We start from the raw sequence: 288,358 nt of genomic DNA, 5'->3' as shown, positions 1-288,358 counted from the left end.
GGTGTTTAGAGATCCCCTGATGTACCTAAACAGTGGAAACCCCCCAATTCTAACTCCAACCCTAACACACTCCTAATCCTAACGATAATCACAACCCTAACCCCAAAACAACCATAACCCTAATCAGAACCCTAAATCCAACACACCCCTAACCCTAACCTTAACCCTAATCCCAAACGTAACCCTAATGCCAACCCTAATCCAAACCCTAACCCTAGCCCCAACCCTAGCCCTAACTTTAGCCCTAACCCTAAATTTAGCCCCAACTCCTCTAGCTGCCGGCAGGCAGATCATAGCGGGCGCACTGCACATGCGCCCGCCATTTTCTTACCGGAGGAAGAAGCCGGAGGCCATGAGGCAACACAGGAGGACCCAGGTAAGTATAACAGGGTCCCCGAATCCCCCTATTTCTCTGTCCTCTGACGTGCAATCACATCATAGGACAGAGAATTACACATCACTTTTTTTTTTTTTGCGGTGGCCGGTAAACAGTTAATTACCGGCGATCGCAAAACAGGGGTTGGTAAAAACCGAACCCGATCATATTCTTTGGGGTCTTGGCTACCCCCGGCAGCCGAGAGTCCAAAGATCTTCCGGGTGCCGGCCGGCGGGCGTACTGCGCATGCGCCCGCCGTTTTTTGGCCGGAATAAGATGGCGGCGCCCATCGGGAGCCACGAGGAGCACCGGGGGAGACAGGCGAGTATCGGGGGGGGGCGATCAGGGACCCCATTTCTCTGTCCTCTGATGTGCGATCACATCGGAGGACAGAGAAATTGCGGTTTGTTTTTTTGCGACCGCCGGTAAACGGTTAATTACCAGCGATCGCAATCCGGGGGTCTGAAAAAAACCCCGAATCATGTTCTCTGGGGTCTCAGCTACCCCCGGTAACCGAGACCCAAGAGAAAATCCAACTCTGGGGGGGGGGGGGCGCTGTTCACTTTTTCCACAGCGCCGCTGTGGTTTAAGTACCCTTAACTGCCGCCGTTAAAAGGCGTATCGGCGGTCGTTAAGGGGTTAAAGGAACCTGTCACCCCCAAAAAATAAAATCGATGGTGAGGTAAGCTCACAGTCATCAGGGGCTTATCTACAGCATTCTGTAATGCTGTAGATAAGCCGCCGATGTTAAGAGGAGAAAAAGATGTTAGATTATACTCACCCAGGGGCGGTCCCGCTCCGATGGGCGTCTCAGGTCCAGTACAGCGCCTCCCATCTTCATGCCATGACATCCTCTTCTGGTCTTCATGCCGCGGCTCCTGCGCATGCGTACTTTGTCTGCCCCTTCTCTTTCTTTTCTTGCCACACCTGATTGATTTACATCTATTAGCCAGCAAAAGTACATGTGGGGATTCCCTAGCAACCAGGCAACCCCCACATGTACTTATGCTGGCTAACAGAAATCTTGAGTAACGAGTATATTCGCTCATCACTACCGCCCACCAAAAGTCTCAGCCCGGGCAAGGAGCACATTAATCAGAGAGGCAGCACAGAGACCAAAAGAAACCCTTGAAGGAGCTACAGATTTCCCAAGCAGAGACAGTATCTGCCCATACAACCACAATAAGCCATACACTCCATAGAGGTGACCTTTATGGAAGAATGGGCAGAAAAAGGGCCTTATTTACACACAAAAATTGTAAGGCTCATCTTGAGTTTGCCAAAACACGTGGGAGACTCCCCACGTGTGGAGGAAGATGCTGTGGTCAGATGAGACGAAAATTTAACTTTCTGGCCACCAAACCAACACAGATAACCCCAAGAACAACCATGGTGGTGGCAGCATCATGCTGTGGGGATGCTTTCAGAAGCAGGGAAAATGATCTGCGTCGGGGGGGGGGGGAATAGTGCAAAACACAGGGTTAGGCTACTTTCACACTAGTGTCGTACGACGCACGTCGCAATGCGACGTACCGACGCAAACCGTGAGGAAATAGACGGGGGCAGCGGATGCAGTTTTACAACGCATCCGCTGCCCCATTGTGAGGTCCGAGGAGGGGGCGGAGTTCCGGCCGCCCATGCGCAGTCGGAAATGGTGGACACGACGCACCAAAAAAACGTTACATGTTTAAGTGGAAACATGTAAATGTTTTGGAGTGGCCTAGTCAAAGCCCAGATCTTAGTCCAATTAAGCATCTGTGGTCAGATCTGAAGATTGCTGTTCACCAGAGGAACCCACCTAATCTGAAGGTTTTGGAGCAGTTTTGCCTTGAGGTATGGGCAAGAATCCCAGTGGCAAGATGTGGAAAGCTCAGAGACTTACGCAAAGCGACTTGCAGTCTTAAGGATATTCTAAAAAGTACCGACTTTAAGGGGGTGAATAGTTATGCATACTGAAGTTTTCAGTTATTTTATACTATCTGTTTGCTTAACAAAAAAAAAAAACTAAATGTTCACAGTTGTAGACATGTTCTGTACATGAACTGATGCAAACCCTCAAAAAAAGAAAAAAAGAAAAAAAAAGTGAACTTCCAGGTTGTGAGGTAGCAAAAAATGAAAAAGAAAACTGCCAACGGGGTGAATACTTTCTTAAGTCGCTTACTCAATGTCTATGGAGCATCATTCTGACTGAAAGAAGGAGCACTGCTCCATACAATATTCCTTCTGAGAGCTGATAAAGGCCACGTGAGACCAGAATTCCTATGGAAACTGGAGAAGATGGCCATTGGTAAGTACAACACGCCTAGACTATTACAATGGAAATTAGGATGGATTATTAGAGAAAAATGGTCAAAACTTCTTAGGCTATGTGCCGACGATCAGGAAAAAGCAGCGTATTTTCGCTACGTCCAAATCACACGTGTCCACTTTACAATGCACATTTACCGCATCCAGTACATTTCTATTATGGAAATTGACATGCTGTGGCTCATAAACCCGCATCACAGGTGAGTTTATATGTCAAATAGAAGCACAGTGGGCATGGGATTTCTATAAATAACCTCGAACACAGCATGTTGAATGCAGCACAAGTGCACCGCGTCAAAAACACTGCTATTCCTAATTGTGGGCACGTACCGACACATCCTCGCTTACCAAAAGCCTAATGAGAAACAGAACATACTTCACAATAGGGTGAGGTGGGAGAGGAAACTGCACACTCAATGTCTCAGTGTTAGTGTGCGGTGTTAATGTATGAAATAGAAAGAACAGAGGGAGGTATGCATTTAATCTGTGCACGCTTCACTACAAGGTAGAGCCCACCTAATCAGATAGCAATCACAGGGAGCGGGTGGGCACGTGACTGCAAGGGTGCGATTTGCACACATGCGGGTACATGCCGACACCTGTATTGAGCGAGGCCAGACAAGTCTACCTGGAATGAGGCTAGAAGTATGCAAATTGCACATTTGCAGCCACTTTACCACCCGCTCCCAACAGCGGAGATTCCTGACGGAGCACACTGTTAAGGACTCGCATACAATGACTGGAGACTTGTATATCAAGCCTAGGACAACCCATTTAATCAGGGCCTACAGATTATACACTGAATCCATCTGTGCGCTGCCCTTGATTTTCTCCTACCCATAACCTTGTACGGGTAATCTGTATAAGGGCCTTGGATCAAAACCTACTCAAATCAATAATGCCGCAAGCCTTGTTATACGGATGTGTGCGTGCACGTGCCCATTATTGACAATGCACATGGCCAATTTCCCTCAGACCATAGGTTGCTGTAGGGAATTTTTTTTTTTTTTTTTTTATATGCACTAGTTTGGTCAGATTTAGAGAACAGACTAGTGCTTGTAAAAACAAGGTAGTTTCTACACTCAACTATGCGGAGCTGCACACGGAGCCAGTGACATCTGCAATTTACAGACATGACTGGCCAAAGTGGCTGCCTAAACCTAGGTTGCGAGATATGCCATCTCTGACAGGTTGCAGCGGTGGCCAGTAACCTTGGCGTCTGGCAGTTTGTGAGCGGTTGGTTGCTCCAGTGTTTGCCGGAGCGAGCCAGAGGTCATTCTTCAATGCAAGTCTATGATAGCCTAGCTCTGGCTCTCACAGACTTAAATTGAGAACTTCTGACAACTTCTGATTTGCGGCCAGTTAGAAGCTATCGTCACAAGATGGCGCTGCGAGACTGGAGCCATGCCGAAAAAACAGGGAAGATGCCGGAGAGCAAGTATGAGGGAAGGGGCAGGTGAAGAAAGGAGAAGAAAAAAAAAAAAAAGAGGCTGGAGTGGTGCTTAATAGAGATGGGTGGACCAATGGATTTTTGGGTCCGGCCGAACAATTAAAAAAAAGTTTGGGTTCAGGTACCAGAACAGCACCTTGACCCGATTCCCTTGAATGTGGGGCCCAAACAGGAGACAAGGGCTTCAATGGAATGGGTGTTATAATCACCTGTTTCTTATTTTTAGGCTATGTGCACATGTTCAGGATTTTTCGCGTTTTTTCGGCCGTTTTCCGCGGGAAAAACACTTAAAAAACGCATACATAAGCATCCCATTACTTTGCATGCATTCTGCAATTTTTGTGCACATGATGCGTTTTTTCTGCATTAAAAAAAAAACACATCGCGGTAAAAAACGCAGCATGTTCATTAATTTTGCGAATTTTTCGCGTATTTCCCGCTATTTAATGCATTGAGAAGTAACGGGAAAAAAACGCATGCGGATTTCCTGTAGAAAAAGTCCGGTTTTGTTCAGGAAAATTCTGCACATAGCCTTAAAGCGTTTTTTTTAAATTTCAAATAAAAAGGCCTTTATTCTGTCCATATTTTACAACATAACCGTAGGATTAGTAATGGATAGGTGTCTTATAGACACCTCCTCCAAGATGGCGGCGCCTGCACAATTTTCAAGACAGGAGGTTTTTTTTGTTTTTTTTGGAACTTCAGGATCATGTCAAACAAATGTATATATAATTCACTACATGTGCGATGGTGCTGCAGCACAAGCATAACTGGGCACCTGCCAGCAGAAGGGTTCCCCCCCCCCCCCCAGATATTTCCGGTATATATTTACTATGCAAACTAGGGGGCAGGTCACTGAGGGATCAGTAACCTATCAGCAGTCTGCACTATGTACCTACTCACAGCACCACAGGCTGCGACTTCTCGCAATGTATTACTAGGAACGCTAGCTGCCGGGAGCACCGCTGCGCGGGACGCCGGTAGGTGAGAATACTGCGATTTGTTTGTTTTTTTTTATCCTGGTTTGGGTTGTGTATGCGTTTTTGCAGCGGAAAACCGCTGCTAAGACGCATACACAACAGGTGCAGATAGCCTCGACGGGTCCGTCAGAAAGACAGGCCCAGTGCACACGTTTTCCACAATCTGCACAGGATCCGTCATTTCAACGTCTTGACGGATCCTGTGGAGATTTGGAAGACGGAAGTGTGAAAGAAGCCTAATCGGCAGGCTGTGTACACTGCACTGCACAGGAAACTAATAGTTCTTGAAATACTCATTTCCGATAATCGTGTAATAGTTATGTAACAGCTTGGAATAAACACACAATTTTTATTTGCCACAAATAAATATATTATTTATACAGCTGATCTCCTAAACGTGAGGGTGTTGCTTTTTTTTTTTACGATATGGCACTCTTTTCCCTGTATAAATCTAGTCTCGTTTACCACAGGAGATGATCTACTAGAATCCCACAAATAAGATTTAAGGACTATGCCCCCTAGGCTAATAAAACTAAAGTTAACAAAGGAGAAGGCTACCATATCTCCAGAACAGAGAGGTGAAGAGGCAAAACTGCTCTTGCATTATATAGCAAAAAATGCTGACGTTCCCTTTCAACAAGGGATTCAATTTGAATAATAAAAAAATCTAATGAAGCATTTCTCAAGCTTATGTAAACATGATGTCTTTTAGGGTACTGTCACACATTGGCACTTTGATCGCTACGACGGTACGATCCGATCCGTGACATTCCAGCAATATCCATACGATATCGCTGTGTCTGACACGCAGCAGCGATCAGGGATCCTGCTGAGAATCGTACGTCGTAGCAGATCGTTTGGAACTTTCTTTCGTCGCGTTCGCTTGTAACCAGGGTAAACATCGGGTTACTAAGCGCGGCCCTGCGCTTAGTAACCCGATGTTTACCCTGGTTACCCGGGGACTTCGGCATCGTTGGTCGCTGGAGAGCTGACTCTGTGACAGCTCCCCAGCGACCACACAACCACTTACCAACGATCACGGCCAGGTCGTATCGCTGGTCGTGATCGTTGGTAAATCGTTTAGTGTGACAGTACCCTTAGACGTGCAAGAACCCAATGCATTTGTATAACGCTTCAGGACACGCCATCATCTTTTCTCCCAAAGGCCACATTCACACATTCAGTATTTGGTGAGGTTTTTCACCTCAGAATTTGTAAATCAAAACAGTGAGTGGGTGATAAATACAGAAGTGGTGACACGTCTCTATTATACTTTCCCTATGACTGCTCCACTCCTGGTTTGACAAATACTGAAAGGTGGCCTCAGTATTTTTTTTTACATTTTTTCAAGTTTCTTGTGACATCTGTGGATGCCCGCTTTGTTTTAGACTTGCATTGGATAAAATAGTGAGCGACTTCCAAAAATGAACTGGTCACTGGTTTTAATCACTTTGGCTCTTTAGAAACCTGAAGTGGTTAAAAGAAGCTCAGAAGACTGAAGATAGGAACTGCAAGTCGTTTTCAGCTTGCTGTACATATGTTCATTCAGCGTTTTCAGAATGTGCCTGCCTGAAAAAAAAAAAAAAAAGTACTCTGAAAGGGGTTACTCGCTGCCACCTCCGAACAGACTGCAGCAGTGACACGACTACACTGCAACCAATCACTGAGCTCAGGGCTTTCGTGGTGTCTATGGTGACATTACCGCTGAGCCTAGTAACTCACTCCTGTGTCCCAAGTGGTTTAATCATGTCACCTTGGCAGTCTGGTTAAGTGACACTCGGAGCAGTGTTTACACCCTGCACAGTCGCTCCACGGTGCATCAAGTCATTTATATACACCTTCACACCTATCTCCACCCTTCTCTGGCTCTATGAAGCCAGGGCTGTCAATCAATGAAGAGGGGGTAGAGATGGAGGGAAAACAAGCAGGTGGCAAGGTGAATAGAACTGTTTGGCCCCACCAGGATGCCCCAAGCGCCTGTAATGGGTTTAGTCATTCTGTGCTGACAGTGCCTATAAGCAGCCGGGACAACAGCAGAGTCATCTCAGATGGAGTACAGCTAATTTGGTCATTTTTAATCTGTCAAAGCTATAAAAAATGTAATTGTAGAAGGATGGAAGCAGTACGACAGTGTACATGGCTACAGAAACTCATTCTATTGTGCACATATGTTACAAGCAAAAACAAGACTGGAAACATTGCATTTTAATGTAATTATTTGTATTGAAAAACATAGATGCCATAATAGTAAACACTGCACATATAACATGAGAAGCCGCCCGCACCCATCACCCTGCTCCTTTCTATGTGATCTGGGAAAATTATAAAGACGTTTTCAAGTGGCCGGGATTAGTTATAAGGCACCAAGAAAGTGAGCGGATTAAAGAGTAAGTGCATAGGTCGAACTACAAAAACTAGACGACCCTGACAAGGTGAGGGAAGGCCTCCAGGTACAGGGGTATGGCCGGTGCACACTGCCAACACAGGCGACAATGAATGACCAGGTCAGGGGCACAATGCCGCCCGCCTGACCATGTGATCACCACACAGGCTGGCACCGAGCCATGGGAAACCCAAGGAGAATGGAAAGTAGCGGGCTCTTTAAGTGGCCTAACTCCAAAACCAAGGACCCCAAATCCGGATCATCCAAAAATATAAATCTACAGAAGGGGGGAGAGCCCTGACAGGTAAGTTGCACAGGCGTGCCCCCCTCAGCCCGCCCACCGAGGTGACCACCTCAGCCCGCCCACCAAGACACCCCCCACTGCTGCCCCTCACCTCAACCTGCCCACTCAGGTGCCCCCCTCCTCAGCCTGCCCACCCAGGTACCACCACTGCTGCCCCTCACCTCAGCCTGCCCACCCAGGTGCCCCCACCTCAGCCTGCCCACCCAGGTACCACCACTGCTGCCCCTCACCTCAGCCTGCCCACCCAGGTGCCCCCACCTCAGCCTGCCCACCCAGGTGCCCCCACCTCAGCCTGCCCACCCAGGTACCACCACTGCTGCCCCTCACCTCAACCTGCCCACCCAGGTGCCCCCACCTCAGCCTACCCACCCAAAAACCCCCACTGCTGCCCCTCACCTCAACCTGCCCACCCAGGTGCCCCCACCTAAGCCAGCCCACACAGACACCCCCCACTGCTGCCCCTCACCTCTGCCTGCCCACCCAGGTGCCTCCCCCTCATCTCAGCCCGCCCACCCAGACACCCCCCACTGCTGCCCCTCACCTCAGCCTGCCCACCCAGGTGACCACCTCAGCCCGCTCACCCAGACACCCCCACTGCAGCCCCTCACCTCAACCTGCCCACTCAGGTGCCCCCACCTCAGCCTGCCCACCCAGACACCCCCCACTCCTGCCCCTCACCTCAACCTGCCCACCCAGGTGCCCCCCCGTCTCAGCCCACCCACCCAAACACCCCCACTGCTGCCCCTCACCTCAGCCCGCTCACCCAGGTGCCCCCACCTCAGAACTCCCACCCAGGCGCTCCCTTAGGCTGCTTTCACACTAGCGTCGGCCCGATGTGCGTTGTGAAAGTGAAGCCCGACGTGGGCAGCGGAAGCAGTCTTACGACTGCCCTATTGTAAGGTCCTGGGAGGAGGGGGCGGAGTTTCGGCCGCGCATGCGCGGTCGAAAATGATGGACACGACGTGCCAAAAAACGTTACATGTAACTTTTTTTGTGCCAACGGTCCGCGAAAACACGACGCAACCGTCGCACGACGGTTGCGACGTGTGGGCATGTCGCAATGCGCCGCTAATGTAAATCAATGGGGAAAAACCGCATCCTGCAGACAACTTTGCAGGATGCGTTTTTTCTCCTAAGGGTATGTGCACACGTTCAGGATTTCTTGCAGAAATTTCCTGAAGAAAACCGGAAATTTTCTGCAAGAAATCCGCATTTTTTTTTTTGCGTTTTTTTTCCGTTTTTTTAACATTCTGCAAGCGTAATTAGCTTGCAGAATGCTAAAGTTTTCCAAGCGATCTGTAGCATCGCTTGGAAAACTGACTGACAAGTTGGTCACACTTGTCAAACATAGCGTTTGACAAGTGTGACCAACTTGTTACTATAGATGCTGCTTTTGCAGCATCTATAGTAAAAGATAGAACGTTTAAAAATAATAAAAAAAATAAAAAAAATGCTTATACTCACCCGCAGACATCAGATCTCCTCACCGGCGTCCATTCCTATAGCTGATGTGTGCGCGCAGGGCCTTCCATGACGTCACGGTCACGTGAGCGGTCTCGACCAATCACAGGACAGTGACGTCATTCGGCAAGGTCCTTCTCCGCACACCAGCTACAGGAACCAGCCAGCGTGCAGCACAGAGGCGGGAACACTGCGCTGGACATCGAGGGTGAGTATAGGACTGTTTTTTATTTTATTTCTTATTTTTTGACCACTTATATGGTGCCCAGTGCGTGGAGGAGAGTTTCCTCTCCTCCACCCTGGGTACCAACCGCACATAATCTGCTTACTTCCCGCATGGTGTGCACAGCCCCGTGCGGGAAGTAAGCAGATCAATGGACCCCTAGGTGTGCGGAATCCCCGCAATTCCGCATTTTTAATGAACATGTTGCTTTTTTTTCCGCTATGCGATTTTTTCGCGGAAAAAATCGCAACATTTGCACAAAAAATGCGGAATACCTTGTAAATAATAGGAGGCATATGTTAGCGTTTTTTTCGCGTTTTTATCACGTTTTTATAGCGAAAAAACGCGAAAAAAACGCTAAAAATCCTGAACGTGTGCACATGGCCTAAATGACGCATTGAGACGTATGCAAAACAACGCTAGTGTGAAAGTAGCCTTATACATAGATAATATATTAAACACAGTGTGAGATTACATACACAGTATAATCTACTATATAATTGTCTAAGGCTACTTTATTATTATTTATTGTTATAGCGCCATTTATTCCATGGCGCTTTACAAGTGAGGAGGGGTATACATAATAAAAACAAGTACAATAATCTTGAACAATACAAGTCATAACTGGTACAGGAGGAGAGAGGACCCTGCCCGCGAAGGCTCACAATCTACAAGGGATGGGTGAGAATACAGTAGGTGAGGGTAGAGCTGGTCATGCAGCGGTTTGGTCGATCGGTGGTTACTGCAGGTTGTAGGCTTGTCGGAAGAGGTGGGTCTTCAGATTCTTTTTGAAGGTTTCGATGGTGGGCGAGAGTCTGATGTGTTGTGGTAGAGGGTTCCAGAGTAGGGGTGATACGCGAGAGAAATCTTGTATACGATTGTGGGAAGAGGAGATAAGAGGGGAGTAGAGAAGGAGATCTTGTGAGGATCGGAGGGTGCATGTAGGAAAGTACCGGGAGATGAGGTCACAGATGTAAGGAGGAGACAGGTTGTGGATGGCTTTGTACGTCATGGTTAGGGTTTTGTACTGGAGTCTCTGGGCAATGGGGAGCCAGTGAAGGGATTGACAGAGGGGAGAGGCCGGAGAATAGCGCGGGGACAGGTGGATTAGTCGGGCAGCAGAGTTTAGAATAGATTGGAGGGGTGCGAGAGTGTTTGAGGGGAGGCCACAGAGCAGGAGGTTGCAGTAGTCAAGGCGAGAGATGATGAGGGCATGGACTAGGGTTTTTGCAGATTCGTGGTTGAGGAATGAACGGATTCGTGCAATATTTTTGAGTTGAAGTCGGCAGGAAGTGGAAAGGGCTTGGATATGCGGTTTGAAGGAGAGATCACACTTTCACTACTTTCACACTAGCGTCGTACGATGCACGACGAATTGCGTTGTTGCGACGTACCGACACAAGCAGTGAAAGCGCTGCACAACGGGGGCAGTGGATGCTGTTTTTCAACGCATCCGCTGCCCCATTGTGAGGTGCGGGGAGGCAGGGGCGGAGTTCCGGAGGCCGCGCATACGCGGTCGGAAAAGACGGTCACAACGGACCAAAGAACGTTACAAGCAACGTTTTTTGGTGGCGACGGTCCGACGCAACAGTCGCACGACGGTTGCGACGTGTGTCAATGCGTCGCTAATGCAAGTCTATGGAGAAAAAACGCATCCTGCCAGCACTTTTGCAGGATGCGTTTTCTCTACAAAACGACGCATAGCGACGTGCAGTGCACGACGCTAGTGTGAAAGTAGCCTAAGGGTCACTTTCGTCTTTGTCTGTCACGGATATTCATTGGTCGCGGCCTCTGTCTGTCATGGAAATCCAAGTCGCTTATTGGTCGCGGCAAAATAGCCACGACCAATCAGCGACGGGCACAGTTCGGCGGCAAAATGGCCGCTCCTTACTCCCAGCAGTCAGTGCCCGCTCCATAATCCCCTCCACTCAGCGCTCACACAGGGTTAATGGCAGCGGTAACGGACAACGCTATGCCGCGGTGTAACGCACTCAGTTACCGCTGCTATTAACCCTGTGTGACCAACTTTTTACTATTGATGCTGCCTACGTGGCATCAATAGTAAAAAGATCTAATGTTAAAAATAATTAAAAAAAAGAAATCGGTATATACTCACCGTCCGTTGGCCCCTGGATCAGGCCTTTCCCGCTCCTCCCTATGCTCCGGTGACCGCTCCATGCATTGCGGTCTTGCGAGAACGCCACGTCATCATCTCGCGAGACCGCAATGCACTCTTGGGACCGGAGCGTGCGAGGAGCGTCGGTAACCGCTTCGCCTGCATCCGGGGGCCAACGGAAGGTGAGTATATAACCATTTTTTATTTTAATTATTATTTTTTTTTTAACAGGGATATGATGCCCACATTGCTATATACTACGTGGGCTCTGCAATATACCGCGTGGGCAGGGCGATATACTGCGTGGCCTGTGTTATACGCTACGTGGCCTGTGTTATACGCTACGTGGCCTGTGCCATATGCTACGTGGCTGCGAACAGTGACAGGCGCAGTCCGGCCGCAAATTGGCGCGGGATTTGAACCACGCTTCGCTAATTGGTCGCGGCCGGCCGAATCCTGTATATTCAATGTATTATTCTAAAATCTTCATAAATAAACTACATACATATTCTAGAATACCCGATGCGTTAGAATCGGGCTACCATCTAATATATATATATATATATATATATATATATATATATATATATATATATATACACACACATATATACTGATGGCGGCCAGAGAGGAGGCAGACCGGGGGACAAGGACCTCATTACCGGGGCCCAGCACAGGCTGCAGCGCCCCCTCCGGCCATTCCTCCGCTTCCTGCGGTCGTTGTACCCGCGGGCGGGAAGCGCGCGGAGCCCGCACATTATTCTCCACCGTCCCACATATTAGGTGAGAACCCCGAGAACATGGCAGCTCCCTGCAGCCGCGGGCCGGGCACACTGCAGCACATCCGGGGCCTCTCACCCGGGGAGGGGAGGCCGCCATGCAGCGGCCGCCCCCGGCACACGTACGGGCTTACACCGCGCTCACCTCCTAGTCAGGCGCCTGCCATGTTCCGTGCGGTGCGGAGCCGCCATTCATTGACTGCGCCGTGCTCGGCCGCTTACCTTGGTGCGCCCTCCCGGAGATGCCCGGCTGTACCCGCACACGGCCGGCTCCTCGCGGCTATTGTTCCTATTGTTGTTGTCGGGTCTTCTGTGGCCTTTTCTATTATTTTCCCTCCCCCCCGCCAGTGTGTAAGTGGGAGCTGTGAAAGCTGATAGTAAAAGCAGGAGGAGGCGGGAGGCAGCGAGCAGGGGACAGGGAAGGAGGGCGGGAGGAGGCGCTATGGAAACGTTCAAATCCACGGCCTCCCTGAGGTGGAGCTGGGCGGGCTGTGATTGGTGGCCGCGCTCCGGCCTCCTGCGGGGCTTGCGCTGTGACTGGAGTAGGACGCTGCTGCGCTGTGACTACGTCCTCTGTGGCCGCTCAGCAGTGCGGGATCTGCTGGCACAGCTATTCTGTGTGGCGGCCTGGGGAGCAGGAGACCTGTCGGCCCTCATTGTCCCCCTCTCTCCGCCCCATCAGCTGCGCAGGAGACCTGAGGACGCGGCCCGGCGCTATCTGATAGTGGCGGCCTCCAGTCTCTGACGCCCCGCCCACTAACAGACGTCAGCAGGTTCTCCGCTAATGCCGGCCTTTATTCTCCCACGCCCCCCCTCTGGCGGTGACTGCTGGTACACCGCTTCCTGCCGGTGACCGGGAGCTGAGGAGAGCAGGGAGCCAGGTACCGCCGGGACTGTGTGACTGTGGCCTCTTCCATTATCTGCATAGGATAGGACATTGCCCCATGGAAGGGACAACACTGTACCGCTACAGGCCTCTGTGTGTCCATTATACTGTCTGTGGAAGTGGGGACACTGCTGGGAGTTGTAGTGTCAGCACAGCTGGACAGGTCATTATTATTATTATTTATTGTTATAGCGCCATTTATTCCATGGCGCTTTACATGTGAGGAGGGGTATACATAATAAAAACAAGTACAATAATCTTGAACAATACAAGTCACAACTGGTACAGTAGGAGAGAGGACCCTGCCCGCGAAGGCTCACAATCTACAAGGGATGGGTGAGGATACAGTAGGTGAGGGTAGAGCTGGTCGTGCAGTGGTTTGGTCGATCGGTGGTTACTGCAGGTTGTAGGCTTGTCGGAAGAGGTGGGTCTTCAGATTCTTTTTGGAGGTTTCGATGGTAGGCGAGAGTCTGATATGTTGCGGTAGAGAGTTCCAGAGTAGGGGGTGATACGCGAGAGAAATCTTGTATACGATTGTGGGAAGAGGAGATAAGAGGGGAGTAGAGAAGGAGATCTTGTGAGGATCGGAGGTTGCGTGTAGGAAAGTACCGGGAGATGAGGTCGCAGATGTAAGGAGGAGACAGGTTGTGGATGGCTTTGTACGTCATGGTTAGGGTTTTGTACTGGAGTCTCTGGGCAATGGGGAGCCAGTGAAGGGATTGACAGAGGGGAGAGGCCGGAGAATAGCGGGGGGACAGGTGGATTAGTCGGGCAGCAGAGTTTAGAATAGATTGGAGGGGTGCGAGAGTGTTTGAGGGGAGGCCACAGAGCAGGAGGTTGCAGTAGTCAAGGCGAGAGATGATGAGGGCATGGACTAGGGTTTTTGCAGATTCTTGGTTGAGGAATGAACGGATTCATGCAATATTTTTGAGTTGAAGTCGGCAGGAAGTGGAAAGGGCTTGGATATGTGGTTTGAAGGAGAGATCAGCGTCAAGGATTACCCCGAGACAGCGGGCTTGTGGGACTGGGGAGAGTGGGCAGCCATTTACTGTAATGGATAGGTTCATTGGGGGGGTCAAGTGAGATGGGGGAAAGATGATGAATTCTGTTTTGTCCATGTTAAGTTTCAGAAATCTAGCGGAGAAGAAGGATGAAATAGTGGACAGACATTGAGGGATTCTGGTTAGTAGGGAGGTGATATCTGGTCCAGAGATGTAGATCTGTGTGTCATCAGCATAGAGGTGATACTGAAAGCCATGAGATTCTATGAGCTGTCCCAGGCCAAAGGTGTAAATGGAGAAGAGCAGGGGCCCAAGGACTGAACCTTGTGGGACTCCGACAGAGAGGGGGCGAGGTGAGGAGGTGGTGTGTGAGTGGGAGACGCTGAATGTCCGGTCTGTTAGGTATGATGAGATCCAGGATAGGGCCAAGTCTGTGATGCCAAGGGATGAGAGGGTCTGTAATAATAGGGAATGGTCCACTGTGTCAAAGGCAGCCGACAGGTCGAGGAGGAGGAGAACAGAGTAGTGTCGCTTGCTCTTGGCGGTTAAGAGGTCGTTGGTGACCTTAGTTAGCGCAGTTTCAGTGGAATGGTGTGACCGGAAGCCAGATTGTAAGCGGTCAAAGAGGGAGCAAGAAGAGAGATGGGAGGACAGTTCAAGGTAGACGTGTTGTTCCAGTAGTTTTGAGGCATAGGGGAGAAGTGATATAGGGCGATAGCTAGATACAGAGGATGGGTCAAGAGAGGGCTTTTTGAGGATAGGTGTGATGGAGGCATGTTTAAAGCTTGAGGGGAAAACACCAGTTGTTAGTGATAGGTTGAAGAGATGGGTTAGGGTTGGGATGAAGATTGTGGTGAGGTTTGGGATGAGATGGGATGGGAGCGGGTCAAGTGCACAGGTGGTGAGATGCGATCTTGAGAGTAGAGTGGCGAGTTGATCTTCTGTAATGGTGGAGTAGTTGGTTTTGGAGGTGGAGGGTAGGGAAGTTGGGAGGAAGGGCTCTGGGGCTTGTTGACCAAAACTGTCTCTGATGTTATCAATCTTCTGCTTGAAGAATGAGGCAAAGTCTTCAGCAGAGATAAGTGAGGAGGGAGGAGGTGCTGGGGGATGGAGGAGAGAGTTGAAGGTGTTGAATAACTGTTTAGGGTTGTGAGACAGGGAGGATATGAGAGATGAGAAGTAGGTTTGTTTAGCTGTGGCGAGTGCGGTCTTGAAAGTAGTGAGGGACTGTTTGAATGCGATTAAGTCATGTCATGTCTTGTAAGTCATGTAAGTTAGGTCATGTCTATTACTGATCCCCTGCACTGTCTGGGGCTGCTGGGAGTTGTAGTCTCTGCACAGCTGGACAGGTCATGTCTATTACTGATCCTCTGCACTGTCTGGGGCTGCTGGGAGTTGTAGTGTCTGCACAGCTGGACAGGTCATGTCTATTACTGATCCCCTGCACTGTCTGGGGCTGCTGGGAGTTGTAGTGTCTGCACAGCTGGGCAGGTCCTGTCTATTACTGATCCCCTGCACTGTCTGGGGCTGCTGGGAGTTGTAGTGTCAGCACAGCTGGAGAGGTCATGTCTATTACTGATCCCCTGCACTGTCTGGGGCTGCTGGGAGTTGTAGTGTCTGCACAGCTGGGCAGGTCCTGTCTATTACTGATCCCCTGCACTGTCTGGGGCTGCTGGGAGTTGTAGTGTCTGCACAGCTGGACAGGTCATGTCTATTACTGATCCCCTGCACTGTCTGGGGCTGCTGGGAGTTGTAGTGTCAGCACAAAAGGGGGCACGTACATTCATTCCCTCCATGTTTGTGAAGTATGGGGGGAGGCTTCTTTTTTGGCCACGTTCTGTGTTTGGTCAGTATTTTACGTCACTATAACAAATCCAGAAGTGGTGATGTGTTTCTATTATATTTTCCCTCTGATTGTCCCACTCCTGTTTTTTTTTTCTTAAAAATCCTGAATGTGTGAACGTGGCCTTGCGTGAGTTTCTGGATAGTTGCCAACCCTGGTCACGTGGTGCGTTTCTCTGGTTATTTGACAGCTCATAGTCAGGGCTCATTCAGGCTTCAGTGATAGATATGTGTACAGATATTTATGTTATTATTTTTTTTCCTGTACATAAAAGAACCGCGTGTTTTGGATTAGCTTTTCATTACTGTTTGGTTAGTGTCAGATTTTACCATCAGAGTTTCAACAGGTTTTTTGTGGGTGATTGTTTGCCCAAATTCTCTTCTATCGAACAAAGCTGATGATGCATGGCATGGGGCGCTGTGTGATTATTTTTCTCCTCCAAGTACACAGACACTTGTGCCTGCGAGTTTGATCTGCGATCTGGATTGCCAACCGTATAGAATTCCAGGACAGTGCGTAAAAATACAGCACTTTTTTTGCCATGTCTATAAAATAATTTAAAGGGAACCTGTCATGTCATTTTTAGCATCTAAGGCCCCTTTCACACAAAAGTTTTTTGCTATCAGTCGCAATCTGTCGAATTTTGGGAAAAAAAATCCGGCGACTAATGCCGCCAGATCCGTTTTTTTCCCCTAGAATTGTATTATTATTATTTATATAGCACCATTGATTCCATGGTGCTGTACATGAGAAGTGATCACATACAAATTAGATATCACTTACAGTAAACAAACTAACAATTACAGACTGATAGAGGGGCGAGGACCCTGCCCTTGCGAGCTTACATTCTACAGGATGATGGGGAAGGAGACAGTAGGTTGAGGGTTGCAGGAGCTCCGGTGTTGGTGAGGCGGTAACTTCGGTACTGGTGAGGAGGCAGCGGGGTCAGTGCAGGCTGTAGGCTTTCCTGAACAGGTGGGTTTTCAGGTTCTGTCTGAAGAATCTGAATGTGGTTGATAGTCGGACGTATTAGCGACGGATGGCCTCATGTTTCATCCGTCGTTCGCCGGATCCGTCGAAAATTGTTTGTCCGGCGGCCGGAGACGACGGACAAAGTAATGTTTTTTTGTGTACGTCGAAAAAACAGACAGCGATGGATTTGGCGCCATCCGTCGTTTGCTTGAATGGAAGCATATGGGCGCCGGATCCATCAAATGATGGAATCCGGTGACTGATTCCGTTTTTTTTAACTGAGCATGCTCCGATCCAATTAGCCAGATCCGCGCGATGGATCTGTCGAGGCAATGGATTGTGACTGACGGCAAAAAACTGATGTGTGAAAGGGGCCTTAGGGGATTTGAGGTCGGCGCAACCTCAGAAGCATCATTCACATTGCGTGGGTAAAAACAGCCCTGACTGAATGAAGCATACCCCTATGACTAAGTGAGCAGGTGCGATATACGGTAACTATATAAAGTGATTTTTGCTGATGATTACTGCACCGTTTTTAATGAAAAAGCGTTAGTGATGCACATTTCATCACTAGCAACGCACTGGAGACAGTTTACTTGCTAAGGCTACGTTCACACGTTCCTTTTTTTCATCCTTTTTTTTTCAGGTCCTGTTTTGCAAAACCGCAGCTAAATTCAGCGCTGATTTTAGCTGCGGTTTTTGATCCTTTTTCTTCTGCGGATTCCACTGCGGGTTTCCAAATGCAGTTTCCTATTGGTGCTGCTGGAAACCCGCAGCGGAATCTGCAGAAAGAATTGACATGATACTTCTTTTTTCTGCAGGCAAAACCGCTGCGGATTTGCCTGTGGAAAAAAAGATCGTCGGCACAGGGGGTCCTTTTTTCCATTGGGTTACATTGTACTGTAACCTACATGGAAAACTGCTGCGGATCCGCAGTGCAATTCCGCTGCGGATCCGCAGCAAAAACCGCACCGTGTGAACATAGCCTAAAACAGACATGACACATTCCCTTTAAGGCGTCTGTAATTTTTTTTAAATTGAAGGAAATTGTGCAGGTTATTTAGGTTGTACCATAATTATCATTTCACAGTGAATGCAGCCGATGTCTTCATATCAGTCTTGGGCTGTAGACATGTATCTCTAACATCCATAACACATTAACCCTTCTGTTGTACAAGACTTGTTTCCTGCTGATCCTGAGCGACAAATAACTGATCAGCATTCACCATGAGAATTTGATACATTTACATAAATGCTTAATTTTGGTTAAGAATTATGTTAATAAAAATTAATGGAAGAACTTTTGTTATCTTGTGTCAATTATATTGATCCCCTTCGCTATCTCCAGTAGTACTGGCAGTGACATTACCCTTGTGAATATTTATTGCACCGAGCAGAGACCCCCAACTTTTGGCTACCAAGCAGGCCCCACATATCAGGCCATTCTTGGCTTCATTTCTCTGTAGTCCTGTCTGCTATGTGCTGTCATTCCTGGTTTTAATGTTTTCGTGAAATACATTTCAAGTGTTACTCACCTGAGGATGTTTCGCTGAAGAATCTACTTTTTTTTCTACTTGCTGTGCAGCCCTGACCTGGGCGTCTCCGTACTCTGTTCCCCATCGTGGTACAGGTGTTTTCATCGTTGGTGAGCTGACTTCTCCTGTTTTCTTTCACAAATTAAAGCTAAAGTCCCATAAAAAGACTAAATAAAAAATGTTTTTTAAAAAAATGAAAATATTATAGCAATGAATAGGTATATTTATGTAAAAAAAAACAAAAATAAAAAAGTGCACTTATTTGGTATTGGCGAGTCCAGAAGAGCCCGACCTATAAAATTCACACTCGTTAACCACTTCAGTTGAGCACGTAAGAAAAATTGTTTTTTTATCATACTGCTGAGCAAAAAGTGGAATAAGACGCGATAAAAAAGTGAAATGGAAATAAAAATGGAATTGCTGAAAATGTCATCTTGTCCCGCAGAAAAATAAGCACCATCAGAGGAGAAATAAAAAAGCTATAGGTCTCAGAGTTAAACGATGCAAAAAAAAGATTTTTTTTTCTATAAAATAGTTTTTATTGCGTAAAAGCAACAAAACATCAATAGTGATATAAATGTAGTATCTCTGTAATCGTACTGACCTGAAGAATAAAGCGGTCTTATCACTTTTACCACACAGTGAACAGCATAAAAGAACACCCCCCCCCCAAAAAAAAAAAAGAAAAAGAGATCGGTACCAATAAAACATCATCTCGTCCCACAAAAAGCAAGCCATAACATGACCCTGTCGGCAGAAATATAGGAAAATGATAGCTCTCAAAATATGGTGATTCAGTTTTTGCAACAATAAAAAGCATCTTTTAGGCTGGGTTCACATTAGCGTTTCTGTGCGCAGCGTATCATCTGCAAACGCATGCATACGCCTCCGCATCATCTTACGCATGACGCAAAAAAACCTGCTGCTTGAAGTGTAAACTTACATTTCTCCTATAAGGTCCAGGTAATCAGTGGAAATTTTAAACTCCAGCCAATAAAAACATGTTTTATAGAATTTATCATGATAGTTGTTGATCATGGAGGTGAGCTCCTCCATGAACATAGTCTCATTTATTTTGAAAAACCAAAGTGAGATTGTCGGGGTGGTGTCACTTTTCCATAACAACACATGCTCTAGCAGACGTAATCATGTGCCTCAGTAGTGCGTTTCTATACGTTTTTTAACAGGATGTCACTGTGAGGAAGGACAATAGCCGGGTCAAGGTCTGAACTAAGATCAGTGAATTTACAAATCACTAGTTGTACTTTTCCCCAAGAAGCAGATAGGAGTTTACAGGTCCAAAAATATGTAGATGTTCACCTTCCTCCTCCCCACATTTCCAACACATGAGACTAGCATCTGGAAATATAGAGTTTAGGCGAGTTGGGATCCTATACCGTCGAGAAAATAGTTTATAGCTGGCCTCCGAAAATCGCGAGCTGATGGATGATTTATGCGTCAAGGTGTAGATACGCTTTCATTGATCCCTCGTCAAGGTGCAAAAAATGAGGTCACTTGAGGGAGGTCTCTAGTCTTCTGGCACTTATATATGTATATGTATATATGTATTCCCGAACGTTTGAGCACATAAATCCATTAGATGTCGGTTTTGCAAGCCTGTGAGAAAATCAGTACGGATGCCATACGGATTACATACGGAGGATGCCATGCGCAAAATACGCTGACACACCCTGACTACGGATCAATATTTTGGGAACATTTCTCCGTATTACAGCCGTAGTACGGACGTATAATACGTGGCGTATTGTCTTACGCCAAGTGTGACGCCGGCCTAATATGTTGCTTCTTCCTTTCTGAGCTTAGCACTGTGCATCAAAAGTAGTTTTTCCAATAATCTTTATTGGTTTTATAAATTTTTGAAGGGGAAGGTTAAAGGGTAAGGGAAAAAGGGTAGAGGGAAGAAAAGGAAAGACTCCCAAATAATATGGGGAAAAGGGAAGGAGAAATAAAAAGACAGGTATACGTACATATAGACATTTCCTTAAGTTTACACAAAACAACTGTCGCCTGAAAAAGAAACTCAAATGGTACACGTATACAATTGCATATGACACCAAATTAAATGTAGCTCAACATCAGCATCTGAAAATAAGTCAGTAAACTTAAACAGTACATGTAAATAAGTGCATAACACCAAAATAGATGTTGCTTAGTATCGGCTTCTGAAATAAAAATCAGTATATAAACCTGTCAAGTCTGGGAACACCATAAGGTGACCCTAAGACTGGTTGGAGAGCAATGTCCGGTTCTTCTTAAGTAAGAAGCACAAACGGCGCTCTTAGACTTCAGACTTTTGGCTGAAGTCTAAGAGCGCCGTTTGTGCTCGAAACGCGTCCAGCGACTACATGGTAGCTTCCATCCAAATGATGCAATTTTTCTCTTGTCACCAGTTTTCCAAATTTTAATATATTTAAATAAATTTTTGATACTTTTTATTCCTGGAGCTGGATTTTTCTTTCCATGTGCACAAGTTTCAACGTCGGACAGAGATGTTTTTTCCTTGCTCGGACATTATGTGGACTACAGACGAATGTTTCTACTGGGTGCAGAGGCGTAGCTAGGGTTTTGGTCCAGGGGGGGCGAAGCTTCTGAGTGGGCCCCTAACCAGGTAACCTTCATTACAATTCGGTGATGTGCCCTAATAGTGGAGGAGAACCTCAGCAGATGACCGCACGGTTACTGAAAATAATCTCTATATAAAGACCAACACTGATATTACCGCCATATGGTCAGTGGTAGATACCAGCCCTACAGAACATATAACAGATCACTGCACAGTTACAGATAATGACTTACCTCTGACGTTCTTTCTGATAGAATTGTTCATTTTTCCCGTCTTTTCCATCTGGCCCAGACCGACATGACAACTTCTTCCAGCTACAACTCATCTGCAGAGAAAACAACAAAGACACGTTTCACTTCTCACATTCCAGCCATCACAATCTATTCCCAACCTGCACAAACTCCTCATCCTGCTGATACCCCAATACAGAGCCGCTGCTGCCGTATGTGTCCCTATTACTGCCCCTGATACCCCAATACTGAGCCGCTGCTGCCATATGGATTACTACACCTGATACCCCGATACTGAGCCGCTGCTGCCGTATGTGTCCCTATTACTCCACCTGATGCCCCAATACTGAGCCGCTGCTGCCGTATGTGTCCCTATTACTCCACCTGATACCCCAATACTGAGCCGCTGCTGCCGTATGTGTCCCTATTACTCCACCTGTTACCCCAATACTGAGCCGCTGCTGCCGTATGTGTCCCTATTACTGCCCCTGATACCCCAATACTGAGCTGCTGCTGCCGTATGTGTCCCTATTACTGCACCTGATATGGCAGCAGCGACTCAGTACTGGGGTATCAGGTGGAGTAATAGGGACACATACGGCAGCAGCGGCTCAGTACTGGGGTATCAGGTGCAGTAATAGGGACACATACGGCAGCAGCGGCTCAGTACTGGGGTATCAGGTGCAGTAATAGGGACACATACGGCAGCAGTGGCTCAGTATTGGGGTATCGGACAGTGATAGGGACACATACGGCAGCAGCGACTCAGTACTGGGGTATGTGTCCCTATCACTGTCCCTGATACCCCAATACTGAGCCACTGCTGCCGTATGTGTCCCTATTACTCCACCTGATACCCCAATACTGAGCCGCTGCTGCCGTATGTGTCCCTATTACTCCACCTGATACCCCAATACTGAGCCGCTGCTGCCGTATGTGTCCCTATTACTCCACCTGATACCCCAATACTGAGCCGCTGCTGCCGTATGTGTCCCTATTACTCCACCTGATACCCCAATACTGAGTCGCTGCTGCCGTATGTGTCCCTATTACTGCACCTGCTGTGTGGTTCTCTATGCCCTCTAAATTCTAAAGCACCCCTCTATAATATAGTAATGCCGGGTGCAAGTGCCCTAGAAATCAGTGCCCACATTTTGTCCCCTAGAAAGTAATAATGCCCTCTGTGTGTGACCCTTTGATAGTCACAGTAACCTGAGTTCCCCTGTAAGAATAAGTGCCCACTTTACATTTAATAAAGTCCCGAGTCTCCCCCACTGTACAGCTCCCCTATACACAGTATGATGCCCCCTCACTGTATAATTAATATCCCCCAAACTGGCTCCAACACTGTAATCTCCACACTTTATGATGGCCCTCTAGATAGCCTCCATATAGCATAATACACCAGATAGTCCTCGATATGGTATAATACATTCCCCATAGGCCTCCATATAGTATCATGCACTCCCCAAGTCAGACCCTATAGTATAATGCCGTTCACATAGGAAGACTATATAGTATAATGCAGCTCCCATAGGCAGCCTCTATAAGGAAGGCTATAAATGTGTCCCCAATCCCCTCCGCAAGGCATAAAAGTGACCTCTCATTATACTCACCAACGGCGCTCACAAAGGCATAGCTGGTCTTGACTTAAGATCGCCATCCTCCATTACTGCTTTATTTGGATGACACATCCTACGACATCCACACAGTGTCACCCATCGCGCTCCTGTACAGGCGCCCTTCTCTCTAGGCTGCTGAAAGCAGAGCCAAGTACTGTAGTGTGTATGCGCTGAGAAAGGCCAAAGGGCGCTGATGACCTGGAAATAAACCGGCGCATGCGCACTACAATACTGTGCTCTGACTTCAGCAGGGCAAAGAGAAGTGCGCCTGCACAGGAGTGCGATAGAGGACACTGAATGCATGATGTATCGCATCTTCCACACGAAGAGGGACAGCGATCACAGGAAGAGGGACGGCGCCGGATCAAGACTAGTGACGCCCGGACCGCGCCATCCGTGAGTATAATAAAAGCTCTTTTTTGTGCCTTGCATAGAGGATTGGGGACATAGAGAGCATTCTAGAACACTCTGTGAGGGCGTACAGATGCTGGCCGGACCTTATATGGTGACAGGCTCCCACATGTAAAAGCCGTCCTGCAAGATTCCAGCCGCTCGCAAACTTAAGAAAATAATCATTCTCCTCATAAGCTAATCAGCAGTAAATAAATTATGTGCCAAGACACTTATCGATCACATGTCAGTTTTCAGTGTCTGTCCAGATTGCAGGATAAACAAGACATACAAGATTAAGAACCTTCATTGCTTTATATACTGTGCCTCTATGTATGTATTCAAGGCAACAGATCAGACATATGAAATAGCAAATGACATGTGCCAAGATCCTCCTCATGCTGTGTGGAGAGTGTCCTCTGGTCCTGGGGGCTGCTCCTCCCAGTCAGATGCAGACATCATGTGTAGACAGTGAGTTCAGCTCACAGTCAGAGTCCCCGGCGGCGGCGGCTGCTGCTGCTGGAGCTGCTGGAGCTGATCACTTCTCTGCAGCACAGGAGCTTTGAGCAGAGCGCGCTGAGCCGGGATTGGGTGAGTGGTGAGTGACCTCCCTTCCCCCTCTCCTCCACAGACTGCAGGAGAGCGATCACATGACTCATTCTCTGCACTCTGATTGGAGGCCTTCTCTTCCTTCTCTCTGCTGACTCCCTGTGAGCGTTTGTACCGTGCAGGTTACTTTAGCTACATACACAGTCAGGGCCGCCATCAGGGCATTACAGCCGTTACTGCTGTATGGGGCCCGGTCAACAGCAGTGCACAGAGGGGCCCGCAGATCCGGGGCCCCACTGTTGTGCTTCTTCTACTGATCGGGCCCCATCGTGCAGTAAAATACCGTGCACTGCGGCGCACACGTCGGCGCTTGGGCCCGGGAGCCGTCTTGGAGCTGTGCACAGCCGTCTTACCTAGTCGGCTGCGCAGCTCCTGCTCGGCTGTAGCTAGAATGTATGGGCTCCCTGCAGTGAATGGTTTCGCCCGTCTGACCTGATCATGAAGCTTTTCCTGGCTGCAGTTTTCTTCACTCTGTGCACGCTGGGATTGGCTCAGGCACGCTGGGTCCTAGTGCCCACACCCTGCATTTCACTGACACTTCCTGGTCCTGCCTGCAGTGCAAACGTTATCAGTAAGTGCTGGGGATGGGACATTTTAGGTTTATTAAATTCAGGTATGTCACTATGAGACCCTTGGGGTATTGTGGGGGGGCTGAAAGTGGGTGAGGGGGGACAGGGTACTGGGGGGTGAATGTGAGCCCATGGGGGTGTTGTGGGGGCTGAAGGTGGGTGAGGTGGGACAGGGCACTGAGGGGTGGATGTGAGACGATGGTGGTATTGTGGGGGAGGGGGACAGGTCACTGGGGGCTGAATATTATAATGTTATGTTATGATAGTATATGTACGGGGAGGCTGGAGATGGGGGTAGGGGGCCTTTGATATGTACCACCTGGGTATTTTATGAGTGTTAGTATAAGGAGCCCCCATACAGTAACCAAGAGCTGCATCACATTTACAGCACCACTTCCAGGTGCTGAAAATCCTCGTCCCCTGCCCCCTGTCTGATACTCACCTTCTGGCGTCTTCATCTGTTTTAGGCTACGTTCACATTTGCATTGTGCGCCGCAGCGTCGGCGTCGCAACGCACACCGCAAATGTGAACGCATACACAACGCAGCGTTTTGTGACGCATGCGTCCACTTTTGCATGGTTTTGGGCGCAGAAAAAACTGCAACTTGCTGCGTTCTCTGCGCCCTGACGCATGCACCCCAGCGATGCATGCGTCAAAAAACGCAAGTTCAACGCATGTCCATGCGCCCCCATGTTAAATGTAGGGGCGCATGACGCATGCGGGGACGCTGCAGCGCCCGACGCTGCGGCGCCGAACGCAAATGTGAACGTAGCCTTAGTCTCTGCTTGGCTCCGTCTCCTGCAGTTTGTGGCCTGTCCGAGGCTCCAGTGTTTCATGGAGCAGCGCAGAGGTCACTAATCAGTGTGAGTCTGTGGGAGCCTCGTTCTGGCCTCGTTCTCACTCTCAGGCTATGTGCACACGGTGCGGATTGGCCGCTGCGGATCTGCAGCAGTTTTCCATCTGGTTTACAGTACCATTTAAACCTATGGAAAACCAAATCCACAGTGCACATGGTGCGGAAACGCTGCATTGTATTTTCCGTAGCATGTCAATTCTATTTGCAGATTCCGCAGCATTTTACACCTGCTCCTGTATAGGATTCCGCAGGTGGTAAAACGCAGGTGAAATCTGCACAAAAAACACAGGAAATCCGCAACAAAGTGCACATAGCCTCATAGTCTTACATTGAGCGCTTTTGACATAGCTTCTAACTTCTGGCCTGTCAGAAGCTGCGCTCACAAGTTTGAGCAGCGGCACTGCAGCAGTGCCACAAAATACTGAATACGCCGGAGGATGAGTAAATGTCCATCATACTGTGTATACGGGAGCTGCGGGTCCATCATACTGTGTATAAGGTAGCTGTGCACACATCATACTGTGTATAAGGGAGCTGCGGGTCCATCATACTGTGTATACGGGAGCTGCGGGTCCATCATACTGTGTATAAGGGAGCTGTAAGTCCATCATACTGTGTATACGGGAGCTGTAAGTCCATCATACTGTGTATACGGGAGCTGCAGGCCCATCATACTGTGTATACAGGAGCTGCGGGCCCATCATACTGTGTATAAGGGAGCTGGGGGTCCATCATACTGTGTATACGGGAGCTGTGAATCCATCATACTGTGTATACAGGAGCTGTGAATCCATCATACTGTGTATACGGGAGCTGCGGGCCCATCATACTGTGTATAAGGGAGCTGCGGGCCCATCATACTGTGTATAAGGAAGCTGTGGGCACATCATACTGTGTATAAGGAAGCTGTGGGCCCATCTTACTGTGTATATGGGAGCTGCGGGTCCAGCATACTGTGTATAAGGAAGCTGTGGGCACATCATACTGTGTATAAGGGAGCTGGGGGTCCATCATACTGTGTATACGGGAGCTGCAGGCCCATCATACTCTGTATAAAGGAGCTGGGGTCCATCATACTGTGTATACGGGAGCTGCGGGCCCATCATACTGTGTATAAGGGAGCTGCGGGCCCATCATACTGTGTATAAGGAAGCTGTGGGCACATCATACTGTGTATAAGGAAGCTGTGGGCCCATCTTACTGTGTATATGGGAGCTGCGGGTCCAGCATACTGTGTATAAGGAAGCTGTGGGCACATCATACTGTGTATAAGGGAGCTGGGGGTCCATCATACTGTGTATACGGGAGCTGCGGGCCCATCATACTCTGTATAAAGGAGCTGGGGTCCATCATACTGTGTATACGGGAGCTGCGGGCCCATCATACTGTGTATAAGGGAGCTGTGGGCCCATCTTACTGTGTATATGGGAGCTGCGGGTCCATCATACTGTGTATAAGGGAGCTATGGGCCCATCACACTGTGTATAAGGGAGCTGCGGGCCCATCATACTGTATATATGGGAGCTGCGGGCCCATCATACTGTGTATAAGGGAGCTGTGGGCCCATCATACTGTGTATAAGGAAGCTGTGGGCCCATCATACTGTGTATAAGTAAGCTGTGGGCCCATCATACTGTGTGTAAGGGAGCTGCGGGCCCATCATACTGTGTATAAGGGAGCTGCGGGCCCATCATACTGTGTATAAGGGAGCTGCAGGCCCATCATACTGTGTATAAGGAAGCTGTGGGCCCATCATACTGTGTACAGGGGAACTGTGAGGGACATCATACTGTTTGACGGGAGCTACCGGCCCATCATCCTCGGTATAGGAAACTGTGAAGGCATATTGTGCATATGGGAGCTGTTGGCCCATTACACTGTATATAGGGGAGCTCTGGGGGGCATTATACTTTCTATAGTGGAGTTCTGTCAGCATTATACTGTGTATAGGGGAGCATTGGGCTCATTATCTATAGGGGAGCAGTGGGAACATCATACTGTGTAAATAGGGGAGAAGTGGGAACATCATACTGTGTAGAGGGGAGCAGTGAGAACATCATACAGTGTATCGGGGAGCTGTGGGGGCCTTAGACTGTGTATAGGGAAGCTTTAAGCTCACCATACTGTGTATAATGGAGCAGTACATGAGGGAACTTAGGGGACATTATTAAATGTTAAGTGGGCACTTAAGCATCATTGTTATAGGGGCACTCGGAGTATTGTGACCATCAAAGTTGCATATGGTCACAATATGGCGGTAAAGTCAATGTTCGTTTTTGTATAGAGATTTATTTTCAATAACAGTAGGGTCATATTCTGAGGTTCCCCTATATTCACAACTAGAGTGCGCAACCGTAGCTGTAATCAGGGTTAGCTGGTTAGGGGCCCACTCAGATGTTTCGCCCCCCCCCCCTAAGTTGAAACCCTAGCTACGCCTCTGATTCTAGCAGTCTCAGTAGTGAATGTGCTAGAATGTAGGGGCTCCTGTCAGGTCCTCTCAGCAGCCCATACATTCTAGCTGCTGCTTCACTGCTGGAAACACTAGACGCCCCGGAACGACTGAGGTAAGTATAAAAAACATTTTTATTTTTGTTTTTTTAAATGGGTGAGAGTGAGACTGCAGATGATGAAGTGTGCTTGAGGGGGCACTGCGCATGATGAAATGATAGGGGGCTGCAGATGATGAAGTGTGGTTGAGGGGGCACTGCGCATGATGAAATGATAGGGGGCTGCAGATGATGAAGTGTGGTTGAGGGGGTACTGCGCATGATGAAATGATAGTGGGCTGCAGATGATGAAGTGTGTTTGAGGGGGCACTGCGCATGATGAAATGATAGTGGGCTGCAGATGATAAAGTGTGGTTGAGGGGGCACTGCGCATGATGAAATGATAGTGGGCTGCAGATGATGAAGTGTGTTTAAGGGGGCACTGCGCATGATGAAATGATAGGGGGCTGCAGATGATGAAGTGTGGTTGAGGGGGCACTGCACATGATGAAATGATAGGGGGCTGCAGATGATGAAGTGTGGTTGAGGGGGTACTGCACATGATGAAATGATAGGGGGCTGCAAATGATGAAGTGGGGGTGATGGGGACTGCAGATGATGAAGTGGGGGTGATGGGGACTGCAGATGATGAATTTGGTTTGAGGGGGTACTGCACATGATGAAATGATAGGGGGCTGCAAATGATAAAGTAAGGGGGACTGCAGATGAAGTGAAGGGGGATAGGGGACTAAATGATAAAGTAAGGTGGACTGCAAATGATGAAGTGGGGGTGATGGGGACTGCATGCACATCAAGTGAGTGTGAGGGACGGTGGACAGCAATTGAATTGTAGGTGGGGTTGGGGAGAGCCAATGGTATATTGAAGGTAGAGAGAGCAAATAATGAATTTTGAGGGTGGGGAAGAGCAGTTGATAATGAATAGAGGGTGGGAGAGAGAGAAGACATGACAATGAATTGAGGCAGAAGGGGCATGTAGCTATAATGAATCGGAGTTAGGGTACCGTCACACAGTGCAATTTTGATCGCTACGACGGTACGATTCGTGACGTTCTAGCGATATCGTTACGATATCGCAGTGTCTGACACGCAGCAGCGATCAGGGACCCTGCTGAGAATCGTACGTCGTAGCAGATCGTTTGGAACTTTCTTTCGTCGCTTGATCACCCGCTGACATCGCTGGATCGTTGTGTGTGACACCGATCCAGCGATGTGTTCGCTTGTAACCAGGGTAAACATCGGGTAACTAAGCGCAGGGCCGCGCTTAGTAACCCGATGTTTACCCTGGTTACCAGCGTAAACGTAAAAAAAACAAACAGTACATACTTACATTCCGGTGTCTGTCCTCCGGCGTCTCAGCTTCTCTGCACTGTGAGCGCCTGCCGGCCGGAAAGCGAGCACAGCGGTGACGCGGTGACGTCACCGCTCTGCTTTCCGGCCGCTGTGCTTACACAGTGGAGAGAAGCAGAACGCCGGAGGACAGACACCGGAATGTAAGTATGTACTGTTTGTTTTTTTTACGTTTACGCTGGTAACCAGGGTAAACATCGGGTTACTAAGCGCGGCCCTGCGCTTAGTAACCCGATGTTTACCCTGGTTACCTGGGACTTCGGCATCGCTCCAGCGCCGTGATTGCAAAGTGTGACCGCAGTCTACGACGCTGGAGCGATAATCAAACGACGCTGCGACGTCACGGATCGTGCCGTCGTAGCGATCAAAATTGCACTGTGTGACAGTACCCTTAGGGTTAGAGCGGGAGGTGCATAGTGGGATCGTTGAGGATAAAGTGACTGGAAATAAATTGGGAGAAAGAGTACAGGTGCTAATTAATTTATATATTAAATGGGGAAAGTGACTATGTATAGCTAGAAGGGGCTCAGTGGCGTATTATAATTTATATTTGGAATGGTGGGTTGCATAATAACCAATTACAGTATATAGTAATGGTGGGTGAATGTCTGTATTCAGATGTGTAGTGTAGAAGAAAGGAAAAAAGTGGGGAATGTGCTCTGGAAGCGGTGCTCTAGATAACTGTGTTATTTTATGCAGAGACGAGTCCTGGCTGAAAGAAGTGATGGCGGTCTGCGCTGGATTAAAAAGAAACGCAAAGATGAAGGACTTCAGCTAGAGACATCACTGGTGAGTCAGTATGTTACCTGTACACTGACACCATACACTATATACTGTATACAGAGCTCCTGTGTATCATGTCACTAGTGATCCCTGTATTACCTATACATTGACACCATACACTGTATACTGTATACAGAGCTCCTGTGTATAATGTCACTGGTGATCACTATATTATCTGTACACTAAACACTATATACAGAGTTCCTGTGTATAATGTCACTAGTGATCACTGTATTACATGTACACTGACACTATATATAGAGCTCCTGTGTATAATGTCACTGGTGATCCCTGTATTACCTGTACACTGACACTATATATAGAGCTCCTGTGTATAATGGCATCGGTGACCACTGTATTACCTGTACACAGACACTGCATACTAAGTACAGATCTCCTATGTATAATAGCACTTATGGTGATAGTATTTTTTTTTTTATTAATGATCAGTATTGTACTATTCAGTCACAATGTGGTGGTAATATGTTGTCCGTCCATGGTGTGGCGGTATTTGTTCCCTGTATGTGCTATTATTTGGTCACTATGTGGTGGTAATATGTGGTCTGGTCATGGTGTGGTGGCATTTGTTCTTTGTACGTGCTATTATTCGGTCACCGTGTGGTGGTAATATGTGGTCTGGTCATGTTGTGTTGGTATTTGTTCCTTGTATGTAGTTGGTCACCATGTGGTGGTAATATGTGGTCTGTACATGCTGCTGTGGTATTTGTCCCTTGTATGCGATATTGTTCGGTCACTGTGGTGGTAATATGTGGTCTGCACATGGTGTGGCAGTATTTATTCCTTGTAGATAGTATTATAGGTCACTATGTGGTGATAATGTGGTGTCTGGTCATGGTGTTGTGTTATTTGTCCCTTGTATGTGGAATTATTGGTCATTTGAAAAATTGAAAAATAAATAAAAATATACCTAAATTGTATTGCATATTTTAACAAATGTTTAATAAGTTAGAGTAGAGTAGGGCCCGTCCAAAAGAGTCTACCTTGTCATCGTGGCAGATTAAAAAATCCTTTTGGCCAAAACAAAATCTGCTGGCTATGTGTGTGATCTGGTGATGGGAACTGTTAATGTGTGATTGGTGAGAAGTGTAGTTTTTCCAAGAGTCAGCGTTGGTGCTGTAGACAGTTCGAGGTTTGGAGGCGGGGCTGGGGTGGAGCCTGGGCGGAGTCTTAAGGGGGCCCCGAAAATGTTGCCAGTATGGGGCCCCGAAATTTCTAGTGGCAGCCCTGTACACAGTACAAACGCAGGGGAAATTAAAGATAAACATTGACCGGAGGCAGGGGCCCCTAACGCCGGCTCTGACAGTAGCGTAGCTCCGGGTGGGCCCCCTCAGAGCACAGGGCCCGGGGCGACCGCCCCCTCTGCCTCCCTGGTAGCTAAACTACTGACTGGGTGAGCTGAAAAGTTTTTCTGTTTTTCTAAAAGTGGAGGTTGGACAAGACATGACATCACAAATCTTTTTTTTTTTGTTCAATAATACATCTTTATTTTGCTTTCAAAAACACATACAAAAACGCATAAAAAACGCACCAAAACCGTGCAAAAACCGCATAAAAAAACGCACCTGCGTTTTCTGCCAAGAGCTGCGGATTTAGTGCAGAAAAATCCACAGGCAAATCTGCAACGTGTGCACATGGCCTTAGGTTACAGAATACGCTTCACTTTCTTTCATTGGACAAAATGCTCTAGTTACCTAGTTATCCTTAGAAGAAGATAGAGACTTAACAGAATCAATTCAAGATCATGATGTAGTAGTAACTCCCCAAAATGCCAGTTATTACCACGTCCAATCCTGTGTGCCATCGTTGGATTTCTTCCAAACATTAGTATAACTAGATCTCAGGGAATTGCATGAATGCAACAAAACAGTTGTCAGCGGTGAATGATTTACAGCGCAACCCTGGCCTTACCATAGGACATCAGACAAGGCAGGCTGTGCCGTGATCATGAAGGTTTTATTCTGCAGACTTGTCTTGTTTGCTTTGCATTTGTGTAGCGCCTCTAAGCATAATTATCCAATGCAGAGTGCATTATATATATAGCGAAGACATAAACATTTCAGAACCCAAATTTTTAGAGTAAAGGAATAGGTGTATTTCTGGCACTTGTCCTGTTTGTAAGTTTGGGGAAATGGGAGTTGCATCTCTCTGCCTGATGCGCGTTTCGCCCAGCTTTTTCGAGGGGCCTGTCAGGGCAAGCCAATGAGGACCTGCTTGAATATGACGTAAGATCACCTGTGGATGAAACGGTACATGCATCCGCGATCAGCATTCCGGTCTGTAAATAGTGACTTCCGTCTGGCGGTCATGTAATCCTCTTGTCAATCTGGCGGGGACGGAAGAATTGAGTTTGTTCTGTCCGTCATATCTAAAGTCATCGGAATCAGTAGCCAGTGCATGCACAACGCCACCAGGGAACTTCAAATAGAAACTGATTCAAATTGTAACATAAAGCAAGGCCCATTGTACATTTGTAAAGAATATGCTGCATGTTAGTATAAATAGTATTTCATATGCATGTGCTGTGTTGGAAATAGATTAAGTGTTGTAAGTAAAAAGTTAGATCGTTTTTGCATAATGAGAAAAATTTAAATTTGATTAAGTGTCTAGATCGTGTAAGATTAAAAGTAAGGATTACCCACATACAATAATTTGTTTTTTTCTGCATATATTACAACATTACAACATTTTATTGTTCAAAATACCTATTCTTGTGACCGCAAAAATACAGATATAAGGCCATTTTCTGTAACATTTATAGCAGAGTTTTTGTCCCTCCGTTTTCAGCACCTTTTTTATTTTTATTTTTTTTTTCGTTTTAAAAAAATTGTCTAATTAAAGATTATTTTTATACACTATTATACACTATTTAGGATTTCACTTCTTTAGTTACTAGTCAATATCATAGCCTGGTATATACATTGAGGAAAATAAGTTTGGTACACTGCCGATTGTAGCTGGGAAAACTTGTACAAAGAATGGAGAGATCTGTAATTTTTATCATAGGTACACTTCATCTATGAGAGACAAAATCTAAAAATATAAACTAGTGATGAGCGAATATGCTCGTTACTCGAGATTTCTCGAGCATGCTCGGGTGTCCTCCGAGTTTTTTTTAGTGCTCGGAAATGTAGTTTTTATTGCCACAGCTGAATGATTTACATCTGTTAGCCAGCATAAGTACATGTGGGGGTTGCCTGGTTGCTAGGGAAAATAAAATAAGTAGTTGATCACCTACAAACGAGCAAGAATTCTGACTCTAACAAACCTAGATTTTCTTTAAGAAGCCCTCTTACTCTTCACTCATTACGTGTTTTAAGTGCACCTGTTGGAATTCGTTACCTATATGAAAGACACCTACCTCTCCACCGTGGCCAAGACCAAAGAGCTGCCTAAGGACACCAGGGACAAAATTGTAGACCTGTACAAGGCTGTGATAAGCTACAGGACAATAGGCAAGCAGCTTGGTGAAAAGGCAACAACTGTTGGGACAATTAGAAAATGGAAGAAACACAAGATCACCGTCGATCTTCCTCGGTCTTGGAGCTCCATGCAAGATCTCGCCTCATGAGGTAAGGATGATTCTTAGAAATGTCAGGTATAAGCCCACAACTACATGGGAAGACCTGGTCAATGACCTGAAGAGAGCTAGGATAACAGTCTCAAACATTACCATTAGTAACACTATGCCGTCATGGATTCAAATCCTGCAGGGCACACAAGGTCCCCCTGTTAACGCCAGCACATATCCAGGCCTCTTTGAAGTTTGCCAGTGACCATCTAGATGATCCAGAGGAGGCGTGGGAGAAGGTCAGGTGAGACCAAAATTGAAATTTTTGGCATCAACTCCACTTTTCATGTTTGGAAGAAGAAGGATGAGTACAACCTCAAGAACACCGTCCCAACCGTAAAGCATGGTGGGGGGAAACCATACTTTGGCAGTGCTTTTCTGCAAAGACAACAGGATGACTGCACCGTATTGAAGGGAGGATGGATGGGGTCAAGTCATATATCATGAGATTTTGGCCAACAACCTCCTTCCCTCGGTAAGAGCATTGAAGATGGATCGTGGCTGGGTCTTCCAGCATGACTATGACCTAGAACACACAGGGCAACTAAAGAGTGGCTCCATAAGAAGCATTTTAATGTCCTGGAGAGGCCTAGCCAATCTCCAGACCCAAACCCAATAGAAAATCTTTGGAGGGAGCTGAAACTCAATGCTGCCTGAAATCTGAAAGATCTAGAGATGATCTATATGGAGGAGTGGGCCAAAATCCCTGCTCCAGTGTCTGCAAACTTGGTCAAGAACTACTGGAAACGATTGACCTCTGTAATTGCAAAAAAATGTTTCTGTTCCAAATATTAAGTTCTGTTTTTCTATTGTATCAAACAATTATTTCATGCAATAAAATGGAAATTAATTATGTAAAAATCATACAATGTGATTTTCTGGATTTTTTTTTTAGATTCCATCACAGTTGAAATGTACCTACGATAAAAATTAGAGACCTCTCCATTCTTTGTAGGTGGGAAAACTTGCAAAATAAGCAGCGTATCAAATACTTATTTTTCCACTGTGTATGTAAGGCGGCCAGGGTGGTCCTCGTGGCGTCCCCATAAAGGAAACAGTGTCTGTTGCATGTGATAGATATCAAGTAGAACACTCACAATAGATCCCAGGGTTCCTTCTGCTTCTGTCATCCCAGCTCCAGATTCACGCGTCTCACAAGCAACTCCAGATTCCATGTCCATACTCAAAAATTCAACTTTACTTGACAATATGGTTCTTGTTACAGATGCAGTTTACATACAATGGCATTCCTGGAGCTTTCCTTGCCTTCTCTGACAACTTCCTTCCAGAAGACATTTATGACCCTGTCTCGTCCGACAATCTCTGCCTCTTCTGACAATCTCTCTCTCCCGGCAATCTCTGCCTCTTCCGACAATGTCTATGCCACAGATTCTCCTTTCTCCATCTGTGGCATCGTAGCCCTTAGGTCCATTAACTTCCTCCCATTCCCCTTGTCCGGTTTCAATAGGAAAAGGTAAAAGGCGGGATCAGCACTGTCTAGTCCCGGCCGTAGGCCCCGGATCCTCCTTGGAATGGTTACAACATAAGATGGTAACCACTTGCACGCTGCTCAGCCTGGGGTCCCTTCTTGCCTCAGCAACTTCACCCCCACGGCTATCTGTCTGCTCTCTCTTAGGGTACTGTCACACTCTGCAACTTTCCAACGATCACGACCAGCGATACGACCTGGCCGTGATCGTTGGAAAGTCGTTGTGTGGTCGCTGGAGAGCTGTCACACAGACCGCTCTCCAGCGACCAACGATGCCGAAGGCATCGTTTGGAACTTTCTTTCGTCGCTGGATCTCCCGCTGTCATCGTTGGATCGGTGTGTGTGTGACACCGAACCAACGATGCGTTCGCTTGTAACCAGGGTAAACATCGGGTTACTAAGTGCAGGGCCGCGCTTAGTAACCCGATGTTTACCCTGGTTACCATCGTAAAAGTAAAAAAAAACAAACAGTACATACTCACATTCCGGTGTCCGTCAGGTCCCTTGCCGTCTGCTTCCCGCTCTGACTGAGTGCCGCCGTAAAGTGAAAGCAGATTACAGCGGTGACGTCACTGCTGTGCTCTGCTCTTACTTTACAGCCGGCAGTCAGTCAGAGCGGGAAGCGGACTGCGAGGGACCTGACGGACACCGGAATGTGAGTATGTACTGTTTTTTTTTTTTACTTTTACGATGGTAACCAGGGTAAACATCGGGTTACTAAGCGCGGCCCTGCACTTAGTAACCCGATGTTTACCCTGGTTACAAGCGAACGCATCGTTGGTTCGGTGTCACACACACACCGATCCAACGATGACAGCGGGAGATCCAGCGACGAAAGAAAGTTCCAAACGATCTGCGACGACGTACGATTCTCAGCAGGGTCCCTGATCGCTGCTGCGTGTCAGACACAGCGATATCGTATGGATATCGCTGGAACGTCACGGATCGTACCGTCATAGCGACAAAAGTGCCAATGTGAGACAGTACCCTTACTGCTGCATCACTTCCCCCCTAAACAGGAAGTCTCTTAACTATCACTCAGTACACTATTACACCCAGCTGTAACTCCTCAAAGCCCCTTATTCTAACTAAGCTTATTCTTACACTCTCATTCCCTATCTCTATGGTGCCCCATTAATCTATTCCAAAGATTATCCTATTCTACTGCCACTCTTCTATTCCATCTTCTATATCTTTCCTTAACCCTATGCACAATACATGTAAAGTACATGCACATTAAAATAACAGTAAGCAAATACATTAGCATTCATAAACTCTATGGAACTGCACGCCTTTAATGTGAACTCAATTCAAGGAGGGGGAGGCACATGACGGCACCCCGTTACATATATACCAGGCTTTGGTTTTGCCCAGTAACAAAAGAAGTGAAATCCTAAATAGAGTATAAATATAATCTTTTATTAGACAATTAAAAAAAAAAAGTACCGTATATTCTTTTCAAGTAACTTTTCAGAAAAAGTTGTCCTGTGAGTGCATGAGGAAAAACATGATTTCTGGCCATTATGTCTTGTATTACCACTATAATATTAATGACCTATCGTTAGAACAGTTTATATTGATCAGATCAGTAGGGGTCCGGTACAGCCATGAAAAACTGCGCCATCTCCACCAGTGGAGGCCATGACCCAGGCCATTCAAATGGATCTCCAAATTCGTGAGAGATATGGTGAACCACAGAGGGTTTCAGTCATCCTGCCCAAGTCTGTTCAGTTGCCACAGATGGGAATGGAAGTAAGAAGAATAGGGAGCACCACTATAGGGCATGTTTGTAAAGAAGCATATGTAGACAGGGCTGCTGCACAACGCACGGTAGGACTATACAAGTGAAAAAGAGAAAAAAGATCTGTGCACAGGAGGCGCATACCCAGAATAAAAAGGAGACCTTCCATATCAAAAAGTCTAAGTGCAAAATTTTATTAGAAGACAAAAACCCACAATAAAAACAATTTAAAAGCAAAACACATCACTCCAGGTCCCATATAGAGAAGAAGCACACTAGCACAATGCCATAGTGAACCATAATAAACAGTATATATATATATATATATATATATATATATATTATACACACACACACACGGAAAATCAACCGTAAGAGATTGCACCAATAGTGAGAGAGTATACAGTTGATCATAACCCCATACTGGGCATCCCCAGAGAGATAAATCAAGACTAGTGATGAGTGAATATACTCGTTACTTGAGATTTCGCGAGCACGCTCGGGTGGACGAGTATTTTTTAGTGCTTGGAGTTTTAGTTTTTATTGCCGCAGCTGAATGATTTACATCTGTTAGCCAGCATAAGTACATGTGGGTGTTGCCTGGTTGCTAGGGAATCCCCACATGTACTTATGCTGGCTAACAGATGTAAATCATTCAGCTGCAGCGCTGAAAACTAAATCTCCAAGCACTAAAAAATACTCGGAGAACCCCTGAGCGTGCTCAAGAAATCTCGAGTAACGAGTATATTCGCTCATCACTAATCAAGACCCTAAATAGGGCCACAAAAAAACTGGTGCATATGCACAGCCCCTATTGATAGTTGAAAGGATAATTCCCTAAAAGTGTAAAGGGGAGAAAGGGTAAATATAACTGCAAATGAAGAGAGGCTATGAATAATGCAAGAGGAGGGGGAAGAAAGAGCGACACCACAACGGATAAATGTCCGATCACCAGATAAGGTGATTCAAGGCGTCAGTCAAACCCCCAGGGTCGAAAGTCCAGGGACCAAGGCGACGTGGGAAACCCCACGCGTATCGCTGCCCGCTGCAGCTTCGTCAGGGGAGGGAATCAAGCAACCTTAAATAGTCAGTCAATCAGGTATAACAAAAAGAAAGTGTGTGAAAAAAGAAAGCGGTACGTACCCGGAAGTGCATCCTGGCCAGGATAAACGCATGCGCTGTATGAAAGACCTCCAAATAAGGAGGGATATAGAGGTACAGACTGCGCAGCCGCAGAGGGGCCGATAATGTAAGTCTAGAGTCGGCACCTGCGCCGTGTAGCCCGGTCTCCTGGTAGGAGAGAGAGAGAACACTTCCAGGCGCAGGCATGAGGAAGTCAACAGTAAGGGCTCCTGCACGTACGTATGTACGTACATATGTGTATATATATATATATATATATATCTACTATATAATTGTCTAAGGGTCACTTCTGTCTTTCTGTCTGTCTGCCTGTAACGGAAATCCCATGTCGCTGATTGGTCGTGGCTGTTTTGCCGCGACCAATCAGCGACGGGCACAGTCCGGCAGCAAAATGGCCGCTCCTTCCTCCCCGCAGTCAGTGCCCGCTCCATACTCCCCTCCAGTCAGTCCTCACACAGGGTTAATGGCAGCGTTAACGGACCGCGTTATGCCGCGGTGTAACGCACTCCATTAACGCAGCTATTAACCCTGTGTGACCAACTTTTTACTATTGATGCTGCGTATGCAGCATCAATAGTAAAAACATCTAATGTTACAAATAATAATAATAATAATAAAAAAGGTTATTCTCACCTTCCGACGTCGCACGCTGTCCTCAGCAGTGCAAGCGGCAGGTTCCGGTGCCAAGGATGGTATGCAAGAAGGACCTGCCATGACGTCACGGTCATGTGACCACGACGTCATCACAGGTCCTGCGCTCATACCAAAACTGGGACCGGAAGCTGCCGCGTGCACTGCACACAGGCGCCAGGACTTCAAGGGGCCTTCGGAAGGTGAGTTTATGTTTATTTTTTATTTTAAGTCTTTTTTAACCACACATATAGTGCCCACATTGCTATATACTACGTGGGCTGTGTTACGTACTGCATGGGCTCTGCTATATACTACATCTCTGTCCTATATACTATGTAGCTGGGCAATATACGACGTCACCGGGCCCGGAATCGCTCCGGCTCGCACTGGGAGCGGTGCAGGATGCCGGGCATGGCCAGCAGCGCTCTGGATGGCACCCACCTCTTGACACCGGCACTCTGCAACCGTGCTGCACCGCACACCGTCCAAATAAAGGAGGGAATGGGGAATACTTATCAGTGCTGGTGTTCGTGGAGACAGGAATCCTCCGGACTCTGCTCCCTGCTGAAAACGCAACCGACGTGCAGCCCAGCCAGGAGCACCGTGGCGTCTCCAGGAACTCCCGCACAGGCCGAGGTAAGAGACCCCCCACTACCTGATTCGGCCGGCCGGCCTGGGATCCTCAGAATTCATCTGTAGGATCCTGTCCCTCCAGGAACAGGAAAAAAACTGATACATGGGAGAGGTGCCGCCATTTTTGTATCTGTACGTTTCCTGTTCCTGCAGGGCGGATCCCCTCTCGTAGTGCTGTCATGGGAGTCCGAATAAAAGATAAATGCCCATGTTTTCCTTCTACATTCCATTAATTCCTGTGAAGCACCTGAAGGGTTAATAAACTTCTTAAATTTGGTATTGAGCACCTTGAGGGGTGCAGTTTTTAGAATGGTGTCACGTTTGGGTATATTCTGTCATATAGACCCCTCAAAATCACTTCTCATGTGATTTGGTCCCTAAAAAATGGTTTCGTAAATTTTGTTAGAAAAAGGAGAAATCCCTGGTGATCAACTTTTAACCCTTCTAACTTTCTAAATGCTTTAAAAATTGTTCTCATGTAAATTAGAAATGTGGGAAATGTTAAATGGGATGATAAATGGCAAATGAGCTTTAATGGGGATAAATGTAAGGTCATGCACTTGGGTAGAAGTAATAAGATATATAACTTTGTGCTTAATTCTAAAACTCTTGGCAAAACCGTCAATGAAAAAGACCTGGGTGTATGGGTGGATGACAAACTCATATTCAGTGGCCAGTGTCAGGCAGCTGCTACAAAGGCAAATAAAATAATGGGATGCATTAAAAGAGGCATAGATGCTCACGAGGAGAACATAATTTTACCTCTATACAAGTCACTAGTGCGACCACACTTAGAATACTGTGCACAGTTCTGGTCTCTGGTGTATAAGAAAGACATAGCTGAACTAGAACGGGGGCAGAGAAGAGCGACCAACGTTAGAGGACTGGGGGGTTTGCAATACAAAGATAGTTTATTACACTTGGGGCTATTTAGTTTGGAAAAAAGAAGGCTAAGGGGTCATCTAATTACAATGTATAAATATATGAGGAGATATTACAGAGACTTTTCTAATGACCTTTTTAATCATAGACCTGAGCCAGGGACAAGGGGGCATCCTCTACGTTTGGAGGAAAGGTTTAAGCATAATAATAGACGCATATTCTTTACTGTAAGAGCAGTGAGACTATGGAACTCTCTGCCGTATGATGTTGTAATGAGTGATTAATTACTTAAATTTAAGAGGGGACTGGATGCCTTTCTTGAAAAGTATAATGTTACAGGTTATATATACTAGATTCCTTGATAGGGTGTTGATCCAGGGAACTAGTCTGATTGCCGCATGTGGAGTCGGGACGGAATTTAATTTTTTTCCCCAATGTGGATCTTACTCTTTGTCACATGGTTTTTTTTTGCCTTCCTCTGGATGAACATGTTAGGACATGTTAGGTTAGGCTATGGGTTGAACTAGATGGACTTAAATTCTTCCTTCAACCTTAATAACTATGTTACTATGTTATTTAGTAACTACTTTGTGTGACATAACTATCTGGTTTAAGGGCATAAAAATTGAAAGTTGCGAATTTTTAAAAAATTTCCCCAAATTTCCGATATTTCCACAAGTTCTATCGAGCAAATTTTACCACTATCGTGAAGTACAATATGTCACCAGAAAATAGTCTACAGTCACTAAACACGCTGGACTTCCCTTTGGCCAGTAACCGTGGGCGACTGCAGCGCCTTGTTAAAGTCTCTTTACTTACAGCAGTACACAGTCCTTGATATCCTCCGAATTACAGAAGGAAACCTTATCCTCCTGCTGCAGTTCTCACACACGCCAGTCCTCCTTCGGGCACAGGACAGTCTACCTCCGGTTCACCTCCGGGCACAAGACAGTCCACCTCCAAGACCAGTTACCGTGGACAGCAGCACTACTGTGTATGCTGTGGGTGCCAGGCCTATTGGCTCTGCTCTGTCCTGTGTCTCTTCACACAGACAAAGCTCTGCAGAGCTTCTGCTCTGTACGCTCACCTACACCAATCTGAAACTTACCCTGAGACACCCATATCCTTTCCTGCAGGGCTTTAAACAAAGAAACATGTGACCTTCAGCCACATGGAAAACCCAGGCCTGGAATGAGACAGACAGCATGACTATCATCCTGCAGACTGTTTCACAACACAACATCCCAGAGCAGGTTTTCCCTACATCCGTCTTGGACCCGAGCATGTCCAAGACTAACACTTTTATTATTTCTAGAATACACAAAAAAGCACAGTAAAACCAAAAACACTCTGTTGCAAAAAAATCACAGTGAACAGCAAGTGCTAGTAAAAAGATGGAAAAAACAGGGTATTTGGTTGATACGTTTTTTGCAAAGAATGTATACGAAGCCGCTCCACCAAACATCAAGGTATACCCGTATCAGAGCAGTCCTAACTGATGTATGTACACTGTGTTCCAAATTATTATGCAAATTGGATTTAAGTGTCTTAAAGATTTAATTGTTTTGTTTTTCAAATAAACTCGTGGATGGTATTGTGTCTCAGGGCTCAATGAATCATTGAAATCAATCTTAAACACATGTGATAATTAGTTTTCCAGGTGATTCTAATTAAAGGAAAACTACTCAAAAATGATGTTCGACATTATTATGCAGGTCACAGGTTTCAAGCAATATGGGAAATAAAAAGGATCTCTCTGCTGCTGAAAAGCGTTAAATAGTGCAATGCCTTGGACAAGGTATGAAAAAATTAGATATTTCACGAAAACTTAAGAGTGATCATCATACTCTGATGAGATTTGTGACTGAAACAGAGCACAGACAGAGTTCATGCAAATAAAGGCATAATGAGGAAGTTTTCTGGCTGCCAAAATACCATTACAAAGCAGCAAACAGTTATGTGAAGCTGCTGGTGCGTCTGGAGTCCCTCGAACCTCAAGGTGTAGGATCCTTCAAAGGCTTGCTGTGGTGCATAAACCTACTATTCGGCCACCCTTAAACAGTGTTCACAAGCAGAAACGGTTGCAGTGGGCCCAGACATACATGAAGACTAATTTTCAAACAGTCTTGTTTACTGATGAGTGTCGAGCAACTCTGGACGGTCCAGATGGATGGAGTAGTGGATGGTTGGTGGATGGCCACCATGTCCCAACAAGGCTGCGACGTCAGCAAGGAGGTGGAGGAGGTATGTTTTGGGCTGGAATCATGGGGAACCAGCTGGTAGGGCCCTTTAAGGTTCCTGAAGGTGTGAAAATGACCTCAGCAAAGTAAATAGAGTTTCTGACTGACAACTTTCTTCCATGGTCTAAAAAGCAGAAACGTGCCTTCAGGAACAAAATCATCTTCATGCATGACAATGAATACCTCTGAGTAATTGGCTGCTATGGGCATAAAAGGAGATAAACTCATGGTGTGGCCACCATCTTCCCCTGACCTCAACCCTATAGAAAACCTTTGGAGTATCATCAAACAAAAGATCTATGAGGGTGGGAGGCAGTTCACATCAAAACAGCAGCTCTGGGAGGCTATTCTGACTTCATGCAAAGAAATACAAGCAGAAACTCTCCATAAACTCACAAGTTCAATGGATGCAAGAATTGTGAAGGTGATATCAATGAAGGGCTCCTATGTTAACATGTAACTTGGCCTGTTAGGATGTTTTGGAGTTAAATAGCTTTTTTGTTCAGTGAATGTGACCTCCTAATGCTGCAAATTCCACAAATGTGCATTTTCAGTTCTTTAAAACATATCAAATGTTTAGAAATTCTACTGTGCCTAATAGTTTGGAACAGTGCATTTTGAGTTTTTATTCATTTTGGAGATTATACTGTTATCATTGGGAGGTTTCTTCAATAAAATTCGATGTATACTCTAATGGGTGATGACTTTTATTAGACTGACTGTCATTTGCACTGACCATTTAGGAAAATCCGAGAAAAATGTCATTTGCAAAATAATTTGGAACATAGTGTAATCCCTTTTGTGAATTAGACTTTTTTGGCTCCCTCTAGTGTTTACTAGTGATATGACTCTGGGATTTCCTTCCCTCTGTCTGCACCCAGCTGGGTCGTTACTTCAGGGGTGTTGCTATATTAACCTCCTGGAACCTTAGTCCAGTGCCTGGCATCGGTGTTATCAGACACATTCTGTTTGCTGGTCCTGGTTCGTGTTAAATTAACCCCTTCACCCCAAAGCCTGTTTTCACCTAAGTGACACGGCCAATTTTTACAATTCTGACCACTGTCACTTTATGAGGTCATAACTCTGAAACGCTTCAACGGATCCTGGTGATTCTGAGATTGTTTTCTCGTGACATATTGTACTTTATGATAGTGGTAAAACTTCTTCGATATGACTTGCATTTATTTGTGAAAAAAACAGAAATTTGTCGAAAATTATGAAAATTTAGCAATTTTCAAATTTTTCGTTTTTATGCCCTTAAATTAGAGAGTTATATCACATAATATAGTTAATAAACAACATTTCCCACATGTCTGCTTTACATCAGCACAATTTTGGAAACATAATTTTTTTTGTTAGGGAGTTATAAGGGTTAAAAGTTGACCAGCGATTTCTCATTTTTGCAACAAAATTTGCAAAACCATTTTTTTTACGGACCACCTCACACTTGAAGTGACTTTGAGGGGTCTATATGACAGAAAATGTCCAAAAGTGACACCATTCTAAAAACTGCACCCCTCAAGGTACTCTAAACCACATTCAAAAAGTTTATTAACCCTTCAGGTGCTTCACAGGAATTTTTGGAATGTTTAAAAAAAATTGAACATTTAACTTTTTTTTCACAAAATTTTTACTTCAGATCCAATTTGTTTTATTTTACCAAGGGTAACAGGAGAAATTGGACCAAAAAAGTTGTTGTACAATTTGTCCTGAGTACGCCGATACCCCACATGTTGGGGTAAACCATTGATTGGGCACATGGCAGAGCTCGGAAGGGAAGGAGCGCCATTTGACTTTTCAATGCAAAATTGGCTGGAATTGAGATCGGAACCCATGTCGTGTTTGGAGAGCCCCTGACGTGCCTAAACAGTGGAAACCCCCACAAGTGACACCATTTTGGAAAGTAGACCCTCTAAGGAACTAATCTAGATGTGTGGTGAGCACTTTGAACCTCCAAGTGCTTCACAGAAGTTAATAATGTGGAGCCGTAAAAAAAATTAATATTAATTTTCACAAAAAATGATCTTTTTGCCCCAAATTTTTTATTTTCCCAAGGGTAGCAGGATAAATTGGACCCCAAAAGTTGTTGTGCAATTTGTCCTGAGTACGCTGATACTTCATATATGGGGATAAACCACTGTTTGGGCGCATGGCAGAGCTCGGAAGGGAAGGAGCGCCAATTGACTTTTCAATGCAAAATTGGCTGGAATTGAGATCGGAACCCATGTCGTGTTTGGAGAGCCCCTGACGTGCCTAAACAGTGGAAACCCCCAGAAGTGACACCATTTTGGAAAGTAGATCCTCTAAGGAACTAATCTAGATGTGTGGTGAGCACTTTGAACCTCCAAGTGCTTCACAGAAGTTTATAATGTAGAGCCGTAAAAAAAAATTAATATTAATTTTCACAAAAAATGATATTTTTGCCCAAAATTTTTTATTTTCCCAAGGGTAGCAGGATAAATTGGACCCCAAAAGTTGTTGTGCAATTTGTCCTGAGTACGCTGATACTTCATATATGGGGATAAACCACTGTTTGGGCGCATGGCAGAGCTCGGAAGGGAAGGAGCGCCATTTGACTTTTCAATGCAAAATTGGCTGGAATTGAGATCGGAACCCATGTCGTGTTTGGAGATCCCCTGACGTGCCTAAACAGTGGAAACCCCCACAAGTGACACCATTTTGGAAAGAAGACCCCCTAAGGAACTTATTTAGATGTGTGGTGAGCACTTTTAACCCCCAGTTGTTTCACTAAAGTTTAGAATGTAGCGCTGTGAAAATCAAAAAATCATTTTTTCTTTCCACAAAATGATGTTTTAGCCCGCAATTTTTTTTCCCCCAAGGGTAACAGGAGAAATTGGACCACAAAAGTTATTGTCCAATTTGTCCTGAGTACGCTGATACCCCATACATTGGGGGGAACCACTGTTTGGGCGCACGGCAGAGCTCGGAAGGGAAGGAGCGCCGTTTGAAATGCAGACTTAGATGGATTGGTCTGCAGGTGTCATGTTGCATTTGCAGAGCCCCTGATGTACCTAAACAGTAGAAACCACCCACAAGTGACCCCATATTGGAAACTAGACCCCCCACGGAACTTATCTAGATGTGTTGTGAGAACTTTGAACCAACAAGTGTTTCACTACAGTTTATCACGCAGAGCCGTGAAAATAAAAAATATTTTTTTTTCCACAAAAATTATATTTTAGCCCCCACATTTTTATTTTCCCAAGGGTAACAGGAGAAATTGGACAACAAAAGTTGTTGTGCAATTTGTCCTGAGTACGCTGATACCCCATATATGGGGGGGAACCACTGTTTGGGCGCACGGCAGAGCTCGGAAGGGAAGGAGCGCCGTTTGAAATGCAGACTTAGATGGATTGGTCTGCAGGTTTCATGTTGCATTTGCAAAGCCCCTGATGTACCTAAACAGTAGAAACCCCCCACAAGTGACCCCATATTGGAAACTAGACCCCCCACAGAACTTATCTAGATGTGTTGTGAGAACTTTGAACCCCCAAGTGCTTCTCTACAGTTTATAACGCAGAGCCGCGAAAATAAAAAATATATTTTTTTCCACGAAAATTATATTTTAGCCCCCATGTTTTTATTTTCCCAAGGGTAAGGCTGGTTTCACACTTGCGTTTTTTTAAAAAACGCATGTGTGAAAAAACGCATGTAATCGCGGTAAAACGCATGCGTTTTTTTAGACGCATGCGTTTTTATAGAAAAACACAAGAAAACAAGAAAAAAACAAAAAACCCTAACCCTACCCCTAACCCTACCCCTACCCTGAAATACGTGGCACTGAAATACGTTTATATACGTATATACGTATATAAGTGCCACGATATTTCAGTGGCCACGTATATAAGTGCCACGTATATAAGTGCCACGTATATAAGTGCCACGTATATAAGTGCCACGTATATAAGTGCCACGTATTTCATGTACATGCCACGATATTTAAGTGCCACGTATATAAGTGCCACGTATTTAAGTGCCACGTATTTAAGTGCCACGTATTTAAGTGCCACGTATTTAAGTGCCACGTATTTCACGTAAATGCCACGATATTTCAGTGCCACGTATTTCACTGAAATACCGTGGCACTGAAATACGTGGCACTGAAATACGTGGCACTGAAATACGTGGCACTGAAATACGTGGCACTGAAATACGTGGCACTATGACTGTCAGAAAATGTTCATTAAACGGTTAGGGATGAGTTTAGGGTTAGGGTTTGGATCCCTTTATCACCTTGATGGTGGTGGGTGACTTTTCAGTGTGTGTTCTGGTTTTTTTCTATAAAAACGCATGCGTTTTTAACGCAAACAAACGCGTTGAGATCGGACGCCATGTCGCGTTTGGAGAGCCCCTGATGTGCCTAAACAGTGAAAACTCCCCAATTCTAACTGAAACCCTAACCCCAACCCTAACCCTAGTCCTAACCCTAGCGCTACTTTCACACTAGCGTTTTTTTGCATACGTCGCAATGCGTCGTTTTGGCAAAAAAACGCATCCTGCAAAGTCATCTGCAGGATGCGTTTTTTCCCCATAGACTAACATTAGCGACGTATTGACACACGTCGCAAGCGTCGTGCGACGGTTGCGTCGTGTTGTGGCGGACCGCCGGCAGCAAAAAACGTTACATGTAACTTTTTTTGTGCTGACGGTCCACCATTTCCGACCGCGCATGCGCGGCTGGAACTCCGCCCCCACCTCCCCGCACCTCACAATGGGGCAGCGGATGCGTGGAAAAACAGCATCCGCTGCCCCCGTTGTGCGGCGCTTGCACAGTATGCGTCGGTATGTCGGGCCGACGCAGCGCGACGGCCCCGTACCGACGCTAGTGTGAAAGTAGCCTAACGGGAAAATGGAAATAAATATATTTTTTAAAATTTTATTATTTTTCCTAACTAAGGGGGTGATGAAAGGGGATTTGATTTACTTTTATAGCGTTTTTTGGGCGGATTTTTATGATTGGCAGCCGTCACACACTAAAAGACGCTTTTTATTGCAAACAATAGTTTTTGCATCACCACATTTTGAGAGCTATAATTTTTCCATATTTTGGTCCACAGAGTCATGTGAGATCTTGTTTTTTGCGGGACGAGTTGACGTTTTTACTGGTACCATTTTCGGGTACATGACATTTTTTGATCGCTTTTTATTCCGATTTTTGGGAGGCGGAATGAACAAAAACCAGCAATTCCTGAAATTCTTTTAGGGGGTGCGTTTATAACGTTCCGCGTTTGGTAAAAAGGATAAAGCAGTTTTATTCTTCGGGTCAGTACGATTACAGCGATAACTCATTTATATAATTTTTTTATGTTTTGGCGCTTTTACACAATAAAAACTATTTTATATAAAAAATAATTGTTTTTGCATCGCTTTATTCTGAGAGCTATAACTTTTTTATTTTTCTGCTGATGATGCTGTATGGTGGCTTTTTTTTTGCGGGACAAGATGACGTTTTCAGCGGTACCATGGTTATTTATATCCGTCTTTTTGATCGCGTGTTATTCCACTTTTTGTTTGGCGGTATGAGAATAAAGCGTTGTTTTTTGCCTCGTTTTTTTTTTTTTTTTTTTTACGGTGTTCACTGAAGGGGTTAACTAGTGATATAGTTTTATAGGTGGGGTTGTTACGGACGCGGCAATACTAAATATGTGTACTTTTATTGTGTGGTGTTTTTTTTATTTAGATAAAGAAATTTATTTATGGGAATATTTTTTTTTTTTTTTCTTTATTTAGGAATTTTTTTTTATTTTTTTTTTACACATGTGGAAAAATTTTTTTTTAACTTTTTTACTTTGTCCGAGGAGGGGACATCACAGATCGGTGATCAGACCGTGTGCATAGCACTCGGTCTGATCACCGATGTGACAGGCACGTTCCACAGGCTTGCCGGCGCCTGCTATGAGGATTCTCAGCAGACGCCGGCAAGCAGGGTCATCTTATGACCCGGAAGGAGTCCCGCGGCCATCTTGGATCCGGGGACTCCTTCCAGGTCACCGGAGCAGCGCGATCTCATCGCGCTGCTCCGGTGGGAGAGCGCAGGGAGCCCCCGTCCCTGCGCGATCCCCCTCTATGCCGCTGTCACTATTGACAGCGGCATCAGAGGGGTTAAATGCCCGCGATCGGCGACAGCGCCGATCGTGGGCATTGCTGCGGGGTGTCAGCTGTCATATACAGCTGACACCCGCACCCGATCACCGTGGCGCTCAGCGTGAGACCGCGGTGATCGGGGCGCCGTACTAGTACTGCGGCTGGCACTAATGCAGTGCCGGCAGCGCCGTACTAGTACGGCGCATGGCACGAAGGGGTTAAGCTAAGTCTTGCTTCTTTGTTTTTTGGGTTATTTGTTTGCTATCATTTTTGTCCAGCTTGTACTAAATGTGATTCCTGACCTTGCTGGAAGCTCTAGGGGGCTGGTGTTCTCCCCCCGGGCCGTTAGACGGTTCGGGGGTTCTTGAATTTCCAGTGTGGATATTTTTGATAGGGTTTTTGCTGACCATATAAGTTATCTTTCTATATTCTGCTATTAGCTAGTGGGCCTCTCTTTGCTAAATTCCTAGCTCATTCTTATGTTTGTCTTTTCCTCTTACCTCACCGTTATTATTTGTGGGGGGCTTCTATCCAACTTTTTGGGGTATTTCCTCTGGAGGCAAGAAAGGTCTTTCTTTTCCCTTCTAGGGGTAGTTAGCTCTCCGGCTGGCGCGAGACGTCTAGGATCAACGTAGGAACGTTCCCCGGCTGCTGGTATTTGTGGTGCTAGGATTAGTTATATGGTCAGCCCAGTTACCACTGCCCTATGAGCTGGTTTTCTGTATTTACTGACTTAGCATTATTCCTGAGACCCTCTGCCATTGGGGTCATAACAGTACTTGGTGATGCCTTTTGGGCTTTCTAATGCTCCCTCAGTATTTCAGTCCTTTATGCATGATATTTTCCGGAAGTATCTGGATAAATTTATGATTGTTTATCTGGACGATATTCTGGTTTTCTCTGAAGATTGGGACTCACATGTGGAGCAGGTCAGGATGGTGTTTCAGGTTTTGCGTGAGAATGCCTTGTTTGTTAAAGGCTCAAAGTGTCTCTTTGGAGTACAGAAAGTTCCCTTTTTGGGGTTTATTTTTTCCCCTTCTGCTGTGGAGATGGACCCAGTCAAGGTCCGAGCTATTCATGAGTGGACTCAACCCACGTCAGTTAAGAGTCTTCAAAAGTTCTTGGGTTTTGCTAACTTCTACCGTCGCTTTATCGCTAATTTTTCTAGCGTTGTTAAACCTTTGACGGATATGACCAAGAAAGGTTCTGATGTTGCTAACTGGGCTCCTGCAGCCGTGGAGGCGTTCCAGGAGTTGAAGCGCCGGTTTACTTCGGCGCCTGTTTTGTGCCAGCCTGATGTCTCACTTCCCTTTCAGGTCGAGGTGGATGCTTCTGAGATTGGGGCAGGGGCCGTTTTGTCACAGAGAGGCCCTGGTTGCTCGGTAATGAGACCATGTGCTTTCTTCTCTAGGAAGTTTTCGCCTGCTGAGCGGAATTATGATGTGGGCAATCGGGAATTACTGGCCATGAAGTGGGCATTTGAGGAGTGGCGTCATTGGCTCGAGGGTGCTAAGCATCGTGTGGTGGTCTTGACTGATCACAAAAATTTGATGTATCTCGAGTCTGCTAAATGCTTGAATCCTAGACAGGCCCGCTGGTCATTGTTTTTCTCCCGTTTTGACTTTGTGGTCTCGTATTTACCAGGTTCAAAGAATGTGAAAGCTGATGCTCTTTCAAGGAGCTTTGTGCCTGACTCTCCTGGAGTCACAGAACCTGTTGGTATTCTTAAAGAAGGAGTTATTTTGTCAGCCATTTCTCCTGATTTGCGACGTGTGTTGCAGAGATTTCAAGCTGGTAGACCTGACTCTTGTCCACCTGACAGACTGTTTGTTCCTGATAAGTGGACCAGCAGAGTCATTTCCGAGGTTCATTCCTCGGTGTTGGCAGGTCATCCGGGAATTTTTGGCACCAGAGATCTGGTGGCTAGGTCATTTTGGTGGCCTTCCTTGTCACGGGATGTACGGTCATTTGTGCAGTCCTGTGGGACTTGTGCTCGAGCTAAGCCTTGCTGTTCCCGTGCCAGCGGGTTGCTCTTGCCCTTGCCTGTCCCGAAGAGGCCTTGGACACATATTTCCATGGATTTCATTTCTGATCTCCCGGTGTCTCGGGGTATGTCTGTCATCTGGGTGGTATGTGATCGCTTTTCAAAAATGGTCCATTTGGTGCCTTTGCCTAAGCTGCCTTCCTCTTCCGATCTGGTTCCTGTGTTCCTTCAGAATGTGGTTCATTTACACGGCATTCCTGAGAATATTGTGTCTGACAGAGGATCCCAGTTTGTTCCCAGGTTCTGGCGATCCTTTTGTGCTAGGATGGGCATTGATTTATCGTTCTCGTCTGCCTTTCATCCTCAGACTAATGGACAAACTGAGCGAACTAATCAGACTCTGGAAGCTTACTTGAGGTGTTTTGTTTCGGCAGATCAGGATGATTGGGTGACCTTCTTGCCGTTGGCTGAGTTTGCCCTAAATAATCGGGCTAGTTCCGCTACTTTGGTTTCGCCATTTTTCTGCAACTCTGGTTTCCATCCTCGTTTTTCCTCGGGACATGTGGAGCCTTCTGACTGTCCTGGAGTAGATTCTGTGGTGGATAGGTTGCAGCAGATCTGGAATCATGTGGTGGACAACTTGAAGTTGTCACAGGAGAAGGCTCAGCGTTTTGCCAACCGCCGCCGCGGTGTGGGTCCCCGACTTCGTGTTGGGGATTTGGTGTGGCTGTCTTCTCGATTTGTTCCTATGAAGGTCTCCTCTCCTCAATTTAAGCCTCGCTTCATCGGTCCTTACAAGATATTGGAAATCCTTAATCCTGTGTCCTTTCGCTTGGATCTTCCGGTTTCGTTTGCCATTCACAACGTGTTCCATAGGTCTTTGTTACGACGCTACGTTGTGCCTGTGGTTCCTTCTGCTGAGCCTCCTGCTCCGGTGTTGGTTGAGGGCGAGTTGGAGTACGTGGTGGAGAAGATCTTGGATTCTCGTCTCTCCAGGCGGAGGCTTCAGTATTTGGTCAAGTGGAAGGGTTATGGTCAGGAGGATAATTCCTGGGTGGTTGCCTCTGATGTGCATGCGGCCGATTTGGTTCGTGCCTTTCACGCTGCTCATCCTGATCGCCCTGGTGGTCTTGGTGAGGGTTCAGTGACCCCTCCTTAAGGGGGGGTACTGTTGTGAATTAGAGTTTTTTGGCTCCCTCTAGTGGTTACTAGTGATATGACTCTGGGATTTCCTTCCCTCTGTCTGCACCCAGCTGGGTCGTTACTTCAGGGGTGTTGCTATATTAACCTCCTGGAACCTTAGTCCATTGCCTGGCATCGGTGTTATCAGACACATTCTGTTTGCTGGTCCTGGTTCGTGTTAAATTAAGCTAAGGCTTGCTTCTTTGTTTTTTGGGTTATTTGTTTGCTATCATTTTTGTCCAGCTTGTACTAAATGTGATTCCTGACCTTGCTGGAAGCTCTAGGGGGCTGGTGTTCTCCCCCCGGGCCGTTAGACGGTTCGGGGGTTCTTGAATTTCCAGTGTGGATATTTTTGATAGGATTTTTTGCTGACCATATAAGTTATCTTTCTATATTCTGCTATTAGCTAGTGGGCCTCTCTTTGCTAAATTCCTAGCTCATTCTTATGTTTGTCTTTTCCTCTTACCTCACCGTTATTATTTGTGGGGGGCTTCTATCCAACTTTTTGGGGTATTTCCTCTGGAGGCAAGAAAGGTCTTTCTTTTCCCTTCTAGGGGTAGTTAGCTCTCCGGCTGGCGCGAGACGTCTAGGATCAACGTAGGAACGTTCCCCGGCTGCTGGTATTTGTGGTGCTAGGATTAGTTATATGGTCAGCCCAGTTACCACTGCCCTATGAGCTGGTTTTCTGTATTTACTAACTTAGCATTATTCCTGAGACCCTCTGCCATTGGGGTCATAACAAATCCCTATCTGATGTATTTAAAAACCTGGTAATCTGTACAATACCTGTATGAGCAGGGTTCAGAGAGGAAATTTCCAATGTGGACACGCTGGATAGAACAGCTCTTGTGCGCACGGCTCAAAGAAAGAGGGGTGGAGGCCTCCCCAGTCTTGTGGACACAAGAGAACAATTATGTAAAACCAGAACACATGAACTGCTGGAACAGTAAACAAGCCCTTAGAGACATGTTCACACCACCAAGAGACTTGAAAACACAAAAAAGCACAGTAAAACCAAAAACACTCTGTTGCAAAAAAAAATCACAGTGAACAGCAAGTGCTAGTAAAAAGATGGAAAAAACAGGGTATTTGGTTGATACGTTTTTTGCAAAAAATTTATACTAAGCCGCTCTACCAAACGTCAAGGTGTACCCATATAGAGCAGTCCAATCTGATGTATACAATCCCTATCTGATGTATTTAAAAATCTGATCATCTGTATATTATCTGTATGAGTAGGGTCCAGAGAGGAAATGCCCAACATAGACACACTGGATAGAAGAGCTCTTGTGCGCACGGCTCAAAAAAAAAGAGGGGTGGAGGCCTCCCCAGTCCTTGCCCTGAGACACCCATATCCTTTCCTGCAGGGCTTTAAACAAAAAAAAGTGACCTTCAGCCACATGGAAAACCGAGGCCTGGAATGAGACGGAGAGCATGACTATCACTCTGCAGACTGTTTCACAGCACAACATCCCAGAGCAGGTTTTCCCAACATCTGCCTAGCATGTCCAAGATTAACACTTGCTTTTATTATTTCTAGTCTGCATTGCAGTCACAGCTACGCCCGTGGCTGCCATGCACTCCTATGGCCTTCATAATCCTCCTTGAACAACCTGGGGAGAACAAACAGCGATGCCTACAGGTAACACCAGGTCACTGCCTCACAGCATTTTAACCCCTTCCCGACCTGTGATGCCACGTAGGCGTCATGAAAGTCGGTGCCAATCCGACCTGTGACGCCTATGTGGCGTCATGGAGGGATCGCGTCCCTGCAGGTCGGGTGAAAGGGTTAACTCCAATTTCACCCGATCTGCAGGGACAGGGGGAGTGGTACTTCAGCGCAGGGAGGGTGGCTTCACCCCCTCGTGGCTACGATCGCTCTGATTGGCTGTTGAAAGTGAAACAGCCAATCAGAGCAATTTGTAATATTTCACCTATGAAAATGGTGAAATATTACAATCCAGCCATGGCCGATGCTGTAATATCATCGGCCATGGCTGGAAACCCTTATCTGCCCCCCCACCGCCACCGATCTCCTCCCCAGTCTTCCGTCCTGTACTCCGCTCCCCTCCGTCTGCCTGTCCTCTCCCCCGTCCTCCTGTCCGCTCCCCCAGTGCTCCGATCCCACCCCGCCATGCTCCGATCCCCCCGTGCTCTGATCCCCCCTCATACTTACCGAGCCTCCCGGTGTCCATCCGTCTGCTCCATGGGCGCCGCCATCTTCCAAAATGGCGGGCGCATGCGCTGTGCGCCCGCTGAATCTGCCGGCCAGCAGATTCGTTCTAGGCACATTTTTATCACTGTGATCAAAATAAAAAAAAATAGTAAATGAACCCCCCCTTTATCACTCCCATAGGTAGGGACAATAATAAAAATAAAGAAAATATATTTACTTTTATTTTTACACTAGGGTTAGGGTTAGAACTAGGGTTAGGGCTAGGATTAGGGTTAGAATTAGGGTTAGAATTAGAATTAGGGTTAAGGTTAGAATTAGGCTATGTGCACACGGTGCGGATTTGGCTGCGGATCCGTGGCGGATTGGCTGCTGCGGATTCGTATCAGTTTTCCATCAGGTTTACAGTACCATGTAATCCTATGGAAAACCGAATCCGCTGTGCCCATGGTGCGGAAAATACCGCGCTGAAACGCTGCATTGTATTTTCCGCAGCATGTCAATTCTTTGTGCGGATTCCGCAGCACTTTACACCTGTTCCTCCACAGGAATCCACAGGTGAAATCCGCACAAAAAAACGCTGGAAATCCGCGGTAAATTCGCAGGTAAAACGCAGTGCATTTTACCTGTGGATTTTTCAAAAATGGTGCGGAAAAATCTCACACGAATCCGCAATGTGGGCACATAGCCTTAGGGTTAGCGTTGGAATTAGAGTTAGGGTTGGAATTAGGGCTAGGGTTGGAAATAGGGTTAAGATTAGGCTTGTGGTTAGGGTTATGGTTAGGGTTAGGGGTGTGTTGGGGTTAGGGTTGTGGTTAGAGTTGGGATTAGGGTTAGGGTTGGGATTAGGGTTGGGATTAGGGTTAAGGGTGTGTCGGGGTTAGGGTTATGGTTAGGGGTGTGTTGGGGTAAGGGTTGTGATTAGGGTTATGGCTAGAGTTGGGATTAGGGTTAGGGGTGTGTTGGGGTTAGTGTTGGAGTTAGAATTGAGGGGTTTCCACTGTTTAGGCACATCAGGGGTCTCCAAACGCAACATGGCGCCACCATTGATTCCAGCCAATCTTGCGTTCAAAAAGTCAAATGGTGCTCCCTCCCTTCCGAGCCCTGACGTGCGCCTAAACAGTGGTTTACCCCTGCTTATGGGGTACCAGCATACTCAGGACAAACTGGGCAACAACTATTGGGGTCCAATTTCTCCTGTTACCCTTGCAAAAATAAAAAATTGCTTGCTAAAACATAATTTTTGAGGAAAGAAAAATGATTTTTTATTTTCACGGCTCTGCGTTATAAACTTCTGTGAAGCACTTGGGGGCTCAAAGTGCTCACCACACATCTGGATAAGTTCCTTGGGGGATCTAGTTTCCAAAATGGGGTCACTTGTGGGGGGTTTCTACTGTTTAGGCAGATCAGGGGCTCTGCAAATGCAACGTGACGGCCGCAGACCAATCCATCAAAGTCTGCATTTCTAAACATCACTACTTCCCTTCCTTGCCCCGACTTGTGCCCAAACAGTGGTTTACCCCCACATATGGGGTACCAGCATACTCAGGACAAACTGGGCAGCAACTATTGGGGTCTAATTTCTCCTGTTACCCTTGTGAAAATAAAAAATTGCTTGCTGAAACATAATTTTTGAGGAAAGAAAAATGATTTTTTATTTTCACGGCTCTGCGTTATAAACTTCTGTGAAGCACTTGGGGGTTCAAAGTGCTCACCGCACATCTAGATTAGTTCCTTGGGGGATCTAGTTTCCAAAATGGGGTCACTGTTTATGCACATCAGGAGCTCTGCAAACGTAACATGATGCCCGCAGACCATTCCATCAAGGTGTACATTCCAAAACGTCACTACTTCCCTTCTGAGCCCTGACGTGTGCCCAAACAGTGGTTCCCCCCCACATATGGGGTATCAGCGTACTCAGGACAAACTGGACAACAACGTTTGGTATCCAATTTCTCCTGTTACTCTTGTGAAGATAAAAAATTGAGGGCTAAAAAATAATTTTTGAGTAAAGAAAAAAGATTTTTTATTTTCACGGCTCTGCGTTATACACTTCTGTGAAGCACTTGAGGGTTTAAAGTTGTCACCGCACATCTAAATTAGTTCCATGGGAGGTCTTATTTCCAAAATGGGGTCACATGTGGGGGAGCTCCAATGTTTAAGCACACAGGGGCTCTCCAAACACGACATGGTGTCCGCTAACGATTGGAGCTAATTTTTCATTCAACAAGTCAAATGGCGCTCCTTCCCTTCCAAGCCCTGCCGTGTGCCCAAACAGTGGTTTACCCCCACATTTGAGGTATCAGTGTACTCAGGAGAAATTGCCCAATAAATTTTATTATCCATTTTATCATGTTGCCCATGTGGAAATGAACAAATTGAGACTAAAATAATTTTTTTGTGAAAAAAAAAAAGTACTTTTCCATTTTTACGGATCAATTTGTGAAGCACCTGGAGGTTGAAAGTGCTCACTATGCATCTAGATAAGTTCCTTGAGGGGTCTAGTTTCCAAATTGGGGTCACTTGTGGGGGAGCTCCAATCTTTAGGTACCCAGGGGCTCTCCAAACGCGACATGGTGTCCGCTAACGATTGGAGCTAATTTTTCATTCAAAAGTCAAATGGCGCTCCTTCCCTTCCGAGCCCTGCCGTGTGCCCAAACAGTGGTTTACCCCCACATATAAGGTATCAGTGTACTCAGGAGACATTGCCCAATAAATTTTATTATCCATTTTATCATGTTGCCCATGTGGAAATGAAAAAATTGAGGCTAAAATAATTTTTTTGTGAAAAAAGTACTTTTGCATTTTTACGGATCAATTTGTGAATCACCTGGGGGTTCAAAGTGCTCACTATGCATCTAGATAAGCTCATTGGGGGGTCTAGTTTCCAAAATGGGGTCACTTGTGGGGGAGCTCCAATGTTTAGGCACACAGGGGCTCTCCAAACGCGACATGGTGTCCGCTAAAGATTGGAGAAAATTTTTCATTGAAAAAGTCAAATGGCGCTCCTTCCCTTCCGAGCCCTGCCGTGCGCCCAAACAGTGGTTTCCCCCATTATGGGGTATCGGCGTACTCAAGACATATTGTACAATAACTTTTGGTTCCAGTTTCTCTTTTTACCCTTGGGAAAATAAAAAAATTGTTGCTAAAAGATAATTTTTGAGACTAAAAAGTTAAATGTTCATTTTTTCCTTCCATGTTGCTTCTGCTGCTGTGAAGCACCTGAAGGGTTAATTAACTTTTTGAATGTGGTTTTGAGCACCTTGAGGGGTGCAGTTTTTAGAATGGTGTCACTTTTGGGTATTTTCAGCCATATAGACCCTTCAAACTGACTTCAAATGTGAGGTGGTCCCTAAAAAAAATGGTTTTGTAAATTTTGTTGTAAAAATGAGAAATCGCTGGTCAAATTTTAACCCTTATAACTTCCTAGCAAAAAAAATGTTGTTTCCAAAATTGTGCTGATGTAAAGTAGACATGTGGGTAATGTTATTTATTAACTATTTTGTGTCACATAACTCTCTCGTTTAACAGAATAAAAATTCTAAATTTGAAAATTACGAAATTTTCAAATTTTTCGCCAAATTTCCATTTTTTTCACAAATAAATACAAAAATTATCGACCTAAATTTACCACTAACATGAAGCCCAATATTTCTCGAAAAAACAGTCTCAGAACCGCTAGGATCCGTTGAAGCATTCCTGAGTTATTACCTCATAAAGGGACACTGGTCAGAATTGCAAAAAACGGCCAGGTCATTAAGGTCAAAATAGGCTGGGTCATGAAGGGGTTAAATGATAAAAAAATCTGTGCAAGTTTGGTATCTCTGTAAATGTACTTGGCTAACATTTTTTAAATAAAAAAAGCATAAACGCCATCCCACCGCAACAAGGTGTACCCAATCAGGATGGTCCCTACTCTATTATATTGCCCCACTATTTGCCAGCTAGCCTCAAAATAGAAGGGGCAGATCTGGACTTGGGCCTGAGTGTGTTTTACACCTGTCTGTAGAAAGCTGAATAGATAAAGATGCACAGATCTAGGGGGCAGCCACACCCCCAAATTTACTGAGTACAAGGAACTGAAGGAAAAACCAAAAACAGGCCAGCTAGCATAAGTGTAATATGTAGGCGCACATACACACCGTGTCCATGAACAAATAAATATAAACTAGAGTGAAAGCACTAAATAGAAACCCTACTGTAAGAAAATAGTAAAAAACTGAATATATCTGTCATAGTGTGTGACTACACTGTGTGCACAATTATTAGGCACATGCTTTTCAACTCCAAGCTGTATATACGTGAAGCGACCTGGAAGCTCTTATACCCCAGCGTTGTCATATTCCAAAACTGCTACCTCCCAAAGTGGAAAGGAGAAAATCCAGCTCAACGATGCAGTGAAAAATCCATAACTTTATTTCACTTCAAAAATAGCGTGTAAGGATAAAACATCAGCACATTAATGTGCTGATGTTTTATCCTTACACGCTATTTTTGAAGTGAAATAAAGTTATGGATTTTTCACTGCATCGTTGAGCTGGATTTTCTCCTTTCCTGTTTGCCTGCGCCCTGACACAGCGGTTCCGTGCTCCGAGCCTTCGGGAATGTCGATATGGTGAGCTGGACTTTGTTTCTTCTTACCTCCCAAAGTGCACAGTGCTCAGCGCTCACAGACATGGCCAGGGTAAGGAAAGCTGAAACCTGACCACCACTGAGCAAGACGCAAGATCAACACTAGGCCAAAAAAATATCTGAAGAAAGATTTTTTTCAAAGGTTCTATGGACTGATGAAAAGAGAGTGACTCTTGAGGGACCAGATGGATGGGCCTGTGGATGGATCAGTAATGAGCCCAGACTTCACTTCCACTCAGATGCCAGCTATGTGAAGCTGGGTTACTACTATAGGCTGGTATTATTAAAAATCAGATAGTTGGATCTTTTGGGTTGTCGTGGACTCAAAATAAATTCCCAAATCTACTGCCAATTTTTAGAAGACACTTTCTTCAAGCAGTGGTACAGAAAAAAGTCTGCATCTTTCAAGAAAACCATGATTTTTCTACATGACAAAGCTCCAATGCATGCATCAAAGTGTCCACTGCTTGGCTGTCAGTAAAGGCCTTAAATATAAAAGAATAATGACACGGCTCCTTCCTCAACTGACCTAGAACCTTTTGAGAACTTGTGGTCCCTTCACCACCTCAGCATTTTTTTTTTTTCAGCGCTGCAGTGATGTAACTAATGTAAGGTCCCTGCATCTAACATTATAATTACCAATGCCATCTGTAGGGGGACTACACATGAAGTGGGGGATGGGGACTGCACCTGATGAAGTGTGTCTGAGGAGGGACTGCACATGATGAAATGAAAGAGGGATGGGGGCTGCAAATGGTGAAGGCGTACTGCAGATGAAGTGTGGGGGTGATAGGTTTGCATGTTAATGACAGGCCAATTTTTACAATTCTGACCACTGTCCCTTTATGAGGTTACAACTCTGGAACGCTTCAACGGATCCTGGTGACTCTGACAAGGTTTTCTCTTGGCATATTGTTCTTCATGATAATGGTAAAATTTCTTTGATATGACTTGCGTTTATCTGTGAAAAAAATTGAAATTTGGCGAAAATTTCGCAATTTTCCAACTTTGAATTTTCATGCCCTTAAATCACAGAGACATGTCACACAAAATACTTACTAAGTAACATTTCCCACATGTATACTTTACATAAGCACAATTTTGGAACAACATTTTTTTGTTAGGAAGTTATAAGGGTTAAAAGTTGACCAGCGATTTCTCATTTTTGCAACACCATTTTTTTTAGGGACCATATCACCTTTGAAGTCACTTTGAGGCAAGGCCGTATTTGCCCCTAGGCACTTGAGGGCACATGCCTAGGGCGCCAGGATGCGGGAGGCGGCACCTGAGCAAGTTTTTGTGGTTTTTTTACATTAAAGTCCGAGGTCACTGCTCGCACGCCAGCCCATGCATACAAGATGGGACGGGGGAGGAGGGGAGCAGAGCCATGCATCCAAGATGGGATGGGGGGAGCAGAGCGATGCATCCAAGATGGGACGGGGGGGGGGGGCAGAGCCATGCATACAAGATGGGACAGGGGAGTGGAGCCATGTATACAAGATGGGACGGGGGGAGCAGAGCCATGCATACAAGATGGGATGGGGAGAGCAGAGCCATGCATACAAGATGGGATGGGAGGAGAGCAGAGCCATGCATACAAGATGGGACGGGGGGAGAGCAGAGCCATGCATACAAGATGGGACAGGGGAGAGCAGAGCCATGCCTACAAGATGGGATGGGGGAAGCAGAGCCATGCATACAAGAAGGGACGGGGAGGAGCAGAGCCCTGCTTACAAGATGGGATGGGGGAGCCATGCATACAAGACGGGACAGGGGGACCATGCATACAAGATGGGACGGGGGGAGCCAAGCCATGCATGCACAGGTGGAGGGAGGGGGAGCCAAGCCATGCATTCAAGATGGGATAGGGGAGCCGAGCCATGCATACAAGATGGGACAGGGGAGCCGAGCCATGCATACAAGATGGGACAGGGGAGCCGAGGCATGCATACAAGGTGAGACCTGGGGAGCCGAGCCATGCATACAAGATGGGACAGGGGAGCCGAGCCATGCATACAAGGATGGGAGGAGGGGGAGCCGAGCCATGCGTACAACAGGGGGAGCCACACAGAGCAGGACAGGACGGGGGGAACCACGTATACCGGGATAGGAATGAGGGGACAATACATACCCGGCTTATACTCAAGTCAATAAGCTTACCCAGTTTTCCGTGGCAAAATTAGGTGCCTCGGCTTATACTTAGGTCAGCTTATACTCAAGTATATATGGTATGTAATATATACACATGTATGTGTGTGTCTCTCTATATATAGCTTTGTCGCCATAAAAGGAGGGGGGCCCAGACACAGTTCTTGCACAGGGGCCCCAATCTGGGGAATGGGTGGCATGTATGAGGAAACAGTACGCGGTAATGGGGGTATGTATGAGGAAACAGTACAGGGGAATGGGGGCATGTATGAGGAAACAGTACGGAGGAATGGGGGCATACATGAGGAAACAGTATGGGGAATGGGGGACATGTATGAGGAAACAGAACGGGGGAATGGGGGCATACATGAGGAAACAGTACGGGGGAATGGGGGGCATGTATGAGGAAACAACGGGGGAATGGGGGGCATGTATGAGGATACAGTACGGGGGAATGTATGAGGAAACAGTATGGGGAATGGGGGGCATGTATGAGGAAACAGTATTGAGAATGGGGGGCATGTATGAGGAAACAGTACTGGGCAATGGGGGGCATGTATGAGGAAACAGTATGGGGAAATAGGGGGCATATATGAGGAAACAGTACTGGGGAATGAGGGGCATGTATGAGGAAACAGTACTGGGGAATGAGGGCATGTACGAGAAAACAGTATGGGGGAATGGGGGCATGTATGATAAACAGTACTGGGCAATGGGGGCATGCATGAGGAAACAGTATGGGGGATGGGTGCAGACAGTATGGGGAGCGAACGGGGGAATGTATGTGGACACAATGAGTAGAGGTGAAAAATGTATGTGGACAGAGTACGGGGTGTAGCTTAGTATACATTTTTTGCAAAAAACGTATCAACCAAATACCCTGTTTTTTACATCTTTTTACTAGCACTTGCTGATTACTGTGATTTTTCTTCAATGGAGTGTTTTTGGTTTTACTGTGCTTTTTTGTGTCTTCAAGTTTCTTGGTGGTGTGCGAACATGTTCCTACAGACTTGTTCACTGTGCAAGTAGCCCATGTGTTTCTGTTTCCATAATTGTTCTCTTGTGTCTACAAGACTAGAGAGTTAAGGCCCCGTCTCACATAGCGAGATCGCTAGCGAGATCGCTGCTGAGTCACTAGTTTTGTGACGCAACAGCGACCTCAGTAGCGATCTCGCTATGTGTGACACGTACCAGCGATCAGGCCCCTGCTGTGAGATCGCTGGTCGTGTCGGAATGGCCTGGACCTTTTTTTGGTCGTTGAGGTCCCGCTGACATCGCTGAATCAGTGTGTGTGACACCGATCCAGCGATGTCTTCACTGGTAACCAGGGTAAACATCGGGTTACTAAGCGCAGGGCCGCGCTTAGTAACCCGATGTTTACCCTGGTTACCAGCGTAAATGTAAAAAAAAACAAACAGTACATACTCACCATCTGATGTCCGTCAGGTCCCTAGCCGTCTGCTTCCTGCTCTGAGTGCCGCCGTACAGTGAGAGCGCAGCACAGCAGTGACGTCACCGCTGCGCTCTGCTCTCACTGTACGGCGGCTCAGTCAGAGCAGGAAGCAGACGGCAAGGGACCTGACGGACACCGAAAGGCGAGTATGTACTGTTTGTTTTTTTTGGTAACCAGGGTAAACATCGGGTTACTAAGCGCGGCCCTGCGCTTAGTAACCCGATGTTTACCCTGGTTACCCGGGTGCTGCAGGGGGACTTCGGCATCGTTGAAGACAGTTTCAACGATGCCAAAGTCGTTCCCCTGATCGTTGGTCGCTGGAGAGAGCTGTCTGTGTGACAGCTCCCCAGCGACCACACAACGACTTACCAACGATCACGGCCAGGTCGTATCGCTGGTCGTGATCATTGGTAAATCGCTATGTGAGACGGGGCCTTTATCCAACACTCCTTGTGGGCTATCTGCACAAAAGCTGTTCCATTCAGCGTGTCCACATGGACATTTCCTCTCTGAACCCTGCTCATACAGGTAATATACAGATGATCAGGTTTTTAAATACATCAGATAGGGATTGCATACATCAGTTAGGACTGCTCTATATGGATATACCTTGACGTTTGGTGGAGCAGCTTAGTATACATTTTTTGCAAAAAAACGTATCAACCAAATACCCTGTTTTTTATATCTTTTTACTAGCACTTGCTGATTACTGTGATTTTTCTTTAACGGAGTGTTTTTTTTTTACTGTGCTCTTTTGTGTCTTCGGGTTTGTAATGAGTCTGCAGTCATTCTTTGTGACTGCAGACTTCTGAATTTTCACAGTGCGCTCTGCACCCTGTCAGGATTCTCTCGTGCGAGAAAATCCTAAAAGTGTGCAGTGCATTCGTTGTGAGAATTCAGAAGCCTGCGAAGTCAGGATTCAGCACTGCAGGTTCCAGCAGTGATCACATGGACACTTCACTCATATTTGACTTTCATACTTGTGGTCCTGTGACATCAAGCTTCTCTTCTGCTTCTCTCAGTTTTTCACTGAACATTGAGAGCATTAGGGATAGCGGCTCGTGGGTACACGACTAAGTGTGCAAATCGCATATGTCCTTGGGAAGGGGGGGGGGCAAAATGAATTCTCGCCTCGGGTGCCAGAAAACCTAGATACGCCTCTGCCAGTATGCTACTGCGAGCGGTGATTACCTGGTCTGGAGGAGGGATGTCTGTACAGAGGCAGTGAGGCAGGGACTGAGGGTGTGCACAGAGAGGATGGAGACCTGGAAACTGCCCGTCCCTGTCTACGCCGTAGCCTGGAGCCCTCATTATCGTAGGAATATGTCAGTTAATAAATTGTTTTTCTAAAGCTTTATAGTGTATTTTTAGGTCTGGAAGGGATGGTTAGGGATGAGCTAGCAAGGTGCAGGAACAGGTAGTGACGGATACTTGCGGACATGTGCGGCACTTGTGGTTGTGCCCTTGCGTTGAGACAAAAAAACACTGTTAGCAGCGTTTTTTCCATTGCTGCAAGTACTGCATTTGCCGGATCATAGCAAAACCGCAAGTGCCGCACATGTCCGCAAGTCCCATAGGGAATGAATGAGGCCGAACGCACTGTAGCCGTCAGTGAGCTGTTACGCAGCAGATGCGGAAAAACTGCCAGATCTGCTGCAAAAGGCGACTTTCACATCAGCGATTTTTGACAAAGTCACTGCTGATAGTGTCATACTCACTAATGGGGGGAGGCAGCACTAAAAGTGCCTAGTGCAGCAGAAACTCTAAATACAGCCCTGCTTTGAGGTGTCTATATAATAGAAAATACACAAAAGTGACACCATTCTAAAAACTGCACCCCTCAATGTGCTCAAAACCACATTTAAGAAGTTTATTAACCCTTCATATTATTCACAGGAATTTTTGGAATGTTTAAAAAAAATGAACATTTAACTTTTTTCTTTCACAAAAAATTTCCTTCAGGTCCAATTTGTTTTATTTTACCAAGGATAACAGGAGAAATTGGACGCCAAAAGTTGTTGTGCAATTTGTCCTGAGTATGCCGATACCCGATATGGTGGGGTAAACCACTGTTTGGGTGCATGGCAGAGCTTGAAGGGAAGGAGCGCCGATTGACTTTTCAAAGCAAAATTGGCTGGAATTGAGATCGGACACCATGTCGTGTTTGGAGAGCCCCTGATGTGCCAAAACAGCGGAAACACCCCACAAGTGACACCATTTTGAAAATTAGACCCCCTAAGGAACTTATCTAGATGTGTGGTGAGCACTTTGAACCCCCAAGTGCTTCACAGAAATTTATAATGTAGAGCCGTAAAAATAAGAAAAAACATATTTTTTTCACAAAAATAATCTTTTCGCCACCCAATTTTTTATTTTCCCAAGGGTAGCAGGAGAAATTGGACCCCAAAAGTTGTTATGCAATTTGTCCTGAGTACGCTCATACCCCATATGTGGGGGGAACCACCGTTTGGGCGCATGGCAGAGCTCGGAAGGGAAGGAGCGCCATTTTGGAATGCAGACTTTGATGGAATGGTCTGCAGGCATCACATTGCGTTTGCATAGCGCTTGACAGAGGCATAACTACAACAGGCGCAGGGGTTGCAATTGCACCCGGGCCCTGGAGCCTAGGGGGCCCTAAAAGTCCCTTTGGCCTATAGAAAAAGACTATTGCTATTAAAGATTTAAAATATTTGGGGGGCCCGTTGGCCAGTTTCAAGTTACTCCATGGCCCCCTAATGTACCTAAACAGTAGAAACCCCCCACAAGTGACCCCACATTGGACTCTAGACCCCTCAAGGAACTAATCTAGATGTGCTGCGAGAACTTTGAACCCCCAAGTGTTTAACTAAAGTTATAACGTAGAACTGTGAAAAAATAAAATAATTTTCTTCCCACAAAAAAGATTTTTTAGCCCCCAACTTTTTATTTTCACAAGGATATCAGGAGAAATTGGACCACAAAAGTTGTTGCCCAGTTTGTCCTGAGTACACTGATACCCCACATGTGGGGGTAAACCACTGTTTGGGCGCACGGCAGAGCTCGGAAGGGAAGGAGCACCATTTTTACATTTTCAACACAGAATTGGCTGGAATTGAGATCGGATGCCATGTCATGTTTGGAGAGCCCCTGATGTGCCTAAACAGTGGAAACCTCCCAATTCTAACTTCAACCCTAACCCTAGAACACCCCCCAACCCTAATCTCAACCCTAACTATAGCCCTAACCACACACCTAGCCCGAACACAACTCGAACCCTAATCCCAACCCTAACCACACCCCTAACTCCAACACACCCCTAACCCCAACACACCCCTAATCCTAACCCTAACCATAACCCTAACCACACTCCTAACCCTGACACACCCCTAACCCTAATCCCAACCCTAAGCCCAACCCTAACTTTAACCCTATCCCTAACTTTAGCCCCAACCCTAACTTGAGCCCTAACCCTAAACCTAACTCTAATGGGAAAATGGAAATAAATACATTTTTTTATTTTATTATTTTTCCCTAACTAAGGGGGTGATATTGGGGGGTTTGATTTACTATTTATAGCGGGTTTTTATGTTTGGCAGCTGTCACGCACTAAAAGATGCTTTTTATTGCAAAAAATTGTTTTTGCATCACCGCATTTTGAGAACTATAATTTTTCCATATTTTGGCAGACAGAGTCATGTGATGGCTTGTTTTTGCAGGACGAGTTGACGTTTTTATTGGTACCATTTTCGGGCACATGCCATTTTTTGATCGCTTTTTATTCCGAATGAGCAAAAACCAGCAATTCATTAATTTCTTTTTCGCGGGGGCGTTTATACCGTTGCGCGTGTGGTAATATTGATAAAGCAGTTTTATTCTTCGGGTCAATACAATGATAGCGATACCTCATTTATACCTTTTTTTAAGTTTTGGTGCTTTTATATAATAAAAACTATTTTATATAAAAAATAATTATTTTTACATTGCTTTATTCTGAGAGCTATAACTTTTTTATTTTTCCGGTGATGGAGCTATATGGTGACTTGTTTTTTGCAGGACAAGATGACTTTTTCAGCGGTACCACATTTATTTATATTCGTCTTTTTGATTGCGTGTTATTCTACTTTTTGTTCAGCGGTATGATGATAAAGCATTGTTTTTTGCCTCCTCTTTTTTTTTTTTTACTGGTGTTCACTAAAGGGGTAAACTAGTGGGACAGTTTTATAGGTCGGGTCATTACGGACGATACTAAATATGTGTACTTTTATTGTTTAGATTTTTTTATTTTATTCAAATATTTATTTATTGATGGAATAAATATTGATTTTTTTTACTATTATATTTTATTTAAAAAAAATATTTTTACAATTATTATTATTTTTTTTTTAATTCATTCTAACTTTTACACTGTGTCCCACTATGGGATACTCATTTTGTACAGGCGGATCTCTTACGTATATGGCATGGGAATTAAGTCCCAGGTCACATGGACTGAATAGTACGTCCCAATGCCAGAAAGGGGTTAATGGTCATTTAAAAAAAAAAAAAATGTATGCGACTCCTTCCTTACAGAAAAATACATAAAAATATATTTATTTTTAATAGTTTAGAGTAGAGTAGGGCCCGGCCAAAAGAGTCTAGCGTGTCATGGTGGCAGCTTAAAAATTATTTTGGCCAGAACAAAAGCTGCTGGTTATGAATGTGATCGGGTGTTAGGTGGGAATTGTTAATATCTGATTGGTGAGGACTAGATTTGAGTGAATTTGTTTAGGTTCCCTCTTATTTGGCAAGCTACAGTGCTTACCGAATAAGCTGCAGAGGGAACCTGGATCGTGTCAGCTGATCAGCTGATTGGCGCAACAGCTGCATGTCACAGTCACAGCACGTGCATGGACAGCCTGTTTGTTGAGCTCTCCATGCATGTGTCATGAGAATCACACAGCTGCGACACATGCAGCTGCGCCGATCAGCTGATCAGCCGACGCGATCCAGGATGCCGGGTTTCCTCTGCAGCTTATTCAGCAAGCGATATAACTTGCCGGATTTTTCCGCACCAGTAGTGTATCATCGGGTGGTTTCGTCAAACTCAATCTGACAGGTGCCCCGCCCCCTATCAAAGTGTATCAAAGTGTGTAACCCCTCCCCTCCCTGTCAGACAGCTGTCCCTGTGTGTCTGCTCTCCCCTTTTGATACAGTTTGATATTGTTAATTTGATACAGTTATTACTATCCCAGTATTTGTTTTTATATTAGATTTTCATATGTAGTTGTTGTGAGATTGCATTCTGTAATCAGGGCAGTGTGTTTTATTACCAATGGTATGTCTCTATCAAAAGACTACTTGGTCATTATATGTTGTATTAAGTTTACTCTTATTTATTAAAGTATGTATCAGACACAATACATTGTATGTGGATTACAGCGTGATATACAATAACATACAGCAGGGATGAGTGTAATAATATGTTGTATTAAGTTTACTCTTATTTGCAAGTGCTGCTCAGGGAGCTGACCGCTACACATTTTTCATTGAAGCAGCGACAGCATAATTTTTCAGTGTGTCCAGGGGTTGTGTTAGGTGTGATATCCAGCTAGATGCTCGGGTGGTTAACAGATAAAAAAGCCACAAAGACGCCGCACCCTATACAGATAATGTCCATACAAAGTGCGGCCAGCTAACTACAGGCACGCTTTTTATACCGTAAAACTATATTATACAGCGCAACTAAATTTGTACCTACTGTATAAATATGTCTGTCATGCAAAACATATGTAATAAGTCTTTATACACGGTTAAATACCACAAGTGCTGAATACGCTAGTTATGATGTATTAACAGCTATTAACTACTGTATTACACAAATTATGTCATAATAAATATACGGTTAAATTATTAAAACATATAATGCCGCTAACCTATACCGCTAAACTTTAAATACAGTTTTAGAGATGCATAGTTAAATATAATTAAGAATTTGCGAATAATAAGACAAAATAGAATAATGCGGCGCTCTGTATATACTTACATTTAGAATAGCTCAGAGATTAGCCTGGTCTGACTTCTGCTGGATGTGTGCGGCACTACAGGGCTACAGACAGCTGTATTTATTCTGACTGGCAGAAAACAATCCAGCTGTTAACACTCAGAAACACACCCAGTTACGCCCCGCCACACGCCTTCTGTTAACACCCAGAACACACCCATACAGGCAATTATTGCTTGTATTAACTCAAGCGTGATATTGCCGGATTAAAACCTGAAATTTTATACAGTTGAATTTCTGAAAGACGCAGACGGCTGTTGAATAGCGACACACAATCATTTTATTCAATCATGACGTCTAATTCGTATGATTACATATTAGAAAAACAATATTTCACGCCTGAGGCACCCGGTTCATTCAGCGGAATTGACAAATTATTTAGAGAGACAAGAGACCGCAGAATAAATAAATCTGATGTGACTGACTGGTTGAATAAACAAGATGCCTACACGCTACACATACCTGTTAGAAAACGCTTTTTGACAAATAAAATTTACGTATCGGACATTGATGCACAGTGGCAAGCGGATCTCGTAAGTTTAATAGACTATTCAATGGAAAATGATAATGTCAAATACATCCTGATGGTGATTGATACTCTATCGAGATACGCATGGTGCGTGGCCTTATCAAACAAGACCGGTGCGAGTGTAGACAGATCATTCAAATTAATATTTCAAAATGATAAGCGCATACCGAGGGAATTGCAGACGGACCGCGGCAAAGAATTTATAAATTTGTCACTCAGGCAACTATGTAATATGCATAATATTCACCACTTTTTTACCAACAATAACGTGAAGGCAGCTATGGTAGAGCGCTTTAATCGCACATTAAAAACTCGTATGTGGCGCTATCTTACGAAGCATAATACCTTTAGGTACATTGATATTTTACCGGATTTGGTGCATAGCTACAACCATACTTATCACTCAACCATACGCTGTAGCCCGGCTGAAGAGAGTTCGCAAAACGCGATGCAAATCTGTCACAATATTTACAGTTCTACTATTACTAATAAGCCTATTAAACCGACTTTAAAAGTTGGAGATCATGTCAGAATTTCCCGCTATAAAGAGACCTTCTGTAAGGGCTATAAAAAAATTGTACAGCGAAGAGATTTTTTTAATTACCGCAGTCTCCAATGAATTTCATAAGCCTCTTTATAAAATTTGTGATTTAGCCGGTGACACTGTAGAGGGGTCATTTTATAAAGAAGAGCTGCAAAAAATACCTATGGATGAAAATCGTGTCTACAGAGTAGAAAAGATTTTGAGAAAAAAACGTGTCAGGGGTGTGAATCACTGCTTTGTCAAATGGCTGGGGTACCCCGAAAATTTCAATAGTTGGATCCAGGCTTCGGAGTTGACAGATATATAGTCATGGAAGCTGGTTCGTTTTTCGTCACATTACCCAGCAATTCCTCAATCAAAATCTACCCCGAAAACACCATATCGAGCTACAATACCAAGTTAGCGAGGGCCGTTCATCTTTCAGACGCTTATAAAGTGGCGTTAACGGAAATACAGTACCCCCATACGTGGAACACGTTTGAGGCTTTTGAAGGGAACTTCTATGCGGCTAAACACAACGATCCGTTAGAACATTATCACATAAAATCAGGATTTTACTCGAACATTCATAAGCTGGTTGGCGCGTTCAATGCCCGGATAGAAGCGCTGAATTTATCCACGCCTGCCTACAGAATACGGTATGATGAGCTACGCCGAGAGGTGATCCTGCCCCACCCAGCCCCTATACAGTTTGCTCTGGGTACAAAGCTAAAATTTATTTTCGGGCTACAGACCGTCGATGACTCACCCGTTGCTTTAATGCCGTGGAATCGTCGCTTTTACCCCGATTCAAAGGCTGGTTTTTATTCGCTTTTTGTATACACTGATATATTTCAACATCAGCTTGTAGGGGACAGTTACGTTCAACTGTTACGAACCGTAGAAGTTAGCGGCGATGATAATGATATTGTCACGGTGCGCTACACGCATCCCGATTACATACCGCTGTGCAAACAACACTTTGACTCCATAAACATTACAGTCATGTCGGACCAGGGTACGCCGGTTACATTCAGATACGGAAAGTGTATAGTGCGATTACATTTTAGACAGCGACAGAATTGACACGATAAAATGGTGTCTCAAATGGTGTATGGAGATCCCGCTGTTTATGCCCGCTACTATACTGCCCAGTCGGGGCACGGGCTAGAGGGGTTCCGCGGGAGCGAGTACATGTATGGCTCTGGCCTGGCCGGGATATTTAAAGGCTTATTTCGCCGCGCCGTGCCGCTTTTCAGAAAAGGCCTAGAATTAGTAAAACCGCACATAAAGACAGCGGTCCGGAACATCGCGACGGATGCCGTCACAACCGCCTCAACGGCCCTTATGAAACGGCTAAATACACAACCTCAGCAAGCCGGATCTGGGATAATTTATGTCGCTAAAAAAGCACAAAAAAGAAAAAGGCGCGCTTGCCCGCCTTTACCGCCGATGCTCATGAATAAAACTACCACCAAGAGACGCCCCCGTCAGAAACGAGTAAGACGCTTTGTGGACGACATCTTCTAATCAGTTATCATGGCCTTCCTGCATGACGCTTCTGTAGAGTGCGCAAAATCTGAACTGGATATTTTTGACGTACCACCGACACAAACAAGTATAGAGAAATCTCTATTTGTAGAAGTACAACCGGTTGCGGCTCTGTCAGACAATGGACCGTTGGAATTTTTCATATCTGGGAGCGGCGATTATTATTATGATCTGAACAATACGCTGCTGTACATAAGCTGTCGCATCGTGAAGCATGACAATACGGCTATTGTCGATGGTGCCCGTGTGGCGCTCATAAATTACCCTCTAGCCACTCTTTTTAACCAGGTCGATATTACTCTGGGAGACCGACTTATCTCACAATCGGACAATCTCTACAGCTATAGAGCGTACATAGAGACCCTTTTAAATTACATCTCGCAGACGCTGTCATCACAATTTACAGCCGGATTGTTCTATACAGTAAAGACACTGCGGGCCATCATAATGACCGGAGCTTGGATGGCTCAAATGCAGGGTTTATCAAAAGAGCCAATGCAGCTTCCCGCTCAAAGCCCATCGACCTCTTGGGCCCATTTTTGGGGATATATTTAACCAACCAAAGTTAATATTGAATGGACTTGACCTTAAGGTTAAGTTAACAAGAAATAAGGATGCTTTCTGCCTCATGTCCGCAGAAGCCGAACTGCTGAAGGTGCAAATCTCGCAAGCGGCTCTCTATGTGAAAAGAGTGCAGGTATCTCCGGCTGTCCGAATCGGCCACATCCAGGCCCTCCTATCCGCAACCGCCAAGTACGTTATTGACCGAACAGGCCTGAAAGTGTACTGCATTGCTGCAGGGACACGGATCACGAACCACGAGAACCTCTTCCTAGGCCAGATACCAAAAACTGTTATATTGGGGTTTGTAGATAATGAGGCGTTCAGTGGTTCTTACGCGAAAAACCCCCTGCAATTCCACCACTACCACGTCAACCATGCCGCTTTATATCTGGACGGCCAACAGATACCCGCGAGACCTTATAATCCTAATTTTAATGATGATTTAGCCATCAGAGAGTATATGGCGCTTGCCCATATATCTGGCAAGCAAAAGGCTGATTGTGCCATGGCGATAGATCGTGAAGAATTTATGGCTGGATTCACTCTATTTGCTTTTGATTTATCGCCTGATCAAGAGCCTGGAGGCCATTTCTCGCTCATTAAAACAGGTAACCTATGTGCTGAAGTCCGCTCTGCGCTAGCGACACCCCACACAATAAATATGATTGTTTTTGCAGTCAACCACACCATTCTGGAAATTAATAATAGACGTGAGATCTTGTACGATTTTAATTAAGTAACGATGGACAGTCTGCAGCTTACAGCGATACTGAAGGCCGATAATTATACAGACCGCATATTCCCCCGTGTGTTTCCGTGTGATTTGCTTCCGGAAGAAAGAGTGACTCAGAGACCCGCGGCATATATCGTGAATACAGATCCTGCGAATCAAGCTGGACGCCACTGGGTATTAATCGTACTCTACGATGATAAGACAGGCATATTTTTTGATAGTTATGGGTTTCGTGCGGTCAATATAATCTTCCCACGCGATTTTGCGGCATTCCTGAACAAGAACTGTGACTCGTATTGTTATCAAGATGCCCAAGTCCAAGATATGTATAGTCGTGTATGCGGAAATTATTGCGTATATGTATTACACCATTTAACGCTCGGGTTACCATTCAAGAAGCTTTTACAACATTTCACTTCTGACTTGCAAAGAAATGATAGAATCGTATCAGAGTTTGTGTCATCAAAATTAGCAACTTTAAAGAACCGTTATAACACTCGTCATCTTTTTCATCAAAAATGTATGTGTCTGTGCACAGTTGTATTGAGATTTAGCTGTATGTGTCTTTGTGCACAGCTGTATTGAGATTTAGCTAACATTGCAAAGTGTGCCTGTGGTTAGCTAAAGCTCAATATTGCATGGTCAGCCCCCTGAGCAGCACATCGCCCCATGCTGGATGTTATTGTATATCATGCTGTAATCCACATACAATGTATTGTGTCTGATACATACTTTAATAAAGCCTTTTAAAACTCATACAATGACTGTCATTTTTCATAATGTTGAGAATTATACTATCATGCAATGTTGAGAATTAGCTAACATTGCAAAGCGTGCCTGTGGTTAGCTGGCCGCACTTTGCATGGACATTATCTGTACAGGGTGTGGCGTCTTTGTGGCTTTTTTATCTGTTAACCACCCGAGCATCTAGCTGGATATCACACCTAACACAACCCCTGGACACACTGAAAAATTATGCTGTCGCTGCTTCAATGAAAAATGTGTAGCGGTCAGCTCCCTGAGCAGCACTTGCAAATAAGAGTAAACTTAATACAACATATTATTACACTCATCCCTGCTGTATGTTATTGTATATCACGCTGTTATCCACATACAATGTATTGTGTTTGATACATACTTTAATAAATAAGAGTAAACTTAATACAACATATAATGACCAAGTAGTCTTTTGATAGAGACATACCATTGGTAATAAAACACACTGCCCTGATTACAGAATGCAATCTCACAACAACTACATATGAAAATCTAATATAAAAACAAATACTGGGATAATAATAACTGTATCAAATTAACAATATCAAACTGTATCAAAAGGGGAGAGCAGACACAGGGACAGCTGGCTGACAGGGAGGGGAGGGGTTACACACTTTGATACACTTTGATAGGGGGCGGAGCACCTGTCAGATTGAGTTTGACGAAACCACCCGATGATACACTACTCGCACCGTTTTTGCAAAATCCGCAGGTAAAATGCACAGCGGATTACCCGCAGATTTACCATGGATTTCCTGTGGTTTTTGTACGGATTACACCTGCGGATTCCTATTGAGGAGCAGGTGTAAACCGCTGCGGAATCCGCACAAAAAAATTGACATGCTGCGAAAAATACAACGCAGCGTTTCCACGCGGTATTTTCTGCACCATGGGCACTGCGGATTTCATTTTCCATACGTTTACATGGTACTGTAACTGCTGCGAATCCGCAGATCTGCAGCAAAATCCAATGTTTGCCATAGACCAAGAGGGAACCCGAGCAACTTCGATCATCGCTACATCTGAACTCTCTGTCCAGAAAAGCGCATTGCTGGGAACAACTAACATCCTGCGCAGGACCCTCGAACTTCCAGGCCTCTGGTAGAGGACCCGAGAATGAGTAAGGACAAAAAAAAAAAAGACACACCATTATTTATGAAAAAGAGCTATTTTATTTAGCCCATGATGGCGACGTTTCGGTCCAAGGAAGTGAACCTTTTTCAAACAGTGAGCAAGTGCAAATGCTGAATATTTAAAGGGTGTACATAATTACAGTGTTTAGCAATAATATTACAAAAAAGAGCATAACTCTTGATTACAAAGAGAAGTGCAAAATGTTGTACAAATAGATATACATCTCATAAAGTGCAGTGCAATAATGTAAATATGAGAAACCTCATACAGTATGCATTGTAGTGCCAATTGACAATAAGTGTGCAGGTGTATATAATTAAAATTAATTATCAGCTCCATGGCTTACCCCATATAACACATAGAAATACACGCACCTGTCGGTGTCCTGTAGTGTTAAATGGATCCAAAGTTTGAACACATTAAAACAATTTGGATTAAATGCAGATTTTAGATTGCAAATAGTCCTTTGAGGTTGTACTACAGTATATACTTGAGTATAAGCCGAGATTTTCAGCCCAATTTTTAGGGTGAAAGTGCCCCTCTCGACTTATACTCGAGTCATTTTCCCAGGGAGTCTGCGGGGGAGGGTCAGCTGCGGCTGTCACATCATACTCACCTGCTCCCGGCACGGTCCCTGCTTCTCCGATGCGATGGTCTCTGGCACCGGCAGCTTGTTCCTGTGTTAAGCGGTCACGTGGTAATGCTCATTAAAGTAATGAATATGGACGATACTCCACTCCCACAGGGGTGGAGCACATATTCATTACCTTAATGAGCGGTAACGTGTGACAGCTGAACACAGGAACAAGCTGCCGGCGCCAGAGACCATTGCATTGGAGAAGTAGGGATCGCGCCAGGAGGGTGAGTATGACGGGGAAGGTGAGCCATGCGATATTCACCTGTCCTCATTCCACCGCTGGGCTCTGTCTTCCGTATCCTCTGGCCGTGACGTTCAGGTCAGAGGGCGCAATGATGTGGTTAGTGCGCGCCCTCTGCCTGAACAGTCACTGCAGAGAGCCAGAAGACACAGCGGCGCGTGGCGGTGGAACGGGGACAGGTGAATATCGCAAGTGCCGGAAGCCTGAGCCAGCGGCCCCATAGCGCGCCGGTGTCCACGCCTACTCAGGACCTCGGCACCTCTACCCCAGCGACGAGAAGTGAGTATGTCATTTTTTAACATTTTTTTATGGAGCATCTTATGGGACCATCAACCTTTATGCAGCATTATATGGGGCATAATCTATGGAGCATCTTATGGGACCATCAACCTTTGTGCAGCATTATATGGGGCATAATATTCTATGGAGCATCTTATGGGGCCCATCATGAACTTTATGGAGCATTAAATGGGGCATATTTTGTTTGGAGCATCTTATGGGGCCCATCATGAACTACATGGAGCATTATATGGGGCTCCTGATTCAATATGGATATTCAAAAACATTTAACCTACGGATGTCTCAATCAATTTTACTTTTATTGGTATCTATTTTTATTTTTGAAATTTACGAGTAGCTGCTGCATTTCCCACCCTAGGCTTATACTCGAGTCAATAAGTTTTCCCACTTTTTTGTGATAAAATTAGGGGTCTCGGCTTATACTCGAGTATATATGGTATATTATTGGCACTCCCTATCCTAAGGGAGATTTTTTATCTTCATTTTTTTGCATGGTAATATTACCGTATATACTCGAGTATAAGCCGTGATTTTCAGCCCATTTTTTGGGGCTGAAAGTCCCTCTCTCGGCTTATACTCGAGTCATACCCAGGGGTCGGCAGGGGAGGGGAGTCTAATAATACTCTCCTGCTCCCGACGTGGTCCCTGCAGGTCCCTGGTTCTCCCGGCGCTGCTTCTTCCTGTACTGAGCGGTCACATGGTACCGCTCATTACAATAATAAATATGGACCCGACTCCACTACCATAAGGGTGGAGCCGCATATTCATTACTGTAATGAGCGGTAATGGTGAACCAGGGACACCACGCTAGGAACAGGTGAGTTTAATGGGGAGGGGGAGCGCTGCGCGATATTCACCTCTCCTTGTTCTGGGCACCGCTCCGTCTTCAGCGTCTTCTGCAGTGACGCTCAGGTCAGAGGGCACGGTGACGTGGTTAGTCCGCGCCCCCTGGCTGAAAGTCAGTGCAGAAGACGCTGAAGACGGAGCGGCGCCCAGAACGAGGAGAGGTGAATATTGAAAGTGCCGGGGGCCTGAGCGGAGAGGTGAGTATGTGATTTATTTTTTTTTATCGCAGCAACAGCATATGGGGCAAATATCTCTATGGAGCATCTTATGGGGCCATATTCAACGATTGTGCAGCACTGTATTGGGCAAATATCTTTATGGAGTATTTTATGGGGCCATAATCAACGTTTGTGCAGCACTATAATGGGGCAAATGTGTCTGTATGGAGCATCTTATGGGGCCATAATTAGCATTTGTGCAGCACTATATGGGGCAAGTGTCTGTATGGAGCATCTTATGGGGCCATAATCAACGTTTGTGCAGCATTGTATGGGGCAACTATCTTTATGGAGCATCTTATGGGGCCATAACGTTTGTGCAGCACTATATGGGGTAAATATCTCTGTGGAGCATCTTATGGGGCCAAAATCAACATTTGTGCAGCACTGTATGGGGCAACTATCTTTATGGAGCATCTTATGGTGCCATAACGTTTGTGCATCATTATATGGGGTAAATATCTCTATGGAGCATCTTATGGGGCCATAATCAACATTTGTGCAGCATTATATTGGGCAAATGTGTCTATGGAGCATCTTATGGGGCCATTATTAACCTTTATGCAGGATTATATGGGGCATATTTTAATATGGAGCATCTTATGGGGCCCATCATAAACTTTATGGAGCATTATATGGGGTGTATTTTGTATGGAGCATCTTATGGGGCCCATCATGAACTGTATGGAGAATTATATGCGGCTCCTGATTCAATATAGATATTCAAAAACGCATAACCTACTGATGTCTCAATTAATTTTACTTTTATTGGTATCTATTTTTACTTTTGAAATTTACCGGTGGCTGCTGTATTTCCCACCCTAGGCTTATACTCGAGTCGTTAAGTTTTCCCAGTTTTTTGTGGCAAAATTAAGGGGGTCAGCTTATACTCTGGTCGGCTTATACTCGAGTATATACGGTATTTCTTTTCTGTTTTTCAGATTATTTGAATCATGATCCATGACTTGCCCCATTAACAAAATCTACAAGGATTTTTTTGTCACTTAACAAGAATTTTCATTTTTTTGGGGACATGTTCTCTCTGAAAAGCATCTACATCAATAAACAAGAGGTTATAATTCCCCTCTGTTATGGTTTTGAATGAATTGGTGAAATCTGGGGAGAATTGTACCCAATAGAAATTTGGGGGAGAGATACGGATCTTTTATGAGGTTTTGTGTCTAACCCCTTTTTCCTGTGGTGAGTTACCAGCCCAAGCTAATGGGGGGTGTTCTCACCCTTTTGGATATACCCATTGCTGCCTATATTCAACCATTAAATATGGGGTTCCTCTTATATTGTTTTCTTTCGATGACTAAAATAATTATTGTGTATGTGTAACACCCGCCAGGGCCGTGGAGTACTCGGTACCAGGCCCGGTACTTAAAGGGGGATGTCATGGTGGAGGCAACCCGATCCATAGCCCTGGGCGCCCATGTTAAAGGAAATGTCCTTAAAGGGGTTTTGAATAAAGTTTGTGTTCGTGACGCCACCTGTGGAATTCGGTCAGTGGGGACCGACGCTGCTTAAAGGTGTCCTCTGGGGTGATGTTATGGCAGCTAGATGGTATAACTTCCCACAGGTGAAGTTGGGTCCCCAGGGCTCCTGATGTGTAGCTAGAGATGGTGGGTAGCATATAAAGAAACAGAGGACACAGGCTCGCAGTCTCTTTACCTGGTTTACTGAAGACTTCAGGCTGCCACAGTCCAGGGTCCCAGATTACAGGTACAGGCAGGGTCCGGCCAGCTTGAAAGCGAGTTCAGAGTCCTCCTTACCAGTTGGAGTTGAAAGCCTTCCTACTAGCGCTGTGGTGTAGTCCCTTGCTGCGTGTGGCTTCTGTCAAGGTCCTCACTGTTATCTCTGTCCTCCATAAAGGTGGGACACTAAACCATATGATAGGTGGCTCGAGCCTTTTTACAGGGTCTCTATCACGACCCAAGCTCTATGCACCACTGTGTCTCCTGGGTATTAGGGCAGACAGGTGAGGTGTAATCCAGCTGTCCTGCCGGTTCTGCTGTGCCTCCTAGAGTCTGACACAACCTCGGTCTTCCAGCTACCGGAATCTGCGCTCTGCGGGGAGGTAGCTCAATCGCAGCTGTCCTCCCCAGTTGTCAATCTCCTATGCTTCGTTCTCCTGAATGCTCACTACAAGCTGTTCTTCTTTCTGTATTATCTTTCCCTAGGAGCTGCAGCACCCTCGTTGCTGCACGGCCCCTTCAGTCCTTCTGACTGCTCTCTTCTCTGTCCTCCTGACAGACTGACTGACTATCCCTCCAGACCAGAATATATATATATATATATATATATATATATATATATATATATATATATATATATATATATATTATATAGGGGAGCCACCCATAAGCTGGATCAGAGTTCCCCCTTCTGGTCTGGAGTGTGAACATGTTGAATGCTTGTGGTTACCTGATAAAGAAGATCTTCGCTCGCTTCCAAGCGTGACATCACTCTCCCCGTGAGGAAAACAATGCCACTGTAACAACCAGAACCCTGGCGTGTTACATATGCACAGGCCTCTTAATATGCTGGGAATGTCCTGATATACTTTTAATTTGTTACATAATCGTTCTGAATACATGTCCCTCTGATATGCAAAGTATCTTCTTGCCTGTGATCAGGATAGTGCTACATTTTTTGCGATTGTCACTGTGTGTGCGCGGAATATCTTCCTTTGACATGCGCACTTCATTCTATCTTCTTGCCTGTAACCAAGATGGCGTTTGGACTGCTGGAATTGTTACCACACAGGTGCGAGACAGCGCTTTCATTTGGTATTGAGTAATGATGAGCGAATATACTCGTTATTCGAGATTTCCCAATCACGCTTGGGTGTCCTCCGAGTATTTTTTAGTGCTCGGAGATTTCGTTTTTCTTGCCGCAGCTGAATGATTTACATCTGTTAGCCAGCATAAGTACATGTGGGGGATAGCCTAGTTGCTAGGGAATCCCCACATGTACTTATGCTGGCTAACAGATGTAAATCATTCAGCTGCGGCAAGAAAAACTAAATCTCTGAGCACTAAAAATACTCGGAGGACCCCTGAGCATGCTCGAGAAATCTCGAGTAACGAGTATATTCGCTCATCACGAATATTGAGTCATCTCTTCCTGACGTGCGTATTCAACACTACAGGACGCCGACAGGCGGGTGTATTTCTATGTGTTATATGGGGTAAGCCATGGAGCTGATTAATAATTAATTTTAATGATATACACCACTTATTGTCAATTGGCGCTACAATGCATACTGTATGAGTTTTCTTATATTTACATTATTGTACTGCATTTTTTGAGGTGTATACGGTATCTATTTGTACAACATTTTGCACTTCTTGTATACTCTTTGTAATGAAGAGCTATGCTCTTTTTGTAATATTATTGTTAAACCCTGTAATTATGTTGCACACCCTTTAAATATTCAGCTTTTGCACTTGTTCACTGCTTGAAAAGGGATCACTTCCTTGGACCAAAATGTTTGGTATTTGCCTGTGTGAGCTTTTGCACCCGGACTCTGTTTCTGCTTTTTGTGCTGCTTTAATCTACCTTTTTGTGTGTGTGTGTGTGTGTGTGCGTATATATATATATATATATATATATATATATATATATACATACAGTACAGACCAAAAGCTTGGACACACCTTCTCATTTAAAGATTTTTCTGTATTTTCATGACTATGAAAATTGTAAATTCACACTGAAAGCATCAAAACTGTGAATTAACACATGTGGAATTATATACTTAGCAAAAAAGTGTGAAACAACTGAAATTATGTCTTATATTCTAGGTTCTTCAAAGTAGCCAACTTTTACTTTGATGACTGCTGTGCACACTCTTGGCATTCTCTTGATGAGCTTCAAGAGGTAGTCACTGGAAATGGTCTTCCAACAATCTTGAAGGAGTTCCCAGAGATGCTTAGCACTTGGCCATTTTGCCTTCACTCTGCGGTCCAGCTTACCTCAAACCATCTCGATTGGGTTCAGGTCTGGTGACTGTGGAGGCCAGGTCATCTGGCATAGCACCCCATCACTCTCAAATAGCCCTTACACAGCCTGGAGGTGTGTTTAAGGTCATTGTCCTGTTGAAAAATAAATGCTGGTCCAACTAAACGCAAACCGGATGGAATAGCATGCTGCTGCAAGATGCTGTGGTAGCCATGCTGGTTCAGTATGCCTTTAGTTTTGAATAAATCCCCAACAATGTCACCAGCAAAGCACCCCCACACCATCACACCTCCTCCTCCATGCTTCACGGTGGGAACCAGGCATGTAGAGTCCATCCATTCACCTTTTCTGCGTGGCACAAAGACACAGTGGTTGGAACCAAAGATCTCACATTTGGACTCATCAGACCAAAGCACAGATTTCCACTGGTCTAATGTCCATTCCTTGTGTTCTTTAGCCCAAACAAGTCTCTTCTGCTTGTTGCCTGTCCTTAGCAGTGGTTTCCTAGCAGCTATTTTACCATGAAGGCCTGCTGCACAAAGTCTCCTCTTAACAGTTGTTGTAGAGATGTGTCTGCTGCTAGAACTCTGTGTGGCATTGACCTGGTCTCTAATCTGAGCTGCTGTTAACCTGCGATTTCTGAGGCTGGTGACTCGGATAGACTTATCCTCAGAAGCAGAGGTGACTCTTGGTCTTCCTTTCCTGGGGCGGTCCTCATGTGAGCCAGTTTCTTTGTAGCGCTTGTTCTTTTTTGCCACTGCACTTGGGAACACTTTCAAAGTTTGCCAAATTTTTTGGACTGACTGACCTTCATTTCTTAAAGTAATGATGGCCACTCGTTTTTCTTTACTTAGCTGCTTTTTTCTTGCCATAATACAAATTCTAACAGTCTATTAAGTAGCACTATCAGCTGTGTATCCACCAGACTTCTGCACAGCACAACTGATGGTCCCAACCCGATTTATAAGGCAAAAAATCTCACTAATTAAACCTGACAGGGCACACCTGTGAAGTGAAAACCATTTCCGGTGACTACCTCTTGAAACTCATCAAGAGAATGCCAAGAGTGTGCAAAGCAGTCATCAAAGCAAAATGTGGCTACTTTGAAGAACCTAGAATATAAGACATATTTTAGGTTGTTTCACACTTTTTTGTTAATTATATAATTCCACATGTGTTAATTCATAGTTTTGATGCCTTCACTGTGAATTTACAATTTTCATAGTCATGAAAATACAGAAAAACCTTTAAATGAGGTGTGTCCAAAGTTTTGGTCTGTACTGTGTATATATATATATATATATATATATATATATATATATATATATATATACACTCACTGGCCACTTTATTAGGTACACCTGTCCAACTTCTTGTTAACACTTAATTTCTAATCAGCCAATCACATGGCGGCAACTCAGTGCATTTAGGCATGTAGACATGGTCAAGACAATCTCCTGCAGTTCAAACCGAGCATCAGTATGGGGAAGAAAGGTGATTTGAGTGCCTTTGAACGTGGCATGGTTGTTGGTGCCAGAAGGGCTGGTCTGAGTATTTCAGAAACTGCTGATCTACTGGGATTTTCACGCACAACCATCTCTAGGGTTTACAGAGAATGGTCCGAAAAAGAAAAAAAATCCAGTGAGCGGCAGTTCTGTGGGCGGAAATGCCTTGTTGATGCCAGAGGTCAGAGGAGAATGGGCAGACTGGTTCGAGCTGATAGAAAGGCAACAGTGACTCAAATCGCCACCCGTTACAACCAAGGTAGGCCTAAGAGCATCTCTGAACGCACAGTGCGTCGAACTTTGAGGCAGATGGGCTACAGCAGCAGAAGACCACACCGGGTACCACTCCTTTCAGCTAAGAACAGGAAACTGAGGCTACAATTTGTACAAGCTCATCGAAATTGGACAGTAGAAGATTGGAAAAACGTTGCTTGGTCTGATGAGTCTCGATTTCTGCTGCGACATTCGGATGGTAGGGTCAGAATTTGGCGTAAACAACATGAAAGCATGGATCCATCCTGCCTTGTATGGAGCATCTTTGGGATGTGCAGCCGACAAATCTGCGGCAACTGTGTGATGCCATCATGTCAATATGGACAAAAATCTCTGAGGAATGCTTCCAGCACCTTGTTGAATCTATGCCACGAAGAATTGAGGCAGTTCTGAAGGCAAAAGGGGGTCCAACCCGTTACTAGCATGGTGTACCTAATAAAGTGGCCGGTGAGTGTATATATATATATATATATATATATATATATATATATATATATATATATATATACATAGTATATACCCTGATATAATCACTGTCAAATTCACTTTATGAAAAGGAACTACTAGCTACCATCACCACTCATTTGGACACCCGTTACAGGTAGTGCTTGGCTTCTGGGGTGCGGTTTACAGAGCAAGAGGAACAGTGCTATTAAATTCTGTATATTTAATCCATATAGTTAGGCACTGTTCATAAATGTACAAAGATGTTACAAAATGGGGACTAAACAAAATGTATATACAATCACATGTAATAAAAGGGATAACAAAAGAAAACTGTGTCAGGGAAAGGGCTCAGAGCTTAGTTGAGGGAGATATCCCTTTTAGGAAAACGGACAGAACCATAGCAAACCGTACTTTCCAGGACTGACAAATGACAAAAACTCAAACTCTGCTTTTTATTAGGTCAAGGTTATGCCCATATACATCCACTTGGTGAGCTCATATGGTGGCTGGTTGTGGGATGTGCTAGGCCTTTTAGAAGTTTGTGAGATTCCCACCTTTCAGGATATCTTCGCCCCTGGAGGTCCCAGGCGGGAGATTTTGTTGTCATGTTTCCTATCACGATTTTACCTTTTATATAGAGATAAATAATGTCATGTATAGCATCATCCATCTGAACAATACTAAGGTGGATATATACGGTGGCCTTACAGTGATGTGAGTGGATGCGTTATGTTCATCCCTTCGCTACATCAATGAAAATATATCTAACATAAATATCGGATTGATGCAAACTCCAATATTCATCACTGGCTCCAGAGAGTCTGAGATGAGATAATTTCTTGAACACAGGAAGTTCTTGCCTTGAGAATTGTATATCTCCAGGTCTGAGTATATGAATCCTAAACTTAGTAGTCGCCTCTCAACAGATCCCCTGTCATAAATACCTGCTCATGGCAGGAGGTACTACTTCAATGGAGGTTGAAGTCTCAGCTCTCTGTCACTTTTCCAGTTATAATTAGTCCCATATGTTCAATGTTAGGGTCATATGTCCCATGTGCAGAGACATCTTTATGGCTTTTATAATTTTTATTCTACGACACCACCCCCTTTTAGAGGTGGCATGGAAAACTGATTTACAGATCCTCTCCCAAGCCCTGCTCATGGCACAACTTCTCTGGATCCCACAATACTCTCTCCTTCTTGGACTCGGAGATGATCTTCTTTGTGAGGTCACTCAGCGCCTCGGGACTGGCATCTACAGGTAGTGCAGTCTGAAACCCCTGGCTAGAGATAGCAGGAAGTGACATTAAGGCTCCAACCTCACAGGAACCTGCTCGGGATTAGTAACTGGTTCTGTTATCCTGCTGAATGATGAGGGTCCAGAAGGCAGCACGTTACCTGCATTCTAGGTAGTCTTCGGCTGACAGCTGCTATGTTGGCTGTCTCCTCGGGGATAACAACACTTTCCCCTTACCCTGACAGACTGAGGATACTACTTTCATACCATCCTGACAGGCTGTGGGTACTGTTCTCCCATCACCTTTAAAGGCTATGGTACCGCTTTCCCACCATCTTGACAGGCTGTAAGTAAAACTCTTCCCTTACCCTGACAGGGTGTGAGACTAGCTCTTTTCCCTCACTCTGACAGGCTTTGAGACACACTTTCCCACCACCCTGATAGGCTGTAGATAACACTTTTCCCTCACCCACCCTGGCAGGTTGTGGGATTAGCACTTTTCCCCCCTCATATTGAAAGGTTGTAGGTAACACTTCTCCCTCACCCTAACAGACTGTCTGACACACTTTTCCACCATCCTGATAGGCTGTGGATAACACTTTCCATCACCCTGACAAGCTATGGGACCAGCTTTGCTACCACCATGACAGGCTGTGGGTAACAATTTTCCTTCACCCTGATAGGCTGTGGGACACACTTTCCAACCATCCTGACTGGCTGCAGATAAAACTTTAAACACTTCATCTGATACCTCAGTTGCAGTGCTAATCATAGTGCAGCTACCACCAGCCATGTCACAGTCCACCGTGACACTTGTCAATTGCACAGGACCATCTACTTCATGATCTCTGTGCCTGTTCCCTTCGCCCTTTGCACTGATGCGTGCTCCTTTTAGGGGATCCTCAGCAACGTTACCCTGCAGCGTAAGATGGCTAAGATCTCCTGTACAACTAAACACATCATCGTCATGTATAACAGTGATACCCAAGTAATTGACGTTTGAATAACATGAAGTACCAGATCTGGGAGGGTTGTCAGGAATGTATTGAGTGACCAACCGTCCCAGATAAAACATTTGGGAGCTTCTTGGACACCCCCACTTCCCTTAACCCCCTCCCGACTCCCTAGTCTAACCCCTGGTCTACCAGTAAAGGACAGCGAACACCTCCATGTCTCTGTGTTGCGGTGTGACAGCTGCATAAAAATACATCAAATATGGGAGAGCCGACAGCCAGTCCAAGCGTTGTGTTGCGTTCCTCGTCTGAGTTATATGACTGAATGACTCTTCCCTGAAGTCACATCTTGCACACTTGCACAAAATCAAGAACTCAGGAAACACTAATAATGCTTTTATTGTTTTATTAAGCCCAATGATGAACTACCACAAGCCAAAAAAAAGTTATTGAAAATCTCAGCTAAGGTGTATATATTAGCTGTGAATGTTTTTTATTTATCAGGGTAAATATTTTTTTTCAATGTTTTTAATATAAGATAGTATAGAAAAAATGAACAAATGTAGTAGCATAAATAAACAGCAATCTTCATAATGTGTACTGTAAATGAAAATAAAGCACACATCCATAAATGTGGGAATTGATGCATCACACCTCCATGCCTATTGATATATTCATTATAGACTGTGCATATTTTATACGAGTGCATTTCAACCACATTGAAAAGTCTAGATACAGTACATATATACATATTCTACCACTAGTCTGAGATGATCAGCTGATATCGTCGAATTCCTTGCTAGAATATAAGACCCGAAGATCCAAACTCCTGGCTCATGTTCTGTATTCATAGCATCGGCTTATGGCTCTATTGAGAAGGATGTCGCTAACTTTTCTTAAAGGAAAATATTATTTTATGATTTGATGTACAAATAATAAGACATAAAGTAAATAGGTGGAATATTAAAAAGTTTTTCAGGAAAGTTGTGTCACCAGGCTCAGTTTGTTGTCAAAAAACAAACTGTGTTTTACTCGCTCTTACTGGGTCCGGCGCTGCCTTTTCCCCATTGCCCCCCTTGTCTGTTGTTGTCTTCAGTGCTGACAGACCTTCACCCAGTCAGTGAGTTCCGTAGCTCAAGCCACCTACATGGGAAGAGCTGCTGAGCTCAGTGATTGGCTGCAGATCTGTCCACATGATGTAAGCGCTGCAGACAATAGAAACAAGAAGCAGCAGCAGCAGAGACTTAGCGCTGGACAGAGGAGCGGTGGGTAAAGCAGAATTTGTTTTATTGAACAACAACTAAGTCGGTGGGCACAGCTTTTCTGAAAACAAAAAACATTTTTCATTATGAAAGACTCAGCTCTCTAAATTAAAATGCTGATTTTATATATGTTTTAAATAATTTTATTATTTTAATGTTTTTTTAAATAATTTTTTAATAGTACTCAAAAATAAAAAACAAAAACACAGGTCAGCGACTAAAAAGTTGTTTGATTATTTTCATCTAATTTCCATGTATTTTGGTGTGCTGAAAACGAAAAAAATATTGAAAAAAATCCTGGACGTCAGGATCCACAAAATGCAAAATGCTCTTCAAATTTAGTATATTTTTTTCAATTTTTGGTATTTTTTTTATCTAGGGTTTTGAATGTCAAAATTACTATTAATTAGTTCACATCAATGCATTGAAGATATACAATGCCAAAAAAATATAACTTTCAAAGAAAAGAACTTTCAGAGTGAGCTAATGAAACCAGCATCAACATGTTGCAAGCTGAACGAGCAGGCTCTGACATGCTCGGATTTGATTCAATTGTTTTATCTTGGTTCTCGCCTGTTCACACTTTTTCATCTCAGTTCGTGTTAGCTCGTCATATTCAACCGTGTTTCCAAAAATTAGCATTTTGGCTCAGCGGAAGTGTATTAATTCGCCTGACAGTTTCTGTTACATTTGCGGTGAATATACAGTGTTGAAGCAACAGCTGAATATTACAAACTTTGTGGAAAAAAGTATACTTCCCTTATTTCGGACTAAAGCTTGGAGATCAAGATAAAGTTTGGGCGCCTCATAAAGTGTGGAAAAAGGTGTGTTGAGGACTTCATTGGTTCAAGGGTAAGAAAAAAGCTTTCCATTATGGGATTCCTATGGTTTGGCGAGAGCAAAAGAAGCATAGTGATGATTGTTACTTTTGTTCATGCGATATGAAAGGGTATAATTCAAAATGGAAGCATTCCATTTCATACCCCAATATTCACTCAGCAATTCGTCCCATCCCCCATGGTACAGATATACCAGTACCCAAGGCCCCTGATACCTTGGAAGAGATAACTAGCTCCGATGAAGGTGGAGTCATACCTGAACCAGATGATGAATCAAGTTCTGACTTTGAAGATAATACAAGACCAAAATTTGCTTTCCCAAGAGGAGATGAATGATTTGGTAAGAGACTTGAATCTTCCCAAAGATGCCGCTGAGTTTCTCAGATCAAGGCTCAAAAGCAAGAATTTATTGTTGCCAAGAGTGTCTTTTTCATGGTTCAGACATCGTGAAAACGAGTTCGTTCCTTACTTTGCCCAGGAAGAGAATTTGGTTTATTGCATCGATGTCGAAGGTTTGATGGGTCAATTCAAAATCCAATATGATTCAGCGCAATGGTGTCTTTTTATAGATTCTTCAAAAAGAAGTCTCAAAGCAGTTTTACTCCACAACGGCGGTTTTTATGCTTCCATCCCTGAAGGTCATTCTGTTCACCTCAAGGAAACCTACGAGAACATGGAATTGGTTCTTCGTAAACTTAAATATGAAGACCACGGTTGGAAAGTGTGCGGGGATTTGAAAGTCTTGTGCATGCTGCTCGGGCAACAAGCTGGGTATACCAAATACCCTTGTTTTCTGTGTCTATGGGACAGTCGAGACCGACAAAATCACTGGACCAAGAAGAATTGGCAGCCGAGGGAGCTCACAGTTGGTGAAAAAAATGTCCTCCGAGAAACTTTGGTTCCTCCCCATAAAGTTCTTCTACCACCTCTCCACATAAAATTGGGATTGATGAAGCAATTCCTAAAATCACTTCCAAAAGATGGAGAATGCTTCAAATACTTGGTCACCAAATTTCTAGGCCTCTCAGAGGCAAAAATTGAAGGAAGGTGTGTTCGTCGGACCAGACATTAGAAGGCTTATAGCTGATCAAGAGTTTATCAATACCATGACGCATCCTCAAAAAGAAGGGTGGTTTGCATTTAAAGAGGTCGTAGAGAAATTTGTAGGCAATAACAAAGACCCTGACTACAAAAAAATCGTCGGACGAATGCTGAATGCATTTCAATCTTTAGGCTGCCTGATGAGTTTGAAAGTGCATTTCCTCCATTCCCACCTGAACGATTCTGCCAGGACATTAAAGAGATGGAAAGAAGATACCAGGGAAGATGGAGCATTACAATGATGGCAGACTTCTGTTGGATGCTTCAGTGAGACATTCCAGATGCTACTCACAAGCGTGAATGTACCAAGAGAAGCCTCACAGGGAAGAAGAATCAATTTTAGTGTGTGTTAGTGAGCTCATTGCAGTTAAAAAATGATTTTCATGAAACATTTGTAATAAAAAATTAATTTTATGAGTCTATTTTCATTTATTTTGCGGTAGTGTCTTATTTAACATAGTTACTTAAATTGTCCGAAAACGTGATGTCCTATGAGAAAACGGAGGTCATTTTCGGATTCAGCGCACCTAAAAACATAAAGATTACGTGGAATAACCAAAACAGCTCTTGAAAAAATTTTTTTTGCAGACCTGTGAAACGATTGATCTTGTTAACTGCTTTTCTTGGGAAAAGTTTTGGGGCATCTATGAAAGACCCTACACCAGCTTTTTGGCATTAATAAGTCACAGAATTTTTTTAACCCACCTTGTGTCGCTCTTGCTAGCTTTCTAAAAGGTGAATGGAGTTTATTGTGACAGGTTGGGGCTCCTGGTCGATCTACTATGATTTATGCCTTAAACTGCGCAAATTGTAGCAGAAATCTATTCCAGCTCAGCTCATAGCTGCCATCGATTTCAGATTTTGCATATTGGCTACTCATGATGTACTAAATTTTGCGCCTATTAATAAGTTTGGCACATCTTACACTATTAATGTTTTGTTTAAAATGAGCTGGTCTTAAATTAGTTGTCCACTTTTAAGGCCATTTTTTTTTCACTTAAAATGCATGTATTTGGGGCTAAAAATTATTTTTTCAATTGGCCTTTACAGGCTCTTTAATTCCCTGAACCTTGAACTTGGATATGGTCAGTGGTCATAAAGCTGCTGAGAGCAGGTCAGAAAAAGACAGATAAAAGAGCTACAAACCCCTCATCAGAATAAGCTCACACTCAGATTCTTAGGGTATGTGCACACGGTCAGTAATTGGCAGCACTTTGGATGAAGCACATGTCCGCTGCATCCCAAGCGTTGCCGGCTATTGAACACAGGTGATTCCGCATGTGTTCATTGAACCGTGCGGATTCACCGCGTCCAATACATTGTATGGGTGAAATTTATCTTGTGGAGACTGAGCATCTCCGCAAGATAAATAGACATGCTGCAGTCAGGAAAGACGCTCTGCAAGTCCGTGTTCACAGATGAGCCGCAGGCGTCTCTGAACGCACAGTGGACATGCGATTTCTTGAAATCCCATCCACTATGCTGTAACATCTTGACGCTGCCGATTGGACAGTGTGGATGTACACAGCGTCCATCCTGCAGCTTTTACTGACCGTGGGAACATACCCTTAGATAACTCATTCTGCAGCCAGTAATACATACTACAACACAGAGACTATAGCAGAATAATGGTGCAACATTTTTGATGAAACCTAATTGCTAAAATGATTTTTAGCCCCCAAATACATTAATTTAAGACAAAAAGCAACCCATGTAAGTGAATATACTAAGTAGAGATGAGTGAAACATTTTGCAAAGGATCAGGTTTGAGTTGAATTTTATGAAATTTGCAGATTTCTGTGAATTCGAACATTCTGAGATTCAATTCAAGCTATGATATTTTACAGATTATCATGCTTTGTAGAATGGTGGTCAGTACCTCGGCCATGTGAGATCAGCGGTTCCCAGTGAAGCACAGTTGCTACAGCAGAGTTGTTTTCCATATTCAGAATCACTGGGTAAATCTCTCGTGTAGAGTGTAAGCTGTTATCAGGGGGTAATCTCTCGCTCATGTAAAGTGTAAGCTCTTATAGTCAGCGGGGTCCTCTGGCTCTCTTGCTTCTATAGATTATAATCTCTTATGGTCAGCGGGGTCCTTGTTCTCTCTGCTGTAGAGTGTAAGCTCCTTGGGTCAGCTGGGTCTGCTCTCTCTCTTCGCAGTAAAGTGTAAGCTCTTATGGTCAGTGGGGTCCTCTCACTCTCTCTGCTGTAGAGTGTAAGCTCTTATGGTCAGTGGGGTCCTCTCACTCTCTCTGCTGTAGAGTGTAAGCTCTTATGGTCAGTGGGGTCCTCTCACTCTCTCTGCTGTAGAGTGTAAGCTCTTATGTCCAGTGTGGTACTCTCTTTCTCCTGTAGAGTGTAAGCTCTTATGGTCAGTGGGGTCCTTTCTCTCTCCTGTAGAGTGTAAGCTCTTATGGTCAGTGGAGTCCTCTCTCTCTCTGCTGTAGAGTGTAAGCTTTTATGGTCAGTGGGGTCCTCCCGTTCTCCTGTAGAGCGTAAGCTCTTATGGTCAGTGGGGTCCCTTCTCTCTCCTGTGTAGTGCAAGCTCCTTGGGTCAGCTGGGTCCTCTCTCTCTCTCTTTTCGCAGTAGAGTGTAAGCTCTTATGGCCAGTGGGGTCCTCTCTCTCTGCTGTAGAGTGGAAACTCTTATGGTCACTGTGAATTAAGTCTTCTGGGGAAAATTTGGCAAAGTTGGAGAATTCAAATTTCAAACGATCGGCTCATCTCTACTCCTAAGATTTTATAGTTTTCTCGCATAAGGTGAATTTTTTTAAAAAAATGTAGCAAGTAGTTGGGTAAATATTGATAAAAAATACCTGCCTTAACAAATTTTGTTTGGTAAGATACGGTTTAAAATTCTACAATATTTTATAGACATTCAGATGTGGTATCATCTGTGCACTTATGTAGACATAAAATTCAAATTCATGCCAAAGCGCCTGCTCCTAATAATGACATTTAATAGGAGTGCTATATAAAATGCTGGTGCTTTATGAAACAAGATTATAATAATACATAAAGAGCACTAGAAATCCAGCAGCATGATCTTTTAAGTCTGCAATTAGCTGTTGCTCTTTAGTATTTTAAATTGTATGGGAGCTTGTGGGAGGGCATAGTGCAGGTTTTCGCAATCCTGGTCGCTGCTGATGCAAAGCACAACAGTCAAGATGAGATTGTCATTGACTGCTGTGCTTTGCACAGACAGTGACCAAGATGACAAAACTCACTTAATTTTACTGAGAGCTTTATCATCTCAGTCATTGCTTATTGCAGAGCGTAGCAGCCAATAATGGACTTATCTTGAGTGCTGCACTTTGCATAGGAACCTGTGACACCAAATAAGATTTCAAAGCTGCCACTGGCTAGCATCTAGTTCACTGGCCACTGGGCAGGCGCTCACTGTGTGTCTGCACTGCTTCAAAAAGAAGAGGTAGTGATGGCTATGGGTGAAATTTTATGGCCCTATAGCATTAAATACCTAAGGAAACCATCCCCCACTCTCGGCGACTGCCTCCAACACCCTCACTCCTCATAAAAACGCAGGTCTTATTTTCCACTTTTGTTTTACACTTATCTTTCATACTATACACAACTGCAACTTGAACATTGCTGAAGATAGTTTCCATACAAGATACAAGTTGTTTTGTTTGATAAGACTAAATCCTTGCTATGAAGAAAAAAAAGCATAAATCCCTTTTACAATCCAAGATTTGAACAGATGCCAACTTTGAACTTTTGCATTTGCTCCTTCTGTTAGTGTAAGAAGAAATCGCGAATCCTTGTGGCCTCAATCCAAGGTATATATGTTGAAGTCCTAGTGAAGACACTTGGTTTGTTCTCTACTGTGCAACCTATGGGTCCGAAGCTGACGATACCATGGACTTCCCATCTTTCTCGTCCATTTTGACATACAAGAGGCCCTCCTGAGTCACCCTGTAGACAACAAAGTCTTCATGTCATGTATGCTTCTGCATGTTATGATAATGGTATGCAGTATAAATCCCCTCAAAATTCAAAAGGCATATGAGAAATTTACTACATATTTAAGAGTTCCACAAGCATTTGGAACAAGAACGTTTTATTTCAAAGTTTTGTCGGTGAAGTCGGAGCTTTAATGACACACCCATCTTACCTGTCTAACAGTTTATAGCCAGCTTATCCAAAGCAGACTATGGGAAGTCAACATATCCTTAAAAAATAGAATAATTTCCCATTGCGTCTACCCTACTGATTTTTTTAAATATTGCTACAAGATTGTTCATTTTATTTCTTAATTTCAATATTGTATTGAAAAGCAATTGCTAGCTCTTTAATATGTGTTAGTTCAGTGGACTAAACCTTTCCTGCCACTTAAAGTTTTGGCTGTTTTGTATCAGGATACAGCCCTTTTTTTCAAATCTGACAATCTGATATATGTTACTTTATGTATATAAACTTTTGAATGCTTCTATCTGTCCCATCGATTCTGAGACTTATGTTAGTGCTAAATTTAGGCCTCTATTCTTTGCCTTTATCTAGGAAAACATCTTAAATTTGCCAAAGAAATGTAGAAAATTAGCAATCTTTAAACTTTCAATTTTTAAGCCATTAAAACAGTAATACAGCACAAAATGTTTAATAAATAAGTTTACCTATATGTCCACTTTACATTTGCTTTACATACTTATTTTTTAAGCATGGTAGAATACTTAGTTTAGCTAGAAATTTTACACATTTTCCTTTGATGTGGTTTTGAAGTGCCTATATACAAGTGCCTCTCACTAAATTAGATTATTATTATTAGATTATTATTATTAGAATAATTTTCAGTTCAATACAAAAAATGAAACACATATATTATAGAGTCATTACAAAGAGAGTGATCTATTTCAAGTGTTTATTTCTGTTAACTCTCACTCATTGCCTGAGTTTTGTGTCTAGGCTTCAGTCTAATTCCAGTCTCCAGCTCCTAGAATTGTCTTACCCAGACTATTCCCACTACTCTCTGGATTATTTCCTAAAAATTGCTACAACCGAAAACTCAAACTACACTTGTTGTTACTGCGCGTGAGTCTCCGACCATCGGATTCCAGAAATGTACCACCAGTATCCTAACAATATCTGTGCTACAGTGTTGGGTAAACTTTAGCTTTCTCACTAGTCTAATGTGCAGGACCGGGGTCCAAAATGTCATCATCTCTGCTAACTGTACGGAGGTCACCTATGCGGTGTAGCAAATTTTGGGGTGAAAAATTGTGTATATTAATTTCCTAGGCCATTATTGAATTGGACTATGACAACATTTTGGGGTATCAATTAAACTTTTGAGGGTTTTTTTGCGTGATGTGAGGCAGTGACCCCTGTTACAGCTAGGGGGCGCTATATCTTCTCACCAGAATGTTCCTGGAGGTGTAGTGAGGTCATGAGGGGGTATTGCAGTTGCAGGCATAGCTATGATTGCAATAGTGAATAAGTGACCAATGTCACAGGTAGGGGTCGCTGTGTGTCCTCCCCAGGATGTGCATGGGAGCGTATGAAGTCCATAGGTGTGCATGGCAATCTCGGGCGTAGCGGTGACTGCAACGCAGTTTAGAAATAATAAAAATAAGTATAGTCTTGGACATGCTGTTGTCCAAGAGAGATGTAGGAAAAACTGGCTCTGGAATGTGTGTTTGAAACAGACTGCAGTATGATAGTGTTGCAGTCTGTGCCATTCCGGTCCAGGTTTTCCATGTGGCACGAAGCCACAGGTTTGTTTGTTTTAAGCCCTGCAGGAAAGGGTTAGTGAGGTCTTAGTAAGTCTGAGGTGCGAGCAGAGCCAATAGGACTAACACTCGCAGTGTACACAGCTATGCCCGAAGGAAGACTGGTGTGTGTAACGATTGCAACACAGGTGGATATGGTGCCCGGCTGAAATCCAGAGGATATCCTGGACACTATGGCTGTGTGAGTAAAGAGACTGTGATACAGCGGTGCAGGACACCCACAGGAACTAGTCAGAGGAGGACGAGGACTGGCGACATGTAAAGCTGTGTGTAAGAGACTTGGTCACGGAGTGCAGTCACCCAGGGAAACTGCACAAAGGGAAGTCCGGCTTGTTTAGTGACTGTAATATGAAGCTGTATGGTATGTAGTGCTGTGAAACAGGCACTGAAGTTATATGCAATTGTGTGGATTGGAACCTTTCTGTGTGAAGTAACACATTAAAGGAAAGTTTTGTGTTTGAACTTTGTGGGTCACTGCCTCTTCACTGTGTACGGTGCTACCGCTGCACTACACATGGTGGAGAATGTGGACAGTGTGAACTGAGGCATACCCAAAGCATGCTGCAGAGCATTGAGCAAGTCTGCTGGAGAAATGGAGGAGCTTGTGAAGGAGTTGGTCCTCATTCAGCAGCACCAGGAGCTGCTGTTCCAACAGCAGCAGCAAGTGGTGTTGCAGTGGCAGCAGCAGCAAGAGATGCTGAAGTTGCAGCAGCGGCAGCAAGATGTGCTACATTGGAAGCTAGCAGAGCTTCAGCATTGTAACGAGGAGACCCCTGAGGTGAGGGGCGGTCAGCGATGTAAAGAGGAGACCCCGAGGTGAGGGGCAATCAGCAGTGTCATGAAGAGACCCCTAAGGTGAGGGGTGATCATTGGGTGTATCAGTGGCCCTATATAGAGTCTCGACCCGCCAGGTCTCAGGCAAATGACTTGTTGCAGTTGGTGGAGGAGTGGCTCCAGCCAGAGTTTTTTCCCCGTATGAGATGATGGAGAGAATCGTGGTTGTTCGGATGGTGCTGGCACTGCCGCGCATTGAGTCGGGCTGAGGGACCTAGGCACCCTGGAACTACTGATAGAATTGATTGAGCGGTATAAACCCACTCAGGACATTACACCAGAGCCTGGGCATGGGGCTAGTAACTGTTCGGTGACATCTAAGCCCATGGGCCACGGGAACACTTGCCATGAGTCTATGTGTGCCCAGCCAGTCTGTATCACCACTAGGGGCACACCCGGCAGGGAACCGCAATTGTGCCAGGTATTCGTGAACAGGTGCCGAACAGAGGCTCTCCTGGACACGGAGAATAATGTGGCTTTGGTACATAGGTCACTTGTTACCTGGGGCAACCCCAAAGGACAGAAAGTGAAGGTGATGGGAATTGATGGGAAAGCCCATAAATATCCAACTGTAGAGGTTAATTTTTCCACGCCGTGTGGGACTGTGTTGAGGAGAAACTTGCCCCTGTTTTGGTCCCTGTGGGAGACAGGGTCAACCTTCTCGGAAAATGTTGTGCCGGGTGCCGAACCCAAAGATGTTGAGATACCTGCCATAGGGGTCACCAACCTAGGGACAGAGTATAATCCCAATAGGCTCCCCCTAGAGGTAATGGCAGGAGAAACTGAAAATGTTGTTTCGGGCATAGAACCCGAAGATGCTAAGATGTCTGCCACAGGGGTCGCCAACTTAGGGACAGAGTGTAACCCTGATAGGCTCCCCCTAGAGGTTGTGGCAGTAGAGGTCTGGGGACCCAACTGAACCCTGAGCTGGAGGTGTTCCCTGGTAAGTTCGAGACAGCTCAGGTCCAGGGTCCCACACGGAGACGCAGGTATAAGAAATGCGCAAATAGAAAGGGTGCTGGGAAGATCTGGGAGTGTGTGGTCACCGAGGCGACTGGGGATGTGCGCACAAGGAACCCTCAGGAAGTGGCTGGGGGTCAGGGTAAAATAGAGAGAACGCTTGCTAGATGGCAGTATTGGGAGGCTTAGGTTGAGGTGCAGCGTAATGCTCGGAGTTGCCGGTGCGGACCGTGACATTTCAGCATGGCATAGTCACTGAGGCACGGGTAAGGGTACGGAGGAACCGGTACCAGGGGCCCGAAGGCAGGGGTAACAAGTATTCAACCAAACAGGTATAAATGGGGGGGGGATTTGTGAGGCAGTGACCCTTGTTACAGCTAGGGGGCGCTGTATGCCCTCCCCAGAATGCACACAGAGGTGTAGTGAGGCCATGAGGGGGTATTGCAGTTGCAGGTGTAGCTATGATTGCAATAGTGAAGAAGTGACCAATCTCACAGGTAGGGGTTGCTGTGTGTCCTACTCAGGATGCGCATGGGAGCATATAAAGTCCATAGGTGTGCAAGGCAGTCACGGGCGTAGCGGTGACTGCAATACAGTTTAAAAATAATTAAAAATAAGTGTAGTCTTGGACATGCTGTTGTCCAAGACAGATGTAGGAAAAACTGGCTCTGGAATGTGTTTTGAAACAGACTGCAGTATGATAGTGTTGCAGTCTGTTCCATTCCGCTCCAGGTTTTCCATGTGGCAGGAAGCCACAGGTTTGTTTGTTAAACGCCCTGCAGGAAAGGGTTAGTGAGGTTTTAGTGAGTCTGAGGTGTCTCAGGAGCCTCAGGTGTGTCAAGGCCAGAGTGAGTTGTTGCTTGCGTCCACAGCTATGCAAGTCACCCACGGTAACTGGTCGCGGATGTGGTTGTCCTGTGCCCAGAGGTGAACTGGAGGTGGATGTCCTGTGCCCAAAGGAGGACTGGCGTGTGTAACGATTGCAACACAGGTGGATATGGTACCCGGCTGCGATCTGGAGGATATCCTGGACTGTGTACGGCTGTGTGACTAAAGAGACTGTGATACAGTGGTGCAGGACTAGTCAGAGGAGGACTGGCGTGTGCAGTGCCTGCGACATGTAAAGCTGTGTGTAAGAGACTTGGTCACGGCGAGCGGTCGCCCTGGGAAACTGGACAAAGGGAAGTCCGGCCTGTTTAGTGACTGTAATCTGAAGCCGTATGGTTTGTAGTGCTGTGAAATGGGCACTGAAGTTATATGGAATTGTGTGGATTGGAACCTTTCTGTGTGAAGTAACACATTAAAGGAACGTTTGGTGTTCGAACTTTGTGGGTCACCGCCTCTTCACTGTGTACGGTGCTACTGCTGCACTACAGTGATGAGTGGGGGAAAAAATAACTTCAATATTGTTTTAAGGGTTCTGTATTTAGAACCCTGTAAATTATTACTGACACGGGAACTTGGACAGTATGATTATGGTGATGCCAAATTGAAATAGCTTTTTATGTTTTACAACACCTACTGTACTTTTAGAAATACTTAGACAATCATGTTTTGATGTTACCATATTCTGAGCTCCATAACTTCCTAATTTCTGCTGACAAAACTATGTAAAGGGCTTTTATTGCAGGATGAGTCACCATTTTGGCCTACGTAAGCGTCCCAAGAATTTACTCCAGTCCTTGGTATGACAGTGGTTGTGTATTATCCCCTGTATTAGCTGAAAACCAGCGAGAATGCCGAAAGGTCTGAGTAAGTGAAAATAAATGGGTAAAGGTATATATAGATAGCGGAGAATCTCTTGTAGTTTAACCATGAGTACTGATGGAAAGGAGTGTGATAATTGGGGAATCCAGAGATGTTCTCTGTGAATTTAAGGAAACAAAGCGATTTTGTTTTTTGACTTTGCAAATACAATTTATTATATTCTGTGAGGAATGTATGATGTATCTGTATCTTTCTATTTTATGGACCAGTGGTTAGAAAAAACATAAATATATAAGTAATGTTCTTCATGGACCAGGATGAGTATGAAACTCCAGCAATGTAAGGTATGATGAATAGAGTTAATTTTTCAAAATTAAAGTCCAGCTGTCCTGCCGGTTTCTGCTGTGCCTCTTTGAGTCCGACACAACCTCCAATGACGTTCGGCGAATATTGTAAATACAATATTCACCTCCGATCGTAATTGGAGTCAATGGAAGTAGAAATTACCAAATATGTTCAGAATCGATCGGCAAACATAAATTCGGTACGAATATGGTAGCAATATGGTACCAATATGGCAAATTCATATACAGCGACCGATTCCGTACATATTAGCTCAACTCTAATGATGAATGATCTGAATAAGCGTATACTATCCTATGATCAAAAAAAGTTAGTAAGAGAATTAATGCTATTGATTAGCTCCCTTATATACATTAAAGTGAGCCTGTCAGCTGACCAGCTTGGTCCCTGGTGTCTGTTGAAAGTATGTTTTTCTCTGGAATGCTGCAGTGTTTCAGAGTCAAAAATACCTGACTGAGATCGTACAGCCAGTGCCTGATACATATTGCAGTGCATTGGGCAGCACTTTCAGACATCATAGTTGACTGAAATCAGATAATTCAGAGGAGCTGAACAACCAATGAATGTGTAATGGAGCCTCCTAACTCTCCCAGACTGATATCAGGAAAGAAAAGAATTGGGACGTTGAATTTCAACATCCGATAAGCTGCCATCAGAGGAGTCTGGCAACAATTTACCCTCCTCTCCCATTTGAAAATACGCATGCTTGACCAAACCAAGTCAGGACAGCCATCAGCTGAACTGTTTGGCAGTTATCTCATCAGTGAGGGCACTTTTAGGGTCTAACGCCAATGAAGTTAGAGCCATTATAACTAATGTTGAAAACTTGAAAGTCTTCCTAGAAATGTTGGTCCGACCAACATTTTCCGAGTATTGCATTAATCCCTTACTAATCAGGCCTGCATGGGCCTTAAAGTGATTGTCCACTACCAGATCTGCATGGGCCTTAAATGGGTTATCCCCAATAGGACAACCCCTTCTTAAATAATATATTCCCAATGTAAAATAAAATACACTACACTGATCACCCGTATTGGTGCTGTTCCGTTGAAGTTGGGTCTCCCAAGGATTATGTGATATTGTTATGCCATGCGAGTAATGCTGCCAATCAGTGGTCACCATTGAGCTCCTGTGCTTTCACTTCCTTTGAATGAACCTTGGAAAGGAAATGTGTGTGTGTGAAGCAGCCCTTGAGCTATCGCTGATTGACTGCAGTGATCATGTGGTATAAACAACGTCACATGAGCCTCAGGAGACCCGGCCACAACATCGCTGGAATGTCACGGGTAGATTGGGGGAGCATGAGGTATTTTTATTCTGCATTGGGAATGTAGTATTTAAGAAGGGGTTATCCTAGTAGTGGACAACTTCTTTAATGACCGGCCAATTTTTTTTTTTTTTTTTTTTTTCATTTTTGCCTCTCATCCTTCCAGCAGTCAGAATATTTTTTATTTTTTAATTTGCATGGTGGTATGAGGCTTTGTTTTATGTAGGACACATTGTAACACTGTTTTGGGGTACATATAAAATATTCTATAATTTATGGTAAATCATTTTTCTGTGGCGCAACTACGGAAAAAAGCAATTTTTAATTTGGGTATTTTTTTTGTTTATATTTGCACTATTCTTGTTTGACACAAAATAACCTGTTGAATGAATTCTCCAGGCCAGGGTATTACGGTTGTGTGGATACCTAACATGTAAAGGTGGTTTTTTTTCCACATGTGTGGTATCCCACAATGTGGCCATTTCCATGGGATACCGGATGTATATTGTGTTTTCATATAAATGCTGTGAATTTTTACGTAGACTGTGCATTTTAAATACATTGTGAGACCTGCTGACAGACATCACAAAAGGGGTTAATCTTCTCACAGTCTTGATCAGGTGACCCAGTTAATATGCAGAAGGCTCTGGAAAAACGCCCCAGGGCAGCTCTACAATCACATAGAAGGGGAGGAGCCAAGTCCTGTGAGATAGTTTTAATTTGAAGTGGCAATTGGTGTTCGGACATCTTGAGAACAGGAAGCCATTTTGTATGTGAAGGAATTGCCTATCTTCTCCCTGCCTGACTGACACGATAAGGGGTTGTTAATAGTCTTCATATGAGGAAGTGAGTCACCCACCAGGGCCGTGGGGTACTTGATACAGGGTCCAGTACTTAAAGGGGCTATCACGGTGGCTGCGGCATGGTCCGTGGCACTGGGCGCCCAATTAAAGGGAATGGTCTTTTAAGGAGATTTATGAATAAAGTTTGTGTTCATGACGCCACCTGACCGAGAATGATTGCCGCCTTCCTGCTTTCTTCATGGCTCTCCGGCATCGCGCTCCTGCGCAGGCATACTTATCTGTTTTGTAGAGGGCAGAGCAAAGTACTGCAGTGTGCTGGGCCTCTCTGACCTTTTCCGGTGCCTGCACACTGCAGTACTTTACTCTGCCCTCAACAGGGCAGATAAGTACACCTGCACAGGAGCGCGATGCCAGAGAGCAATGAAGCAGGCAGGAGGGCGGCGATCATAAGAAGATGGGAGGCGCTGGACCTGGACCTGCAACACCCATCAAACCGGATTGTCCCCTGGGTGAGTATAATAAAAGTTATTTTTCTTATCTTTCTGGTTGGAATGCTGTAGATAAGCCCTGAAAGGTAGTGGCCGTATCCAAACCTGGTGACAGGTTCGCTTTAAAAAGTTGATTTTTATATATGTTGAAAAGAATTGAACTGTTGCTCAGTGGTCCAAGGTGTTGTTTTCAAATGAAAGTACATTTTGTATTTGATTTGGAAATGAAGGTCCCAGAGTGTTGTGGTTCTCAATGGCAAGAGAACATAGCCCAGCAAACATACGAACTAGCTCTTGGAAGGATGGAAACTAAACTGACCATGAACTAAACCTGCCGCACAACTAACAGTAGCCGGGTAGCGTAGCCTGCGTTTTATCCCTAGACGCCCAGCGCCGGCCGGAGGACTAACTAATCCTGGCAGAGGAAAATATAGTCCTGGCTCACCTCTAGAGAAATTTCCCCGAAAGGCAGACAGAGGCCCCCACAAATATTGGCGGTGATTTTAGATGAAATGACAAACGTAGTATGAAAATAGGTTTAGCAAAATTGAGGTCCGCTTACTAGATAGCAGGAAGACAGAAAGGGCACTTTCATGGTCAGCTGAAAACCCTATCAAAATACCATCCTGAAATTACTTTAAGACTCTAGTATTAACTCATAACATCAGAGTGGCAATTTCAGATCACAAGAGCTTTCCAGACACAGAAACGAAACTACAGCTGTGAACTGGAACAAAATGCAAAAACAAACAAGGACTAAGTCCAACTTAGCTGGGAGTTGTCTAGCAGCAGGAACATGCACAGAAAGGCTTCTGATTACAATGTTGACCGGCATGGAAGTGACAGAGGAGCAAGGCTAAATAGCGACTCCCACATCCTGATGGAAACAGGTGGACAGAGAGGATGATGCACACCAGTTCAATTCCACCAGTGGCCACCGGGGGAGCCCAAAATCCAATTTCACAACAGTACCCCCCCCTCAAGGAGGGGGCACCGAACCCTCACCAGAACCACCAGGGCGATCAGGATGAGCCCTATGAAAGGCACGGACCAAATCGGAGGCATGAACATCAGAGGCAGTCACCCAAGAATTATCCTCCTGACCGTATCCCTTCCATTTGACCAGATACTGGAGTTTCCGTCTGGAAACACGGGAGTCCAAGATTTTTTCCACAACGTACTCCAACTCGCCCTCAACCAACACCGGAGCAGGAGGCTCAACGGAAGGCACAACCGGTACCTCATACCTGCGCAATAATGACCGATGAAAAACATTATGAATAGAAAAAGATGCAGGGAGGTCCAAACGGAAGGACACAGGGTTAAGAATCTCCAATATCTTGTACGGGCCGATGAACCGAGGCTTAAACTTGGGAGAAGAAACCCTCATGGGGACAAAACGAGAAGACAACCACACCAAGTCCCCAACACAAAGCCGAGGACCAACCCGACGCCGGCGGTTGGCAAAAAGCTGAGTCTTCTCCTGGGACAACTTCAAATTGTCCACTACCTGCCCCCAAATCTGATGCAACCTCTCCACCACAGCATCCACTCCAGGACAATCCGAAGATTCCACCTGACCAGAAGAAAATCGAGGATGAAACCCCGAATTACAGAAAAAGGGAGACACCAAGGTGGCAGAACTGGCCCGATTATTGAGGGCAAACTCCGCTAAAGGCAAAAAAGCAACCCAATCATCCTGATCTGCAGACACAAAACACCTCAAATATGTCTCCAAGGTCTCATTAGTCCGCTCGGTCTGGCCATTAGTCTGAGGATGGAAAGCAGACGAGAAAGACAAATCTATGCCCATCCTAGCACAGAATGCTCGCCAAAATCTAGACACGAATTGGGTACCTCTGTCAGAAACGATATTCTCCGGAATACCATGCAAACGGACCACATTTTGAAAAAACAGAGGAACCAACTCGGAAGAAGAAGGCAACTTAGGCAGGGGAACCTAATGGACCATCTTAGAGAAACGATCACACACCACCCAGATGACAGACATCTTCTGAGAAACAGGAAGATCCGAAATAAAATCCATCGAGATGTGCGTCCAGGGCCTCTTCGGGATAGGCAAGGGCAACAACAATCCACTAGCCCGAGAACAACAAGGCTTGGCCCGAGCACAAACGTCACAAGACTGCACGAAGCCTCGCACATCTCGAGACAGGGAAGGCCACCAGAAGGACCTTGCCACCAAATCCCTGGTACCAAAGATTCCAGGATGACCTGCCAACGCAGAAGAATGAACCTCAGAAATGACTTTACTGGTCCAATCATCAGGAACAAACAGTCTACCAGGTGGGCAACGATCAGGTCTATCCGCCTGAAACTCCTGCAAGGCCCGCCGCAGGTCTGGAGAAACGGCAGACAATATCACTCCATCCTTAAGGATACCTGTAGGTTCAGAATTACCAAGGGAGTCAGGCTCAAAACTCCTAGAAAGGGCATCCGCCTTAACATTCTTAGAACCCGGCAGGTAGGACACCACAAAATTAAACCGAGAGAAAAACAACGACCAGCGCGCCTGTCTAGGATTCAGGCGTCTGGCGGACTCAAGATAAATTAGATTTTTGTGGTCAGTCAATACCACCACCTGATGTCTAGCCCCCTCAAGCCAATGACGCCACTCCTCAAAAGCCCACTTCATGGCCAAAAGCTCCCGATTCCCAACATCATAATTCCGCTCGGCGGGCGAAAATTTACGCAAGAAAAAAGCACAAGGTCTCATCACGGAGCAATCGGAACTTCTCTGCGACAAAACCGCCCCAGCTCCGATTTCAGAAGCGTCGACCTCAACCTGAAAAGGAAGAGCAACATCAGGCTGACGCAACACAGGGGCGGAAGAAAAGCGGCGCTTAAGCTCCCGAAAGGCCTCCACAGCAGCAGGGGACCAATCAGCAACATCAGCACCCTTCTTAGTCAAATCAGTCAATGGTTTAACAACATCAGAAAAACCAGCAATAAATCGACAATAAAAGTTAGCAAAGCCCAAAAATTTCTGAAGACTCTTAAGAGAAGAGGGTTGCGTCCAATCACAAATAGCCTGAACCTTGACAGGATCCATCTCGATGGAAGAGGGGGAAAAAATATATCCCAAAAAGGAAATCTTTTGAACCCCAAAAACGCACTTAGAACCCTTCACACACAAGGAATTAGACCGCAAAACCTGAAAAACCCTCCTGACCTGCTGGACATGAGAGTCCCAGTCATCCGAAAAAAATCAAAATATCATCCAGATACACAATCATAAATTTATCCAAATAATCACGGAAAATGTCATGCATAAAGGACTGAAAGACTGAAGGGGCATTTGAAAGACCAAAAGGCATCACCAAATACTCAAAGTGGCCCTCGGGCGTATTAAATGCGGTTTTCCACTCATCCCCCTGCTTAATTCGCACCAAATTATACGCCCCACGAAGATCTATCTTAGAGAACCACTTGGCCCCCTTTATGCGAGCAAACAAATCAGTCAGCAGTGGCAACGGATATTGATATTTAACCGTGATTTTATTCAAAAGCCGATAATCAATGCACGGCCTCAAAGAGCCATCTTTCTTAGCCACAAAGAAAAAACCGTCTCCTAAGGGAGATGACGAAGGACGAATATGTCCCTTTTCCAAGGACTCCTTTATATATTCTCGCATAGCAGCATGTTCAGGCACAGACAGATTAAATAAACGACCCTTAGGGTATTTACTACCCGGAATCAAATCTATGGCACAATCGCACTCCCGGTGCGGAGGTAATGAACCAAGCTTAGGTTCTTCAAAAACGTCACGATATTCAGTCAAGAATTCAGGAATCTCAGAGGGAATAGATGATGAAATGGAAACCACAGGTACGTCCCCATGCGTCCCCTTACATCCCCAGCTTAACACAGACATAGCTTTCCAGTCAAGGACTGGGTTATGAGATTGCAGCCATGGTAATCCAAGCACCAACACATCATGTAGGTTATACAGCACAAGAAAGCGAATAATCTCCTGGTGATCCAGATTAATCCGCATAGTTACTTGTGTCCAGTATTGTGGTTTATTGCTAGCCAATGGGGTGGAGTCAATCCCCTTCAGGGGTATAGGAGTTTCAAGAGGCTCCAAATCATACCCACAGCGTTTGGCAAAGGACCAATCTATAAGACTCAAAGCGGCGCCAGAGTCGACATAGGCATCCGCGGTAATAGATGATAAAGAACAAATCAGGGTCACAGATAGAATAAACTTAGACTGTAAAGTGCCAATTGAAACAGACTTATCAAGCTTCTTAGTACGCTTAGAGCATGCTGATATAACATGAGTTGAATCACCGCAATAGAAGCACAACCCATTTTTTCGTCTAAAATTCTGCCGTTCACTTCTGGACAGAATTCTATCACATTGCATATTCTCTGGCGTCTTCTCAGTAGACACCGCCAAATGGTGCACAGGTTTGCGCTCCCGCAGACGCCTATCGATCTGGATAGCCATTGTCATGGACTCATTCAGACCCGCAGGCACAGGGAACCCCACCATAACATCCTTAATGGCATCAGAGAGACCCTCTCTGAAATTCGCCGCCAGGGCGCACTCATTCCACTGAGTAAGCACAGCCCATTTACGGAATTTCTGGCAGTATATTTCAGCTTCGTCTTGCCCCTGAGATAGGGACATCAAGGCCTTTTCCGCCTGAAGTTCTAACTGAGGTTCCTCATAAAGCAACCCCAAGGCCAGAAAAAACGCATCCACATTGAGCAACGCAGGATCCCCTGGAGCCAATGCAAAAGCCCAATCCTGAGGGTCGCCCCGGAGCAAAGAAATCACAATCCTGACCTGCTGAGCAGGATCTCCAGCAGAGCGAGATTTCAGGGACAAAAACAACTTGCAATTATTTTTGAAATTTTGAAAGCAAGATCTATTCCCCGAGAAAAATTCAGGCAAAGGAATTCTAGGTTCAGATATAGGAACATGAACAACAAAATCTTGTAAGTTTTGAACTTTCGTGGTGAGATTATTCAAACCTGCAGCTAAACTCTGAATATCCATTTTAAACAGGTGAACACAGAGCCATTCCAGGATTAGAAGGAGAGAGAGAGAGAGAGGCTGCAATATAGGCAGACTTGCAAGAGATTCAATTACAAGCACACTCAGAACTGAGAAAAAAAAAAAAAAAAAATCTTCAGCAGACTTCTCTTTTCTCTCCTTTCTCTGTCAATTAATTTAACCCTTTGCGGCCGGTCAAACTGTTGTGGTTCTCAATGGCAAGAGAACATAGCCCAGCAAACATACGAACTAGCTCTTGGAAGGATGGAAACTAAACTGACCATGAACTAAACCTGCCGCACAACTAACAGTAGCCGGGTAGCGTAGCCTGCGTTTTATCCCTAGACGCCCAGCGCCGGCCGGAGGACTAACTAATCCTGGCAGAGGAAAATATAGTCCTGGCTCACCTCTAGAGAAATTTCCCCGAAAGGCAGACAGAGGCCCCCACAAATATTGGCGGTGATTTTAGATGAAATGACAAACGTAGTATGAAAATAGGTTTAGCAAAATTGAGGTCCGCTTACTAGATAGCAGGAAGACAGAAAGGGCACTTTCATGGTCAGCTGAAAACCCTATCAAAATACCATCCTGAAATTACTTTAAGACTCTAGTATTAACTCATAACATCAGAGTGGCAATTTCAGATCACAAGAGCTTTCCAGACACAGAAACGAAACTACAGCTGTGAACTGGAACAAAATGCAAAAACAAACAAGGACTAAGTCCAACTTAGCTGGGAGTTGTCTAGCAGCAGGAACATGCACAGAAAGGCTTCTGATTACAATGTTGACCGGCATGGAAGTGACAGAGGAGCAAGGCTAAATAGCGACTCCCACATCCTGATGGAAACAGGTGGACAGAGAGGATGATGCACACCAGTTCAATTCCACCAGTGGCCACCGGGGGAGCCCAAAATCCAATTTCACAACACCAGAGTTTGGAGGAATAGTGTAGAGGAACACTATCCAAGCTGCTTGAGGTCTAGTGTGAACTTTTCACAATCAGTGATGGTTTGGGGAGCTAAGACATCTGCTGGTGTAGGTCCACTGTGTTTTATCAAGACCAAAGTCAGCACAGCCGTCTACCAGGAAGTTTTTCTTCCGACAAGCTTTTTGGACATGGAAATTCTGCTGCGTGCATGTCTGTGTTTACGTATGCACTTTTGCATGTGTAAGTGCACTTGCCTGCGTGTATAAGTGTGTATCCCCATTTCTGTGTGTTTCCAATCTGCAAGTGTGTGTCTGCTAGTGCATATCTGCTCGCACATATGTGTGTGTCTTCATGTTTGTATGTGTGCTTCTGCATGTCTGTGTGTGTCTTTGTGCTCTTCCAAATATTTATTATAATTGGGGAGAGATGGGTGAGAAACGTTAGGAGACAGTATGGTGAGAATGTGTGAAGAAACAGTATGGTGAATGAGGGGAGAGGGAATGGGTGCAGAAACAGAAGGGGGATATATGAGGAGACAATGAGACAATATGGAGAGTGGAAGGAATGTATGAGGAGACAGCATTGGGGGAGAAAAGTGTTAGAGGACACAGAACAGAGACTAGGTAGTATGGGGAAAGGTATAAAGATGCGGCAGTATGGGGGGACAGTGTGAGGGCACATCAAAGAGGGAACAGTATGCTGAAGAGAGGTACTGTGATGAGGGGGCACAGTGTAGACAGGACAATATAGGGGATACACCATGTTAGAGGACAGTAAGAAGAGGAGAACCAGTATAGAAAAGAGAGGACAGTGAGGAGGGCATGTTGCATAAGAGGGTTAGTGTGGGTCATATTTTGTGCAGGGAGCATTGTGAGAGTTAATAGTCTATACAGCGGCTCAGTATAGGGCAGATATTTCTATTCAGGAGAACTATAATGACACTGCTATTTTTAGGGGTGTCGTGTGGGGATGCGCCGCAGAATACCGGAGAAGATGGAGGGCTGGGGAGAACAGCGGTGTATGAGAAGAGTCATCATGGAGTCTGGACAAGATGGAGATGAAAAGAAAGAGACTCTAATCAGAGAAGACATCACAGGTAAGATACCTGGATGTGAATATTTACAGTGCCTTGCGAAAGTATTCGGCCCCCTGAAACTTTTCAACCTTTTCCCACATATCATGCTTCAAACATAAAGATACCAAATGTAAATTTTTGGTGAAGAATCAACAACAAGTGGAACACAATTGTGAAGTTATGGGCAAAGAATGGGCAAGAATTTCAGTCTCTCGACGTACAAAACTGATAGAGACATACCCCAAGCGACTTGCAGCTGTAATCGCAGCAAAAGATGGCGCAACAAAGTATTAAGTTAAAGGGGCCGAATAATATTGCATGCCTCACTTTTCAGTTTTTGAATTTCCACAAAAATGTAAAATAACCAATAAATTTCGCTCAACTTCACAATTGTGTTCCATTTGTTGTTGATTCTTCGCCAAACATTTACATTTGGTATCTTTATGTTTGAAGCATGATATATGGGAAAAGGTTAGAAAGTTCCAGGGGGCCGAATCGCAAAGCACTGTATTTGTGATCCAGCCTGTATGGTCCGCAGTCTGATGATGACTGATAACAACAACTCCCAGTATCTCGATTGTTAAGGACATACCGGGAGTTGTCGTTTCATGCAATACAAAGGTATATGGGGCTGACCTGACATTGACATTACAATTGACGTATTGTGCACTTATGGTGGTTCAGATGTTGATTCATGTACTGGCGTGTTTGTGTGTGCCTGTGTGTTTGTGCATGTCTCCATGTATGTCTGTGGATCTGGAATTCTACAGCTCTGGCAAAAATTTAGAGACCACTGCAAAATTTTCAGTTTGTCTGATTTTTCTCTTTATAGGTATATTTTTGAGTAAAATGTAAATTGTTCTTTTATTCTATAAACTACTGTCAACATGCTTCCAAAGTTCCAAACAATACATTTTGTATTTACAGTTAGGTCCATATATATTTGGACAGAGACAACATTTTTCTAATTTTGGTTATGGACATTACCACAATGAATTTTATACAAATCAATTCAGATGCAGTTGAAGTTCAGACTTTCACCTTTCATTTGAGGGTATCCACATTAAGATTGGATAAAGGGTTTAGGAGTTTCAGCTCCTTAACATGTGCCACCCTGTTTTTAAAGGGACCAAAAGTAATTGGACAGATTCAATAATTTTAAATAAAATATTCATCTTTAGTACTTGGCTGAAAACCCTTAGTTGGCAATGACTGCCTGAAGTCTTGAACTCATGGACATCACCAGACGCTGTGCTTCCTCCTTTTTGATGCTCGGCCAGGCCTTCACTGCAGTGGTTTTCAGTTGCAGTTTGTTTGTGGGCCTTTCTGTCTGAAGTTTAGTCTTTAACAAGTGAAATGCTGCTCAATTGGGTTGAGATCAGGTGACTGACTTGGCCATTCAGGAATCTTCCACTTCTTTGCTTTAATAAACTCCTGGGCTGCTTTGGCTTTATGTTTTGGGTCATTGTCCATCTGTAGTATGAAACGACGACCAATCAGTCTGGCTGCATTTGGCTGGATCTGAGCACACAGTATGGCTCTGAAGACCTCAGAATTCATTCGGCTGCTTCTGTCCTGTGTCACATCATCCATAAACACTAGTGACCCAGTGCCACTGGCAGCCATGCATGCCCAAGCCATCACACTGCCTCCGCCGTGTTTTACAGATGATGTGGTATGCTTTGGATCATGAGCTGTACCACGCCTTCGCCATACTTTTCTCTTTCCATCATTCTGGTAGAGGTTGATCTTGGTTTCATCTGTCCAAAGAATGTTCTTCCAGAACCGTGCCGGCTTTTTTAGATGTTTTTTATCAAAGTCCAATCTAGCCTTTTTATTCTTGATGCTTATGAGTGGCTGTAGCATGCAGTGAACCCTCTGTATTTCCTTTCATGCAGTCTTCTCTTTATGGTAGATTTGGATATTGATACGCCGACCTCCTGGAGAGTGTTGGTCACTTGGTTGGCTGTTGTGAAGGGGTTTCTCTTCACCATGGAGATTATTCTGCGATCATCCACCACTGTTGTCTTCCATGGGCGCCCAGGTCTTTTTGCATTGATGAGTTCACCAGTGCTTTCTTTCTTTCTCAGGATGTACCAAACTGTAGATTTTGCCACTCCTAATATTGTAGCAATTTCTCGGATGGGTTTTTTCTGTTTTCGCAGCTTAAGGATGGCTTGTTTCACCTGCATGGAGAGCTCATTTTACCGCATGTTTATTTCACAGCAAAACCCTCCAAATGCAAGCACCACACCTCAAATCAACTCCAGGCCTTTATCTGCTTAATTGAGAATGACATAACAAAGGGATTGCCCACACCTGTCCATGAAATAGCCTTGGAGTCAATTGTCCAATTACTTTTGGTCCCTTGAAAAACAGGGTGGCACATGTTAAGGAGCTGAAACTCCTAAACCCTTCATCCAATTTTAATGTGGATACCCTCAAATGAAAGCTGAAAGTCTGAACTTCAACTGCATCTGAATTGTTTTGTTTAAAATTAATTGTGGTAATGTCTATAACCAAAATTAGAAAAATGTTGTCTCTGTCCAAATATATATGGACCTAACTGTATTTTCTGAAAATGAGAAATGGTCAAAATAACAAAAAAATGCATTGCTTTCAGACCTCAAATAATGCAAAAAAAAACAACAAGTTCATAATCATTTAGAAACAACAATACTGATGTTTTAACTCTGGAAGAGTTCAGAAATCAGTATTTTGTGGAATAAGCATGATTTTTAGTCACAGCTTTCATGAGTCTTGGCATGCTTTCCACCAGTCTTTCACACTGCATTTGGGTGACATTATGCCACTCCTGGTACAAAAATTTAAGCAGTTCCTCTTTGTTTGATGGCTTATGACTATCCATCTTCCTCTTGTTTACATTCCAGAGGTTTTCAATGGGGTTCAGGTCTGGAGACTGGGCTGGTCATGACAGGGATTTGATGTGGTGGTCCTTCTTCCACACCTTGATTGACCTAGCTGTGTGGTATGGCGCATTGCCCTGCTGGAAAAAAACAGTCCTCAGAGTTGGGGAACATTGCCTGAGCAGAAGGAATCAACTGTTTTTCCAGGATAACCTTGTATGCGGCTTGATTCATACGTCCTTCGCAAAGAACCATCTACCCAATTCCAGCCATGCTGAAGCATCCCCAGATCACCGATCCTCCACCAAAATTTCATAGTAGGTGCAAGACACTGTGGCTTGTACGCCTCTCCAGGTCTCCGTCTAACCACTAGAAGACCAGGTGTTGGGCAAAGCTGAAAATTAGACTCATCAGAGAAGATTACCTTACTCCAGTCCTCTATGGTCCAATCCTTATGGTCTTTGGCAAACTTCAGCCAGGCTCTCCTTGGCTTCTCATTGATGAAAGGCTTTTTATAGCTTTACATGACTTGAGCCCTGCCTCTATGAGTTTGATACAAACTGTTTTTGCCATGCACTTCACCCCATCTGCCATTTGCCATTCCTTTTGTAGGTCACTTCATATCCTGTGGTTGCTGAGTGACATTCAAATAAGATGACAGTCATCCCGGTCAGTGGAGAGTTGCTTTCGCCCTCTGCCGGTCTGTAGCTTTGTTGTCCCCAATGTCTGCTGCTTGACTTTGTTGTAATGGACTACCTTCTTAGAAATTTTAAGGATGGAGGTAACATGATGCTCACTGTATCCTTCTGCTAGTAAAGCCAGAATTGAGCCCTTTTCCTCACTCAAGACTTTTCTTTTCAATTCCTTTGGCATGGTTAAAAGTTATTTTTTCATTCAAATTACTTTTGGGCTATTCCTAGCACTTGTTTTGCCATCCAGCTTGTCCTATTGCAAGAGGATTTTGAAGCTCACAGCAGTGTTTTTATAGTTTCCCTCATTAAATAAGATTTGGTTCAGGTGATCACCTAATCAGAAGCACATTGAGTACAATGAGGTGTACTTTGGTTGGAATTCAACTGACACTGGAATGGAATGGCTGTCAGACATGTAGAGATGGTGATTTTTAGAAAACTGTGCAGTGGTCCCTTAATTTTTGCCAAAACTGTATTTTTGTAAGATGCGTGTATGTAACAACGTATTGTGGTGTGTAAAAGCATTCATATGTTTGTGCACATTTACTAAATCTATTAGAGCTCTTTCATATATGTCTTTCCATGTTTAGGAACAGACAAGTGAAATTTGCTAACCTTGTCATAACTGTTACCTTAGGGATGTGCTTGTATGGAGCGGGTTCAGGAGCTGAGCCTGCTCCATTACTGGCGGATGTCGGATGTAATACGTAGCCAGCGACTGCTTGTAACAGCAGTGATCAGAGCTCACCTTGACTGCTGTTTTAAGGATTTAAAAGCCCTTGTCAATCACTGACAGCTGCACTTAGATGTCACAATGGCCCGGTGCATGCACTCACCAGCTCCCATCAGCTCCCTGTGACACAGTTGCAGGTTGCTGATGGGTTGTCATGTGTTGCTGCCATGTTAGTCGTTCAATGGCTTTTAGTCTGAGGTTGGGCTCCCTGGACGATGTCACAATCACAGTGCCGGGACGTTATTGCAGCACGCTCACTTTGTAGATAGCAGTGACTGCAATGTCTCCCTCCTTGCTCTGACCCTATCACAGGAAGCGACTGGCGGAAGGGAGAATAAAGCTTAATTTTCTCCCTGTAGCCAACACTTTTCCATTAAGCCAGCTAACCAGGTTTTAAACCCCATTTACCTGCAGATTAACTCTATATCTGCAGATAGTTTCTCAAAATGACCAGTTACCCTTAAAGGGACTGTGTCACTCCAGAATGAGTGTTCAAACTAAGTCCTGACGCTCAGTGCTTCATGGCGGGGCCAATCATGTACATTCACCTCCCCCCTGTTTGTATTCCATCATTCTCCACCTCCCTCTAATTTGATTGACAGCTCTGGCTTCATAGAGTCAGAGAAGGATGGAGATGGATGGAAAACAAGCAGTTGAGAAGGTGTATATAAATGATTGGCCGGCATGATAATCTGAGCTCCTCTGCTTGGTTTCACTAGTCATTCTGTGCTGATAGAGAGGGATTAAAGAGGTCTCAATACACTTGAAGGATTTTTTTTAACTCTGACTCAAAACATTGTATATAATGCACCCAGCATTATACAGCTCTGGAAAAAATTAAAAGACCACCACATCAAAACTCTGTCATGGGCAGCCCAATCTCCAGACCTGAAACCCATTGAAAACCTCTGGAATGTAATCAAGAGGATAATGAATAGTCACAAGCCAACCAGCGAAGAAGAACTGCTTAAATTTTTGCACCAGAAGCACTGTGAAAGACTGGTGGAAAGCATGCCAAGACGCATGAAAGCTGTGATTAAAAATCATAGTTAATCCACAAAATATTGATTTCTGAACTCTTCCTGAGTTAAAACATTAGTATTATTGTTTTTAAATGATTATGAACTTGTTTTCTATGCATTATTTGAGGTCTGAAAGCACTGTTTTTTTTATTTATTTTTCTTAGAAAAAAAATACAAAATTTATTGCTTGGAAATTCGGAGACATGTTATCAGAAGTTTATAGAATAAAAGAACAATTTACATTTTACTCAAAAATATACTTATAAAGAGAAAAATCAGACAAACTGAAAATTTTGCAGTGGTCTCTTAATTTTTTCCAAAGCTGTATATGAGTATATATCAGTATAATGCCGACACAATCCTTCTCCAGGGCAGGTCCGCGGTGCCATACAAGCAGTGGGCATCGCACGGCGGACTCACTAGTGTGAAACTACCCTAAAGGTGTCATCCAGGGATTCTGTTAAGGGGAATCTGTCACTGATTTCATGGTGGCCTAACTAAAGGTACCAAACTGGTGACAGATTCCCATTGCAAAATGCTGGGTCACTCAGTTGTACCACAATATTGTATTCGAAGCTCCAGCACTTAATGGTGAATAGTCCCCTGAATATTCATGAGTTTCTGACTTTCTACGCTCCTGCTGCTAATTCAGTTTAAAGAACAAATAAACCTGCAAATCAGGGGCTGGGTGTAGATAAAGCCGGGAGGTATATTACAAATATGTTTAACATTCCTGTCATTATATAAAAATAAAGTTTATGGTAGCTGTAGAGTGGGCCTCTAGAGTTAATTCCTCTGGTGGGCCCTAGGCACCCCAGTTGACCCTGCCCATGTCACATGACTGCTTGTCACCGATGGGTTGGCATGACAACTCGTGGTCTGCAGGAAACCCCTGTGGTAGTCATTGCCAGATGATTGTGAGCATCACCCAATGGCCGACGCGCATAGGAGATGAGCATTTCTGCTAAAGCCAATCACCCTATCACTAACAACTGGTGTTCTCCCCTCAAGCTTTAAACATGTCTCAATCACACCTATCCTCAAAAAGCCCTCTCTTGACCCATCCTCTGTATCTAGCTATCGCCCTATATCACTTATTTCCTATGCCTCAAAACTACTGGAACAACACGTCCATCTTGAACTGTCCTCCCATCTATCTTCCGGATCCCTCTTCGACTGCTTACAGTCAGGCTTCCGGTCACACCACTCCACGGAAACTGCCCTAACTAAAGTCACCAATGACCTATTAACCGCCAAGAGCAAGCGAATCTACTCTAGCCTCCTCCTGGACCTGTCCTCTACCTTTGACACAGTGGACCATTCCCTGTTGCTGCCGACCCTCTCATCCCTTGGCATCCAGACTTGGCCCTATCCTGGATTTCGTCATACCTAACTGACCGGATATTCAGCGTCTCCCACTCACACACCACCTCCTCACCTTGCCCCCTATCTGTCGGAGTCCCGCAAGGTTCAGTTCTAGGGCCCCTGCTCTTCTCCATTTACACCTTTGGCCTGGGACAGCTCATAGAATCTCACGGTTTTCAGTATCATCTCTATGCTGACGACACACAGATCTACATCTCTGGATCAGATATCATCACCCTACTAACCAGAATCCCTCAATGTCTATCAGCTATTTCATCCTTCTCCGCTAGATTTCTAAAACTTAACATGGACAAAGCAGAATTCATCGTCTTTCCTGCAGCGCCCCAGGGTCCTGGTCATCGCAGTGGTATTGCTTTCCTCTCGGGGAGAGTGATGCTACGTTTGGAGGCAAGGAAGGATAACTGCATCCAGGTATCACAAACATGCAACACATTTCACACTCCAGATCACCAGGGGAGCTTCTGCTCCTATTTATTAGGTCACTCCCCATATATACAGTACAGACCAAAAGTTTGGACACACCTTCTCATTTAAAGATTTTTCTGTATTTTCATGACTATGAAAATTGTACATTCACACTGAAGGCATCAAAACTATGAATTAACACATGTGGAATTATATACTTAATAAAAAAGTGTGAAACAACTGAAATTATGTCTTATATTCTAGGTTCTTCAAAATAGCCACCTTTTGCTTTGATGACTGCTTTGCACACTCTTGGTATTCTTTTGATGAGCTTCAAGAGGTAGTCACCGGAAATGGTCTTCCAACAATCTTGAAGGAGTTCCCAGAGATGCTTAGCACTTGTTGGCCCTTTTGCCTTCACTCTGCGGTCCAGCTCACGCCAAACCATCTCGTGACTGGTCTGGTGACTGTGGAGGCCAGGTCATCTGGCGTAGCACCCCATCACTCTCCTTCTTGGTCAAATAGCCCTTACACAGCCTGGAGGTGTGTTTGGGGTCATTGTCCTGTTGAAAAATAAATGATGGTCCAACTAAATGCAAACCGGATGGAATAGCATTCCGTTGCAAGATGCTGTGAAAGCCATCCTGGTTCAGTATGCTCTCAATTTTGAATAAATCCCCAACAGTGTCACCAGCAAAGCATCCCCACACCATCACACCTCCTCCTCCATGCTTCACGGTGGGAACCTGGTGGTTGGAACCAAAGATCTCAAATTTGGACTCATCAGACCAAAGCACAGATTTCCACTGGTCTAATGTCCATTCCTTGTGTTCTTTAGCCCAAACAAGTCTCTTCTGCTTGTTGCCTGTCCTTAGCAGTGGTTTCCTAGCAGCTATTTTACCATGAAGGCCTACTGCACAAAGTCTCCTCTTAACAGTTGTTTGTTTCTGTTTCTCAAGAGTTGTTGTAGAGATGTGTCTGCTGCTAGAGCTCTGTGTGGCATTGACCTGGTCTCTAATCTGAGCTGCTGTTAACCTGCGATTTCTGAGGCTGGTGACTCAGATAAACTTATCCTCAGAAGCAGAGGTGACTCTTGGTCTTACTTTCCTGGGGCGGTCCTCATGTGAGCCAGTTTCTTTGCAGTGCTTGATGGTTTTTGCCACTGCATTTGGGGACACTTTCAAAATTTTCCCAATTTTTCGGACTGACTGACCTTCATTTGTTAAAGTAATGATGGCCACTCGTTTTTCTTTACTTAGCTGATTTTTTCTTGTCATAATACATATTCTAACAGTCTATTCAATAGGACTATCAGCTGTGTATCCACCAGACTTCTGCACAACACAGCTGATGGCCCTAACCCCATTTATAAGGCATGAAATTCCACTTATTAAACCTGACAGGGCTCACCTGTGAAGTGAAAACCATTCCCGGTGACTACCTCTTGAAGCTCATCAAGAGAATGCCAAGAGTGTGCAAAGCAGTCATCAAAGCAAAAGGTGGCTGCTTTGAAGAACCTAGAATATAAGATATAATTTCAGTTGTTTCACACTTTTTTATTAAGTATATAATTCCACATGTGTTAATTCATAGTTTTGATGCCTTCAGTGTGAATGTACAATTTTCATAGTCGAGAAAAATCTTTAAATGAGAAGGTGTGTCCAAACGTTTGGTCTGTACTGTATATGTATATAACTGGTAGTCTGTAGGGAGAGTTAGAATGTTCCAGACCTGAGTCTGAGGTGGACAGAGGGTCAAAGGAGCTGTGTATGCCCTCAGAGCTGCAGCTCCCAGAAAGAGACATCCAGAAGGCAGAACTGTATTTTGCAAGGAAGTCGTAGCAAAGGAGAGGATACCAGAAGGGGAACAGCCCTACACAGGCTGCCTCCTTCTGATGCACAGAAGCCCGGTAGCCGGAACACCGAGGGAGTAGGGACCTTTATGCTTTGCTCCAGAGACCAGTAGGACAACTAATTGCAAGTTACCTGTCCGCCCTACACTCAGGAGGCACGGTGACACCTACAGAGCTGGGTTATCTAAGAGACGCTATCTCTCAAGTCACCAGTCATACGGGTATTGTCCTATCCTATATGGGGGACAGAGAGAGCGAAACATCGCATCTGTGAGACCCTTATGTGAAGCTATAGGCAGTAAGGGACTATACATCCGCAGCGCAAAAGAAGGCTACAGATTTCCACCTGGATAAGGGAACTCTGGACTTGCCTCTAAACCGGCCGGACTCTGCCTGCCCTGTGATCTGGTGCCCTGGACTGTGGATGCTGAAGTCTTCAGTAAAGGTAAAGAGACTGCAACCTTGTGTTGTTCTTCTCTGCACCTCTCACCATCCACCATCTACACACCGGGAAGCACTGGGGACATACTTCACCTATGGGAAGGTATACCATCTAGCTGCCATAACATCACCCCAGCAGACCCCTTAAAGCAGCGTCGGTCACCCTGACCGAACACCACAGGTGGCATCACGAACACAAACTTTATCCCTTTAAAGACCTTTCCCTTTTACACGGACTCCCAGGGCCACGGACCGAGTCAGCCACCGTGACATCCCCCTGTGAACTGAAGGACCCGGTACCGAGTACCCCACGGCCCCCATTCCCCCATCTCACGTGACCCCCCCAACGAACCTATCCATTACAGTAAACGGCTGCCCACTCTCCCCAGTCCCACAAGCTGTCTCGGGGTAATCCTTGACACTGATCTCTCCTTCAAATCTCATATCCAGGCCCTTTCCACTTCCTGCCACTTTCAACTCAAAAATATTTCACGGATCCGTACATTCTTAAACCAAGAATCTGCAAAAACCCTAGTTCATGCCCTCATCTCCCGCCTCGACTACTGTAACCTCCTGCTCTGTGGCCTCCCCTCTAACACTCTCGCACCCCTCCAATCTATTCTAAACTCAGCTGCCCGACTAATCGACCTGTCCCCCCGCTATTCCCCAGCCTCTCCCCTCTGTCAATACCTTCACTGGCTCCCCATTACCCAGAGACTCCAGTACAAAAGCCTAACCATGACATACAAAGCCATCCACAACCTGTCTCCACCATACATCTGTGACCTCGTCTCCTGGTACTTTCCGGCACGCAACCTCCTAACCTCACAAGATCTCCTTCTCTACTCCCCTCTTATCTCCTCTTCCCACAATCGCATACAAGATTTCTCTCACGCATCACCCCTATTCTGGAACGCTCTACCACAACATATCAGACTCTCACCTACCCTCGAAACCTTCAAAAAGAACCTGAAGACCCACCTCTTCCGACAAGCCTACAACCTGCAGTAACCACCGATCGACCAAACCGCTGCACGACCAGCTCTATCCTCGCCTACTGTATCCTCACCCATCCCTTGTAGATTGTGAGCCCTCGGGGCAGGGTCCCCTCTCCTCCTGTACCAGTTGTGACTTGTATTGTTCAAGATTATTGTACTTGTTTTTATTATGTATACCCCTCCTCACATGTAAAGCGCCATGGAATAAATGGCGCTATAATAATAAATAATAATAATAATAATAATAATAAAGCCCTGCTGTGTGTAGCTCAAGTGATCGGATGACTGCAGCTTTTAATCTCCCATGGGGTCTATTGGAGCTAGTAAAAAGTAAAAAAAAATGTTTAAAAATCTAAAAAATGAAAAAAAAATAAAAAAGTTTAAATCACCACCCATTTGCCCTATTAAAAAAACACAATAAAAAATACACATATTTGGTATCGCTTGGCTCAGAATTGCCTGATCTATCAAAATATATAAACTAGATGGTGGCCCGATTCTAACGCATAGGGTATTCTAGAATATTTATGTATATGTATGTACGTCGCGCTGTGAGTGGGGGTTAAATTCCGCGCAAATATCGCTGCCTGGTCGCACCCGGCTGGCCGATCAGCGAAGCGAGCTTCTATAAATATTTAATCTGATCAGTAAATGGTGTAATGAGAAAATGTTATCAGCTCAGTGCGCAAAAATTAAGCCTTCATTCAGCCCCAGATCATGAAAATTGGAGATGCTACAGGTCTTGGAAAATGGTGACGTTTTTATTAACAAACTTTGGATTTTTTTTCACCACTTAAATAAAAAAGTACTTGTACATGGTTGGTATCTACGAACTCATAATTACCTGCAGAATCATAATGGCAGGTCAGTTTTAGCATTTAGTGAAGACTCTTTTTGCAATTTCACCGCATTTGGAATTTTTTTCCCGTTTTCGAGTACACGACATGGTAAAACCAATAGTGTCATTGAAAAGTACAACTTGTCCCACAAAAAACAAGCCCTCACATGGCCATATTGACAGAAAAATAACAAAGTTATGGCTCTGCTATGGCTCTGGGAAGAAGGGGAGCAGGAAAAAAAAGGAAACTCAAAAATGGAAAACCCAAGGTGGTCAAAGGATTACATCAGATAATTATATCACACAAAATATTTAGTAAATACCATTTACCATATGTCTACTTCACTTCAGTATCATTTTTAATATATATATATATATATATATATATATATATATATATATATATATATATATATATATATATATATATAGATATATATATATATATATATATATACTGTAGATATAGATATATATACTGTTAGCAAGTTAGAAGGGTTAAAAGTTGATCAGCAATTTCTCATTTTCCAACAATTTACAAAACCATTTTTTAGGGACCACATCACCTTTGAAGTGACTTTGGGGGCCTATGTGACAGAAAATACCCAAATGTGATACCATTTTAAAAACTGCACCATTCAAAGTGCTGAAAAATACAGTTTATTAACCCTTCGGGTTCTTCACAGGAATTAAAAGAATATGTAAGGAATAAAATGAACATTTAACTTTCTTTTCACAAAAATGTTACTTTAATACCGATTTTTATTTTCACAAGAGTAGCAGGAGAAAATGGAAAATTTGTTATGAAATTTCTCCTGTGTATGCCAATACCCCATATATGGGGGAAATCTACTGTTTGTGTGCATGGCAGGGCTTGGAAGGGAAAGAGCACGATGTGACTTTTGAACTCAAAATAAGCAGGATTCAATAACGGATGCCATGTAGTGTTTCGAGAGCCCCTGATGTGCCTAAACAGTAGAAACCCCCCACAAGTAAGGCCATTTTGGAAACTAGACCACTCAATTAATTTGTTTAGATTTTCGGTGAGCACCTTGAGCCCCCAATTGCTTCACAACATTTTAAAACGTTGAGTGTGAAAATAAAAAATAATCACATTTTTCCTACAAAAGTGTTGATTTAGTCCCAAATGTTTCCTTTTCACAAAGGTAATAGGAGAAAATGGAGCTCAAAATCTGTTTGTGATTTCTCCTGAGTATGCTGATACCTCATATGTGGGTAAAAACTACTTTTTGGGCGCACGGCAGGGCTCACAAGGTTAGGAGAGCTGACTTTTGCAGTGCTAAATTGGCTGGAAAGATAGTGGAAGTAATGTCCAGTTTGCAGAACCCCTGATATGCTTAAACAATGGAAACCCCCTACAAATTACTCCATTTTGTAAACTACGCCCCTCAAGGAATTTATCTAGAGGTGTGATGAGCATCTTGAATTCACAGGTGCTTCACAGAATTTTAAAACATATGATTTTGACTCTTTGGGTGTTTTCCAGAAATGAGCAGCAATGAGAAATTTCTGCAATGAGCTGCCTGTGGGAACTGCAGCTTCAGTAACCTCAATGACATCACCGCAGGTCACTGAAGCTGCACTCTGATGCTCTGCTCACTGTCTCCTGGATGCAAAACTGAACAGTCGCATCATGCCACCTTTCAGCAAGGCATCCAGATGAAGCACAGATGCATTACGGCTTGGGATAAATGAATTATCGTCAGACAGATGAGATACGCGGTGTTTTTTTATTTTTAATTTTACAGTAATAAATAGGTAAAAGATGATGGGGTGTTTTATTTCAAATAAAGAACTTTATTCTGGCTGTGTCTTCTTTATTACAATCTTAATATGAGGATACAAATGGGTGCGTCTTACAGGCCCCTCTCCATTACTATCCTTTGAGCTTGATGTCAGTGGCCATAAAACAACTGACATCAACTCCAACCCTATTAACTCACTTGCCACCACACCAGGGCAAGTGGGAAGCGTGAGGTTAAGCGCCAGATTTGAAGTATCTTATTGACACGCCATTTCTGGGGCCACTGAGGACTAATGTTATTAGCCTATGAGGGGGGCAATGTTGTTGTGACCAAAAAAAGTAATTCTGGTGTTTTGACTTTTTTTCTTGTCACGTTGTTTAACGATCGGGTTAGTTCTTTTTTTATATTGATAGATCGGGCGATTCTGAACTCGGTGATGCCAAATACAGTATGTGTATGTTTGATTTTTTTTTATTGTTTTATTTGGAATTGGACAAAAAAGGGGTGTTTTGAACTTTTATATATGTTTTATTTTTTGAATATTTAAATTTTCTTTTTTTTTTTTTTTTTTTACTTTTGCCATGCTTCAATAGTATCATGGGAGACTAGAAGCTGCCATAACCCGATTGCCTCTGCTACATACAGGTGCTTGTAGGAATCCGGGAGTGACAACCATAGAGGTCTGCTGGAGACATCTGGTTGTCATGCCAACCCACTGGCGACCCTCGGTCATGTGACACGGGCGCTGATGGGCGGGATTTCCGGAGCCTTTGCTGGAAGCTCATGTTAAATGCCGCTGTCAGAGTTTGACAGCGGCATTTAACTGGTTAACAGCCGCTAGTGGATCTCAATTCCACACACGGCTGTTAGAGGCGTATGTCAGCTGTTCAAAACAGCCGACATGTGCTGGAAAAGATGTGGGCTCAGCACCGGAGCCAATATCAAAAGTGACCTGCGTACAGTTAGAGACAGAAAGGGTAGATACAAGTCTGTTCTCTCTTTGCAGTAGTGAGATTATTAAATACTGTGTATTGGAGTTGGTAGTGAACGGCTGGACTTTTTTTTATCATACTAGGATCAGCCTTTCAATGATATTCATTTACCTGTTAGTTCAAATCATATCTGCACCTGTTTTGTCCCCTGCTCTCCTACTCAACATCTGCTGTGTGTGAAACCTCACTGTCCTCATTTTCCATTTTCCTTCTTGTTACCTATAGATATTAGCATTTCTATTTTCCTGTTTCCTCTTCATCCCAGCCTTGATTATTACATTTTTCCTCACCTGTACCGCACTTGCCACCTTATGTTTTCATTGTACATTAGCAGTGCATTGTGGAAACTAATGGAAAAAAAAGTTGGAGGACATTCTGTTGGCAGGCTCAGCTAGCAGAGTAAACCCTCAATACGCATGAGAGAACTGCAAGTAATGCTGCTAGATGATCAAACAGTGGGGCGAGGTATTCAAAACAACAAGGCAGCATAAAAATGGCAAAAGACACAAGATTAGGCTCACATACATTGTGCTCTCCCATGAACACTGTGCCAGGATTTCTGTTGGAATCCCTGAATAACAAGACTCTGATCGAAACCCAGAAAGAGTCATTCAATTCAGTGAAGCCGATGGAGTCACTGTGTACATTGTTTGGCCTTGGTCCAGTGATCATCTTTTTCACGCATGCAAAGAAATGTGGACTGCTATTCTTTTGTCTGAAAAAGATATACACTGCCAGGACAGACAGAGGCCAGACAGTATCCAAAGTGACTTAGTTGACTCTGGAATCCTTTTTTTCTTGTGAAGCCAACAAAACCAGCAGACTGCACTTTATATGTGTGAATCTAGCCTAACATGCACTCTACAGCATTTTCATCTTTTATAAAATTACCAATCAAATGAGAGGTACATTTTTAGAAACTATGATGTGTTAATTACCTGGCAGGCAGCAGGGGACCCTCCAATGTCTCGAAATCCAGCACAGATCATTGACTCCCGAACCCTTTCACCCCAGAATTTTTTCTGTTTGCATGTTTTTGTATCAATAATTGGCAGCTTGGCTTGGTTCAGAACTTCTGACAGTGTAAAGTTCTCTTTTCCACCTTGTTAAAAAAATCCAAAACATATAGAAATGATATAAAATGAAGTTCCACATTGATGGAGTCTAAGAAGCTGGACAAACCATCATGAGATTACAGTACCATTATTAGTACCAGTGCGCTGTAAGCAAACACAACAAAATGCCTAAAAGAACAATGCCTGAAAAAAAAAACAGGTTTTCTTGAATGGCAGTTATATGGAATAGTGAAGCAGCTGCTTACTTGGAAACTAGAAAAAGCAAATTGATTTGATACAAATCAAATTTATATCAAATTTTAGGAAATGTCCTGATGAATTTGAACAATTTGTAATTCGAGTGAATCACCAAAAGATTACCCGCCTCCATCTTACACATTGCAGAAGATTGCATGTATCGTGACCACATGGTATTGTGCAGTCAATAAGGAAACAGGACTAACATAGCCTTTATGACAGCTGAGGGAGGAAATGCAACAGCCATGTTAGGGCGGCAGAGAACTATACCAAACATTGACTCAAACTGATGGTGTCACTGTCAGTGGTCACATTATCGTGCATTGACTGAGACTAATGATGCATCTTCCATTTGCTCCCCACTAATAAGCTTGCTAGGGGGAAAGAAGGCCAATTGTGATGTGTGTTTGGTTCTACTACTGCCTAGATGACTGGTGCCAGAGGTGGTGATGCTGTTGTGTGTGGCTACCACATTCTTAGCCGTGTTTTTTTATTTTACATTACCCTGGTTATTGTCATGTTTAGGTATCCACAATGACAGTAGAAAATTCCCACTCCCTCGTCATGCATGCACAGCTGGCCGGAGCGCTGCTATAGGGGGATAAAGCATTGGGTTCACATGATATCAACTACTAGATCATGGACTGACATACTGGAAATCAGGTATTTCCCATAGCAAAAGTGCAACTGTACGATAAAGTATTACTGATCACCTAATGGTAACCATGACATTGGATTGAATAAAGGATCTATAGAGGCACTAAGTGCTAATTATATGTAACAACAGCCTCTTCTGAAGCATTACATCTCGCTATCCAAGGGTGATTTATATTCCTTTATTCAAGGGTAAATTACCTTGAAGTGCATATGCTGTTATTAGCCAAAGGCTTAAAATTTAACAATTGGAAAGGACACCAGCTTATGTGCTGCAATACTACTACCAGATGTGCACACCTTGTAATTAACTGCGGAGCATAGTAGCCACCATCTCCAACCTTAATTACTAGTTTATCTGGACCTATACAATCTGTAAATTTACTGATACAACCCCACCACTTTTATTTAGCACAAATTCCCTTCACTGTTTAATGTAATTTACCTTGGTTATTCCCATATTTTATTTTAGCCTACATTGTTTACAACATTATATTTTTTGTTGATCATGTTAAACTCAATTATTCAACCCTTGACCAATAGAACGGAATTCCATACTTGTCTTCCTCTTCCTGTATTGCTTCATCAGTTAGCCATATGTGTGCCTGGGAGACATGCATTTACTTGTCTGTTTGCACGAAAACTCAACTCCCACGTGTCCAAGTTCACCACAATTGCTTCCATGCCACATGGATTGTACTGCCTTTTGCAAAATGATGACATATGCTCAATGTCAGGCATCCAGATGTAGCAGAGCTGGACTCGTCGTGGGACACTCGTTATTAAGGACTACGTCAGAATAGGGGGTATTTGTGTTGGTTTATTTTTTATCTTTGCAGGAGATCGAGGGATTCGGGGAATTAGCAGAACAATAAAGATGGGAACACTGTGTGGTGTTTTATTTCAATAAAAGACTTTATTCTGGCTGTGTTTTTATTTAACCTGTAACAACTATAGGATTAGTAACGGAGAGGTGTCTTATTGACACCTCTCCATTACTAATGGGCTTGATGTCACCTTACAATACAAAGGTGAAATTAACCCCCAAACTAGCGCGGCTGAGTGCTGGTGTTTGTAGCTGGAGGGGGCAATATCCATGGTCCCTTCCTAGGCTATTAATATCAGCCCACAGCTATCTGCCTAGCCTTTGCTGGTTATTAATTATAGGGGGACCCCATGTCATTTTTTGGGGGTTCCCCCTACTTTAATAGCCAGTAAAGGCTAGGTATACAGCTCTGAGCTGATATTAATACCCTGGGAAGCTCTATGGGAGTTAACCCCTTCCAAGGCTATAAACATCAGCCCAAAGTTTTTGGCGTTCCCCCTGCTGGTTTAGAAAATTGCGTGGGAGCCCAAGCCATTTAAAAAAATTGTATTTGGTAACAAAAAAGGAAAGGACATTACATATTCCTGTGTGGCCGGTGTCACACTTGCGAGTGTGATGTGAGAAATATGCGCATGTTTGACATGGTCTCTCGCATCAACACCTGACACTCGGGACCGGAGTGTGCGGCTGCTTGTATTTCTGTGCAGCCGCACACGCCGGTCCGAGTGCTTGCGGCAGTGCCAGGTGTTGATGCGAGACACTCGCACGAGTATCTCGCATCACACTCAGAAGTGTGACACCGGCCCGACACGTACTTCCGGATGTGACACAAGATTCAACATATGTAAATTAGTACACATGCGTAGTAAGCTGTGTTCCTGCAGTTATTACGTATGTGACTAATAATTAGATGTGGTTTTACTGCATGTAATGATATTCTATAGGAAATTTACTGTTACGCCGCTTCCTTATACTTACCTGTCTGGCCAGCGCACTCCCGATGCTCCCTACTGCTCTCCGTCTTCCAGCTGCTCCGGCGCTCGTCCCTTCGGTGGTCCGCGCATGCGCAGACGTGCTTCTCTCGTCGCTGGGGCTTCTTGGAGGTCGTGACCCGGCAGCTCTGCCTCCAATATGGCGGCGCCTGTCGGGTACTTCTACCCAGCACCTGCCCTGCTCAGACGCCTTTGCGTCTATTGCGTTCGCTGGCTTTGTGCCATCGTCACCTTAGGTTCCTAGGCTCCGTTCCTTGCATCCTAACCTGTGACTCTGACTGTCTATGTTTGCTGTCCCTGCCAGTCCTGTGTTCCTGCTGTACCTTGCCAGCCCTGTGTTCCTGCCATGTTCTGCCAGTCCTGTGTTCCTGCTAGTCCTATGTTCCCGCCGTGTCCTGCCAGTCCTGTGTTCCTGCCATCCCTGCCAGTCCTGTGTTCCTGCCATACCTTGCCAGCCCTGTGTTCCTGCCATGTCCTGCCAGTCCTGTGTTTCTGCCAGTCCTGTGTTCCTGCCGTGTCCTGCCAGTCCTGTGTTCCCGCCGTGTCCTGCCAGTCCTGTGTTCCTGCTGTGCCTTCCAGTCCGGTGTTCGTGCTGTGTCCTGCTGTTCCTGCTGTACCTCCCAGTCCTGCGTGCCTGCCATTCCTGCCAGTCTAGAGTCTCCTTGTTTCCATCTTACATGTGCTTTCATCCTACCGGTCAGTACTTTGTCTTTGCTGCCTCCATCTGTCCAGTACCTCCGCCATTCTAGTCTCTTCAGTAACTGTGTCTTTCCCCCGTCTTCCGTTGTTTCTTTGTTCTATCTTCAGTCGTCCCTTTGGCTCCGGCAGTTGCGGCTTCACCCTCCTTGGGCCTGTCCCTAACTCTCCCTGTATTGTATTAATATCAGCCCACAGCTGATATGCTAATATCAGCCCACAGCTGATAACTGATTTAATGAGCCATTCGCAGTTTCACTGTACCGTCCGTGAAGACAGGGTGGCATCATCTGGTTCACTCGTCCTCGGGGGCTCTGAAGCCGTGACCCAGAGGGTCCACTTCCTTAGTCCTGATATTTACTCTGCGGGGACAGAGCATTTCCGTATTGTAAACAGACATGCTGCGGTCTGGAAAGATGCGCCGCATGTCTGTTTACGCAGATCTACCGCCTGCATCTTTGAACGCATAGTGAAAATGAGATTTCTTGAAATGCCATCCACTACGCTGTAACATCTGGCCGCTGCAGGTTGGACGCTGCAGATGTACACAGCGTCCAACCTGCAGTGTTTACTGACTGTGTGCACATACCCTTTTTGCAAACAGGAAATCACTTTTTTCCTTCCCAGAAGCCAACTTTCAATAAGCTTTATTTCAAGTGACAAAAAACGCATCAAAAACGCATGTAAAAACGCATAAAAAATGCAGGTGACCTGCCAGTGACCTCAGATGCAGATTTCACCTGCGTCAAATCCTGAGCAGATACTGAGCCAATCCTGACTGTGGAAACATACCCTCACTGTCAAAGTTTTTTCAAATATCTAATTTGTATCTTCTCCCTTTCAGTATCATTACATTGCTTCTCCTGTTTCCATGTGCAAATGAGAATGAGGATGTTTCCTCTATATTGCGACATCCCTTCAGATATTTGTAGACAGCTATTTAGCCTTCTTTTCTGCAATCTAAACATTTCCAGATCCTTCAATCTCTCCTCGTAGGACATAGTATGCAGTCCTCTCACCATCCTGGGAGTTCTTCTCTGAACTTGCTCAAGTTTTTCTTTTTTAAAAAAATATGGTTCCCAGAACTGGACACAGTATTCTAGATGAGGCCTGACCAAAGAGCAGTAGAGGGGGATAATTACTTGACGTGATCTAGATTCTATGCTTCTCTTAATATATCCCAGAATTGTGTTTGCCTTTTTTCCTGCTGCGTCATACTGTTGACTCATGTGTAGTCTTTGATCTATTAGTATAACCCAAGTATTTTTTACACATGCTGTTGCTTAGTTCTGTTGCTCCCATTCTGTAGATGTAATTTTCGTTTTCTTGCCCAAATGTAGAATCTTGCATTTCTCTCTGTTAAATACAATTTTATTAAGGTACCGTCACACTAAGCGACGCTGCAGCGATAGCGACAGCAATGCCGATCGCTGCAGCGTCGCTGTGTGGTCGCTGGAGAGCTGTCACACAGACCGCTCTCCAGCGACCAGCGATGCCGAGGTCCCCGGGTAACCAGGGTAAACATCGGGTTGCTAAGCGCAGGGCCGCGCTTAGTAACCCGATGTTTACCCTGGTTACCAGCGTAAAAGTTAAAAAAACAAACAGTACATGCTCACCTGCGCGTCCCCCAGCCTCTGCATCCTGACGCTGACTGAGCTCCGGCCCTAACAGCACAGCGGTGACGTCACCGCTGTTGCTTTCACTTTCAGTTTAGGGCCGGCGCTTTAGTGTCAGGAAGCAGAGGCTGGGGGACGCGCAGGTGAGTATGTACTGTTTGTTTTTTTAACTTTTACGCTGGTAACCAGGGTAAACATCGGGTTACTAAGCGCGGCCCTGCGCTTAGTAACCCGATGTTTACCCTGGTTACCAGTGTAAAATATCGCTGGTATCCTTGCTTTTGCTGTCAAACACGGCGATACACGGCGACCTAGCGACCAAATAATGTGCAGACCTTCTAGCAGCGACCAGCAATTTCACAGCGGGATCCAGATCGCTGCTGCGTGTCAAATACAGCGATATCGCCATCCAGGTCGCTGCAACGTCACGGATTGCTGGCGATATCGCCTAGTGTGACGGTACCTTTAGTCTCCGGCCATTGTTTATCTAGCTTATCTAGATCCTTTTGAATCCTTTCTATCATCTCTAGTGTTAGCTATCCCTCCTAGCTTTGCATCGTGTTCAAATTTGATTAGTTTACCTTCAGTTTCCTTATCTGGATCATTTTTAAAAATATTGAACAACACTTGGGCAAGGACAGAACCTTGAAACACTTGAAACACTCTTCTAGTTGGATCTGCAACCATTTATTACCACTCTTTGATTATGATCACTGAGCCAGTTATGAATCGACCTAACTGTAGCCTTATCAATCCCATATTTCCTCATTTTTTCAATAAGGATAGTATTGTATACTTTATCAAATGCTTTGCTGAAGTCAAGATATACTATATCTACCGCATTTTGCTGATCCACCCAGTCAGTCATTCTATCATAGAAATGAATTAGATTAGTCTGGCATGACTTGTTTGCTACAAACCTATGCTGGCTCTGATTAATTGCTGTATTCTTATCCATGTACTTACATACATGCTATTTAATAATTTGTTCAAATATCTTTCATGGTATAGAAGTAAGACTCACTGGCCTGTAATTTCCTGGCTCCATCTTCTTTCCTTTTTTGAAGATAGGGACAACATTGCCCTTCTCCAATCTTCTTGGACTTCTCCTGTTCTCCAAGATTTTTCAAAAATTCTGGCTAGTGGTTCTGCAATATTCTCTATGTCTTTCAGTACCCTAGAATGTAATTCATCTAGACCAATATAATTTTTGCTTCAAGGTGCACTCTTCCAATGACAGCAGCAATGAGGGCAAAAGACTTTAAATGATGTAAATGACCCATTGAGTAATTATTTTGAATTGTGGTTACACAGTGCCACAATAAGGCCAGGTGCTGATGACACCTCCAGACCAGGCAAGGAGAAAATATCAAGCAACCACAAAAATATACAGCTCTGGAAAAAATTAAGAGACCACTGCAAAATGTTCAGTTTGTCTGATTTTTCTCTTTATAGGTATATTTTTGAGTAAAATGTAAATTGTTCTTTTATTCTATAAACTTCTGACAACATGTCTCTGAATTTCCAAGCAATACATTTTGTATTTTTTCTGACTAATAAAAATGGTCAATTTTTTTTTTTAAAACAGTGCTTTTCAGACCTCAGATAATGCAAAGAAAACAAGTTCATAATCATTTATAAACAATAATACTAATGTTTTAACTCAGGAAGACTTCAGAAATCAATATTTTTTGGAATAACCATGATTTTTAATCACAGCTTTCATGCATCTTGGCATGCTTTCCACCAGTCTTTCACACTGCTTCTGGTGCAAAAATGTAAGAAGTTCTTCTTTGTTTGATAGCTTGTGACTATCCATCACCCTCTTTATTACATTCCAGAGGTTTTCAATGGGGTTCAGGTCTGGGGATTGGGCTGCCCATGACAGGGTTTTGATGTGGTGGTCTCTTAATTTTTTCCAGAGCTGTATATACACAATAAAATATCACATTTATTTAGTCTATTAAAAGGAAGATTAGAGAAAAAGCTGTTAAAAAAAATCACAGTAACGTTAAGTCTATGCTTTTCGAGCTATCATAACTTAGTCCTGACAAGTAGCGTCCGAAAAAATGAAAGTTATATAGTGTATGCCCCATTAAAGGGCCTTTTAAAAACACCATTGTTAAGCCTATGTGTTACACTAAACAAGCATAGCTCCATACGTAGGTACTGCGGGAAACTATATGCAGATGGGTAAGGAATTGGCTTAAAGGGAACCTGTCACCTTGTTTGGCTGATACGAGTTACGGTCACCTCCTTTCAGGGCTTATATACAGCATTCTTTAATGCTGCATATCTGCCCCAGAGCTGACCTGCAAGAGAAAAAAAAATAAATTTTATTATACTCACTTGGGGGCAGTCCGATCCGATGTGTGTCGCAGGACCTGGTCCGGCACCTCCCATCTTCTTGCGATGTCGCCCTCCTGCTTGCTTCACAGGCTCTCCAGCATTGCGCTCCAGCACAGCCGTAATTATCTGCCCTGTTGAGTTGTTGAGGGCTGAGAAAATTCCTGCAGTGTGCTGGCGCTGGGCCTCTCTGACCTTTCCCAGCGCCTGCGCACTGCAGTACTTTACTCTGCCCTCAACAGGGCAGATAAGTACGCCTGCGCAGGAGCGCGATGTTGGGGAGCCCGTGTGGATGACACATGGATGCGTCATCCACATGAAGCAAGCAGGAGCACAGCATCAGAAGAAGATGGAAGGAGCCGGAACAGACCTACAGCACCCATCGGACTGGACCGCCCCAAGTAAGTATAATAAAAGTTATTTTTCTTCTCTTGCAGGTCAGATCGAGGGCTTATCTACAACATGATAGAATGCTGTAATAAGCCCTGAAAGGAGTGTGAGAGGCAGAGCCAGGGCCATAGTCATGGCTGAGTATATCATATCTGGTTACACATGCTCTGGCCTCCCGTCACATATAAACAATGTCCCTTTTCTTGGATACCTTCTGCTGCACCCTCTGCACTGTCAGGGTCCCATCGGGGCTGCTGAAGTTCAGCTGCTGGTGTTGTTGAGCACAAAGAGACAGAGTCCATTTCAAACTTTAAGTAAAGAACTTGACTTGGTTCCAGTCGCAGCACATCTACATCAGTTACAGCATCAACACAGAGTACGACATCGTTCACATCCTTTTCTTTCCCTGTGTCTTCACTTATTCTTCCCAGGGTTTCCCCGGGATGAACGAAACCGTTCGGTACTGCAGTGTTCTCCCTGTTCAGCATGACTACTCTTAGTTCCTTCATCTATTTTGCACCAAACAGAAGGGCGTCTGCCCATGTAGAAAGCTACTACATTTTGGTGTGACCTGCGTCTTTATCCTGCTGCAATTCCTAGGCTGTAACTCTCTGACCCACTGACACTGGATGGCTGGGCCCTTTTCAAACGTTGCGGTGCTGCTGCACTGTCCCGAGCTCTTAAGCCCTTTGGGATGCCTGGGGCTCCCTGGTCCCTCTGAGCTGTACCAGCTCCCTGTCTTGACTGAACACTTTCAGGACATGCTCCTGTCTTAACCACAGCTGGCCCCTCCTATATTAACTAGTAACTATACTAAGCTTCTATTACCTAATCCTACTGTGCCCCATCTAGTGTCTCAATTAAGGAACTGCGCTTTCCCTATAACACATTTTATGACACAATAGAAATATGTACATTTAGCAGCATGGAAGACAGAGCACATATAAAAGTAAGACATTAAACGGATAGTGTTAAGGACATTAAACGATTTCTGCAATAACCTTTAGTTTTCCCAGGACGTGTGTGGGGGAACAAGACAGTCCTTGCAACCCCTTACAGGCGATGGCCGTTACTCGTATCGGCCGAACGAGGTGACAGGTTCCCTTTAAATGACATGTTTTCTAAATGGCATATAGTCAGCAGTAGAGTACCGCAGGGATCTGTGCTAGGACTAATTCTTTTTAACTTCTTTGTTAATGACCTTTTGGATGCGATTGTGAGCCTTGAAGTGTCAGTCTTCGCTGACGACATCAAACTATGCAGGATACTAAAATCTGACTTTGACATAACAATTTTGCAAAATGACCGAATGGGCAAACATTTGGGAAATGAGGTTTAATGTGGATAAATGTGGAGTAATGCACCTAGGACGGAATAATCCTATTGCTGCATATACATTAAATAGGACCATACTTGGGACTACAGAACAGGAGAAGGACTTGGCTATTCTGGTTACAAGTAAGCTGAGCAGTAGTACTCCATGTCAAGCAGCAGCTGCAAAAAGCTAACAAGATTTTAAGATGTATAAAAAGAGTGATACCATCCCGCAATACCAATGTATTGTTACCCCTTTCTAAATCACTTGTGAGGCCACATCTAGAATATGGGATCCAGTTTTGGGCCCCACATTTAAAAAAGGACTTTCAGAAATTACAGTCAGTTCAAAGGTAGGCAACTATATTATTGCAAGGGATGGAAGGCCTTTCATATAATGAGAAGTTGGAAAAGTAGGGCTTGCTTAACTTTGAAAAAAGACACCTCAGCGGTGATCTCATTTACATGTATAGATATATGTGTGGTCAGTACAAAGGACTGGCACATGACTTATTCCTTCCAAAGACCATACTGAGGACTATGGAGAACTCATTATGGGTGGAGGAAAGGGGATACCAGCAGCTAAATAGAGAAGGGTTCTTTACAGTTAGAGCAGTCAGACTGTGGAATGCCCGACCACAAGAGGTAGTAATGGCAGATGCTATAACAGCTTTTAAAAAAAGGGCTGGGCGATTTCCTCAATACACATAACATTGTGGGTTACAGTTAATTTTGTGACCAAAATAACCCAATTGGTGGAGAAAGGTTGAACTTCATGGACTTAGGTCTTTTTTCAACCTATGCAACTAAATAATGGCCATAGATACACATACTTCAACAGATGGTGAAAAAATCTCCGACAAGCCATGTAAACCGCAAAGCAGAGCAATCAATAATATCATGTAAATATATGTGGAAATATAAAATAGCTGTGAAAAAAATATAAATATATAATATTTCACTAATGTAATGTGATATACTGAAAATAAGTACTTTCACAAAATCATAACACTAGTACAGTTACATAAGATAATTTTTTAAATTAAGACCATTGGGAGATCTTGCACGCAAGTTCAAAAGCCAAAAAGCTTTGTGTTTGAGGAGAAGCTGAGCCCCGTTTCTTCCCAGTAGGGCGATTAACCCTCTAAACATCCTGTCACGCTGCTTCCGGCATGCAGGTAAATGCAAGCTCCACTAGATGGCAATAGAGTGGAGGAGGACTGCACACAGCAAGGCCAGACCTGCAATGCAGCGGCGAGGCCACCACTAGGTGGCAGCAAAACAAGCTGGGTAGATATAACACTGTAGTGCAGTACAAAAGGAGTAAGCAAACACAGAGTCAAAAGCAAGCCAAATGGGTCAGCATCGGTCAGGAGCAGATATGCCAAGGACAAAAGACAAAAGAACACATCAGGGTCCAAGTCAAAACCAGGGAGTCAATACATGAAAGGGGAACACTGGGTCAGGAAGGGAAGAGGGGATAAACAGACATGGGTTCAGTAAGCAAGCAGCAGGACAAATTAGAGCAATGTAGCGGCGAGGCCACCACCAGGTGGCATCAAAACAAGCCGGGTAGATATAACACTGCAGTGCAGTACAAAAGGAATAAGCAAACACAGAGTCAAAAACAAGCCAAATGGGTCAGTACCGGTCAGGAGCAGATATGCCAAAGACAAAAGACAAAACAACATGTCAGGGTCCAAGCCAAGTCTACACCAGGAAGTCAATACACGAAAGGGGAACACTGAGTCAGGAAGGGAAGAGGGGATAAATAGACACGGGTTCAGTAAGCAAACAGCAAGACAAATCAGAGCAAAGGGGTCAGCTACACACGCAGTAGGCAGAAACTATAACTGACACCGCCTGCAGGACACAGTGGAGCTAAATAGCAAACCTGAACCCAGAATGAGGCACAGCAAAGTTAACCCTTGACATGATCAGCCCGGGAAAAGGGCAGACAGGACTCAAAACCCGGACTGGATCATGACACATCCATTACTATTAATGAAGAACAATCACCTTCATGCATATCATGAAAGTGCCTGGATAGTCCTGACATAGGACGCCTAATTCTCAAATGATCAGGAGCAGCCTCATGTATGTGTTCTGCTATCCTAGTTTTAAATTTGCGTGTGGTGCACCCAATATATTGTATATAACACATGCGACACTGCACTGAATAAACAATGTGTACTGTTACAATTAATTTCATTAATAATTTGATATCATATGTTTAGAATTAAAAATTTCAGCCTCCAGATGTGCAAAGCTAGTAGAGACATACCCCAAAAATACATGCAGCGAAAGGTGGTCCTACAAAGTATTGACTCGGGGGTAGAATATAAATGCACATCACAATTTTAAGATTTATAGTTTTAAAATACCTTTGAAACCATGTATCATTTACTTTACACTTCATAAATACTTGCTACTTTGTGTTGGTATATCACATAAAATCCCAATAAGATACATTTAAGTTTGTGTGTGTAACATGAAAAAATGTTGAAAAGTGGTATGAATACTTTTTCAAAGCTCTGTATCTGCAGCAGATAAACATGTCATTTTATCAAAACTGCAGCTCAGTAAGTTATAGTTTTCTGGAATCAGGTTCTCGGCCCCTATATTCTGCTGCTCTCAAACAGGGTTGGAAAAACCTGGTGACAGATTCCCTTGAAGAAGTAATCATCAATGTGAGTTCCCATTTATTGAAAGTACAAACATGTTACCTCTGGTATCTCCCCATCCTGTTACCCAGCAAAAATGACCTGGGCGTAGAGTCATTTCTCTCTTTGGAAGGCAAGCGTACTGTATGAAGTGGGTGGTTAGTATGTCTCCTACAGGCTTGACCAATGCAATATCATAGTCCAGCTCATTCAGATGGGGGTAGCGGAAGCGTTCATGCCTGTATATGCGCTTCACATTGTACATTTTTTCCGTAGGTTCCGTATGGTTGAGGTTATGCTTCCCAAGGACGATCCTCCAGTTAGCGGCATCTTCTGCCTTCCCCCTTTGTAATAAACAAAGCAATCAGATGAGTAACATACATCATGATAAATATTGTTTTTACAAGTTATCTTCTATAACTACTTGCTAACAGCTTCCACTCTAAACGCTTAAGGAAACCAAAATTACAATTGTTTTTTTTTCTTGTTTATTCAGTGGCAGGTAGAGATGGGAGGGGGTCCTTGTGCAAGACCAGTGTATGGGCCCCTATTTGGTCTGTGACAGGACCTGTTGGCTGATTTGGAGGTGAATGTGGGCCAACCATTGCACCAATGATATGTCCACCCTTATGTTTATTTACCCAGTGTAATAGCCTGCTTTCTTTCGTATTGACTCATATCATAACTCCATTTGTATATATTTGGAACATGGATTTGGGCTTTGGAGGGGGCAACACCTTTGGAGTGTGTTAGCCCCAGAGTGATATACTATAGTCCCGTTATTTCCCCAGAGTGCTCTGCTGCTCGTATTCTGGCTCCTACATTATGGAATAAACCCCACGACACTTGGGGTAATCATGTGGAAGGATGAGGAGATAGCGCTTTTCCCATAATGCAAGCAACTATCCAGGATCCAAAGCAAAAAATATTGTAAGTTTATTACTACTGGACTGTGTATCTGAATGAGCCTTGCATACATACATGTGCTTGTTGTAGGGGCAGACACAGGCAGAAGAGGACCCCAGTGCCGGAATAGTACGTGGGCACTTTGAAGTCCAATAATGTGTCTATGGCAAAAGCCATTTGCTGACTTGGGGGTAGACGTAGACTCTTGGGCTACTGTGCGATCACACAGTTACACCAATGGTGAGTCTACCCATGGCTTCCTGCCAAATAACCCATGTCAGAATAATTAAATTGATTTTCAGTATCAAAATATACTCGTAAAGAAATCTTTTAGAAAACGGACCAAAATTATGTTGTTGTTATTAATTGTTTTATATTTTACGTTTTTTTATACAGCTCTGGCAAAAATTAAGAGACCACTGCAAAATGTTCAGTTTCTCTGAATTTTCTCTTCATAGGTATATTTTTGAGTAAAATGTAAATTGTTTTTTTTATTCTATAAACTTCTGACAACGTCTCCGAATTTCAAAGCAATACATTTTGTATTTTTTTTTCTGACAAAGAAAAATGGTCAAAATTAAAAAATAAAACCCAGTGCTTTCAGACCTCAAATAATCCAAAGAAAACAAGTTCATAATCATTCAGAAACAACAATATTAATGTTTTAACTCAGAAAGAGTTCAGAAATCAATATTTTGTGGAATAACCATGATTTTTGATCACCGCTTTCGTGCATCTTGGCATGCTTTCCACCAGTCTATCACACTGCTTCTGGCACAAAAATGTAAGCAGCTCTTCTTTGTATGATGGCTTGTGACTATTCATCATCCTCTTGATTATATTCCAGAGGTTTTCAATGGGGTTCAGGTCTGGAGATTGGGCTGCCCATGACAGGGTTTTGATGTGGTGGTCTCTTAATTTTTGCCAGAGCTGTATTATTTTATACTTTATTTATTTTTTGCTTTATAGATAGACTTATTGCTACCATTACTCAGAAAATAAAAAAACTGTAGGGACAGTTGTAAAAGCAATCCTACCTAAATCCAGAATAATGTTTCAATAAAGCTGGAACTATACTGCAATTTCGCTGTGAGACCTTTTGCATGGCCAAAGTACGCTAAGTGTTGCTGTTGCATCTCCACTCAATACAAGAGAATGGGGTCGCGATGTAGCACCAACCAAGCGTTTTCAATGGTCTCCTCATCTGAATATATTTATTTGGCCAAGACTGAACTCACACATTTGTATGTTTCAATCCAAAGGAAACAGGATGGTAAAACAACCAGTCGCACAGCACTTGGATGTGTCACATGGATGTGTGAATGCAACCCAAATGCTTTATATCTCACCTACAGTGGGTACGGAAAGTATTCAGACCCATTTACATTTTTCAGTTTTTGTTTCATTGCAGCCATTTGGTAAATTCCAAAAAGTTAATTTTTTTTTCTCATTAATTTACTCTCTGCACCCTGTCTTGACTGAAAAAAACAGAAATGTAGAATTTTTTGCAAACTTAATAAAAAAGAAAAACTGATATATCACATAATCATTAAGTATTCAGACCTTTTGCTCAGACACTCATATTTAAGTCACATGCTGTCCATTTCCTTGTGATCCTCCTTGAGATAATTCTACTCCTTTATTGGACTCCAGCTGTGTTTAATTAAACTGATAGGACTTGATTTGGAAAGACACACATCTGTCTATATAAGACCTCACAGCTCACAGTGCATGTCAGACCAAATGAGAATCATGAGGTCAAATCAATTGGCCGAGGAGTTCAGAGACAGAATTGTGGCAAAGCACAGATCTCTCCAAGGTTACAACAGAATTTCTGCAGTACTCAAGGTTCCTAAGAGCAAGGTGGCCTCCATAACCCTTAAATGGAAGAAGTTTGGGATCACCAGAAGTTTTCCTAGACCTGGCCATCCAGCCACACTGAGCAATCGTGGGAGAAGAGCCTTGGTGAGAGAGGTAAAGAAGAACCACAAGATCACTGTGGCTGAGTTCCAGAGATGCAGTAGGGAGATGGGAGAAAGCTCCACAAAGTCAACTATCACTGCAGCCCTCCACCAATTGGGTCTTTATGGCAGAGTGGCTCTACAGAAGCCTCTCCTCAGTGCAAGACATATGAAAGCCTGCATAGAGTTTGCTAAAAAAACACATGAACATGAAGGACTCCCAGACTATGAGAAATAAGATTCTCTGGTCTGATGAGACGAAGACAGACCTTTATGGTGATAATTCTAAGTGGTATGTGGGGAGAAAACCAGGCACTGCTCATCACCTGCCTAATACAATCCCAACAGTGAAACATGGTGGTGGCATGGAGTGTTTTTCAGCTGCAGAGACAGGACGACTGGTTGCCATTGAAGGAAACATGAATGCGACCAAGTACACAGATATTCTGGATGAAAACCTCTTCCAGAGTGCTCTGGACCTCAGACTTGGCTGAAGGTTCACCTTCCAACAAGACAATGAACCTAAGCACACAGATAAAATAAGAAAGGAGTGGCTTCAGAACAACACTGTGACCATTCTTGATTGGCCCAGCCAGAGCCCTGACCTAAACCAATTGAGCATCTCTGGAGAGACCTGAAAATGGCTGTCCACCAATGTTCACCATCCAACCTGATGGAACTGGAGAGGATTTGCAAGGATGAATGGCAGAAGATCCCCAAATACAGGTGTGAAAAACTTGTTGCATCATTCCCAAGAAGACTCATCGCTGTACTAGCTCAAAACGGTGCTTCTACTCAATACTTAGCAAAGGGACTAAATACCATATATACTCGTGTATAAGCTGAGATTTTCAGCACTTTTTTGTGTGCTGAAAACGCCTCTCTAGGCTTATACACTAGTCATTGCCAGTGGGAGAGTGGGGGTGGGGGAGCAGAAGACATCATACTCACCCTCCTGTTGTTATCGCTGCATATCAGTCCCTGCATCACGGGCGCCAACACCTCTCTTCCTGTCTTCCTTCCTGTGCTGAGCAGTCACATGGTACCACTCATTAAAGTAATGAATATGCACGCGTCTCCACTCCCATAGGCGTGGAACGCATATTCATTACTATAATGAGCAGTATCAATGACAGCTCAGCACAGGAAGGAAGACAGGAAGAGAGATGCCGTCACCTGAGATGCAGGGACTGATATGCAGCACTAGGAGGGTATTAAAAACACAGACGCATCAAAAAATCACCAATATACTATAAATGAAATCAAAAAGAGGATATATACCGTATATTGTTACAGGGATTGGTGCTCTGTAAAAATAGTGAAGAACCACTATTCAAGAGAAAACAAACCCAACCAATATATGGAAAGCCAGAAAATGCACCAAGCAGAAAGTAGATATAAAAATGCCTTTATTAATTATAATTGGCAAGATAAAACCAAAACATTTGTGCGCACAGCAGGACTAAAAAACATTACATATAATTATACAATGAATAAGTGGTAATGGCTGACCCAGTTTATTTATAAAAAAGCTAGTACTTCCCTCCAGTGAAGGTTGAAAAAATGTGCAACATATAAACAAGGTAGGGTAGATTAAAATACGGGAACTCCTAAGTGTGTCAAAAATGCAAACAAGAAAAATAATTCCACATAGCAGTGTAAAGTGCAAGTGTGCAATATGCAAATACTGCAATTAGTGTTCCATGTCGAAGGATAGAAATCCGAAACGCTCGTCGGGGTGCGCTATTACGGGACGTGGTGACCCAGAAAGGTAGTTATTGAGGACCTCCCAATTTATGCACTTTGCATTTTTTCATTGGATCGCATGTTTTGCTGTGTCATGGAAGGTGGAAAGGAAAGGCCCCATGCAATGGGGAAAGGGCATGTCACGGGGAGACTAGGTGAGCGAGAGCTAATAACCCGGGCCCCTGCAATTTCCCTCAGACTAGGGAAATCCTGACTGACCCTCTACCTGGAGTTTACACTGATGGTGTGCATGTCCAGGCCTCAAACCTCACCCTGTCTCCTGTTTCAACCCTAGGCTGAAACCTCCGCCCACCTCCCAGTGAAGAGGTAATACACCAATACCCACAGTTAGCACAGACAAGGATAAAGGAAAATATATACCACGCCGCAGTCACTCAAGAATACACTATAAATGTGCAGGGCAAAATAAATACAAATATAGGAAGGAGTAAATAAGACTAAGGAAAATACACCACCAGCAACGAATCAGCTCTCCACTCCAGGCCGAGATAACAACGCACAAGACAGAAGCTATAATCGGCGACGCCCAATGATCAGGAGAACTATTTAAAGGCAATGGGCATGGCCCAGCTTCCAATCCGAGGATCAGGTAAATTAACCCCGGAACAGCTAGATAAAATCTAGCCGACGCCAATGAGTAAATAGTGGTCAAAAGCGGAATTACCGCTGTCTGTCGAACGACCTGGTCTGAACAGCGCCCGACATGACAGGGCAGGCATACATACAGCTTGAAGTAAACATATAACATCAAGGTGAGTTTCTAAAAGTTCGCTTTGCAACTGAAACATATAAATTGCTAAGTGTCCGTTTCGCCACCTAAAAATAAACACACGTTTTTGATATCAAGATAAGTTGCTAAGTGTCCGCTTCACCACCTAAAAATATGAGCACCAATATAAGTTGTTGAATGTCTGTTTCACAACCTACAAATAAACTCATATTACATATCTACTTCACAACCTTAAAGTCCGTAAAGTATGAAAAGTAAAGTCAGAAAAAGTATGAAAACCTGTCTGGTCCAAGGTCACTTCATGTGACCCTACTAGGACCCTTGGGACCCATTGGGACCCTTTGGACGGCATTGTCCGGTTCAGATTCAGTAATAAAATCAAGTGGAATTGTATGACTTTTTCAAGTGAGATATATATCCGGTGTGTCAGGAGCTGTCTGGTGGAAACGATGTTGTACATCAGGAGTTCTTATTCCATTGTTCGAGATGAGAAGTCAGGAGGAGGAATTCAGGGATTTAAACCAATTTGTCTCAAGAAATCAACACCTTCTTTTGGAGAGGAGATAAAAATGGATTTAGCTGTGTATTTAACTTGTAGATTTGACGTTTGGGTCCAGTAATATATTATTTTGGCACGGAGGAGTTCCCTAGTGACTTGATGGAAAGATTTTCTCAGTTGCATCGAGGTCTTTGACAAGTCCTTGAACAGGGTGATGTCATGGTAGGGAGCTGGGAGTTTTTTAGAGTTTTTTGTTAGCGCCATTAATTTGTTTCTTACTTGAGTTGATCGGAATGACACTATCACATCTCCTGTTGCATTTGGTGGGAGATTGATCGGTTTGCGGATTCTAAAAGTCTTTTCTATTAAATTTTTTCCTTTCGTTTGTGGGAGAAGGTGAGAAATAATTTTTGTAAAATAGTTTTCCAATTGGGAGGAGTGAATTGCCTCTGGGACACCCCTAATTTTGAGACGATTTTCCCTCTTTATGTCCCCATAGCCGGCAAGACAAGCCTTAAAGGACGATATGTCATTTTGAATTTGTTTTAAAGAATTTGAATAAGCAGATAAATCTTGAAATTTAGTAAACAAAGAGGTCTCACTATTCTTTGTGCTAGTGATCGGATAATTGAGTGCATGTGGGAGCGATAGTAGCAATAATTCTTTGAAGAGCCTCTTTATGAAGATCTTGGTAGTTTTGAGCCCCTCAGGTTGGGAAGAATCGGGTTTCAACACGTCTATATTCCCCGTATTCCCATGTTTGTTTCTTATAGTGTCAATTGAAATTAATAAGGCTTTGCATATATTCATCACTAAAATTTCAGAAGGGTATTTTTATGAAGCAGATATACTGTCAATTCTGGTAAATAAAGGTGAATAGTGTGATTTCTCAGATGTAGTGGACCCTTCTGAATACAGATTTGAAGAGGCTGTTTTCTCAGAGTCAAAGTCATTAAAAGAGTCATTTTCGTCTTGATCAGAGGAAGTTGAAGTATCAACATAATCATCAGAGTCAAAATTCTCCCCTTCTTTTTGTGAATTGGATAAATCAGAGTCTGAATGCACTATGTCGTTTGGCTGTGTGTCCCTATCAATATCACTGCAAATGAAGTTATCCGAGTGAGACTTAATAGAGAACTCCTTAAATCTTTCATTGATTCAAAGATACAGGGCGCAATGAAGGGTTGAAGCCATATGTCTGATTGTCTCTCTGCCCTCTTTATAGCAGGAGAGGATTTCCCACCATACAGGAGTGAATCACATCCCAAACTCCATTTTTTAGTGGGGGTGCTAAGCTGTATTCCCAGCTCTAAAGATGATTGCCCTTTGTCAGTGTGGCTGAGCAGTGGTGACAGGGAAGTCCCAGACATTTCTGCTTTATATATGGCCTCAGGCTTTGGTGCTGCGGTGAGCGCTGTAATTGCCGCCGAGTTATTATTAATCTGCCCACCCTGTGTCCCAGCTCCTTGTCCCCCCTCACCCCTCTGCGTCTTACTGCTCTCTCTGTCGGCTCCGTCGGCTGTCCCCAGAGTCTCTCCTCCCTCCTCCTTCATTGGCACGAACAGCGGCGCGTCATGACTAAGCTTGCTTCCTGGGTCCCGGAGCGCTGAGGAGATCCCTCCGCGGTCCTGCACCGCCGAGTCCTGTGATCTTTCTCCCGCTCTTCTCCACAGCTCCCCAGCGTCTTGTATCTTCATAGTCGTCCGTCGCTCCTCACCTCTCGGCATTGCAGCTGTTACAGGAACAGGAGCTCCCCGCACAGGTATCCTTGAGACTTGATTGCCATTATTGGTATTTCTCCGCCGCATCCTCGCTATTAGTTTTTCTTTTTTAATAAATTTGCAAAAATGACTACATTTCTGGGATTTTTTCAGTCAAGATGGGGTGCAGAGTGTACATTAATGAGAAAAAATGAACATTTTTGAATTTACCAAATGGGTGCAATGAAACAAAGAGTGAAAAATTTAAAGGGGTATTAAAACTTTCCGTACCCACTGTATACAAAACCAAAATTTCAACTGATAGCCTACATTTATAACGGCCCCCATACACATTAGGTAAAAGTTTTTTGAACAGTTGACTTCAACAGCTAGCCACCTAATATGTAGGTCGGCCTCCTGACTCTTCCCCCAAATCATTTCATAGGCTGAACTTTTTGATTATCAGAAGGATAAGCCGCTGCCTGAGGATTCTACTAGTAGCCCACTTGTAGAGAACACAGGAGTGCTATAAACAGGGAACATTCATCTGAATGGGGAAATTTTGAGATCTAATAATATAACATGCATGCTTAAGACTTACTTCTGAAAACAGTGGGCCGCAGTGAGTACCCAATTTTTGTGAATGAGTGTCCCACCGCAGACATGAACATACTTCTTATTTCCTCTAGCCTGAACCTTTGAAAGAAAGGCACAATTCATTAGGCATTCAGTAAAATTTCTATAGCATGTTCAGCTTTCTTCTCCTTGCAGGACACACACTTAAAATGGGTTGCTCAGAAATGTAAAAAGATGTTAAGACGTTTTAAAAATGAAATAAGTAAAACTTACTAAATTAGCTTTAAGAATGAAACCTGGACTCATGGTCCAAATTCAAACCCAATGTAGAAGTCCAATTAGCTTCACTCTTGCTGTCCTTCAGATGTATCAGTGACTTGTATGAAGGAGGCTGGTTGTCAGATGCAGTTCATTAGCAAGTCAGCACCCTTTATCCTTCAGCTGTGATGGGAGAAGGGGGCTGGATTGGTTAGTGAGCTAAGCCTGACAATCAGACCCTAAGGCCGGCGTCACACTAGGCGTATGAAAATACGGTCCGTTTTTTACGGCCGTAATATGCAGTAATTGTCCCAAAACACGGTTCCGTATTCAATGCGAGGATGCGATTTTTATGCACAAATTTATCCGTGTGTCATCCGTATGGCATCCGTATGGCTTCCGTACGGCGATTTTTTTGCGCAGGCTTTCAAAATGGACATACCATGGATCCATCGGCTCAAATATTCTTAAAAACATATATACAGTCTATATATATATATATATATATATATATATATATATATATATATATATATATATATATATGTCAGTGAGACACACATATATATATATATTTATGTTTAATACAGCGCTAGATAGCAGAAAAGCCGGTAATTCAATTGCCGGCTTTTCCTATCTCCTTCACAAACCCGACATGATATGAGACATGGTTTACATACAGTAAACCATCTCATATCCCTTCTTTTATTACATATTCCTGTTTACTAATGTAAGAAGTGTCTGTGTGTCAAATTTGGGGTCTCTAGCTATTAAATTAAAGGGTTAAATCCCGGAATAAACTGGCGTGGGCTCCCACGCAATTTTCTCCGCCAGAGTGGGAAAGCCAGTGACCGAGGGCAGATATTAATAGCCTAGAGAGGGACCATGGTTATAGGACCCCCCCTGGCTAAAAACATCTGCCCCCAGCCACCCCAGAAAAGGCACATCTGTAAGATGCGCCTATTCTGGCACTTAGCCTCTCTCTTCCCACTCCCCTGTAGCGGTGGGATATGGGGTAATGAAGGGTTAATGCCACCTTGATAATGTAAGGTGACATTAAGCCAGGTTAATAATGGAGAGGCGTCAATTATGACACCTATCCATTATTAATCCAATAGTACGAAATGGTTAATAAAACACACGCACATTATTAAAAAGTATTTTAATGAAATAAAGACACATGGTGTTTTAATATTTTATTATACTCTCAATCCACCTGAAGACCCTTGTCACCTGAAATAAAGTTAAAAAAAACAACAATATTCCATACCTTCCGTCGTTCAGTCTTGTCCCACGCTGTAAATCCATCTAAAGGGGTTAAATAATTTTATACCCAGGAGCTCTGCTAATGCAGCTGTGCTCCTGCCTGTAAAACTTGGTGAATGAATGGAATGCAGGGGAATGTACTGTAGTTACCTCGAGTTGCGGTGATGCGCCCCCTGCTGGATGAACTCATATGAACTCGAGCCTGGGAACTTTTCAGGATATTTTCCCACTCTCGAGTTCATATGAGTTCATCCAGCAGAGGGCGCATCACCGCGACTCGAGGTAACTACAGTACATTCCCCTGCATTCCATTCATTCACCAAGTTTTACAGGCAGGAGCACAGCTGCATTAGCAGAGCTCCTGGGTGTAAAATGATTTAACCCCTTCAGATGGATTTACAGCGTTGGACAAGACTGAATGACGGAAGGTATGGAATATTGTTGTTTTTTAACTTTATTTCAGGTGACAAGGGTCTTCAGGTGCATTGCGAGTATAATAAAATATTAAAACACCATGTGTCTTTATTTCATTAAAATACTTTTTAATAATGTGCGTGTGTTTTATTAACCATTTCGTACTATTGGATTAATAATGGATAGGTGTCATAATTGACGCCTCTCCATTATTAACCTGGCTTAATGTCACCTTACATTATCAAGGTGACATTAACCCTTCATTACCCCATATCCCACCGCTACAGGGGAGTGGGAAGAGAGAGGCTAAGTGCCAGAATAGGCGCATCTTACAGATGTGCCTTTTCTGGGGTGGCAGCGGGCAGATGTTTTTAGCCAGGGGGGGCCAAAAACCATGGTCCCTCTCTAGGCTATTAATATCTGCCCTCTGTCACTGGCTTTCCCACTCTGGCGCGGGAGCCCACGCCAATTTTTTCCGGGATTTAACCCTTTAATTTAATAGATAGTTACCCCAAATTTTACACAGAGACTCTTGTTACATCAGCAAAGAGGAACAAGTAATAAAAGAAGGGATATGAGATGGTTTACTGTATATAAACCATGTCTCATATCCTGTCGGGTTTGTGAAGGAGATAGCAAAAAGCCGGCAATTGAATTACCGGCTTTTCTGCTATCTAGCGCTGAATTATATATATATATATATATATATATATATATATATATATATATATATATATATATATACATATATATATATATATATATATACCTATTCTATGTGTACACATTTATTCTACCTATTCTATTCTGTCAGTGTAATTTTACTGTACACCGCACTGAATTACCGGCTTTTCAATAGAACACCGCTGCGTATTTCTCGCAAGTCACACGCATGGTCCGTGTGTAATCCGGAATTTTCTCGGCCCCATAGACTTTCATTGGCGGATTTTTTGCGCAATACGCTGACAAACGCAGCATGCTGCGGTTTTCTATGGCCGTAACATACCGTATATTACGGATGCGTAATATACGACAGATAGGAGCTGCCCCATATAGAATCATTGGGCCGTGTGCAATGTGTATTTTCTGGACGTATATTCTGCGCTCATACATCCGTAAAACTCGCTAGTGTGACGCCGGCCTTAGAGCCCGTCAGCAACAGAGGAAGTGAGAAGAAATCATTCCACCCACTTTAGAACAACAGAAAGTTTGAGCGTCATGGACTGCGAGAAGAGGTTTACACCATTTTAATTGGGCATACTGTGTTTACTAATTATATACACCAAATAATCTACCTGAGTTACACAACTAGGCTAAAATGAAGAGATGAGTCTCTCCAGAGTTCAGGTATTATAAGCCTTCACTATGTTTCACTGCGTCCATGCATTATGCCTTTTATATCTATCAGGTTGTATGTATGTACATAGTATAAATTATTCATGGATGCTATTAGCACCGTATCCCTGGAGTTATAGTTTGCATAGTTATGTTCCAGCTCTCATTATACCACTGCAATAGGTATAATTCATCTACCTCATTGCTGTAGTGTGCTTATCAATATCTCTATCTTATTTAATACCTGCTTTGTGAATTAATTTACCTTATTGGTTGGGTAGATGTTGGAGTTCTCCCTACTAGGTATTTTGTGTATTATGGACCTAGCCTTTCTTTTATGTAATATTTCAATGAACTATTATGTCTTACCTATGGATCTCTTTGTTTTAGCCTAGTTGTGTACGTCAAGTAGGCTATTTGTTGTTTTATGGTTACTAAAGTGCCATACTTTAATTATTTGGACACCCTTTGACTTGTAATTATATACACCGTCTATTAATGTACTTCCACTCAGTCTACTTATTGGGTTGCACCCTCTGAACTCCATATAGCTAATCCATTGACCAGAATAATTTTCTTACAAAAATGTCTTTAAGGGTTTGGCCAATACCATTATTGTAAAGGCTCTGAAAAGTCAATTAACATTGCTATAAAGTGATTAGATTGGCTTGTTTCCTCTGCTTCCTGTTCCCCTGATTGGATTCCCCATAATACACTGCTACTCCTTCTATGATCACCATTCTCTCTAGCTCTCGATCTCGCCCCTGTACCTCTCAGCTTCCTCTTACTCTACCTGTTACTTCTCCCCGTCCACTGCATTAAAATGCACATGAACTCTTCGTAGTCTTCTAAAGTATCAATCAAGATGGCAATGAGGAGTTCGGTCTACTGCTCCCAGCAGAGCACATGATCAGAGCTAATGATATGTCATAAATAGCTGTTTTGATCATGTGTGATTGGCCAACAGATTACCTCTTCACCTACATGCTCAGTAGAGACTCAAGAATGAACTACCCAACCTGCCCACTGCTGGTGATGCGCCGCTCCACTGACTTTCCATACATTCCCCTTACAGGAAGTCGGTGAAATACAGCAGTGCATGTGACGTCAGCAGAAGCAGAGAAAATGCCTAGAATGCACATCAAATGACTCCCTTCTAAAATAGCATAATAGGTAAATAAAGTACATTGCAAAGTTGTTTAAAATTACAAGCAGTTTTAATTAGCATTAGGTTCATCATGAGTTTTTTACAAAACTCTTTAAAATTAGATACAGAAAGAGGAATCGTAAGAATAAAAAATGACGTTAATAGATATGAAACCTATTGGAATTTTGAGGTTGTCCAATAATCTGGTTTTCTTTTACAGTAAGCTTTTACGATATACAGTACATGTCTACAGATTTATAGGAAATTAGAAATTTACCTGCAAAGAAACCTGCCATGGCCAGGAGAACGGGCGTACTTCATTCCCAGACACAATCCTTCCAGCTGTATTTTGTTGGAAAAATGCAACTCCACAGTCTGCTGGCCAATCTAAGAAAATGAAGTAGGTACTTGTGAAATTTGTGAAACTTGACTTTCCCTCTTCTTTGTGTTCCCATGTAAAACAACAAGTGTGTATATTAGATTCTATAAGAAGCGATGCTGATTTTGGGGAATATGTGACTGTGGTATTTGTATATTTTCCTTTGTTACAACAGATAAACAATATTGCTTATAGATCGATGTTGTGTAGCAGGGGTTAATTGGCTATATAAGCTATGTAAAAACACAGAACTGCAATGTAAATTGGTGTGCATGCAGCATGTAAGTGAATGTTCACACTGGCCACTAAACACACAAAATTCAAGAGAAAAGCAAAATTAGCAAATACCCTGCCGTAAATAAATAAACAGCAATAGTGCATGAAAATTATATAAGGTGCTTAGTTAACATGACTTTTGGATATGGGATGGACCCCACTCCATCTTAAAACCACCATAACTACTGTAAACCTAGGTACTAAAATAAATACACAAAACACATTATTTTGGTTGTCAAAATGGCCACAGCTTTTATTCAAATCACAGGATTAAATAATCACAGTAGGAGTCAGGTGGAGTGCGAGTACATTGGGATTCACAAGTACTGCGATATCCCCAGCTGTCTGACATACAGCACCAGGAAAGACAGCCATAAAGGGGCGGCACGCACTGGCTTGCCATTCAAGCAGAGCCAGTAAACTTTCAGGGCACCAATGACCCTATTATCCTCACTCCTGTGCTTAACCACTGTGCCCGCCCCTGATTGATGTTACCATTACAACGTCCTTGAGGCTGGCCACCAAAGCCGAGCCTGCTCACCACGAGGCTTTACATCCTCTATTAGTTAAAATGAGTCCACCTTAACTTGTCTGCAACTTTCACCTGACTCCTAAACCGCAAAGCCGTGACGGGTTATAAATTCGAAGTTTCATTTGCCACTTTTCTCTTTTTTTTTTCAATAATTAAATCATTTTTGTAAACTTAAAAACTAGAAGTCCCTGCAAAAGCATTAATGGGACTAAACTTGGCAAACCTCCGACTCACAAAGAGTCATCCTACAGCGCTCAGGAGAGGAAAAACCCCCTGTGGAGGAAACCTCCAGGGAACCATGGCTTAAGGATTGCCCTTCCCTTGGGCTTAGAAGGTTACCACAAATAATAACTCTTTATAGCCAATATACAATTGAACCTGGTACAAGATATACAATGACAAATTCAAAAATACAATAAAGCATCTATCATTATACAAGCAATAATTAAAAAGTTTTAGGACAGATTATAAACAGGGCGGGAGGGCGGGTAATGTTTCCTCCTGTCCATCCTGTGAGAGAAAGAGGGAGAGCCAGAGTTGCCTCCCCTATATAAGCCCCACCCTCCTCACAGTAATACACCAGGCACAAACATCTAAACTCCTTCCTCTTAAAGCAACAACACTCTTGTTTAAAATCAACACCGCAATACAAACAAAGCTGCAGGAGTTCTCGGTCGACCCATCCCCAAGTCATGTCCACTGCCGTCTAGTCTCCGGTGGTTTCATACGTTTGATTAAATGAAAGTAAAAGCTGTCCCATCACGTCACGGTGACCCTATTACGGACAGTCCTAACCTCTAGTATTAAAACCTTAGCATGTGTCTAATGACGTAGTGTGAATAATGGCTGAGAAGGACCAAGTCCCTGACTAATGGACACCCAGAAATTGGTGGAGCTTTTAAACATAATGTCCAGCTCAAAGAAAAGGGAGGCCACACACTACTATCTGCACAGGGTGCAGAGACAAACAGAAAGCAGAAGCAATGAACTGGAATGTAAACAGACAAAAACCAAGAAAAAAACAAAATGAGCAAATACCCTGCAGTAAATAAATAAACAGCAACAGTTCATGAAAGTAATATAAGATTTTGTGTAGCAGGGGTCAATCGGCTATATAAGATACAGTTGTGCTCAAAAGTTTACATACCCCGGCAGAATTTTTGCTTTCTTGGCCTTTTTTCAGAGAATAAGAATGATAACATCATAACTTTTTCTCCAGTCATAGTTAGTGGTTGGGTGAAGCCATTTATTGTCAAACTACTGTGTTTTCTCTTTTTAAATCATAATGAAAACCTAAAACATCCAAATGACCCTGATCAAAAGTTCACATACCCTGGTGATTTTGGCCTGATAACATGCACAGAGGTTGACACAAATGGGTTTGAATGGCTTCAAAAGGTAACATCCCCACCTGTGACCTGAGACAAATACCTGGAAAATTGTTTGGGATGCAAAAAAACCCCACAAATAATATCAGCTGAAATGCTGGACTCTCTGAAAACTAGCGGTGTGGCTGTTTCTAGATGCACAATAAGGAGGCACTTGAAGAAAAATAGATTCACCCAACCACTAACCAGTGGAGAAGAGTGGAGAAAAAGTTTTGGTGTTATCATTCATATTCATATTCTGCCGGGGTATGTAAACTTTTGAGCACAATTGTATATGTGGGCCAAACTTTATAGATCTTTCTGTGGCGGAGGAGGTACTTGTCTATAAATTGTATTTCTAGGGAGATGGATAATTTTCAAGTTGACTTAGGCTTTTTTCACACTAGCGTCGGGCTCGGCCCGTCGCTGTGCGTCGGGCCGACGTTCCCGACGCTAGCGTGGTCTCCGCAGCACAACGGGGGCAGCGGATGCATTTTTCCAGCGCATCCGCTGCCCCATTGTGATGTGCCGGGAAGTGCGGGGAGGTGGGGGCGGAGTTCCGGCAGAGTTCCGGCCGCGCATGCGCGGTCGGAAAAAGCGGACCGTCGTGAGCAAAAAACGTTACATGTAGCGTTTTTTGCTCCCGACGGCCCGCCACTGCACGACGCATCCGTCGCAGGACGGGTGCGACGTGTGGCAATCCGTCACAATGCGTCGCTTCATGTTAATCAATGGTGAAAAAACGCATCCTGCAAACACTTTTGCAGGATGCGTTTTTTTGGCAAAACGACGCATTGTGACAGAATGCAGTTAACGCTAGTGTGAAAGTAGCCTTAGAATCCTATATTATTTCAAAACACTCTTTTTCGGTGATTACTTTGTGTCTCTGTACTGCACCCACACACAAATGATACACCATTTGAAAGGTAATCTTGCCCCTTTCAGCAAGAAAATAGCCAAACAAACCACACATCCACGATGTCATCACAAAATACATTTTAAACATTAATTTTCATAAAACTGCAGTAAGGAAAAATGACCTGCAGGTGGCACCACACTACCCCAAAGCCTACTACCACAAAGCTGAAACAAATCCTAACATTTGCCTTGGGGGCTTCCCAGCTTGCCAAGCTCCTTGCCCAGCCCCTGTTTAAGACTCCAGCTTTAAAACTGAAGATATAAATAAATGCAGCCTAAAAGGGACCAGACAGGTTCTGAACCATCAGATTTTCAGTATTATTGGACAGTCATTGAAAAGTCTATCTTCCTTCTAAGGTTGCAGCTTATTAGTGACCTGGAGTCACCTCTGGTTCCAAGTAAAAACCTGCAGCATTGACATAACTCAGACTGTACATTGTTTCCCAATGGGAGAGATTGATGGAAACAACCTTGCAAAAATTGAAAAAAAAAATCCAACCGTAGGGGAAAAAAAGGTAAAATAAACTGCCGATATTACTTTTTTTTTAAAAGGGATATTCCCAATTATTATACAATGGTGTAAATATGCTCAGTTATGGGGTCAATTCTCCTTCATAATTTTTACTGTCAAAGTGGCATTGCTGTACAGGGAGCTGCTACGTTCACATATATAGGGCTGTGTTGCACTTCCCTACACTGCAGATAGATGGCAGAACTGCTGTGGAGGGGAAAAAGTGCTGCTGCCCCTGTTCTTTTGCAAGGTCCTGTCAATCAGTAAGTAAAATACCATTATGTTTAATGTTGGGGGATCTCCTTTAGGCTAGAGTCACACACAACATATAAAAAATACAAGGACGAGAATCGCAAAAATGTTCCCTGAACACTGATCCGGATGTCACCCGTATGCAGTACAAGGATGTGATTTTCTCACATGTAAGCATCCGTGTGACATCCGTAGGACATCCGTATGGAGAGATTTTCTCGCCGGCTTGCAAAATGGACATATAATGGATCCATGGGATCAAATATTCGTGAAAACATATATACAGTCTATATATATATATATATATATATATATATATACACTCACCGGCCACTTTATTAGGTACACCATGCTAGTAACGGGTTGGACCCCCTTTTGCCTTCAGAACTGCCTCAATTCTTCGTGGCATAGATTCAACAAGGTGCTGGAAGCATTCCTCAGAGATTTTGGTCCATATTGACATGATGGCATCACACAGTTGCCGCAGATTTGTCGGCTGCACATCCCAAAGATGCTCCATACAAGGCAGGATGGATCCATGCTTTCATGTTGTTTACGCCAAATTCTGACCCTACCATCCGAATGTCGCAGCAGAAATCGAGACTCATCAGACCAAGCAACGTTTTTCCAATCTTCTACTGTCCAATTTCGATGAGCTTGTACAAATTGTAGCCTCAGTTTCCTGTTCTTAGCTGAAAGGAGTGGTACCCGGTGTGGTCTTCTGCTGCTGTAGCCCATCTGCCTCAAAGTTCGACGCACTGTGCGTTCAGAGATGCTCTTAGGCCTACCTTGGTTGTAACGGGTGGCGATTTGAGTCACTGTTGCCTTTCTATCAGCTCGAACCAGTCTGCCCATTCTCCTCTGACCTCTGGCATCAACAAGGCATTTCCGCCCACAGAACTGCCGCTCACTGGATTTTTTTTCTTTTTCGGACCATTCTCTGTAAACCCTAGAGATGGTTGTGCGTGAAAATCCCAGTAGATCAGCAGTTTCTGAAATACTCAGACCAGCCCTTCTGGCACCAACAACCATGCCACGTTCAAAGGCACTCAAATCACCTTTCTTCCCCATACTGATGCTCGGTTTGAACTGCAGGAGATTGTCTTGACCATGTCTACATGCCTAAATGCACTGAGTTGCCGCCATGTGATTGGCTGATTAGAAATTAAGTGTTAACAAGAAGTTGGACAGGTGTACCTAATAAAGTGGCCAGTGAGTGTATATGTATATATATATATATATATATATATATATATATATATATATATATATATACCGTATATACTCGAGTATAAGCTGACCCGATTATAAGCCGACCCCCCTAATTTTGCCACAATAAACTGGGAAAACTTATTGACTCGAGTATAAGCCTAGGGTGGAAAATGCAGCAGCTACCGGTGAATTTCAAAAATAAAAATAGATGCTCCATACCGTTCATTATGGCCCCATAGATGCTCCATATAAAACTGTGCCATATAGAATGCTCCATACATTTCATTATGGCCCCATAGATGCTCCATATAAAACTGTGCCACATATAATGCTCCATACATTTCATTATGGCCCCATAGATGCTCCATATAAAACTGTGCCATATAGAATGCTCCATACATTTCATTATGGCCCGATAGATGCTCCATATAAAACTGTGCCACATATAATGCTCCATACATTTCATTATTGCCCCATAGATGCTTCACATAAAACTGTGCCACATATAATGCTCCATACTGTTCATTATTGCCCCATAAGATGCTCCATATATAGCTGTGCCATATATAATGCTCTGCACCATTCATTATGGCCCCATAGATGCTCCATATAAAGCTGTGCCATATATAATGCTCCATACCGTTGATTATTGCCCCATAGATGATCCATATATAGCTGTGCCATATAGAATGCTCTGCACCGTTCATTATGGCCCCATAGATGCTCCATATATAGCTGTGCCATATAGAATGCTCTGCACCGTTCATTATGGCCCCTTAGATGCTCCATATATAGCTGTGCCATATAGAATGCTCTGCACCATTCATTATGGCCCCATAGATGCTCCTTATGAAGCTGTGCCATATAGAATGCTCTGCACCATTCATTTTGGCCCCATAGATGCTCCTTATAAAGCTGTGCCATATATAATGCTCTGCACCGTTCATTATGGCCCCATAGATGCTCCACATTAAGCTGTGCCATATATAATGCTCTGCACCGTTCATTATGGCCCCATAGATGCTCCTTATAAAGCTGTGCCATATAGAATGCTCTGCACCGTTCATTATGGCCCCATAGATGCTCCTTATATAGCTGTGCCATATATAATGCTCTGCACTAGTGTTGAGCGATACCGTCCGATACTTGAAAGTATCGGTATCGGAAAGTATCGGCCGATACCGGCAAAGTATCGGATCTAATCCGATACCGATACCCATACAAGTCAATGGGACTCAAGTATCGGACGGTATCCCTGATGGTTCCCAGGGTCTGAAGAAGAGGAAACTCTCCTTCAGGCCCTGGGATCCATATCAATGTGTAAAAGAAAGAATTAAAATAAAAAATAGGGATATGCTCACCTCTCCGACGCAGCCTGGACTTTACCGCCATAACCGGGAGCCGTTGTACCTAAGAATGCGCGCTTGAAGGGCCTTAGATGAGGTCACTGCACTCTGATTGGTCCGTAGCGGTCGCGTGACCGCTACGCGACCAATCACAAAGCAGTGACGTCTTCTAAGGTATTTCAAGCGCTTGAAAAGTATCGGATCTTGGTATCGGAATTCCGATACCCGCAAGTATCGACCGATACCCGATACTTGCGGTATCGGAATGCTCAACACTACTCTGCACCGTTCATTATGGCCCCATAGATGCTCCTTATAAAGCTGTGCCATATAGAATGCTCTGCACCGTTCAGTATGGCCCCATAGATGCTCCTTATAAAGCTGTGCCATATAGAATGCTCCATACCGTTGATTATTGCCCCATAGATGATCCATATATAGCTGTGCCATATAGAATGCTCTGCACCGTTGATTATTGCCCCATAGATGCTCCATATAAAGCTGTGCCATATAGAATGCTCTGCAGCGTTCATTATTGCCCCATAGATGCTCCTTATAAAGCTGTGCCATATATAATGCTGCTGCTGCTGCAATAAAAAAAAAAATGACATACTCACCTCTCTTGCTGCCCACAGCTCCTCAGCCTCCCGTCTCGGCGTCTCTCCGCACTGACTGTTCAGGCAGAGGGCGGCGCGCACACTAATACGTCATCGCGCCCTCTGACCTGAACAGTCAGAGCAAGAGGACGGGAAGACGGAGCGGCGCCCGGCGTGTGGAACGTGGACAGGTAAATATGTAATACTCACCTGCTCCCGGCGTCCCTGGCTCCTTATCCCGGACAGATGGTCTCCGGGTGCCGCAGCCTCTTCCTCTGTCAGCGGTCACCGTTACCGCTCATTACAAGGAATGAATATGCGGCTCCACCCCTATGGGAGTGGAGTCTGTTATGAACTGGTGGTTTAGGAGCAACATGGGACGTGCTCTGGAGGAGGTGGTACCTGTACTGACCGCAGTTCCTGAGCTTAACACAACACTAGAAGTAGCCGTGGGATGTTCCTGTCACTCCCTAGACACCTCGTCACAGCCGGAGGACTAACTACCCCTAGAGATAGAAACAGGAAAGCTATCTTGCCTCAGAGAAAATTCCCAAAGGATAGGCAGCCCCCCACAAATACTGACTGTGAGTGGAGAGGGAAATGACATACGCAGAATGAAACCAGGATGTAGCAAAGGAGGCCAATCTAGCTAGATAGATAGAACAGGACGGAATACTGTGCAGTCAGTATTAAAAACTAGAAAAATCCACCACAGAGTTTACAAAAATCTCCACACCTGACTAAAGGTGTGGAGGGTAAATCTGCTTCCCAGAGCTACCAGCTTAACTGAATAAATCCATACTGACAAGCTGGACAAGAAAAAACATAGAAAGTGCAGAACGATTAAGTCCACAACAAGTGAACTGCAAAAGAACCAAGCAAGGACTTATCTTTGCTGAACAAGTCAGAATATCAGGGAAATCCAAGCAGAGATGTGAATCCAAGCAGGAACCATTGACAACTGGCAAAGGCTGAAGGATAGAACCAGGTTAAATAGCCGAGCCAGAAAGACAATCAGTGGAAGCAGCTGCTGACTGCTAAATCCAAGGAGCAGCAGTACCACTTAAAACCACCGGAGGGAGCCCAAGAGCGGAATTCACAACAGTACCCCCCCTTGAGGAGGGGACACCGAACCCACACCAGAGCGCCCGGGCCGATCAGGACGAGCCAAGTGAAAAGCACGAACCAAATCGGCGGCATGGACATCGGAGGCAACAACCCAAGAATTATCCTCCTGGCCATAACCGTTCCACTTGACAAGATAGTGAAGCCTCCGCCTCGAAAAACGAGAATCCAAAATTTTCTCAACCACATATTCCAACTCCCCCTCAACCAACACCGGAGCAGGAGGATCAACCGAGGGAACAACGGGCACCACATATCTCCGCAACAAAGATCTATGGAAAACATTATGGATGGCAAAAGAGGCTGGAAGGGCTAAACGAAAAGACACCGGATTGATAATCTCAGAAATCTTATAAGGACCAATAAACCGAGGCTTGAACTTAGGGGAGGAAACCTTCATAGGAACATGACGAGAAGATAACCAGACTAAATCCCCCACCCGAAGCCGGGGACCAACACACCGATGGCAGTTAGCAAAACGCTGAGCCTTTTCCTGAGACAACGTCAAATTGTCTACCACATGAGTCCAAATCTGCTGTAACCTGTCCACCACAGAATCCACACCAGGACAATCAGAAGGCTCCACCTGCCCCGAAGAAAAACGAGGATGAAAACCAAAATTACAAAAGAAAGGCGAAACCAAAGTAGCCGAACTAGCCCGATTATTAAGGGCAAACTCGGCCAACGGCAAGAAAGCCACCCAATCATCCTGATCAGCAGACACAAAGCATCTCAAATAGGTTTCCAAGGTCTGATTAGTTCGCTCAGTTTGGCCATTTGTCTGAGGATGAAACGCCGAAGAAAAAGACAAATCAATGCCCATCCTAGCACAAAAGGCCCGCCAAAACCTAGTGTAAAGGAACAAATTATGAAAGGTTCTCCATTTTGTGCTAGATTCTCCATTTTGTGTTTTTGACTCCATTTTCTTGTTGCTTAAAGATAAATTCTGTTATTTAATTAGGTAAAAGGTTACAGCTGCCATGAATTGACTTTATCTTGTTGTTCACAACCCTGGTATGCAACTAGGCTATGTGTTGTGAAATTGGATTCTGGGCTCCCCCGGTGGCCACTTGTGGAATTGTACTTGTGTGCATCATCCCCTCTGTTCACCTGCTCCTATCAGGATGTGGGAGTCGCTATATAACCTTGCTCCTCTGTCAGTTTCATGCCGGTCAACAATGTAATCAGAAGCCTTTCTGTGCATGTTCCTGCTACTAGACAACTCCCAGCTAAGTTGGACTTTTGTCCTTGTGTGTTTTTGCATTTTGTTCCTGTTCACAGCTGCTGTTTCGTTACTGTGTCTGGAAAGCTCTTGTGAGCGGAAATTGCCACTCTGGTGTTATGAGTTAATGCTAGAGTCTTAAAGTAATTTCTGGATGGTGTTTTGATAGGGTTTTCTGCTGACCATGAAAGTGCCCTTTCTGTCTTCTTGCTATCTAGTAAGCGGACCTCGATTTTTGCTAAACCTATTTTCATACTACGTTTGTCATTTCATCTAAAATCACCGCCAATATATGTGGGGGCCTCTGTCTGCCTTTTGGGAAAATTTCTCTAGAGGTGAGCCAGGACTGTCTTTTCCTCTGCTAGGATTAGGTAGTTCTCCGGCTGGCGCTGGGCATCTAGGGATAAAAAAACGTAGGCATGCTACCCGGCCACTTCTAGTTGTGCGGCAGGTTTAGTTCATGGTCAGTATAGTTTCCATCTTCCAAGAGCTAGTTCTCATATATGCTGGGCTATGTTCTCTCGCCATTGAGAATCATGACAGTTTGACCGGCCCAAAAAAAAAAAGGGGTTAAATTACTGGCTGAGAAAGGAGAGAAAAAAGAAGTCTGCTACAATTTTTTTTTTTTTCCCTCTAGTTCTGAGTGTGCCTGCGAGTCTGAATGAGTCCATGACGATGGCTATTCAGATCGATAGGCGTCTGCGGGAGCGCAAACCTGTGCACCATTTGGCGGTGTCTACTGAGAAAACGCCAGAAAATATGCAATGTGATAGAATTCTGTCCAGAAGCGAGCGGCAGAATTTTAGACGAAAAAATGGGTTGTGCTTCTATTGTGGTGATTCAACTCATGTTATATCAGCATGCTTTAAGCGTACTAAGAAGCCTGACAAGTCTGTTTCAATTAGCACTTTACAGTCTAAGTTTATTCTATCTGTGACCCTGATTTGTTCTTTGTCATCTATTACCGCGGACGCCTATGTCGACTCTGGCGCTGCTTTGAGTCTTATGGATTGGTCCTTTGCCAAACGCTGTGGGTATGATTTGGAGCCATTGGAGGCTCCGATACCTCTGAAAGGGATTGACTCCACCCCATTGGCTAGTAATAAACCACAATACTGGACACAAGTGACTATGCGTGTTAATCCGGATCACCAGGAGGTTATTCGCTTTCTGGTGCTGTATAATCTACATGATGTTTTGGTGCTGGGATTGCCATGGCTGCAATCTCATAACCCAGTCCTCGACTGGAGAGCTATGTCTGTGTTAAGCTGGGGATGTAAAGGAACTCATGGGGACGTACCTTTGGTTTCCATTTCATCATCTATTCCCTCTGAGATTCCTGAATTCTTGTCTGACTTTCGTGACGTTTTTGAAGAACCCAAGGTTGGTTCACTACCTCCGCACCGGGAGTGCGATTGTACCATAGACTTGATCCCGGGTAGTAAATACCCTAAGGGTCGTTTATTTAATCTGTCTGTGCCTGAACACGCAGCTATGCGAGAATATATAAAGGAGTCCTTGGAAAAGGGACATATTCGTCCTTCGTCATCTCCCTTAGGAGCCGGTTTTTTCTTTGTGTCTAAGAAAGACGGCTCTTTGAGGCCGTGTATTGATTATCGACTTTTGAATAAAATCACGGTTAAATATCAATATCCGTTACCACTGCTTACTGATTTGTTTGCTCGTATAAAGGGGGCCAAGTGGTTCTCTAAGATTGATCTCCGTGGGGCGTATAATTTGGTGCGAATCAAGCAGGGGGATGAGTGGAAAACCGCATTTAATACGCCCGAGGGCCATTTTGAGTATTTGGTGATGCCTTTTGGTCTTTCAAATGCCCCTTCAGTTTTCCAGTCCTTTATGCATGACATTTTCCGCGATTATTTGGACAAATTTATGATTGTGTATCTGGATGATATTCTGATTTTTTCGGATGACTGGGACTCTCATGTCCAGCAGGTCAGGAGGGTTTTTCAGGTTTTGCGGTCTAATTCCTTGTGTGTGAAGGGTTCTAAGTGTGTTTTTGGGGTTCAAAAGATTTCCTTCTTGGGATACATTTTTTCCCCCTCTTCCATCGAGATGGATCCTGTCAAGGTTCAGGCTATTGGTGATTGGACGCAACCCTCTTCTCTTAAGAGTCTTCAGAAATTTTTGGGCTTTGCTAACTTTTATCGTCGATTTATTGCTGGTTTTTCTGATGTTGTAAAACCATTGACTGATTTGACTAAGAAGGGTGCTGATGTTGCTGATTGGTCCCCTGATGCTGTGGAGGCCTTTCGGGAGCTCAAGCGCCGCTTTTCTTCCGCCCCAGTGTTGCGTCAGCCTGATGTTGCTCTTCCTTTTCAGGTTGAGGTCGACGCTTCTGAAATCGGAGCTGGGGCGGTGTTGTCGCAGAGAAGTTCCGACTGCTCCGTGATGAGACCTTGTGCTTTTTTTTCCCGTAAATTTTCGCCCGCCGAGCGGAATTATGATATTGGGAATCGGGAGCTTTTGGCCATGAAGTGGGCTTTTGAGGAGTGGCGTCACTGGCTTGAGGGGGCCAGACATCAGGTGGTGGTATTGACTGACCACAAAAATTTGATTTACCTTGAGTCTGCCAGGCGCCTGAATCCTAGACAGGCGCGCTGGTCGTTGTTTTTCTCTCGGTTTAATTTTGTGGTGTCTTACCTACCGGGTTCTAAGAATGTTAAGGCGGATGCCCTTTCTAGGAGTTTTGAGCCTGACTCCCCTGGTAATTCTGAGCCCACAGGTATCCTTAAAGATGGAGTGATATTGTCTGCCGTTTCTCCAGACCTGCGGCGGGCCTTGCAGGAGTTTCAGGCGGATAGACCTGATCGTTGCCCACCTGGTAGACTGTTTGTTCCTGATGATTGGACCAGTAGAGTCATCTCTGAGGTTCATTCTTCTGCGTTGGCAGGTCATCCTGGAATCTTTGGTACCAGGGATTTGGTGGCAAGGTCCTTCTGGTGGCCTTCCCTGTCACGAGATGTGCGAGGCTTTGTGCAGTCTTGTGACGTTTGTGCTCGGGCCAAGCCTTGTTGTTCTCGGGCTAGTGGATTGTTGTTACCCTTGCCTATCCCGAAGAGGCCTTGGACGCACATCTCGATGGATTTTATTTCGGATCTGCCTGTTTCTCATAAGATGTCTGTCATCTGGGTGGTGTGTGACCGTTTCTCTAAGATGGTCCATCTGGTTCCCTTGCCTAAGTTGCCTTCTTCTTCCGAGTTGGTTCCTCTGTTTTTTCAAAATGTTGTTCGTTTGCATGGTATTCCGGAGAATATCGTTTCTGACAGAGGGACCCAATTCGTGTCTAGATTTTGGCGGGCATTCTGTGCTAGGATGGGCATAGATTTGTCTTTTTCGTCTGCTTTCCATCCTCAGACTAATGGCCAGACCGAGCGGACTAATCAGACCTTGGAGACATATTTGAGGTGTTTTGTGTCTGCGGATCAGGATGATTGGGTTGCTTTTTTGCCTTTGGCGGAGTTCGCCCTCAATAATCGGGCCAGCTCTGCCACCTTGGTGTCCCCGTTTTTCTGTAATTCGGGGTTTCATCCTCGATTTTCCTCCGGTCAAGTGGAATCTTCGGATTGTCCTGGAGTGGATGCTGTGGTGGAGAGGTTGCATCAGATTTGGGGGCAGGTGGTGGACAATTTGAAGTTGTCCCAGGAGAAGACTCAGCTTTTTGCCAACCGCCGTCGTCGTGTTGGTCCTCGGCTTTGTGTTGGGGACTTGGTGTGGTTGTCTTCTCGTTTTGTCCCTATGAGGGTTTCTTCTCCTAAGTTTAAGCCTCGGTTCATCGGCCCGTACAAGATATTGGAGATTCTTAACCCTGTGTCCTTCCGTTTGGACCTCCCTGCATCTTTTTCTATTCATAATGTTTTTCATCGGTCATTGTTGCGCAGGTATGAGGTACCGGCTGTGCCTTCCGTTGAGCCTCCTGCTCCGGTGTTGGTTGAGGGTGAGTTGGAGTACGTTGTGGAAAAGATCTTGGACTCTCGTGTTTCCAGACGGAAACTACAGTATCTGGTCAAATGGAAGGGATACGGTCAGGAGGATAATTCTTGGGTCACTGCCTCTGATGTTCATGCCTCCGATCTTGTCCGTGCCTTTCATAGGGCTCATCCTGATCGCCCTGGTGGTTCTGGTGAGGGTTCGGTGCCCCCTCCTTGAGGGGGGTGGTACTGTTGTGAAATTGGATTCTGGGCTCCCCCGGTGGCCACTTGTGGAATTGTACTTGTGTGCATCATCCCCTCTGTTCACCTGCTCCTATCAGGATGTGGGAGTCGCTATATAACCTTGCTCCTCTGTCAGTTTCATGCCGGTCAACAATGTTATCAGAAGCCTTTCTGTGCATGTTCCTGCTACTAGACAACTCCCAGCTAAGTTGGACTTTTGTCCTTGTGTGTTTTTGCATTTTGTTCCTGTTCACAGCTGCTGTTTCGTTACTGTGTCTGGAAAGCTCTTGTGAGCGGAAATTGCCACTCTGGTGTTATGAGTTAATGCTAGAGTCTTAAAGTAATTTCTGGATGGTGTTTTGATAGGGTTTTCTGCTGACCATGAAAGTGCCCTTTCTGTCTTCTTGCTATCTAGTAAGCGGACCTCGATTTTTGCTAAACCTATTTTCATACTACGTTTGTCATTTCATCTAAAATCACCGCCAATATATGTGGGGGCCTCTGTCTGCCTTTTGGGAAAATTTCTCTAGAGGTGAGCCAGGACTGTCTTTTCCTCTGCTAGGATTAGGTAGTTCTCCGGCTGGCGCTGGGCATCTAGGGATAAAAAAACGTAGGCATGCTACCCGGCCACTTCTAGTTGTGCGGCAGGTTTAGTTCATGGTCAGTATAGTTTCCATCTTCCAAGAGCTAGTTCTCATATATGCTGGGCTATGTTCTCTCGCCATTGAGAATCATGACAGCTATGGTTCATAATTGGTATAAAGACCTTGAGTCTTCTGACTCAAGCCAGATAATAGATTCGGGGGTGTATCACTATACAAGACTGAGGCATCTGTTAGAAAAACACATACTATGCCAAAAAGACATGACCATATCTGTAGTTTCCATTTTTCCTGTATCCTCATGGGTTAAGTTTTTCCTGCATTCTTATAGGTTAAGAACTGTGAGCGTGTTCTTATGCTGATTGGTTGAAGTATAATATCTATGACAATGAAAACTCATACACAAAATAAACGGGGGCCAGAGATCTGCTCGATCCCCCATACAGAGACACATGTCTCCGTCTGGTCATTTTCAGTTGCCGGCAACGCCCTGTAGATTAATTTGGAAATCACTGAGTTAACCGTGAAGGATCAATTTAGGTCCTCCCTCAACACTAGAAACAAACTGGGAACCTCTGTCAGACACAATATTCTCCAGAATGCCATGCAAACGAACCACATGCTGAAAAAACAATGGAACCAAATCAGAGGAGGAAGGCAATTTAGGCAAAGGTACCAAATGGACCATTTTAGAGAACCGGTCACAAACCACCCAGATAACAGACATCTTCTGGGAAACAGGAAGATCCGAAATAAAATCCATGGAAATGTGCGTCCAGGGCCTCTCAGGGACCGGCAAAGGCAAAAGCAACCCACTAGCGCGGGAACAGCAAGGCTTGGCCCGGGCAGAAGTCCCACAGGACTGCACAAAAGAACGCACATCCCGCGACAAGGAAGGCCACCAAAAGGACCTAGCAACCAAATCTCTGGTACCAAAAATCCCAGGATGACCAGCCAACACTGAACAATGAACCTCAGAAATTACCTTACTAGTCCATCTATCAGGAACAAACAGCTTCCCCACTGGACAGCGGTCAGGTTTATCAGCCTGAAATTCCTGAAGCACCCGCCGTAAATCAGGGGAGATGGCAGAAAGAATCACCCCTTCTTTAAGAATGCCAACCGGCTCAAGGACTCCAGGAGAATCAGGCAAAAAGCTCCTGGAGAGGGCATCAGCCTTAACATTCTTAGATCCCGGAAGATACGAGACCACAAAATCAAAACGGGAGAAAAACAGGGACCATCGAGCCTGTCTAGGGTTCAGCCGCTTGGCCGACTCGAGGTAAATCAGATTCTTATGATCGGTCAAGACCACAACGCGGTGCTTGGCTCCCTCAAGCCAATGTCACCACTCCTCAAATGCCCACTTCATAGCCAACAACTCCCAATTGCCAACGTCATAATTGCGCTCCGCAGGCGAAAACTTTCTGGAAAAAAAAGCACACGGCTTCATCAAAGAACCATCAGAATTCCTCTGAGACAAAACGGCCCCTGCCCCAATCTCAGAAGCGTCAACCTCAACCTGAAATGGAAGAGAAACATCCGGCTGACGCAACACAGGGGCAGAAGTAAATCGGCGTTTAAGCTCCTGAAAGGCCTCAACAGCCGCAGAGGACCAATTCGTCACATCAGCGCCTTTCTTCGTCAAATTGGTCAGGGGTTTAACCACACTGGAAAAGTTGGCAATGAAACGGCGATAAAAATTAGCAAAGCCCAAAAATTTCTGAAGGCTCTTCACCGATGTGGGTTGAATCCAGTCATGAATGGCTTGGACCTTAACAGGATCCATTTCTATAGACGAGGGAGAAAAAATAAAACCCAAAAAAGAGACCTTCTGAACTCCAAATAGGCACTTAGACCCCTTCACAAATAAAGCATTATCACGAAGGATCTGGAATACCATCCTGACCTGCTTCACATGAGACTCCCAATCATCGGAAAAAAATCAAAATATCATCCAAATATACAATCATGAATTTATCAAGATAATTGCGGAAAATATCATGCATGAAGGACTGAAATACAGAAGGAGCATTAGAAAGCCCGAAAGGCATCACAAGGTATTCAAAATGGCCTTCGGGCATATTAAATGCCGTTTTCCATTCGTCACCCTGTTTAATACGAACAAGATTATATGCCCCTCGAAGGTCAATCTTAGTAAACCAACTGGCCCCCTTAATCCGAGCAAACAAATCAGAAAGCAAAGGTAAAGGGTATTGGAATTTGACCGTGATCTTATTAAGAAGGCGATAATCAATACAGGGTCTCAAGGAGCCATCCTTCTTGGCAACAAAAAAGAATCCCGCTCCCAATGGTGATGAAGACGGCCGAATATGCCCCTTCTCCAAAGACTCCTTGACATAACTCCGCATGGCGGCATGCTCTGGCACAGACAGATTGAAAAGTCGGCCCTTAGGGAACTTACAGCCAGGAATCAAGTTAATAGCACAATCACAGTCCCTATGTGGAGGAAGGGAACTGGACTTGGTCTCATCAAATACATCCTGGAAATCCGACAAAAACTCAGGGACTTCAGAAGAGGGGGAAGAGGAAATTGACATCAAAGGAACGTCACTATGAACCCCTTGACAACCCCAACTAGTCACAGACATAGATTTCCAATCCAGCACCGGATTATGTTCCTGTAACCATGGAAAACCCAGTACAACAACATCATGCAAGTTATGCAACACCAGAAAACGGCAATCTTCCTGATGTGCTGGAGCCATGCACATGGTCAGCTGAGTCCAATACTGAGGTTTATTCTTGGCCAACGGTGTAGCATCAATGCCCCTCAAAGGAATAGGACTCTGCAAAGGCTGCAAGGAAAAACCACAGCGCCTGGCGAATTCCAAGTCCATTAAGTTCAGGGCAGCGCCTGAATCCACAAATGCCATGACAGAAAAGGACGATAATGAGCAAATCAGGGTCACAGATAAGAGAAATTTAGGCTGTACAGTACTGATGGTAACAGACCTAGCGACCCTCTTAGTACGCTTAGGGCAATCAGAAATAACATGAGCAGAATCACCACAGTAAAAACACAGCCTATTCTGACGTCTGAATCCCTGCCGCTCTGCTCTAGTCAAAATCCTATCACATTGCATAGGCTCAGGACTCCGCTCAGAGGACACTGCCATATAGTGCACTACTTTGCGCTCGCTCAGGCGCCGATCAATCTGAATGGCTAGAGACATAGATTCGCTCAAACCAGCAGGCGTGGGGAAGCCCACCATAACATCTTTAAGGGCTTCAGAAAGACCCTTTCTGAAAATTGCTGCCAGAGCATCCTCATTCCATTTAATGAGCACAGACCATTTTCTAAATTTCTGGCAGTATAATTCTGCCGCTTCCTGACCCTGACATAGGGCCAACAAGGTTTTTTCTGCATGATCCACAGAATTAGGTTCGTCATACAATAATCCGAGTGCTTGAAAAAATGCGTCTATATTAAGCAATGCCGGATCCCCTGATTCAAGGGAGAATGCCCAGTCCTGAGGGTCACCACGCAGCAGAGAGATGACAATTTTAACCTGCTGAATGGGATCACCAGAGGAACGGGGTTTCAAAGCAAAAAACAATTTGCAGTTATTTTTAAAGTTCAAAAACTTGCATCTGTCCCCAAAAAACAAATCAGGAGTAGGAATTTTAGGCTCTAAAGCCGGAGTCTGGACAACATAATCTTGGATACTCTATACCCTTGCAGCAAGTTGATCCACACGAGAAAACAAACCCTGAACATCCATGCAAGCGCTAACATCCTGAACCACCCAGAGATTAAGAGGAAAAAAAAGACAAAACAGACTGCAGAAACAAAAATGGCTCAGAACTTTTTTTTCCTTCTTTTGAGATGCATTTAATTCATTTTTGGCCAGTTGTACTTTTATGAACTGGTGGTTTAGGAGCAACATGGGACGTGCTCTGGAGGAGGTGGTACCTGTACTGACCGCAGTTCCTGAGCTTAACACAACACTAGAAGTAGCCGTGGGATGTTCCTGTCACTCCCTAGACACCTCGTCACAGCCGGAGGACTAACTACCCATAGAGATAGAAACAGGAAAGCTATCTTGCCTCAGAGAAAATTCCCAAAGGATAGGCAGCCCCCCACAAATACTGACTGTGAGTGGAGAGGGAAATGACATACGCAGAATGAAACCAGGATGTAGCAAAGGAGGCCAGTCTAGCTAGATAGATAGAACAGGACAGAATACTGTGCGGTCAGTATTAAAAACTAGAAAAATCCACCACAGAGTTTACAAAAATCTCCACACCTGACTAAAGGTGTGGAGGATAAATCTGCTTCCCAGAGCTACCAGCTTAACTGAATAAATCCATACTGACAAGCTGGACAAGAAAAAACATAGAAAGTGCAGAACGATTAAGTCCACAACAAGTGAACTGCAAAAGAACCAAGCAAGGACTTATCTTTGCTGAACAGGTCAGAATATCAGGGAAATCCAAGCAGAGATGTGAATCCAAGCAGGAACCATTGACAACTGGCACAGGCTGAAGGATAGAACCAGGTTAAATAGCCGAGCCAGAAAGACAATCAGTGGAAGCAGCTGCTGACTGCTAAATCCAAGGAGCAGCAGTACCACTTAAAACCACCGGAGGGAGCCCAAGAGCAGAATTCACAAAAGTGCCACTTACAACCACCGGAGGGAGCCCAAGAGTGGAATTCACAACAGGAGTCCATATTCATAACTTTAATGAGCGGTCCCACGTGACCGCTGAACAGGGGAAGAGCTGCGGCACCCGAAGACCATGGAACAGGCAGGGGGAGCGCCAGGAGCCCCGGAAGCAGGTGAGTATATGACAGACCTCTCTCCCCCTCACCCGCCGACCGTGACTCGAGTATAAGCCGAGAGGGGCACTTTCAGCCCAAAAATTTGGGCTGAAAATCTCGGCTTATACTCGAGTATATACGGTATATATATATATATATATATATATATATATATATATATATATATACAGTGCCTACAAGTAGTATTCAACCCCCTGCAGATTTAGCAGGTATACACATTTGGAATTAACTTGGCATTGTGACATTTGGACTGTAGATCAGCCTGGAAGTGTGAAATGCACTGCAGCAAAAAAGAATGTTACTTCTTTGTTTATTTATTTTTTTAAATTGTGAAAAGTCTTTTCAGAGGGTCATTTATTATTCAACCCCTCAACCCACCAGAATTCTGTTTGGTTCCCCTAAAGTATTAAGAAGTAGTTCAGGCACAAAGAACAATGAGCTTCACATGTTTGGATTAATTATCTCTTTTTCCAGCCTTTTCTGACTATTTAAGACCCTCCCCAAACTTGTGAACAGCACTCATACATGGTCAACATGGGAAAGACAAAGGAGCATTCCAAGGCCATCAGAGACAAGATCATGGAGGGTCACAAGGCTGGCAAGGGGTACAAAACCCTTTCCAAGGAGTTGGGCCTACCTGTCTCCACTGTTGGGAGCATCATCCGGAAGTGGAAGGCTTATGGAACTACTGTTAGCCTTCCATGGCCTGGACAGCCTTTGAAAGTTTCCTCCCGTGCCGAGGCCAGGCTTGTCCGAAGAGTCAAGGCTAACCCAAGGACAACAAGGAAGGAGCTCCGGGAAGATCTCATGGCAGTGGGGACATTGGTTTCAGTCAATACCATAAGTAACGTACTCCACCGCAATGGTCTCCGTTCCAGACGAGCCCGTAAGGTACCTTTACTTTCAAAGCGTCATGTCAAGGCTCGTCTACAGTTTGCTCATGATCACTTGGAGGACTCTGAGACTGACTGGTTCAAGGTTCTCTGGTCTGATGAGACCAAGATCGAGATCTTTGGTGCCAACCACACACGTGACGTTTGGAGACTGGATGGCACTGCATACGACCCCAAGAATACCATCCCTACAGTCAAGCATGGTGGTGGCAGCATCATGCTGTGGGGCTGTTTCTCAGCCAAGGGGCCTGGCCATCTGGTCCGCATCCATGGGAAGATGGATAGCACGGCCTACCTGGAGATTTTGGCCAAGAACCTCCGCTTCTCCATCAAGGATCTTAAGATGGGTCGTCATTTCATCTTCCAACAAGACAATGACCCAAAGCACACAGCCAAGAAAACCAAGGCCTGGTTCAAGAGGCAAAAAATCAAGGTGTTGCAGTGGCCTAGTCAGTCTCCTGACCTTAACCCAATTGAAAACTTGTGGAAGGAGCTCAAGATTAAAGTCCACATGAGACACCCAAAGAACCTAGATAACTTGGAGAAGATCTGCATGGAGGAGTGGGCCAAGATAACTCCAGAGACCTGTGCCGGCCTGATCAGGTCTTATAAAAGACGATTATTAGCTGTAATTGCAAACAAAGGTTATTCCACAAAATATTAAACCTAGGGGTTGAATAATAATTGACCCACACTTTTATGTTTAAAATTTATAAAAATTTAACTGAGCAACAAAACTTTTTGGTTTGTAAGATTTATGCATCTGTTAATAAATCCTGCTCTTGCTTGAAGTTTGAAGGCTCTAACTTATTTGCATCTTATTAAACCTGCTAAATCTGCAGGGGGTTGAATACTACTTGTAGGCACTGTATATATATATATATATATATATATATATATATATATATATATATATATATATATATAGTACAGACCAAAAGTTTGGACACACCTCTTACATTCCGGTGTCTGACGCGTCCCCCGGCGTCCGCTTCCCTGCACTGTGTCAGCGCCGGCCCTAAAGCAGAGCGGTGACGTCACCGCTGTGCTCTGCTTTACGGCCGGCCGGCGCTGACACAGTGCAGGGAAGCGGATGCCGGGGGACGCGACAGACACCGGAATGTAAGTATGTAGTGTTTGGTTTTTTTTACATTTACAATGGTAACCAGGGTAAATATCGGGTTACTAAGCGCGGCCCTGTGATGTTTACCCTGGTTACCAGTGAAGACATCACTGAATCCGCGTCACCCACACCGATCCAGCGATGTCAGCGGGTGATCCAGCGACGAAATAAGGTGCTGGCCTTCTAGCTCCGACCAACGATGTCACAGCAGGTTCCTGATCGCTGCTGTGTGTCAAACACAACGATATCGCTATCCAGGACGCTGCAACGTCACGGATAGCTGTCGTTATCGTTGTTAAGTTGTTCAGTGTGAAGGTACCTTAAGTCTAACTTTTATTGTTGGTGAAATATTTGAAGAGTTTCTGATGGATGTTATTCTGGATTATCTCAATGAGAATAACTGTTTAACTCCATATCAGCATGGGTTTATGAGGAATTGCTCCTGTCAAACCAATCTAATCAGCTTTTATGAAGATGTAAGCTATAGACTGGACCAAGGTGAGTCATTGGACGTGGTATATCTTGATTTTTCCAAAGTGTTTGATACCGTCCCACACAAGAGGTTGGTACACAAAATGAGAATGCTGAGTCTGGGGGAAAATGTGTGTAAATGGGTAAGTAACTGGCTTAGTGATAGAAAGCAGAGGGTGGTTATAAATGGTATATTCTCTAACTGGGTCGCTGTGACCAGTGGGGTACCGCAGGGGTCGGTGTTAGGACCTATTCTCTTAAACATATTTATTAACAATCGGGTAGAAGGTTTACACAGTAAAATATCGATATTTGCACGTGATACAAAACTATGTAAAGCAGTCAATACAAGAGAAGATAGTATTCTGCTACAGATGGATCTGGATAAGTTGGAAACTTGGGCCGAAAGGTGTCAGATGCGGTTTAACAATGATAAATGTAAGGTTTTACACATGGGAAGAAGGAATCAATATCACCATTACACACTGAACAGGAAACCACTGGGTAAATATGACATGGAGAAGGACTTGGGGATCCTAGTAGTGATGAGCGAGTGTACTCGTTGTTCGGGTTTTCCCGAGCACGCTCGGGTGATCTCTGAGTATTTGTTATAGATATAGTTTTCATCGCCTCAGTTGCATGATTTACAAGGACAACATCTGCAAGGAGTTTGCATGTTTTCACCATGTTTGTGTGGGTTTCCTCCGGGTTCTCCGGTTTCCTCCCACAGTGGCGGACACTGACAGCTTTGGGCCCCTGTGCAAGAAATGTGTCTGGGCCCCCCTCCCTGCCCAGCATCATACCTCCCAACTTTTGAAGATGGGAAAGAGGGGCAAATTTTAGGCCACGCCTGTGGCCACACCCATTCATAACTAGTCACACCCATATCCACGTCCCAACCACACCCATTTAGCACTGCTGATCACAGTTTTCATAAAGAATAATTATAAGCAAAAAAATATGGCCACACAGTGCTCCATACTGTATAATGGCCCCATATGATGCTCAATACTGTATAATAGCCACACAGTGCTCCATACTGTATAATGGCCCCACATGATGCTCCATACTGTATAATGACCGTACATGATGCTCCATACTGTATAATGACCGCACATGATACTCCATACTGTATATTGGCCGCACATGATGCTCCATACTGTACAATGGCCGCACATGATGCTCCATACTGTATAATGACTGTACATGATGCTCCATACTGTATAATGACCGCACATGATGCTCCATACTGTATAATGGCTGCACATGATGCTCCATACTGTATAATGACCGCACATGATGCTCCATACTGTATAATGGCTGCACATGATGCTCCATACTGTATAATGACCGCACATGATGCTCCATACTGTATAATGACCGCACATGATGCTCCATACTGTATAATGACCGCACATGATGCTCCATATTGTATATTGGCCGCACATGATGCTCCATACTGTATAATGACTGCACATGACGCTCCATACTGTATAATGACTGCACATGATGCTCCATACTGTATAATGACCGCACATGATGCTCCATACTGTATAATGACCGCACATGATGCTCCATACTGTATAATGGCCACACATGATGTCCATACTGTATAATGACCGCACATGATGCTCAATACTGTATAATGGCCACACATGATGCTCCATACTGTATAATGACCGCACATGATGCTCCATACTGTATAACGGCCACACATGATGCTCCATACTGTATAATGGCCACACAGTTCTCCATACTGTATAATGACCCCCCTCCTGTATGCATGGCTCATATTCCCCCCTGTATGCATGGCTCATATTCCCCCCCCCGTATGCATGGCTCATATTCCCCCCCTGTATGCATGGCTCATACTCCCCCCCCCCCCCTGTATGCATGTCTCATACTCCCCCCCCCTGTATGCATGGCTCATATTCCACCTCCCTCCTGTATGCATGGCTCATCTCTCCACCCCCCCTGTATGCATGGCTCATCTCTCCACCCCCCCTGTATGCATGGCTCATAATTCCCCCCCCTGTATGTATGGCTGATGGCTCATATTCCCCCGTATGCATGGCTCATAATTCCCCCCCCCCCGTATGTATGGCTGATGGCTCATATTCCCCTGTATGCATGGCTCATAATTCCCCCCCCCCCTGTATGCATGGCTGATGGCTCATAATTCCCCCCCCCTGTATGCATGGCTGATGGATCATATTCCCCTGTATGCATGGCTCATAATTCCCCCCCCATATGCACGGCTGATGGCTCATATTCCCCCGTATGCATGGCTCATAATTCCCCCCCCTGTATGTATGGCTGATGGCTCATATTCCCCTGTATGCATGGCTCATAATTCTGCGGCGCCCCCGCACCGCCGCAGGGCCGAGGGGTACCCGGAGCCGGGCCTCTAGTTCTCAGTCTCGGGGTTGTCACGGTGGCTAGACCCGGTCCGTGGCCCTGTCCGTCAGTGGGGGACGTCCGGTGTAATAGGTGGTAGTAATGGTAGCGATGGAGCGATACGGTTGTGGGGTGTAAGTCGCGATAAATAACGAGGACACCAGGTTGCAGTCTCTTTACCTCTTTACTGGAGATCTCTGAGTCCTCAGTCCAGAACACGGTTCACCAGGCTACGCAAGTCCGGCCGGTCCAATGGCACCTCCAGAGTTCTCCTCTCAGGTGGAAATCTGTGCCTTCCTTCTAGCGCTATGTGTTGTAGTCCTTCCCTGCTGTGCTCACGGAAAGTAACCCCACAACGGTTGTGTCTGTTTCTTAAGTTCCCTCACAACTCGATTTGATGTTCCTCTGTAATCCACCCCTTCCCTGTATTCAGGTTGGAATGGCACCCGTTTGTCAGGTAGGCCTGGAGTTCTTCCGGGACCCTAGAGTCGCCCCTCTCCCGCAATTGCCCCCCAAGACTTCATAGGTGATATGTGGTAGACAGCCCGCCTGAGACCGACTGTCCTGCCGCTGTTTGGAGTATGGCTTGAAGCTGTATTCTAATCCACTCCCTCGGCGTTCCGGCCACCGGTATTGCGCCTCAGCAGGGTGCTGCCTCTTTCAACAAAACCCCTGCTGGTATTCTCCTTCTGCTTGATCTCGTTTCTCACTCAGCACAATCTATCTCGCTTCTAGTCCTTTCTTGAGTCCCGCCGCTTCCAGGAGCCTGCGCGGACCCGTTACGTTCTTTCAGTGCCAAGCCTCTGCCAGGATCCCACCCCTGGCAGAGACCCTACAGTCTCTCCCTTCACAACACCCCCTGCCACAGGGTGTTGCTCCGTTCAATCCCGTCAGCGTTCTCTTCTAACTTCCTGCCTGACCCCCAGTTTACCCACTATGGTGGGGAGTGGCCTAATGAATAGCACCCTTAGCTCCCCCCGGAGGCCCAGCTGTGAAACATATTGGTGTCTGTGATACCTGATTGGAGGAACTCCTTCGGTGCCATCGAACGTACCATGGCTCCCCTTAGCGGCGAAGCCACAGTACTGCAACGACCAGAACTCTGGGGCGCTGCACTCCCCCCTGGTTAAACACAGTACTCTGGGACTGGGAAGAAAAACAACAATACAGATTAGTAAACAGACATACAATTTTGTTGAGTGCAAAACAATAAGTATACTTGAACAGGCTTCCCTTTATGGGAGGTGAGGACACTTTTAACGTTACAAACATGGTCAACATTATAAATTACAGGCTATGCATAACTCCTGTTACCCAACCGGGTATTCTACTTAGTGCAAATTCTGGAACAATAAATTAACATTGCCTTTAAGAAACATACACTCTTAGTTTACCAAAGGCCTTCCTATAATCACATTACAGGGTAAGGTAACTTCACATTCTCCTACTTTGAACCTGCAGGACCGCCTGTCCCTATGGCACCAGACCTACTGCCTCTCCTTTCTTTTACAGGACCGCCCCGTTCAGCCAGGGCCTACTGCCTTTCGCTACTATACATAGTATAGACATAACATTCCTTTCGTTTAAAGAACTCTGAGCCAGCTTTACTCGGCTCCTTTAAGGACTCACTCTCTAACCCCTACGGGTTCGCCTTCTGTCCTTAGTAACAAAGTAACTTTCTATGGGGACGCAGGGTTGACCTTCTATCCTCACCTTCATCATTACTTCCTTACTTTCAGCTATGCAGATCTCTATCTCTACCCCTACGGGCTCTCTGCATCTTTTCTTTCTGCAAAACATTATTTAGATTTCACATTTCAACAAATTCAACACATATAACTTAGCATGTAAAACAGTTACATTTCTTTTTCAAGCTTCATTATCACATTACTGTTCTGCAACAGTATCTTTTTCAAGTTCAATTTCACACATCCCCTTTAAGAGGGGACCAAGTCTTTCTGAGGTAGCTCGTCTTCTCAGCCTACCAGCCCACGCAAAGGTTCCGGTATGGTATCTTCGCAAAGTGTCTTTAACTAGAACCGGTAGGAAAGGTATCTTCACAAAGTGTCTTTGGCTCAAACCAATAGGGCAAATATCTTCGCAAAGTGTCTTTGGCTAAAACCAGTAGGGAGCACCTTTAAGAAGGTGCAAACTATTTACAAAAGAAAGTTCGAATCATGCACAGTCCATGATTTCTGCAGTTTGTGTAACTTTAAAACTTGTATAAACTTCAGGAAAAAGAAAAACAAACAAAGGGGATCCCGGGTCAACAAAGGGATCCATTAACCCTGGACAGGTCTAGCAGCAATTCAAAAGAACAAACGGTAACTATTTACATTTTCATGGTATCGAGGTTTATTCTTCTTCTGGTGGCTTGGGTTCTTGAACCCCGGTCACTGCAGCGCCAGCATCCGCGGTTCGAACATGCAGATGAACCCGACTGGCCAATTCCGGGGCTGCTACTAGGCGTACCGTTGCGATGGTGACAAGTTCGGGTGCCCCCGGGACCAGGTCTGGGGCTGCAGGTGCCGCAGGTCCAGACATACACCGCCGAACATTCCGTGCATACCACCCAAGTGGGTTCAAGTGGCGGCTGTAGGTCACAGGATCCCCCTTCTGTAACGGTTCTCCGCTTCGGCCACAACAGGGAGCCCTCACGTTACAATGCGCAACGAAAACATCAGTATCCAGTCCCGGCTCGTGTATGAGGCCCCACCCCCTTTTTACATGGTAGGCTAACACAGTGCCCCGCCTTACCGCGTCTCTGTCATCCCATGCCGGGGGGTGTTGTTGTACTTTCGATGGGCCCATCGACTCAGCTCCTTTCCGTCCTTTCCACTGCAGAATCAAGCACTGTCTATATTGTTCCCATGTAAGCACCGCAAGAGTGGACCCGTTCTCCCGGGATCCATCTGCTCTAAACCAGGGGGTGTCCCACCGAAGAACTACTCCATCTAAGCTCACATCCACAGGCTCCCCCACTCCAGTCGACAGCGGTGGCACCATCCTCCCCAGGTCATCGGGGGATAGCACCATTAGCCCTGCCGAGATAAGTCGCTCCCTACTGCGATAGAGGTGGGTCATGGAAGCGGGCTCGCGGAGGGGAGCAGGGACGTCGGCCATACCTGCGCCTAATATGGTTCCATCGGTGTCGCTCCGGTCCGTTAACGAGGACGCTGGAGTCTGCTGCAGCCCGGACCGGGGCTCCTCCAATGGGATGCTCGGATTCGGCTCCGCTGGCTGTGGTTCCTCCTCCTCTAACTCCGAGGTCGGGATTGGTGGACGTAACTCCGCTGTCGGGTCCGCAGGCTTCCGGTCCATCTCCGGTGAAGAAGGGCAGGCCGGAACTGCTTCTTCCTCGCTCAGGCACTCGCCGTTCATCATCGCCGCCTGATAGTCGGTGGCAGTGCATGCACCTAACTCCGCCATTTCTCCGAGGTCGGGCTTCTCCGTCACCCGCTTCCCGCCGTTGCATATCAAGGGGTGTTTCTCTTCTGCTTTGGGGCAGGTCATTCCTCTGCAGCCAGAAGTGCAGGGGGCGGTAGCCATTTCTCGCGCCACACTGGGAGTCTCCGCCCATAACACGCCCTCCTTCCCCTTCGGTGTAGCAATGGCGGCGCCTTTTGGCGGGAACTTTTGGCGGCTAATGGCGCAGCACAGTCTTACAATAAAGTACAGTCCAAGCACAACAAATCACAGTCTCTAGGCACACATGACCTGATTCTTCAGGCTTAAGTAGATCCTGTTCGTGACGCCAAGTCCTGCGGCGCCCCCGCACCGCCGCAGGGCCGAGGGGTACCCGGAGCCGGGCCTCTAGTTCTCAGTCTCGGGGTTGTCACGGTGGCTAGACCCGGTCCGTGGCCCTGTCCGTCAGTGGGGGACGTCCGGTGTAATAGGTGGTAGTAATGGTAGCGATGGAGCGATACGGTTGTGGGGTGTAAGTCGCGATAAATAACGAGGACACCAGGTTGCAGTCTCTTTACCTCTTTACTGGAGATCTCTGAGTCCTCAGTCCAGAACACGGTTCACCAGGCTACGCAAGTCCGGCCGGTCCAATGGCACCTCCAGAGTTCTCCTCTCAGGTGGAAATCTGTGCCTTCCTTCTAGCGCTATGTGTTGTAGTCCTTCCCTGCTGTGCTCACGGAAAGTAACCCCACAACGGTTGTGTCTGTTTCTTAAGTTCCCTCACAACTCGATTTGATGTTCCTCTGTAATCCACCCCTTCCCTGTATTCAGGTTGGAATGGCACCCGTTTGTCAGGTAGGCCTGGAGTTCTTCCGGGACCCTAGAGTCGCCCCTCTCCCGCAATTGCCCCCCAAGACTTCATAGGTGATATGTGGTAGACAGCCCGCCTGAGACCGACTGTCCTGCCGCTGTTTGGAGTATGGCTTGAAGCTGTATTCTAATCCACTCCCTCGGCGTTCCGGCCACCGGTATTGCGCCTCAGCAGGGTGCTGCCTCTTTCAACAAAACCCCTGCTGGTATTCTCCTTCTGCTTGATCTCGTTTCTCACTCAGCACAATCTATCTCGCTTCTAGTCCTTTCTTGAGTCCCGCCGCTTCCAGGAGCCTGCGCGGACCCGTTACGTTCTTTCAGTGCCAAGCCTCTGCCAGGATCCCACCCCTGGCAGAGACCCTACAGTCTCTCCCTTCACAACACCCCCTGCCACAGGGTGTTGCTCCGTTCAATCCCGTCAGCGTTCTCTTCTAACTTCCTGCCTGACCCCCAGTTTACCCACTATGGTGGGGAGTGGCCTAATGAATAGCACCCTTAGCTCCCCCCGGAGGCCCAGCTGTGAAACATATTGGTGTCTGTGATACCTGATTGGAGGAACTCCTTCGGTGCCATCGAACGTACCATGGCTCCCCTTAGCGGCGAAGCCACAGTACTGCAACGACCAGAACTCTGGGGCGCTGCAATTCCCCCCCCCCTGTATGCATGGCTGATGGCTCATAATTCCCCCCCCATGCATGGCTGATGGCTCATATTCCCCTGTATGCATGGCTCATAATTCCCCCCCCATATGCATTGCTGATGGGTCATAATTCCCCCCCCATGCATGGCTGATGGCTCATATTCCCCTGTATGCATGGCTCATAATTCCCCCCCCATATGCATGGCTGATGGCTCATATTCCCCTGTATGCATGGCTCATAATTCCCCCCCCCCTGTATGCATGGCTGATGGCTCATATTCCCCTGTATGCATGGCTCATAATTCCCCCCCCCATATGCATGGCTGATGGCTCATACTCCCCGGTATGCATGGCTCATCTCTCCACCCCCTCCCCCTCCCCCGCTCCTTCTCCCATCTTGCATGGCTCGGGCGGCTTACCTTCCTCCTTCCTCCTTCATCCCCCCGCCCCCTGTCCCCCGTCCCCCTCATACTCACCTGTCAGCTGTCCCACACACCGCGCGGCTGCGCCGACATCCTCCCTCTGGCTCTGTCCCGCCGCAGTGCCTTCTTCCTGAGTGAGCGGTCATGACCTTAATCAGTGGTAAGTAAAACTTACAGAGCAAAGTACTGTGTGCTGTCCCCTGACGAAGGCAACGTGCCAAAACGCGCGTCGGGTGTAGGGCGCCATTCCAGGAGACCAGGCACACAGTACTTTGCTCTGTAAGTTTTACTCTACCTTACTGTATCCTCTTTGTTTGGAAGTTAGAATTTAAATACTTTATCTTACAGCTATGTTGTTGTCCTGGTCATATAATTATGTTTGTGGAGACACTGACCTCTGGTGGTTGTCTGGTTGATTGCACTATTGCACCTTGAATATGGTATATATTTTTATTTATATTAGTTTGGCTGGCAATTTTTGCACATGCACTTTACAATTTTTGTATTAGATATTGCACTTTTTTGAATATATATATTTTTGACATTTGTTCAGCACTTTACACATATATGCAGTATATGCATTATATGTATCAATATATTTTTATAAACCACGTATAAACCTCAGTGTAATCCACAATTGTATAATTACTGTGATATTAACTGGATTTGTTTGCGTTCCTTTAATAATATATAGACATTTGGTTTTATGTACTTATGATTACTATATGTATGGACCTTTTTGATCTCATTGTTTTTAAATCTGTCATTTAATAAAAACTATATGATATTAATTTTGCAATACAGTTTGGGCCTTATGGTCGTTTTTTTTTGTTTTTCTTGGGGTTATTGCTATTGCATTACCGGCTGTCCTTCCAATTTATTGGATTTACCTCCCAGCGACTCATATAAGTGTTATTTATATAAATATTTACAATAAGGAGAATATTAATTACTACATGTTTTCTGGGAGGTACCCCTGATTCTTGCTAATTATAGTCTGTTCAGGAATGACTGCACAACTATGGGAGCAGGACGAAGGCACAGCAGTATGACCTCGGGTTAATGAAGCTTCACACACACCAGGGAGTACGGGTGTCACTTCCAAAGAAAAAGAATCTGCATGTCCATAGAAAAGAAAGCGGATTGGCACATACCATGCCGTGCAACAAAATCCTTTATTGTGGCATCATCATACCAACAGCAGGCAGATAAAACAGTGGAGCAAATACAGACGACGATCGTTTCACGTTTACATTGCGCTTCAACAGGTCATATGTAAGACAGAGCTCACAGAATATTTATAAGCAGCCATTGCCCTTGTCCCACCCACTAAACATCAGGTGAAAGCATCTCATTAATTATGAAACAAGTGAAAAGCAAATAAAAGCAATACAAAAATACCGTTAAAAACAAATATATATACACTCACTGGCCACTTTATTAGGTACACCTGTCCAACTTCTTGTTAACACTTAATTTCTAATCAGCCAATCACATGGCGGCAACTCAGTGCATTTAGGCATGTAGACATGGTCAAGACAATCTCCTGCAGTTCAAACCGAGCATCAGTATGGGGAAGAAAGGTGATTTGAGTGCCTTTGAACGTGGCATGGTTGTTGGTGCCAGAAGGGCTGGTCTGAGTATTTCAGAAACTGCTGATCTACTGGGATTTTCACGCACAACCATCTCTAGGGTTTACAGAGAATGGTCCGAAAAAGAAAAAAAATCCAGTGAGCGGCAGTTCTGTGGGCGGAAATGCCTTGTTGATGCCAGAGGTCAGAGGAGAATGGGCAGACTGGTTCGAGCTGATAGAAAGGCAACAGTGACTCAAATCGCCACCCGTTACAACCAAGGTAGGCCTAAGAGCATCTCTGAACGCACAGTGCGTCGAACTTTGAGGCAGATGGGCTACAGCAGCAGAAGACCACACCGGGTACCACTCCTTTCAGCTAAGAACAGGAAACTGAGGCTACAATTTGTACAAGCTCATCGAAATTGGACAGTAGAAGATTGGAAAAACGTTGCTTGGTCTGATGAGTCTCGATTTCTGCTGCGACATTCGGATGGTAGGGTCAGAATTCGGCGTAAACAACATGAAAGCATGGATCCATCCTGCCTTGTATGGAGCATCTTTGGGATGTGCAGCCGACAAATCTGCGGCAACTGTGTGATGCCATCATGTCAATATGGACCAAAATCTCTGAGGAATGCTTCCAGCACCTTGTTGAATCTATGCCACGAAGAATTGAGGCAGTTCTGAAGGCAAAAGGGGTCCAACCCGTTACTAGCATGGTGTACCTAATAAAGTGGCCGGTGAGTGTATAATAAAAAAAGACAAAAAAACGCCAGGTACAACAGAGTAAAAAGGTAAAAAGATTTATTTTTAATTTTTGATTTGGTCCTATGGACAGTCAAATTAGATCTGCGATCAACAGGAGCTGGCATTTGCTAGAGGGAGAAAAATAAATTGAGGATATAGTGTCCAGGGGGTCCGCTTGTTACATACCGGAGGACAAAAAGTATAAAAGATATTCTAGTTCAGAATCGTGTCTAAATTGAATCTAATAAGTGGCTGCAAAAAAATATGCCTGTAGGCAATCATAAATGCGGAAACTGTTCTTTTTGTTCCTTCCATCTTACTACCAAATATTTACAGATGGGAGGTATTTCACATAAAGTCCAAGATTTTATAACATGCCGTACAAATTACATTGTGTACGTTGTTTTTTGCCCATGCGGTTTTCATTATATCGGAACGACTATCCGTCCCTTATTCGTACGTTTCTGTGAGCACTTTAATTCCACCACCTCAGGTAAAGGGGTCCCTACGCTAGCTGAACATATAAGGAAAGAACATGCAGGTAATACTGAAGTTCTGCAGTTTGCGGGGACTGAAACCATTAAAACGCCTGCACAAGGAGGTGACCTTAATAAATTATTACTAAGAAAGGAGGCTAGATGGATTATTCGGACTCGTGCTCAAGGTCTAGCAGGTTTCAATGACGGACTGACAGTCATTTTGTATTTCTTCCATTTTCTTACTATTGCACCAACAGTTGTCTCCTTCTCACCCAGCATCTTACTTATGGTTTTGTACCCCATTCCAGCTTTGTGCAGGTCTATGATCTTGTCCCTGACATCCTTCTAAAGCTCTTTGGTCTTGCCCATGTTGTAAAGGTTAGAGTCTGACTGATTAATTGAGTCTGTGGAGAGGAGTCTTTTATAAAGGTGACTATGTAAGACAGCTGTCTATAATGCAGGTAACAAGATGATTAGGATCATCTAATTGATCTGTAGGAGCCAGAACTGTTAATGGTTGGTAGGGGATCAAGTGCGTATTTCTCACTGCAAAATACAAATACATTAATATAATTTATATAATGTGATTTTCTGGATTTCATTTTTGATATTCTATCTCTCAACGTTAAAATTAACCTATCCTTAAAATTATAGACTGTTCATGTCTTTGTCAGTGGGCAAACTTACAAAATCAGCAAAGGATCAAATACTTATTTCCCCCACTGTATGAAAAATCGCCCCTAAAACCTATCTTGCCTTATAATAAAGGTGAAGCAGATGAAAATGTAGAGTCCCTGCAGTAGGAGATAAAGGGAGGGAGAAAGGATAATAAAATACTGATAGAGGTTTCTTATGTCTCCAAATATCATGAAAGCAGCAGCAAATACATGTGACAGTTAATCAGGGAGAAGTAATTATCATGGTCAACTTCAACTTCCGTGATATAAATTTGGAAGCAGAAACATGCAGGTCCATCTTTCATAACTGGTGCAGGACCAACCAGTTAGGGGGTGCTATTAGACCTAATTTTAACCAATAGGCTAGACAGAAAAACAAATCTTTGGATTGGGGGTTACATAGGTAACAGTAATCACAAAATAATAGGTTCTCACTTGTTTTTTAACCCCTTAACGACCGCCGATACGCCTTTTAACGGCGGCCGCTAAGGGTACTTAAACCACAGCGCCGTTAATTAACGGCGCTGTGGAAAAAGTGAATAGCGCCCCCCAGAGTCGGATTTTCTCTGGGGTCTCGGTTGCCGAGGGTAGCCGAGACCCCAGAGAACATGATTCGGGGGTTTTTTACCGACCCCCGAGTTGCGATCGCCGGTAATTAACCGTTTACCGGCGACCGCAAAAAAAAAAAAAAAAGCGATCTGTATTTCTCTGTCCTCTGATGTGATCACACATCAGAGGACAGAGAAATAGGGGGATTCGGGGACCCCAACATACTCACCCGGTGTCCCTGGGTCCTCTTCTGTCTTCTCCTGCCAGCCGGCTTTTTCCTTATGGCGGGCGCATGCGCAGTGCGCCCGCCATCTGCTGCCATCTGCCGGCCGGCAGGAGAAGACGAGTTGGGGCTAAAATTAGGGTTAGGGTTAGGGTTAGAGTTAGGGTTAGAGTTAGGGTTAGGGTTAGAGTTAGGGTTAGGGTTAGGGCTAGGGCTAGAGTTAGGGTTAGGGCTAGGGTTAGGGTTGGGGCTAAATTTAGGGTTAGGGTTAGGGCTAGGGTTAGGGTTAGGCTACTTTCACACTAGCGTTTTTTGGCTTCTGTCGCAATGCGTTGGAGAAAAAACGCATCCTGCAAAAGTGCTTGCAGGATGCGTTTTTTCTCCATTGGCTTGCATTAGCGACGCATTGCGACGGATTGCCACATGTCGCATCCATCGTGCGACGGATGCGTCGTGCTTTGGCGGACCGTCGGCACAAAAAAAGCTACATGTAACTTTTTTGTGCGACGTGTCCGCCATTTCCGACCGCGCATGCGCGGCCGGAACTCCGCCCCCGCCTCCCCTCACAATGGGGCAGCGGATGCGTTGAAAAAACAGCATCCGCTGCACCCGTTGTGCGGCGCTTACAACGCTAGCGTCGGTACGTCGGCCCGGCACACTGCGATGGGCCGAGTACGACGCTAGTGTGAAAGTAGCCTTAGGCTTCTATCACACTTGCGTCGGTACGGGGCGGTCGCAATGCGTCGGCCCGACGTACCGACGCACGTTGTGAAAATTGTGCACAACGTGGGCAGCGGATGCAGTTTTTCAATGCATCCGCTGCCCAGTCTATGTCCTGGGGAGGAGGGGGCAGAGTTACGGCCACGCATGCGCGGAAATGGCGGACGCGACGTACAAAAAAAAGGTTACATTGAACTTTTTTTGTGACGACGGGGCTAAAGTTATGGTTAGGGTTGGGGCTAAAGTTAGGGTTAGGGTTGGGGCTAAAGTTAGGGTTAGAGTTGGGATTAGGGTTTGGATTAGGGTTGGGATTAGGGTTACGTTTGGGATTAGGGTTAGGGGTGTGTTGGATTTAGGGTTTTGATTAGGGTTATGGTTAGGGTTGAGATTAGGGCTGTTTTGGGGTTAGGGTTGTGATTATCGTTAGGGTTGTGATTAGGATTATGGATCGGGTTAAGATTAGGGTTAGGGGTGTGTTGGAGTTAGGGTTGGAGTTATAATTTGGGGGTTTCCACTGTTTAGGTACATCAGGGGGGTCTCCAAACACGACAGCCAATTTTGCGCTAAAAAAGTCAAATGGTGCTCCCTCCCTTCTGAGCTCTGCCGTGCGCCCAAACAGTGGTTTACCCCCACATATGGGGCATCAGCGTACTCGGGATAAATTGGACAACAACTTTTGGGGTCCAATTTCTCCTGTTACCCTTGTGAAAATAAAAACTTGGGGGCTAAAATTCTTTTTTGTGGGAAAAAAAAATATTTTTTTATTTTCACTACTCTGCATTATAAACTTCTGTGAAGCACTTGAGCATTCAAAGTTCTCACCACATATCTAGATAAGTTCCTTAGGGGGTCTAGTTTCCAAAATTTGGTCACTTGTGGGGGGTTTCTACTGTTTAGGTACATCAGGGGCTCTGCAAACGCAACATAACACCCACAGACAATTCTATCAAAGTCTGAATTCCAAAATGGCGCTCCTTCTCTTCCGAGCTCTGCCGTGCGCCCAAACAGTGGTTTACCCCCACATATTGGGTACCAGCATACTCAGGACAAATTGGACAACAACTTTTGGGGTCCAATTTCTCTTGTTACCCTTGTGAAAATAAAAATTTGGGGGCTAAAAAAATCTTTTTTGTGGGAAAAAAAAATATTTTTTATTTTCACTACTATGCATTATAAACTTCTGTGAAGCACTTGGGCATTCAAAGTTCTCACCACATATCTAGATAAGTATCTTGGGGGGTCTATTTTCCAAAATGGGGTAACTTGTTGGGAGTTTCTACTGTTTAGGTACATTAGGGGTCTGCAAACGCAACATAACGCCCGCAGACAATTCTATCAAAGTCTGCATTCCAAAATGGCGCTCCTTCCCTTCCGAGCTCTGCCGTGCGCCCAAGCAGTGGTTTACCCCCACATATGGGGTACCAGCATACTCAGGACAAATTGGACAACAACTTTTGGGGTCCAATTTCTCTTGTTACCCTTGTGAAAATAAAAATTTGGGGGCTAAAAAATCTTTATTGTTAAAAAAAATATATTTTTTATTTTCACGACTCTGCATTATAAACTTCTGTGATGCACTTGGGCATTCAAAGTTCTCACTACACATCTAGATAAGTTCCATGGGGGGTCTAGTTTCCAAAATGGGGTCACTTTTTGGGGGTTTCTACTGTTTAGGCACATCAGGGGCTCTCCAAACGCGACATGGCGTCCGATCTCAATTCCAGTCAATTTTGCATTGAAAAGTCAAATGGCGCTCCTTTGCTTCCGAGCTCAGCCATGCACCCAAACAGTGGTTTACCCCCACATACGGGGTGTCGGCGTACTCAAGACAAATTGTACAACAACTTCTGGTGTCCATTTTCTCCTGTTACCCTTGGTAAAATAAAAATTTGGAGGCAAAAAGATCATTTTTGTAGAAAAAATGCGATTTTTTTATTTTCACGGCTCTACGTTATAAACTTCTGTGAAGCACCTGGGGGTTTAAAGTGCTCACCACACATCTAGATAAGTTCCTTAAGGGGTCTAGTTTCCAAAATGGTGTTATTTGTGGGGGGTCTCCACTGTTTAGGCACATCAGCGGCTCTCCAAACGTGACATGGCGTCCGATCTCAATTCCAGCCAATTCTACATTGAAAAAGTAAAACGACACTCCTTCTCTTCCAAGCTCTGCGGTGCGCCCAAACAGTGGTTTACCCCCACATATGGGGTATTGACGTACTCAGGAGAAATTGCACAACAACTTTTGTGGTCTAATTTCTCCTGTTACCCTTGTGAAAATAAAAATTTGGGGGCAAAAAGATCATTTTTGTAGAAAAAATGCGATTTTTTATTTTCACGGCTTTACGTTATAAACTTCTGTGAAGCACTTGGGGGTTCAAAGTGCTCACCGAATATCTAGATAAGTTCCTTAAGGGGTCTAGTTTCCAAAATGGTATCACTTGTGGGGGGTTTCCACTGTTTAGGCACATCAGGGGCTCTCCAAACGCGACATGGCATCCGATCTCAATTCCAGCCAATTCTGCATTGAAAAAGTCAAACGGTGCTCCTTCACTTCCAAGCTCTGCGGTGCGCCCAAACAGTGGTTTACCCCCACATATGGGGTATTGACGTACTCAGGAGAAATTTCACAACAACTTTTGTGGTCTAATTTCTCCTGTTACCCTTGTGAAAATAAGAATTTGTGGGCGAAAAAATCATTTTCGTGAAAACAAATGCGATTTTTTATTTTCACGGCTCTACGTTATAAACTTCTGTGAAGCACTTGGGGGTTCAAAGTGCTCACCACACATCTAGATAAGTTCCTTAAGGGGTCTAGTTTCCAAACTGGTATCACTTGTGGGGGGTTTCCACTGTTTAGGCACATTAGGGGCTCCCGAAACGCGACATGGCATCTGATCTCAATTCCAGCCAATTCTGCATTGAAACAGTCAAACGGTGCTCCTTCACTTCCAAGCTCTGCGGTGCGCCCAAACAGTGGTTTACCTCCACATATGGGGTATCGGCGTACTCAGGAAAAATTGCACAACAAAATTTGTGGTTAAATTTCTGTTTTTACACTTGTGAAAATTAAAAAAAATGGTTCTGAAGTAAAATGTTTGCAAAAAAAAGTTAAATGTTCATTTTTTTCTTCCACATTGTTTCAGTTCCTGTGAAGTACGTAAAGGGTTAATAAACTTCTTGAATGTGGTTTTGAGCAGCTTGAGGGGTGCAGTTTTTAGAATGGTGTCACACTTGGTTATTTTCTATCATATAGACCCCTCAAAATGACTTCAAATGAGATGTGGTCCCTAAAAAAAATGGTGTTGTAAAAATGAGAAATTGCTGGTCAACTTTTAACCCTTATAACTCCCTAACAAAAAAAAAAATTGTTTCCAAAATTGTGCTAATGTAAAGTAGACATGTGGGAAATGTTATTTATTAACTATTTTTTGTGACATATCTCTCTGATTTAAGGACATAAAAATACAAAGTTTGAAAATTGCAAAATTTTAAAAATTTTCGCCATATTTCCATTTTTTTCATAAATAATCGCAAGTAATATCGAAGAAATGTTACCACTAACTTGAAGTACAATATGTCACGAAAAAACGATCTCAGAATCAGTGGGATCCGATAAAGCGTTCCAGAGTTATAACCTCTTAAAGTGACACTGGTCAGAATTGTAAAAATTGGCTCGGTCATTAAGTACCAAATTGGCTCTGTCACTAAGGGGTTAATAAGATCTATAACAGATGGGCTACAAGGACACTAAACTTCAGGAAGGTAAATTTTCAATGACTAAGAGATGATCTTAGTGCCATAAACTGGGGCAATGCTTGAAAAGAAAAGTACCCAAAACAAATAGGACTCTTTTATAAGCATCTTGAATAGGACATGTGTACAAAATATACCCTGCTAGAATAAACTAGCTGGAAATAGGAGGAAACCACTATGGTTAAATAGAGGAAACCACTATGGTTAAATACCATTCTATTACGCTGCCCATTGTTAAAGCTTATCTAAATCCTTGTGAATCCTTTCTCTGTCTTAGCTAACATTAGAGAAGAGAGAGAAAGGATTCAGAAGGATCTAAATAAGCTTGAACAATGGAACAGAATTATATTTTAAAGAAGAAATGCAAGATTCTACATCTGGGCAAGAAAAACAAAAATTACATATGTAGAATGGGAGGAATAGAACTAAGCAACAGCACGTGTGAAAAAGACTTAGGTATACTAATAAATCACAAACTGCACATGAGTCAACAGTGTGATGCAGCAGCAAAAAAAGCCAAACGCAGTTTTAGGATTTACTAAGAGAAGCGTAGAGTCTAGATCACGTGAAGTAATTGTCCCCGTCTACTCCTCTTTGGTCAGGCCTCATCTGGAATACTGTGTCCAGTTTGGGGCACCACATTTCAAAAAAGACATTGAAAAACTGGAGCAAGTTTAGAGAAGAGCTACCAGGATGGTAAGTGGACTGCAAATGCAAAGCATGTCCTACGAGGAACGGTTAAAGAATCTGGGAATGCTTAGCTTGCAAAAAAGAAGGCTAAGAGGAGACTTAAAAGGTGTCTACAAATATCTGAAGGGATGTCACAGTGTTGAAGGATTATCCTTATTCTCATTTGCACATGGGAACACAAGAAGCAATGGAATGAAACTGAAAGGGAGATGATGCAGATTAGATATTAGAAAAAAACTTTTTTGACAGTGAGGGCGATCAATGAGTGGCACATGCTGCCACGAGAGGTGGTGAGTTCTCCTTCAATGGAAGTCTTCAAGCAGAGGCTGGACAGACATCTGTCTGAGATGGTTTAGGGATGGACACCATGATCCTTGAAGTCCCTTCCAACTTTAACATTCTATGATTCTATAATAGCTATCAGAGGTGCAATAAATGAGAAAACGATAGAGCTTAGGGAATTAAAGCAAGAGGTTAGTGACAAAGCCATAAATAATAAAAAAAACTTGTGTAAAAAGCATATCAGGACTGCAAATTTTGAGACAGAGAGACTCATTGCCAAAGAAAGTAAAAATAATCAAAAAATATTCTTCAACTACACAAACAGTAAGAAAAAAAAAAAAATGATAGTGTTGGTTCCCTCTAAAATAATGTGAGAGAAATGGTGGAAGAGGAAGAGGAAATGCCAATCTGCTAAACTCCCTTTTTTCCAACTGTATTTACAGAAGAAAATCCCATGACAGATGACATGATCAGGGGTGCAATAAATTCTCAATTAAATGTCACCTGCTTAAACCAGCAGGAAGGACAGTATCGCCTCAAGAACAGTAAAGCAGACAAGTCACCAGATGACATATACCACTAAGTACAGCAGGAATCAAATACCGTGATAGACAGATCATTATTTCTAATAAAGGTTCCATAATGTTAGGGTCTATACGAAAGGGCTGACGCATAGAAAATGTGGTGCCAAGATTCAAAAAGGGACAAATCTACACCTGGAAAATATGGGCAGGTAAGTTTAAGAATGGCCGGTCCTTGCAGTGGCCGCTCGATCTGTCGACCCCTTCAAGCTGTCAGCGGGCATTCTGTTTTCTGCAGCCAGCACACCAGGCAGCATTAGCTTGCCTTGTGCACACGATTGCGCTGCACTTCTAAAATCACTGCCACCGCCATGCTAGACAGGTTGAAGTTGGCGGCCGCTGTCTGATGTTCTGATCACCAGCTGCAGTGAGTTAACAGAGGACAGGGCAGGAGGAGGGGGAGAGGCGCACTGTGCTTTTCTGTGCTGCTCCGACCCTGCCACTTAGTCTACGTTCACATTAGCGTTCGGCGCCGCAGCGTCAGGCGCCGCAGCATGCGTCATGCGCCCCTATATTTAACATGGGGGCGCATGGACATGCGTTGTGCTGCGTTTTGCGACGCATGCGTTTTTTTGGCCGCAAGCGTTGGGCGCAGATAATGCAGCAAGTTGCATTTTTTTTGCGTCCAACTTTCGGCAAAAAAGGACGCATGCATCGCAAAACGCAGCGTTTTAGCGTGCGTTTTGTTGCGTTTTTGTTTGCGTTGTGCGTTGTGCGCCGCACAATGTGAACGTAGCCTTACTGCAGCTTGTGATCAGGAGTCAGGACATCAGACGCCCACTTCCTCCTGTCTATTGCGGCGGCAGGTACAGAAAGGATTTACGAGCTGCTGATAACTCAGGGTCGTACTGGCCCACCGGAGAACCAGAGGATTCTCTCGTGGGCCCAGGCACTGACACCTGCTGGCATATTGGTCAGCAGCTGCCTAGGGCCCCCACTTCTCCAGGGGCCCCCCAGCCAGCGGCGTGTCGCTAATAGCAGCACACCCAGCTGCAATGGGGCCCCTGAGTCAAGGGGGGCCCTCCCGGGGGCCAGAGAGCAGCAGCTGAAGACAGGAGCCTGGCCCCGCTGCTAAAGAGAAATGAATATTCACACTTCCCCATGCCCCCATGGGTGTGGAGAGGAGTGAATACCATTTCACTTTAATAGTGGGCAGCATTAGCCGCAGGCTGAGGCTAACACTGCCCGCCGGTGCTGCTGAATGGGGTCCCCGGTGGTGGGCCCCTAAAGGGCAGAAAACCCTGATTGCGATCCTTGCAGCTTGGGACGAGAACGGCGCTGCAGGGATCTGACGCCATCCTCCTTCCTGCTTGCCTGCCCAGCACTTTCTGTCTGACGCAGCGCGACTGGATGACATCATCATTCAGCATGGCTGTTTCAGTGAGGAAGCTGCCGGGATGTGCTGTGGCTGCTGGGAACTTGCGGAGAGGTGAGTGGGTGTTGTGTTTGTGTCTCTGCCTGCCTGCATGTGTGTCACTGTGTGTGTGTGAGAGAGAGAGTGGTGCAGTGCTGTCTGTGTGTGGTGCTGTATGTGTGATAGTGGTGTTGTGTGTGTATTGGAGATGTTGGACATTGGCAATGATGTGGGTGATGGGGAGAAGGCAATGATGGTGGTGAGGGAGGCAATGATGGTGGTGCTGGGGGAGGCAATGATGATGGTGGTGGAAGGCAATGATGACGGTAGTGGGGGAGGCAATGATGATGGTGGTGGGGAGGCAATGATGGAGGTGTTGGAATGGGCATTGATGGGGTGGTGGGAGAGAAAGCAATGATGATTGTGGTGTAAAAGACAAAGATGGTAGTGGTGGAAAGGACAATGGTGGTGGGGGAGGAGACAATGTTGGACGTGGTGGGTGAGAAGGCAATGATGGAGGTGGTGGTGAGTACAATGATGGTGGTGGAGGGGGAGAACAATGATGGTGGTGGAGGGGGGCTGCATTATACCCTTTCAGGGGGACTGAATTATACCCTATGAGGGGCTACATTATATTTCTCTGGGGGCTGCATTATTCTCTCAGGGGGCTACATCATACTATATGAGGGGAGCTGCATTATGCCATATGAGGGGGCTACAGTATATTCTATGGGGGCTGCCTTATGAGGGGGTTGTATTATACTCTGAGGGTGCTACATTATATTCTGTGGAGGGGCTGCATTATATTATATGTGGGAGGCTGCATTCTCTCAGGGGGCTACATCATACTATATGAGGGGAGCTGCATTATGCCCTTTGGTGGGGCTACAGTATATTCTATGGGGGGCTGCCTTATGAGGGGGCTCATAATATTCTGTGTAGGGGCTGCATTATACTATATGTGGGGGGCTGCATTATGCCATATGAGGGTGCTACATTATATTCTATGGGGGGCTGCATTATACCTTATGAGGGGGTTGTATTATATTTTGGGGGTGCTGTATTATACCCTATGAGGGGGGCTGCATTATATTCCATGAGGGAGGCTACATTAAATTCTATGAGGGGGGCTACTTTATATTCTATGAGGGGGCTACCCCACCCCTGCTACATAATTAAGACGTGTACTACCTTATATTATACCCTGATATTAGCTTGTTTTACCACACAATTGACGGTCTTGTATTTATTTCTATTTAGCTACATAGTGGGCCCCAAGAATGATTTTCTCTGGTGGGCCCAAGGTGCTCCAGTCCGACACTGCTGATAACCTTACCCTGAGTGCACAGAGCAGAAGCCCAGGAAGCGCTGGAGTTGGACCTGGAAACAAAGAAGCTAAGAGGGAAGCATTAATAGGATTAAGAAAAAAAAGCTGTGCCCACTCTTCCATGGCACTAGCGCAAAAGAAAATCACCACTCCTGTGGTGAACTATAACTCCCAGCATGCCATAGGAGCTGCTGTACATGCCCACTGGGAGTGCCCATGAGGTGCCAGAACAGCAGAACCCCCTATAAGTGACCCCATTTTACAAACTACACCTCTCAATGAATTAATCTAGGGGTGCAGTGATCATATTGACACCACGGGTGTGTCACAGAATTTTATACCATTGAGCAGTGAAGAAAAAATAACTATGTTTTTACCATCAAAATTTAGTGTTAGCCCCAGATTTTACTAGAAGAGCAGAATCCCCCCTCAAGTGACACTTTGGAAATTATACCCTTTTGGGAATTTATGTACAGGTGAAGTGCTGCTTTTGACTCTATAGGTATTTTTCAAAAACAAGCAGCAGTGAATGTTGCTAAGTGAAAATTGCAAGCTCCCGCTGTAGTGACCAGTACGCTGTCGTGACCAATATGTTATGACCAGCTCATGCTTCTGGAGGCATGCACCCGTAAGTTAGGCGGTCTCTCATCGTTTCAGAAATGCCAAACGCGGACGCTATATGTGGTTTAGGTACACTGTGGGCAGAGGCGTAGCTAGGGGTTCAGCTCAGGGGGGGTGAAACATGTGAGTGGGCCCCTAACAGGCGGACATATCATTAGTGCAAACTATGCGGCAGCACATGGGCCCCAGAGTTAAGGGGCCTATTTCTACCTCTAAATAAGGTGCAATTTTGTATTTTTGGAAGTTCTTGGGCTGCAAAGGGCCCATATATTGTTCTTGCACATGGGCCCTTTTCTGTCTGTGTCCACCTGTGGCCCTTAACCAGGTAACCATGATTGTAACTACGGTGGGTATAGGGGAACCTCAGGAGATGACCGCACTGTTATTGAAAATAAATCTCTATACAATAACCAGCACTGATATCACCGCCATGCGGTAATACCATATAGTGGTAGATACCAGTCCTGCATGACATAGAGAGATCACAGTACAGTTATAGGTGGTGACTTACAGAGGACGTTCTTTCCGGTGGAGCCATTCACTTTTCCCATCTTTTCCACCTGGCCCAGACTGACAAACTGTGTATACTATTACTTCAACATTTTTCAGTCACCGCTCTGTGTATAGAGAGCGGCGGCTGTAACTGATGCCCCGGGACAGACTGACAGCCGCTACAGCACTATCTGCCACCCAGTAGTTAGGCTTCAATGCTTCGTAAGTGCCTACTTAATATTTAGGAGTCCCCCTATGTACAGTAATAATGGCCCCAGCATCGCTGATGAGAGCAGGAGGTCATGTGACGATTTTCTTCTATTGAGAGAAGTCAAACTTGTCTAGTCAACACGTGCAAATAGCAAACGTGGTCGCATGACCGCCTGATCACACCAGTGGTCTTGGGGTCTCATGATGCCAGGTGCACCCCATCATGATTTGGCAGTCTGTAGAGTGACTGCAGACAATTATCCCAAGCCTTTAATAACTTAAAGGGAACCTGTCACCCCCCCCAGGGCCTATTAAGGTAAAAGAGCCACCTTCTTCAGCACTAAGGCTGCATTCTGTGAAGGTGGCTCTTATGTTTTTTATCCCTAATAATGCTGAAATATTCACTTTTATACATTGTGCGCCATACCAGTATTGAGTCCGGGGGGTACGTTTTCTCCCCCTGACTCAGCCGCCTCGCAGCCGTTCATCATCCCACCGGACGGCACCTCCTTTCTGTCTTGTGCCGTCACCGGCGCTCTGCAATTATTTCTCGGGCATGCGCAGTGCGCGCTGCCCTGGAACTTATGTCAAGTGATGTAAGTAGATTGCACCAGCCCCGCAGTGTGAATAAATCATAACACACTGCGGGGCGGGATCTCGGTCCTCCGCTACACGCAGGCGCGATATCAGCACATCAGCTGATGTGAGTTCCAGGGCAGCGCACACGGCGCATGCCCGAAAAATGAGATCCCAGCCCAGGCATCGGCGCCCGGTGGGATGACGGACGGCTGGGAGGCGGTTGTGTCCGGGCACAAAAGACGTACCCCCCAGACTCAATACAGGTATGGCACGCAATTTATAAAAGTGAATATTTCAGCGTTATAAGGGATCAAAAACATAAGAGCCACCTTCACAGAATGCAGCCTTAGTGCTGCTGAAGGTGGCTGGCTCTATTACCTTAATAGGCCCTGGGGGGGGGGGTGACAGGTTCCCTTTAATAATTTAATTATAAGCAATTTATTCTTATAACATAGAATGCAGCCCATGGTTACTGTATTGTTATACTTGTTAGGGGGCAGACAGACGGGCGTATTTCTCATGTGAGGATCGCATCACAATCCTCGGACTGACCGTCGGCTCTCCTGACCTGAGACTGACAGTTGCATAGTAATCTATCATGCTGTCAAGCTTATGTCAGGAGAGGGGTCAGGGCCAGTCCGAGGATTGCAATGCGATCGTCGCATGAGTTATACAGTGTCTGCACCCTTATGTTAATACTTATCCTTGTTATAGTAATATTAACCTTCTTTGCTATGCATGTTGTACTAATACTTATAAAAGACCCAGCTCACAATAATAAAAAGCCCCCGACCTCCCCATCTCCAGCCCCCAAGACAGCAACTATTAGGGTATGTTTCCACGGGGCGTATTGCTTGGGTTTTTGCTGGGGATTGGACGCTGTGTACATCCACAGCATCAAAACCGCAGCTTCCAGATGTTACAGCATAGTGGAGGGGATTTTATGAAATCCCGTCTCCACTATGCGTACATAGATGCAGGTGGCAGACCTGCGTAACCGGACATGTGGCGCGTCTTTCTAGACAGCAGCGTGTCTATTTATCTTGTGGAGATGCTCCGTCTCCACAAGATAAATAAAACAGTCTATGAATAGGATGCGGTGATTCCACCTGTGTTCAATGAATATATGCGGAATCACCATGCGTACAACAGGGGGCAGCGCTTTGGGCAGAGCGGGGTATCTGCTGCGTCCAAAGCGCTGCCAATACACCTCGAGGACACATACCCTCACATATGATGGGAGTGCATATCTCATAAGATTAAACAGTATACTAATAATCAGCCCCCCAGTGCCCCCTCACCCACGTCAGCCCTCACAATACCCTCAAACTCTCCCATTCACCCCCAGTACCCTGTCCCCCTCCCACAATACCACCATCCTCTCTCTCACCCCCACAGTGCCCTGTCCCCCTGCACACCCACAATGACCCGCATCGTTTCACATTTACCCCACAGTGCCCTGTCCTCCTCTCCCACTTCAGCCCCCACAATACCACAATCCTCTCACATTCACCCCCACAGTGACCATGATAAGCCTAAATCGAATTACTCTAATAAATTCTATCCCCACTTACTGATGAAGTTTTCAGGCAGACAGTGAGGAGAACCAGGAAGTGTCCAGATGGACGCAAGGAGGGCACTAGGACCCAGCGTGCCTCAGCCAAACCAAGCGTGCACACACTGCACAGCCAGAAAGGAACTGCGGCTGCTGCTGCCAGCCAGGAAGAGATTCCTCTGGTGAGACCACATGCTCTCTGCACGGAGGGAGGCTCTGCAGCCGGCATTGTGCTGCTCTCCCGGTGGGCCCCTTCAGGTGACTGGGCCCGGGGCAATGGCCCCCTCTGCCCCCCCAGTAGCTACCCTACTGACTGTGGGGCTCAGAAGGGAGGGGGGAATTTGGATTTGGTAGTGCAGAATTTGCTGATTTTCTTTTAAAGGATGAGGAGCCATTTCGCTTTTCCACAGCCTTTGTACTACCAGTAATGTGGAAGCCCCCTATATTTCCGCAAACAGGTAATGAATCTGAGTGAGGACTTGCTTTTTTTGTGGCTTGAATTGAAGCTTTTATTGGGAACATTTTACATAACATTTGGGATCACATTTATCCAGCGCTCTATGCTGAGCACTTATACTACGGTTCCAAAGTTTAGGGTCACCCAGATACTTTTGTGTTTTCCATGAAATCTCGTACTTTTATTAATCAAATGAGTTGCCAAATGGATTGAAAATCTAGTCCAGACATTGACAAGGTTCGAAAAAAAGATTTTTATTTGAAATAATAATTTTCTCCTTCAAACTTTGCTTTCGTCAAAGAATGCTCACTTTGCAGCAATTACAGCATTGCAGACCTTTGGCATTCTAGCAGTTAATTTGCTGAGGCAATCTGGAGAAATTTCACCCCATGCTTCCAGAAGCCCCTCCCACAAGTTGGTTTGGCTTGATGGGCACTTTTTGCATCATACGGTCAAGCTGCTCCCACAACAGCTCAATGGGGCTGAGATCTGGTGACTGCGCTGGCCACTCCATTACAGATAGAATACCAGCTGCCTGCTTCTTCCCTAAATAGTTCTTGCATAATTTGGAGGTGTGCTTTGGATCATTGTCCTGTTGTAGGATGAAATTAGCTCCAATCAAGCGTTGTCCACAGGGTATAGCATGGCGTTGCAAAATGGAGTGATAGCCTTCCTTATTCAAAATCCCTTTTACCTTGTACAAATCTCCCAGCACCAAAGCAACCCCAGACCATCACATTACCTCCACCATGCTTGACAGATGGCGTTAGACACTCTTCCAGCATCTTTTCAGCACTTCTGCTTCTCACAAATGTTCTTCTGTGTGATCCAAACACCTCAAATTTGGATTCGTCTGTCTATAACACTTTTTTCCAATCTTCCTCTCTCCAATGTCTGTGTTCTTTTGCCCATATTAATCTTTTCCTTTTATTAGCCAGTCTCATATATGGCTTTTTCTTTGCCACTCTGCCCTGAAGGCCAGCATCCCATAGTTGCGTCATCACTGTAGACTTTGACACTGGCGTTTTGCGTGTACAATTTAATGAAGCTGCCAGTTGAGGACCTGTGAGGCGTCGATATATCAAACTACAGACTCTAATGTACTTGTCTTGTTGCTCAGTTGTGCAGCGGGGCCTCCCACTTCTCTTTCTACTCTGGTTAGCGCCTGTTTGTGCTCTCCTCTGAAGAGAGTAATGCACACCGTTGTAGGAAATCTTCAGTTTCATGGCAATTTCCCGCATTGGAATAGCCTTCATTTCTAAGAACAAGAATAGACTGTCGAGTTTCACATGAAAGTTCTTTTTTTCTGGTCATTTTGAGAATTTAATGGAACCAACAAATGTAATGCTCCAGATTCTCAACTAGCTCAAAGTAAGGTCAGGTTTATAGGTTCTCTAATCAGCCAAACTGTTTTCAGCTGTGCTAACATACTTGCACAAGGGTTTTCAAAGGTATTCTAACCATCCATTAGCCTTCTTACACAGTTAGCAAACACAAAGTGCCATAAGAACACTGGAGTGATGGTTGTTGGAAATGGGCCTCTATACACCTATGAAGATATGACATTACAAACCAGATGTTTGCAGCTAGAATAGTCATTTACCACATTTACAATGTATAGAGTGTATATCTGAATAATTTAATGTAAGCTTCATTGGAAAAAAAACTGTGCTTTTCTTTCAAAAATAAGAAAATTTATAAGTGACCCTAAACTTTGGAAGAGTAATGTACTTTGGGGTTTCCATCTAAATCTCTGAGTGCTGTGCTTCAGATGAAACCCCTGAGGGATCCATTCACTATAATTAGGCAACAAAGTTACACTGGACTGTCAAGGTGAAAATATATTTCTTATATATCTTTTTGTACTTTTATACTCTTATACTGTAAAACAATAAGTTTTCCCTATCTGCTAGCTAATGCATATGTAATTGTATTTAAAGATGGTCGCCAGAGTTCAGTTTCGTTTCAGGTTAGTGACCGAAGGGTTAAGCCATTTCCTCAGAAACGAAAGTTAAGGAATGTGAAGAAAAGGAGGAATCCACCAGAAGATGTCAGAACAAATCAGAAAGACTGGATGCTAGCTTAAACCCCGCCTAATGCACGCCTTCCCCTAACACTCAATATAGTATTGTGTATTTTAGAATAAAGCCAGTTGGTGTGACCGCTGCAGACATGTGTGGATGCACGGGGCATTAACTAAGTTTGAACCAGCTACCTGTCTGATTTATTCTTATCCGGTACCAGATGCCCTGCACACATATTAATTTGGAATGACTGGTGAATGAGGATTTAATTGTCATATTACGACCCCGACAATTTTGGCGCGACCAACGGGGGGCGTGGCCAGCGATCCGAGGCCCCCTGGACCCATGCCTGGATGTCTGTGGATGATACCCATAGTGGCTGACCTCGAGGACTGATCACCCTCCGTACGCGGTAAGTGGCGATCATGTACACTGTATATGTCACACTTGTTAGTGTCTCAGCCGTTATTGGTTTGTCTGTAGTCTCTTTGGGTCCGGGAGGTGAATGATCGAGTGGTGAGATCAAACGGTGATCCTGTGCCACGCTCTGAACCGGCAACTGAGAGACGTCGCATCCTGTGCGACCTCTGTACACCACACCTCCTTTACCGGTCATTGTACTCCATTCAACCATCCTACCCGTGACTATTGTCTAGTAGTGAAGTGGACTGAAAAATTGAGCCAGTTGTAGATTGTGGGGCGGCTTAGAGAAGGGATAGGAGACGCAGCCTCTGTGATATTGTGCTGACAGGTAAATAAGGCGTTCCGTGAGGGGACCACCTGTCCAGGCAGGTAACTAAGGCGTTCCGTGAGGGGACCACCTGTCCAGTTAGGTAACCTAAGACGTTCCGTGAGGGGACCACCTATATTTTTGTGGAGGGGTCTCATTAGGAGGCTGCCTCCCGACTGTTTGGGATATCGTGGCAGGATAGTCTGTAATCACTGTTGTTCAGGTTAGGGACGGAAATATTGAGCGCGAGGCTCTTTTCCTAGTACGTCGAACGTGAGGCTCCGTACTGTGGAACTCAGTGTTGAAGATCGCTGCCAGTGGCCTACTGCAGGAGGCCATAGTATCCTGGGAGCCAAGCTGCGTATCTTAAAGTAGAAGTCCGTGCCCCACAAGTTAGATGAGGATGCCGTGGAAGTCAAGACAATGGTCACGGGAGGGCAAGAGACAGTCAAGAAGCTTATCTGCGAGTTGCGCGAAGCTTAAAGAACAAAGGATGAAGATAGGTTGATGGAGAGGAAGGATCAGACAATATAGCACCCGTATTTGGTTATAAAATGCCTTTGAACTGTGATCTTACAGATTGTAAAATGGCCGCCGTGCCACTGATGATGAAAATGCAGTCCCAGCCAGCGCCCTGTAATGGCGGCAGAAAGATCTCCAGAAGCGTAGGTGTGTCCTGTTTCTGTTGTGCAGAATCCAACCTGGGTGGAGACCTGCCTTGTGTGTGCGTACGGACCGTCCTTGGGGCTCCGCCCAGACCACGGACGATTATAGGAAAGTTTTGTAGAAATTAGGTCTGAAAACTGCTGTAATTTGTGACTGTAGAAGATACGGAGCTTTGTATCAGTGCTGTGTACTGTAGGGGAGGGGCTGAGCAGACCGCTGCGAGCTTCTCTTTTCTCCTTATCTGCGCTACGTGCTGGAGAAAGGGGGGTATAGAGTTGGGCTCTTGCTCTCCCTTCAGGGCTGTGGAATGCAGTGATTTTTTCTTATCTCCGCGTTACTAGATGGGAGGGGCTGAGTGAGCCCCTGCGCTATTTGCTTGCAATTTTTCCCCTCGGCGCTGTGGGCTACGGGGGAGGGGGGGGGGCATGTATTGCATTCTAAGTTTTCTCTGTCCTTGGTACAGTACACACAGAGATTTATGTTTAAAGCAATAAGTACTGTATGAAATTGAAAGTGAAATAGACCTGCCTAGTCTTAGATGAAAACTTGTAAGTAATTGAAAGATTGGTAAAAGGCACCAATATATCCTGGATTGCCGAGAAGTTCTATGGGCGTCTTATGGTAGTGTTTGAAGATCTGGGATTCCCATTGTAATAAAAAGCCCATTCATACCTTTTTGTAGTAGATCCGATATTGGGATTTCCACTCCGGATGATGCATTGCAAATAGTAAAAGGTTTTCAAAAGAATTTAGTCCAGCAGGAAAGGAAGGGTTAAATCAGCAGCGCTTCTTACTGTCTATGTAACAGACTCTAGTTTCTGCCTCCTCCCTTCGTACACGTGAGTCCAGCTTCACATTCCAATACGCCTTTAACCCCGTATGGGAATTTCATTATCTCCCCAGCCCCGCCATGCAAATTCTCAGATCAAGAGCTTGTTTTAATTAGAGTAGATGACAGACCCAATAAATATACTCTTATAAAACCTATCCCTGTGGGACCTTTCCCTGAAGTTACTGCTCAGTTCGTAATCTTTTCTATATGTTCGGTAAATTTACTGGGGGCAGATTTATTATTACAGTTCTGCTCCAGGATATAATTCCAAGATGATGGTCAGATGGTCCTTGCGTTATATAACTCCTATGCAGATGAATATAAAGAGATGTGTATCCTACTTGCCCTTCCCACAGTTATGATGGTCCTGATAGACCCAGATTCTCCCCCAATAATGCCTGTAGAACCAGTAAAAGTGTTTCTCAAACCTGGTGCTCCTTTTCCCAAAGTCCATCAGTACCCTTTGAAACATGATCAGGAGCAGTGTCTCAAGGGGCAAATGCAAATGTTATTCGATAATGGTGCCCTGATACCCTGTGTTTCCCCATGTAACACACCCGTGTTTCCCGTTAAGAAAAAAAGGGGGCCCATCCATAGCCCAAGAGTGCCAGGCCTACCTTGCCACTTATGGCCCCTTGCGCCCAGGAGATGCTATGTCCACCCAAAGAGGGAATTTGCCCTGTGATATAGTGCTACACATTGCAGGCCCCGTATATGATTACAAGACACCCGAGCACTGCCGTACAGTATTGCAGACTGCCTTGCAGACAGAGCTCACCTATGCAGGGCATGCTACAGGTGTGCTGACTCAGCTTCATGGAGACAAACAGAGACCTGTTGCTTATTACAGCGGCCGCCTGGGTACGGTGGCAAGAGGAAGCCCCTTCTGTGTTCGGGCCGTGTTGTCTGTCCAGCTGTTGCTACACAAGTCTTCAGAGATTGTTTTGGATTACCCACTGATGGTCCACACCCCACACGATGTATATAGTATCTTTAACCAGGTACAATCTAGCCACATATGTCCATGGCTGGACAGCTGCGACTTCGGTGTGCTATTCTCATGCCTACTAATGTGACTTTGAAAAGGTGCACTGTTCTGAACCCCGCTACTCTTCTCCTAGTTCCCCTGGATCCAAAGGGGGGAGGAGTAGGTGACATGAGCAAGGACACTCTTTTTTCTTTTTCTTTTAAGAATGGATCCAGAGGAACAAGATTAGGTTTCCAAACCACATGATTGTCTAGAATTGATGTCTCAGGAAACGGCTGGTCTCTAGTGTGCCCATTCTAATGCTGATTTTGAGCTTTTTGTAGATGGATCCCGTCACCAAGATGACCAAGGACGCTTCTGTACCAGATATGCTGTGGTCTCAGAACATGAGATAATCAAGGTAGAGTCAATGCCAGCTCATATGTCTGCACAAGAAGCAGAGCAAACTAGCAGAAGGTAAGACTGTAAATATCTACACTGATTCCAGGTATGCTTTTGGCATTACACACGGTTATGGGCCTATCTGGAGAGCCAGGGCTTTCCTGACAGCAAATGGCCACCCCTTTAAACATGCTGAGGCAGTCCAGCAACTTATGAATGCACTACAGTTTCCCACCTAAGCAGGCATCATAAAGGTAAAGGCACATAGCAAAGGCACTGATGAACGGACGAAGGGTAACGCACTGGCAGACCAGGCTGCCAAGAAAGCAGCAAGCACTCCTGTAGCCTCTAGAGTACATCACCTAGACACCCCACCATCTCCACTTGTGTTGAAAGACATCTTAGCCCGGTTACAAAAACAGGCAAGTAAGGAGGAGAAAAATAGGTGGCAAAGGATAGGGGCTTGCTCTGATACCGTTACCGGACTATGGGGGAGGGGTGAAAAGGTCTGCCTACCACAGGTACTGTACCCAATGATGGCACAGGTTCTGCACAGGAATGTGCACCACTCGAAGACGGCCATGTGTGACACCCTACAGAAACAACGGATTGCCCCCGAGTTTTCCACCTGCGCAGAAAGGCAGGTACAGAGCTGCATGATATGTGTCACACATAATCAGAGTAGGACAGTGAAAACCCCATCCAAACACACTCCCCGGCCCCTTTAACCAATTCCAGAGACTGCAGATTGATTAAATTCAGTTACCCAGGGTAGGGACGTATGAGTATGTGTTGGTCTGCATTGATTTATTTTCAGGTTGGCCAGAAGCCTACCCAGTTGACAAAGCTACGGCTAAGACAACGGCGAAGACACTGATGGCTGAGATCATATGCAGGTATGGAGTTCCTGAAGTCATTGAAAGCGATCGGAGTTCCCATTTTACTGGAGAGATCATGTCAGAGGTAATGGCAGCACTGGGGGTAAGTCAAGCATTGCATACTCCATCCACAGAGTAGTGGAAAAGTGGAGAGACTAAATGGAGCTCTTAAGCTTAAAATCCAGAAGGCAATGGCAGAGACTGGTAAACCATGGACAGAATGCCTTCCTCTAGCTTTGTTTTCAGTAAGATATACCCCAAACAGGAAGACGGGACAGTCACCGTATGAGATTCTGTTTGGCAGGAGCCCCAATCTTGAATGTTTCTTTCCACAACAGTTGCAGCTCAAGTACCAGGACTTGACTAGCTATGTGCAGGCCTTACATGGACACCTTGCCAGAGTGCATTTAACCGTTTTCAGTTCTCTTCCAGACCCAGACAAGGTTCCTGGACACCATCCCTTTGTGCCAGGAGACCTGGTGTATGTGAAAAAGTTTGTGCAGAGATTGTCTCCAGCCAAGATTTGAAGGACTTCACACGGTGATCCTGGTCACCCCCACTGCAGTAAAACTTGAAGGAAAGAGCACCTGGATCCACGCCTCACACTGTAAAAGAGACTGTTGTTTTTGATCCTGGAACTGAGGGCCATCCTCGCCCCTACCTTCTCGGCCCCTAATGTAAATGAAAATACTAAGGTCCCACTATTCTCTGGATAAACCTGACAGCCCCGGTGAATATCTGGCGATTTGATTTCTGTGATGTAGTCAAGTGTCCCGAGACTGAACGGGTGGTAGAGGAGATCATCCAGTTTTATATGTGTGTTACCAGAAATGACAACAATAACTGTTATTATTAGACAGATGCTGCCTGGAATACGGGAGACGATTGGGGATATAAACCTAGTGAAGCCATGTTCCCAAGGATGGGACGGGTAGGAGTCTTCGTGAGAGAATGCATCTAACAGCCCTTCTGCAATCACTTAGGGGCTGTAAATGGGGTAAAAGCTGTCACCCCCTCCTCCTGAATCTTGAAAACCCCCAATCTGCTGATCTGCAGACGTTCGTATTAGGAAGGCATTATAATTATGTATTTAGTAGTGGATACCATGGGAATTTAGGCCATATACAGCTCCAGGATATTAGCTCTAGACCAACCAAGGCCCCTGTTACCAGTACACCTAAAACAGGCCCAGGTGAGCGTTTGCAAAATGTAGTTAATGAAGTGATCCCCATTCCAGGTCTCAGTTGGCAAGAGGTTTTCTCCATAGAAACACAAACAGCCCCAAGGAAAAACCTATGGTTAGAATGGGTGAGATACAATGTAAGAGTCCAGAATATCTCTGTAGGATGTATTGCTTGTGCTGCTGCGAATACGCATCTATACACACATGCATTGCTTTTTCCTGATGACAACACCACTGCCTGTGTCATGAATTTGTTGAAAGGTTTGAAGCCCACTGATTGCCCAGATTATGTCCCACTGATTCATGAGAAACCTAGACTAAAGGTCCCAGGAGAAGTAACCGTATTAGCTGACAATTACACCTGCTACAATTCCTATAACACTACAGGTACACCAGTAGGGATCTTCGAGACAGGTTTCTGCAGGGAGAACAGTTCTTTAGATACTGACTTGCTAATCAAACATACACATTATATGTACGACATTTATTGGTTATGTGGGGATGGTAAGCTCCGTCCTAGGTTGCCTAATGCCTGGATAGGCCAATGCACCCTTGTTAAACTAGCCATGCAGTTCAAAATTTTACCTTGGGATCCAAAGATACCTGATGAACCTACCAGAAAGAGGAGAAGTCTCGATCAGCTCCATATGAGTTATGAAGAAGATCCACTAGTATATATTGATGCCATTGGGGTGCCAAGGGGGGTGCCTGACCAGTTTTAAAGCCCAGAACCAGATTTATGCCGGCATTGCTTCTATAATCCCACAGGTGCAGATTAATAAAAATGTTGAATGGATCAAATATATATATTACAGTGAACAAAGATTTGTCAATTATAGCTGTGATGCCTTCCAGGGTATAGTTGAGGATTTGGGCCCTAACACTTGTATGACCCGTGCTGCAACCCGACCTAAGAGAATTACACTGAATCCTGTCCAGACAAGATCACATGCAGTGATATAAGAAGCTGACACAGGATTGTGGTTGGCGGATAGTGGGGACATTAACTTTTAGGAGTAGGCTGACAGTAATCCTTTTGGGAAGGAGCTGTAGACCAGCATGTCATGTCGCCCCCACCACCAGAGAACCAACCACATCAGGTAGGGTAAGACAGATACAGGAGTATTATCCCTGGAGGCCCTCTGACTAGCTAGCTACGCAAAAACATTTGGCTGACCCTGAGAACCAACCTTTCCCATTTTTCAGATAAAGACAATATGATGGACGTATAAGTGCACCTAGGCAGGCCTAGGTAGTTAGTGAGCACGAAAACAGGTGACGTGCTAGGACGCAAATTAAGATTTTCTACAGATGTGACAAAGGAGAGAGTGTAGAGCTATACTTTGGATGGTTACAGCTGAAATGGGAAGACATGGAAAACAGTCCCATAAACCCACTTGATGTTAGAGTATTGGTAAATACATTCATTGACGGTATGACCAAAGACATACGAGACGAAATATAGACAGCCAGACCTGAATGGCAAAATGTAGATCCGAAAGACCTGAAGGTTTCTAAAGAAGTTGAACAAATTAGGACAATAAGACGACGTGTCATGTATGCTGGAGCAGACACATCTTTCTTCTCCAGTTGGTTAGGTGGGATCAAGGGATTCCTTCAATAAGTTTGTTTAGTACTAATTGCCCTCCTTGTAAGTGGATCGATAATTTTCTGTTGTGTTATTCTTTGTACAAAAAGGTTATTGCCAAAGCAACTCTGACTGGCACCGTCCTCAATCAAGAAGAAGACCCACCAGAGTACAATGGTACTGATACAGGGGAGATCCCGAAGTACATTCCTCTCAAGAGAGTAGATAAAATCCCCCATTCTCAGATGATGCCAAGGGATCTAGTTTAGGGACAGTGGGAGAACTCCATGTGAGGTTAGTGAAGGGTTCAGCTGCCTGGAGGCCTCTCGCTAGGGGAGAGTTTCTGAGGTGTCTGGATGAAGAAATCCACCTCCCCTTTTCCCATCACATGGACAGTCTCGAAGGATCTTTCTTTAAGGGAAAAACTTAGTGTTTAGGGGGGATTGTCAAGGTGAAAATATATTTCTTATATATCTTTTTGTACTTTTATACTCTTATACTGTAAAACAATAAGTTTTCCCTATCTGCTAGCTAATGCATATGTAATTGTATTTAAAGATGGTCGCCAGAGTTCAGTTTCGTTTCAGGTTAGTGACCGAAGGGTTAAGCCATTTCCTCAGAAACGAAAGTTAAGGAATGTGAAGAAAAGGAGGAATCCACCAGAAGACGTCAGAACAAATCAGAAAGACTGGATGCTAGCTTAAACCCCGCCTAATGCACGCCTTCCCCTAACACTCAATATAGTATTGTGTATTTTAGAATAAAGCCAGTTGGTGTGACCGCTGCAGACATGTGTGGATGCACGGGGCATTAACTAAGTTTGAACCAGCTACCTGTCTGATTTATTCTTATCCGGTACCAGATGCCCTGCACACATATTAATTTGGAATGACTGGTGAATGAGGATTTAATTGTCGTATTACGACCCCGACAGACTGTCTGGCCTCTGTTCAGCAGTGTCCTTCTTTTCAGAAGTGCACAAAACTGTGGCCGAAGGCACTTTTGTGCATGCCTAAAAAGACGGACATTGCTGGATCACAGGCCAGATGGTGTCCACAGTGCTTCCATCTGCCTCATTATAGGGAATCTTCCGCTGGGGATTCTGTCTGAATCACATATTTCAGAGATTTACACGGAAACCCCAGTGTCAGCGCTCAAAGCAGGGCACAGGATAAATTTGCAATCTTTGGGAGGCAGAATGAAAAAAATGAACAGTAGGTGAAGAATTGGTTTTATTTATTTTTTACGCTGTTCTTCGTCTGGTATAAATGATTAGTTCACTTTATTATTTGGGTCGTGCGATCACAGCGATACTAGATTTATATCGGGTTGTTATGTTTGGCTGCTGTCACACACCAAAAGACACTTTTTATTGCAAAAAATAGTTTTTGCATCATCACATTTTGAGAACTATAATTTTCCCATATTTTGGCCCACAAAGTCATATGATGGCTTGTTTTTTGCAGGACGAGTTGACGTTTTTATTGGCATCATTTTCGGGCACATGACATTTTTTGATCGCTTTCTATTCTGATTTTTGTGAGGCAGAACTAACAAAAACCAGCAATTCAGGAATTTCTTTTGAGGGGGGTTTATGCTGTTCCATGTGTGGTAAAACTGATAAGGCAGTTTTATTCTTTGGGACAGTGCGATTACAGCGATACCTCATTTATATAGTTTTTTTTTATCTTTTGGTGCTTTGGTGCTTTTTTACAATAAAAACTATTTTATAGAAAAAAATATTATTTTTGGCATATTGTGAGAGCTATAACTTTTTTATTTAGTTAGGGATGGAATTGATATACAGACGGAAAATCACAATATTAGCTGAGGTCATCATGGACAAGACACTAGGAGATTCAGAATAAAGGCTAGAATAAGTATGTAACCAGGGAAATAAACTTGTAACTCCCAGCTAGAAGCAGCTACTGGTCTCTTAAACAGGGATTGGTCTTGCCTAATAATAATCTAATATATTATAAAGCTGAATGTGTGTGTGTGTGTGTGTGTGTGTGTGTGTGTGTGTGTGTGTGTGTGTGTGTGTGTGTGTGTGTGTGTGTGTGTGTGTGTGTGTGTGTGTGTGTGTGTGTGTGTGTGTGTGTGTGTGTGTGTTTGTCCGGGATTGGCAACTGCACCGTCGCAGCTACAGCCACAAAATTTTGCACGGTCACACGTCTGGACCCCGAGAGCGTCATAGGCTATGTTGTGAGGCGGAATTTTAACCCCGTGCATTCCAATTCACCAGACAATTTTGCCCTATCTACATAATGGGGAAAAAGTGAAAGGAGAAGTGTTGGAGGCAAATTGACAGCTGCCAGATGTGAACAAGGGGGACTTAAAGAATGAGAGCGATGGTGCCAAAGAGTATATACCATACAGTTGCTAAGGTGGGGCCCAGACAGGGGATACTCACCACACACGGGGATATGAACACACACCAAAAATGCGCCACACACTACCACGTGCTTGAACACATATATCACCCTCGGCACACATTTCGCCACACATACACCAACCTCCCACATAAAAGTCGAAACACAAAAGTCGCCACTCAAAACTCGCCACGCACAAAATTCGCCACATGCAAAACTCGACACATGCTAAACTAGGCTCACGCAAAACTTGCCACACGTGCAAAAATCACCTCATGGAAAACTCGCCACATGCAAAACTTGCACACGCAGAAAAATTGCCACAGGCTCAAAAGTTGCAACACATGCAAAAGTTGCCTCACACAAAACTTGCACATACTCAAAACGCACCACACATAAAACTCGCCATACGCAAAACTCACCATGCGCAAAACTTGCTGCACACAACTTGCTACACTAACCTGTCACTTGCAACTTGACACACAAAAAGTTGCTACACGCATTTCGCCACACAAAACTCATCTCACAAAAGTCGCTACATGCATGTCGCCACACGCAACTCATCACACACAACTTGACACATGAAATTCGCCCTAAAACACACACAAGTCTGGTATTATCCTTCAAAAATAAAAATCTGATTAATAAGCAGACAAACTACAAGAGCAACAAATGTACCATATAGGAAATACGGCAGCTGTCAGTCACATGACCTGTCTATTATGTGTATGTGTGAGCTAATATATACTGCTGGGGGGGAGGGCTTCCTGTTGGCTGGGGATTTATCAGGCTGCCAATTTAGCTTACAAATACTGAGGTAAAAATACTGAGCAAATAACATGTGAACGAGGTCTAAAACAGGAGGAGATGACATACAGATATATACAGGTCCTTCTCAAAAAATTAGCATATAGTGTTAAATTTCATTATTTACCATAATGTAATGATTACAATTAAACTTTCATATATTATAGATTCATTATCCACCAACTGAAATTTGTCAGGTCTTTTATTGTTTTAATACTGATGATTTTGGCCTACAACTCCTGATAACCCAAAAAACCTGTCTCAATAAATTAGCATATCAAGAAAAGGTTCTCTAAATGACCTATTACCCTAATCTTCTGAATCAACTAATTAACTCTAAACACATGCAAAAGATACCTGAGGCTTTTAAAAACTCCCTGCCTGGTTCATTACTCAAAACCCCCATCATGGGTAAGACTAGCGACCTGACAGATGTCAAGAAGGCCATCATTGACACCCTCAAGCAAGATGGTAAGACCCAGAAAGAAATTTCTCAACAAATAGGCTGTTCCCAGAGTGCTGTATCAAGGCACCTCAATGGTAAGTCTGTTGGAAGGAAACAATGTGGCAGAAAACGCTGTACAACGAGAAGAGGTGACCGGACCCTGAGGAAGATTGTGGAGAAGGACCGATTCCAGACCTTGGGGAACCTGAGGAAGCAGTGGACTGAGTCTGGTGTGGAAAGGCGTGTGCAGGAAATGGGCTACAGGTGCCGCATTCCCCAGGTAAAGCCACTTTTGAACCATAAACAGCGGCAGAAGCGCCTGACCTGGGCTACAGAGAAGCAGCACTGGACTGTTGCTAAGTGGTCCCAAGTACTTTTTTCTGATGAAAGCAAATTTTGCATGTCATTCGGAAATCAAGGTGCCAGAGTCTGGAGGAAGACTGGGGAGAAGGAAATGCCAAAATGCCTGAAGTCCAGTGTCAAGTACCCACAGTCAGTGATGGTGTGGGGTGCCATGTCAGCTGCTGGTGTTGGTCCACTGTGTTTCATCAAGGGCAGGGTCAATGCAGCTAGCTATCAGGAGATTTTGGAGCACTTCATGCTTCCATCGGCTGAAATGCTTTATGGAGATGAAGATTTCATTTTTCAGCACGACCTGGCACCTGCTCACAGTGCCAAAACCACTGGTAAATGGTTTACTGACCATGGTATTACTGTGCTCAATTGGCCTGCCAACTCTCCTGACCTGAACCCCATAGAGAATCTGTGGGATATTGTGAAGAGAAAGTTGAGAGACGCAAGACCCAACACTCTGGATGAGCTTAAGGCCGCTATTGAAGCATCCTGGGCCTCCATAACATCTCAGCAGTGCCACAGGCTGATTGCCTCCATGCCACGCCGCATTGAAGCAGTCATTTCTGCCAAAGGATTCCCGACCAAGTATTGAGTGCATAACTGAACATTATTATTTGATGGTTTTTTTGTTTGTTATTAAAAAACACTTTTATTTGATTGGACGGGTGAAATATGCTAATTTATTGAGACAGGTTTTTTGGGTTATCAGGAGTTGTAGGCCAAAATCATCAGTATTAAAACAATAAAAGACCTGACAAATTTCAGTTGGTGGATAATGAATCTATAATATATGAAAGTTTAATTGTAATCATTACATTATGGTAAATAATGAAATTTAACACTATATGCTAATTTTTTGAGAAGGACCTGTACTATATACAGGAGGAGATGACACACAGGTATATACTATATACAGGGGAGATGACACACAGGTATATACTATATGCAGGAGATGACATACAGGTATATACTATATAAAGGAGGAGATGACACACAGATATATACTATATACAGGAGCAGATGACACACAGATATATACTATATACAGGAGGAGGTGACATACAGGTACATGCTATATACAGAGGAGATGACACACAGGTATATACTATATACAGAAGCAGATGACACACAGATATATACTATATACAGGAGATGACATACAGGTATATACTATGTACAGGGGAGATGACACACAGGTATATACTATATACAGGAGGAGATGACACACAGGTATATACTATATACAGGAGGAGATGACATACAGTTATCTACTATATACAGGAGGAGATGACATACAGGTATATATTATATACAGGAGGAGATGACATACAGGTATAAACTATATACAGGAGGAGATGACACACAGGTATATACTATATACAGGAGTAAATGACATACAGGTATATACTATGTAAAAGAGAAGATCACACATGGGTATATACAGGAGGAGATGACATACAGTAGGTATATACTATATATAGGAGGAGATGACATACAGGTATATACTATATACAGAAGAGATTACATACAGGTATATACTATATACAGGAGGAGATGGCATACAGGTACATACTATATACAGAGGAGATGACACACAGGTATATACTATATACAGAAGCAGATGACACACAGATATATACTATATACAGGAGGAGATGACACACAGGTATATACTATATACAGGGGAGATGACACACAGGTATATACTATATACAGGAGATGACATACAGGTATATACTATATACAGGAGGAGATGACACACATATATACTATATACAGGAGCAGATGACACACAGATATATACTTTATACAGGAGGAGGTGACATACAGGTACATACTATATACAGAGGAGATGACACACATGTATATACTATATACAGAAGCAGATGACACACAGATATATACTATATACAGGAGGAGATGACATACAGGTATATACTATGTACAGGGGAGATGACACACAGGTATATACTATATCCAGGAGGAGATGACACAGGTATATACTATATAAAGGAGGAGATGACATACAGTTATCTACTATATACAGGAGGAGATGACACACAGGTATATACTATATACAGGAGGAGATGACATACAGGTATAAACTATATACAGGAGGAGATGACACAGAGGTATATACTATATACAAGAGGAGATGACATACAGGTATAAACTATATACAGGATGAGATGACACAGGTATATACTAAATACAGGAGGAAATGACATACAGGTATATACTATATAAAAGAGAAGATGACACATGGGTATATACAGGAGGAGATGACATACAGTAGGTATATACTATATATAGGAGGAGATGACATACAGGTATATACTATATACAGAAGAGATTACATACAGGTATATACTATATACAGGAGGAGATGACATACAGGTACATACTATATACAGAGGAGATGACACACAGGTATATACTATATACAGAAGCAGATGACACACAGATATATACTATATACAGGAGGAGATGACATACAGGAATATACTTTATACAGGGGAGATGACACACAGGTATATACTATATACAGGAGCAGATGACACACAGGTATATACTATATACAGGAGGAAATGACATACAGGTATATACTATATAAAAGAGGAGATGACACATGGGTATATACAGGAGGAGATGACATACAGTAGGTATATACTATATACAGGGAAGATGACATACAGGTATATACTATATATAGGAGGAGATGACATACAGGTATATACTATATACAGAAGAGATTACATACAGGTATATACTATATACAGGAGGAGATGACATACAGGTATATACTATATACAGGGGAGATGACACACAGGTATATACTATATACAGGAGCAGATGACACACAGGTATATACTATATACAGGAGGAGATGACTTATAGGTATATACTATATACAGGAGGAGATGACATACAGGTATATGCAGCGCCCCAGAGTCCTGGTCGTTGCAGTACTGTGGCTCCGCCACTATGGGGAGCCATGGTGCGTCCGATGGCACTGAAGGAGTTCATCTGATCAGGTATCACAGACACCAATACATTTCACAGCCGGGCCTCCGGGGGGAGCTAAGGGTTCTATTCATTAGGCCACTCCCCACCATAGTGGGTAAACTGGGGGTCAGGCAGGAAGTTAGATCAGAAAGCTGACTGGATTGGACGAAGCAACACCTAGTGGCAGAGGGTGTTGTGGAGGAAGAGACAGTAGGGTCTCTGTCAGGGGTGGGATCCTGACAGAGGCTTGGCATTGAAAAGAACGTAACGGGTCCGCGCCAGCTCCGGGAAGCGGCGGGACCCAAGAAAGGACTAGAAGCGAGATAGATTGTGCTGAGTGAGAAACGAGATCAAGCAATAGGAGAATTCCAGTAGGGGTCGTGCTGTAAGACCGGAGCAACACCCTACTGAGGCGCACTACCGGTGGCCGGAACGCCGAGGGAGTATTATAACATTCAGCTTCAAGCAATACTCTAAACAGCGGCAGGACAGTCAGTTTAAGACGGGCTGTCTAACACATATCACCTATGAAGTCTTGGGAGGCAATTGCGGGAGAGGGGCGTCTCTAGGGTCCCGGAAGAACTCCAGGCCTATCCGACAAACGGGTGCCGTTCTAACTGTAACATCAGGAAGGGACGGAAGATTAGAAGAACATCATTTAATCGAGTTGTGAGGGAACTTAAGAAACAGACACAACGGTTGTGGGGTACTTTCCGTAAGCACAGCAGGGAAGGACTACAACACATAGCGCTAAGAAGGAAGGCACTGATTTCCACCTGTGAAGTGAACTCTGGAGGTGCCATTGGACCGGCCGGACTTGCGCAGCCTGGTGAACCGTATTCTGGACTGAGGACTCAGAGATCTCCAGTAAAGAGGTAAAGAGACTGCAACCTGGTGTCCTCGTTATTACCGCGACCTGCACCCCACAACTGCACCGTTACAACACCACTTATTGCACTGGACGTCCCCCACTGACAGACAGGGCCACGGACCGGGTCTAGCCACCGTGACAACCCCAGAGCAGAGACCCAGAGGCCCGGCTCCGGGTACCCCTCGGCCCTGCGGCGGTGTGGGGGCGCTCCAAGCTTGGCGTCACGAACAGGATCTACTTAAGCCTGAAGAATCGGGTCATGTGTGCCTTGGAACTGTGATTTATTGTGCTTGGATTGTACTTTATTGCAAAGACTGTGCTGCGCCATTTACCGCCAAAAGTTCCTGCCAAAAACGGCCGCCATTGCTACGCCAGAGAAGCAGGAGGGCGTGCCATGGGAGGAGACTACCAAAGTGGCGCCAGAAGCGGTGATCGCCCCCTGCGCCTCTTGTTGCAAAGCGATGACCTGCCTCAAAGCAGAGAACCGCCCCCTGACCTGCGATGGCGGGAACGAGGTAAAGGAGGAGCTCGACCTTGGAGAAATGGCAGGGTCAGATGCATGCCTTGCCCTCGAATGCCGGACAGCGACGATGAACAGCGGGGGCCCGAACAACGGCGAGGTGAACCCGGCTTGTCCTCATCCATCAGAAGAGGACCCGCGTCCACCGCAGCGGGGGGACCTGAGTTCCTCGGAGCCGGTAGCGGAGCTGAGCCTACCTATCCCGATCCCGGAACTAGCCGAAGAAGAGCTATGGGGAGCGGAGCCGTATCCAGAGACTGCCGGGGAGGAGCCGCGGTCCGGGCTGCAGCCGACTCCAGCGTCCTCGTTAAGGGAACGGACCGACATCGGTGGAATCACATCAGACGCAGGTATAGAAAGCGTCCCTGCTCCCCCGACCGATCTCGATCCTGCGATCGATCCTCGCCCCCACAATAACCGTTTCCTTTTTGCGGGGCTAGGGGTATTATCCCCCAGCGCAACGGGGAGATTGATACCTCTGCCACCGACCCAGACGGGGGAGTTCGTAGATGTGAGCCCGGAGGGAGTTATCCTCCGGTGGGAGGCCCCCCGAATTGGACTGGATGGAGTCCGGCGAGAAGGTCACACCATTGCCGTGCTGAATTGGTAACAATATAAGCGGTACTTGATTCTACAATGGAAAGACTGGAAAGAAAGGGAACAAACTACCGCTGCATCAGCCGTGGACCAAGGGCTGAAGCCTGCACGGTCGGGAGGTGTCCACCATCAGCTGTTGTTTAGCAACCTCCCACGGCCACATGAGGAACAATAAACCTCGATACCATGAATCTGTAAATAGTTACTGTTTTCTGTTGGGCTGCTAAACCCGTTCAGGGTAAACTCTTAAAGGGATCCCTTTGTTGACCCGGGATCCCTATTGTTTGTTTTTGTTACCAAAAGTTTTGCACAAGTTTAAAAAAAAACTGCTGAATCATGAACAGTGCATGATCCGAACTCTTTTGTATATAGTTTGCACCTTATTAAAGGCGCTCCCTACTGGTTTTACTTAAACAAGGACTCTTTGCGAAGATACCGCACTGGAACCTTTGATGAGTATGGACTGGTAGTTTGAGAAGATGTGCTACCTCACAGAGATTTGGTCCCCTCTTAAAGGGGATGTTCATTTGTTGCACGTAAATGGTGATATTGCTTTAAGACCGGTAGCAATAATGTCAATGGAAGAAAATGCTGATAATATTTACATGTAAAAGTTATATGTATGCCATTAGTTAATTGTAAAGGAATGCTGATAATGTTCTCTGAAAGAAAAAGTAAAAGGAAGTAATGAGAAAGTTTAATGTTGTGAAAAGAAGATAGTTGATAATGTTGATAAGAAAAAGGGGGGGGGATAGAAGGTAAACCCTGCGTCCCCCATCGAAAGTTAGTAATGTGTTACTAAGGACAGAAAGTGAACCCGTAAGGGTTAGTGGGTGAGTCCTTATAGGAGCCAAGTAGAGCCGGCTCAGTGTTCTCAAACTGAAAGAAAAGTTATGTTCTATACTGTGTATAGTAGTTGAAAAGGCAGTAGTCCCTGGCTGAACGGGGCGGTCCTGTAACAGAAAGGAGAGGCAGTAGGTCTGGTGCCGATAGGACAGGCGGTCCTGCAGATCCAAAGTAGGAGAATGAAAAAGTTAAAGTGCCTTATAATGTGATTATAGGAAGGTCTTTAGTGGATTTAGAGTGTGGGTCCTTAAAGGCAATGTTAAATTATTGTTCAACAATTTTGCACTTAAGTAGAATGCCCGGTTGGGTAACAGAAGTAAATTATAGCATGTAGCTATGATATTTTTGCCATGTTTGTAACGTTCAAGTGTCCTTACCTCCCATAAAGGGAAGCCTGTTCAAGTATACTTATTGTCATTGCACTCAACAAAATTGTATGTCTTTTTGCTAACTTGTATTGTTGTTTTCTTCCCAGTCCCGGAGTACTGTGTTTAACCAGGGGGGAGTGCAGCGCCCCAGAGTCCTGGTCGTTGCAGTACTGTGGCTCCGCCACTATGGGGAGCCATGGTGCGTCCGATGGCACTGAAGGAGTTCATCTGATCAGGTATCACAGACACCAATACATTTCACAGCCGGGCCTCCGGGGGGAGCTAAGGGTTCTATTCATTAGGCCACTCCCCACCATAGTGGGTAAACTGGGGGTCAGGCAGGAAGTTAGATCAGAAAGCTGACTGGATTGGACGAAGCAACACCTAGTGGCAGAGGGTGTTGTGGAGGAAGAGACAGTAGGGTCTCTGTCAGGGGTGGGATCCTGACAGAGGCTTGGCATTGAAAAGAACGTAACGGGTCCGCGCCAGCTCCGGGAAGCGGCGGGACCCAAGAAAGGACTAGAAGCGAGATAGATTGTGCTGAGTGAGAAACGAGATCAAGCAATAGGAGAATTCCAGTAGGGGTCGTGCTGTAAGACCGGAGCAACACCCTACTGAGGCGCACTACCGGTGGCCGGAACGCCGAGGGAGTATTATAACATTCAGCTTCAAGCAATACTCTAAACAGCGGCAGGACAGTCAGTTTAAGGCGGGCTGTCTAACACATATCACCTATGAAGTCTTGGGAGGCAATTGCGGGAGAGGGGCGTCTCTAGGGTCCCGGAAGAACTCCAGGCCTATCCGACAAACGGGTGCCGTTCTAACTGTAACATCAGGAAGGGACAGAAGATTAGAAGAACATCATTTAATCGAGTTGTGAGGGAACTTAAGAAACAGACACAACGGTTGTGGGGTACTTTCCGTAAGCACAGCAGGGAAGGACTACAACACATAGCGCTAAGAAGGAAGGCACCGATTTCCACCTGTGAAGTGAACTCTGGAGGTGCCATTGGACCGGCCGGACTTGCGCAGCCTGGTGAACCGTATTCTGGACTGAGGACTCAGAGATCTCCAGTAAAGAGGTAAAGAGACTGCAACCTGGTGTCCTCGTTATTACCGCGACCTGCACCCCACAACTGCACCGTTACAACACCACTTATTGCACTGGACGTCCCCCACTGACAGACAGGGCCACGGACCGGGTCTAGCCATCGTGACAACCCCAGAGCAGAGACCCAGAGGCCCGGCTCCGGGTACCCCTCGGCCCTGCGGCGGTGTGGGGGCGCTCCATATATACTATATATAGGAGGAGATGACATACAGGTATATACTATATACAGGAGGAGATGACATACAGGTATAAACTATATACAGGATGAGATGACACACAGGTATATACTATATACAGGAGGAAATGACATACAGGTATATACTATATAAAATAGAAGATGACACATGGGTATATACAGGAGGAGATGACATACAGTAGGTATATACTATATATAGGAGGAGATGACATACAGGTACATACTATATACAGAGGAGATGACACACAGGTATATACTATATACAGAAGCAGATGACACACAGATATATACTATATACAGGAGGAGATGACACAGTTATATACTATATACAGGGGAGATGACACACAGGTATATACTATATACAGGAGTAAATGACATACAGGTATATACTATATAAAAGAAAAGATGACACATGGATATATACAGGAGGAGATGACATACAGTAGGTATATACTATATATAAGATGAGATGACATACAGGTATATACTATACACAGAAGAGATTACATACAGGTGTATACTATATACAGGAGGAGATGACATACAGGTACATACTATATACAGAGGAGATGACACACAGGTATATACTATATACAGAAGCTGATGACACACAGATATATACTATATACAGGAGGAGATGACATACAGGTATATACTATATACAGGAGAGATGACACACAGGTATATACTATATACAGGAGCAGATGACACACAGGTATATACTATATACAGGAGCAGATGACACACAGGTATATACTATATACAGGAGGAAATGACATACAGGTATATACTATATAAAAGAGGAGATGACACATGGGTATATACAGGAGGAGATGACATACAGTAGGTATATACTATATACAGGGGAGATGACATACCGGTATATACTATATATAGGAGGAGATGACATACAGGTATATACTATATACAGAAGAGATTACATACAGGTATATACTATATACAGGAGGAGATGACATACAGGTATATACTATATACAGGGGAGATGACACAGGTATATACTATATACAGGAGCAGATGACACAGGTATATACTATATACAGGAGGAGATGACTTACAGGTATATACTATGTACAGGAGGAGATGACATACAGGTATATACTATATATAGGAGGAGATGACATACAGGTATATACTATATACAGGAGGAGATAACATACAGGTATAAACTATATACAGGATGAGATGACACACAGGTATATACTATATACAGGAGGAAATGACATACAGGTATATACTATATAAAAGAGGAGATGACACATGGGTATATACAGTAGGAGATGACATACAGCAGGTATATACTATACACAGGGGAGATGACATACAGGTATATACTATAGGAGGAGATGACATAAAGGTATATACTATATGCAGAAGAGATGACATACAGGTATATACTATATACAGGAGGAGATGACACATAGGTATATACAATATACAGAAGGAGATGGCATACAGCAGTTATATACTATATACAGTGGAGATGACATACAGGTATATACTATATACAGGAGGAGATGACATACAAGTATATACTATATACAGGAGATGACATACAGGTGTATACTATATATATAAGGGAGATGACAAACATGTATATACTGAGGGGAAAATGAGAGGTGTGAGGTGAAAATGAGAGGTGTGAAGTGAAAATGAATAGGTTTGAGTGCAAAATGAGAGGAATGAGGGAAAATAGTGGAGTGATCAGAAAATGACATATGTGAGGTCGAAATGACAAGTGTTAGGGGGAATGAGAGGAGTGATGGGGAATGAGAGATGTGAGTAGGAAAATGAGAGGCATGATGGGAAAATGAGACAAGTGAGGTGCTATAACAAACCATTGATATTTACTATGCCCCGGCAATGCCGGGCTCTTCAGCTTGTCTAATATATAAAGCTGAATGTGTGTGTGTGTGTGTGTGTGTGTGTGTGTGTGTGTGTGTGTGTGTGTGTATGTATGTATGTGTGTATGTCTGGGATTGGCATCTGCACTGTCGCAGCCACAGCCACAAAATTTTGCACAGTCACACATCTGGACTCCGAAAGCATCATAGGCTATGTTGTGAGGCGAAATTTTAACCCCGCGCGTTCCAATTCACGAAAACAATTTTGCCCCTATCTACATAATGGGGAAAAGTGAAGGAAAAGTGTTGAAGGCAAATTGACAGCTGCCAGATGTGAACAAGGGTGACTTAAAGAATGAGAGCGATGGCGCCAAAGAGTATATACCGTACAGTTGCTAAGGTGGGGCCCCGACATGGGATACTCACCACACACGGGGATATGAACACACACACACAAAATGCGCCACACACTACCACGTGCTTGAACACATATACCACCCTCAACACACATTTCACCACACATACACCAACCTCGCCACATAAAAGTCAAAACACAAAAGTCGCCACTCAAAACTCGCCACATGCAAAATTCGCCACATGCAAAACTAGCATGTGCAAAACTCACTTCATGGAAAAGTCGCCACACGCAAAACTTGCACACGCGAAAAAATTGCCACATGCACAAAAGTTGCAATACATGCAAAATTTGCCTCACACAAAACTTGCACATACTCAAAACGCACCACACATAAAACTCGCCACGTGCAAAACTCGCCATGCGCAAAACTTGCTGCACACAACTTGCTACACTAACCTGTCACATGCAACTCAACACACAAAAAGTTGCTACACGCATGTCGCCACACAAAACTCATCTCACAAAAGTCGCTACATGCATGTCGCCACACGCAGCTCAACACACACAACTTGACACATGAAACTCGTCCTGGTATTATCCTTCAAAAATAAAAATCTGATTAATAAGCAGACAAACTACAACAGCAACAAATGTACCATATAGGAAATATGGCAGATATACTGCCAGGGGGGAGGGCTTCCTGTTGGCTGGGGATTTATCAGGCTGCCAATAGCAACCAATCACAGCTCAGCTTATATTTTGCTACAGTTAAATAATCTGAGCTTTGATTGGTTAATATAGGCAACAGAGGACATTCTCAGTATAACAAAGCTTGTGTGAGGTAATAGCATGTCAGTTAGGGTGTGTTGGTGGAAAGGCTGATGTCAGTCACATTACCTCTATGTGAGAGGATATAGAAACTGCCAGTTACAGACTATTTTTACCACAATAATGCCTCATAAGAAAAAGAATTCCATGGCAAGAATGTCAGCTGATGCAAAAAGAAAAGCTGCATTAAGGGCCAATGAAAAATGTGAAGACCGAGAAACAAGGCTGACACACGAGAACAGCAGCTGCTTCCTCAAGAGCCATATCCGACTGAGTTCCTCAATTCCTTGGAGCCACAAGGACTTCCTCCTCACAACTTCTTTCTAAAACCTGGAGCACCTATTCTGCTATTGAGAAATTTGGATCCACCAAAGCTGTGTAATGGAACAAGACTCTTGATTAAGAACCTGTTCCCACATGTAATTGAGGCAACCATTTTGACAGGATGTGCCACAGGAGAAGATGTTTTCATTACAACAATTCCTCTCATTCTATCTGATTTGCCTTTTGATTTTAAACGCCTCCAGTTTCCTGTTCGACTGGCATTTGCTATGTCCATCAACAAGGCTCAGGGACAGTCCTTGAAAGTAGTTGGAATCGATTTACAGTCTCCATGCTTTTCTCATGGTCAACTTTATGTGGCCTGTTCAAGAGTTGGAACAGCCAAAAAACTTAGTCTTTGCACCTGAAGGAAAAACTAAGAATGTCATTTATCAAAAGGCTCTCGAATAAGTAGTAGAAGATTACTTCACATTACTTGGCCAATTTAGTTTAGGCTACTTTCAGACATAGCGCATTTTTGAGCGCTATTTTGCGGGCGCTTTTCAAAAATGCGCAATGTCATTTTCGTCTGCCGGCAAAGTGAATGAGAAATTCACTTTGCCGTTCAGACACACCGCAAAAAAACGCGGCGCTTTTGTCTGCAAACACGCCGGCGTAAAAAGAATTGACATGTCAATTCTTTACGCAGCGGCGTGTCTGCGTATCCCCCTAGGGCCCCATATTAACGTGCACACACAGCGCCTTTGTCCTGGGTGTCGGCGTCTTTGTAGGGAGGGGTTGACACCCAGGACCGGACGTGACGTCGGACAGGAAGAGGGAAGCCCCCGCCCCCCAGTGAAGCAGCATGGAGTGTGAGTGTGAGTGTGAGTGTGAGTGTGAGTGTGTGTGTGTGTGTGTGTGTGTAGCGACGCTGCAGCGATAGCGACAACGATGCCGATCGCTGCAGCGTCGCTGTTTGATCGCTGGAGAGCTGTCACACAGACCGCTCTCCAGCGACCAAGGATGCCGAGGCCCCCGGGTAACCAGAGTAAACATCGGGTTACTAAGCGCAGGGCCGCGCTTAGTAACCCGATGTTTACCCTGGTTACCAGCGTAAAAGTAAAAAAAACCAAACAGTACATGCTCACCTGCGCATCCCCCAGCCTCTGCTTCCTGACACTGACTGAGCTCCGGCCTTAACAGCACAGCGGTGACGTCACCGCTCTGCTTTCACTTTCACTTTAGGGCCGGCGCTCAGTCACTTTGATACGTGGCACTTTGATACGTGGCACGTGGCACTGAAATATGTGGCACTGAAATATGTGGCACGTGGCACTTTGATACGTGGCACGTGTCACTTAAATACGTGGCACGTGGCACTTTGATACGTGGCACTTTGATACGTGGCACGTGGCACTTTGATACGTGGCACATGTCACTTAAATACGTGGCACGTGGCACTTTGATACGTGGCACTTTGATACGTGGCACGTGGCACTTTGATACGTGGCACTGAAATATGTGGCACGTGGCACTTTGATACGTGGCACGTGGCACTTTGATACGTGGCACTGAAATACGTGGCACTGAAATACGTGATACGTGGCACTTAAATACGTGGCACGTGGCACTTAAATACGTGGCACTGAAATACGTGGCACTGAAATACGTGGCACGTGGCACTGAAATACGTGGCACGTGGCACTGAAATACGTGGCACTGAAATACGTGGCACTTAAATACGTGGCACTTAGGCTATGTTCACATTTGCGTTGTGCGCCGCATGCGTCCTTTTTTTGATTGATTTTGGACGCAGCAAAAATGCAACTTGCTGCGTCCTCTGCGGCCGGATGCGTGCGCTGCAGTGACGCATGCGGCCGGCGCAAAACGCAAGTGCGACGCATGTCCATGCGCCCCCATGTTAAATATAGGGGCGCATGACGCATGCGGCACCCGACGCTGCGGCGCAGACCGCAAATGTGAACGTAGACTTAAATAGCTAGATAGAGCTGGATCCGCGGGCTGTGATCTGGTCTACGCTCAGCACTCTGCGGAGCGCTGTCATTCAAAACACGTCCACTCATTTTGGTGTTTAGTCCCAAAATGGAGGATGGAAGAAGAAAAGGGTTGGACAAGGAAATGACATCATTTCTTTTTTTTTTCCCCCACTGCAGTTAAAGCTTTATTTGTGTCAAACACAGACAATCTGCAGAGAAAACTGCATAAAAAACCGCACTAAAAACCGCATCAAAAACCGCATCAAAAACGCACCAAAAACGCACCTGCGTTTTCTGCCAAGAGCTGCGGTTTTTGTCCTGAAAAAAAAGGATTGAAATCAGGATCGTGTGAACATACCCTTACCGTACAGGGTTACGAGGGGGGGCGTCTGACTGACGCCTGCCCTAGTAACCTGGGGTTAGTGACAGTGGGGTTAGTAAACCCCAGCTGATGTCTGTTCCGCTTGCTGAGGCGTCTTTGGCTCAAGGCCATTGCAGCTGGCAGAATCGACATGATGTTAACTCCAGTGTGTATTGTATTCTGAGTCATAAAGACAGGAAATGACCTCAATGACTTTTTTTTTTTCCCCTTTTTTTTTTTTTCAAACAAACTTTATTTTCAGTACACAATGCTGAAAAAAACGCAGCTGCAAAAAACGCAGCAAAAAACGCTGTGTGTGAAAGCAGCTGCGTTTTTTGCCTGCGTAAAAAAACGCAGGTAAAGCAGCAGCAAAATACGCGCGCGTAAAAATACGCAGCAAATATGCTGTGTGTGAAAGTAGCCTTAATCTGTGTGGAATATCTCTGGTGTTGAAATATATGTTGTGAAATGCTTCTATTAGCTCAGTTTTTGCCTTTTAATAATTACATTTCTATCTATTTGTTTTGTGGTTTTTGTGTGCAGAATAAATTTTTGTTAACACATTCTATTTTGCTAACAGCAGTTATTAACCCGGGTGAAGCCGGGTAGTACAGCTAGTATATTATATATTAAGACAGCGGTTATTCTTTAAGGTGAAATTTAGGCACAAATTTGTGAAATTCTGAAGGGTTCACAAACTTTCATGCGCTGCTGTATGCTTCGTTTTTTTGAAGGAAGGAGAACATAAATCTTTATAATACTTCGCAAAGTCACAAGGGCCCACACATCCAAGCAGAAAGTTAATGCTAAAGGTAAATGTATGGGTGCATTTTGTAAATGTTAAGAGTAGTGAGACTTCAGAGAAGGAGGAGTGGGGGCTACAACTCCTGCAAGACAGACCTTCATTGAGTGAAGCAGAACTGTACAGAGGTTATCACTTCTTCTGTGAATCAGAAACAAAGACACTGCTGAAGTAAGGTCAACAATTAGACAGTGATATTTTATTCTCTTCTGTGAGAGCTCTTCCACGCTGCACTAGTTATATATAAAGTGGGGAAAATAAGGATTTGATACACTGCCGATTTTGCAAGTTTTCCCACCTACAAAGAATGGAGAGGACTGTAATTTTTATCATAGGTACACTTCAACTGGGGGAGACAGTGCAGGGACAACATTGTAGACCTGCAAAAGGCTGAGATAGGCTATAGGACAATAGGCAAGCATTTCCAGATCAACACCTGGTCGTCCAATGGTTAGACGGTGACCTGGAGAGGCGTACAACCCACAGTGTATTATGCCCACTGTGAAATTTGGTGGAGGATCGGTAATGATCTGGGGATGCTTCAGCAAGGATGGAATTGGGCAGTTTGTTCTTTGCAAAGGACATATGATTCAAGCCGCATACAAGGTTATCCTGGAAAAACAGTTGGTTCCTTCTGCTCAGGCAATGTTCCCCAACTCTGAGGACTGGTTTTTCCAGCAGAACAATGCGCCATGCCACACAGCTAGGTCAATCAAGGTGTGGATGAAGGACCACCACATCAAATCCCTGTCATGGCCAGCCCATTCACTAGACCTGAACCCCATTGAAAACCTCTGGAATGTAATCAAGAGGAAGATGGATACTCACAAGCCATCAAACAAAGAAGAACTAGTTACATTTTTGAACCAGGAGTGGCATAAGGTCACCCAAAAGCAGTGTGAAAGACTGGTGGAAAGCATGCTAAGACACATGAAAGCTGTGATTAAAAATCATGGTTATTCCACAAAATATTGATTTCTGAACTCTTCCTTAGTTTAAACATTAGTGTTGTTGTTTATAGATGATTATGAGCTTGTCTTTTTGTGCATTATTTGAGGTCTGCAAGCAATGCATTTTTTTGTTATTTTGACCATTTCTCATTTTCAGAAAATAAACACAAAATTTATTTCTTGGAACTTTGCAGACATGTTGTCAGTAGTTTATAGAATAAAAGAACAGTTTACTCAAAAATATACCTATAAAGAGAAAAATCAGACAAACTGAAAATTTTGCAGTGGTTTCTTTATTTTTGCCAGAGCTGTATATGTACATACACACAAATATTAGTGGATACAGACAGAGATTGACCCCTGTGCATTTGGAGATGGAAATGGACCCCTTTACTTCCTGCCTCCTGAGAGATTGCACAGGTTGCACTAGTGATGTGCCTACCCCTATGTACCGATACAGTACATTTGTTTCTGTGTGTGTACTGTAGGTGGAATTTATTAAAAAGGTAGCCCATTATTTAAAAAAATACCCGCAAAATTAGCAGGAAAATTTTAAACAAAAAATAGTACAAACTCAATACTTATCTGCCTATTTCCTGTCCTGCTGTTCTAGCACTGCTATTCTAGCAAAGATACTACGCATCCACATGACCACTGCAGCTAGTCATACGTGCAAGCATCACTCCTGAGGCCAAGTGAACAAGGTCACGCGACCACTAGAAGACCAGATGCCAATGTCACACGAATGGCACTACCAATAGAGGTGAGTGCAGGTGTTATTTTATATGAGGAAAAATATTGATTGAGAAGAGGTCATCCCAGTAGTGGAAAACCCCTTTAAATTAATACTATACTTGCCAATTCTCTCAAAATGCACAGGGAGTCCTAGTAAAAGAGAGATCTTGGTGCCTAAGGCAGTACTAACTATACAGTAATTACAGCCCTGGTTGGGGGAGGACAGGTTTCCTCATCCGTGAACCCCTATAGATCCTCAAACACAAACTTTCTGTTATCATCATTTGCTATATTTTAAAATATGGAAACATATTTCATATATTTTCAATTTTGAAAACTGCCAACTAATACATCATTTTACATCAAGTCATCAGATGTACAAAAATAAAACACTCACCCAGGTGAAGAAACTTGGGATGGATAATATGTTGAGGTGAGGTTGCCTGTGCTAATGACAGCACAAAAAGCAGAGGAAGGAGATCCTTTAAAATCATTTCCAGGTTCCTGAACTGCTGTGCGGATGGTACTGTTGGTATTTATACAGCAAGGGCAGCGTCATTATGAGCTTTACACAGGGGAACACAACACTAACTTTTGCTGTTACCAGGGTCCTGATGCACGTACACAAAGCACCCTGATCAAAACACATTGGCCTGGATGGTTCTGCATTCTACTTTAAAACTGACCACTGGAACTAATATCAGCAGTTTTATAGTGTCAAGCAGAAAACAGACTCAGTTTAGACCATATGAAATGTCAGTGCATAAAAATAACTGGTTTATTACATTATTTAATAAGTGGATTTATGTTCTGTTTACAATTTAATATATTGCCCATGATTCATCAGTTTTTGCCAGAATTTTGTAGCAAAACTGTTTAAAATATCATGTTGTCTACAAAAATGTTGTGAATTCATGTGTTTTAATGCCAATTATGTCCAATATTTTAAAAAGTGGGAGATGCTTAGTCATGAGATGCATGGCCAACCCTGTAACCATTCGGATGGATTGTAGAATTCAGGAGAAATGTGATGAGTAACAAGGGGTTTCGGTCATTCTTCCCAAGTCTGTTTCCTTACCTGAGACGGAACCAACAGAGGTTGGAATAGCCAGCTCTCGGACCGTGGAGAGGAGATGTTGGCGTGATCTGGGACTCTGCTTCTACTGTGGTCATGCTGGACATTATCTCAAGGACGTGCTATCTTGGTATTGACCCCAGAACGTCTGACTTTTCTGCCTCACTGTCTGTGAGTAGTGACTAGCGTCACACCTACCGTATTTTCCGGCGTATAAGACGACTGGGCGTATAAGACGACCCCCCAACTTTACCAGTTAAAAAATAAAATCTTCTTAAAAGTCGGGGGTCTTCTTATACACCCTATGTCGTCTTATAGGGCCGGTGAATATGTGCCTTTTGGGGGGGGGGGAGTGATCCTGATGAGGACGAGGGGGCGTCTCACAGGAAAGTGAGTATCCCCCATTACCTTATCATAGCGCTGCAGCGTGGGGTCTCTGTGCTGGGAGCGGCGGCTGCTGTGCTGTGCTGTGGCGGCTCCTCTTCTGCAGTGTGGGGCCTCTGGTGCTGTGGGGCGGTGGCGGCGGCGTATCTTCATACAGTCGGGGCTCCTCCGGCATCTCAAAGACTGGAAGCCCCGCCGGCAACTCCATGGGTACAATGCGGTCAGGTGGCCTCCGGGAAAATGGCCGCTGCTCAGATTCAGATCTCGTCCCGAGATCTCGGGAGACGAGATCTGAATCTGAGCAGTGGCCATTTTCCCGGAGGCAGCTCAATAGGTGCGATGCGGTGGCCCGGCCGCTGGGGGCTGCGCATGCTCAGATTCAGATCTCAACGAGATCTGAATCTAAGCAGCGGCCATTTTCCCGGAGGCCAGCGCATTGTACCGATGGAGTTGCCGGCGGGGCTTCCAGGCTGAGATGCCGGAGGAGCCCCGACTGCATGAAGATACGCCGCCGCCGCCACCGCCCCACAGCACCAGAGGCTCCACACTGCAGAAGAGGAGCCGCCACAGCACAGCAGCCGCCGCCGCTCCCAGCACAGAGACCCCACGCTGCAGCGCTATGATAAGGTAATGGGGGATACTCACTTTTCTGTGAGACGCCCCCTCGTCGTCATCAGGATCACTCCCCCCCCCCACCCACCATATACACCCGGCGTACAAGGCGATTCCCGGCGTACAAGACGACCCCCGACTTTTAAGAAGATTTTCAGGGGTTAAAAAGTCGTCTTGTACGCCGGAAAATACGGTACTTATCCCTGTCCCGGGGGAACTCTTGAAGGTAGAGAGGCCCAAGTTTCTGACCTTACGCCTGAATGCACACTTAACTATTCCCTCCCCCACCCAGGGATGTATAGGACAGACATGAAACGGACAGCACAAACAAAACAGACATTGAAATGAAAGGAAAAAGCAATCACTCAAAAACGCTCATGAAACAACAAAGTGGAGAACCAGGGAACAATAGGAGCGACCAACTGAATGGGAGGGGATAACGATATACACACACAACCAAAACCATGCAGATAACTCCTAGAGTTAACACCAGCTAACTGCCACAAATAAGGAATACTCCATCACAACCAAACTGAGTAGTAGTAAGCCATCACCAGCAGGGAACAGAGGAAGCATTGAGGTTTAAATAGAAGGCCCTGCAGAGTGATAGGATAGGCCAAATAGCAAATGGAAAACACCTGCTGTAAGAAAGGAGTGGATGATAGACCAAGGGTAATCAGCACCCAGACAGCAACAGGATCTCCAGTAGCTCAGTGGATAGAGATGCCAGCAGACAGCTACAAGACTACTGGATTGAATCCTGTGGCATGACGTCAGTGGAGGAGTATTGCTCCTGGTTCTGTAGGTGGTCTACGGATACTAGGTGGAATGACCCCATCACGCTCTGTAGTCATTTCTGTCAGTCGCTTTCTGAGAAGGTAAAGGATGCCTTTGCTCTGTATGAAACCCCATTTCTCTGGAGGTGGCCATGTCTCTAGCTATCTGAGTGGACCACCGTCTACATCAGAGACATAAAGGGACACCTTTATTTTACGGCGGTCAGGAGACAAAGGAACCTAGGGCTGAGTCTACTGAAGAACCAATGCAATTGAGGGGGGATTGGTTGCTGTAGAATCTGCTCAGTTTTGGGGTGCCAGTCAATACTAATTAACAAGAACTACTGGATCTTTAAAAGGGGGTTTATTACAAACAATGTATTTACAATGACATACATAAGGGAAGTCTAACTAAGGGACAAGGGTACAATTAAAGGGAATAGGTAATAGGAGAGGGTAGTGGAAACAGGGATGTGGGAAGGAAGGGATATATAATTGATCCTTACATATATACTGTATATTAAACCAATACACATCCACACCCACATACAAGCCATGACTCCACCCTTGCTTCCAGTATCTTCTGTGGCAAATGTCCAATCATCTTCCTGCAATGTGAACACTGTCATTGGCTGCAGTAGTCATCACCTTCCTGCAGATGGCATCCTCGTACTTGGGAAGAAAGTTCTTGTGTAGGACAGGTTCAACTCCATTTGGGCTGGCTCCAACATGTCCATTCAAAGAACAATGGTTTGTCACCCAAACACCACAGGCATTGTGTATCAATATACATATCCATAGGCCGAAGACAGGATGTCTATCTCAGGACCACTGGCTTATAATGGAAACCCACAGGAGTTGTGTACATATGTAGATAGTGGTAGGTCACAAACAGGATAGAGGCTATTCATTCCACAGTGTATACCTGTATCCTCCATTAGGTTTTATGGCCAATATTAATTTCGTATGTAGATGCACCTTTGCCTTATCAATAAAACAAAGGACATCACACAAAAGAACACAGGCCTGAACGCCTAATAGGTTTACAGTCTTGTATCTGGTTTATCTCATCAATAGTGTCCTGGAAATATTCAGCACTCATAAATTCATTATAGCTCAGTGATTTCTATGATACATGCATTGTCCATGTTGTCTCCAACAGTTGCTATGAGCAACTGACACAAATCTGGAGTTAGAAGAGGACACATTTGAAACACATTAAGATTTAGAGGTTGGAAGATGATAGGGACAACCATGACTTACATTTATTAAAAGGAGCCTGTCATTAGATTCATGCTGCCAAACCACGGACAGCATGAATCAGCACGGCTATGTGACTGCAGCCAGGTATGTTTCACTTTGAAATGTTTCATGGAAAACACAGTTTGAAAAAACGTCCAAGGACTATAGAGAAAGTCCTGACTAATCCAGTGTAGTCTGTAGTGCCCCCCGTTTCTTTCTTCCTCACTCCAGTTGATTGTACATATAGAGCTCTGGCAAAAATTAAGAGACCACCAAATCAAAACCCTGTCATGGGCTGCCCAATCTCCAGTCCTGAACCCCATTGAAAACCTCTGGAATGTAATCAAGAGGATGATGGATAGTCACAAGTCATCAAACAAAGAAGAGCTGTTTAAATTTTTGCGCCAGTAGCAGTGTGAAAGACTGGTGGAAAGCATGCCAAGACGCATGAAAGCTGTGATTAAAAATCATGGTTATTCCACAAAACATTGATTTCTGAACTCTTCCTGAGTTAAAACATTAGTATTGTTGTTTCTAAATGATTATGTTTTCTTTGCATTATTTAAGGTCTGAAAGCACTGTTATTTTTTATTTTGACCATTTCTCCTTTTCAGAAAAAATACAAAATGTATTGCTTGGACATGCGGAGACATGTTGTCTGAAGTTTATAAAATAAAAGAAAAATTTACATTTTACTCAAAAATATACCTATAAAGAAAAAAATCAGACAAACTGAACATTTTGCAGTGATCTCTTAATTTTTGCCAGAGTTGTATATTAGAAACCTATCAATCAAAAGAAGTGGGTCAGGTCTCTCCATATAGCTCCTGGCTAATATTTTAACTCCTTCACCCCCAGGTTGTTTTCACCATCCTGATCAGGTAAATTTTTTGAATTCTGACCAGTGCCACTTTATGAGGTAAAAACTCTGGAATGCATGTATACCAGTGATTCTGACATAGTTCTTTTGTGACATATTGTACTTCATGATAGTGGTAAAATTTGTTCAATATGACTTGTGTTTATTTGTGAAAGTATTGGAAATTTGGTGAAAATTTGGAACATTTAGCAATTTTCAAACTTTTCATTTTTATGCAATTAAACCAGAGAGTTATGTCACACAAAATAGTTAAAAAATACAATTTCCCATATGTCTACTTTACATCAGTACACTTTTTGAAACATATTTTTTTTGTTTGGAAGGTAGAAGGGTTAACTATTTATCAGCAAGTTCTCAAATTTCCCAAATTTACAAAACCATTTTTTAGGGACTACATCACATTTGAAGAAACCTTGAAGGGCCTATGTGACAGAAAATACCCAAAAGTGGCACCATTCTAAAAATTGTATACCCCAAGCTGCTCAAAACCACATCCAATAAGTTTATTAACCCTTCAGGTGGTTCACATGAACTAAAGCAATATGGAAGGAGAACAATGACAATTTTGCTTTTACCGACAAAAATGTTACTTTAGCCCCACATTTAGCATTTTCACAAGGGTAAAAGGAGAAAATTCCAAATAAAATTTGTTTTGCAATTTCTCATGAGTACGCCGATGCCCTATATGTGGTGGAAAACTACTTTTTGGGTGCACGGCAGGGCTTGGAAGGGAAGTAGCCTCATTTGAATTTTGGAGAGAAAAATTGTTTAGAAAAGATACCGGACGCCATGTTGCGTTTTCAGAGCCCCTGATGTGCCTAAACAGTGGAAACCCCCCACAAGTGACCCAATTTTGTAAACTAGACACCTCAAGAAATTTATCTGGATGCAAGTGAGCACTTTGAGCTCCCAGGTGCTTCACAAAATTTTAGAACGTTGAGCTGAGAAAATGACAAATCTTATTTTTCCCACAAAATTATTATTTTAGCTCCAAATTTAGCTTTTTTCACAAGTGTAACAGTAAATGCACCATACAATTTGTTGTGCAATTTCTCCTGAGTATGCCAATACCCCATGTGTAGTGGAAATCTATTGTCTGGGCACACGAGATGGCTAGGAAGGGAAGACCCCACTCGTGCTTCACAGTATGCTGTAGTGCCAATTTCATTATGCCCAGCTCATGCTTCTGGAGACATGCATCTGTAAATTAGGCAGGTTTTCATCACCACAGAAATTCTTAACATGTGGATGAGTCGCCCGCCAGAGCCATGGGGGACTCGGTAATGGGTCTGGTAATTAATGGGGATGTCACGGTGGCTGTGACACGGTCCGTGGCCAAGGGTGCCCAATTACAGGGAAAGGTAAGGATTTGGCAAAATAAGTTTGTGTTTGTGACGCCACCTGTGATATTCGGTCAGTGTGGACCGACGCTGCTTAAAGGGGTCCTCTGAGGTGATGTTATGGCAGCTAGATGGTATAACTTCTCACAGATGAAGTAGGTCCCGAGGGCTCCCGGTGTATAAGTGAAGATGGTGAGTGGTGTGGTAAGAAATGGAGGACACAGGTTTGCAGTCTCTTTACCTGGCTTACTGTAGGCTTCAGGCAACCGCAGTCCAGGGCACCAGATCACAGGTACAGGCAGGATCCGGCCGGCTTGGAAGCGAATCCAGAGTACCCTTTACCAGGTGGAGTTAGAAGCCTTCCTATTAGCGCCATGATGTTGTAGTCCTTTACTGCCTATGGCTTCTGGCAAGGTCCTCACAGTCCTCTCTGTCCTCCATAAAGGTTAGGACACAAACCCGCATGACAGGTGGCTCGAGCCTTTTCACAGGGTCTCTATCATGACCCAGGCTTTATGTGCCACTGTGCCTCCAGGGTATTAGGGCAGACAGGTTACTTGAAATAATCCAACTGTCATGTCGGTTTCTGCTGTGCCTCCTAGAGTCCGACACAGCCTCGGTCTTCCGGCTATTGGAATCTGCGCTCAGCCAGGGAGGGAGCCAAATCTTTGCTATGCTCCCCTGGTATCACTCTCCTGTGCTCCCCGTTCCTACACATCCACTAACACTGTTCTTCCTTCGGTATCTCTCAATCTTGGAGCTGCAGCAACTCTGGCTGCACGGCTCCATGCACATCTTTCTGCCTCAGACTGCTCCAGTCTGCTGTCTGGCACTAACTGACTAACTTTCCCTCCAAACCAGAATCTATATAAGGGAAGTTCACCCTTAATCTGGGTTCAGAACTCCCCCTTCAGGCCTGGAGTGTGAACATGTTGTGTGTATTGTGATTACCTGATAAAAGGAATCCTTCATCGCTTCCAAGCTTGACATCACTCTCCCCGTGAGGAAAGCAATGCCACTGTGACAACCAGGACCCTGGGGTGTCACATGGACACTAAATGTGGCTTAGGCACACTTTGAGGCTCAGAAGTGAGGGGGCATTTGGATTTGGGACCACATAATTTGCTGAGTGTCTTTAGGGGAGACATGAGTCATGCTGTTTCCATTCCATTTGAGAGCATCCATTTCAGCCATTTTCCTGCCCTCAACCCTCCTGTTAGGGTCTTCCAGGAGAATGCTCTAGGTTCCCATTGACTCTTATTATACTTGTTACTTGAGTAGAGCCCATCAATGTGTCTGACCTGCTTGATTGGAGGATCAAGCAATCGAGCCTTTTAGTGCTTGCTCATTACTTTTCACCATAATTTTTACATTTTTCTATCTACATAGTCATGTGAGGGCTTGTTTTTTGTGGAATGAGTTGACATTTTTATTGGTACCATTTTCGGTCACATAACTTTTTGATCGTTTTCTATTCCGATTTTTGGGATCCAGAATGAGCAAAAGGAGCAATTCAGGAATTGTTGCTTTTTTATGCTGTTCCACATATGATAAAATTGATAAGGCAGCTTTATTCATTGGATCAGTACGATTACAATGATACCACATGTATATAATTTTTTTTTATTTTGGTGATTTTCTAAGCGGTGACCGGATGCAACATGTAAACAGAGACAAGTTGGAAATTGTTTATTTCCCTAATGTGGGGGGAAATAGTGGCAGCTACAGCACCGGTTAAACAATGCAAAACAGGATAATCACAGATGACATATACAATACAGGGTAAATATTGAATCCTCAGAGTCACTCTAGCTATTTGTCATGGCACAGCTGTCAGGTGACCTGGGACATGGGCTCCTTCAATGTCCTTAACACTAGGGGGTGAACTAGCTCGCCCTGCTCCTTGGGATACTTCAGATGGCGAAGATGTCGGGATCTCTGCCCTTGCCTTATCTCCTGTATTAGCCCTCCATCTCTTCTCTTCCCCCAACCAGGGAAGAGGGGGTGCTACTGTCCACCATAGTACACCAACCCCACAAGCAGGGCAACACAAACAATGGTTAACAGAAAACTCCAGGCATACAAAATATTCACTCACATGTAATAGAGGAATGCATCGGGGTGTGAAGGTGGGGAATAAACCAAAACAGAGAAGTGTAAGGAACTACCACGCATACAAACCAGGCAACAGTCACTAATAACTCCTTCAACTCTCCTTTTCATATGTACTCCTTTTCCACCATTAGACATGCATCAAATGCTTGCTCTGTCAAGGATCTGTAACAGCCCAGATTATAAAGGGGAATGGAGTGGCTAACTGAGCTCAGCTGTGAACAGGGAAGATCTTCCTCACTACTCAGTAGGGCATTGCCTCCCAATGATATTCCAGTTTGTTCTTGGGCTCTTTGGATCTCACCAGCACCTGGTGCCCCGGCTGGAGCGGCCTTCCTTGCATAGGGGATCTATCCGAATACTCCACTTCTTGAAATTACTACTATATTAGCTGCCTCATCATCTCGAGTCGGTGTCTGTGTTTTCGGACCAAGGTGTTCGGACTACTCAATGGACAAGTGTTTCTTCTGGATCCAACTACAACTCTGTAAACTCTCAAGCACGCCATCCAAACAGCAGCATTTCTGGTATGTATCCCGTAGTTTGGTGGACTCGATTATTGTACACCCACACCAACTTGGAGATGAATTTCAGCCACTTCATCTTCTTGTCTTCTTCCAATGTTTGCACCATTTGCTTCAAGAACCTGTTGAAGTGTTCGCAGGCTCCATTGCCCTGTGGGCGGTATGATGTAGTTTGAGACTTATCAATTCTGTAGAGGCGGTGCAACTCTTCCATCACCCTTCCCTGGAAACAGGCTCTTTTTTATAAAATGTGAATCCTCTTTGGGCCTGTAGGGATGTTACTCACTTGGTTGAATCAGGATGCAAAACTTGAAGCGTTTCCATTTAAATGTCCATACTGGTTTATTGCTGCTTCATAAACCTTGCCACAAGCAAAGGAAAAATAAACAGCTTTCAGTGCAGGCAAAACAAAATAAATAGTTACTTTGATAAAGTCTCTTGAAAGCCAGTTCTGGTTACACAGGATGGATAGTGTCCAGTACACCTATTTGGTCTGGACATACCAAACGGGAGACATTGTCCCTCCACACACAACTATGTGCAAAACAATGGACTGTATATTAACATGTGTAGCCAGACCCGCCAATCTCAGGCTGCACATGAAACCTGGCTCAGATGCACCAAACAATACTCTTAGTGATATATGCACTAGAGCAGAGGTCCCCAACCTTTTTTGCACCAGGGACCGGCATTAAGCAAGACCAGTTTTCCATGGCCCGGTGGGGGTGGGGCAGGGGCGGGGCTTTGGTCATATGGGGGTGGGGTTATGGAGGGATGGAGCTTAGTGCATACTTATCATATAATTATGACATTTATAATGAGAATGTGATTCAACTTACCATAGGTTCAGAATGAGTGGGAGCACCATGCTTGTTTCCCTGGTGCTTTGCACCATTATTGCCCCATAGCTGTGCCATATAGTGCTCTGCACCATTATTGCCCCATAGCTGTGCCATACAGTGCTCTGCACCGTTTATTATTGCCCCATAGCTGTGCCATACAGTGCTCTGCACCGTTCATAATTGCCCCATAGCTGTGCCATATAGTGCTCTGCACCGTTCATAATTGCCCCATAGCTGTGCCATATAGTGCTCTGCACCGTTCATAATTGCCCCACAGCTGTGCCATACAGTGCTCTGCACCATTATTGCCCCATAGCTGTGCCATATAGTGCTCTGCACCATTATTGCCCCATAGCTGTGCCATACAGTGCTCTGCACCATTATTGCCCCATAGCTGTGCCATATAGTGCTCTGCACCATTATTGCCCCATAGCTGTGCCATATAGTGCTCTGCACCATTATTGCCCCATAGCTGTGCCATACAGTGCTCTGCACCATTATTGCCCCATAGCTGTGCCATATAGTGCTCTGCACCATTATTGCCCCATAGCTGTGCCATATAGTGCTCTGCACCGTCCATTATTGCCCCATAGCTGTGCTGCTGCTGCTGCAATAAAAATAATAAAACACATACTCACCTGTCTTGCTTGCAGCTCCTCGGCGCCATCTTCCCGGCGTCTCTCTGCACTGACTGATCAGGCAGAGGGCGGCGCGCACACTATATGCGTCATCGCGCCCTCTGCCTGCAGTCAGTGCGGAGAGACGCCGGGAAGATGGAGACAGCACCCGGCGTGTGGAACGAGGACAGGTAAATATGCGATACTTACCTGCTCCCGGCGTCCCGCTCCTTCCCCCGGACAGCTGGTCTTCGGTGCCGCAGCCTTTTCCTCTGTCAGCGGTCACCGGCACCGCTGATTAGAGAAATGAATTATGCGGCTCCGCCCCTATGGGAGGTGGAGCCGCCTATTCATTTCTCTAATGAGCGGTCCCACGTGACCGCTGAACAGGGGCGCCGCGGACCGGCTGAAAAACCCCAACGGCCCGGTCCTGGTCCGCGGACCGGCGGTTGGGGACCTCTGCACTAGAGCAATACTCCAGGATTACATCACAGATGACAACCATCTCTGTGACACATACCTCCCATTAACTTTGTGTTCGGTAGCTGACTTACAAGACTCTATATAGAGGAATAAAGTCCTGACAGATGGCTCTGTCCTCTGCCTTTGCTGTCTGGTCCAGAGTTTTGGTCACCTCCGTGAACTTAGTGGTCAGTTATCACTAAGCAATATTCGTATCTATTCTGGGATGTCCCGACCATCAGATAGTAATCAACACCTCCAATAGCTTGGATATGGACCCTTGCTTTGGGGGTTTGGTCAGCTCACAATGGTGACATTTTTGTCAGGCCTCTTCAATCATCTGTCGTAGTTGAGGCCAATACACCAGCCTCTGGAACCATCAGAAGGTCTTCTCATTACCGAAGTGGGCACCCTTCTCGTGAGCTTCTTTGGCGAGACTTACCACCAACCTTTCTAGGACCACCACTTGCCAGGTAACACCAAATTCTCGAGATAATTGGATCCTACTGTAACCCACTTATCATGAAGAGCCTCTCACACTGGCCCAGGATCTGCAGGGTGCTTGCATGTACAGCAGTCCTTGCCTCCTGGTCGAGTTTCTGTCCTATGGTAACCCAATTTCTCAGCTTCGTTAATTTGGGGTTGGACTGCTGCAGGTGCACCCACTTATTTCTGGGATTGATATCAAAGATCCCAAATACATATTGTGAGAAACGAGGTCTAGCCAAAAATTCTGCCAACCACCCTCGGACTCACTGAATCAACTCCAAAAATACCATACATTTTTGAGGAGAAAGATATGGAGCATCGATGAACATAATATCAAAAAATGTTTATTCCAAAAATAGTTCATACTCAAACGTGAAGTTCAATAACAATTAGCATTTATACAGTAACATATATAGAATGAATGCCTAAAACATGCTGAAAACCCCCCCATCCCCAAACCCACCAATAATGCTCCCACAATGGGAAGCATAAAGGAGCCCCCCCCAATGATCACACGTAATAAAGCGCTATTTGCACAAAAAGCTGCAATGGGCCTGGCCCAAAAGAAAGCTCCAATCTACCAAACAAATATCCATAAATAGGACTCCATAAAATCACCACTAGGTACGGTGGTTGGTATAGGTGCAGGGCTTACCAATAACGGGGGCGAGATGGGGAGACAGCCGGGAGATGGACCCCGATGCGCGTTTCGCGGCAACACGATACCGCTTCCTCAAGGGGATAATCACTTTGTGCCGAAAAGGACCTTGAAATAGCCCCTGAACCCGATCTCATGGTACTCGGCGGCCAATCACGGTGGCACTATCGGCGCATGCGCGCTGCGTCCGACAGGTCCCGGCCGTGGAACTCGGCGTCAGGACCAGTGCGCACGCGCAGGGAGGTACACAGTGCCCAGAGTGTGCGAACGAGGCCGAAAGACGCCGATCCACACCAGGACCCAGCGGACCGCAGCGCGACACGCTCGGCCACCAATGAAAAGTATGTTCAAGTCAAGGAGCAGAGAAAGCTCTATAACGTGCCAACCACCCTACCACATATCAGAGACCCGGTATATGCCTTTCTGCATTACAATATCATGAGACAGAGCACATATTAAATAAATAGTCATATCACAGTGCGACAAATCCACATTTTAAGGAGAAATTCCTCCAATCGAGAGAACAGTGTCCATTATGATAAGCAGCATGAAAAGTCGCAGTTCTTCTTTAAGAATTTTCTTAACATCAGGTCCCCCCAGGGTTGAGGTGGCATCAATCACAAATATTAGCAGGGCCGGAAGCACATTCATAGGAGAAACCTTGGGCACCAAATCAATCCAAATGACTAATAATGCAAAAGAGAAAGAAAAACATTAAAATCACATACAGAAAAATAAAAAATAAATAAAAATTAAAAACAACATCCCGACCGAGACAAAGGGGATGAAGTGCAAAAGGGGGGTGGTGTTTATTTGATGGAGAGCAGAAGGTTCATTTTACATAGAACACACCAAGAGCAATTATAGAGCACAAAGATAACAATACTACTCATAAATAGGAGGCAAAACTAAGTGCTTCATTTAGACCATTTGGTGACATAGTGCCAAGTTGCACTATCCATTTTGTTTCTTTTTGTCCGAAAAGCTTTTTATTATCCCCAACCCGAATCCCCAGCTGTAAAGCATCAATTCCCCTCACCTTAAGAAGTTTCGCGTCGCATTTATGATGCGACCTAAAGTGACAGGGAATTGATTTAAGATCAGATATGTCGGACACTGTCCTGGCTGCACCAATGTCCCGCACATGCTCCCGAACTCGGACTCTAAGTTCCCGAGTGGCTAGCCCCACATACACCATGGGGCAAGGACATGTAGCGTAATAAATTACGTTGGTTGTGCTACAGGAAATCCATTGTCTAATATGGAATTCTTTAGTTCCATCAGTGGAGGTGAAACTAGAGCAGCGCAGGACATTGGTAAGACAGTGCCTGCACGGAAAACATCCCCGATTGGGACCATTATTACCAAATGGGTTGTTCGGGGTGGGGACATAATGGCTACGCACCAATAAATCGTTTAGATTTTTACACCTCCTAGAGGTCATCTGTGGGAATGAGCCTAGGGAAGCCGCCAGGGAGGGCTCTGTCCCAAGGACGGACCAATGTTTGGTAAGGATGGAGCGCATATTGTTCCACTCATGATTGTAAGTAGAAATGAAACAGATGGAACCGGCTCCATCCCCATCCGTCCGTCCACTGGGCGGATGTAATAGAGTCTCACGTGGGGTTTTTCTGGCTCGGTCATAACCATGCTTAACAGATCTCCGACTATATCCCCGGGTCAGAAAATGATTTTTCAAATCCGAGGCTTGTGCCTCGAATCTGGACTCGGAGGAACAAATTTGCCGCATCCTCAGGAACTGTCCGACCGGGACGGCCCTAATTGTGGACGGGTCATGTGACCGAGGTAGACTTCCTGAAGACATCCGCCTGGATATGTCGATGAGTATCGACCTCCAGACGGATGTCCAGGAAATCGACCGTGACATCACTATAAGTATATGTGAGTCTGATATTAGAAGTGTTGTCATTCAATGTGCCCATAAAGTCCTCGAGCTGGTGGACGGTCCCGTCCCACAAAAAAGAATGTCATCAATGAAGCGATATCAGCACAGCACATGGGAGGCGGCCCACGGGCCCTCGTCGCCAAAAAGGAATCTCTCCCAGTGACCCAGGAAAAGATTGGCGTACGAGGGCGCGCAGGCCACGCCCATGGCCGTGCCGTGCTTCTGTAAATAAAAAACATCTTTAAAGACAAAAAAATTGTGGGTTAGGACATAGTCCAACAGCTCGAGGATTAGTCCACGTAGAGGGCCGTCCAGGTCGGAGGTCCCCAGGAAGAAGCGAACCACCTCAATCCCACGAGAATGTTCAATACAGGTGTACAAACCCTCTACGTCAGCAGTGACGAGAAGGGTTGTACTATCCACAAGGATGCCATCGACCCGTGCCAGGACGTCCGTAGTGTCACGAACATGTGAGGGTAAAGTTTGGACTAGGGGTTTTAGATAGAAATTTATAAATTGACACACATGGTCACATAGACCCCCAATCCCGGACACAATTGGACGTCCTGGGGGGTCGAGGGCATCCTTGTGGACTTTTGGTAATAAATAAAAAGTTGGAGTCCTGGGGGACTTGACCATCAAACCATCAAAAACATTTTTGGGAATAATCCCTCCCTCAAAAGCTCTGACAAGGACCCGCTCCAGCTCCCGCAAGTAAGTGACCATCGGATTGAAGGATAACTTGAGATAAGTATTGGGATTATTTCTGGGATTGCCCAGGATCTGGGTGCATCTGGATTTTTCCATGGTCTCTTGGGCGACTACTATGGCTATGGCAAGGTGCATGAAATCTGGTATTTCTTTGCTTTCAAGTTCTTTGTGTGTATCTCTCATCGTATCCGCTTGGGTGACCCGGGACAGATCATCTACATGCGTGTTCTCTGATTTGAACAGATGGGAGATCTAATACTTGTATTTGGATATTCTCACGATCCATCTCTGCTCCAGTGCACCTATCTTCCAGGTGGGCAAGGAGATTGTAATCTATCCAGACTTGAATTTCCGACCCGGTCAAGTATTCTGCAAACTTAGCCCACACCAGTGCTAGCAACTCCAGCTTGAACGAACTGTAGTTGTCTAGCTTCCTTTCGGATTTACTTGGCATCTGCCTGACGTATGCGATCACCCTTTCGCTTAGCTCTTGCACATGGGCCAGCACTGCCCCTAGTCCATACAGGCTTCCATCGGTACACAATATGAACTGCTGGGAGAAATCAGCGTAGGCTAAGATGGGGCACCCGATAATGCCATTTTCAAAGTCTGGAAAGCTTTTTCTTGTCTGGGGCCAAAGTGGGATTGGCTCTTGCATAGCTCCCCCTTTGGTTCTTCTTAGCAACTTGTTGAGTGGTGCCGCAATTTTGACAAAGTTTTTGATAAATCTCCAGTAATACCTGGCCATTCCCAGGAATGCTCTCAGCTTTCTCAGAGAGGTAGAATTAGGCCATTCTTTTCACTGTGGCCACTTTCTCTGGGATTTGGAACCCCACAGTGTGCTCCTCGACCATGGGACATGTTAGTTTAAAAGACGCACCCTCTTTCTTCTTCCCTGGTTTGAACAGTCCCGCGAGATGTGCACCCTTCCACCACAAGTCCAGTATTCTAATGTAACACAGTGACCAGAGGAAAGAAGGGGAGGAGGGATCCAATACTGTCCCTAATCTAGGGAAGCCCTAATCTATCCCTAACCCCAAGGTTTCTCCTGAAGGTGGAGATGCCCAGTTCTCTTAGTACCTCTGTGGTGCTACAAAAGCCTATGCAGCTTTCACCCTCCCCCAGTGAGGGAAGGGGCAGGCGTATAAGGGTTAACACCAGCTGGACAGACAGGGACAAACCAATGCACAATTAAATAACAGGTGCACAGGATAAAATACAAAGGGAAGATGGGTGCAACAGTAACGGGGCAGAAAAGAACACAAAGGAACAAGGAGAAGGAAGAGGTATTCACAAAAAACCCGCATGTAACAATCTCAAGCAGGCAAGAACAGAAAGAAGATTCTATTGATTGCATGGAGGGAAGCCAGACACAGGTTTATACAATGGAAGGGTGTGGTTCCAATAAGGAGCACAGCCAATAGATCAGAAGAAACTCTAACTCTTTCCATGCCACAAGAAGCCTGTTAACTCATGAATGACTGTGAGGATTTCAAGAAGATCTATGTTCAGCTATTCAGCTAATTGCAACAATTTTATAATCTCAGATCTACTACAGGTCCCCAGGGCCGTATTTGCCACTAGGCACGTGAGGGCATGTGCCTAGGGCGCCAGGATGTGGGGGGCGGCACCTGAGCAAGGTTTTTTTTAAAGTCTAGGGTCAACCGGAGAAGGAGGACTGGGGAGGATGACGGAGGAATGGGGAGCCACACATATAAGGATGGGAGGGGGGAGCAGAGCCAAGCATACAAGGATAGGAGGGGGGAGCAGAGCCACGCATATAAGGATGGGAGGCGGGGAGCAGAGCCACGCATATAAGGATGGGAGGGGGAAGCAGAGCCACACATACAGGGATGGGAGGAGGGGAGCACAGCCACGCATACAAGATGGGAGGGGGGAGCAGAGCCACACAAATAAGGATGGGAGGGGGGAGCAAAGCCATGAATACAAGATGGGAGGGGGGAGCAGAGCCACGCATACAAGGATGGGACAGGGGGAGCCATGCATACAAGATGGGACTGGGGAGCCATGCATATAACAAGGGGAGCCACACAGAGCAGGACAAGAGGGGGGAGCCACACATGATGGACAGTGATGAGGGGACAATACATACCCGGCTTATACACGAGTCAATAAGCTTACCCAGTTTTTTGTGGCAAAATTAGGTGCCCTGGCTTATACTCGGGTAGGCTTATACTCGAGCATATACGGTATGTAATATATACACATGCATGTGTGTGTGGCTATATCTATATAGCTTTGTCACTATAAAAGGAGGGAGCCCCAGACACAGTTCTTGCACAGGGGCCCCAAGCTGTCAGTGTCTACCCCTGCCCAGGTAACAATTGTACTCGCATCTTACAGAAGTGAGTACAATTGAGGCTCTGACTGCCGGGTCAGAGCGATGTGAGCAGTGTGATCACATCATGTGATCACGCTGCTGATGTCTCTCACTTGTAGTGCAGAGGCGAACAATGGTGGTAAGTGCTCCAGTGGAGCAGAAGACACCGAAGATTAAGTGCATGGGGGGAATTTGAGTCAGGATAGGGGGATTTATTATGTGTGGGGAGAATTGGAGTGGTGATGGGGGTGCTTAATCTGTGGGGTGAGATTTGAAGTGGAGATGGGGGATTTAATGTGTGGGGGAGATTTAAGGACACAAAATGAAGAGCAAAGGGGGAGATGGGGAAACAGTACTGGGGGTATGGGGGGCATGTATGAGGAAAGTATGGGGGATGGGTGCAGACATTATGGGGTGCGACAGGGGAGTGTATGTGGACACAGTATGAGTAGCGATGTGAAAAATGTATGTAGACAGAGTACGGGGAGTGAGGGTGATGGGATGTGTACAGACAGTATAGTGAGTCAGGTGAGCAGGCAGTATAGAAAGTGAGGGGTTAAATATATGAGGAGACAGTATGGTGAACAGGAGGGATGTAAGAGGAGACAGTATGAGGAGGGAGGGGAATAGTGTGAGGAGACAGTATGGGGGAGAAAAGTGAGTGGGCACAGAATAGAAACTGAGTAGTGGGTTCGTGGCAAGGGGGACAGTGTAAGGGCACAGCCAGGAGGGGGCAGTATACCAAGGAGGGGGAGTGTGATGAGAGAGGCACAGGCGCAAGGCCGCTCTGACCTTTCCCGGTGCCTGTGCACTGCAGTACTTTGCTCTGCCCTCAACAGGGCAGACAAAGTACACCTGCGCCAGAGCCACGGCAGGAAGACAAGAAGAGGACGTGATTGCATGAAGATAGGAGGTGCTGGACCCGCTCCGTGACACCCATCGGACTGGACAGCAGCGGGACCGCCCCTGGGTGAGCATAATATAACCTGTTTTTCTTACTTTCAGGTTACATCGGGGGCTTATCTACAGCATTACAGAATGCTGTAGATAAGCCCCTGATGCCGGTGGCCTTATCTCATATACGATTTAATAAATACTTTAATAAATTGTTTTTCTAAAGCTTTATAGTGTAGTTTTAGGTCAGAGGGATGGTTAGGGATGACCTAGCAAGGTGCAGGGACAGGTGGTGATGGCTACTTGCAAACATGTACGGCACTTGCGGTTTTGCACTTGCATGAGACAAAAACACTGCTTGCAGCGTTTTTACCCATTGCTGCAAGTACCGCATTTGTCGGATCGCCGCAAAACCGCAAGTGCCGCTCATGTCCGCAAGTCCCATAGGGAATGAATGAGGCCGAACGCAGTGTTGCCGTAAGTGATCCGTCACGCGGCAGATGTGGAGAAACTGCCGGATCCGCTGCAAAAGGCTACTTTCACATCAGTGATTTTTGCCAAAGTCACTGCCGATAGTGTCATACTCAACAATGGGGGAGGCAGTGTGGCATCCCAGGAGTCCGGGTACCACAGTAGTGCTGTCTTCCTCACGGAGAGGATAGTGCTATGTCTGGAGACAAGTGAGATTTCCTTTGGTAGGTTTACACACACACAACACCTTCCACTTCCAGGCCAGGAGGGGGAGCTCCAAGCCCTGTTATAGGGCAGCTTCCCTCAATAAAGATCCTGGTTTGGAGGCGGAGACAGCTCAGTTAGTAGTAGAAGTCTGTGTGCGAGGACAGACAGTAGTGGAGCACAGAGGAAAGTGAAAGCTCCAAGAGGCCACGAGCAGGCCTCTGAAGAGTATCAGCACAAGAATCCGGTTACCGGGAGCCCGAGGCTTTTGTGGATTATAAAACACAGAGCAGAACCGGAGGGTATTATTCTACAAGGACTTTGCCCATAATTACCTGTGGCGCAGCAGCACGTAGGAGCCTGGAGTCACCGAGGACAGAACCCAGTTCACACGGCCCGAGCTGCCTGCCATACAGGTACCTGTCCTAGGGCAGCAGAATGATTACAGACCTTGTTGAGACACTTAGTGGCAGCAGGGACTTAGAGACAGAAAGCGCAGAGTTGTATGCTCCCACCTGACTTACCCAGGGGAACTTGCTTGTCTCTGGACTGCTCGGAATACTCTCTGCCTGCCCTGTGATCTGGTGCTCTGGACTGTGGACGTTGAAGCCTTCAGTAAAGGTAAAGAGACTGCAACCTTGTATCCTCTTTCTTATCTGCACCTCTCACCATATCACCATCTACACACCTGGAGCCCTGGGGATATACTTCACCTGTGGGAAAGTATACCATCCAGCTGCCTTAACATCACCCCAGCGGACCCCTTAAAGCAGCGTCGGTCACCCTGACCGAATACCACAGGTGGCGTCACGAACATAAACTCTATCCCTTTAAAGGCCTTTCCCTTTTACATGGGCGCCCAGGGCCATGGACCGGGTCGCAGCCATCGTGACATCCCCCTGTGAACCGCAGGACCCAGTACCGAGTACCCCTAGCCCGCGGGGCGACTCAGCAGCACTAAAAGTTCCTAGGGCAGCATAAACTCTAAATTCGGCCCTGTATATGCCTACCTGTTTTTTTTCTACATTCGGTATTTTGTTGCCAGAATAATAAATAATAGTTAATATGACCTCTGCATTTGTGATTAAATGGAAGCTACAAGAGGGATTTATATTGTGTGAAGGATAATTGAATAATGGAAGAAACTGCAAAGAAGTTTTGCAGCTTCCAACAGAAGTTTTAAAGTATTTAAATGCTAATTGAATATTTACAAAAAGGACACTAATACCATTGCTAACACAGTATCAGAGAGACACTGCTGTAACATGAATTTCCAAAATGATTTAGCAGTTTTACAAATATTTATTATTTATTTATTTATTATTAGCCAAAGTGATTCTGATATCTAAAGTCCTCATATACCTACTGTCAAGTGCAGAAATAATATGTAGCATCCAAACCATACATAATCTAAAAGCCTATTCCAATTTCTTTTTTTTGCTAAAATCCATGTGCTGCCCTGAATGTGCCACTACTTTTCATTTTTACCTTTGTTTTTCCGTTGCGAAGATATGCTCTTTTCTTATTTTGTAGTATCCAATAGGGCATTTCAGAAGACAATCCTCTCATCTACGAGGCTGCCTGTTATGATCTGGTGACCTTGGAGCCGCATGAAACTTTCTCTGGAGACGGTGGAACCTGTACTGACCGCAATCCTGAACTAACACCGCAACTAGAAGTAGCCGTGGGGTGTGCCTAACACTCCCTAGACACCTCGACACAGCCGGAGGACTAAATACCCCTATAGATGGAAATGGGAATGCTATCTTGCCTCAGAGCAGACGCCCAAAGGATAGGCAGCCCCCCACAAATAATGACTGTGAGTAGGAGAAGAATAGACACACGCAGGTAGAAAACAGGATTTAGCAAAAGAGGCCACTCTAGCTAAATAGGAAAGGATAGGACAGATAACTAGGCGGTCAGTATTAAAACCCTTCCAAAAAAATCCACAGCAGATAATACAAAAAGTTCCACAATCTAACTAAAGACATGGAATGTATATCTGCCACTCCAGAGAATCCAGCAAGACTGTGAAAATACTGACACAATCTAAGCTGGACAAGAAAACACAAAGAATAGCACTGAATTGTGAAGCACACAACATGTGTGCCACAGGGAAAAAGAACCAGACACTTATCTTTGCTGATTTGGCAGAAAGGCAGGAGGAACCAGGCAGAGGTCCTACACCTCCCAACAACAATTGACAACTGGCAAGGACTAATGAATCCTGCACGCCTAAATACCCCAGTCAGATCTGCAATCAGCAGATACACCTGACCAGGGCTGCAACTCAGGGGCAACTGCATTACCACCTACAACCACCGGAGGGAGCCCAAAAGCAGAATTCACAACAGTACCCCCCCCTTGAGGAGGGGTCACCGAACCCTCACCAGAGCCCCCAGGCCGATCAGGACGAGCCAGATGAAAAGCATGAACCAAATCAGCAGCATGGACATCAGAAGCAAAAACCCAAGAATTATCCTCCTGGCCATAACCCTTCCATTTGACAAGGTACTGAAGCCTCCGCCTCGAAAAACGAGAATCAAAAATCTTCTCAACCACATACTCCAACTCCCCATCAACCAACACGGGGGCTGGAGGATCAACAGAGGGAACAACGGGCACCACATATTTCCGCAATAAAGATCTATGGAAGACATTATGGATAGCAAAAGAGGCCGGAAGCGCCAATCGAAAAGACACCGGATTAACAATCTCAGAAATCCTATAAGGACCAATAAACCGAGGCTTAAACTTAGGGGAAGAGACCTTCATAGGAACATGACGGGAAGACAACCAAACCAAATCCCCAACCCGAAGCCGGGAACCAACACACCGACGACGGTTAGCAAAACGTTGAGCCTCCTCTTGAGACAACACCAAATTGTCCACCACATGAGCCCAAATCTGCTGCAACCTGTCAACCACAGAATCCACACCAGGGCAGTCAGAAGGCTCAACCTGCCCAGAAGAAAAACAAGGATGAAAACCAAAATTACAAAAAAAAGGCGAAACCAAAGTAGCCAAACTAGCCCGATTATTAAGGGCAAACTCGGCCAATGGCAAAAAGGCCACCCAATTATCCTGATCGGCAGACACAAAGCATCTCAAATAAGTCTCCAAAGTCTGATTAGTTTGCTCGGTCTGGCCATTTGTCTGAGGATGGAATGCAGAAGAAAAAGACAAATCAATGCCCAGCCTAGCACAAAAGGCCCGCCAAAACCTAGAAACAAACTGGGAACCTCTGTCAGACACAATATTCTCCGGAATACCATGCAAACGAACCACATGCTGAAAAAACAACGGAACCAACTCTGAAGAGGAAGGCAATTTAGGCAAAGGCACCAAATGAACCATCTTAGAAAACCGGTCACAAACAACCCAGATAACTGACATCCTCTGGGAAACCGGAAGATCAGAAATAAAATCCATAGAAATATGCATCCAGGGCCTCTCAGGGACCGGCAATGGCAAAAGTAACCCACTAGCACGGGAACAACAAGGCTTGGCCCGCGCACAAGTCCCACAGGACTGCACAAAAGAACGCACATCACGTGACAACGAAGGCCACCAAAAGGACCTACCAACCAAATCTCTGGTACCAAAAATACCAGGATGACCAGCCAACACAGAACAGTGAACCTCAGAAATCACTCTACTAGTCCATCTGTCAGGAACAAACAATTTCCCCACAGGACAGCGGTCAGGTCTATCAGCCTGAAATTCCTGAAGAACCTGCCGTAAATCAGGGGAAATGGCAGAAAGGACCACCCCTTCTTTCAGAATGCCGACCGGTTCAAGGGCCTCAGGAGAATCAGGCAAAAAACTCCTAGAAAGTTCATCAGCCTTAATATTCTTAGAACCCGGAAGATACGAAACCACGAAATCAAAACGGGAAAAAAACAAGGACCATCGAGCCTGTCTAGGACTCAGCCGTTTGGCAGACTCGAGGTAAATCAAATTCTTATGATCGGTCAGGACCACAATACGGTGCTTAGCTCCCTCAAGCCAATGTCGCCACTCTTCAAATGCCCACTTCATAGCCAACAACTCCCGATTGCCGACATCATAATTGCGTTCAGCAGGCGAAAACTTGCGGGAGAAGAAGGCACACGGTTTCATCAAAGAACCAACAGAATCCCTCTGAGACAAAACGGCCCCTGCCCCAATCTCAGAAGCATCAATCTCAACCTGAAACGGAAGAGAAACATTTGGTTGGCGCAACACTGGAGCAGAAGTAAATCGGCATTTAAGCTCCTGAAAGGCAGAGACAGCCGCAGAGGACCAATTCGCCACATCAGCGCCTTTTTTCGTCAAATCAGTCTAGGGTTTAACCACGCTGGAGAAGTTAGCAATGAAACGGTGATAAAAATTTGCAAAACCCAAAAATTTCTGAAGGCTCTTCACGGATGTGGGTTGAATCCAATCATGAATGGCCTGAACCTTAACCGGATCCATCTCCATAGATGAGGGAGAAAAAATAAAGCCCAAAAAAGAAACCTTCTGCACCCCAAAGAGACACTTAGACCCCTTCACAAACAAAGCATTGTCACGAAGGATCTGAAATTCCATCCTGACCTGTTCCACATGAGACTTCCAATCATCGGAAAAAATCAAAATATCGTCCAAATATACAATCAAGAATTTATCAATATAAGTCCGGAAGATATCATGCATGATGGATTGAAAAACAGATGGAGCGTTAGTGAGCCCGAATGGCATCACAAGGTATTCAAAATGGCCTTTGGGCGTATTAAACGCAGTTTTCCATTCATCACCCTGTTTAATACGAACAAGATTGTATGCCCCCCGAAGGTCAATCTTAGTAAACCAACTAGCCCCCTTAATCCTAGCAAACAAATCGGAAAGCAAAGGTAAAGGGTATTGAAACTTGACCGTGATCTTATTCAAGAGGCGATAATCAATACAAGGTCTCAAGGAGCCATCCTTCTTAGCAACAAAAAAAAAACCTGCTCCTAACGGTGAAGAAGATGGCCTAATATGCCCTTTCTCCAAAGACTCCTTAACATAACTCCGCATAACGGTATGTTCAGGCACAGACAGGTTGAAAAGTCGACCCTTAGGAAACTTACTGCCTGGAATCAAGTCAATAGCACAATCGCAGTCCCTGTGCGGTGGAAGGGAACTGGACTTGGGCTCATCGAATACATCCTGAAAATCAGACAAAAACTCTGGAATTTCAGAAGAGAAAGGAGAGGAGATTGACATCAAAGGAACATCATTATGAACCCCCTGACAACCCCAACTAGTCACAGACATAGATTTCCAATCCAATACAGGATTATGTACCTGCAACCACGGGAAACCCAGCACGATAACATCATGCAAATTATGCAACACCAGAAATCGACAATCTTCCTGATGGGCTGGCGCCATGTGCATGGTCACCTGTGTCCAAAACTGAGGCTTATTTTTAGCCAAAGGTGTAGCATCAATCCCCCTTAAAGGAATAGGGTTCTGCAAAGGCTGCAAGGGAAAACCACAACGCCTGGCAAACTCAAAATCCATTAAGTTCAAGGCGGCGCCTGAATCCACAAACGCCATGACAGAGAATGATAACAATGAACAAATCAAGGACACCGATAACAGAAATTTAGGTTGTACAGTACTGATGGTAGCGATCCTTTTTGTCCGCTTAGGGCAGACTGAAATGACATGAGAAGCGTCGCCACAATAATAACTAGTGTTGAGCGATACCGTCCGATACTTGAAAGTATCGGTATCGGAAAGTATCGGCCGATACCGGCAAAGTATCTGATCTAATCCGATACCGATACCCGATACCAATACAAGTCAATGGGACTCAAGTATCGGATGGTATCCCTGATGGTTCCCAGGGTCTGAAGGAGAGGAAACTCTCCTTCAGGCCCTGGGATCCATATTAATGTGTAAAATAAAGAATTAAAATTAAAAATATTGCTATACTCACCTCTCCGATGCAGCCTGGACCTTACCGAGGGAACCGGCAGCGTTCTTTGCTTAAAATGCGCGCGTTTACTTCCTTCCGTGACGTCACGGCTTGTGATTGGTCGCGTGCCGCCCATGTGGCCGCGACGCGACCAATCACAGCAAGCCGTGACGTAATTTTCAGGTCCTGAATGCCTAATTCTAGGCATTCACGATTTTAAAATTACGTTCCGGCTTGTGATTGGTCACGTCGCGGTCACACGGGCGACGCGACCAATCACAAGCCGTGACGTCACGGGAGGCAGGAAACGCGCGCATTTTAAAATTACGTCACGGCTTGTGATTGGTTGCGTGCCGCCCATGTGACTGCGACGCGACCAATCACAGCAAGCCGTGACGTAATTTCAGGTCCTGTATGCCTAATTCTGCATTCAGCACAGCAGCCTTGCAGCACTGGAGTCCTGGGTTCTAATCCCACCTTGGACAACATCTGCAAAGAGTTTGTATGTTCTCTCTGTGTTTGCGTGGGTTTCCTCCGGGCACTCCGGTTTCCCCCCACATTCCAAAGACATACTGATAGGGAATTTAGATTGTGAGCCCCATCAGGGACAGCAATGATAATGTGTACAAACTGTAAAGCGCTGCGTAATATGTTAGCGCTATATAAAAATAAAGATTATTATTATTATTAAGATTATCATTCCATTTAGTCAACACAGACCATTTTCTAAATTTCTGACAAAACAATTCTGCCGCCTCTTGACCCTGAGACAGGGCCAACAAGGTTTTCTCCACTTGATCCACAGAATTAGGTTCATCATATAATAAACCTAAAGCCTGAAAAAAGGAATCTACATTAAGCAAGGCCAGATTCCCAGATTCCAGGGAAAATGCCCAATCCTGTGGATCACCACGCAGCAGGGAGATGACAATTTTAACCTGCTGAATGGAATCACCAGAGGATCGCGGTCTCAGAGCAAAAAACAATTTACAATTATTTTTAAACCCCAAAAATTTGGACCTATCACCAAAAAACAAATCAGGAGTAGGAATCTTCGGTTCTAAAGCTGGAGTCTGAACAATATAATCAGAAATACCCTGTACCCTAGCAGCAAGCTGGTCTACACGAGAAGCTAATTCCTGAACATCAATGCTGGCACAAGACTCCTCAGCCACCCATAAATAAAGAGGGAAAAAAAAAAGACAAAACAGACTGCAGAAAAAAAAATGGCTCAACACTTTTCTTCCCTTCTTCTGAGATGCATTTAACTCATTATGGGCCAGTTGTACTGTTATGATCTGGTGACCTTGAAGCCGCATGAAACTTTCTCTGGAGACGGTGGAACCTGTACTGACCGCAATCCTGAACTAACACCGCAACTAGAAGTAGCCGTGGGGTGTGCCTAACACTCCCTAGACACCTCGACACAGCCGGAGGACTAAATACCCCTATAGATGGAAATGGGAATGCTATCTTGCCTCAGAGCAGACCCCCAAAGGATAGGCAGCCCCCCACAAATAATAACTGTGAGTAGGAGAAGAATAGACACACGCAGGTAGAAAACAGGATTTAGCAAAAGAGGCCACTCTAGCTAAATAGGAAAGGATAGGACAGATAACTAGGCGGTCAGTATTAAAACCCTTCCAAAAATATCCACAGCAGATAATACAAAAAGTTCCACAATCTAACTAAAGACATGGAATGTATATCTGCCACTCCAGAGAATCCAGCAAGACTGAGAAAATACTGACACAATCTAAGCTGGACAAGAAAACACAAAGAATAGCACTGAATTGTGAAGCACACAACATGTGTGCCACAGGGAAAAAGAACCAGACACTTATCTTTGCTGATTTGGCAGAAAGGCAGGAGGAACCAGGCAGAGGTCCTACACCTCCCAACAACAATTGACAACTGGCAAGGACTAATGAATAGTGTTGAGCGATACCGTCCGATACTTGAAAGTATCGGTATCGGATAGTATCGGCCGATACCCGAAAAGTATCGGATATCGCCGATACCGATACCCGATACCAATACAAGTCAATGGGACACCAAGTATCGGAAGGTATCCTGATGGTTCCCAGGGTCTGAAGGAGAGGAAACTCTCCTTCAGGCCCTGGGATCCATATTAATGTGTAAAATAAAGAATTAAAATAAAAAATATTGATATACTCACCTCTCCGTAGGCCCCTGCACCTCACCGCTGTTAACCGGCAGCCTTCTTTGCTTAAAATGAATTAGGAATTTAGGACCTGAGAATGACGTCACGGCTTGTGATTGGTCGCGTGGCGGTCACATGAGCGGCACGCGACCAATTCAGAAGCCGTGACGTCATGGAAGGTGCTGAACGCGCTCATTTTAAGCAAAGCAGGCTGCCGGTTACTACCAGGGCGCATCAGAGGGTGAGTATATCCCTATTTTTTATTTTAATTCTTTATTTTTTACATGGATATGGATCCCAGGGCCTGAAGGAGAGTTTCCTCTCCTTCAGACCCTGGGAACCATACACTGGGAACTTCCGATTCCGATTCCCGATACCACAAAAGTATCGGATCTCGGTATCGGAATTCCGATACCGCAAGTATCGGCCGATACCCGATACTTGCGGTATTGGAATGCTCAACACTACTAATGAATCCTGCACGCCTAAATACCCCAGTCAGATCTGCAATCAGCAGATACACCTGACCAGGGCTGCAACTCAGGGGCAACTGCATTACCACCTACAACCACCGGAGGGAGCCCAAAAGCAGAATTCACAACAGCTGCCCAATCATCGTTCAGCAGCATCTGAAACTGTTCGAACAGCGTAATCCCCCAAGAGCACCCTGTCATCAATGTGTCTTGCTTGTGAAGTGCACTCGACTTCTTACGGTATGTGCGCATGTTGCGGATTTGCCTTTGTAAAAATCCGCTAGGATTCTTTCTCTCTTGGTAGAAAACGCAGTTGAAAATCCGCATGTTTCTGATGCGGATTTGATGCGGATTTTCAAGCGGTTTTCTCCTCAGAATTGTCTGCAGATTTGCAAAATAAATAAAGATATATTATTTAACAAAAAAAAAAGAAGTGTGATGTCATTTTCTTGTCCAACCTCTTATTTTACAATCTCCATTGAAGACCATAATATCATTATCAATATCAATAATATAATAATAATAATATAATATCAATACCATATATATATGTGTCAGCCAAATGCCATGTTCAAATACAATGTCTACACACACACAAACAAATGGAAGTGATTATTATGTGTATAAATAAATATATATATATATATATATATATATATATATATATATATATATATATACATATACAGTACACTGCTCAAAAAATAAGGGGAACACTTAAAAAGCAGAATATAAATCCAAGTAAATCAAACTTCTCTGAAATCAAACTGTCCACTTAGGAAGCAACACTGATTGAGGCTGTGTGCACACATTGCTGATTTTTCGCGTTTTTTTTGCGGTTTTTCCCTATAAAAACCGCAAAAAAAAGCATACAATATGCATCCCATCATTTAGAATGAATTCCGCAATTTTTGTGCACATGATGCGTTTTTTCCCCCGAAAAAAACGCATCGCGGTAAAAAACGCAGCATGTTCATTAATTTTGCGGGTTTTTTTGCGGATTTCCCACTATAAAATGCATTGGGAAATTTCCGGAAAAAAACGCACCAAAAACGCGGCAAAAACGCGGCAAAATGCGGCAAAAACGCATCAAAACCGCGCCAAAAACACATGCAGATTTCTTGCAGAAAATTTCAGGTTTTTCTCAGGAATTTTCTGCAAGAAATCCTGATGTGTGCACATAGCCTGACAATCAACTTCACATACTGTTGTGCAAATGGAATAGACAACAATGGAAATTATTGGCAATTATCAAGACATCTCAGTACCAATGCTTTCTGGCTGATGTTTTCGTCACTTTTGAATGTTGGTTGTGCTTTCACACTCGTGGTAGCATGAGACGGACTCTACAACTCAAACAAGTGGCTGGCTCAGGTAGGGCAGCTCATCGAGGATGGCACATCAATGCGACCTGTAGTAAGAAGGTTTGCTGTGTCTGTCAGCGTAGTGTCTAGAGGCTGGAGGCACTACCAAGAGACAGGCCAGTTCACATCACTCATCAGGAACATGCCCAGGTGTTGTATAGTAGGAAGGTCATACAGGCACATGGAGGCCACACACAATACTGAACATCTTTTCCTTGTCATGAGGCATTTCCACGGAAGTTGGATCAGCCTGTAATTTGATTTGATTTACATTGATAATTGTTATGTTTTATTGTTCTGAACACATTCCACTATGCAATAAATAAAAATTTGCAACTGGAATATTTCATTCAGAGATATCTATGATGTGGTATTTTTGTGTTCCCTTTATTTTTTTGAGCAGTGTGTATACTGTGTATATATATATATATATATATATATATATATATATATACACAGTATATGTATGTATGTATGTGTCAGCCAGATACCCTTATTAATAAAATGGTACATAAAGAGTTAAATAAGAGACACGCACACACACACATGAAATTTGCATGAAACGCAGTATCTGTTTAACAAAAAATGTTAAAAAAATTGTGTAAGCTCCCGTGTAATTTCTATAGCTAGCAGAGGGAAAGCCGACGGCTGAGGGCTGATGTTAATATTCTGGGAAGGAGCCAATAGCCATAAACATTCCCAGGCTACTAATATCAGCTCACAGATGTTTGCTTAGCCATTACTGGCTAGTTTACAGGGGAGCTCCAGAAAAAAATTGACATAGCATCCCCCTATAAAATCGAACCAGCAAAGACTAGGCTGACAGCTGTGGGCTGATATTAATAGCCTGGGAAGGGGCCATGTATATTGGCACCCCCAGGCTAAAAACATCAGCTCTCAGCTGCCCCAGAAATACCTCATCTTATAGATGCGCCAATTCTGGCACTTAGCCTCGCTCTTCCCACTTACCCAGTAGCAGTGGCAAGTGGGGTAATATTTGTGGGCTTGATGTCACCTGTGTATTGTCTGGTGACATCAAGCCCATGGCTTAGTAATGGAGAAGCGTCTATAAGACACCTATCCATTACTAATCCTACAGTTATATGGTAAATAAAGACATAGCCAGAATAATGTCCTTTATTTGAAATAATGACACAGACCCCTTTACTGAATCTTAATTAAACCACACTTACTGCATCGCCTAATCCCCGAATCCCTCGATCTCCTGCAACAAAAATAAAATAATAAACCAACACAAATCCGCCGTAGTCCATTTACCGAGTGTCCCACGATGATCTCACACGTAGAACAGTCAAATCAGGAGATGTGACTGCTGTAGACGGCCTCCGGTGATACATAGAGTTCACCAGAATTCGTGCTCTCACTTACGGCACTACAGCTGTGTGAGAATTTTCTCACACAGCGGTGCCGCAAGTGACAGCATGAACACTGATTACCTCTGATGGTGGCGCCGTGGCACACTGCAGGGGGTGATTGCCTCCTGTCACTCTATCACCAGGAGTCAGGTAGAGCGGTCCCATCTCGGTAAATGGACTACGATGGACAAAGAGTATATGTTGGTTTATTATTTTAATTTTATTGCAGGAGATCAAGGATGTCGGGGAATTAGGTGTTTGGTGAGTATGAATGGTTTTTTTTTGTTTGTTTTACAATTGAACACAGTCACCGGATAATGGGACTACTACTGTCCCATCATCGGCTCATGCTGTCACTGTTATATGTGACACTAGACATAGCCAGATGGAAGTAGCAGTCCCATCAGATGATGCCTGGCTACACACATAGACACCCGCAGACAGACACACACACAGACACCGGCACACACACATAGAGACCCACAGACAGACATAGACACCCGCAGACAGCTGGCACATATTCTCCGCTCACATATAGTCTCCGCCCACACACATGTTCTCCACCCACACACTCTCCCTCCTTCCTTTCCACAGCATTTTTGGCATGTAAATCTGCAGCTAATCTGCAGGTCTTTTTAAACCTGCGGTTTAGCTGAGGATTTGACTGACTCAATGTAAGTCAATGGGTGCAGAAACGCTGCAGATCCACAAAAAAGAATTGACATGCTGCAGAAAATAAAACGCTGAGAATCAGTACAGAATTTTCCACAACATATGCAAACAAATTCTGGATTCCCATTGATTAACATTGCCTGAGCTTCCCTTTGTGGGTTTGGCGCTTATCCGTGTGGAAAAAACGCTGCGGATAGGCAACAAAATCCTCAACGTGTGCACATAACTTTAGTGTGGTCTAAGAACAACAAGGTGATCTTGCGAGATCACATTATGTAGAGATTGGTCAACCTCATAAATGTGAGGACTGTACACTCACCGAGAAACTGTCATGACTCTGTTAGGTGTCCGACAACCAGGGGCTCCTTGTTAGTATCTGTTTAGTTTGTTACTATCCGCCATTTTCTTGTGGAGTTCTGGCTGCTGGTCTTTTTCCTCTGGTGCTGGGTTTGTCTTGGGTCAGGTGTTTGTATCGCTCTTTATTAACCAGCACCTGCCTCCCAGTCCTTGCTGGACAACAGTGTTTATCTGCTTAAGCTCTAGCTTGGTGCTTTGCTTTGTGTTCTGTGTGTGTTATTTGAGCAGTGCTGGTACCTCTGGTTCTGCTAGCCTTAGATTCTGTTTTCAATTGGTTTCTGCAGCCTTCTCTTTCTCTTTGTTTTCTATTAGGAGGTGACCCATTTTTGTACCCAATCCTTAGTTCTTTTAGGGAACCCCTTCCCATGATCTATAGATCTTCGCTTGAGATTATCCTAGGATCGTCGGTGGGTCTATTCGCAAGGAACGGGTCGCCCACTCCATCGTAGGGTTTCAGCCTAGTCATAGTGCAGGGTCAGTTTTCCCCCTTCTACCTTAGTCCTGTATTGCAGATCCGTAACAGTTTGTCCAGCCAGAAAGAAAACAAAAAAAACCCTCTCCTCCCGGATTTCTGCAATGTGAACAGCGTTCAAGATCTTGCCCAGCGTCTGCAAGGGTTAATGTTGGAAGTTGCCAGCTTACAACAGCACGTGAGTAATTGCCCTGGAATCCGCTCTGAAGAACCTAAGGTGGGTTTGCCTGAATGTTTTTCTGGTAAACGGCAAGAATTTTTTCCATTTAAAAATGCATGTTTACTTTATTTTTGGCTTAGACCCAGGTCTTCAGGAGCTGAATTACAACGTGTGGGGATTATTATGTCGTTATTGCGAAGAGAGCTGCAAGTTCGGGCATTTTCATTGAGTCTGGATGACCCTTGTTTGATGTCAGTAGAAGCGTTTTTTTCTGCTATTGGGGTATTATATGATGATCCCGATCGGGTCACTACAGCCAAGCTAGAACTCAGGCGGCTGAAACAGGGTTCTGGCGATGCTGAGAGATATTGTACCCAGTTCAGACGATGGTCTGCCGAGGTCAGCTTGAATGATCCAGCACTCAAGAGTCAATTTTTAGCAGGTTTGAATGACAGGGTTAGATTTACTCATTGAATATCCTGTACCTGCTACACTTGAGGCTGCTGTGCAATTAGCTATCCGGGTGGACAGAAGATTGAGAGGTAGACAGAATGAGGAGAAGATTTCGATTTTGCTGGAGAGCCAGTTGACTGTGGGGAGCCGATGCAACTGGGGGCGATGTCCTCTCGTTCCCAGGAAAGGCAGAGAATATTCTCTGAAGGGCTATGTCTTTATTGTGGTAAGGTTGACCATTTTATTAAGCAATGTGAAGGACGCATAAACAAGGAAAAAAAAAAAAAAAGGCAATCAGAATAACTCTCCCTTTCGCATTGCATTTTTGCAGTCGGCAGGAGTTTCTTTTTCTGGTAGTTCTACCTGTCGTGGTCATTCGATTGATTTTCGAGTGATGGTTTACTGTGGTTCTGCACTTAAATTGATTGATCAACAATCTCTAGACAAGTATAAGATTGATTCTGTACCTTTATCATGCCCTTTTCCTGTAGTGGCAATTGATAACACTCCTCTAGAGCAAGGGTGCGTTTCTTGAAAGGTCACCGGGTTTCCACTCACTGTGAATATGGAACACCAGGAATCTTTAGATTTGTTTGAACTTGATAAATTGCCTTTTCCAGTTGTCCTGGGGTTACCCTGGTTAATAATGGACAATCCTGTACTGGACTGGTCGTCAAGTACGATACGATCCTGGGGTCAGGAGTGTTATGGGAAATGTTGTGATGTACACATTGCTGCTGTTGTGAAAAATGAGCTACCTGAAGCTATTCAGGAATTCTGGAAAGTATTTTCAGAAGTGGAGTCACAAGTTCTCCCACCTCATAGAGATTACGATTGCGCTATTGAGTTCGTCCCAGGTGCTAATCTCCCTAAGAGTCGTTTATTTATTCTGATGATTCCCGAGAGGGAGGCCTTAAAGGAATACCTGCAGACCAGTCTTGCTGCAGGTCATATAAGACCCTTTAAGTCCCCTGTTGCAGTGGGGTTCTTTTTTGTCAAGAAAAAAGATGGGGGTCTTAGGCCGTGTCTGGATTTCAGGGAGATTAATAAGATCACTGTGCGCAATCCTTACCCCTTGCCGCTAATTCCAGATTTGTTTAACCAATTAGTTGGAGCCAAGTGGTTCTCTAAGATTGATCTCCGTGGGGCATATAATATGCTGCTGGTTAAAGAAGGCGATGAATGGAAGACTACCTTTAATACCCCAGAAGGTCATTTTGAGTGTCTAGTTATGTACAGACAGATGAGACCTTAATAATAATAAGCCCTTTATGGTAGAGGTGAAAGCCTCATCAGTAGGATTGGGGGCTGTTCTGTCCCAGGAGGGGGAGGATGGGGTGCATCCCTGTGCTTTCTTTTCTAAAAAATTTTCAGAGGTGGAGCTCAACTATGATGTTGGGGACCAAGAATTGCTGGCTATTGAGCTTGCGTTTGAGCATTGGTGACATTTTTTGGAGGGCACTAGACATCCTATACAAGTGCTGCTAAATGTTTGAATGCCTGTCAAGCTAGGTGGGCATTGATTTTTGCCTGGTTCCATTTCTCTGTGACATCTATCCCTGGGACAAAAAATATTAAAGCTGATGCTTTGTCTCAAAGTTTCTCCCCAGCGGTTAATACTGAAAAGGAAGAGTCTGTTCTGCAGAGAGGGGTGGTGGTGGCAGCACTAGGTTCTGAGTTGAAAAATAACATTCTTAAAGCCCAGGATGCGTGCCTAAAGCCCTGAGGAGAGCTTTGTTTATGGAATGGCATGAGTCTTGTTTGGCGGGTCATCCAGGGATTGCCGAAACAAGAAAGTTGATCAGTCAGAGTTTCTGGTGGCCGGGGTGGCAAACAGAAATTGTCAAGTGGGTGTGTCAGTGTACCGTGTGCGCTAGGTCTAAGGCTTCTCATGCTCCAGCGGCAGGGTTGCTTTGCCCGTTAGAGGTTCCTAGTTCTCCATGGACGCATCTTGCAATGGATTTTATCACCGACCTGCCGGTCTCTGAGGGTTTTTTTGTTATCTGGGTTGTTGTGGACCTGTTTAGTAAGATGTGTCATCTGGTCCCGTTCAATAAATTACCCTGCGCTAAGACACTTGCCAGGGCATTTGTGAAAGAGATTGTCAGACTCCATGGTGTTCCCACGGACATTGTCTCTGATAGGGGACCACAGTTTGTGGCTCGCTTTTGGCATGCCTTTTGTGACAGACTTAAGGTTCATTTGTCATTTTTGTCGGGCTATCATCCACAGTCCAATGGACAGACCGAGAGGAAGAACCAGGATGTTGAGCAGTTTTTGAGATGTTTTGTAGCGGACAATCAGGAGATTTGGTCGGAATACTGTATCTACCATTAGCTGAGTTTGCTCTCAATAATCATACGTCTTCTTCGGCTGGGTGTTCTCCTTTCTTTTGTTGTACAGGGAAGAATCCATCTTTCGGTCCTTTTTCTAGGATGGGGCGGCAGTTCCTAAGGAGGAGAAAATTTGGAAAGGGCTTGGACCAGTGTGTGCCATAATCTTAAACAGGCTAATAGGAGGTCTTAGAAATTTTTTGACAAGAAAAGAAGGGAGGCCAGGTTTTTTGTTGGGGACATGATTTGGTTGTCCTCTAGGAATCTGTGTTTGAAGATCCCTTCTAAAAAGTTGGGGCCGACGTTTGTAGGACCTTTCAAAGTGGTTCACATTGTCAACTCGCAGCAGTGAGATTAGACATTCCCAGGCCCGGATTTAGGGGGGGTCCCAAGAGGCCCCGGCCCTGGGCCACCCGCCAAGCTGGGACCTCCCACCAATATAGGGATAAATATCTCAAAACATGTAAAATACACATCTCTTTGCTTTGAACAGTTTCTAATGATAAGGAACATTTAACAAAAGAGAAACTATTGAAAGTGTAGGGACCTGGCTATGGTCCTACTTCTCAGAGGCTGGCACAGAGTGGCAGAATCATGGCACCTGACCTGCGTCAGCATCCACTGACCTGGCTAGCCTAGCCAGACTTCCTTAGTACCCTCCCTGTACCTAATGCTTAGCTTATGGCATGCTGCAGCCTTCTCCGATCCCAACAGAAGCTTCTAGGCCAGGGGTCTCAAACTGTTTTCCTCGAGGGCCGCAAACCGTGCGTGTCTTCAAGATTTCCTTAGCATTGCACAAGGTGCTGGAATCATTATCTGTGCAGGTGATTAAATTATCACCTGTGCAATACAAGGAAATCTGGAAAACATGACCTGTTTGAGGCCCTTGAGGAATTCAGTTTGAGACCCCTGTTCTAGGCGCTACCTATTCAGCTATATGATCTCTCCCTCGGATTAGATCAGATGAGAGTTTGTTCAGCTATCTTCGAGGAAGAAGGCGGAGCCACGATGTCGGCGAGAGAAGAGGATTCTCCATTGCGGAGCGTGGCAGGACTTCACTCTGGATCTTCAATCACTGAAGACCCAGAGGTGAAGTGGTTCAGTCTTCACAGTGTCGTGGTGGGTGAGTATGATCTCTGTCTGTCTGTGTGTATGTCTGTCTGTCTGTGTCTATCTTTCTTGCAGTTCCTGTCCTACACAGTACCATACTGTATATAAAGGTCCACACTATATCCTGCATTACAGTGTGTCTGTGTATACTGTATGTATATAGTGTGGACCTGTTTACAGTATAGTGCTATGTATACACTTTATACAGCCCCTCAGCCTCTATTCTATATACAGCCAGCACAGCAACAGACTCTGATATAAACAGTTAAACAACCTCTGATATATACTTCTGTTAACATCCTCAATAATCAGGACCTCCCACTCCTGTCTCCAAGACTTTTCACGTGTCACGCCAATTCTTTAAAATGCACTACCCAGGTTAATACGATTAATCCCCAATCCCCACAGTTTTAAGCGAGCCCTAAAAACGCATTTGTTCAGACTGGCCTACCGCCTCAATGCATTAACCTAATTATCCCTGTGTGGCCCATTCAAAAAACTTAAACCATAATCACGTTCCTCGCATCATGTTCTCATACACTTTATGCATTTAATAGCCCTCTGTATCTCTACTGTTACATACTTAGGCTGTTAACTGGTTCATGCAGCTTTACATGAACATCCGATTCTTACACTCTGGCTGGTCCGAACAACGAAAGCAATTGTTACCATCCACCTCTTGTGTCTCCCCTCTTTCCTCATAGTTTGTAAGCTTGCGAGCAGGGCCCTCATTCCTCCTGGTATCTGTTTTGAACTGTGATTATTGTTATTCTGTAATGTCTATTGTCTGTACAAATCCCCTCTATAATTGTAAAGCGCTGCGGAATATGTTGGTGCCATATGAATAAAATTATTATTATTATTATTATTATTATATGCAGCAAATATTGAGATAGCTCTAAGGACATATCTAATTTTGATGGTAACAAACTGCAGTGGTGAGCGTTCCTTCTCAAAACTCAAATTAGTTAAAAACCGATTAAGGACATCCATGAAGCAGGAACGACTTGTAAATTTGGCTATCATGAGCATCGAGTCAGATATACTGCTTGAATTGGACTTTAGTGACATCATTAGTGATTTTGCAGCACGAAAATCAAGGAAAGTGCCTGGATTGTAAAAAATGAATGATTTTACCTGAATTACTCTGCGTAAATGATTTTTGTAAACAAACTTGCGTTCGTTTCATTTTGTGTTTTTGCATTACATATTGCAACACCTTGAAAAACGGGCCTCCCTCCAAAATGGGCCCCCGGGCCACCCACCTCTTGAATCCGGCCCTGGACATTCCTTCGTCCTGGAAAATTAATTCAGTTTTTCATGTATCTTTGCTGAAGAAGGTTGACACGCCAGATAAAGTGGCTATGCCGTCTGCTCCTCCAATTGAAGAGGACTGCGAGTTTGAGATTTCACGCATTCTTGATTTCAGGTGGCATAGAGGAGGGTAACAGTATCTTGTGTCCTGGAAGGGTTTCGGTCCCGAGGACAATTCCTGGGTGAAAGCTGTGGACGTCTCAGCCTCAAGGTTAATTAAAATTTTAAAAAAATAAAGCGGTCTGGATGGAGCGCTGATGACAGAGGCCACCGGAGCACAAGTTTAGGGGTTTAAAATCTTTAATCACAACGCGTTTCAACAGCCAATCGCTGTCTTCTTCAGGTGGCAATGAGTAAAACTGCTGTTCATCTGCCGTACAGGACTAGGAATCCTTCTGAGCCATTCCACATTGTTATGCTTGTCCAGAATAACTGCGGTGAGTAGGTCTATGACCTTTCTGCATTCTTTTCCCGGCTGATACCATTCATGTGCGCTCCCCTCTCTCTTTGTTTCAAGGTTAATTAAGGCTTTTCACAGGAGATTTTTGAATAAGGCCCGGCCTAGAGGATCCGAGGGATCCTCGTTAATGGGGAGGTACTGTTAGTATCTGTTCAGTTTGTTACTATCTGCCATTTTCTTGTGGAGTTCTGGCTGCTGGTCTTTTCCCTCTGGTGCTGGGTTTGTCTTGGGTCAGGTGTTTGTATCACTCTTTATTAACCAGCACCTGCCTCCCAGTCCTTGCTGGACAACAGTGTTTATCTGCTTGAGCTCTAGCTTGGTGCTTTGCTTTGTGTTCTGTGTATGTGTTATTTGAGCAGTGCTGGTACCTCTGGTTCTGCTAGCCTTAAATTCTGTTTTCAATTGGTTTCTGCAGCCTTCTCTTTGTTTTCTATTAGGAGGTGACCCGTTTTTGTACCCAGTCCTTAGTTCTTTTAGGGAACCCCTTCCCATGATCTATAGGTCTTCGCTTGAGATTATCCTAGGATCGTCGGTGGGTCTATTCGCAAGGAATGGGTCGCCCACTCCATCGTAGGGTTTCAGCCTAGTCATAGTGCAGGGTCAGTTTTCCCCCTTCTACCTTAGTCCTGTGTTAAAAATCTGTAACACTCCTTCACTGTCCCTAACGCTTGCTCTGCTCGCCAGATTACTTCTAATGGTGAAGATGCCGAGGCCACGTACCTTGCCTTAGCTCCTGAATCTGCCGTTTAGGGAAAAAGGGAAGTCAACCAGACTAACAGATAATACAAAAAGGGATAAAGGAAAATACCAATCATACATATATGTGGAGTGGCCCCCAGATGCAGGGCAGTGGGGTACTCGGTACCGGGTCTCTCGGTTCCGGGGATGTCACGGTGGCCTGACCCAGTCCGTGACCCTGCTAAGGGGCGCCCAATTAAAGATGAAGGTGACGGTGTAGGTCGCAGTAAATAACGAGGACACAGGGTTGCAGTCTCTTTACCTCTTTACTGAAGGCTTCAGCATCCGCAATCCAGAGCACTGCTAACAGGGCTGGCTGAGACCGGCTGGTCCGAAGGCACATCCAGAGTTCCCTTTGCAGGTGGAAATCAGTAGCCTACCTACTAGCGCCTGGGTGTTGTAGTACTTCCCTGCTGAGCACCACGGGACAGTCCTCACAACTGTCGTGTAGGTTTCTGTTCTTTCTCTCCGTTCCCCAGATGATATGGATAGGACGCACCCGTATGACGGGGTAGGCCTGGAGTTATTTTATAGGGACCCTAGAGACGCCCCTCTCCCACAATTGCCTCCGTTGTCTTCATTAGGTGAAAAAGTGAGACAGCCAACCTAGAGTTAACTGCCCTGCCGTAGTTCACAAGTAATGCGTAGAGTCTATTACTTCCTCGGCGTTCCGGCCGCCGGCTACGTGCCTCAGAAGGATGTTGCCGATCTCGGGGAACGACTCCTTTTGGTTCTATCGCCTTTGTGCTGTGATCTCGTTTCTGACTTCTCCACAATATACTTCGCTTCGTGTCCTTTCTTAAGATGCCGCTGCAATGAGGTGCAGGCACGGCTCCATAACGATCTGTCCTGTGCTAGGCCACTGTCAGGATCCCACCCCTGACAGGGACCTCCCTGTGTCTTTCCAAGCAACCTTTTCTCTCACTAGATGTTACCTGGGCAAAACCCAGTCAGCTTCTGTCTAACTTCCTATCCAACCCCCAGTTTTACCAGAGTGTGAAGAGTGGCCTAATACATGGAACCTTTTGCTCCCCCTGGTGGCCAGAGTGTGAAGTGTAATGTGTGACTGTGATATCTGGTCAGGTGAACTCCTTTAGTGCCATCAGACGTACCATCACTCCCCTTAGCGGCAGAGCGACGTTACTGCAACGACCAGGACTCTGGGGTGCTGCACCCCCTCCCCCGTTAAATCCAGTACTCCCGGACTGGGAAAAGAAGAACAACAATACACGTTAGCAAAAGACATACAAAATTTTGAAATGCTGTAAACAAGTAAATTTAACAGTGCTTCCCTTTATGGGAGGTGAGAACACTTGAACATTACAAACAGAAACATATTTACATTGTGTTGAAGATTTTAAATAACACTTATTACATATCTAGCTATAAATAACTATCATTACCCAGCCGGGCATACTATCTACTATCTACTATCTACTAAGTGCAAACTTTTCTGGAACAATAATTTAACTTCTCCTTTAAGGGCGTATATTGGACCCACTAAAGGCATACTATAAGACTAAAAGTGCAAATCAACATTTTTCACTAATTCTCTTTCTCATATGCAGGACTCTATAGTCTACCCCCACGGGCCTACTGCATCTTTCCTTGGCTCTCTATCATCAGTTCTGGTAATCACTTTAACTTCAGTTTTATTCAAATAACATTATCAACATTCCTATTTCTTATTACAGTCTAACTACTCAAGGCACATTATGGTTTAAGCTAAGTGCAACAACTAAACATTCCCTTTAAGAGGGACACCAAGTTTCTTCTGAGGTAGTGCAACCTCTCAAGTTGTAAGTCTGGTTAAAGCAAGAACTTCTATGCTGTAATCAGGAACAGTCTCTTCAAAAAGCTCTTCTTTTTGTAAAACCAGTAGGGGGCACCTTTAAGAAGGTGCAAACTATATACAGCAACAGTTTGTGAATCATTCACCGTCCACCGGCCACTGTCAGGATCCCACCCCTGACAGGGACCTCCCTGTGTCTTTCCAAGCAACCTCTTCTCTCACTAGATGTTACCTGGGCAAAACCCAGTCAGCTTCTGTCTAACTTCCTATCCAACCCCCAGTTTTACCAGAGTGTGAAGAGTGGCCTAATACATAGAACCTTTTGCTCCCCCTGGTGGCGATTCCTGGTCAGGTGAACTCCTTTAGTGCCATCAGACGTACCATCACTCCCCTTAGCGGCAGAGCGACGTTACTGCAACGACCAGGACTCTGGGGCGCTGCATATGCTCACACAAACAACAGAGGTAAACACTGGGGAGTGAAGGATGGGGTAAAACCAAGGTAGGAGAAGGAGGGGAATTAGCACACACCCAAAACCTAGCAAAAGTCTCAGAATAATCCATAAAACGCCTTCTCAAACAACAACCACAAACCACCATCTCCTAACCATGCAGCATAAGCTATCTCTGAGGGCAATGAGTTCAAGCCAGGGCCCAGATTAAATAGAAGATGGGAGTGGCTAACAGTGAACAGCTGAGAGCCTTAATGCAGGAAAGCTTCCAAGAGTTCTCAACTGAGCAGATTAACCCTTGCACTGCTAACAGAAACCTGCACTGTTTAATATGAAGGTGAAGTGCTTCTAAATATTGCAGGAATAGGAGAAATCAGATGCTGATGTCTTCTTGCTCTTCTCTGTCATGGTTAACCCATGACAGTACCCTCCCTTCTACGAGGAACTTCCAGAACCTCAGAACCGGGTTTATCAGGGTGTGCTACGTAAAAAGACCAGATCAACCTGTCCGCATGGATATCAGATGTTGGTACCCACATACTCTCTTCAGGACAGTATCCCTTCATTTTAATACAGACACCCCTATGCACACCAGTCCAGGGAGATACAGGGAGTGAGAGGATGTGTATTTCTTTTTCCATTAATAATAATAAAGACCTTCATGTAAAACTGCTTTTTGTGTTTACATGTGTCATCTTTGTCCAATATTTAAATTAGGTGATGTAAAACATTTAAGTGATAAACATGCAGAAGAATAGGAAATCAGGAAGGAGGCAAGCACTTTTTCATACAACTGTATATTATACCAATATTTGATACAGTACAGACCGAAAGGTTCGACACACCTGCTCATTTAAAGATTTTTCTGCATTTTCATGACTATGAAAATTGTAAATTCACACTGAAGGCATCAAAACTATGAATTAACACATGTGGAATTATATACTTAACAAAAAAATGTGAAACAACTGAAATTATGTCTTATATTCTAGGTTCTTCAAAGTAGCCACCTTTTGCTTTGATGACTGCAAAAGGTCATGAGAAGGTGTGTTCAAACTTTTGGTCTGTACTGTATGTTTTCAATGATCTTTCTTTTACATAACGCTCTCCATATTGTAAATGTAGCTTTTAATATTTTTACATGTTAGTAAAATTATATATGCAGTTACTCTTTCTGTTGTTATCCGATTTCTGTAGGTTTCGTCAGTATAGGATCCAAGTTAGCTCTTACATGCAGTATTTGGTGCTTTAGAGTAAGTTTATACAGTTGTGAGGGAGGGCCAGGGCCATAGTCATGGCTGAGAGCATATGCATTAGCTTGCCCTGGTCTCCCGTCACATGAATATAGTGTCCCCACTGCAGCATACCTTCCTCTCTCCACCTTCTGCACCGTCAGGGTCCCATCGGGCTGGCTGAAGTTCCACTGCTGCCGTTGTTCCATTTAAAGACACAGAGTCCATTTCAAACTTCAAAGGCAAAATTTTACTCTCATGTTTTTGCAGCAAATCCATTTTCATTACAGCATCAACAACAGATTCCACTCTACACATTTCTTCCTCTTTCCCTGTACTCCTCTCCTTGTCATACAGAACGTGCCCGGGTCGGACCGTATCATACAGCTCCTCAGCATCCTCCCTGTCCAGACTCTCTGCACTTGGGGTTTCCCTCAACCATTTTGCACCAGATCTGAGGGCATCAGCCCATGCGATGATCTGCCACATGGTGAGTGACCTGCTCTTCGGTACTGTCTTAGCCCTGCTTTCAGCCTTCGTTTCAACACTGCTGACAGTCCGCTGCTTAGCTACACCAGTGGGCCCTGGATGGCTGGGTACTGCACTTTAACGTTGCAGAGCTGCTGGGAAGACTGAGCTCTGGTGCCCATCACACTGCCTGGGCACCCTGTACCCTACTAACTATCACTCCGGTACTCTTCCTACTTTACGCAGCTAGCTCCTCCTATGGTTAACTATTTACACACTCTATGTTTCCTAACTCTAAAGTATTTCACATTCCCCCATCTAGTGATCGAACTGAGACAGGGACCCATGTGATGGCAACTGGTGAAAACCTGCAACGCTGTCAAGCAGGTAATCCAGACTGTGTGTTTGGCTCCAGAGTGAGCCTGAATATTGTACTCTACCAAGTGTGTATGGTCACAGGCCTGATGGAGCAGAGCCATGTTATGAAAACTGTTACTTTGTTTTGCCGGATCTGAAGGCTGTTACTTTGTGTGTGTGCCGCTGGGGTTTATGGAGTAATAAACCCAGTTGAACTTTGAAAGAAAATATGGTCTTGCTGTGTGTTATATCGCTGCTAAGCGAGTATTCCCCAACCTGTTAGTAAGCGCTATCTCACACCCCTTACACAGTCTTAAACTTTGTAAAGACATGCCGCTTTGACAAGGGGAAGAACCATTTTTACATTTTTATTAATAAATATTTAGGAAAAGTACCAGAATATTGGCGCAATACAAAGAAATAATACCACATGTAATTTTAGAAAGCATGCAAGTATGTATTCTATTTAGACAAAAATATCTTAGTACATATGGATTACTACAGAGCCCTCAGGCTGCCATCATTGCTGTATGTGTTTCCTTCACAGGCTCTGCCGTGTGTGTTAGCCTTCACATTCAGCATGTTTTTTTCTAGAATTGTGTGTGCTAAAACAATCTCTCCCCTGGCTGGGGCACACAGATCACCTCACATTATGCACATGACACTTGACACTTTTGATAACACCAAACACACAGTCTCATTTTTAGTCACAAAAAATCCTTTTGTGGGAATTGACACATGGTCATGCTTGCCTCTGCATTTGTTTTGATATGTGTCATGTGACCATAAGTGAACATGTAAAGTTCACCACAAACATTAGTATCTCTGTGTGACTGATTTTTTTCACTGAAATATAAAAACTCTCTCGAATGTTTTTATTGTTTTCAATGTATGTATTATATATTATCGCATGTTAAGTGCAAAATTCTGCAAACTAATATCAGCAAATTTTGATTTCTGTTTCACTAGATTGCATGCATCCTATTAAAAAATATCAAATTAAGATTATACATTCAGTAAAGGTATAAACAGTTCTAATATGAACATTGTTTTTATATAATAAGCTGCCATTGGCTGATAAGTGAGAAAGTAATACATATCATTAGGGTTGAGCGAAATGGGTCGGCAATTTTCAGAAGTCGCCGACTTTTGGCAAAGTCGGGTTTCATGAAACCCGACCCCTGTGTGGGGTCGGCCATGAAGTCGGCGATCTTCTGAATCTGGAATCGGAATTCCGATACCGATTCCCGATATGTTTAAGATATCGGGAATTGGTATCGGAATTCAGATTTAAGTGTAAAATAAAGAATTAAAATAAAAAATATCGCTATACTTACCCTCTGACGGGCCCTGGTACTAACCGGGAACCTTCCTTCCTTAGAATCAGCCTTCCAGGACCTTGCGGTGACGTCATGGTGACGTCGCGGCTTGTGATTGGTCGTGCGGCCGCCCATGTGACCGCTCGCGTGACCAATCACAAGCCGCGACGTCACCGTGACGTCACCGAAGGTCCTGGAAGGGCTGATTCTTAAGAAGGAAGGCTGCCGGAACGAAGCCGAGGGTGAGTATATTCCTATTAGGTATATACTCACCCTCGGACATGCCCTGCTTCTTTCCGGCAGCCTTCCTTCCTAAGAATCAGCCCTTCCAGGACCTTCGGTGACGTCACGGTGACGTCGCGGCTTGTGATTGGTCGCGCGAGCGGTCACATGGGCGGCCGCGCGACCAATCACAAGCCGCGACGTCACCGTGACGTCACCGCAAGGTCCTGGAAGGCTGATTCTAAGGAAGGAAGGAAGGTTCCCGGTTAGTACCAGGGCCCGTCAGAGGGTAAGTATAGCGATATTTTTTATTTTAATTCTTTATTTTACACTTAAATATGGATCCCAGGGCCTGAAGGAGAGTTTCCGCTCCTTCAGACCCTGGGAACCATTGGAAACCCAATGCACTGCATTGGGTTTCGAGTTTCGGCCGACCCCGACCCCGACTTTTTTATAGGATCGGCCGATTTCACTCGACCCGACTTTTGAAAAAGTCGGGTTTCGTAAAACCCGACCCGATCCTATAAAAGTAAAGGTCGCTCAACCCTACATATCATACATCAATTATCTGGGGTAGAGTGACAATTACTGTTTGCTCAGACTCCCTATATGACACCACTTGGCGTCCTTCCTCCTAATCCCTAGCAGCACACATCCAGCTGTCTGGAGTAGTTATAGGCAAATTTTATTTTTCACTGTGAATTTTATACCATTTGCAAGGCTACAAACATAGAAAATGTGCAATTTTATTCCCACCCTGGTTCACCTAGATCGGTGAGTTTGTTGCAGGCATAGAAGTGAAAGAATGTATCACCTACATCTTACATCTTATCCAGGTAGCTAAACAAAAGCACACAGCAAAGGTTAAAATCATGTGTATGTGATGTAAAGTTGCAGTGTCTTCTAAGTGCTGTATAAAGCAGTCTGAGTGTATCCTTATGTATTCAAGGAAAAAAAAAGTTGTTGTTCCAGCGTCTGGTAAAATAGTTCTTTTTTTTATTTTAGGTCCATTAAAAATTTACAAAAATTAGAATGGTTGCATAGACAGGGCAAGTGAGCAAGATGCGTTTCAGATGCTCACTTGCATTCTGTAATCACAGCTTGGCTACACAATCAAAAGGATTTACTAAAATACTAAAAAAGTGCCAATGAAAAACATTTGAAACGAGTCACATGACACAATTACATCAATGAATACATTCTTTAAGCAACAGGTGTATGAAAACAGTCAATAGTGATACATGGTTTCTCTCTTTAGATTAAAATCTTCTTGCCCTGTCTAAGCAACCATTGCAATTTTTGTAAATTTTTTATGTACCTAAAATAAAGAAAGAACTATTTTTGCTGGAACAACAACTTTTTTTCCTTGAGTATATTATTTGGTTCCATGCAAGCTGGACTTCAAGTATTAGGTGAGCTGGCTTTTTCTTTACCATATGTGTATTCTTATGTACTGTATATACAGCAATCACAGTTTCTACTATATGATGTATGTACAGCAGTTGCAGTGTCTTCTTTGTAATAAATATACAGCAGTCTTAATGTTTCCTTTGTGATGTACATACAGCAGTCTGAGTGTTATCAGGACTAGGAAGTGGACCCTCTGAGTCACGGCTTCAGAGCCCCCGAGGACGATTGAACCAGATGATGCCACCCCCTATACAGGGAGAGTTAGGGACAGGCCCAAGGAGGGTGAAGCCGCAACTGCCGGAGCCAAAGGGACGACTGAAGATAGAACAAAGAGACAACGGAAGACAGGGAAAGACGGAGCTACTGAAGAGACTAGAATGGGGGAGGTACTGGACAGATGGAGGCAGCAAAGACTAAGTACTGACCGGTAGGATGGAAGCACACGTAAGATGGAAACAAGGAGACTCTAGACTGGCAGGAACGGCAAGCAAGCAGAACTGGAAGGCATGGCAGGAACACAGGACTGGCAGGACATGGCGGGAACACAGGACCGGCAGGATACAGCAGGAACACAGGACTGGCAGGGTATGGCAGGAACACAAGACTGGTAGGACAGGGCAGAAACAGAGGGCTGGAAGGTACGGCAGGAACACAGGACTGGCAGGACATGGCAGGAACACAGGACTGGCAGGAAACGGCAGGAACACAGGACTGGCAGGACATTGCAGGAACACAGGGCTGGCAAGGTGCGGCAGGAACACAGGACTGGCAGGACACGGCAGGAACACAGGACTGGCAGGAACACAGGACTAGCAGGGATGGCAAACAGAGACAGTCAGAGTCACAGGCTAAGATGCAAGGAACGGAGCCTAGGAACCTAAGGAGACGCTGGCACTAAGCCAGTGAATGCAATAGACGCAAAGGCATCTGAGCAGGGCAGGCACTGTGAAGAAGTACGCAACGGGCACCGCCATATTGGAGGCGGAGCTGCCGGGTCACGACCTCCCAGAAGCCCCAGCTACGAAAGGAGCACGTCTGCGCATGCACGGGCCGCCGAAGGGACGAGCGCCGGAGAAGCTGGAAGACGGAGAGCAGGAGGGAGCATCGGGAGCGCGCCAGCCAGACAGGTAAGTATAAGGAAGCGGCGTAACAAGTGTCTCCTATGCAAAGTATATACATCAGTTGCAGTGTCTCTTACGTAATGTGTAGACAACAGTTTCTGTGTCTCCTATGTGATGTATATAATGCAGTTACAGTGTCTCCTATGTGAAGTTATAGCAGTCTCAGTGTATTCACAGTGATGTACATACTGTACATCAGACACAGTGTCTACTATGTACTATACATATAACAGTCGCAATATATCCTTTTTGATACATAAACAGCAGTCTGTGTTTTCTATGTGATGTATATACAACAGTCTCAGTTTATCCTATGTTATATTTACAGTAGTTGCAATGTCTCCTATATGATATATACAGCAATTGCACTGTTTCCTATGCAATGTATTCAACAGCTTCAGTGTCTCCTATGTAATGTGTACTGCAGTTACAATGTCTCCTATATAATGTTTGTAGTAGTTACACTGTTTCCTACTTTATATATACATCAGTCACGTCTCCTATGTGATGCATGTAGCAGTTACAGTCTCTCCTATGTAATGTAAATACAGAAGTTTTAGTCTCTCCTATGTGATGTAAACAGCAGTCTCTGTGTATCCTATATGATGTATATACAGCATTCCTAGAGTATCCAATGTGATGTACACAGCAGTCTGTGTTTCCTATGTGATATATACTGTAGTCTCGATGTGTCCTATGTGATGCAGTCTTGGTGTCTCCTATGTGATGTAAATACAGCAGTCTTGGTGTCTCCTATGTGATGTTTTCTGCAGACCTTCCACTACTTGAGTTCTATGTTTAAAGTTATGTGAGCAGTGACAAATTTTCCACTTTGAGGAGACTTACCATATAATATACTGTACATCTGTGTTTGGAATGACTTAATGCTGTGAGCAGTTCTTTTCAAAATTTATCATTGTAAAGAATCGACTGACCAACACAAGGATTGGGGTAAGGTTTGTGTTAGGGTTAGGGTTGTATTAGGGTTAGGATTGTGTTAGGGTTGGGGCTAGAATTGGATTTTTTTCAAAAGTAAAAAAATGACGATATGACAGCTAGTGTTGAGAGCAAGTGTTTGATACTTGAGTTTGCATTGGGTGTTAGGTTATGCACGGAGTATCGCGGATGCCCACATCTTTTTTTGGGGATGTCTAATAGCTGCAAAACAAGTGGGACAGGGACTTGAGCATGACACTCAAGCACCCATGATATTTAGTGCATTCCCAAGCACCCGATGCAAACTGGAGTAGCGAGCACTTGCGCTCAACACTAATGATGACAAATTCAATATGACAACCTATTGTTATCAAATTCTGTGCTGTACCAGTGGGTTCAAAATGCTCACTATTCCCCTGGATATAATCCTTGAGGGACATGGTTTCCAATATGGGGTCAATTGTATGGTGGTTCCACTGTTTAGGCACAACAGGGGCTATCCAAACGCAACATGGCTCATTATTCCAGAAAATTTGGAAAATAGCCTGAAACACCATGTCTTCAAATGGAGAGTCTGATTTGGTTTTTATCCTAATATTTCAGGACTCATTAAAGGGTTGATTGTGACTTGTAGGTTCGCTACTTTCAACAGGTGGTGTTATAGAGTTAAAGTTCTCTTTCTCTCTGAAGGCAATTTGCATATTCAATTTCCCAGAGGAGCATTGCACGGGAATAGGCCTCTTTATCTTGACAAGCCAGAGCTGGTAAGTCACCCTCCACAAGGAGAAAAATTACCCCTTAGACCCCAGTCCAGAGCCTCTCACCTAGCCAAATCAGTTCTCATGCTTTGCATTGACGAGGGCGAACAGCCCGAAACACCGTGTCTGCGAATTGAGAAACTAATTTGGCTTTTATCCTAAGTCCTATTACTAGACATGTTAAAGGGTTGATTGTGACTTGTAGGATCGCTACTTCCAACAGGTGACGCTATAGAGTTCAAGTCCTCTCTTTCTCTGAAGAGGCAATTTGCATATTCAATTTCCCAGAGGAGCATTGCATGGCGAATAAGCCTCCTTACCTTGACAAGCCAGAGCTGGTATGTCACTCTCCACAAGGAGAAACCATACACCTTAGACCTCAGGCCAGAGCCTCTCACCTAGCCAAATCAGTTCTCATAGTTGAACTGACGAGGGCCAATAACCTGAAACACTGCGTCTGCAAATTGAGATTCTGATTTTACTTTTATCTTAAGTCATATTGCAAGACTCGCTAAAGGGTTGATTATGACTTGTAGGATCGCTACTTCCCGCAGGTGGCGCAATAGAGTTAAAGTATTCTTTCTCTCTGAAGAGGCAATTTGCATATTACATTTCCCAGAGGAGCATTGCACAGTGAATAAGCCTCCTTACCTTCACAAGCCAGAGCTGGTATGTCACTCTCTACAAGTCGGAACCTTAACCCTTAGACCCCAGTCCAGCAAATTTTTCATTCAAAACGTCAAATGGTGCTCCTTCCCTTCCGAGCCCTGTCGGGCGCCCAAACAGTAGATTTCCCCCACAAATAAGGTATCAGCGTATGCAGAAGAAATTGCACAACAATTTTTTATGTCCATTTTCTGCTGTTACCATTAGTAAAATAAAAAAGTTTGGGTATAAAATAATTTTTTTGTGAAAAAAGATAAATGTGCATTCTTTCTTTTCACATTGCTTCAGTTCCTGTGAAGCACCTGAAGGGTTAATAAACTCCTTGAATGAGGTTGTGAGCACCTTGAGGGATGCAGTTTTTAGAATGTTGTCACTTTTGGGTATTTTCTGTCATATAGACCCCTCAAAGTCACTTCAAATGGGATGTGGTCCCTAAAAAAGTTGATACTTAACCCCTTTAGACCTACTATCCCCCCAAAAAATCTATAAAAAACACCAAGAAAAAGGCAGACACGCTTACCTGCCCAGGCCTCAAAACAAATGCAATGTACTATCCCATAGAGGTGCCCTGGGCCCGTATGACCATCGATGGGATAGTACGTCATGCGCGATTAGCCACGCTCACAGGGGGAAGTGCGGCCGGGTGTCAGCTGATTATCACAGCTGACACCTGGCACTAAGTGCCAGGAGCAGCCACAGACCACTCCCGGCATTTTAACCCCCGAAACACTGTGATCAAACAAGATCGCAGCATTCCAGTGGCATAGGGAAGCATCGCGCAGGGAGGGGGCTCCCTGCGTGCTTCCCTGAGACCCTCAGAACAACGCGATGTGATCACGTTGTTCCAAGGGTGTGCTCCCTGCAGGTCCCTGGATTCAAGATGGCCACAGGGTCCTGCAGGGTCCTGCAGGGAGGTGGCTTCGCAGTGCCTGCTGAGAGCAGGCGCTGAGAAGCCTCCTTCACTGCCTGTCACCCCTTTAGTGAACACCGTAAAAAACAAGGCAAAAAACAATGCCTTATCATCATACCACCAAACATAACGGGGAATAACACGCAATCAAAAAGACGGATATAAATATCCATGGTACCGCTGAAAACGACATCTTGTACTGCAAAAAACAAGCTGCTATACAGCATCATCAGCAAAAAAATACAAAAGTTATAGCCCTCAGAATAAAGCAATGCAAAAATAATTATTTTTTATATAAAATAATTTTTATTGTATAAAAGCGCCAAAACTTAAAAAAAGATATAAATGAGGTATCGCTGTAATCATACTGACCTGAAGAATAAAACTGCTTTATCTATTTTACCACATGAAGAACTGTATAAACGCCCCACCCAAAAGAAATTCATGAATTGTTGGTTTTTGTTCATTCTGCCTCCCAAAAATCGGAATAAAAAGCAATCAAAAAATGTCATGTGCCTGAAAATGGTACCAATAAAAATATCAACTCGTCCTGCAAAAAACACGACCTCACATGACTCTATGGGCCAAAATATGGAAAAATTATAGCTCTCAAAATGTGGTGATGCAAAAACTGTTGTTTGCAATAAAAAGCGTCTTTTAGTGTGTTATAGCTGCCAAACAAAAACCCACTATAAAAACCCGCTATAAATAGTAAATCAAACCCCCTTTATCACCCCCTTAGTTAGGGAAAAATAATAAAATAATTTTTTTTATTTATTTCCATTTTCACATTAGGGTTAGGGCAAAAGTTAGGGTTAGGGTTGGGGCTTAAGTTAGAGTTAGGGTTGGGATAAAGTTAGGGCTGGGGCTAGAGATGGGGTTAGGGTTTGGATTATGTTTACGGTTGGGATTAGGGTTGGGATCAGGGGTGTGTCAGGGTTAGGGGTGTGGTTAGGGTTACAGTTAGGGTTGGGATTAGGGTTTGGGGTGTGTTGGGGTTAGGAGTGTGTTGGGGTTAGGGGTGTAGTTAGGGATGGGATTAGGGTTAGGGGCGTGTTCGGGTTAGGGGTGTGGTTAGGGTTTTGGTTAGGGTTGGGATTAGGGTTAGGGATGTGTTCGAGTTAGGCCGGCATCACACTAGAGAGAAATATGGACGAGGGAGAGGCGCAAAAACAACACATTGCACACAGACCAATGTTTCTCTATGGGGCAGCTCCCATCAGCTGTATATTTCAGCATGCTGCGATTGTCATCGTATTCCTCCAAAAATACGCCAATGAAAGTCTATGGGTGTGAGAAAAATACGGATTACACACGGACCATGTGTGTGACTTGCAAGAAATATGCACCAGTGTTCTATAGAAAAGCCAGTAATTCAGTGTGGTGTACTAGAGTAGAATAGATGAAATAAATGTCTACACATAGAATAGGTATATATATATATATATATATATATATATATATATATATATATATATATATATATAATATAAAAATCCAGAAAAATTGGAGGCAGCACACCGATGGTAGTGAAAAAGAGTTATTTAATCAGCCCAGAAGGCGATGTTTCGTTCCCAACAGGAACCTTTCTGAAACAGTGAACATGTGAAAGTGCCAGGTATATAAAGAGTATGCATAATTATAATCATTTGCATTAATCATCATTGTAAAAGCATGTATTTACATTATAATTGACATGTATAAAGTGCAGACAGTGATACAGGAATTATTCATCACATAAAGTGCAGTGCATAAATATAGATAGAAAAAGCATTGAAAAATATGCATTTAGACATCAATTAGTAATGATAAAACAGGTGTACAACCTTGTTAATCACATCCATGATGTGATGCTATCTCCTTATCAAACCCGACGGGATATGAGACATGGTTTACATACAGTAAACCATTTCATATCCATTATATTTTTACATATTCCTCACTACTAATGTTAGTAGATTGTTTGTGCAAAATTTGGCAGTTCTAGGTGTTAAAATAAAGGGTTAAATCACGGAAAAAAAACCTGTCGTGGGCTCCCATGCAATTTTCTCTGCCAGAGTGGGAAAGCCAGTGACTGAGGGCAGATTTTAATAGCCTAGAGAAGGACCATGGTTATTGCCCCCCTGGCTAAAAACACCTGCCCCCAGCCACCCCAGCAACGGCACATCTGTAAAATGGTTTTGTAAATTTTGTTGTAAAAATTAGAAATCGCTGGTCAACTTTTGACCCTTATAACTTCCTAACAAGAAAAAATGTTGTTTCCAAAATTGTGCTGATGTAAAGTAGACATGTGGGAAATGTTATCTATGAATTATTTTCTGTGACATATCTCTCTGATTTAAGCGCATAAAAATTCAAAAATTGCAAAATTTTAAATTTTTTTGCCATATTTCATTTTTTTCATAAATAAACCCAAGTAATATCGAAGAAATTTTATCACTAACACGAATTACAATATGTCATGAAAAAACAGTCTCAGAATCAGCTGGATCTGTTAAAGCATTCCAGAGTTATAACCTCAAAAAATGACAGTGGTCAGAATTGTAAAAATTGGCCTGGTCATTAAGCTGCAAATTGGCTCCATCGCTATGGGGTTAAAGCTCTGATTGTGTCAGAACCGCTTTCATGCAGTAAACTAAGTGATACATTGTTGGATTCAAGGTCTCCTTGTCTATGCTGCTCTCTGATGAGTTAGCAAAAACCTTCTGACAGATTCCATTTAATACATATGTATCCTTAAAAATGTCATGCCACTTGTATTTCTGTGTGCCATTCGATTTTCTTCTATGTGACAGAAAATACCCAAAAGTGACACCATTCTAAAATCTGCATCCCTCAGGGTGTTCAAAACCACATTCAAGAAGTTTATTAACCCTTCAGATGCTGCAATGCGGAAAGAAAAAGTTAGCATTTAACTATTTTGTGTTAAACAAACACATTGAATCCCCAGGTGCTTCACAGAAGTTTTTAATGTTGTGCCGTGAAAATAAAAATAATCACATTTTTCATGCAAAAATGTTTCTTAGCCCCAAATTTTGCATTTTCACAAGAGCAAAAGGAGAAATTGCACCATACTATTTTTCCCACAATCTCTGCTGGATGTGGAAATACCTCATATGTGGCTGTACAGTACTACTTAGGCCTGTCCCACACGTCCAGATAATTCCGGTACCGGAGTTATCCGTGTCCGTGTGTCTGTGAGCTCACGTAGGCCATCCGTGTGGCACACGTGCGGCACACGTGCGGCAGCCGTGTGCCGCCTGGGTACCACACGGACCGTGCAGGAGGGACAGCGCTTCAGTAAGCGCTGTCCCCCCAGCATGGTGCTGAAGCCGCCATTCATCTGTTCTCTCCAGCGCTCACTGGGGAGAAGGGATGAAAAATCTTTTTTTTTTTGTTTTTTTTGTGTTTAAAACAAACTTTAGGGCATCCACCCCCCTCCCACCACCTGTGCGCCCGGCCGCCAGCATTAAAATACTCACCCGCCTCCCTCGACGCTTGCTCTCCGCCCCGCAGCTTCTCCTGTATGAGTGGTCACGTGGTGCCGCTCATTACAGTTGATGAATATGCGGCTCCACCTCCCATAGGGGTGGAGCTGCATATTCATTTCTGAAATGGGGGCGGCCTCACGTGACCGCATGCAGGAGAAGCTGCAGCCAGGACAGGACACTGCGAGGGAGGCGGGTGAGTATTTTAATAACAGCGGGTGGGCGCACAGGGGGTGGGGACATGGATCTTTATGTTAAACACGAGAAACAAACAAAAAAAAGGATTATTCATATCTTCTCTACAGCAAACGCTGCTGCAGAGAAGATATGAATGGCGGCTTCAGCACCATGTGGGGGGGACAGCGCTTACTGTAGCGCTGTCTCCTGCACGGCACATGGACTGCACACGGACAACATCCATGTGCGGTACGTGTTTTACACGGACCCATTGACTTTAATGGGTCCGTGTAATCCATGCGCTCACACGAACACTGACATGTCTCCGTGTTTGGCACACGGAGACACGGTCCGCAAAAAATCAATGACATCTGCACAGATGCATTGATTTCAATGTGTCTACGTGTGTCAGTGGCTCCAGTATGTGAGGAAACTGTCACCTCACGTACCGGAGCCACTGACGTGTGAAACCGGCCTTAGCCATAAAAGAGAGAGACTCAGGTGGCATGGAGCGCTATTTTCCTCCTGGAGTGCAGATTTTGTTAGAATAGTTTGTGGACTCCATATACAGAGAATGCAAATAACAGAAGAGCAGAATACCCCATCAAGTGACCCAATTTTGGAAATTATACTCCTTTGGGAATTTATCTACAGATGTAGTAATTATTTTGACTCCATGGGTGTTTTCCAGAAACAAGCAGCAGTGGATGTTGCTGAGTGAAAATTGCTAGCTGTCTTTGTAGTGACCAGTACATTGCAGTCATCAGTACATTGTAGTTACCAGTATGTTGTAGTGCAAAGCTCATGCTTCTGGACACAGGCACCAGTAAACTAGCTGGGCTGTCATCGCTACAGAAATGCCAAACATGTGGATGCTAAATGTGGTTTAGGCACACTTGGGTTCAGAAGGGAGGGGTATTTATATTTAGGAGTGCATAATTTGCTGAATTTCTTTTGCAGGGAGAGGAGCTATAGCAATTTCCCGAGCCTTTGTGCTACCATTATGTGGAAGCCCCTATATTTCTGTTATGAGATGATGGAGCTGAGCTTGGAATTGCGTTTTTTGTGGCTTGAGTTCAAGCTTTTGTTGGGATCATGTTACATAACATTTGGAATCACATTTAACCAGCGCTCTACACTGAGCACTTACATCAAGAGTTTACATCTAAATTTCAGAGTGAAGTAATTCAGATGAGATCCATCAAGGATCCATTCACTATATTGCAACAGCAGAGATACTCTAGACTCCATCTGTCCTCTGTTCAGCATTGTCCTTCTTTTCAGAAGTGCCCAAAACGTTGGCAGACCATGTTTTATCCTTGACTATAAAAACAGAAACCGCCAGCTCATAGGTGGCTAGACGGTGTCCACAGTGCCTCTATCTGCCTTATTATAGGGAATCTTTCATAGGGGGTTCCATCTGAATCACATATTTTAGAGATTTATATGGAAACCTTGGTGTAAGCACTCAGCGTAGAGCACAGGACAAATGGGAGCTGAGCCTTAAGCCGGTTTCACACGTCAGTGGCTCCGGTACATGTAGTGACAGTTTTTTCACATACCGGAGACACTGATACATGTAGACAAATTAACCCCTTCACCCTGAAGCCTGTTTTCACCTAAGTAACAGGGCCAATTTTTACAATTCTGACCACTGTTACTTTATGAGGTCACAACTCTGAAACGCTTCAACGGATCCTGGTGATTCTGACATTGTTTTCTCGTGACATATTGTACTTTATGATAGTGGTAAAACTTCTTCGATATGACTTGCATTTATTTGTGAAAAAAACAGAAATTTGTCAAAAATTATGAAAATTTAGCAATTTTCAAATTCTTCGTTTTTATGCCCTTAAATTAGAGAGTTATATCACATAATATAGTTAATAAACAACATTTCCCACATGTCTGCTTTACATCAGCACAATTTTGGAAACATAATTTTTTTTTGTTAGGGAGTAGTGTTGAGCATTCCGATACCGCAAGTATCGGGTATCGGCCGATATTTGCTGTATCGGAATTCCGATACCGAGATCCGATACTTTTGTGGTATCGGGTATCGGTATCGAAACAACATTAATGTGTAAAAGAAAGAATAAAAATAAAAAATATTGCTATACTCACCTCTCTGACGCAGCCTGGACCTCACCGAGGGAACCGGCAGCGTTGTTTGCTTAAAATGCGCGCTTTTCCTTCCTTCCGTGACGTCACGGCTTGTGATTGGTCGTGTCGCCCATGTGGCCGCGACGCAACCAATCACAGCAAGCCGTGACGTAATTTCAGGTCCTTCAGGATTTTAAAATTACGTTCTGGCTTGTGATTGGTCGCGTTGCGGTCACATGGGCGACGCGACCAATCACAAGCCGTGACATCACGGGAGGCTGGACACGCGCGCATTTTAAAATGCGCGCGTCTCCTGCCTCCCGTGACGTCACGGCTTGTGATTGGTCGCGTCGCCCATGTGACCGCGACGCGACCAATCACAAAGCCGGAACGTAATTTTAAAATACTGAATGCCTAGAAGGACCTGAAAATTACGTCACGGCTTGCTGTGATTGGTCGCGTCGCGGCCACATGGGCGGCACGCGACCAATCAGAAGCCGTGACGTCACGGAAGGAAGGAAAAGTGCGCATTTTAAGCAAACAACGCTGCCGGTTCCCTCGGTGAGGTCCAGGCTGCGTCGGAGGGTGAGTATAGCAATATTTTTTATTTTAATTCTTTATTTTACACATTAATATGGTTCCCAGGGCCTGAAGGAGAGTTTCCTCTCCTTCAGACCCTGGGAACCATCAGGAATACCGTCCGATACTTGAGTCCCATTGACTTGTATTGGTATCGGGTATCGGTATCGGATTAGATCCGATACTTTGCCGGTATCGGCCGATACTTTCCGATACCGATACTTTCAAGTATCGGACGGTATCGCTCAACACTATTAGGGAGTTATAAGGGTTAAAAGTTGACCAGCGATTTCTCATTTTTGCAACAAAATTTGCAAAACCATTTTTTTTACGGACCACCTCACACTTGAAGTGACTTTGAGGGGTCTATATGACAGAAAATACCCAAAAGTGACACCATTCTAAAAACTGCACCCCTCAAGGTACTCAAAACCACATTCAAAAATTTTATTAACCCTTCAGGTGCTTCACAGGAATTTTTGGAATGTTTAAAAAAAATTGAACATTTAACTTTTTTTTCACAACATTTTTACTTCAGATCCAATTTGTTTTATCTTACCAAGGGTAACAGGAGAAATTGGACCACAAAAGTCGTTGTACAATTTGTCCTGAGGACGCCGATACCCCACATGTTGGGGTAAACCAATGTTTGGGCACATGGCAGAGCTCGGAAGAGAAGGAGCGCCATTTGACTTTTCAATGCAAGATTTGCTGGAATTGAGATCGGAACCAATGTCGCGATTGGAGAGCCCCTGACGTGCCTAAACAATGGAAACCCCCAAAAGTGACACCATTTTGGAAAGTAGACCCCCTAAGGAACTTATCTAGATGTGTGGTGAGCACTTTAAACCTCCAAGTGCTTCACAGAAGTTTATAATGTAGAGCTGTAAAAAAAAATTCATATTAATTTTCACAAAAAATGATCTTTTTGCCCCAAATTTTTTATTTTCCCAAGGGTAACAGGATAAATTGGACCCCAAAAGGTGTTGTGCAATTTGTCCTAAGTACGCTGATACTTCATATATGGGGATAAACCACTGTTTGAGCGCATGGCAGAGCTCGGAAGGGAAGGAGCGCTGTTTGACTTTTCAATGCAAAATTGGCTGGAATTGAGATCGGAACCCATGTTGCGTTTGGAGAGCCCCTGACGTGCCTAAACAGTAGAAACCCCCCACAAATGACCCCATTTTGGAAAGAAGACCCCCTAAGGAACTTATCTAGATGTGTGGTGAGCACTTTTAACCCCCAATTGTTTCACTAAAGTTTAGAATGTAGCGCCGTGAAAATTAAAAAATCATTTTTTCTTTCCACAAAATGAAGTTTTAGCCCACAATTTTTTTTCCCAAGGGTAACAGGAGAAATTGGACCACAAACGTTATTGTCCAATTTGTCCTGAGTACGCTGATACCCCATACATGGGGGGAAACCACTGTTTGGGCGCACGGCAGAGCTCGGAAGGGAAGGAGTGCCGTTTGAAATGCAGACTTAGATGGATTGGTCTGCAGGCGTCATGTTGCATTTGCAGAGTCCCTGATGTACCAAAACAGTAGAAACCCCCCACAAGTGACCCCATATTGGAAACTAGACCCCCCAAGGAACTTGTCTAGATGTGTTGTGAGAACTTTGAACCAAGAAGTGTTTCACTACAGTTTATAACGCAGAGCCGTGAAAATAAAAAATATTTTTTTTTCCACGAAAATGATATTTTAGCCCCCACATTTTTTTTCCCAAGGGTAACAGGAGAAATTGGACCACAAAAGTTGTTGTCCAAATTGTGCTGAGTACTCTGATACCCCATATATGGGGGGGAACCACTGTTTGGGCGCACGGCAGAGCTCGGAAGGGAAGGAGCGCCGTTTGAAATGCAGACTTAGATGGATTGGTCTGCAGGCGTCATGTTGCATTTGCAGAGTCCCTGATGTACCTAAACAGTAGAAACCCCCTACAAGTGACCCCATATTGGAAACTAGACCACCCAAGGAACTTATCTAGATGTGTTGTGAGAACTTTGAACCAACAAGTGTTTCACTACAGTTTATAACGCAGAGCCGTGAAAATAAAAAATATTTTTTTTCCACGAAAATGATATTTTAGCCCCCACATTTTTATTTTCCCAAGGGTAACAGGAGAAATTGGACCACAAAATTTGTTGTCCAATTTGTGCTGAGTACGCTGATACCCCATATATGGGGGGGAACCACTGTTTGGGTGCACGGCAGAGCTCGGAAGGGAAGGAGCACTGTTTTACTTGTTCAAAGCAGAATTGGCTGGAATTGAGATCGGACGCTATGTCGTGTTTGGAGAGCCCCTGATGTGCCTAAACAGTGGAAACCCCCCAATTCTAACTGAAACCCTAACCCCAACCCTAACCCCAGCCCTAACCCCAACCCTAACCCTAGCCCTAACCCCAGCCCTAACCCTAGCCCTAACCCTAACCCTAATGGGAAAATGGAAATAAATACATTTTTTTAAATTTTATTATTTTTCCCTAACTAAGGGGGTGATGAAGGGGGGTTTGATTTACTTTTATAGCTTTTTTTGGCGGATTTTTATGATTGGCAGCCGTCACACACTAAAAGATGCTTTTTATTGGAAAAAATAGTTTTTGCATCACCACATTTTGAGAGCTATAATTTATCCATATTTTTGCCCACAGAGTCATGTGAGATGTTGTTTTTTGCGGGACGAGTTGACGTTTTTATTAGTACCATTTTCGGGCACGTGACATTTTTTGATCGCTTTTTATTCTGATTTTTGGGAGGCGGAATGAACAAAAACCAGCAATTCCTGAAATTCTTTTAGGGGGGGCGTTTATAGCGTTCCACGTGTGGTAAAATTGATAAAGCAGCTTTATTCTTCAGGTCAGTACGATTACAGCGATACCTCATTTATAAATTTTTTTTATGTTTTGGCGCTTTTACACAATAAAAACTATTTTATATAAAAAAATAATAGTTTTTGCATTGCTTTATTCTTAGAGCTATAACTTTTTTTGTTTTTCTGCTGATGATGCTGTATGGCAGCTTTTTTTTTGCGGGACAAGATGACGTTTTCAGCGGTACCATGGTTATTTATATCCGTCTTTTTGATCGTGTGTTATTCCACTTTTTGTTCGCCTGTATGATAATAAAGCATTGTTTTTTGCCTTGTTTTTTTTTTTTTTTGCGGTGTTCACTGAAGGGGTTAACTAGTTGGATAGTTTTATAGAGCGGGTCGTTACGGACGCGGCGATACCAAATATGTGTACTTTTATTGTTTTTTTTAATTTACATAAATAAATGGATTTACTGGGAAATTATTTTTTTTTCCTTTATTTGGGGATTTTTTTTTTTTTTTTTATACATTCTATTTTTTTTTTTTTTACTTTCTACTATTTTCCCAGGGTGGGACATCACTGTATTAGATCAGATCGTTGATCTGACAGTGTGCATAGCACTCTGTCAGATCAACGATCTGACAGGCAAGTTTAGGTGGCTTTCTGGCGCCTGCTCTCAGCAACTCTCAGCAGGCGCCGGCTAGCCAGGTCATTTCATGACCCAGAAGGAGTCCCGCGGCCATCTTGGATCCGGGGACTCCTTCCGGATCACCGGAGCAACGCGATCTCATCGCGTTGCTCCGGTGGGAGAGTGCAGGGAGCCCCCGTCCCTGCGCGATCCCCCTCTATGCCGCTGTCACTACTGACAGCGGCATCAGAGGGGTTAAATGCCCGCGAACGGCGCTAGCGCCGATCGTGGGCATTGCTGCGGGGTGTCAGCTGTCATATACAGCTGACACCCGCAGCCAATCACCGCGGCGCTCAGCGTGAGACCGCGGTGATCGGTGCGCCGTACTAGTACTGCTGCTGGCACAAATGCAGTTCTGGCAGCGCAGTACTAGTACGGCGCATGTCGCGAAGGGGTTAAAATGAATCTGTCTCTGCAGATATCAGTGAGCTTTCCCGGACCGTATGTCCGTGCGCAAAACACAGAGACATGTCAGTGTTCGTGTGAGTGCACGGATCACACGGACCCATTAAAGTCAATGGGTGCGTGTAAATACGCACCGCACACGGATGCCGTCCGTGTGCAATCCGTGTGCTGACCGTGTGCGTTTTGAAAATTAGAGGGTTAGCATTCGAAGCAATTGTATCAATACCAGACAGGTGTCTAGACATTGCTTGGCCAAAAGTTTCACATAAGTTTAGACATCAGTTTAGGGTCTGAGGTGAAGTTGGCAAGTTATCAGAGTGCTGGCATCTTTAGACTCTGGTGACTGTGGATAATATTATGGCCCCCCGTGTGGACACAGAGCGGCTAATAAGTTTGGTGGAGCAACATCCGGAACTATGGGACACATGATCCGAAGGATACCATGATAGGCTGGCGATTGAACGTGGTTGGTTTGCTGTAGCTGAGCAGCTGTACCCCAGACGTGGTTGGTCCACATATTCACCAGCACAGCAGGCAAAGTTTGGTAAGTTACCCCATAAATGTTCCTTGTTTAATTTAAAATAAAATTAATTGAAACATATTAAACTACTTCATATTGTGCTTTATATATGTTATGGTACATGTCTTACCATCATAAGCATTTGGCTTATGTGTTATTAAGCTTTGTATTTACATGGACCTGATCATATACACTTTACAATATTCTTAGTACTTTACAGCATGTTCCCTGTGTTTAATATCATAATTACTCATGAATAGTGTTGAGCATTCCGATACTGCAAGTATCGGGTATCGGCCGATACTTGCTGTATCGGAATTCCGATACCGAGATCCGATATTTTTGTGATATCGGGTATCGGTATCGAAACAACATTAATGTAAAAATGTGTAAAAGAGAGAATTAAAATAAAAAATATTGCTATACTCACCTCTCCGACGCAGCCTGCACCTTACCGAGGGAAGCGGCAGCGTTCTTTGTTTAAAATTCGCGCTTTTCTTTCCTTTACGTGAGTCCCGGCTTGTGATTGGTTGCGTGCCGCCCATGTGACCGGGACGCAACCAATCACAGCAAGCCGTGACGTAATTTCAGGTCCTTCAGGATTTTAAAATTACGTTCCGGCGTTGTGATTGGTTGCGTCGCAGTCACATGGGCGACGCAACCAATCACAGCAAGCCGTGAAGTAATTTCAGGTCCTTAAGGATTTTAAAATTACGTCCCGGCTTTGTGATTGGTTGCATCGCAGTCACATGGGAGACGCAACCAATCACAAGCCGTGACGTCACGGGAGGCTAGACACGCGCGCATTTTAAAATGGGCGCGTGTCCAGCCTCCCGTGACGTCCCGGCTTGTGATTGGTTGCGCCGCGATCAACCAATCACAAGCCGGGAGGCTGGACACGCGCGCATTTTAAAATTTTAAAATGCGCGCGTGTCCAGCCTCCCGGCTTGTGATTGGTTGACCGCGGCGCAACCAATCACAAGCCGGGACGTCACGGGAGGCTGGACACGCGCCCATTTTAAAATTTTAAAATGCGCGCGTGTCCAGCCTCCCGGCTTGTGATTGGTTGACCGCGGCGCACAAAATGAGTGAGGATGAACTAAACCAAACAAGGGGAAACTGCCAATGTTGTCAAAACATCAATTATTGCATAATAAGTTTGGTCGAATTTGCAGGATGTGTTCCCATGTATCACCTCTCAGCTGATGTATTATACAAGCCTCCCGGCTTGTGATTGGTTGACCGCGGCGCAACCAATCACAAGCCGGGACGTCACGGGAGGCTGGACACGCGCCCATTTTAAAAAGCGCGCGTGTCCAGCCTCCCGTGACGTCACGGCTTGTGATTGGTTAATGGCGGCCATGTTGCCGGGACGCGGACCAATCACAGCAAGCCGTGACGTAATTTCGTCACGGCTTGCTGTGATTGGTCCGCGTCCCGGCAATATGGCCGCCCTGACCAATCACAAGCCGGGACTTCACGTAACCAAGTAAAAGCGCGAATTTTAAACAAACAACGCTGCCGGTTCCCTCGCTGAGGTCCAGGCTGCGTCGGACAGGTGAGTATAGCGATATTTTTTATTTTAATTCTTTCTTTTACACATTTATATGGATCCCAGGGCCTGAAGGAGAGTTTCCTCTCCTTCAGACCCTGGGAACCATCAGGAATACCGTCCGATACTTGAGTCCCATTGACTTGTATTGGTATCGGGTATCGGTATCGGATTGGATCCGATACTTTGCCGGTATCGGCCGATACTTTCCGATACCGATACTTTCAAGTATCGGACGGTATCGCTCAACACTACTCATGAACCACGCTTGTTAGAAATGCAAAAGAAATGCAGTGTATGTCTGTGGCAGCATTTTAGTTCTGGCGTGTATCTTTATTTTTGTAAAAGTGTTGTTTTAATTTTTTAAAACAATAATTAATACCTAGGTAACTCAAGGCCTAGTTGTCTGGCATGTGCCCAAACTGCATTTTTTGCACACACTTCCGTGGCGTACCAAAACGTGTTACATCATATTTTTCACTGTGAACTGTATTCAAGCATATCTCTATAGATGTCTAACATTAGTTGCTCTTATGCTTAACAATGTTTTTTTTTGGATATCTGATAATTAACTGGTGTAATATATGCCAAAAGATTTGCCCTTAAAGTCTCTCATACATTTATTTTTTCAAATTGTGCGAATATTTCAATTTTAAACATGTAAGGATCAACATGTGCTGACTGTTCTTTTTAATCCAACATCCATAAAAAATCAAACATAGTAGCTCCTTAGAGTGTTTGATTTTAACAAGTCTTGCTGGCCACACCACAGTTTGTGTGTGACTGAGTTCAAACCAATGTTTAGACTTTATTCATGCCATCATACACAATTATTCACACAAGGCAAGTCCTTACATATGGCTAATGCTCATTGGTAATTGTGGTAATGTTTGTGTTGTTATCCCCAGGCAAAGTCCTGCAGGATATGTTTGTTCAAACAGTTTAGAACACTACTCATGGTAGTAAATACTTAATTTTTTAAATTACAACATGGTGATAAATGCTCACACACTTCTTAGTCTCAATGGCAAGGGATTAGCTTTTTTAGTTCAAAATGTATTTTGGTACCAGGCATGATGATCAAAAGCCTCCTACTATGTTTAAAATCTAACATAGCTGCACACATTATGTTGTTGTTTAATGAATATGTTGTTATTTGCGGGAATGTGACTTGTTGTGTTTACACTTTCCCAACAGTTGATTTTAACCAAATCGGCGATGGCGCTCAGCAAGGGACCAGTTTCAGCGGGAATTTAATCCCCTCCACGTCAGGTGCTTCAAAAAAGCGGCAATATGTTTTCTACAGAAATTTAGCCTTTCTTCGCCCAATCCTGGAGCTAAATCCGTAAGTGTCACTGTATGATTTTACCAACATATTAAACTAACTACACTGTATTTTAACAGATTTACGAATATTCAACATTAAAAAACATTAATGTAAATCTGTGATCACTAGTTATCTTTCATAAGTACATTTGTCCTTTAAATAATACTCATGTTTATATGTTAAATTAACAAAAAACAAGATTTTCAAAATCTAACCTGATTTATTATAAAATAAATTGTTTTGGAATGTTATTTAGGATTAGTTTAACATTGTGACATAAACTGTTAATGTTATTTTATCATAGGACTGATGACAACCTTGAGGACGCTGATGAATCGCAAACATCAGCAAGATCAGTGCTATGTACCTTGGCATCGGAGACCGAAGCCCAAGCAGAACCCACTCCAACAACACAGCCTGATGAGCAGGTGTCTGATGCTGCTGAAACCCCCACTGATGCTGGTCCTGGAAGCACACAAAGAACAGCCCCAAACAACATCACAAACATCAGCCCCAGCACCACAGGCAGCATCAACATCCAATATACCTCAGTATCTATCACACACTCTCCGAGATAGGCAAACCAGGCGACATGAACAGCAATGTATGCTGCCCGAGCTCATTGATGCTCGAGTTTTATCCATACTAAATTCCATGACACCTGAAAATTCCGTAGATCGTTTTTGTCGCTCCCTCTCTCCTTGCCTTGGCAAAGTTCCTGATGGATGGCAGGAACGAGTATGGGCTGCTATATTGACCCTCATTGCTGCAAGCCAAGGAGAGCAGGAACCAAACCAGGTGCTAGGGCCCATTGAACAATGGCGAGCTGCCCAGCATCAAATACAGATGCCATCTGCTAGCAACATACCACATGCCCAATGTAGGTACACGACAATCACAGCAAATGCCTGCACCCTCGTCCATGCTTCTACCTCCTGCCTTCAGACATCGTTATCCACAAATGTCTGCTCCTGTTTGATTTCCTCCTGCCCGTTGCTACCCCCATGATTATGGTCAAATATCTGATCCAGCCTCAGTGCCTCATGCCCGTGCCAGTACTCAGCAGTATGGTCAAATGTCTGATCCTGACTCAGTGCCTCATGCCCGAGCCAGTACTCAGCAATATTGTCAAAGGTCTGATCCAAGCACCACCTACAGCCGACATTCTGAAACAATGTCCTCCAGCATGTCTGGGGGTGATAGTAGTGGTGCTCATTTTGCTATGCCACAGCCATACAATCTGCCATCAAGGCACTAGACACCTATGCTCACCCAATTTGGTCCGCCCAACCGTATGCCAAGAGGTGCTACCTACAGTAGTTCCCAATCATATCCGAGCCAGATTGTTGATTCACAACCTACTTTACCTCAGCCACAAAGTGTTTCTCAAAGATCTTTGGATGTGTCTTACAATACACAACCTTATCCCCACATCTGTACCAGCATCAGTTTTGCTCAATGAACCTCCTCCAACAACCACACGCCAGACCACAATGCCTACAGGACAAATGCCCACACCGTCATCCAGCCCTGAACGTGTAAGTGCAGAAAACACCACGGATGAATAATTCTCCTGTCCTGGTGACTTTGTTGATTTATGAGTAACCTAAGTATGTTACCTTCATTTGTTTATTTCAAACTTTGCTTTATTTTGGCTACACATATTGTAAGAAAAATAAAACACATTGTTAAAGTGTTAATATGGCTTGTTTATTTGTAAATGTATCTGTAATTTTAACAATAATAATTAATTGATATGAGCGTAATCATAATTCTAAAAAAAAACAACAAAAAACCTGTCTACCGTTGTGTCCCACTAAGTCAGCCATATATTGCCCATACTTAAATTCCAAACAGGATGATGGTAATATTAATCCGTCACGGATTAAAAATAATGGTAAAGAAGGAGGTGGCAGTGCACGCAGCTTCATTGACTATCAGTGAGGTCACTGAAGCTGCGCTGTTGTGATCCTAGTGGTAGAGGATCTCAAATATACAAACTAAGTCTGCTAACACAAAAACTAGCTCATAGGGAGGTGGTAACTAGGCTGACCGAATATCTGATCCTAGCACACAACTAACAGTAGCCAGGGAACGTGCCTACGTTGATTCTAGACGTCTCGCACCAGCCGGAGAACTAACTAACCCTTTCAGAGAAAATAAGACCTCACTTGCCTCCAGAGAAGGGACCCCAAAGATGAAATACAAGCCCCCAACAAATAATAACGGTGAGGTAAGAAGAAAAGACAAACGTAAATATGAACTAGATTTAGCAAAGTGAGGCCCACTAAATAATAGCAGAAAATAGAAAGAGAACTTATTCGGTCAGCAAAAAACCCTATCAAAATATCCACGCTGAATATCCAAGAACCCCCGCACCGACTAACGGTGCAGGGGGAGAATATCAGCCCCCTAGAGCTTCCAGCAAAAATCAGAATCACATTGTAACTAGCTGGAACAAAATATCAGAAATGCGGATAAACAAAAATAAGAAAGCAGGACTTAGCTTATCTTGCAAAAAGCAGGAGACAGGAGCCAAAAGACTAGACTGGTAACATCGATTCCAGGCACCATACTGAGTTTCCAGGAAGTCTAAATAGGAACTCCCAGGCCAAACGACCCAGGTGGGTAAAAACCTGGAGACAGACAATCCAAGTGTCATACCGCTAGAGAACACAAGAGGGAGCCAAGAAATACAATTCACAACAGTACCCCCCCTTTAAAGAGGGGACACCGAACCCTCACCACGACCACCAGGACGATCAGGATGAGCCGCGTGAAAAGCACGAACCAAATCGGCTGCATGAACATCAGAGGCGACCACCCAGGAATTATCTTCCTGACCATAGCCCTTCCATTTGACCAGATACTGAAGCCTCCGTCTAGAGAGACGAGAATCTAAGATCTTCTCCACCACGTACTCCAACTCGCCCTCAACCAAGACCGGAGCAGGAGGGTCAACCGCAGGAACCACAGGCACAACATACCGCCGCAACAAAGACCTATGGAACACATTGTGAATGGCAAATGACACCGGAAGATCCAAACGAAAAGAAACTGGATTAAGGATTTCCAAAATTCTATACGGACCAATAAAGCGAGGCTTAAACTTAGGAGAGGAAACCTTAAGAGGGACATACCGAGAAGACAACCAAACCAAATCCCCAACACGAAGTCGGGGACCCACACCGCGGCGGCGGTTGGCAAAACGCTGAGCCTTCTCCTGTGACAATTTCAAGTTGTCCACCACATTACTCCAAATCCGCTGCAATCTATCCACCACGGAATCCACCCCAGGACAGTCAGAAGATTCAACATGCCCCGAGGAGAAACGAGGATGAAAACCAGAATTGCAGAAAAATGGCGAAACCAAAGTAGCGGAACTAGCCCGATTATTGAGGGCAAACTCAGCCAATGGCAAAAAGGTCACCCAATCATCCTGATCCGCAGAAACAAAACATCTCA

The 288,358-nt window shown here is 44.6% G+C and overlaps 2 protein-coding genes across 3 annotated transcripts in view; both read right to left on the bottom strand.

The window, feature by feature from the left end:
• Positions 1-13,147, bottom strand: part of LOC143770082 (core histone macro-H2A.2-like) — a 111,295-nt gene extending 98,148 nt beyond the window's left edge. For both annotated transcript variants that reach the window (XM_077259331.1, XM_077259330.1), the window contains exon 1: positions 12,602-13,147. The gene's annotated coding sequence lies outside the window, so the exon portion shown is untranslated. The remainder of the gene's footprint in view (positions 1-12,601) is intronic.
• Positions 13,148-88,838: 75,691 nt separating this feature from the next.
• Positions 88,839-222,176, bottom strand: LOC143768545 (elastase-1-like). Its single transcript, XM_077257195.1, has 6 exons — positions 222,080-222,176; positions 146,633-146,742; positions 141,961-142,055; positions 133,860-134,140; positions 121,925-122,088; positions 88,839-91,729 (listed from the first exon to the last, which is right to left on the bottom strand). Exons 1-6 carry the CDS (start codon positions 222,174-222,176, stop codon positions 91,550-91,552), a joined length of 927 nt encoding a protein of 308 aa, XP_077113310.1. The 3' UTR covers positions 88,839-91,549.
• Positions 222,177-288,358: the final 66,182 nt, after the last annotated feature.

Source organism: Ranitomeya variabilis, chromosome 4 (assembly GCF_051348905.1).
Source record: "Ranitomeya variabilis isolate aRanVar5 chromosome 4, aRanVar5.hap1, whole genome shotgun sequence".
NCBI lineage: Eukaryota > Metazoa > Chordata > Amphibia > Anura > Dendrobatidae > Ranitomeya > Ranitomeya variabilis.
The sequence above is the reverse complement of the archived record's forward strand: the minus strand, read 5'-3'. Positions and strand labels throughout refer to the sequence as shown.

Coding starts and splice junctions, on each gene's coding strand:
- LOC143768545 (XM_077257195.1), bottom strand. CDS start 222,176: ATGATTTTAAAGGATCTCCTTCCTCTGCTTTTTGTGCTGTCATTAGCA. Junction 146,743..222,079: donor TCCCAAGTTTCTTCACCTGG/GTGAGTGTTTTA, acceptor TCATTTTCTTAG/ATTGGCCAGCAGACTGTGGA. Junction 91,730..121,924: donor GGTCCCCTGCTGCCTGCCAG/GTAATTAACACA, acceptor TGTTGTCTACAG/GGTGACTCAGGAGGGCCTCT.